At 44.3% G+C, this 280,721-nt stretch overlaps 14 protein-coding genes, 1 long non-coding RNA gene and 2 other non-coding genes across 29 annotated transcripts in view; 7 read left to right on the top strand and 10 right to left on the bottom strand.

The window, feature by feature from the left end:
- The window catches only part of RAPGEFL1 (Rap guanine nucleotide exchange factor like 1), a 13,147-nt gene extending 3,429 nt beyond the window's left edge, over positions 1 to 9,718 (bottom strand). The window contains exons 1-10 of the mRNA XM_074261430.1: positions 9,058 to 9,718; positions 5,666 to 5,744; positions 4,760 to 4,895; positions 4,304 to 4,401; positions 3,573 to 3,685; positions 3,036 to 3,203; positions 932 to 1,029; positions 685 to 807; positions 212 to 390; positions 10 to 100 (exon numbers count right to left, since the gene is read on the bottom strand). Coding sequence (XP_074117531.1) covers positions 10 to 100; positions 212 to 390; positions 685 to 807; positions 932 to 1,029; positions 3,036 to 3,203; positions 3,573 to 3,685; positions 4,304 to 4,401; positions 4,760 to 4,895; positions 5,666 to 5,744; positions 9,058 to 9,583 — 1,611 coding nt within the window. The 5' untranslated portion in view covers positions 9,584 to 9,718. The remainder of the gene's footprint in view (positions 1 to 9; positions 101 to 211; positions 391 to 684; positions 808 to 931; positions 1,030 to 3,035; positions 3,204 to 3,572; positions 3,686 to 4,303; positions 4,402 to 4,759; positions 4,896 to 5,665; positions 5,745 to 9,057) is intronic.
- A 3,198-nt stretch (positions 9,719 to 12,916) lies between these two features.
- CASC3 (CASC3 exon junction complex subunit) lies at positions 12,917 to 26,779 on the bottom strand. Of its 2 annotated transcripts, XM_074261421.1 has the most exons (14): positions 25,136 to 26,779; positions 24,271 to 24,298; positions 23,887 to 23,924; positions 21,201 to 21,356; positions 20,958 to 21,109; positions 20,361 to 20,537; positions 19,476 to 20,167; positions 18,119 to 18,183; positions 17,709 to 17,823; positions 17,186 to 17,284; positions 16,705 to 16,919; positions 15,446 to 15,568; positions 15,229 to 15,293; positions 12,917 to 14,658 (listed from the first exon to the last, which is right to left on the bottom strand). In XM_074261421.1, the coding sequence occupies exons 1-13, from the start codon at positions 25,349 to 25,351 to the stop codon at positions 15,270 to 15,272; spliced, it is 2,100 nt and encodes a 699-aa protein (XP_074117522.1). In that variant the 5' UTR covers positions 25,352 to 26,779; the 3' UTR covers positions 12,917 to 14,658; positions 15,229 to 15,269. The 2 variants fall into 2 exon arrangements, with proteins under 2 accessions (XP_074117522.1, XP_074117523.1); XM_074261422.1 differs by lacking the exon at positions 17,186 to 17,284.
- A 405-nt stretch (positions 26,780 to 27,184) lies between these two features.
- On the bottom strand, positions 27,185 to 40,583 carry MSL1 (MSL complex subunit 1). 3 transcript variants are annotated; one of them, XM_074261423.1, is made up of 9 exons: positions 39,621 to 40,583; positions 36,837 to 37,060; positions 35,322 to 35,704; positions 33,404 to 33,451; positions 32,741 to 32,805; positions 31,842 to 31,909; positions 30,917 to 31,041; positions 30,694 to 30,766; positions 27,185 to 29,853 (listed from the first exon to the last, which is right to left on the bottom strand). In XM_074261423.1, exons 1-9 carry the CDS (start codon positions 40,440 to 40,442, stop codon positions 29,763 to 29,765), a joined length of 1,899 nt encoding a protein of 632 aa, XP_074117524.1. In that variant the 5' UTR covers positions 40,443 to 40,583; the 3' UTR covers positions 27,185 to 29,762. The 3 variants fall into 3 exon arrangements, with proteins under 3 accessions (XP_074117524.1, XP_074117527.1, XP_074117525.1); XM_074261426.1 differs by lacking the exon at positions 39,621 to 40,583 and adding an exon at positions 37,246 to 37,338; XM_074261424.1 differs by lacking the exon at positions 33,404 to 33,451.
- Positions 40,584 to 50,310: 9,727 nt separating this feature from the next.
- Positions 50,311 to 56,455, bottom strand: LOC141539128 (uncharacterized). Of its 2 annotated transcripts, XR_012481206.1 has the most exons (3): positions 55,177 to 56,455; positions 52,870 to 52,985; positions 50,311 to 50,412 (listed from the first exon to the last, which is right to left on the bottom strand). It is a non-coding gene; the product is annotated as an uncharacterized LOC141539128 (long non-coding RNA). The 2 variants fall into 2 exon arrangements; XR_012481207.1 differs by lacking the exon at positions 52,870 to 52,985.
- On the top strand, positions 55,298 to 62,857 carry NR1D1 (nuclear receptor subfamily 1 group D member 1). The gene is made up of 8 exons (XM_074261427.1): positions 55,298 to 55,842; positions 58,668 to 59,012; positions 59,307 to 59,395; positions 59,551 to 59,695; positions 60,287 to 60,933; positions 61,357 to 61,542; positions 61,994 to 62,204; positions 62,406 to 62,857. The coding sequence occupies exons 1-8, from the start codon at positions 55,809 to 55,811 to the stop codon at positions 62,603 to 62,605; spliced, it is 1,857 nt and encodes a 618-aa protein (XP_074117528.1). The 5' UTR covers positions 55,298 to 55,808; the 3' UTR covers positions 62,606 to 62,857.
- Positions 62,858 to 66,057: 3,200 nt separating this feature from the next.
- THRA (thyroid hormone receptor alpha) lies at positions 66,058 to 88,419 on the bottom strand. Of its 2 annotated transcripts, XM_074261428.1 has the most exons (9): positions 88,188 to 88,419; positions 75,736 to 76,093; positions 73,473 to 73,534; positions 72,905 to 73,005; positions 72,380 to 72,527; positions 69,336 to 69,541; positions 68,569 to 68,715; positions 67,044 to 67,302; positions 66,058 to 66,526 (listed from the first exon to the last, which is right to left on the bottom strand). In XM_074261428.1, the coding sequence occupies exons 2-9, from the start codon at positions 75,786 to 75,788 to the stop codon at positions 66,276 to 66,278; spliced, it is 1,227 nt and encodes a 408-aa protein (XP_074117529.1). In that variant the 5' UTR covers positions 75,789 to 76,093; positions 88,188 to 88,419; the 3' UTR covers positions 66,058 to 66,275. The 2 variants fall into 2 exon arrangements, with proteins under 2 accessions (XP_074117529.1, XP_074117530.1); XM_074261429.1 differs by lacking the exon at positions 75,736 to 76,093 and having other exon boundaries at positions 88,188 to 88,409.
- Positions 88,420 to 96,219: 7,800 nt separating this feature from the next.
- MED24 (mediator complex subunit 24) lies at positions 96,220 to 129,255 on the top strand. Of its 3 annotated transcripts, XM_074261418.1 has the most exons (25): positions 96,220 to 96,668; positions 96,755 to 96,837; positions 99,116 to 99,154; positions 100,589 to 100,662; positions 101,169 to 101,386; positions 104,054 to 104,165; positions 104,456 to 104,606; positions 105,242 to 105,355; positions 105,850 to 105,897; positions 106,419 to 106,501; positions 106,938 to 107,024; positions 107,274 to 107,385; positions 107,746 to 107,888; positions 108,700 to 108,737; positions 109,179 to 109,261; positions 109,716 to 109,894; positions 110,003 to 110,105; positions 110,448 to 110,623; positions 111,873 to 112,137; positions 122,244 to 122,425; positions 122,647 to 122,737; positions 123,140 to 123,239; positions 126,956 to 127,036; positions 127,363 to 127,511; positions 127,764 to 129,255. In XM_074261418.1, exons 1-25 carry the CDS (start codon positions 96,539 to 96,541, stop codon positions 127,878 to 127,880), a joined length of 2,958 nt encoding a protein of 985 aa, XP_074117519.1. In that variant the 5' UTR covers positions 96,220 to 96,538; the 3' UTR covers positions 127,881 to 129,255. The 3 variants fall into 3 exon arrangements, with proteins under 3 accessions (XP_074117519.1, XP_074117520.1, XP_074117521.1); XM_074261419.1 differs by lacking the exons at positions 107,274 to 107,385; positions 107,746 to 107,888 and having other exon boundaries at positions 96,221 to 96,668; XM_074261420.1 differs by lacking the exons at positions 126,956 to 127,036; positions 127,363 to 127,511; positions 127,764 to 129,255 and adding an exon at positions 124,658 to 124,815 and having other exon boundaries at positions 96,221 to 96,668.
- LOC141542093 (small nucleolar RNA SNORD124) lies at positions 109,013 to 109,117 on the top strand. Its single transcript, XR_012482095.1, has one exon. It is a non-coding gene; the product is annotated as a small nucleolar RNA SNORD124 (small nucleolar RNA).
- A 5,861-nt stretch (positions 129,256 to 135,116) lies between the features above and the next one.
- Positions 135,117 to 148,686, top strand: LOC141539121 (mediator of RNA polymerase II transcription subunit 24-like). Its single transcript, XM_074261417.1, has 8 exons — positions 135,117 to 138,143; positions 138,488 to 138,570; positions 139,007 to 139,093; positions 143,066 to 143,103; positions 143,545 to 143,627; positions 144,085 to 144,263; positions 144,369 to 144,471; positions 144,814 to 148,686. The coding sequence occupies exons 1-8, from the start codon at positions 138,102 to 138,104 to the stop codon at positions 145,102 to 145,104; spliced, it is 906 nt and encodes a 301-aa protein (XP_074117518.1). The 5' UTR covers positions 135,117 to 138,101; the 3' UTR covers positions 145,105 to 148,686.
- LOC141542091 (small nucleolar RNA SNORD124) lies at positions 143,379 to 143,483 on the top strand. Its single transcript, XR_012482093.1, has one exon. It is a non-coding gene; the product is annotated as a small nucleolar RNA SNORD124 (small nucleolar RNA).
- A 7,850-nt stretch (positions 148,687 to 156,536) lies between the features above and the next one.
- Positions 156,537 to 160,862, bottom strand: CSF3 (colony stimulating factor 3). The gene is given in 6 exon segments (XM_074264761.1): positions 156,537 to 157,214; positions 157,542 to 157,688; positions 159,882 to 159,989; positions 160,409 to 160,513; positions 160,515 to 160,561; positions 160,850 to 160,862. Coding segments are annotated over 6 exon segments (585 nt in total). The 3' UTR covers positions 156,537 to 157,049.
- Positions 160,863 to 182,478: 21,616 nt separating this feature from the next.
- Positions 182,479 to 192,547, bottom strand: PSMD3 (proteasome 26S subunit, non-ATPase 3). The gene is made up of 12 exons (XM_074261416.1): positions 192,127 to 192,547; positions 190,568 to 190,758; positions 189,179 to 189,316; positions 188,402 to 188,538; positions 187,767 to 187,957; positions 187,450 to 187,553; positions 184,499 to 184,613; positions 184,291 to 184,410; positions 184,095 to 184,198; positions 183,664 to 183,819; positions 183,100 to 183,150; positions 182,479 to 182,913 (listed from the first exon to the last, which is right to left on the bottom strand). Exons 1-12 carry the CDS (start codon positions 192,356 to 192,358, stop codon positions 182,836 to 182,838), a joined length of 1,617 nt encoding a protein of 538 aa, XP_074117517.1. The 5' UTR covers positions 192,359 to 192,547; the 3' UTR covers positions 182,479 to 182,835.
- Positions 192,548 to 195,800: 3,253 nt separating this feature from the next.
- Positions 195,801 to 205,669, bottom strand: LOC141539119 (gasdermin-A-like). Its single transcript, XM_074261415.1, is given in 12 exon segments — positions 195,801 to 198,655; positions 199,169 to 199,242; positions 199,329 to 199,443; positions 199,859 to 200,013; positions 200,623 to 200,643; positions 201,555 to 201,581; positions 202,374 to 202,421; positions 202,821 to 202,917; positions 204,219 to 204,384; positions 205,061 to 205,241; positions 205,455 to 205,602; positions 205,604 to 205,669. Coding segments are annotated over 12 exon segments (1,341 nt in total). The 3' UTR covers positions 195,801 to 198,412.
- Positions 205,670 to 209,529: 3,860 nt separating this feature from the next.
- LOC141539114 (gasdermin-A-like) lies at positions 209,530 to 223,989 on the bottom strand. Its single transcript, XM_074261406.1, has 11 exons — positions 223,798 to 223,989; positions 223,039 to 223,267; positions 217,784 to 217,967; positions 216,935 to 217,103; positions 214,330 to 214,423; positions 213,958 to 214,008; positions 213,506 to 213,523; positions 212,611 to 212,789; positions 211,806 to 211,956; positions 211,371 to 211,444; positions 209,530 to 211,056 (listed from the first exon to the last, which is right to left on the bottom strand). Exons 2-11 carry the CDS (start codon positions 223,253 to 223,255, stop codon positions 210,178 to 210,180), a joined length of 2,016 nt encoding a protein of 671 aa, XP_074117507.1. The 5' UTR covers positions 223,256 to 223,267; positions 223,798 to 223,989; the 3' UTR covers positions 209,530 to 210,177.
- Positions 223,990 to 224,133: 144 nt separating this feature from the next.
- Positions 224,134 to 266,210, bottom strand: LRRC3C (leucine rich repeat containing 3C). 3 transcript variants are annotated; one of them, XM_074261409.1, is made up of 5 exons: positions 266,123 to 266,206; positions 227,193 to 227,331; positions 226,747 to 226,786; positions 225,084 to 226,434; positions 224,134 to 224,947 (listed from the first exon to the last, which is right to left on the bottom strand). In XM_074261409.1, the coding sequence occupies exon 4, from the start codon at positions 226,395 to 226,397 to the stop codon at positions 225,633 to 225,635; it is 765 nt and encodes a 254-aa protein (XP_074117510.1). In that variant the 5' UTR covers positions 226,398 to 226,434; positions 226,747 to 226,786; positions 227,193 to 227,331; positions 266,123 to 266,206; the 3' UTR covers positions 224,134 to 224,947; positions 225,084 to 225,632. The 3 variants fall into 3 exon arrangements, 2 of the variants coding, with proteins under 2 accessions (XP_074117510.1, XP_074117511.1); XM_074261410.1 differs by lacking the exon at positions 266,123 to 266,206 and adding an exon at positions 252,432 to 252,660; XR_012481205.1 differs by lacking the exons at positions 224,134 to 224,947; positions 225,084 to 226,434; positions 226,747 to 226,786; positions 227,193 to 227,331 and adding exons at positions 256,346 to 256,626; positions 260,433 to 260,491; positions 261,242 to 261,338 and having other exon boundaries at positions 266,123 to 266,210.
- On the top strand, positions 254,368 to 264,141 carry ORMDL3 (ORMDL sphingolipid biosynthesis regulator 3). 3 transcript variants are annotated; one of them, XM_074261411.1, is made up of 4 exons: positions 254,368 to 254,532; positions 260,903 to 261,100; positions 261,864 to 262,015; positions 262,456 to 264,141. In XM_074261411.1, exons 2-4 carry the CDS (start codon positions 260,927 to 260,929, stop codon positions 262,589 to 262,591), a joined length of 462 nt encoding a protein of 153 aa, XP_074117512.1. In that variant the 5' UTR covers positions 254,368 to 254,532; positions 260,903 to 260,926; the 3' UTR covers positions 262,592 to 264,141. The 3 variants fall into 3 exon arrangements, with proteins under 3 accessions (XP_074117512.1, XP_074117514.1, XP_074117515.1); XM_074261413.1 differs by having other exon boundaries at positions 254,378 to 254,537; XM_074261414.1 differs by lacking the exon at positions 254,368 to 254,532 and adding an exon at positions 255,633 to 255,812.
- GSDMB (gasdermin B) lies at positions 264,240 to 279,990 on the top strand. 2 transcript variants are annotated; one of them, XM_074261407.1, is made up of 12 exons: positions 264,240 to 265,665; positions 266,458 to 266,661; positions 267,835 to 268,077; positions 270,623 to 270,800; positions 271,515 to 271,674; positions 271,848 to 271,947; positions 272,523 to 272,561; positions 275,796 to 275,819; positions 277,061 to 277,233; positions 277,337 to 277,469; positions 279,102 to 279,175; positions 279,572 to 279,990. In XM_074261407.1, the coding sequence occupies exons 3-12, from the start codon at positions 267,849 to 267,851 to the stop codon at positions 279,773 to 279,775; spliced, it is 1,314 nt and encodes a 437-aa protein (XP_074117508.1). In that variant the 5' UTR covers positions 264,240 to 265,665; positions 266,458 to 266,661; positions 267,835 to 267,848; the 3' UTR covers positions 279,776 to 279,990. The 2 variants fall into 2 exon arrangements, with proteins under 2 accessions (XP_074117508.1, XP_074117509.1); XM_074261408.1 differs by lacking the exon at positions 275,796 to 275,819 and having other exon boundaries at positions 272,523 to 272,573.
- Positions 279,991 to 280,721: the final 731 nt, after the last annotated feature.

The raw sequence follows: 280,721 nt of genomic DNA, 5'->3' as shown, positions 1-280,721 counted from the left end.
TTCCCTCACCTCCCAGGTGAGCCGAAGGCGGCCGACAGCAGCATTATCCAGCCCCATAATCACAGCATAGAAAGACAACAGGTCCTGATTCTGTTTACAGCTGTTTAGAGGAAGGGTTGAGGGAATGGTAAGTAGGTTTCAGGGACCCAGACCTTCACCATCCATCAGGCTCCTCCCCTTTCCTGCTTTCCCAGTCAGATTTGGGGCTTACATGGCTGCTATCTTGATGAACTTCTTGAGCAGTTGTGCTCGCTTCCCAAGAGGCTCACAGAGTAGAACCTCGGTGGCCACCCAGTGGGTGACCTCACTGCACCGCTGAAGCAAAAGCTCAAGGTTGGCTGTCTCCCGTCGGCCCCGCTCCCCATGGAACACGTAGTCCACGAACTCCAGCTAAGCCACCAGTGAGTCCACAGGTGAAAGAGGGCAGGTGGCACGGGGAGGAGTGCAGAAAAGACCAAGGGAAGGCCACAGGGTTGGGGAAGACGGAGGACAGAGGATGGGGACATCCAAGGAGAAAAAGTGAAGGTTGACAGCAGGACAAAAGGATTCAATATAAAAGGGATGGAGAAGACAAAGGTAAGGTTGGTACAGGATCTACTGGTATTCTCCCAGTTTATTTGGTTCCCCTTTTCCCCTTAGCCATTTGGTCTTCTTCCCTCCCCAGCTTTCCACCACCCATCCCACCTCATGTACACATCGGAACAGCTCCCAGTGGAAGGCAGTGAGGTGATTGGCAATATCCTCTGGCTCCACTCGATGAATCTCTGTATCCCCAGGGGACACCTGGATCTCCTCAGGGAGGGGCACCTGAGTGTAAGGAGCACAAGGTGTCCTCAGGTGAGCTCCTTAGGTCATGATCTCATGTACATGGTTCTCCCCTTCCCCTCTCTTAGCAAATGGAAGTTGGAGGTGGGGGGTGGGGAACTGTTACCAGTGCTTCATAGCTGTCCCGGGTACAGGCGAACAAGTGGCTATTGATGCCTAGGGTAGTAAAGACACAATCCTCACTGGGCTGTAGCAGAACTTTCTCTGTCGGAAAAACCAAAAATACAGCCCTTTAATTCATGGTCTAGGATCTCAGAATTCCTGGTTTCTCTTCCTCACAATAGTCACTGAAGTGTCCCCTCCCCAATACATTAAGACCAAGTCTACACTGGTAACTCTACAGAGCCTTCCCTCTCTCAAATTCAAGGAAAATGATAAATAAAACTAGCAACAACTTGAGCCAAGAACTTCTAAGAGGTGAATCAAGATTGAATTTGTATATCTAGTACCTAGGGCTGTTCCTGGCACATTCTAGCCACCTGGTAAATGGTTGGTCATTTGTTTTTAAATACTTTTTTTGATATCTTTTATTTTTATAGAGGCAGCTAGGTGACACAACACATAGTGTATGAAACCTGGAGTTAGGAAGACCCGAGTTCAAAACCTGGCTCAAAGTCTTACTAGCTATATGATTCTGGACAAGTCATTTAAGCTCTCTCAGCCTCATCTATAAAATGGGAATAATACAAGGTTATTGTGAGGTTAAAATAAGATGACATATGTAAAGTGCTGTGCTAACCTTAAAGAAATATGTAAATACTAGCTTTATTTTTTTTACATTGCCCAATTTTCCCCTGTATTCCTTCTTTCAAAAGAAAATCATATATTAATAAATGCTTGGTCAAGTGAATTGAATTGAGTTCACATCATTTCAATTTCTTCCTTTGTAAGAAGATGGGGATTGAACTAAATTATATCTTAGATCCTTATCTACTTTCAGATCTTCAAATCTTAAAATGACTACTCAAATGCCCTATGGATGTGAGGATTTAGCATATTAGCAGCAAAAATTTCATCAGAACTGCCATTTTATTGGAGCATTTTCAAGGAGGTAGTCTAGGTCAGTGGCATGAGGCTCAAATAGAAATGGGGGCCACTAAACAATACTGAAGAATGCTTGTTACTGCATGAGACTTAGAAAACCATATAATAGCTAACCTATGTTAAAATGCTTGCTGTCTTGGGGTGGAATGATGGAATGGGAGGGAAGGAAGGGAGGAAAGGAGAAAAATTTGGAACTCACAATCTTATAAAAATGAATGTTGAAAACTGTCTTTACATGTTAATGAAAAAAAAACTATTTATTAAAAAAAAAAAAAAAAAAGGAAAAGAAGGGGCAGCTAGGTGGCACAGTAGATAGAGCGAACACTAGCCCTAAAATCAGAAGGACCTGAGTTCAAATTTGGTCTCAGACACTTAATAATACTTCCTAGCTATATGACCCTGGCAAATCACTTAACCCCAATTGTCTGCGGGGGGTTGAGAATAAAAAATAAAAAGGCAAAACCACATGTAACATTAGGTTCTATTGTATTTTTATTTATTTTATTTCGGAAATATATTTCAATCTGGTTTGGGGGCACTCAGGAATGTGTGGCCACCTAGAACACCTTTAATCTGGGATGTGCTAGAGTTATCTGGGTTTCTAAAACAACAATAATTCCTTTTGCATTTGTAGCACCCTTTTCTCTCCCCCCACCCCAAAAGCACTTCTCTCCTTTTTATACTTTGAACATCTCTTCAAGGAAGTGTGTGTGTGTATGTGGGGAAAGTGAAGATTATTCTCTTCCTGTTACAGATAGAAAAGTTAAGGCTGTGAAGATCCAGCAAGCTTAATGTGTTGTCAAATTAAATTCATTTAGTGAGGCAACTGAGCTCAAGTTACTTGCTTAGCTAGTAAGCATTAAGTGTTAGAAGGCTGGATTCGAACTCAGGTTCTCCTGAGGGGCTGGTGCTTTATCCACTGTGCCCGTAGTGTGTTGTTACTCACCTGGATATAGAAGCCCCTTCCCTTAGCACCATCCTCAAAGACAATTTTGAAGATGGATAAACCAGTCTGCCCATGCAGGCTCAGCATGAGATGGAATGGTCTGCAGATCTGCTGACTAATAAGCCCTATTTATTCCTTCCCTTTCCAAAGGGCAGTCTATCTCTGTAATGACACTTTTCCTACCTAGAATCCCCAGCAGCCTCATCCTCCCCCCACTTACCTCCTGAGGAGGCCACAGCCACAAGGATGAGGGAGTCCTCACGCCCGGCTGACTCCTCTGAGTACTGCAGCTTCTCTGACACTGAACCCAGGATGTCCTGCACTGAGGCAGACAGGCGGCTTCGGATGGTCACATAGGAGTGGTCAGGCATGTAGACCCTGCAGAAGACTGAAAGCAGACAGCAGACAAGGATGACTGGTTATAGAGAACACAGTGGCCACAGCCGGCTCTCACTGTCTCCTCACCCTTTGCCAGCTGGGCATTATGTCTTTGGCAGCTGAGGAAAGGCATTCCATTGGGAATGATCCATTGTGTGTGTGAGGTAGACTGAAGTGTGATGTGAGGGTGACCCAGGAAAAGTTTGGGTATAGGATTTGAGAGACTCCCCTGGGGAATTACTGGGCCAGGGAAACTAATTAACAGGCTCCAAGACCCAAAATGACTCCTCAGAAGGACCCCAGAGAAACCCAACAGTGGAGAGAGTGGGTATAATCATACAACCTTGCCATCCCCGCTACCCACACCTGCAGCACTTACTCTCGTCCGAGCCCCGGAAAGCCACCCGAGTTTGCAGACAGGAGTCTATTCGGCGGAAGTGACGGAACAATGGCTTTACTTGCTTGCTGGGTGGCTGACTCTCTTCCGGGATCCTGGCAGCAAGCACAGCAAGCATCAATGGGCATTGCCCCAGAAGAGGGTGGACCGAGCGTCAGCCAGCAGAGATGCTGGTCTGGGAGGTTGTGGCCAAGTAGGCACCGGGCTCTGACTATACCCCTCTGAGTAAGGCGAGTGGGTCAAGGAGGTGGGGATGGTATAATTGATAATACCAGCCATCTTGGGTCACTATTTCAAATAAATATTGATCTATCGTTTGAGGCCCAAGTTAAATGCTACCCCCTCCAGGAAGTCTTGTGCTAGCCTCTGAAATTCTAAAGCTTTTACTATTAGTGCCTGTATCCTTTCTTTGCTACTTTTCACATACTGTCTGGTAGTTTATATACACATTTTATCAGTCCTCGACTAGACTATAAGCTCCTAGAGGGCAGGAAAAGTATTGTAAATTGTGTTCATCATTTTCTCTGCCACGCTACCCCACTCACTCCACGGGCCTGAATGTAGCAAAAACTGTTCAATAAATTTCCATTGCATCCAAAGCTAGTGGATATGGGGAATAGGAAGGAAATAATCCTGGGTATAGGAAACTCAGTATCATCTTCAGGGAAACTCAGTTGATGCCATTTTCTCCCTCCCCCCTACCCAACCCTTACTTGAGCTCTACTGTCTCCACCAGCTGGTGTAGTCTTATGGTGTCCTCTCGGAGATCCTGATAGAGGGATTCATCTTTCATGATCAGCAGATACAGGTCCTGGGGGAAAGGAACATGCAACAAGTAAGGATGAGGCTGGGACCACCATGCCTGAGCCCAAACTTTTGTCCTAAATTGGATCAGCCCTATCTCCCACAGAAGTGGCTAGGAAGTGAAAAGAATCACTCAGAGTTAAGGGCTTTGGCAGGGTTCATGTACCTTATGTGTTTGGGACTGAAGGCCATTCTATTTCTTCTCAAATTACATAACTATTCCAAGCTCTCGAGTATGAGCATTTCTTTCCTCTGAGTATTTTTTTTTCTTAGAGTCCTCAGCTCATAGAACATTTCTTCAACAGGAATAGTCCTCTGCCTCAGGGGGCCTCTCTTTACTGGACTGCTAAGTGGGTAGCACCCACCTTAATGATTCGACCAGCACATTCTTCCTCCTGCAGTAATCCTTGGTATGTCTCCAAAAAGTGGAGGAGCACAGCCAAGCACGCCTGTTTCCGGCCTAACCCCTCAGCCCCCTCAACACCGTTGGACTGAACAAAGCTGACTCCAAAGTTAAGGAAAATGATACTGCAAGATTAGACTCCCCATTCCTACCTTAGATTCTTTGCTCCCTCTTCCATAAACTAGGGATTGGGGAGAAGGAGACAGAAAATTATCTTCATAATACTCCAACCCCTAACTTTGGGTTTTGGTGGGAGAGGAAGAGCATCAGATGGGGTACCTTTCACTTGGGGTCAGGATAATCTATCTCCCCTAGCCTTAGCAACTTGCTCAAGATAGGGAGGGGGCATTCCCAGTTTTTACACCATCCACAAACTGCCAATTTGAGTTCCAATGCAGGCTGCCCTGACCCACCCACCCCATTTAGGAATTCACTTAGATTTGGGGCTCCTCACCTGTTGGAAATCTGGTGAAATCTTTGGCCCTTTCTCAGAATAATAGTTTTCAATAACTGAAGAAAATGATAAATTTCAACTAGATGTTAATTTAAAATATAGAAGTCATTTTCTTCAAGGAACACTATCCCTGAAGCCCTTGGAATGCCTCAGGAGGAACCCCTGAGTTAGATTATGACAGTAACAAAATCTCCAACAGGCTAGCTGGTGCCTTAGTGCTTATAGCAGACCCTGAAATGACATACCAGGTGGTCTCATATTTATAGCAAACCCCACAATAACCCAGCAGGTGGCCTGATATTAACTGTAGTACATTGGTGTTGGGGAAGTGCCTCAATGATATATGGGGTGTCTACTTCTGGCTGGTTGGGAACTGCTTCCAGACCCTCCCCAAAACTCCCAAAGAAAGGATATTACTGGTACAACTCCTGCAGGAAGCGCTCAGTAGGGAGGAAGAGCGAGTGAGTGAGGACAAAATCATCCAGCAGAACGTCTGTATGGAGATTGGCAGGGCAGGTGTCAGAAGGGCACCGCCTGGCCCAGGAATGCCCCAGACTAAGAATGCCACCAGCTCGGTGCAGCCCCACCTGCCAGGGGGCCAAGCTCTGCCCCTCCACGCCCCTCCCCTCTCTAGGTCAGAGCCCAAGCCACCTGCCTGAACATGTTGGACTCACCAGGTCACATGTAGGAACACTACTGCCTCCTGCTTCAAAGGCAGGGTTAGTAATCACTGCAGGAGGAGAGGGAGGGGCTATGGCACCTTCATTTACTTCTCTTATAGAGCATTTCCCAACTAACTCTTCCACTCACTTTCCATCAGGCCTGAGAGGGGAATGAGAAGCTGGAGGGGGTCCTGGCAACAAGACATCGTCTAACCTTCTTTAAGTTATAGAAACCCTCCCCAGCATCAAGAGAGGGAATCTGAACCAGAAAGACTTCATGGGTGGAATTCGAGAGGAAAGGGAGGAAACAAAATAACTAGCTAGCAGACACATAATGCCTTCTTTACTCCTCCCTGCTCTTCACAATTACCCTGTGAAGTAGATGCTATTTGTATCCCCCTTTTACAGCCTGAGGCTGAGAAAGGTAAAGTAATTTGTGGGTTGTCATATGGCTACTTAGTATCTGAGGTAGAATTTGAACTCAGGACTTCCTGATTTGAAATACAGCATTCCATCCACTGCACCAGCTAGCTTCTTTAAAATGCCAGCTTATTGTCTTTCTTCTTCTATCTCCTTCCACTCTTCCTCCCCTGACACACCTCAGACACAACTTGCAGTCACGGGCAGGCAGGCCAAGACCAGCCCTGCTCAGGAGGTAGAGCAGGAGTCGGCGCAGCCTCTTTGATCCCAAAGCACTGAGCAGAAGCCCCATTGCCTCTGGGTGCCATCCCATGGAAGGGTTAATGAGGGAGGGGAGGAGGAGTGGCCCTTCCTCCTTTCCATCCCGGGCCTGGCTCAGCCAGTCAACCAGGTACAAGGTCGTCCTGACTTGCAGCCAGTTTAGGGGTAGGGCAGGGCCACTTGGCACACAGACAGGAGGCAGAGAGGGAGCCAAGTGTCCTAGCTGGGGAAGACTCAGGGTGAGTCTTCAGACACTGCTCCGGGGAGAAGTCAACCCATAAGATGGCTCCTGAAATATCCATAGAGCAGTCTCCAGTCTCAGCTGCTAAGCCAAGGTCCCCAGGATAAGTAGAGTCACAGAAGCAAAGCTATAAGGGTCAGTCAAGAGCTAGTCTAATGCTCTCATTTTAATTCAAGAAACATTTATTAAATTCCTGCTGTGTTGCTGATACTGTGCTGGTTTCTGAGAAGGGGGGGGGGGGGGGCTCAAGGAGACTAAAGCCCTCTTTTTTTTTTTCATTGCCTAAAGCCCCACAGCTAGTTAATAAGAGAGCCAGTACCCCCCAGTACAGTATTTTTTCTACTTATCTCCCAGAATTTCATTGAATCAGATAATGACGACCTCAAGGAGCCTGAGGACTTGGAATTTTTTGTCAATTCACAGGGGTGCCTATCTCATTGGTGCCCCCCCACAATAATTCAGGATGCACAGAGCATCCTGGAGAATCCATCAGCTTGGGATCTTTTACACCTTCCTTTTCCCTAACCATATTAAGTCTTCTAAAGCAGCCATCCCTCCATGACATGCTGGTTTATCTTTCCCCAACTCCCTTCCTCCTATAGATCTGCAGAGCTCATGCTCGGGTACCACAATCCCCTGCTATTTTGCTTTCTTCTTGCCTCCAACACATACATGCTCTGAGGAATTAGCCTGATTGGAGGTTAGGGTACAGACCAATAATACTGTGTCTGATGGCCAGACTCAGGTATAAGGGAAAAAAATAGATAGCATCTTCTCCCTTTCTTACCCTAGTGGCCTCAACTACCCTGATGAACTCTGGGAGAAAACTAAGGCAAAGGGAGCTCCTGGTGCTTTCCTAGGATAGATATCAGGACCAGCATAACATTCCATCTAGACTATTCAATTTGCAAGGGAACCAAGAAAAGAGAAATTGAGAACAGCTTTCACATGGGGTGGGGGGTATAGTTTGCTGTCTCTCTGCAAAAGGGGATGTGTCATATACGCCCATAGAGGGTGTGTGGCGTAGGCGAGAAGTTGCAGTTATGGGAGCTGTGTGTCTCTCTGATATTTTTCTAATTAAATCAAAAAGGTGTCAGCTCCCCAGGGCATCTACAACCTGAGCCAAAAGGAGGGGACCTTAGTGTCCAAGAACTCTAGGAAAGGAATTACAGCCCCCCTATTTGGGGGTCCTCTGGGAAAGGATGAAGGAGGGAGGAATCTCATGCTTCTTCATTCTTTTTCCTAAATTCTAGATTCCCTTCATTTTCTGGACTTCCTTTTGCCTGCCAGAAGGCTTCTTTACCTTAACCCAATGTCATTCTGGGTTTTACAACCCAGTGACCTAACACATTATTGTTTCTGGGGCCTCAGTTTCCTAAACTGTTATTAGACTTAGGGGTGGTAGAAAGAACACTATAATTAGTCAAATAAAAGACTTCCTTGGGTATATTTATGTTAATAAGGCTTTATATGGTGGCCTAGAACTTGGAGAGAATGGGATCAACTGGGGAGGGTCATTTAGTACCCCGATCTTCCCAATAATGTCCATAAGCAAGTCCAACCCCTCTCCTTACTTCTACCAATAAGAATATCTTTCCCCATTAGGGACCTTTCAAGAAGCTCAGTCACCACTTACAACCACCTGACAGTGACCAGCCCTAGACTTTAGCTTTGGGAATTTCTAGACTGTGCTATGAATTTGTCTATGAAGTTAACTTCTGTGTGTGTGTGTGGTGGGGAGAGGTCTTTTTCTCCGGGGGCCGTATTAGCCTGAGTCCCACTTCTGGAATCCCACCCTAATAGCATTTTAAGATGCTAAGCCCCAGCTCTAAGATGAGGGTGGGGGTGGAGGAGACTCAAAATCAAGGACTCCTAATGCTCTGCAGATGGAATGCCTCAGTGGAAGGGGCAGGCTGGGTTCTGAATGGCACTGGGGAGGTAGCCAGGTAGGAAGGGATCAGAGCCTTATCTTAAATAACCTGAGGAGACCATGTGTGAAGGAATACAGGTAGAGGCGTGCCAACTTCTCTTGTCCAGGAATGCACTACACGGTCTTCCCCCCCCCCACAACAGACACAATATGCCCATGGTAACCTATACCCTCATACCCATCCTGAATGTTCCCCTCCCCCTAGCCAAAGGATGAAGAAGAGAAGGACTCATCTTCCCCCTTCCTTTCTGCGGCCTCAGGATTGCTGCTGCAGCTTTAGCCAATTGCTTACCTGAGGTCCCACTGTCCCGGGGAGCCCCTCCAGCCAGCCGCTCTAGGATTCGGTTCAGCAGATGCTCGGGCTGGTCCAGGGCCCCCAGAGGGAGCCAGGGAGGTGGAGTGAGGGGCTCTCCTGGGGACAGCTCATCCGATGAGTAGGACGAAGGGGAGCGAAGAGGTCCCCCTACTCCAAGAGGGCCGGGGCCCGGGGCTTCATCCAGCTGCAACCAGCAGGGTCCCCCTCCCACTGGCTCCCCAGCGGTCCTGCCGGGTTCTCCCTCTTCCTCCTCTGTAGGCGGCTCCAGCCCGGGTTCGGCCGGGGGTTCCCGGAGAAAAGAAGGGAGTAGCAAGCGAGATACACTTTGGCGTCTCTGCAGCTGTCGGGGTCCCCCCGCTGGGCCACTGCCTCCCGCAGGCCCTCCGCCCCCTCCGCCCCCAGGCCCGCCACACCCCCCAGTACCCCCTCCGGCTCCTGTTCCTACAGCCCGCCCAGCCAGCTGCGACGTCTGTTTCTTCAAAAATTTTTCCAGCGGCTTCATACCCCAACCCCCCCGCCCCCGCCGGGACCGCCGGGAGGACCCAGGTGTCCGGGCCGCGGGCGGGGGGTAGCGCGGGGATGCTTAAAACCGAAGTGGGGCAGCTCGAAGGCTTGTGTCAGGCGCCGAGACCAGGGAGCAGAGGTACCCGCGGCTGGCTGGAGTCCAGTGTCCACTGCCCTCAGGAGATGCCAGCAGGAAGAGGGACAGCTCTCAGCAGCCCCCCATGCCTTTTCAAATGGTGCCGGGCCCGGGAGGGTGACCCGGGGATGGATCCGGTGCCCCCTAGCTCATGGGCCCCGGGGCCCGGCAGAGGCGGCAGGCGTAGAGCAGGAGCCGAGGACACCGAGGAGGAGGCGGCGACGGCTGTGCTCCTGGCCCCCGGGAAGGTGGCAGAGCTGAGGCCCCGCCCCTTCGGCCCGAGACCCACCCCCGTTCCCTCCCAGGTTCGGCCCCCAACCTTGGACCCGCCCACGGGCGGCGCTGGGCCAAGATGTGGCCCTTTGGAGAGATCTGGGTCCGAAGTGGGATCAATGCGGACAATAAAAGCCATTCAGAAATAAACAGGGAGGGGGAAGCGGGGGGCACTACGGAGGTCAGAATGTGTCCGTTTCCCATTCTAGGACGAGTCCAGTCAGGCTTCATTTTAAGGGTGATCTGTGGCACAGACATCCAATTCTCCTCTGGCTCCATTGGTGCAGGGTGGATAGTAACTGAGTGAATACTGTCGTCTCCATCCCTTCGGTCTCCAAGGGAATGTCCCTTAGGAATACTGGTAGGGGCAGGTTCTACCAGCATTCCACACCCTCCCATCTGCCATCTCTGTGCAATAACCTCCTGGCTGTGTCGGTGCTGTCCAGCAGCAGGGCAGGATACAGTGGGGTGGTGCCTGCTTGCTCCACCACCCAGAACCTGACAGGACACAATAAAGTGGTACCTGGTTGCCCTCTCTAGGGCACGTAGGAGCAGATGAACAAGTTTTGGCAAGTCAGGCTGCGTAAGGAAGGAGCAGCAGCAACAGCCAGGTGGAAGAGACCAACAGCTCAAAGGCAGCTGGATTCAATTAGCAACAGGAGCTGGAATCTGAATCCTAGCAAGGGGTGATTGTTACCTGTCTGCGGCAGGCAACAGCAGCTGAGGGCACAAGATTGGGAAAGGGCAATCTGGAGCTTGCGATCTTGCACTCTAATTGGTTGCAAAAGTCTTCTACACACTGGAGACCTAATGACCAAACTAAAATTCTGTCCCTAAGGTAAATTGTGAAGGGCAGACTTGGGTTGTGTACAGGTTAAACTGTGGGGCTGGGCATTCTTAGGTTGTGCTGTGTGGGAGAGGTGAGGTAGTACCAGCCTTGGGCGATGCCCCACCTGTGTTTACTGTGCCCTGGTCTAGGGTGGGGCTGGGGAAAGCAGGGAGTGGTGGTAAAATTGAACTAGATGCATATACATGCCTATGCATGTGAATGCCAGGATACATGTGTGCTAGAACGTGTTCACCCAAATACAGCCATATATAACAACGTGGATCAGCGGGTTTTTGAGGGAGGAGTAGACATGAACATGTGGCGCCATGGAGTTCCAACAGAGACCTGGAGGTTGATCTCCTGGATCCTTTCTGTAGGACACCAGAACACTCAAGGACAACGGCTACAATGGGGCAGCTAGAGTGGGTTGAAGCTCTGGAGGCAGCAGCTCTGCGGGAGCTCCTCCCTTCACATGAGGCTGTTACCAGATTAATCTAGTTGCCTTGGCAACCCCCTGGGCAGGATTTGGGGCTGTCAACTAGGGAGGGCAAAGGATACAATTGGAGATCATTTTAGGAGAGGTTGAATCTGGAGAATGGGACATTTTTGCAACCCAGGGAAATTGGATGCCTTATCTCTAAATCTAGGAAGAGCCTAGCCCAAATAGGCAGCTTGCTCACTTGATAGTGGTGACAGAAAATGGTTTCATGCAATGACACTCCTTGAATAGGCCAAATCCCCAAACTACCATAAGTAAAGGCTTGGCCCTTAGCTTTCCCAAAGGACTCTGGACATGATTACCTAAGGCTGACCATCCACAAATCCCCTCAATTCCTTCTGCTGACATCAAATCAGGAGGGTGCTCAAACTAGGGGCTTTGCTGAGCTTGGGTTTCTTCTTGCCAAGCTGGTTACCAGGGCAACGGAGAAAAGGGATCTAACTAAAGGGCTGAGAAAGCAAAAGAGGGTTGTGGAAGCACCTCACAACCATTCCTCCTTAAGGCTGGCTATTATCCTGAAATGCTCTCCCTACCCCCTAATAGAGCACATGGTCCAACCCACAGTCAGCCAAAAAAAAAAGAAAAAAGATGGACTTCAAAGAGTGTTGCTTGTGGTTACTCAACAGGGGGCAGAGCTGAGGGGGCTCAGATCACTTGACTTTACCGGGAGAAATAGAGGCATTTCAGTTTGGAGATGTAGCCCACACAGCTGGGTCCAGGTGATGCCAGTTCCACATCAAACTCTAAAATGCCTATTTGGAGGTATCCTACTGTATTCACATACAAGGTCAATTTTTCAACAAGGGACAGTGAGCTGTACCAGATAATAGGGCTGTTTCCCTTCTAATTTACATGAATAATTAAGTGGATGGGAAAAAAAAAAAAAAAACCACCAAGCCTTACTCCTTTACCTCTGAGGGTGAGGTTACCCCAAAAGAAGTCAAGGCAGTTATACTGCCACCTGGTGACCAACCCCTCAAAGCAGCACTCAGGACATTTCACAGGGTACTCTAGGAACTCCAAAGGAACTCCAAACTGACTCCTATTCTCTACCCTTTAGTTGTGGAGAGCATCTTAGAATCTTAGTCTCCTTATCACAGCTCTCCACAACCCTGGTACCCCAGGAGGTCACTGCCTGGTCAGAGATGCTGAGTCAGGAGCTCAAACATAATGTGATCATATTTCCTCAACTTTGATTATCTTGATTTCCCTGAAGCTTGTGAAGAAAACTGATCTCCCTCCCCACGTTCAAAAACTGGAATGTTTAAAGTATCTAGATGTTACTTTAAGAACCCAGTCTAATGAGGCAGGACAGTGCAGTGGAGTAATAGTTCTGAAATTAGAGGCCCTAGGTTTAAATCCCCAACTCTTGACACATTTGACTTTGGACAAGTCACTTATCTCTGAATTGCATTTGTACTTACTTTTTATGTGGTGTCAGATTTAAAGTATTTAGAAATACAAATTAACTGGAACCCGTGCTTACAATTCATCTGTATCTAAATGAGTGATCAAACAGAAGTCCCTGTCACATTAATGGTTCTATGAATCTCTTTGCATCCCCAGTTAAACCAAGGTAAAACAATCAAGGTAGTCAGATTTCCCATCTAAAATTTATCATCAGGAAGTCACAATGTAAATCACAAATAAACACTCCTCAGAACAACAAAAAAAGAAAAAAAGAAAACCCCAGAGAAAAACACATGGTTCAATAGACATAACCATCACAGTGTTATAAGGTCTGGGAGACTGGTCATGTGGCCTTTGGGCTCAAGGCAACAAGAAGACAGTCTATGAAAGATACAGCCACCATTTAGCTTCTAACAGAGGGGTTTTTCTTAACTCAGTCAAGGAAGGAAGGAAGGAAATGGCTGAATCTCACCCCCCTACCCCTTACACATGTACACTTGCATACTTTTTGATTGAATCCATGGTCAAGATGACCTGCAATGACCAATCCAGCTGAAGTGACTACAAAAACAGTGACTATGCTGAAGTGAAATGGCCACTATGCTTAGGTTTTGCAGTACATTGGGAGTAGCAGCCAAGTGGCCCCTGACAAGTACAGTGATGAACTCTTCTGGAGAGGCAGATGGATTAAGTTGCCCTGAGCCCAAGAAGCACCTGGTTACCTTTTGGCAGTAAGCCTGGCTGCTATGCCATTTTTTTTTTTTTTTTTTTTTTTTTTTTTATTAAAAGGGAGGCTATCAAAGTGTGGAAAGGAATTAAGTAAAACATGCTGGGAGCATTGCACATAGGTTTCAGGGCTAAGTGGATGAGCTACTTGAGAATGTAACCCTCAGAAGCAGTTGTCTGGAGGGAGGCATTGGACTGCAGCAAATGAGAGTGGAAGGAAAAAGGCTCAAGACCTTCCAGTTCTTCCCACAGCATTGCATTGACTTGCCCTAGGCACTATGAAGAAATAGCCCTAAGGATGGTTATGGGAGGAGAAGGGGAGGATGCCATTACTTTATCCTCCCCACTCCTAAGAGCACCTGATCTATTGCCTCTCTCTAAAAGTAGAGAAATTGCACCTATCTAATCTAAAATCCATCACAGCAGATAGTGGGATCCAAATTCCTAAAAGCTGAAAACGGAAGGTAGGGCACTTCTATTGACTCTGGGCCTTTCTCAATGCTATACTCTGCTGAGAGTTATGTGTTCATGGGGTTAGGGAAGAGTTAGAATTAAAAAATAACATACAACAAGAACAAGAAGAGAAAACAACAAAACCAAAGAAAGGCCAGCTCCTATGAAGACTGTGGCTGGGGAAAGAGCTGGCTGGTACATTCATGTTCATCTGGGAGGGATGTGGTGGGGAACCTAAAGGGAATCCAGAGGAATTGGTAAATTGAGTAAAATGAGTTCTTCTTCTTTTTTTTTTTTTTTTTTTTTTTTTTTTTTTTTTTTTTTTTTTTTTTTAAAGGAAAAAGGAAGAATATTAAACAGCAAGCAAAGGTTTTTTTCATTCAACATCTTAAACAAGGAAAGATCAAGAAGGTTCCCACCATGGAAGGGAAGGACATTCCTATCCCAGGGCAGGATGGAAGGAGGGGAAGATCAGCAGCAGAGACACGAGCTTCTAGGTCTAGAGACAAGGGTACACGAACTGACTGGCTGACTGGGGCCTTCCCTGCCCTGAGTACAGACAGCCACTCCTCTAGAGGAAAAAGATATCCTTATTTTCCCATCAAAGCCTATTCCCAAGAAGAGGTAAGGCAGCTTTTCATTCTAGGTGTTTAACAAGTCTGCTTGCTGATGGGGGCCACAATATCATCAGAGCACTCCCAGCAGCAGGTGGCCTGATGTAGCTTTCATCTTCTCACTTCTGCTGTTCTGGAAGTAGGGAAAAAGGAAGAACCACCACCACATTAATACACCTTCCTGGGTTAGCCACAGGATGTTTTTAGAGAGCCAGACAGATCATTAAAAGACCATATCCTAGACTGATGAAAATCCCAACACTAAAATTCTAGGACTCGCTCTGGGGCAAGATACCAGGCTCAGATTCTCTGCTTTCTGGATATGGACAGGCTAACTTTTCTCCTGTCTTCCTTTCTGTACATCAATCCCACTTCCCACATCATTTCCCCCAACTCCACTGGGTCTTTTCTTCAATTCTATCCCCCCGGGTGCCCTAATAAACAAAATTAAAGTTAATTTAATAGGAAAAGTATTGCTGGATGCAAGATCCCTTTTGATTTTTCCCTAGATATTTGCCAGTTATCCCATGAAACTCTGGCTGCAAAAGAATTATTAGGCATGCCTGAAAGCCTCATTTTCATTAAAAAACAAAAACAAAAACAAAAACAAAAAACAAAACCCCCAACAACTAGCAAGTATAAGGTTTTTGTATTTTAAAGCAACAGCATGACAATTATTTTATCAGGTCACATTTGTACTTACTTTTTATGTGGTGTTAGATTGAAAGTATTTAGAAATTCAAATTAACTGGAACCCCTGCTTACAACCTGAAATAAAAAGTTAAGAATTTGGCATCTCTCAAAACACACCTAGCACACTTTTCCTAGGTTCCCACCCAAGGATAAGGAAAGTACCGTCAAGGAGAGGAGGAACCCGGTGATAGGCTGTAACACTAAGCTAATCCTAGAAGTTGCTATACCTCAGGTGGTGGGGGCTTGATGGTGACTGGCTGGGATGTCCGCCTAGGTGGAGATGGTTTCGGCTGCACCTGTTGCTGGACTGGGTTATAATAGGTTACTCCTCCATACACCTGAGACTGAGCCTAAGTTCCAACATGGCAAGCAAATAAAAGGAAAATGGGTTAATTTAAGACAGAATGGGGTAAAAGCTGGCATACAATAGAATCCAAACAGTCTTTAGGAATTATGAAGGTTTCTAAGCAAAATGATTTTAATTTTTGTCTCCTTAGATTGCTCCCTCTATTTGGTTGTCCTCCTACTCCACTGAGATTATGTGATTACTGCCTACTTCAACTAAGGTTCCTAAAGTTCCTGGCCAGAAATTTCATAGTTGTAAAACTTTAAGCTATCTAGTACCCAAACATGAACTACACCAAGAGAGAACCCAAAGCAGCCCATTCTACCCATAGATAACTTCTATTTGCAAGTTTTTTCTTATACTAAATCTAAATCTATCTCTGAAACGTTTACCTATTACTCTTGCTCTTAATTCTCCCTTTGGAGGCCAAAGTGAGTCTCTTTCTTTCTTAATTATCTCTTTAAAACTTGAAGAAAGATATCATAGCCCTTTCCCCCTCCAGGTTATATGCCTCCAGATCCTCCAATTAGTCCTCAAATGGCATGTTCTTGAACTCTTAATAACTTGATCACACTCTTTTGGAGGCTCTTCAGCTTATTAGCCTTCCCAGTGGCAGCCAGTGGTCTGATGCTAGGGCATATGTCATATCAAGTGGTCATTCCTTCTCAAATTTCAAAAAATCTTGTGCCTTGTCCCTATAGCACTTTATCACCACCCTGCCCTATTCAATAGCTTAGGTGTATCTTATCTTCCCTACTAGACTATGCTGCAACTGAGTTTTACTTATCTTCATATCCATGACAACACTTGCTCCAAGACATCTTGGCACACAGGTATTTGATAAATATCTTGAATGAATAGAGATGAGGAAATGCCATGTAGTTCAATAAAAACATTTAATAAATGCCTATTTATTGTGTGAAGGGAATTCTGTCCCTGAGTGAATCCTGTCACTAACCAAAAAAATGAAAAAAATAATAAAGGAAACTAGATAAGGACTAACAGGGGGTACTATGAGGAGGCTGGACTATTAAAGAATGTCTTAGTCCTTTACAAATCCTGAGATTTATCAAAGAAGTTGCATCTCCACATCATCATAGGGAATTTGAGGACAATGCTACAGTTTGCTAGTTACCTTACCTGGGTGTTAGGGTATAGGTGAGGAGGTGGGGGAGGGGGCAGAGCCCCTGGGGCATAGGGATAGCTGGGACTGCCGAAGTTCATGACACCTGGAGCGGAGAAGTAGGTAGGGGCAAGCAGCTGCTGGGGTGGTGGCTGTCCTGGGGACATGGACACTGGTGGGGGGTACAGACCGGGGTTAGGCAGAGGTGCTGGCGTCTGATGGGGATGTAAACCTGGTCAAAGAAAATAAAACAGACTGAAATAGGAGAAGAGAATGCTGTTTCTATGACAGTTTCTAAATCTCCTGGCCTCAAACAGCAGTTAGAAATAGTTATTTTCCTAAGCTATTCAGGACTGTTTCAAGAAGCTCATTAGATTTTGGTATCTTTTAACAAGTGGGAAAGGTTCAGGTCATACAAAGGAGCCCCCCCAGGATATCTCATGTACTCTGCTCCTACACTCCTACCTGCTGAAAGGGAAATTAGAGGCATAAACTTACCGGGGTGGGGGAGGTGCATTTCTGGTTGTACAATCATGCCTTGAGGAGGCATCGGGGTAGGGCTGTCACTGTGGGTGTAGATTGGTCCCTGGAATTGCACTGCAAGATATCACAGGGGGATTCACTAATAGGGATTCTCATTCCTGATGCCACATGGGCATTCCTTTGCCCTCCAAGGAATAAAGACTCCTGTAAAGATTTTCTCAGGGGTCTATTTGGGAAAATGGAACAGGCAACTTCCTATTGTCCACATTCAGATGTTAGGGATGGGGAACCCTTTTTTCTGCCAAGGACCATTTGAATATTTGGATATAATTATTTAGGGGCCATACAAAATTGTCAATTTAACAAGCTCAAACAATGGAGAAACTGTTGTTGTCTTGGCTGGGCCAGACCAAATGATTAGGACGACTGGACGTTCCCCACCCCTGTGTTAAAGGGAAAAAGTTGTCTGAGAATCTCCTCAATGCAGAATCAGAACTCTGATAAAAAGCCTAACTCTAAGGGATATGCTTCAACTCACATGGGTCATAATAGTGCCCTTCCATGATACTAATGTGTACAGGTGGGGCCGGTGGTTCAGGGACAGGTCTCTGACGCTGGGATGAATATCGTTTGGCTCGACTACCCTGAACGCTCTGAAAGAGAAATATCAAAGACTAGGTGAAGGTTGGCTCTCATGGTCCTACCTTTTACTCACCCTCTCCCTTAGCCCAGTAAAAACTGTCTGACAGGCAACAAAGTCTACTAACTGAAACAATGATCTTTCCTAGACAACCCCTTAAGATAAGTAGAAAGTGAGAGCCTTGCAAAGGAAAAATTAATTCTAGGATTACTTCATTGGCCCTACTAATGCTTGGGTTAAAAAAAGAGTATGCCAAACTGCAAGCTAAACTTATCCCTCCTGACCAATTTCTCATCACTATTCTTTACCATTTCTTCCATACGGTTAAACTGAGGTGGAGGGCCTGCTCCCAGGTGCATGTGGTTGGGAATACCTGAAACACACACAAAAAACTCATTCATTGAAGAGTATAAGATAAGCACAAACACAGCAATTCAGGATGATTCCTGGAAGGAGGGAGGGGGTGTGTAGACTTAGCTCTGGTAATAGCTTTTTCCCTTTGAACTACTACTAGAGAAAATCCCTTCAAAAACCATTTCTGCTTTCTACTAGCAAATTTACTACCTTCTCTTATTTATCATGACATAGCAATGAGGATCTCTTGCAAAATGAATTCAGTGTCATAGCCAATCCTGAAATGTTTTGTTTGACTATATATATTTTAATGTTTGTTTTTTTTTTTTTCTTTTTTCAGTGTGAGGTGAAGAGGGCAGAGAAATAAAATGGAGAGAATGGAGATATAAAATATTTTAAATATAAAAAAATAGATAAAAAGAAAAAGTTCACTAAGAAACTTCTTGTGAATATTTCATTCTACAATATTCATTCATTTGTTGTAAATACTTAGCTCATTACAACAAACAGGCAAATTCTCAAGACTATCAATCTGGGGTAACAATTAGAAAGGGGAGGCATATTTTGTTTAACTACCTATTCTAATCACATCCTAGATCTGGAGGCCTTAGAGTTCTGTAGCCATTCCTATCAGGGAAAAATCATGTAAGTAAAAGGTCTATCTTGCTCTTGATTGGCAAGAGAAAAATATCTGAAGAAAGATACACTTCACTCTTTGGCCAATTTCCTAGTCCCGACCAAGACAAGGGTTCCATATCTTGTTTGAGTGGGAGCTTTTCATGTGAAAAGTAAATAGAGGATTCTTAGACTCTAAATGATCATGAAAAGCACTTTCAGGGACAGAGGAACTCACTCATATTTAGCCATCTGGTGGCTGAGGAAGGACTGAAATGACCACTTGGGGGCACACTTTAGCAATGGGGAAGGACTTGTTCTTAAACATTAAGGTTGTCAGGGAAAGAAAAGATGTTCTTCCACAGGAAATTAAGATACTAACTTAAAACTTGAGAGGTGTTTCTGCCTTAGTGAAACAGCCTCTTTAATTATTCGTTCAAAAGAGAATAGAGATCCTTCCTCTTTGTCCACAACATCCAATTATAGAGCTCTGAATACTAGAATACTAGAAGAATACTTTTTAAAAATATACAAGTACCATGATATTTAAGAATATCAGGCTAAAAAATAACTGTCTCAGAGACTTTAATCAGTCATACTAATCCAGACAATTCATTTCCAAGACTTCCACATCCCATCATCTAACTTTCTGAAGGCAAAGAAAAAAAGCTGGTCATCCATCCATGGGTTACTTACCTCGAAGCTCCCTTGGTTGTAGGAATTGAGGCTGCCCTGGACTCCAATTTTGTTCTGTCAGATTCAGTTGGGTCATATCTTGCTCAAGTTCTCCTGTGCTGGAATCCACTGGGGCTTCCCAATTTCCAGTCTTTGAAGGTGTTGGGGGGGTGGTTGCAGGAGGTGGAGGTGCAGGGGCTGGTCCCTCCACAGGAGGTGGCACTTCCTCTGCCAATTTGCTTGCATCTCCAGCTTTGTTTCTGGATCTTCTTGCTCGAGAGTAGGACTTCTTTTCAACTGGTCTGTCTGGGGGTGGTGGTACCGTTTCAGGGGCAGGGGGAGGAGGCTCTGAAGCTGCTTCCTCTTTTTCAGGGCTGCCAAGCACATGGGAAGACTCCATTTCAGGGGACAGATCCCCATCTTCGATGTACTCCAGGCGTCGAGAACGATAACCATTTTCATGCTTGACAGAATCATTAGAATGAATGCTATGTGGCCCTCCATTTTCTGTAGACCTAAACCCGGTCCTTCCTTCCTTGTAGCCCCCGGCTCGAGAGAAGTTCCTAGATGTAGGCATTCTGCCTGTACCAGCAGCATTACGATTAATGAATGTTCTTGGAGGCAAAGAAGATCCCCCAGAGCCCTGGTGACGGGGAGGCTTGTTTGGCCGGTCATTGGCCCAGTTAGGTTCTCTCTGTGGAGAGCTTCCAAACCTGAAGTATAGAAGCAAAAAAAAACTTCATTATAATCTAGTGATGAAAAGAACTACAAGTCCCGGTGGTTATAGGACCATTTCATCTTCTTCAGTGGTGCTATAATTTCTGACTGCATGAATGGTGTCAATAAAGAAAAGTAAGTCCTCTACCTGAAAATTTTCAATAATTCTTACTTCAAGCCATTTCTCACCTAGGTTTACGGATTCTCCGGGGTTTGATATCATCAGGGTTGTGAGCTGATCGAATATCATAACCATAGAGGGCAATGAGCTCCTGCCGAGACTTGGGTGCTTGTTCATCCTCTCTGAACTTGTCATGCTCCCAACGGCCCTCATCCTTCCATAGCTTCCGCTGACGTCCTTTAGGTCTAGACAAAAATGGAAAAAAGTCTTTCTGGCTTGTAGGATTTACCAAGCTGAAAAACACTTTGAAGAAGCATGATGTCTTCCCCAAGAAGAGATAGACCATTTATGATAGAAAATAAACATTGCCTGATTCAGCCTCCCAGAGATCTGGACAATGCTAATGTCAAACCCCTTTACTAGACTATAAATTTCACAAAAGGAAAGGCCACATCTTATCTAAATTTTGCAACTTCCTCAGGCATTTAAGACATCTTTGTTGAACAAATAGCTCTTTGGAATATAATCTGCTAGCTCAGTTGTGACAATATTTTAAAAAATGTAATCTGTATAGCATCTCAAGTCATCTTATGCATTTCTCCTAAAATAGAGGAACAACTATTTCTATGCAAATCCTTTTTAAGAAGCCCCTTCCTAAGTGTTACCTGACTTCTTCTTCTTGGGTTTGGCCTCGGAGATCATGTTCAAAGAAGAGCCCTTTCCTGGGGATGTAGGCAGGGTTCTTCCGATCTTCATCATCATCTAAATGCTTTGGGACCTTTTTACCCACCTTATTTTCTACAGGTTCTGTGCTTTCCTGAAAGGAAAGCAAAAAGGCTTTTTATTTCTCCAAGCTAAGGATTAATTCATCTTGCCCTAAGATGAAATGTCCTCTGATGGGTACCTACTTGCCCATCTCCACTTTGTCTCTCGCCAGTCACAGTTCCTTTTGGATCAGGCTTTTCTTCTCCTTTCTCTTCTTTTGCCAAAGAATTAGCAGCATCATTAGCTTCTGATTTCAGCTCCACCTTGGAACTTTCCTCTTCACTGTATTCTTCCTCTCCCTAAAAAGTTATTATCCTTCTTACTTCTTAAAAGAAAAATCAGAAAGAATCTTTCCCGTGAGAAACCTATCCTTTTGATAAGAACCATTAGTATAATCAGTTGAAATTAAAAGCCAAATACTTTCTCAATCTTCTTACAAAAGCAAAAGTTTTACGAAAATGAAATTCTAGGTTTTAAATTTTTTGGAATTAATTCTACTAGTTGAGCCATACTAGACAGTTAACAAGGAATCATCAGGTGATTAATTATCTCTCTAGATAAGGTATTCTTTTAAAAAATTTTTTTGGGGGAAAGAGACACAATTGGGTTTAAGTGATTTGTCGAGAGGGACACAGCTAGTGTATGAGGCCATATGTGAACTGTTCTCAGATCAGATAACCTTAACCTAGATTCTGTGAACTTGTTTTTAAAAATATTTTAATAGTTGCATTTCAGGGATAACTAGATGGCAAAATGGAAGAAGCACCAGCCCTGAAGTCAAGAGGACCTGAGTTCAAATTTGACCTCAGACACTTAATACTTACTAGCTTTATGACTCTAGGGCAAGTCACTTAATTCCTATTCTCTCACTTCCCAAAAAATTTCAGAAGAACTGGTTTTCTTTGTAATCTATATTTTATGCACTTAAAAACATTCTGAGGAGTTCAGATACTTCACAAAGACTGCCAAAGGGAGACACAAGACAAGAAATGTTAATCTCTGCTCTACATCAATTAACTAGTATTCACATACTGTTTTATCCAAACCTCAGACACATAGCATGAATTCTCCCTTTTGAAATAGTCAAGAACATTACAAAAAAATTTTTAAAAAATTTTTTTGCTGAGGCAATTGGGGTTAAGTGACTTGCCCAGCTAGGAAGTGTTAAGTGGCTGAGGACAGATCACTCAGGCCCTCCCTGACTTCAGGGTTGGTGCTCTAACCAGGTCAGGAACATTTTAGTTGAAAAGAACAAATGCTAAAAATATCCAGGAAATCAGTAAATATTTCCTATTCAATAGCATAATGAGTCTAACAAGTCCTTCTAAAAAAGTCATAATTTTATGGACTCTTTCTTCCTACATTTAACCAACAAGAAACCAGCTCTTCATTCCTTCAATGGATGGCTAGCATCCATTTCTCTGCCTGGTACTACATTCCCTACCGATTCTCAGCCTGAGCTCTAAAAATTCTGTTTGGTGTGCATGTGACCTTTCTTCACTGCCCCTCAAACAGGGGGCCTAGAACTTTCCTTTGACCAGAAGAAATATCCTAAAGTAATAACTGAATGATTAATGAGGTGACCTTGTTTATACTCTGTCTCCAGTCTGTAGCTGAATGTATAAAGGATTCAGAAACTAAAATTTTCTCAGCATACAAAGGAAGAATACAAATAGTACAGTGCTGGGGAGAATCCAAATTATACCCCAAAACTGAAACCTAACAAGCCAAAGTGCTGCCCTGGGGTTCCATGGTTTTATTTTTCCCATTGGATAGCACCTTCAACACTAAGAATCAGCTAAGGTTTTCTCATTTACAATAAATTTCCTTCATTGCAAAAACTTAGACTTAAGGTGCACACAAGGTGTAGCCAAAAAACTAGGAAAGTTGCATCTGTAAGGTCATGATTATCAAGAGGCATTGTGTAGTTGTGGGAAAAGCACTGGAATCAGAAAAGACCTGAATTCAAATTAGAACCTTGATATTTGTTAAATCACTTATCTTTCTGAATCTCAATTTCCTATCTCTGTGAAGTGGGGAAGATACCTATTTTAGAAGATGAAATGCAAATAGAAGTCAAGTTGTCCCATATTCTTAAAAACATAGCAGAAGAAAGGAGAATTTGAAACTCAAAAATTTGTTAAAAGTTGCTTTTACATGTAATTGAAGAGACAAAATATTAATTCTTTAAAAAGTATAACAGCAACATCTGTTGTCATTTTAAACAAAATTATACACAGAAGGGGCAGGTGTGCTTATGCCATTCCAATGCATACTTGAACCTGAAATGTCCATGACAGACTCTTGCAGCACTGAAGGAACACTCTGACAATCAATATCAGTCATATTATGCCACTGCTAAACCCTCAAAGTAACTGCTGCTCTCATGCTGCCTAAGGTATACTGTCTGGCTGGCCTACGTTGGAATTGACATCAGCCACAAAACAACTAGCTTTACAGCCATAACTACTTAACCACTATAAGGCAAAACTGAAACTTGAGAAAAATCTGATGGTACAAGGGCTCTAGGCATAATACCTAAGAAGTTCCTTTTGTTATTTTACTTTTACCACTTTTTTTTTCCAGTTACAAAAAAATCCTATTCATATAAAATAAAGGAGATATAAAATAAATCCCTTTGTAAGATCAAGTCAATTTCTGATGCTAAACAGTTTTTCTGAAGCACAAAAGGAAAAGTGAAAGGCAACTACATCATTGTATACAATGCTCTGTATATAACTGATAATTGATTGACTTGCAAGATTTGTAGTAATTTGCATACTACAAATTGTTTGTTCATGTACTACTACAGGAAAATGTTGTACTCACTTCTGAATCCTCTGCACTTTCATAATCTGAGAGAACAGCTGAAAAGAAGAAAGAAATCAGAGGTCAAACAAACCACTGGCGCACACATTCTGTCCACAGGCTGACCCGATGGAACTGCAGGCTGAGTGAGAACAAACCCCCTTTGCCATCACAGCTAAATTTAGAGTCACAAAAGAATAGAGAATGCACTGCCACCATAGTTATGTTCAGACCTATACAAAATAGAGGCTGTAAGGAGCTTAAAATGAGGAAATAACCACATCCAAGAGGGCAGTCTCAGGAAAGAGAGATTGTTAGCTAAGTAATTGAAGAGCAAGTTTGCAGGTGAGACTGAGATTTTGTATCAATCGCTTGCCCACTGAGGTTAAAGTAGCTCCTACTCACCATCGCCTTCTATGCAGTCTTCACTTTCCTGGGTAAAAGAAGACACAGTTTGACTCTTGACTGTAATTCTACATGAAATTCACAATTTTCTACATTCCCTCCCCCCATCTATGGAGTTTCCCAGATGACAAAATTAGATATTTGTAAAGCACAGAAGCTATAGGAAGGCCCTGCCTGACTCTTCATGACCTCATCTGAGGTTTTCTTGGCAGGGATACTGGAGTGGTCTTGCCATTTCCTTCTCCAGAAGTCCTAGCTGACTTTTTGGACCCTATCTGGAAGGAATCACAAGATCGTGAAGAAATTGTCATTTCTTTCTCCAACACATGAGGAAACGAAGCAAAAAGGGTGCCGTGATTTGTCTACAGTCCCACAGCTAGGAAGTGTCCTAAGCGGGATTAGAACTCGGGTACTCCTGACTCCAGGGCTGGCTCTCTGTCCATTTCACACTCAGCTGCCCTTCAGGAACGTTAGCTACTAGTATTAACTGTTTAAAACAGGGGGATGGGCCAGAGGTGCAAAGAGCTAAGGGAGAAAAATAACCTCAAGTCGTCTTCCAGACGAACCCGGGCTTGGGAGAACCGGTGGAGGGAAGGAATGGGGCAAGACAGATATGGGCCCACCTCCTGCCCCCTTTCTTCAAACTCAGGGAATCCTCCCGACCCTCGTGTGAAAGGAAAACTACTTCGCGGCACTGACTTCTCCGCCTCATTCCTTCAGGAGTCAGCCCTACAGACCATCCCCATCCCATCCAGCCCCGTCCCCTCCCCCTCCCCCTCCCCCAGGCCCCGCCCCCTTTCCTCTCCTCCTTCCCCCGCCCGCCGCTCCGCGCTCCGCCCGGAACGGCCTGGGCCCGCTCACTCACACACTCCGACTCTTCGGGACTCCGGAGACCGCCTCCCTCCGCCCGCCGCAAGTTGAGGCCTCCGGATCTGCCGCCGCGCAGCGAGGACGAGGAGCCTCCGCCGGGCCCGCCGCCGCCGCCGCCCCCGCCCCGGGAACCGGCGCTGTCTGAGCCCGAGGCTCCGGATTCCTCGTCCTCCGTGTCCTGCGAGGCGCGCTGCCGTCGTCGGTCCGCCATCTTGCGGAGAACCGACCCCCGTCCGGGCTTCCGCGCTCCCTCGCTCGATCGCGAGTTACCCGATTCCCCCCCGCCGCCCGCCAGCCCGTCAGCCTGTCTGCCGCGCCCGTTCGCAGGGGCCGCTGGGAGACCGAAGCTCGGTGGAGAAGGAAAGCAGGCGAGACTACAAAACCCAGTGTGCTCTGTGCCTAGAGCCCGTCGCTCGCTTTACTTCCGGTCTCGTGGTGGCGCTCGGCTACTCGAAACTCCAGAGTCTCTTAGAGGCTGGGCAAGGACAAATGGTGCAGTGGGCGGGGACAGTCAGGAGACCGTGTGGTTGGGGGGGGTTGGGGGGGGGGGGGGGTTGTTCCTCGCCAGCAGAGCGCTTGCGCGCATGGGCCTCCGCCTTCCCGAGCCCCTTTTCTGCCAACCAAAGAGGAAGTAGCCGGCCTTCTTCCCCTGCGGGGACCTCCCTGCTCGCTCCGGCCATCTTCTAAAGCTGCATGTCTGGTGCTCTAAGATTGGAGGGCGAGCTTTGCACAGGGTGGTCGTGTTTCCCTGACTCCCAGCCTTTTTGCTCGCTCTGTGAAAGAATGCTCTAGAGTCGCCCCCCGGAAGCCCTCTCCCCGGTCGGACACCACAGGGTTACAGGAGGCTTCGGCCTGCCGTGGGGCTCAGACCAGGCCCAAGGCACGCTGTTGTTTAAAAAGCTCGGCCCCCTCCGAGCCGGCGTGGGTCCGCGGATGCACGTGGATGGGATGGCGCCTCCCTCCCAAGCCCCTCCCCGCCTCGGGTTCGTCTTCCGTGCCCCTTTTTCCGTTCTGTGGGAGCTGCTGCCCGCTTAGTCAGTTTGCCCTTTTTCTTACCATTAATTGCTGGCAGTCTTTATGCCCCTTTAGGTCAGAGTTGGAAATAGGTGTGTGACGAATAAAAGGCCAGTCTTTGAATCTGGAAGACCTCAAGTGCTTCCTTCCGAGACAGACTCTTTAATTTTCTGAGTTGGACAATAAGTTGCTGATGAGGTAGCACTCCATACAAAGTATCCCTATGACTTCTGATCAGTGGGAGCAGTTAATCGCGTTCCCACACAAATAAAGTAATAGACCGAAATAATTGTGTTCTTTTGCCGCTTGGGTCACCTCCAGCTTATCTTTTGTGGAGAGAAGTGTTCCTAGATTTAGAAACCTACAGCACCACTGGGGAAAACTTCTATTCTCTTAAAAAGGTTTTTTCCCACTGGGTAGCAGTTGGAGATTATGCAAAGCATTATGCAAGCTCCCAAACACAATCTTATCCTTCCTGGGGACTGGCCAGTTATAATGGAGACAAAGGGCATTTTTTCACCCATCTTAGTTTTGTAATATGTCTATTATTAGGCTTACCTCTTTTTGAGTATTTGTAAATCTCATTAATGAGGTGCTGATATATTCTGACAATGCAATAAACTCATTTGCAATCAGGAGTCTAGAAGACTAGTATCTCCTCTATTTGGACCTTAACAGGACGGTGAATACCTGTAAGGGCATACCTACATGGTCTTATTTTTTTGCTGAGGCAATTGAGGTTAAGTGACTTGCCCAGGGTCACACGGCTAAGGAGTGTTAAGTGTCTGAGGCCAAATTTGAACTCAGGTCCTCCTGACTTCAGGGCTCCCCTGCTCTACCTAGCTGCCTCTATGTCTTGGTTTATCATCAGAATTGGTTGCATTTATCAAGGAATCTGATGTGATCTTAAACATAACTAAACTACAAGAGACTCATACACAAAGGGGACACAAAACAAGATGGAATGCACAGCTGCACCCCTGGCAGCCAGCAGGAGTGGTTCTTTTGTACAAAGAGGAAAAACAATGGCTGTTTTTTCTATTTTATTGTAAAAAATGATTTTTTCAATTTTTTAAAACATACAGGCAGAAATGTTTAATACTCCCCATTAACACTGTTAAATCTAACAAACTGAAGCAGAAATTCAAAAAAATTAACAGCCACAATAGTTTATTTACAATTGAATTTTTATAAGATATTTACAAGACAACCAATTTTACACATCAGAAATGGTATCAAAAGTATGAATTACAACACAGACAACAATGTGTGAAATGGGTGTAAAACAAAAAAAGCATAAGTGGACAGACAAGTTGCTTTTCTTTTTAATTTATTAACACTAGCTTAAACTTGGTTAAAGCAAGATATTAAGAACAAAGAACTATGTTATAGGAAAGAATTGCAGGGCCTTCAGTTGAAGATTGAATTTCACAGTGTTGTATCCCATATAGGGAGAAATAAGACTATTTTTTCCCCACATTCTAATAAACACCCACTGTCAATTTAACTTTTGGTACTTTGCTAGCCTAATCTGACCCTTTTTCTCAGGAAACCTGGATGTGTGAGCATGAAAACAACTGCAGAAGCCTACCTGCCAGTGGGGCAAGATACAACAAGACCTCCGCAGGGCAGGGAAAACCATGGGTGCAGGAGCAGCTTCTGCCTGGTCAGATAGCACTTCAAAGATTCCTCAGATACTAGCTAGAATTCAGAATCCTGACAAATGCCTTGGGTAGGACACAAGCTGAAGGTCAAACTCGCTTCAGCCAGCAGCTGAAGTAGGCCCCACTAGAGTCTCAGCAAAATAACAAACGACAGAAGCCAGGGAGAAACAGTGAAGAAGAAAGCAGAGGCATTGGCTAGTCTTCCTTTTCCAATGTCAGGAAATGATGATGCATTAGTACCCCAGGTGAGATAAGGAACACCAAACAGCCTGGGATACAGAGACTGAGGAAAGCAAAGAAAAAGTACATAAAAAACAATCTGGTCTGGTTTTTCTGGACATCTCCTCCTGAATTTTTTAAGGTGTTAGCTGAAGGCAGTTAGAAGGAGTCCTATTTTCCTTCTATCACCTTGCTGCATTAACCTGCCTATTAGGGTCAGTTGTAGATCATTTTCCTTGGCAGGAGAAGTTAATGAAAAAACCATAGCTCACTCCAACCCCACCAAAAAAAAAAAAAAAAAAAAAGTTCTAAGACCTTCCATGAATACTGTATGTGTTACTGGGAGAATCCTTTTGAAGATTCAAACCCAAGGAATGCACACCAACACCTCATAAGATAAAACAGTGTAAGAAGTAAACTTTTCTCTTCTTCCTTCTGACACTGGTGTCCTATTCTATTTCCACTAAGGGGTTAGCCATACCCTCTATTTTGACTTCTCCCCTAAAAGTGCTTATGGTTTTAGGTACAGCAAATTTCCTTTAAGGATCCAAGTCCTTTTCCCTTCACTGCACAGAGATTAGAAACTCAATTCTCACAAGAGTCCTGAAGGCTAAAACAAAATGCAATTCCTATAGCTGAAGCCTTGGCTCTATCTCCCCTCCAGCTAATACAGGTCTCTTACACAGTTGCCTGGGAGTGCTACCCTGAAACACTTAAAACAAAATGGAAAAAAAGGAACCAATATTGTGCGTGTAGAATTCTATTTTCACAAAGAATATTCTATCAAGTACATCAATATGCAGACATATTTGTCAGCCAAATGAAGTACATAGAAGCATTTCCTCTTCCCCCCCACCCCCCCAGATCTTTACCCGCCACCAAACTAAAAGGACAAGAGTCTCAATAAGAAATACTTCAGAAGTGATTTGACACACGGACATCTCAAATGCCATGTTATTCAGGCTACCGGGTTTTATTGGGTTACACCATGAGGGTAGGGTGGGCTAGTAAATTAAGAGCCCGTTCTCTTTACCACTCACAAGATACAAAGGCTTTTGAGGACTGAGAAGGGAAGGAAGAGGGACATGGAATGGGACTCAATTTACTAACCAAGAAAATAACCATAACTAAACTTCCCCTCGCCCATTCCTATGAAGATAAATCACAGAATGATTTAAAAGGATCCTTGTCTAATAAGCCCACTGGCTCCTTGGACCTCTTTCTACTCGATGAGAAGGGCCTATCATCTTATTATTCTCCAGTTTTCATTTGGCCATTAAGCTAAAGTTGAGCCATTTTAGGGTGGATTGACACCACCATGCCCAATGCCACAGAATACTAATATACATCTTTTTTAGGCAAAGTTTGGCTCACCAAGAATCTCTACCTAGTGACCACTAAAAATCAAATACAGGACCCTTTGAAGCTTCCAGCTGGAGAGGGCCTTGCAGATTTAACTCAAGAACTTATTCCCCAAAATAAAATGGGCAAGAACAAACAAAATCCCATCCCCCAAATTAGCTCAACAAAGGAGTTTTTGTGAAAACAGAATGACGAAAACAAAAACACCTTAACTCAAAGGAAGCATGTAAGGGCATTATCAGTGAGTGATAATAGATAGGAGAACACAGGTTTGGGTAACTGGGTCACATATACAGGTCTCAGCCATTCTCTGGGAATGGCAGGTTATAACCATCTGAAGATAAAGGTCTCTCGCCAGCACAGTTATTTCCTACACGTCCTGTGAGGTGTCTGCTTTTTCTGGATCTCCAGCCTACAGCGGCTGCGCTCATCCAACCAGGGCAGCTCAAAATTCCTAGCAAAAATAGCAAAAATTAACTGGCAGCAATGGGAGAGAAAGAGATTCAGGACAGGACTAGAGTCACATCAAACCCCAACTTCTCCTTGCCAGGCTTGAGGTACGTCTTCCTCAAGGTTTGTCCTGGTAGCAAAGTAGATGGAGTGTGTATTTCTAACTCAATCCCCCTAACTCTTATCTCAGGGGATTTTACATTCCAAAAGTCAATTTCTAAAAGAAGAACCATGGCTCTTTGTCCCACCTTATATCTCACTAGGGGAGGTGAGCTACCCAAGCTTTAAAAAAAAAAAAAAAAAAAAAAAGAAAGAAAAAGAAAAGAAAAGATTTTTTTTCTAAGGTAACAAGAGACTGGACATTAAGCAAGTACCCATCAGTTGGACAATGACAGGACATACTGTACTATGTTAGGATAATTATTACACCATGAGATGAATGTGATGAATTCAGAAAAACATGGGGAAATTATATGAACTGGGACAGAACAAAAAAGGCAGAACCATGAATCCACATAAATAATTACTATAATAATGTAAAAGAAAACAATGCAAAAAACAGCCAAACAGTGACCACAATTAACCATCATGTCCTGGAGAACAATAGAATATACTTCCTTCCTCTTTGTAAGGAGGTGGAGGACCAAAAGAGTGAAATTAATATGTATTATTATGCTGCTAAATTTTGCTTAATTATTTTGTTTTGTTATAAAGAAAAGGTGGGGGATGCAGGGAGTGATAGAGTCAATAGGATGGACTGTTTACAAGAAAATAACTGATATATAACACAAAAAGCACCAATGAAATTTTTAAAAATGGAAAGAAAGCAAAGTCTGGTACTTACTGTGGGGTCAATTTTGGTAATGGTCGCCCAAATGCTACAACAGGCAAGAAGGGGGTAATCAGCAAACTTTCAACTATGGGGTAGAAAATGGAAGCTTTTTAGTAAGCATTGTCAAAAAGACACTAAGCTACCTTTATATGTTCCACAGACCCAAGCATGCTGTACCCTAGATTTGGTAACACTGTTCTTAATACAATCCTGCTATTGGGTACATGGAACTTACCATCATCTGGCTCAGGGAAAAATGAGGTAACCTCAGGCTCAGATTCCTGAATTCCTTTCTTTTTATACATTCTGAGCTGTAGTCGCTGTAAAATTCTTTGTTCCCTGATCCTCTGAATATCCCATCTGGAAAAAAACAAACCAGCTACTGAAAAACAGAGCTGGGCCAAGGCATCTATATACTTATGCAGAGTCTGAAAATTCCATAGCTATGCATAAAAATTGTGGGGGCCTCTCTACACAGGAGAGTGAATCATGGCATGTCAGAGTTGGAGTAGTCAGCAAGACCTTAAACACTGCCTCCTGTAATATTAGGGGCAAGTCACCCAACCCCTCCCAACCTCAGTTTCCTCACTTGTAAAATGAGAATTCCTCTAGAACAGGGTTCTCGTGAGGCTCAAGGAAAGAATGTAAGCACAGTACTTTGCACATTTTAACATGCTATAACTGTCAAATATTATATTATGCTACTTTTCAATAAAGGTTATTGAGAGACTTCCCTGTAACACATAATCAAGAGACCTCACCAAAAAATACTAGGTACCATGAAGACCAGAATTTTCTGGCATTAATTTAACATATATTAGATTACCAGTCATCTAGGGGAAGGGATGGAGGGAAAGGAGGGAGAAAAAAATTTGGAACACAAGGTTTTGCAAGGGTGAATGTTGAAGACTATGTATATTTTGAAAATAAAAAGCTTTAATAAAAAAATTATATTCAAAAGTGTTCTTCACTACACCCACCTATCACAGCCATTTCTTTCCCCACTATTTCCTTTGCCTGAAGAGTCAACCATAGGATGACCTAACTCAGGCTTCCAGCATCTAGGCAAGCTGCTTAAGACAAAACCATTTCATTGTGTGGATGATGGCCTCCAGTCCCCAAGGGGGAGCCAGCCCCAGGATGGCCATTTCAGGCCCTACCTTTTCCTTCTCTTCTCATCCAGCTCCAATTTTGCATGCCGCTTGGAAAACACACTGTCATCCAGGTTCTGTGTAGACAACAGGAGGCACGAAGCCCTCTATTAGCAGATAATATCCATCTGCCCTCTCTCATCAGAGACTGAACTTCTTGATGACAAAAGAGTTCATCCCCTCCAGACCAATCTCTCCCACACACAGGGATTCCCACCAGGAAAGAGTTCCTATCAAACTGGAATCGCCCATGCTAAGCCATGGCATGATCTGGAAAATCATGTACAACACTACTTGGATTGGGTGTTCAGGTCTGGAGGCAGTAGTATGATGGGGAGGGACTGGATGGCCTAACAGAAGAGATCACTATAATCTCCTTTGTCCTGATTTCTTCTTGGTAGCTTAGCAGCAGCTGTTGCTTTGGGCAAGTTAACATGTGTGACCTCAGGGGTCAGTTACTTCCCTCCTTTGAGCTCAGTTTCCTCCTCTGATCAATAACGGGAATGAATACTGAAGAACTAATGATAAAATATGCCTCCCTCCTTTCAGTAGTAAGTTAGGAGAACCTACTGGGGCAGATTGTTACAGTGTAGTGGAGGGGTTCAAAAGCTAGCTCTGGAGCCAGAAAAAACCTGCTTTCCAGTTCTTACTCTATTACAACATGATCATGTAGACCCTGAACAAGTCAGGTAGCTAAGACACTTGCATTGTCAGAGAGTTTCTTCTGAGTCCAGACTCTATCCTTATTTCAAAGAAAATCAAGCAGTTGGACTAGATAATCTCTTAAATTTCTTCTAGGCCTAATATTCTAACCCACAGGAAATTGACAGGGACTATGGAAATAGTCAACTAAAACCCACATTTCCTCCCGAATGTCTCTCCTACACCAGTTTCTTCTTGACACCTACCTCCAAGAGCTCTGAAGGATTTGGATCTCTCAGAGGCTCTACAGTGTGGTCCCTCCAAGAAGGAACTGGAAAAAAAAAGGGGGGAGGGAGGAAGAAGAAAGGTCCTTAAATTCAAAGTCACAAAAGACATATTTAACATGTATTGGTCAACCTGTTATCTGGGGGGTAGGGAGGTGGGAAGCAGGGGAAAAATTGGAACAAAAGGTTTGGCAACTGTCAATGTTGTAAAATTACCCATGCAAATATCTGGTAAATAAAAACTATTAACAAAATCACAAAAGACATCTTTTATTTGCTAAGAAAAGTTGTCTCCCCAGACAAAAAAAAAAAAAAAAAAAAAAAAAAAAAATGTTATTAGGTAATAAGGATTCGTTCTATGGACTCTCCTGGAGGTAATTAGTGTGCTTGCTATGGTATATAAAATTCTCAAGTACCGGTGCAGTCTGACCAACGAAAAGTCCAACAAAAAACTAAGCCCATAACTGTCCACTCATAAAATGGAATTGTGGTTCCTGAAAAAGAACTGATATTTTGTTGTAATTTTGAGAACTTTATCTCCTAAACAACCTTATTTTCCCCAAATATGAAAGAATAAAGAATGTAGCTTTCAGCCTCCCAGCACCCACCCAAGGCCCCAGCCAGCAAGATTCCTATTCTACTCACCAGCCAAGACTGAAGTTTCTCCTGCAACACTTGATGGCATCAGACATCCTAAATAATGCAGGAAAGAAGAAAAATCTCAGTGTAAAAGGGGGGGAAAAAAAAACCCTACACTCAATATGGAAGAAAGAAATCAGCAGTAAAGAAATTTGGAGTTCTTTTTTGGGAAGGTAGGCGGGGAAAAATTCTCTTTCTTAAGAAGGGGGGAGGAAGTAAGAAAAAGAGGCAAAATAAGCCCACCAGCATTTACACTGAGATTTCTTCTCTCTCTTCATTATTTAGGGTGGCTTCTTTGCAAGAGTTGATGACCAAGGATATAAAACCCTAACCTCAGAACTTGGCAGGTGAGTAAGAGTTTTTTCAATCCCCCCCCAAATTTTCAAATACAAGATTGGTGTTTTTAAGACTTGCTGATGTGTTCTTTCTTCTTTAACAATGTCCTCTTCCCCTTCACATAGACTACCCCTTAGCTGATCTAGGCCAGAAACCCTGGTTCCCTTGGAAGAAAACATTTCACATGAAAAAGGGCCATCAAGAATGATTCATATTATGTATTCACAGTTTTCTCTGTTCAATGGATTCAGGTGTTCCCAAATCAGATCTTTCAGTCCCTGCTTTCCCCCATCATCTCAAGGAAACTGTTTACAATTGAAGTTTAATTTTCAAAATCAGGCAGGCCAAAGAACAGTCCTTCCAGCTCAGCCATTTTCCTCAATGGATGGGGAGCTGTTCCCCATTGTTCTTTATATTGCTATATGGTGTTGCTATGACAAGGTGAAGCAAAAAAGGACGAACCTGTTCATCTGACTGAACCAAAAAGAAATCCAGACCTAATTCAGGATTCTGGCCTAACCCTTCCTCCCACCTACTTAAATTCAGAGGTCCAGTGAAATCAAGAACAATCTCTCTCCACTATTCCAATTTCAGCACTAAAACAGATGGATAAAGTCTGGAGACTGCACTTTCCTTTCTAGAATGGATTCCCATCCCCATGCCTGCTAGGAACAAAACCTAACAAGGTTGCAACTCTATTCCAGAAGGTTTCCCAGCACTCTGGAGCACCCACAGTGACTAACAGGCTCAAATTCTATGACAAGGAGCATTCAAGTTACAGTTTGGCATGGATGGTATAAAAGCACCTGGGTAGGAAAGCCATAGAGGGAGGGAGGGAAGCAGAGAAAGGAGATGATAAAGGTACTGTTCCTCTCCCCCCTTCCAATAGCTCAGATACCCCTAAGAGAGTCCTTATTATTTCATTTTATTTAAATATATCAATAACCAATAGGCTACCTGAAATTAAAGTAAGTTCACATTTTAGACCCTTTGTAAAACATAATAAGAAAAAAATTGAACTACTGGTCTTTAGGGGATACCTCTTGCCCCCTCAGACCAAAACTAAGATACAATTGAGTGTTTGAACAGTTGAAGAGGGAAGACCCAAAAGTGAACCTCCCTGGTTCAAACTGTCTCCCCATTCCTAAAATACTCTTTAGTCCCTGAAAGCACCCAGAACCTAACCTCTGAGGCTTTACATAATTATCAGTTGCAGGAACAGTTATACATGACAAAGTGTAAATTCTATGCATTTCAGAGCACAGAAACACACCCCCCCCCCCCATTCCTCAGAGGGCAGGCAAGTTTCTGGAGACTACACTCCCAAGTCTGGTGCTCATGTGAGAAGCAACTTACTGTCAAATACATGTCTCAGGGCTATAAGCAGGCAAATACATTGAATACATTTTTCAATAATCCCATCTATTTGCAATGCCTGCACAGTGTCTGTCTCTGGCTGTTAACTTACACATTCTTGACAGAACGCTGCTTTATTGATTGTACCTTTTTAAAAATGCCAATGGCATTTTCACATGTTAGCTTGACTGCCACCACTAGGGTATAAGAGCAAGTGTTCGCTATGCCTTACTTGCTACAGTCTCCTCCTTCTTTGGAGAGGGTTCCCGTAATGGTAATGGTGATGGGGGAGGCTGGTGCCAACGACATAAGTACATTTCTGTGGTGGAAAGGTACGGCAATTCTTCTAACTCGCTTGTGAAGGCTTTCTCCTTGGGGTGAGTGCTGGGTGCCTTCTGGGGGACAGAGAGTTTAGGGGGGGTGTCCACTGAAGATCGGGATTTTTCTGGAGTCTCCTGGCTCCTCAGTTCACGTCTACACACAGTTTCAGATAAGGAGCCACACGGTTCCTCTTTAACAGGAGAGTGCTTAGGAGTTTTTGTTTTGACTTTTGAAAATTCAGCAGCCAGCTTTTTAACTGGAGTCTTTCTCTCAGCACTTCCAAATGAGGATTTCCTATTGAAAGGGGAAAGACATAAATCCAATGTAATAATTTCTGAATGAAATTTCATGAAACATGGTAAGAACTTTGGCCCCCTCTGTCCCCAAATGCCAATGTTCAGGAATCTTACCTTTGCAACATGCACTGGCATAAATTCTTAAAGCAAAAATTACAAGCAGACTCCCTACTATCCAGCTCATGGCATAAAGTCACCAATGCTCTCTTCCATTCCTTCTTCCATTTCCTTACTCTCTTGCTCCTAAATCTTGCCTATTGAACAGCTAAGTGGTGCGGTAGATAGAGCACCAGCCCTGAAGTCAGGAGGACCTGAGTTCAAATCCAACCTCAGATACTTAATACTTCCTAGCTGTGTGACCCTGGGGAAGTCACTTAACCCCAATTGCCTCCTCAGTAAAAAAAAAAACAAAAGAACAAAAAAAAATACCAACCACAAAAATACTTTCCCTTTGCTTTCAGGCTTCATCCTTTTCATCTATCTCTATCTAAACCCCAACACTTTCTCCAAAGCTTCTTCTAACCTCAACAAGTAGCAGAGCCACATCCCCAGAGCATTCAGGTTCAGGAAGCCTCTGGTCCTGTCCCCTAATTTATGAGAAAATGAGTCCTCCCATCTCAGCATCCCTAGAGCACTTAGGGTATTTCCTATGCTTTTCATCAGTAGAGATTAGAAAACTAGCCTCTCTACTGTATGAAACAATTAAATAGTACCTGCTCAGTGCTAAGCATTTTATAAGTATTATCTCATTTGATCTTCATAACAGTTCTGGTGCATTTCTTATCCCCATTTTACAGAAGAGGAAACTGAGGCAGACAGGTAAAGTGACTTGACCAGAGTCACACAGAGACCCTGGAGCTCTCTGTCCACCTTATCTGTAGTTCTGTCATGCCATCTTCATGGGACTGATTTGTCTTTGTGGCTCCTGTGAACCAGCCCATGTGCCCAGTGCACAAAAGGCAACTAAAACTCTGGCTGACTTGATTGCTGGGATTGTCTGGGGGAGAGGCCTCTTTGCCTCTGCCCCACCGTGTCCCAGCCTGGGAGTCTTCTCACCCCAGACATAGGCCTCCTGGGAGGCAGAAGTTCTTGCCCTAGGCCTCAAGTGCTAGGAGGGACAGCTATGTTACCTTTTGTGTCCCTTCCCACTCCGTCCACATGAGAAAGGTTTCGATGGCAGGGCCTGGGCCCCCTCTGAAAGTTCAGTCTGGCACTCCAGCTCAATCTTCTCAGATAGTTCAGGCTCCTCCCGGTCTTCAGTCTCATAGCCTTGAAGCAGCCTGTGCCTCTCTTTCTCGTTATCCTTCTTCACCAGCTGCATCCGTCTTTCCATACGTTCAATCCGAGCAAGGAGCTACAAAGGAAAAAGTTACAAAACATAGGTTTAACATAAAGAACAAACACAGTTCCTCAGTCCTATTTGGGAGGCAGGATCATGCTATTTCCCCCTTCCCTTTCAGATCCAACTAATTTTCCATTAACAGACAAACATCAGTTTAAAAAATGCTTAACATACAAGATATGGGAGACAAGATCTACCATTAGTTGTAGGGGTTAAACAGGATACAGTCAATACAGGATACATCTTGCTCTGGCAGGAGATGCTTCCCAAAGGCAGGAGAACCTTCCTCTTCTTTCACTGTTCTGATCTTGTGTTGCCAATAAAGCAGACCCAAATCAGCAATGGAGTTTTCAGAACTCACCTTTGGTAGGTCCCAAATTTCCCTAGACCCCACCTTCTTTATCTCCATTCTTCTTCTAAGATGTACCTTCCCAAAATCTCATATACAAGAATTTAGATTTAAATTTGTGCATGAATTCAAGAGCTTACAACAGAAGGTGCTCTGAGGATCTTACTGCTAATTGGAAAACAATAAGTCCTCCATGTGAAGCATTTGGAAAAGAAATCAATTCCTTAAAATCCCAGCGATCATGAGAGAGAAATCCTGAATGTAATCTTTGTATCTGAGGTCAATTGCCATAAATGACTTATATGCCATCCTAAGAATACTGATAATTCTCCCCCCCATCCTAAAATAAAAAAAATAAAGAAAAAAGGGGGCTAAAAATCATCAAATAAAAAGGATGGAGGCCTTTACTACCATTCAATATTTCAAATTAAAATATTTGGAGAAAAGGTGCCAACCATTCAATCCATAATCTGAAACAAGAATTTCCTTTTAGTTACCCAGTAATCAGTGCTACCTCCATTATACCCATTCAGCTGCAAAGATTCCAGTTCAGAGGCCAACAAAAATGGAATAAGAGAAAGAAGCTTAAGCAACGCTAAGACTGCAATACACAACAGAAGCAGTGAACGCCAAGTTAAGACTGACACTCTTTTATCCTCAACTCACCCCACTCTTTCTGCCTAGGAGAGCAGTTCGTAGGGACCATTACCTCAGGAACTGAGCAGAGACCTCGACAATCAGCAGAAAGGGCCCCCCAGTGTCAGCCATAACTCTCAATTCATCTCCTGGTATCTGTTTTGAGTCACAGCCTCAACGTTACTTAACCACGGATTGTGGGTGACATTTCCTTGATTTCTTCTCTTCCCCCTCCTCCCGACCAGCCCCCCTCCCCTCCAAGTCCCTCACGTAAGGATAGGATGTGTTGTAATTACAGTACCATCACACCCTTTGACTGCAGTACAGTAGCAGAGCAGGGCCACCTCCATGTTGGGTAACTTCCACAAATCAACACCATGAAATGTTTTGAGGAGACCTGTCCCAGCTCCCATCCCACCTTGCAGACTGCACCCTCGAATAAAAGGATAGACTGCCGTCTGATCCGAGTCATTTGGAAAGCAAACAAAACGGCAATGCCACTCTGCTCCCCTGCTCATCCCCTGGCGCACACAAAGCCAAAAAAAAAAAAAAAAAAAAAAAATCCACTGCAGCCTTAACATGACAAGTGTAGAAATAGGGAACAGGTTTATTTTTAGGCAGCTGCAAAGCCTCAGGTTATGGGGACCTGGACTGCGTTAGACCACGGTACCCCACTGCTAAGCGACATTTCAAGGAGATGGAGTGGTCTTTAAAATGGATGTATCTTCAATTACCAATTGTTAAAATATGGCTGGATATTCTTTTCCTCCAAGAAAAAGACAACATATTAAAGCACTTTTTATTATTCTGAAATTCCTAAAATGAGGATTTTGCTTTTTTCTAATACATTCAACGTGTTCTCCCTTGCAACGTTCTATGGAGACCTCATCCAGCCTCAAACAGCCAGTACTCAAGCTCAAAACGGGGGTTCTTCGGGCATGGGTGTGTTTTTACAGCTCAGTTCGCACTGCAGACCCTTCCCCCAGAACAGGCAGTGATGAGTTCGCTATAATTTTCTTTAGGATCTAAGGTGGGATTTCACTCTGTCACCCCAAGACCTCCTGCCACAAAAGGGCCAGTTACCCCTCCTGCCAAGGATGTTGCTGCAGTGGCTCGAGCAGCAGCTGCTGCCTCCCTCCCCCACAATGCATTAGAAACCCAGTAGCCCTTTAAGTTAACCCCTTCCACCACAGCCCCACATTAGGCACCCCACAGCGCCTTTCAGTGCGCCCCCCTCCACCGAATGTTTAACCTCCTAGTTGCCGGGGTCCCTTCTCTCTTCAGCTTTTCCCAAACCCAGAGCTACCATTTTAACCCCTTAATGCGCAAAGCCTTCCCTCCCGCCTCGCCATGCCTTTGCCCTTTAACCCCGGTCCCTGTCTCTCTAGAGAAACATGCGCACCGCCACCTACATCGCGGCCGTAGCCGCAGCCCCCGCCGCCACCCCAAGTTAACTCTAGGTGGCCCACGGCCCTTCACCGCCCCCAACCATGCGATGCCCTTTAACCCCGCCACCCACCCCCTCCTCCAGGGGGAGCATGCGCACCGCTCCCCCAGCAGCCGAACCGCGATTAACCCGTCCCGTACCGAATCCCTCTCGGTCTTGAGCTCCTCGATCTCCTTCTCCTTGGCCTGCAGCTGCTGCTGCTGCTGCTCGATGAGGTCCAGCTGCAGCAGGAGGATCTGCTTGAGGCAGGCGGCCTGGCTGCTGGCACCCGAGCCGCCGCCGCCCCCGAGGGGGCTTTTCCTCACGCTCTTCCATCGCCCCTCCGAGGCCGCCAGGGTTCCTGCGGCGGCGGCGGCGGTGACGGTGGCGGCGGCGGGCGGCAGGGGCGGCGGCCCGGCCGGAGGGAGCGGCGGGGGTCCCGCCGAGTCCGAGGCGGTGGCGGCGGGAGGGGTGGCCCCACCCTTGTCCGCGGCCACCGCCACCTGGGAGCCCGTCTGGCCGGGCAGCACCGCTTGGTACTTGGGGCGGGGGCTACAGCCCGACCCGGCCGCGGCCGGCTCCCCCCCGACCCCGGCTTGCTTCGTGGCGGGGGGCGGGCATGGCAGGGGCACGGAGCCGCCCCAACTCTCCTCCTGCTGCCCCGGGGCCGCCCCGGCCGGCAGCACCAAGCTCCGGCCCTTGCCGCCGCCGCCGCCGCTTCCTCCTCCTCCTCCTCCTCCGCCGCCGCCGCCGCCGCCTCCGACCGGGGAAGGAACCGGGCTTCCCCCTTGCGAGGAGGCCACGGGCGGCCCGGACTCTTTGAGCTTACGGTGGCGGGAGAGAAACTGGGCTTCGGGCGGTCCGGGCTCCTCTTCGGGCCCGCCCAGCGCCGCCGCCCGCTCGTAGTCCAGCCGCTGCTGCTGCTCGGGGTTGCCGCCGGCGGGCGCCGCGGCCGCCTTGAACACGGCCGATCTCATGGTCATGGTGGCCCGGGGCGGAGGGCGCGGGCTGGGCTGGGCTGCGCTGGGGGGCGAGGGCAGGTGGGAACGGGAGCTGGAGCGCTGGGCAGGCTGGGCTCGGCTAGCGCGACGCTGGGTTCAGCGGCGCGGCCCCGGGCCTCGGCTAGCGCTGCTCCCCCCGGGCCGGGGCGCCATCCCGCCCCCGTGAGGAGAAGTCGAGGCCGCGGCTGGGGCGCGCCGCCCGCCCATGGGGGCCCCGCAGCCGCTGTTGCTGCCTCTGCCGCTGCCGCCTCCGCCTGCGCCTGGGAGGCGGGAGCCCGCACCCGGCCGCCCCCGGGCTCATCCCCAGAGTCCGCCGCCGCTGCTGCCGCCGCCCGGCCCCGGCCCCCCGCCCTGGAGCTCGCCTCAGCCGCCCCGCGCCTCCATGGCCCCCCCCCTCCTCAGGAGGGGGGTGCGGGGTGGGCCCGCCGCCTGGTGGGGTTGGTCGTCGCCGCTGCCTCCCTCCCCCCCGAGGGTCTCCACTGCCTGGGGGTCCCCACCCCCTTCACCGCCCCCGGTGCCTTCGCGTTTCCCTTTAAAAAAAACGGAGTCTCCCGGAGCCGGAGCCACCGCTGCCGCCGAGCGCAGAGCGCATGCGCCCGGGAGGGCAGCGGGAGGGAGGGAAAAAGGAGGCGAGAGGAGGGGGCGCTATTGTGAAAGGGGCCGAAGCCGCCATTCAGGGCGCGGAGGGGAGGGAGCTAGGAGCTGCTGCGGGAGGGAGGGAGGGAGGGAGGGAGGGGCGGGAGAGAGCTGAAAGGAGGAGGCCCAGGGTGTTTGGAGGGAGAAGCCTCTCAGCCCGGGGAAAGGAGGGAAGCTGCAGGGAGTTGAGGAGGGGGGGGGTTGGGTCTGGGAGGATTAGGCTTTGAAGGGGCCCCTAGGGAAAGGGAAGGCAGGGAAGAAAGGAGTTAGGGAAAAAGGCAGGGGCGGGGGCTGCGGGTTCCTTCCCCAGTCTGAATGTTATTCCGTTCATTAACTGTGACCTGAGCACCCACCCACTTGGTGCAGAGCAATGACTCCGGGCATCGTGCACTCCTGTCCTTGGATGCAGGAGGAGAAAAGGGTGCAGAATGGCACGCGGCCCACCGCTTTTCTCTCTTCCTGGCCACGTTTCTCCTGCTCTTACACGCCTGGGCAGTGGGGAATAATAATTGGCCATTCCTTAGAGCATGCATCTCGGGTCCAAGTCTCCATCTGAGGCAGGCAGTTCCTTTTTTATATTATTCCTTCCACGCCATGATAGAAGGGGGATGGGGTGTCTGATGATGGCTTTTCCCACAGGAAAACCCAGGATCTCCTGGGGGGGGTGGGGTGGGAGTTGTCATCACAATCTCCTAGTGAGATGCTCCCAACTCCCAACTGCCCGTCCTCAACTGCCACTTCTAACAGCCATCCCCAACCACTCTTAGAAAGGCTCTTAAAGGGCTGAAGGTTTCTTAGAAACGACTAAAGAGGGCTTGGGGTTTTGATTTGTGCTGTCTTGGACATTTTATTGTTAAATACGAGAGTCCTATTTCCATAGTCTTCTGTTTTCAAGCCTGTCCTTTTCAACCACGTTCTTTATGCTTTCCTTTTTTCTTTTCTTTTTTTTTTTTTAACGTCCATGGGAACTTTGGCCCCCTTTTTATATTTTTCACAGAATTCCTATCTCCCTGGGGGGGGGGGAGAGGGACCGTCAAAAGATTTCAGTGGAATGTTTTTCTCCCTTGTGTCTTGAGCCCCACCTGAGGTGGGAGGGGGGGAGAGTGGAACCTTTGGCACATCTTGAAATCCTCTAATTAAGCCCCTCCCCCATCTTGCAGCCCAAGAACGTGAAACACTCCAAGGTTTAAGCTATGGATCTGAGCAAGGAAGCCCTTTTAGTGGTCAGCACTCCACAGAAGGCTCCTTGCAACTGAGAATGTAACAACTCTGTTAGACCAGGACTTTTTCCCAAAGTACCCTTGAGTCAGTCCTGTTTCCATTTAAAGTTCCTTCTTGTAAATCAACAAAAATCCCCCAGCTGGAAATTTTTGGCTCTGAGAAATTCTTAAGCTCTGGACCCTGAATAAGCAGGATGAACCAGCAGGGGCATTTTTGGAGTAGGTATTCTGTAGACAGAGAAGCCCTGGAGTCAAACCACTCAGCTTTGTGCACTGGCTAACTCTGGGGACAAGGAGGGCCCCAATGATCATTTCAGAGGAAGAAAAATGGGACTGACAGCTAAAAACTCAAAAAACAGTTTTAAAACCCTGTAAAGTTAGCTCTCTGAGATCCCTTTTTAAAGGAAGCAATGAGCTTTCTCATTTAACCTAGCTTGTTCATTTAAATGATCTCAAGACTATTTTTAAGCTCTAAACCCTATTCCCTTTGGCTTTTTGATGGACAAGTTTATTAACATTTTTTACTCTTTATATTAGTGAAGATAGGAATCCTAGGATGAGGAATCAAGAGTGTTCCGCCCCATGTGTGGCACTGATCTCTCAGGACTCAGTTTCCCCTTGTGTTCCTGGAGCAGGTCTGGGCTTAAAGAGAGAAGACATTTTGGCTGTTCACCAGGACAAGGGATTCATCAATGTGGGTTTCCTAAGGCTCTTGGGAAGATAAATAAAAACTGCAGTGGAGTGGTTGGCATCAAACCAGCACCACCTTGTGCCACATGGTACAACAATCAGATGGGAGTAGGGGTTATTTCCCTCTGCCCCCATCTCCAACCTAGACCTGGGGGATAAAGATAGGCTGATGAGGTTCTAATCTACAGGGCAATTTCATGTAGAAATCCTGCCCAGCACTCCAAGTTGCTACAAGCTATGGATGTATGTGTGTGTTAAGGAGCCTCCCCCCAACCCTTTTCCCCCTTTCCCTGTAGGGGCCTCTCTACTGTAACCAGGAGGCCCTCCTCCCTGTTGCTTTTTTTTTTTTTTTCCTTCCCCTAAACAGCTCAAGTTTGGATATTTTCTACTGCTGGCAACCCCGCCAAAGCCTTCCCTTGGCTCTGCCCACCCCACGTGGGCCTCCCTTCCCTGTCCCAGCAACCCCTTCGAGTACCCCCCCTCCAACACGTGACTAGGTTGTTTTGTTAACCGGCCTCCCTGGGATTGTTGGCATGGCCAAATGGCTGGGTACAACTGCCCTCTTCAGGGTGAATGTGGGAAAGCACCAGGAGTAGTGCTCAGGATGAAAAAGCCTCTTTTTTCAGTGGTTTCAGGCCAACATAGCTCTGTAGTTAATCGCTGGAAGAATTGCACGGCCCCCAAGGAGATTTGGGGACCAGGATGGCATCAGAAGCACCCATTCTGGGAAATACTGTGTTATATGGATGGCTGCAAAGAAGTTTTGACCCCTCCCTCCAGATTCCATATGCTGTTAGAGTACTGGGGCATCCTTAGGTACCAGCTAAGGGCCAGTTCCTAGTTACGGAGAAGATCCTTGAGTTAAAGGATAGCTCGCTCCTGCTACACACCAAGGGAAAAACTCTGGAAACGATTCGTCCCCTCTGGGGTTAGAACCAAGACTTCATTGTTTACATCATTGGTTTCCTCCCTCTCCCAGCTCTAGGAAAGTGGGTGGGAAAAGTCAGGATTTCTTGAGGGGCGGGCAAGGAAAGACAACAGGACAAATAACAGCATGTGGCCAAGTTTGTCAACAAGATCAAGAGACCCAGGGAGAAGAAAAGCCAGGACAAGAGTTTTTTCTGACTCCTAACCTGGGTTTTGCCACAATCCCACTTTCCTAATGGGAATATACAAGGAAGCCTTATATAGGCAGAGAAAGGATGAAATTGTAATGTCAAGCTTGAAACTGGAGGAGGCGAAGGCTGAGGGACTCCTTTAATGTAGGCAAAGTCTGTAACAGCTTTTAAAAGTACATATAATTTTACATATATATAATTTTTATATGTATATAATTTTACATATATATAATTTAAAAGTACATATAATTTTACATATTTTACATGGGGATAGTGATCCCCATGTTTCACAGAAGAAAATGAGGCTATAATTAGGCAATTTCAGAGATAATTTGAGTAGAAGTTTCTTCTGACTCCAAGTTGATATTTTTTCCTTGTGGAATTGATGGAAACAGTTGCAAGGTTGGGGGTGACGCAGGTTAATCAGGTATTGGGCCATTATTCAGGCATAACGGCCATACCTGAATCATGGCGATAGACAGGAATGATAGAGGGGCATTTGGTAAGTTAGATGTAATGCAGTTATTTGTGCAAGGGCATCCCTGTCATAACTACCCAAAGAACAACAAAGCTAGCCGAGACCCCGCCTGAGAGACTTTGAGACCCCGCCTCGGTGACTTCGAGGAGCAGAGTGACGGGTCGGGGTAGAGGGCTGTTTAGTGCAGTGGCGGACTGGCTGGCAGGGCACTTGGCCTCCTGTAACGGCGTCTGTCAGCACTCCCGCTACCAGGTGCTATTTCCAGAGACCCAAACAACTGAGGGGGAAAGGGAGGGAGAGGATTCAGGCCGCTCCTCTCAGCAGCTGCAGCAACACGGTTCTGCCACACGGAGGCTCCCGAGTTCAAGCACAGGCCTTGAGAAGGAGGGAGTAGGCTGGGCAAAGGCGCCTGGGGATGTCCAGAATGACCCCGAGCTGAGAGGCTGACGGTCTTCTGCCCTTGGCCTCGGGTCAGCCTGGAACCAGCCAGGCTTCCTCTGCGCTACCCATTTCCTTAGATGGCCAAGGAAGGGGAAATTTGTTTCCCCCGCTTCCCTCAGCTTGCTGCCCGTTTCCTTTGCAACTGTCCTCCCCCTGCCCCCTGGTGAAGTCCACATCTCGTCGTAGACCCCAGGATTCCTAGAGAATTCCCTCATTCCCCTGCCCGTCCAACTGCAGACTCTAGGCTAGGCCGTGGGGTGGGGCCAAGGGAAGGGGCAGTCCCCAGAACAGGGGAACCACCCAAGCCAGCGTTGGCCTTCCTGCTGAGGAGGCCAGCTCACCGCCTCCCCACCCCAGGAATTTTCTTTCTGGGTATCTTCCGAGCTTTAAGGATATGCACCACAGCCCAGAGGCCTCCCCAGTGTAAACTTGGAATAGGAAGTTGAAGAAAGAGCAAAATGCTTTACATGCCTGAAAGCTGGGCCTGCACCAGTCTGGGGAAGCTCTTTCCCAGATCTAAGATTGGTGATTTGACAGTAACTGATTGAAAAACAGTAGAGATCAGTGTAGGTTCCATCCCCGGGACATTTAAAGTTAGGGAAGCAATGGTACCCTGGGCTGGGTAGTGTCCTTGAGATTCCGGAGTTCTTCCCGGGTCCCTGAAATGCTCTGCGGGGCTCCGCATGGAGCACACTAGATCAAGGTTCCCTACTCTGCAACCAGCAGCAGAATAGGGGCTAGTAAGTGAGAAAAGTCTCAGAAAGGTTTCCTCTTCATTATCCCGAATGGAATATACTAGTTCACAGATTCTGGCTTGAACTGGGGGCCAAAACTCTTAGGGAGTTACCTGGCAGAGACCTCAGGATCCTGTCCAAGGAGCTGACTGCCCAGAAATGGTTCGCTGTGGGGGAGGGGCATCTATTCTTGGCTGCAGAAGGCCCTAATCAGGCCCCAGGCTGAGGGAACTACTTTGGAAACCGAATGGTGTAGGGATTAGCTTCGGATGCTCCCCTAAATCATTCTTGCAACTCTGATGGGGTTTGCGCAGTCTGTAGTCCTCTCTGCCTAGTTGATCTCCAAACCTCTGCCCTGAAGCTTCAATTCCCCATCTCCCAGCTCAGTAAGAGCAACAATGTAGGTCACAGCTCGACCTAGAGTAGACAAACTTCTTTAATTCAGTCCTTTTCAAATCTGGTGAACAAACATTGAGAAGAGATTATAAGAAACAGCTTAGAGGGCTAGGCTGAGGCAGAGGAATGATTCAACTCAACAAATATTCAGCAAGCATTTTTTAAGCACCTAAAAATGTGACTGGAATCAGAATCAAAGGAGAGGTTTCTCAGGGAAGGGAGAGACAAGTAACAATTGGGAGAGGTACCAAAAAAAGGAAGTAACTGGCCCATCCCAATTAGGGAAAGGATAGAGACTAGTGTAACTAGTCCTTAGTGAGCTTGCTATTGGTGGAAGAAGGAAGTCACTAAATAAAAAGAGGGCAGAGGCCATTGTGTTTTTCTCCCTTCCCCATTCTCTTCAGTTTCTCTTCAATCAATCTATTGGTCTAAATGAACCAAGATAATGCAAAGAGTACAGGATTCAAAGTCTAAAAATCAGGGTCTGAATCCTATTGATAGCTGACAATATGTTTTGAGAGTGTACAAAATACTTTAGGTCTACATTATATAATTTGATATTCACAATAATCTTGTGGTATTTCCATTTTACAATCTCAGAAAGGTTAAGTGGCTGGCTTTACCCCCCAACTACTAGGTATTGGAGATTGAGATTTGAATCCATCTCCCTAACTCCCAAGTTCAATTGTTTTTTTCTTTGTATCACATTAGGAAAATAATTTCCACTCCCTGGACTGCACATAACTTCTTATTTTTGGAAGCCTTGCACTGTGCCTCAGTTTCCTCATCTATTAAATTAGGGGATTGAACTAGATGAACTCTATAAAGATTTTAAAAATTAAATAAGGATTAAATCTATTAAAATAGAGTTAAGGGTGATCTCAAACATCCCAAGTCCCTTCTTTGAACTCTAAAATTAAGAACTTATGATGCTATAGAGCTCATTTCAGTGATCAAGTTCCATACTCCTCCCAATTTCAGTTCTCTGGAGCATTTGTAAACTAGCTCTTGAGTTATTCTCTTCTCCTCTGGCTGACATTCCTAGATCTAGAGAAGCTGGAGTAAGCCAGGGGTGTCCCCACCCTCCAGTAAGACACTTTGCCACTTGGTGTCTGTAAAACTCATTTGGCTTTGGAAACTCCCAATCCACTGGGATCTCATGGCTCTAGGCCCATTTCCTGAACCCCTGAGACTTATGAGGGAGCAGAAAACCCAGGAAAATATACTCTTTGTCACCGGGATTTGGGAGGGGGGGAACAGGGGTGGTGACAGAAGTGGCTGTGAATTTCTTTTCAGTTTGGGATAGGACAAGGACCAACCACCAACTTCAAATAGCCTTAAAACCACAAACAGCTGCCTCTCTAAATGAAGTTCCGGACAGGAAGAGAAATAGATAAGATGGAGGAAGGATAAACAGTTGTAAATCCAGGCTTTCTCTCCCTCTGACCCTTCTCCCACGAAGATCTCTTCTCCCTTTGTGAGAAACTCAGTCGGTCACCCTCAAGAAAGCAGGTACCCCGAAGTCAGGATCCTCGGTTTTGTCTAATAAAGAAATCTATCCACCGAGAAATGGCAGTTCTTGGGAGAGGGAATCGGAGGTCTGGCCACTTTGGGCCAGCACTGACGGCCCTGGCTGGTTGTGGGAGAGGGGGGGGGGGTCTGAGCTGTCCCTCCCCCAAAGCTACTCCCAGTATCTCTACTGGGGCTCATCAGGGGGCTCAGAGAATTGGCCGCCGGGCTTGTCCGAGCTCTCCTTTCAATATCTCTCTTTAAGAGGCCATTGACTCGAGCCTAATGGAAAGCCGCTTCCCCCAAAACATGTTTTGCGGCAGGAGCCCAGGGCTGGGAATTTCCTGTGGCCAGGCGGAGGGAGCCAGGCCCGGATTGGAAGAGGCAGGGAGTGCGGGAGCCGGCTGCCTTGGCTGAGCCGGGGCCACGTGCCCCACCCCCGCTCCGGCGCACATGTCTCTGCAGCAGCGGCGGCGGCAGCAGGGCTGTTTATGAGAGCTGTTGTGGTAAAAATGGAGCAGCCCGCACATGCCCGAGCCATGTGATCCGAGCCACCCTCGTGAGCAAGCACAAACACACTCACACATGCACACACCGAGGGCTCCGGCGATCTCCCTCCTCTGCCCACCAGGAGCAGGAGCCCGGGAGGGGGAGGGGGCTGGAGGAGGGAAAGCCAGGGCAGGCCCGTCCCGGGTAGGACGGTCTTGTAAGGGGGAGAGCTGGGCAGAGGACGGCTTCTTCCCCGGGGCCTCAGTTTCCCCATCCTGTCATCAAGCCGTTAGCCTAGATGACCTCCAGTCTCCTTCCCGGCTCGGAATCTGGGATCCTGGGCCTGAGAACGCTTGGCCAGGCTCTGGAGAAAGGCCTCCCTGACCCCTGACAGAATCTGTGACTGCGCTGGTTCAGAGGGTGGCAGCTCACTCTTCAGGGCCTTTGTCCCCCTCATCACCCTTAGTTTCCAAGCTTTTCTTTGGGGGAACAAGTTCGCTTAGTGCTCAGGATTCTGGGAAGAAGATGGGGCAGGTTCAGTTAGAGGGTCACAGATTTAGATGGGAAGGGAGCAAGACATCCAGACCCTTCAAATTGCAGTGAGGGAAAGAGGCTCAGAGGGCTGTTAGCTACCCAAAGTCACACAGCAGAGCCAGAGTCTGTCCTGGGGTTCCCCAATTCTGATTCAGTGCCCCTTTCACTTAACACTGGCTGATTGGGCACAGCCTTCCACTGCATTTGGGGGGGGCTAGAATCGAAATTTACACCAACAAAATAGGTCTGAGAGGGCTCCTGGTATCCTATCTCCTCAGGGCTACATGCCCTAATCAGGAGAATAGAAACAGTGTGCTGGGGGGGAAGGGAGCTAAAGACCAGGACAACATTTGAAAGGCCCCCCCAAGACCCCTTCCCAGCCTCCTACGCTCCTTGCCCAGACTTTTTACCCCTCTTTGATCCCCTGACCCCTTTTGGGGATTACAGTGCCTTTTAGTAGAATGTGGGGCTGTGCCTGAGTCAGGCGGACAGTAGGTTAGCAGGAACAGGCAAGCAAAAGGAGCCCGACCTACATTCCCTCATCACACCAAAACTTCCCAGATGCTGCAATGCAGAGATGGAGTTTTGTTTTTTTTTTTAATTTCTACTGGGTCCTTATACACAAGGTTGACATTTTTTTTCTTCAACAGATTTCTCCCATCCCCCCTAGGGTGCAAACTGTGCATTCTAATGAGTGAAAGTGTATCACACAGCATAGAAAGTCTCATTTACAAATTGTGTTTTGAAAAAATGTTCCCCACCCTCTTCTCTTGGAAAGGGAAGGACGATATCCGCATTTGCAGGCCTCATCCTCCCCCACCCCCTCCACTGCTGCTTTTCCAATGTTTCTTAACAGCTGCAGGCCCAGGCTGTCTGGTGACTGCAGGATGAGCTTTTTCTCCTTCCTAGCTAGCAGAAGCCATGGAGGCTTGGGAGAATGTGGGGCGGGAGGGGCGAGGAGGGGAAAGGGTGTTGTACACTGTCCTTGCATTTGTCCTCCTTTCCACATTCCTTCCCCTTTCCCTCACAGCCCCAGACTGAAGTTAATGAAAGCCCCCGCTGCCTGCCAAACAGACAAATCAATAAGGATGGCTTCCTTCCTCCCTCAAGAGAACTGTTATGAACAGTAGGCTACTCCAGGCAGCTTTGGAGACAGGGTAATGGGGATGGGTGAAGCAAAGGATGAAAGTGGCTCCTCTGGCTGGGGGTGGGGACGGGAGGGGGGGGAGTGGGGAGGGTAAAAGGAGAGAATGATTCAGGAGTTTCCCACATTCCCTTACAGAGGCTTCTTTCCTACTGGAAGGTCTGTCAAAAGAAAGCCCCCCTGGGAGAAGTCAAAGGTCATCTCCTCTAGGAAGTATTCCTGGATACTGCCATTCCATCCTCTACAGATTCTTTGTTAATACTCAGTCTCCTCAAGTTACCTTGTATTTATCTGCCAACAAGCTGTGTCTCTTCATTTGAATGTAAACTCCTTGTGGGGGAGGGATTCTCATTTATCTTTGTACTAACCAAGGCCTGGAATAGTGCCTCCTATAAAGTACATACTTAATAGTTAAGTAGAATAAACTATGATATAACAAAAGATTGCAAAGAAGCTTTGCATCTGTGGTCTTATCTGAGTTTGAATCCAGAGGGCTCTGTTGATTTACAACCTGTGTGGCTTCCAGTTAGTCATTTCACTTTTTGGGTCCTGGATGTCTTCATCTGTAAAAATCAAACATACAAATTAGGGAATTCAATTAGATGACCCTTTAAAGCTCATTCCAGTCCATAATTTACTACCTTTATGTAAATCCAAGATAGTTTTCCTCCTAACAGAGCATCCCTAAAAAACTGTCTTTCTGGCCAGACCATTGGTGTTGCTTATAAAAACAGCAGTCATCAGAAGACTCTTTTAATATTGCATTTTGTACAGAAAGGTGGTGATTGCTGTTCCTTCTTAAAGAGGACCAGTGACATCACAAAAGGGATGTCCTGACCTGGGTGAGCAGTCAGAGGAATCTGGACTAAAATCCCAGCACTGCCTTTTACTAGCTGTGTGACCTGAGAGAAACTAGTGACAAGACCAGTCTCTTTTCTCTTCTTTAAAATAAGAGTATTGCCATGAGTCCAGAGGACTAACCATAAAACATGCTACTCACCTCCTGTAAAAAGGTGATGGACTCAGAGTATAGGAGATGCATGGTTTTGGACATGGTCAATGTGAAAATTTGTTTTCCAAGGAACCTCTTAACCATTTGAACCATTTGAAATTTGTGGAGAGGAAGGAGGTAGGAGAGAGAGAGAGAGAAAATAAATGCTTATTAACTGAAAAAATTTTTGGAATAAATTATTTTAAGATCTTTTCTGTTACCAAAAATCTGTGACTGGCAAAATGTGACAATGGCAGAAAATCCAACTATGAATCCAACTCTCTGAAGTTGTTGAACACTAAAATTGGAATAGGATCTCTCCTCCATCTGGCAGTTTACTAAGAAATCCTATCTTTTGTCTCTTTGCTTAGGTAGTGAGGTTCTTAAAGTGTGGGCTTAGGGAGTCCCTAAGACACTTTGTCCTTAAGTGTCCTCAAGAACATCTGAATTAAAAATTATTTTATAATATTGTAAATTATGAACATAAAATAAGTCATTTTAATTTCTAATATAAATATTATAGAATTAATTGATAATATTAATTATAACATTAAATATTAACATAAATATAAATAATTATAACCCACATAATTGAAATTCTTTTGGGGATCCACAATCATTTTTCATAGTATAAAGGAGTCATGAGACAAAACACTGTGAGAATCATTGCCTTAAGAGAATGTGGAGAGGATGAGTTTATATGAAGAGAAAATATGGTTGAAGATACTGCCATTGAGGCAAGGGGGATTTTAAGAAGTGCTTAAAGGGACCCTTTGAAGACCTTTGTCTAACTCACTTAACCTTTTTCTCAGCCTCAGTTTCCTCAACTATAAAATAAAGATAATAGCTACCTTCGGGGCTGTTGTGAGGATCAAATTGTTCTTTCAAAAAGGACTAATGAGATATTTGTAAAGCCTGCAGCACAGTGCTTGGCACTTCATAAATTTAATAATGCTTGTTTTCTTCTTTGCCTAAATCCACTCAGTGGGGGGGAGGGGACAGTGCAGGCTCTCCAGCCAACCAGTCAAGCCACCACTCTATAGTCACTAAGGAGGAATGTCCACAGAGGGGACACCAAGATCGTCCTGTCAAACATCCTTTAGATAATAATATTTATTATTCAAAGGAACCCTTTCTTGGGGAGGAGCAAGGAGTATCCAGGAAAAGACCCAGAGGGGAAAAATAATTTTCTGACCCAGCCCTGGACAAATGTCATGTCATCTAACGGCCCCACCCCCCAGGCCATATGGGTCAGACTTTGTCCCTACTGGAGCGTGTGCTTGATACTCAGCCTGAGCAGATCAGGAGGTCACCCAGACTCTCTGACTGAGGAAGGGAGAGGATAGCTTGCCCTAAGTGTAAAGAGGCCAGGCTCCTCCTTAGGGAACGGGGACAAATGGGGGGGACACCAGGGGAAGTGGGCGGCAGCAGCTCAGACCCGGTCCCCACCACCACCCTGCCCCCTCCTCCCTGAGGTTCACCCCACAGCTTGGCAGGTTTTTACGCTGGGCAGTGGTTCACCTGGTGAGGGGAGGAGGGGTTGGAAGAGCCAGACTGTAACCTGACCTGGTTTTCAACTGGGACCCACCCACAGTCAGTAAGTCTGCTGGAGATCTAGGCCACCCACGGGGCGTTACCCCCTAATACTGACAGGAAGAGTGCTGGGCTTCTGGGGTCTCCCAGCCCCGGACCCCACGGCCTAAGCAAAGCGCCAAGGTTCTTTTCAGGTCAAAGTCTCACCTTTCTTCTCTAGCCCCTTAACAATGTGCCACAGGAATCAAGGGGAGATGGAAAAGGACACTTTGGAAACAATTCCTAGTGGTACAAATAGCTTAATCAATGACACTGATCTCCAACCCCAGAACCCTAGACAGAAGAGATGGCAACAGTGGGGAAATACACTCACAAAGCACTAGGAAAAAAGGCAGTATCCACCGGCTTTCCTAGTAACCCTGATTTAACATTTTATTAGAAACCCTGTCCTTTCCTAGGCTGGATTAGGCAATGGAAGAAATGAGGGGAGGCGCACCTGTGGTATGCCTGAAGGTCGATGAAAGAGTGAGGGGGAGGGGGGGACGAGAGAGGCTCTTGTGGATCCCCAAAAGACTGGGAAGCAGCCCTTCCTCTTCTCCTTGAGTTTCTGGCCTGTAAATTAGAGCAGAGATTTTCTATAATCTTCCCATTCTCCCCTAGTTGCCCAAGGAACAGAATGTACAGAGGGGAAGATCAGGGTGTCTGCTGCCCCCCCACCTCTCCTTCCTAGGTTGTTTGAGGAGACTTCCAAAGTTTTCTGTAACAAATAGAAAGGAGCGCTCTATAGAGCGCAGTCCCCACCCCCAACACTTAACACAAGTCAGTGGGAGCCATCACAATAATTTTCTGATTGGAAACAGGGTCTTGATTTCAATGCAACTCCTCAATTCACTGCAAAGCTCTGGGACAGGAAGCCTGGAGTGTGGCAAATTGGTAGGCCGTAGGTAAAAACATAGTGAGAAGAGTTTAGAAATTAAAAACAACCACCATATGGCTCCAGAGAAGATCCTGACGCGGTACTGGAGAGCCTGCTTGGGGAGGGAAGGGCTGGAATCTGCCATCACCCGAGTCAGGGGCAGGGGAAATGGCTCTCAGGGTCAGTTTCCACCTCGGCTCTAGTCCGCCCCAGAAAATAGCACTGCCATGGAGTTGGTATAAAGTAGACGGAACAGCCCAGCAACCTGCTTCCCCTCCTTCTCTCCGGTGGTAGGGAGGAGGAGGGGCAGTGGGGAGGAGCGGGAGGAGTCCGAATTATGAACCGAGTTTTCCTGAAAAGTCTCTTTGCCCGTGTGGTTTGGTCCCTCCCAGGCCCGGCCAACCTCACAGGCTCTGGGCAAAAGGATGGCATGTGCCTGAGTGGAAGGAAGAAAGGGGACGCTTTTTCTCCCTGTCCTGGCAGAAGAACAAAAAGTGGCGAGATGTGGGAGGGGAAGGGCCACCATTGGGGGCAGTTTGCTTCCTGGGTCAGGGATACCCAGCAGGCTTCCAGCTTTCCCCCTCCAGACTCTTCTCCTGTGCCGAGCCCTCACCATTGCGCTCCCGCTTTCCTCCCAGAGGCCTCCCCTGTAAGCGGCGGTGATTACCGCTTCTGAGGCTCGGGCAGGGCCCCCAGGGGCACAACCTGAGTAAGCGGAGGTCCTGAGAGCTAAATGAAGGAAGCCTTCCTAGAAACCGTGCGCCTGAGAACAGGCGGCTGGGCCCGGGGAGGATCGACCGCCGCAGCTGACACGGGCGTTGCTATTTTAAGCGCTTGGACATTATCGTTGTTATTGCTCCAAAGCCGCCTTGGGAACTCTTGTCCCTCTGGGCATTACCACGGGCGTCTGTGGGTGGGGGGACTGTCTCAGAAAAGCCAGGCAGGAGCTCGGCTGGGGTAGGAAATGTCAGAGAGGAGACTGAAGCCCGCGCTTTGAATCCTGGTTCAGCGTTCTCCCCTCGGTGGGGTTTACTTGGCGGAACAACCCACAAGTGTTCCTTTTACCTGCCCCTCCCCCCTGACCCCGCTCCCCTCGCCCGCCCCGAGCTTCGGGTTTCGTTCTCACAAGCCCCGCGCCGCCCCCTGGGTTTTCGGGAGGTGGGAGGGCTGAGACCCGCCTCTAAGAACCTAGGCTCGGCCGCAGTCGTTACTGGAAGGTCTCAAGGCACTTTCACTGTGCTCCCTTCCCTCTTCCCTGCGGAAGGGAAATGACTCATCCCGAGGTCACTCCGAGAGGTGGTGCTGCAGGCACACGGCAGGGCTTCCCTAGGGCGTCCGGGTTCTCCTAACGCCACTCCCGGCGCCCGAGGGACGGAGGGCATCTAACTGCTGTCCCCAGTGTCCCCAGGCGGGCAGGAGAGAAGCGGGGGAGTACGAGGGGATGGCGAGGGGAAAGTCCCGTCTCCTCCGAGCCTCGGGCCTGGGTCCGGGGAATTAAGAGACCGCCTCCCCGCTCTGAGGCAGCCCCCACTCCTGGCAGAGGTCGTCCTTCCCCGTGGGGCTGGCAACCTCAGCCCGAGGTCAGTTCTGCAATCACGTGAACTCCTCACGTTTGCAAGGTTGCAGAAAGGGCTGTTTGATCTCCAAGGGAGCAGCAGACTTGCCAGTCACTGCTCAGGAATTCACATGCTTCTGCCACATACACGTCCCAAGCCCGTCAGCCCCTACTTCCCCCCCCATCCCACTGCACTTGCAGCTCCGCCTAAGGCCACGCTAGAGGTTTTCTAAGGCAAAAGGAAATAAAACAGTGTGAGGGAGCTCGCTTCCTCTAAGGACTACAAATCCCAGCAATCCTCGGGCGACGCAGGCGCACTGAGTTCAACGTGCCTGCTGCTGGAAAAGTGTGTCACTGGGGCACGAGGCGCTCCCTGGGATCACATGGTACCTGCTCCAGTGCCGCGTGCGGGCTCGGGAGCCCTGAGCTTCTGGCGCCTGCGCAGAGTCCTCTGTCCCAGGGAAGAGGCTCGGGCAAAAGGCGGCTGAGATTGGCAGAGTGAAATATTGCAGCTGAGCGAGCGCATCAGGGCACTCGACTTCTCCCCATCACCTGTCCACCTCCCGACTCCAACCAGGATCACTGGCATCGGCCACCTCCTGGATCGCCACGCTGCACTGCCGCAGAGCTGCTGGGCAGCAACCCCTACAGTGCATTGCAGAGACCCTCCCCTCTCTTCCTTTTCCAGCCAGAGCTACTGCAGACTGATTGCACCCTCTCTCCCCTGCTGCTCCTCCCATGCAAAGCAGACCCTCGCTGCTCCAGGTTCGTCCCCCTCTGCAGGGCTGCTGCCATCTAGTCAGCCCAAAGATCTCGTCGCCAGGCGCCGGGAGCCCCAGCTCTGAGTGTGCGAGGCTGGGGGATTCCCCGCCGTCAGCCAGTGCGCAGTGGGTGAGGGCCACAGTCCGAAGCGACAACTCGAGTCACGGTCCGGTTTGAATGAGAGCTGTCAGCTGGTGAAGACATGACGACCACTCTGGACTCCAACAATAACACAGGTACAGTGGCTCCGGGGCTCTGCACTGTCGGCACCTCCCCAGGTCTCCCCTTTGTTGGCAGCCAGAGGAGGGGGCAGAGATGACGACCTGGGCTCAGGTTCACGGGCCCTGGGTGGTGACAAGGAGCATCTTTCTTGGAGCCCTCCACAGGGAACTCCCGAGACCGGAGGAGAATGGCCTTAGGGCAGACCCTGAGAGCAAGGAGATGAGCTGGGGAGCCCAAAAATAGCCCTGTGAGCCCTTCTCTGCCCCCCCCCCCCCCCCCGCAGCCTGCCTGCCGCCGGAGGCAGAGGTTCTGTCAGCGGGGGAGCGCCTTGCCTGCCTCCCTCCGTGCTCCGGGCTCCCCTGAACCTGAGAGGAGGGAAGAGTCACGCTCGCCGCAATTGAGGACAGGGAAGCGGCGCCCAAGAGCAGGACTCATGCTCCGCAGGGGAGATTGCTTGGGTTACGTGCTGCGGGCCAGGGGTCGGGGCTTTTAGTGAGCAGACCTGGGCCAGAGTGTAGGGGAGGGAGGCGGGCGGGAGTCGGGCCAGGACCAGGGTGGGGGCCGGCTTGGGCCGGGGTCCGCTCGGGAGCCCCGGCTGCCCCGGCTGCCCCTCCGGCTCACATGGCCGCCGGGCTGGGCCCACGTGCTGCGTTTGTTTTCATTCAGCCGTCGCCGCGGCTGCTTCCCCATTGGCCGACGCCTCCCGGCCCCGTTACATAATGAGCTCCGCCTCCCCGTCTCCGGGGTAACGTGGATCCCCCCCCTCCTCCCCGCCCCGTCTCCTCCCGCCCCATCCAGCTCTCCTGGCTCCCCCTCAGCTCCGCCCCAGACTCTCCAGCTCCGGGAGGTCGAGGTGGGGCCGCTCCTGCCCTGACGGGAAGCGCGCGGGGCGGGGCCTCCAGTTCCGGGGTTCCTCGTTGGGGAGCCACGTGCGAGCAGCACACGTGGAGCGGGGACGTGTGGCCGGCTGAGGGCCCAGCCCCTCCCCGCCCGGTGCGTCGGGATCTGGGTGAAGCCGGGCTGACTCACTGCCCCCGCCTGCCTCTTTTTCTCCACCCCCCCACGGGTGGCTGAGTTGGCGGAGGCTCCCCGTGACCTTGCACTGCCTCCAGTCTCCAGAGCCCAGGAGCCCCACGCTGTCCTCGCTGTGGCACTGCCGCATCCTCCCGCATCCCGGCTGGGGCCCTCGTTCTTTCCTCGGATCCCTTTGTCTTGGCTTTTGCATCCCTGCGTTCCAGGGACTACCTGGCACAGATAGTGCCCTCTACCAGCTTCCAGCACGTTAAACTCCTGTTGTCTCGGCTCTTTGCTAGGCTTCCCTCCTTTTGTGCTACGTCCCCCGGCCCCCGTACAAATCCTCAAGTTACAGCGAGGAAAAACTCGTCTCTCAGCTCCCATAAAGAAACGGGACGTAAACCGAACCCTGGAGCCGCTCAGTGGGCGGGCTTGGGGCTTCCCGTTCTGAAAGGCGCGGCTCGCCAGAGACCGCCGAGCTCGGGGGTCCCAGGGAGCTGTTACCGGACTAGGGCTCCCCGTCCCCGCCTCCAAACTTTGAAACTCCGGGAGTTAGGTTATTGCACAATGGGAGAGCTGGGTTTACCCAGACCAGACGGGAGCTATTTTGAGCTTGTCCCCGCCCATCTCAGTGTGTGTGAGCAGTCAGCATGTGCCTATTTGGGCACCCTGTGTGGTATGCTTGCTCACACGTGCCCTCCACCTTCACCTCCTTTGCCCAGCCCAGGCCGTCCTGCCCAGAAGGCAGGTCAAGGTTTCTCGTGGGAGTGGCGGACATCTTTCCCTCCGAGTGCCTGATCGGCACCTTAGCAGTGTGGCTCTTCAGGTGTCTTCCAGGTGATACAGTTTTCTTGAGCGCTGTCCAAAGGTACAAAGTCCCTGTGCCCTTTTGGACAGAATCTGGGAAGCTGTATTCTCTGGCTCTGGAGCCTGACTGTTCTTATTGCAAACCAGCTGTCACACTTAAACCATTTATGCACATCCAAGAACACAGAATAAAGCACATTCTAGTCATGTTGTGTTCTCCATGCCAGAAGATTGGGGAGGACTGTTCCTCCCCAACATAGTGATCCACCTTATAACGAACGGAATAACGACTGTAAAAAGAATAGAACTTGTAATGAAAAGAGTCCAAAAGCCTAGCTTGGAAATCTTTGAGATGCTAATTAATGACTAGTTATATCATCTTGGGCAAGTCATTTCCATAACTTCTTTTTCCCTAACCTTAAAGTCGAGAGGTTTTGCAAAAGTCTTTTTAACAGCTTTATTTCCTGCAAACCTGAGAAACCTTAGATGATGAGTTCGAAAAACAGGGCAGAGTTCCATTATCTAATTTAACATGACCTCTATGTCTCCACTGGGGGTACAGCTTTGGCTGAATCTTCACCTTTGGGGGTGATCTTGGAACTAAGACGAGATCTTTTCTGGAGGAAATGGGTCTTGTGACCTGGTTCTTCTTCCCTTTCATCCTCCCAGGTTCAGCCATGAACAACTAGGTCAGCCGTAGCAACTTATGTTCTGTAGGGGAGGGGACCTAAGGCTAGCGTGGGAGCCAGATTACAAAGCCTTCAACCATTCTTTCTACTGCAATCATATGCCTTGGTGAGAGGGACTTGCCTACTAGCATAGGATCAGGAACTCTGCACCAGTCGTTTTAGGCTTGCTTTTTGGAGTAAGAAAATGGGCAAAAATTGGCTTTGAGAGGAGGCCACTAGCCACCCAGCTTCAGGGAATTGAGAGAAGGCACTTTGAGAGACTAGATAGCCCGCTGAAGGATGTCAGTATAATGGCTAACCTCTTCCATTTGTCTTTTTTCTCCTCCCAGGTGGAGTCATCACCTACATTGGTTCCAATGGCTCATCTCCCAGCCGAACCAGCCCTGTTTCTCTCTGCAGTGAGAGCTCCAATGGCAGTTTCCAGTCCCTGACCCATGCCTTCCCCACTTACTTTCCACCCTCTCCCACTGGCTCCCTCACTCAGGATCCAGGTCGGCCTTTTGGAAGCGCCCCCCCTGGCTTGAGGGAAGACCTCTCTCCCTCATCATCATCTTCCTCCTCTTCCTCCTCGTCCTCTGCCTCCTTCTATAACGGAGGCTCCCCTGGAGGACTGCAGGTGGCTATGGAGGACAGCAGCAGAGTGTCCCCCAGCAAGAGTACCAGCAGCATCACTAGTGAGTCCTGGAGTGGGCTGGGGTGGTACTGGTTAAGGACTAGATACTGGTTTTTCCTCTTGTGTGCATAAATTTCATTTCATTTAAAAATGAATAGGATTTCCCTTCTCACTCTCCCCATTCCATCCCCTGGCCCATCTCAGCTTAGAAAAATTCGGTTGGGCTGTGCCTCCGGTAACCAAACCTAACCCTCCCATGGGATTGAACCCTTCCCCTCTGGGGGTTGATGGAGCACCCGCCAAGAAGGCTGGCTTAACACGCTGTTTCTGTCCCTCCAACCTTCTCTTCTTCCAGAGCTCAACGGCATGGTGCTCCTTTGTAAGGTGTGTGGGGATGTTGCCTCTGGCTTCCACTATGGAGTCCATGCTTGTGAAGGCTGCAAGGTGAACAGGGACTTGGGAGCTTCCTGGGGATTTGGGGAAGGACTGGGAACTTTTGGTCTCCAGGGCCTCCTGAGTGCAAGGGCACAGAGTTGGGGGGTTCCTGGCTCTGGCTGATCCTCCAACCTGCCGTGCTGACTCCTTTGCTTCCCCTCCAGGGCTTCTTTCGACGAAGTATTCAGCAGAATATCCAGTACAAAAAGTGCCTAAAGAATGAGAGTTGCTCCATCATCCGCATCAACCGTAACCGCTGTCAGCAGTGCCGATTCAAGAAATGCCTGTCCGTTGGCATGTCCCGAGATGGTGCGAGCCCGAGGGTCCCCTCCTCTCTCTCCAACCCCTCTGAAGTCCTTATGCCTTTCAGGGGTGATTTCTAAAAGACTCTCCTCTCACCCCAAAAATGGAAATGGATTTACAGAATAATTTGCACTCCATTTCCCTTCAAGAGCTCTAGACCCACAGACATGGGGCTTTATAGAATTGTCAGAGCTGGAAAGGGACCGAGGGCTCAGTCATTTTATCTACTTCCCTCATTTTATTAGAGGAAGGCCTTGAAGCCTGGGGAGGTCAAGGGACTGCCTTGGATTCACTTCTGGTTAACGTTGGAACTCAGATCTGGCTTTTCCTGCTGTTTCTGGTGCCCCTAAGAGTTCTGCTCAGGGCCCAAGGCATCCTTTAGCTCCTTCTGGGCCAGACTGGATGGTCCCGTGTGCTTAGCGTACTCAGCTTGAAGTTGACTCTTTTGACTCCCTTTCCTCTTCCAGTGTTCAGTGCCACGAGTTCCTTGCTCATTCTCTGCAACCCTGGAGGGGCTCCCATTGGTGGTGGGGAAGGGAGGTACAGGTGGGAGCAGAGTATGAGAGTATGTTGACATCTCCCTTCCCTTCCCATCAGCTGTACGTTTTGGGCGGATTCCAAAGAGAGAGAAGCAGAGGATGCTCGCCGAAATGCAAAGTGCCATGAACCTGGCCAATAACCAGCTGAGCACTCAGTGTCCCCCCGAGGCCTCTCCTGCCAGAATCCCTGCAGCCAGCCCCCTGGGCTCCTCACCACCCCCAGTCCCAGCTCCCTCCCCCCTTGTGGGCTTCTCCCAGTTTCCCCAACAGTTGACACCCCCTCGCTCTCCAAGCCCTGAGGCCAAAGTGGAGGATGTGATCTCCCAGGTGGCTCGAGCCCACAGAGAGATCTTCACCTATGCCCATGACAAACTGGGCACTGCTCCCAATGGCATGAATGCCAACCAGATACCCGGCGGCCCCCCAGCATCTACCCCACCTCGCTGGGAGAGCCATTGCTGTCCTCCAGTTCCTCCCGATGACAACAACTCTGCTGCCACCCAGCGCCACAACGAGGCCCGAAATGGACTTCGTCCAGCTCCAAACTCCTACCCCCCAACCTGGCCGGCCACCGCCCCCCACCACGGGTGCCACCAGCACAACAGCAACGGGCACCGCCTCTGCCCCACCCACATGTATCAGAGCCCGGAGGCCGAAGCCCCCTCTGGCTGCCCCTGGCAGGAGCGATCTAAGAACATTCTGCTGGTGAGTCAGAGTTAAGGGCCTGTCCTGGGTTCAGATCTGAGCCAGGGAGCAGAGCACTCAAGTGTAAATCATGAATTCCCCAGCTTTTGGGGAGCCTCTGCTATCAGGAGGAGCCCCTTTTCTAAGGAGATGAGAGTAGCGTGAGTCTCTCAGTGTCCCAACTAGTGCTGGGAACCTTGGGGAAGTGGCCCATGGGAGGAGGCCCCATTCTTTGACGAAGCCAAGGCTTTGCCCGGGCACTCCCTCTGGTCACCACTTAATCTCTAGCTGCTCCCATCCATACTTATATCAGAGATGAGTATGTCAGTCTGAAGGAGTCCGATTTACAGCAAGGTCCCCATTAGGTGTGCACCGCCTGGGAGGGTTGGTGCTGGAAAGCCCGCCAGGGTCATCTGGCTCCTATCTCCTCCGTTTCTCCCCTAGGCTTGCCCCATGAACATGTACCCCCACGGGCGCAGCGGGCGAAGCGTGCAGGAGATCTGGGAGGACTTCTCGATGAGCTTCACCCCTGCTGTGCGCGAGGTCGTGGAGTTCGCCAAGCACATCCCGGGCTTCTGCGACCTCTCCCAGCACGACCAGGTCACTCTGCTCAAGGCCGGCACCTTCGAGGTGAGCTCCTCGGCTCGCAGTGTCACTGGAGGCGGGCAGGAACGCCTCCTTCTGCACCAGTCCTACTCCTAGGCCCTTGGGATCCTCGTTCCAGGCCCTCCCCTGCTCTCTTCCCCACTCCCCTTACCCCAACCTCCCTCCCTCTGGGTCAAGGACAGGAGAGACCATTTGGTTGATTCCCATAGCAAGACTTTCTCTCACTCTCCTGCCTTGGGGAGTGGGACCCCATTTTTAGAGACACTGAAATTCTTAGGTGTAATCAGATACATCCTTGAAGTGTAAAATGCACCATCCAGGTCCAGCACCACTTCCCTCTGACTGGGGGAGGGGGACCGGTGGTCCACGCTCCCCACCCAGGTCCAGAATCGGGGGTGCTTCCCTCTGACCGGGGGGGGGGCCAGTGTCCCCAGCTCCCTGCTCAGCCGGACTGACGCACACACCTCTACCCCAGGTGCTGATGGTGCGTTTCGCCTCACTGTTCAATGTGAAAGAGCAGACTGTCATGTTCCTGAGCCGTACCACATACAGCCTGCAGGAACTGGGCGCCATGGGTATGGGCGACCTGCTCAGCGCGATGTTCGACTTCAGTGAGAAGCTGAACTCCCTGGCCCTCACGGAAGAGGAGCTGGGCCTGTTCACCGCGGTGGTGCTCGTCTCTGCAGGTAGGCCGCGGCCCGGGGCCCGGGCTGTGGAGGGAAAGCTCGTGGGCCTCCGGGAGGTCTTCTGAAGACTTGGGTGCCGGGTAGCCCCTCCACACTGCTGCTGCTCCCTCCCCGGCCCCCCGAGGCGGTCAGGGTCGGCGTGTCCCTCAGGGCGCCCGTGTCTGGGGAAGCCCCCTGAGTTTCCCTCGCTCCCTCCCGTAGACCGATCCGGCATGGAGAACTCGGCCTCTGTGGAGCAGCTACAGGAGACGCTGCTCCGGGCCCTGCGGGCGCTGGTCCTGAAGAACAGACCCTCCGAGACCTCCCGCTTCACCAAGCTGCTGCTCAAGCTGCCCGACCTCCGGACCCTCAATAACATGCATTCCGAGAAGCTGCTCTCCTTCCGGGTCGATGCCCAGTGACCGCCGCCTCCGCCAGGCCCTCCCCTTGTACAGAACTGAACTCTGCACTTCTCTCTCCTTTAAGAGACAAAGCACCGCCCCTACCCCCAGAATCTTATTTATATTGTTATAAAATATTCCTCTGAGCCTCTGCTCCCGCCCCCTGCCTTCTTGTAAATAGCTCCCCGCTCACGGAACTGCTCCGCCCCTCCCCAAACCCCTGATACCCCGTGTCCTGTTCCCATCTCGAATCAGTAGCTGGCATCTATCTGACCTGGCTTGTGTGGTGTCTGTCAGGGGCAGGGGGGAGGGCACTCCGCCCGGTCCTACGTGGCTAGCACATGTGGGCTGGGGGGGACACAACATGCAGACATAGAGGGGTCCACAGGGGAGTTATTTTCATCATATATTTATTACATAAATATATAGTAAAATAGACGAGCGACAATTACCATAAAAATATCTTTCTTTAAAATCCTGACCCAAAACACAACGGGGTGAAAAATCGCACATAACAGACATACTGATTGTCAATATGGGGGTGGGGGTCAGGATAGGCCTCCCCCCATTCCTGCTACCGGCCTTTATCCCTCCCTAGGGGAAGGAGCTACCCCCAACCAGCCATATTTCCCCCCCACCCCCACCCCACAGCACCAGCTTCTCATACATTCAGTAGCGCCCCCAGGCAGTACCCCCCCCCAAAGAGTTATGGGGCAGGGGTTCCCCTAGTCCCCTTGTGGACGGTGTCTTTGCCCCCCACCCCCTCTCTACCCTGTAGGCCGGCCACCAGGGGATGAGGGCAGGGACAGGGGACTCCTCTCTCCCCACTCCCCCCACCTGGGACAGAGCAAGGTGGGGAGCTGGATGAGGTATGTGTGTTAAAAATGATGGGTGGGGGAATACTGAGATGGGGAAGGAGGTGGGGTAGGGTAGGGAGCGGGAAGGGGGGCAGTGTAGTGGTCATGGCTCTAGGGCCCCCCTCTTCCTATCCTGGGCACCCCTCCCGCAGCCAATACTGCAACACTAGGCCCACCCCCACCGCTGAAGTGCCCAGCCCAATACTGGAGGGGGTTTGCTAAGCACCCTCAAGTCACGTCTGTCCACCCCTCCCTCCTTTATTAGCACCAAAGATCTCCAAGATTGGACCCCCGTCCTCTACTTCCCACAGTAGGGACGGCGGAATTTATGAACCTAGAGCAGGTGCTCTAAGACTCCCTGTTTCTGTGAGCCCCTCTAGACCCCCCCCCAACAAATTATACACACGAACGGGGGCATTCACCCAGACACACACGCAGACATACAGAACATGCATCCTCCACACGTCCTCGGACAGGCCGCGGCCGGCTTCTGCCCGCCCCCTTCCCGGTCCCGAGGCAGTGCCTGGTAACCTGGGCTGGGCCGGAGCCCATCTGGGGGGAGGGGGGTGGTGTGCTGGAAGTAATTCCCAAATGCTTAGAAAGGGGCCAGGGCCCCGAGCCCCGAGCCCTCCCTGCTGTGTCCGTGGCTGGAGAAGAGTAGGAGACAGAGCAGGGACACGGCCGGTCCTGCCGGGGTAGGGCGGGAAGGAGACTCATCCTATGACCAGGGTGGCGGGTGTGAAGGACAGACACACAGACCCACACGTAGACGCACACACAACTGTGGTTCTCCTGCCCCTCAGCTCGGCCGGTGTCTGGGGTATGGGCCGGGAAATCTTAAGGGCCAGGGTGAGGAGGGCATCTCAGGCCGGGACTTTCCTGGGGGGGGGGGCAGAAGGCCGGACTCTGCTCCGGAGAGCTCAGGGCTGTGGCGGCTGAGGGGGGGCGGTGTGGGGTGTCAGGGCGGGGGCTTAGGCTGAGGGGGAGGTGGCAGATCCTCAACTGCTTAAGACATTTTTGCCCAAGTAGTGCAAAGAGAAGGAAATCCACAACCCCCTCACCCCCCAACTCTGATCCCATCACCCATGGCTTCTCGGGGGCAAGGGTCTCCATCCTTGCCCATGTATGTGACCCCATATTCCTCAGACCTGCTCATTCCCTTTCCGGGGGCTGGCTCCTGCAGTCCCTGGTTGGAGGAGGGGAGAGGGGGCTGCACACTCAAATCAAACAAACAAAGTGGGGAACTCTGGCCTGAGACGCAGTCCCCTTCCCTGGTTTCCTGGGGGAAGGCTGGGGCGCAGCGCAAGCTGGAGTTCCTGAATTAGTTTAAGAGAGCAGGGAGTCCCTGGGTGGGGGGAGGAAGAAGGGACAGACGTGGCCAGAGCTTCAAAGACATAAATGAATACCCCCCCAAGGCCCCCCATGATCCCTTCTGAAACTAAGTGCCATTTCCCTAGCCCCTCCATACTACCACCTTCGTAGTGCCTTCTGAGACATCAGGGCCCTGCCAGGAATGGAGGAGACAAGGGGAAAAGAAGGGACGGGGGTTAGTGCATCATGTGTGTGGGGGGAATCCTGGAATCCTGGAGGAGAGAAGAGTGGGCCTCAGAGTAGAGTTGGGGAGATACCCAGACTCAAAAGTACCCCCTAATGCAGCCTCTGATTGTAGCTAACTCTGCAGGATGTAGGAGGATGGCGGAGAGCCGGGACCAAAGTCTTTCTTGGTGTGGACGCCAAGGTGGCCTGGAAAGGGGGGGGCACCCTTTAAGGGAGGGAAGTCTGGATGGTGGGCATCTTAACAGGGAGCCATAGAGGGGGTACTGGCTGGCATCCAGTGTGAGAGGTAGATGGAGCTCAGAATTAGCGGGCACAAGTGGCGAGCAGAGGTGCAAAGGTGTGTGCGCCAAGGGGGCAAGGCAAGGAGGGCGGGGAAGGAAAATGGAGGTGGCCAGGACTCTGTGGCTTTAACTCTGATTGGCAGCCCCACCCAGGAGGTGATGGTGACAGTGGGCTTCTGGATTTTGTTTTTTTTTTTTTTTGTTTTTTTGTTTTTTTGGGAGGGCAGCTGTCAAAGTGCATTGGGATGGGTAAGTCTTGTCCTATCTCCCCCACCCCATGTCCTCTCCCCAGCCGGCCTCAATTAATAATTTAATATCATCATCATCTCTCTCTCTCTCTCTCTCTCTCTCTCTCTCTCTCTCTTTTTTTTTTTTTTTTTGTCTTTTTCTCTCTTTCTCTATTTTTTTCTCCACTTTTCTTTCTTTTACCCTCTCGCTTCCAAAGTGCAGTTAGAATGACTATAACTTTTAACCTCCCAGGGAGGAGCCAATGCTGAGGCTTCTCTGTGCAACCCAGGTATCTGAGCGTGAAAAGAGGGGCCTAGCCCAGGACCTGGATTAAGGAATAAGAGGGAGAGGGGGAGACTTTTTTTGGTGGGGGGAGGGGTAGAGGGCAGTTCCCCCCACAACCCCCATCCTTCCCCTACAGTTCAGATGGCTCCTTGTCCCATCTCTTCTCCCCATCTTCCCCCTGCCCTGGGGGGGGGTGGGGCTCCTACAAATTGCCAGAGGACTCCCTTTCCTACTGGCATTGTCCTTTTTCATTTTCTTGAGTTGGTTTTTCTTTTGTTTGTTTGTTTGTTTTGCCTGATCCCAGGGCAGGAAGGAGGTCTCTGAGGAGGGATCTTGGCTAGGCTGTGTGTGGGAGGCCAAAATATATATAAGGAAAGACAGAAGAGGGATGTAGGGTGGTTTCCCTTAGCCCTGCCCCTTCTCCTGCTGCACCCCCTGCAGCTCCACATGCCCCACCTCTCTCCATACCCCAGTATTGGGGGCTTAGACTTCCTGATCCTCGAAGACCTCGAGGAAGAGTGGGGGAAAGAGTTCAGTGGGGCACTCGACTTTCATGTGTAGGAACCGGCTGGCATGGCAGGCCCCGATCATCCGGAGGTCAGTCACCTTCATCAGCAGCTTGGGCCAGAAGTGGGGAATGTTGTGTTTTCGATAGTTGATGTAGTGCTCAAAAGCCAGCAGGTAAGCCTCCTGGCACTTCTCAATCTTGTCCACACACAGCAGGCCCGAGCGGTCTACATTGGAGAGAAGGGAGGCAAGGAGTGACCACCGGCCCTGAGAACCAGGGAAAGGCCGGGGCATCCCAAGGGGAAGGAGATGCCTTTGCACCAAAGGACCCCTAAGGGAAGATCTAGGGAGAGAATACCAGGACTCTGACTGACACAGAACACAAATGGAACCAATGGGAGATTAAGGACTGGAAGAAAAATGTAGGGACGGAGAAATGGAGGAGAAAGTGAGGGGCTGATGGGAGACTGAGGAACTAAAGGACTGAGAGCTGGGAGGAGGAACAGTGGTGAAACAAAGGGATAGGTGATGGAAGGAAAACTAAAGGAGAGGGAGAGGCTGAAAGGTGAAGGAGACACTGAGGAGAAGGGGGTGGAAATGAGGGAGAGAGGAAGAGACTGAACACTAAGGGGAAGACAATACCAGACACTTGGGCTAGAAGAGAAAGAGAGAAAACAGAAGGAAACTGAAGGAGCAGCAGAAAGAAAGACCAAGCCCAAAGCATCTTCTTTCTCCCAATGGTACCTGAAGACATCAGCAGCACAGCCTGGAGCAGAGCCACTTCCGTGTCATCCAGGTTGAAGGCAGAGAGTGACTTGCCCAGGTCAAAGATGGCATCAGAGACCACTCCCAGGCCACCATTCTTCAGCTGCTCTCGTTTGACAGCCATTTCCCCACTCAGCGTCAAAGTCTCACTCTCTGGGTCATAGCGTACAGCCGCCCGCAAAGACATGATCTCCATGCAGCAGCCCTTCAGCAAGATGATCTGGTCTTCACAAGGCAGCTGAAGGAAATGGGGTGAAGAGGCAGGAAGGTCAGTCTTTCTTTGGTCCTGAGATCTCTCCCACCTCTACCCATACCTCCACATATACCCCTTGGCTGGAGCCCAAGAGTCCCCTTAAAGCTAAATTAGTTGCAAGAAGGTAATGGAGGCAATCTTGTAGGGGTCCAAAAACTGTTTTTTAAAAATATTCTTCTAATTATATGTATGTATATGTATATGTATATATATATATATATATATATATATATATATATATATATATAGTTACAAGAATATTTTATTTAATATTGATATTACCAGAAATTATATCTACATATATAGATATAATTTCTGGTAATATCAAGTGTCTGAGGCTAGAACTCAGGTCCTCCTAACTCCAGGGCTGGTGTTCTATCCATGGTACCATCTAGCTGCCCCAAAACTGTATAGATTTATTTATTTATTTTTTGCTGAGGCAGTTGGGGTTAAGTGACTTGCCCAGGGTCACACGACTAGGAAGTGTTAAGTGTCTGAGGCCAGATTTGAACTTAGGTCCTCCTGACTTCAGGGCTGGTACACTGTACCCCAAAATAATATTTCAATATATATTTCCTTTGTAATCCTATCCATTTTATGCATATAAAGAACAGTCTGAGAACAGGCTCATAGGCTTCATCAGGCTGCCAAAAGATGTCTGTGCCCCACAAAAAGACTGAAACCTCCGGGACAATAGAAATGATGCTGGCTTTGATATCAGGAGAATATATTCCAATACTTATTCGCTAAATCTTGCTAAGTCTGGTTGTTTTTTTTTGTTTGTTTGTTTGGTTTTTTTTAATCTGTATAATACTCACTATACCTATTCCATTGAGTTACCAGGATTAAATGAGATAATGTATGTAAAGCACTTTGTAAACCTGGAAGTTATACATAATTATCAGTTATTATTTGGTTAGACTACGAAAGAAATTTTCACTATACACATGGTAGGAAAGACTAGGACAGAATGCTGGTGAGTAGGGGGTGGGGGGGGGTAAAGGTCAGGATGTTAGAAGCTATCTCTTCTAGAGACCATTCAGCAGGATAATGTAGGAGTGAGGGAAAGAGGGAAAAAAACTAAAAGCAATTAATTCTTTTCTGAAAACCTAAGGTTCTCAGTGGTGGGAGATGACTGGGGCTTCTCAGATAAACATTCTCAGATGGGGTGATTTTGAGAACAGTCCCAGGTTTCGCCCTGTTCCCAACCACCTCCCCAGGCCCCACATCCACTTCCCTCCCAATACCCACCTCGGAGAACATGGGCAGTTTTTTGGCAAAGTCCACCACACGGGTGATGGCCGGGGTGATGATCTTGGTAAACTCACTGAAGGCCTCCAGGTCCACCTTGTCCCCATCTGGCATCGAGGCCATGGGTGACTGGCCAATGTCCTCTGGCTAGAGGGAGGGTCAGGGGTCAGGTAGGGCCAGGGACCCCATTTAACCCCTCATTAGAGGACATTGCCCACCAGGGGGAGCTCCAGGGCAGCTGAGGAAGGAGGCTGGCACTTAGGTACCCACCTTCCCCCTTTTTCCAGGGAGTCCCAAAGGCAGAGCACAGAAATCTGGCAGCCTGGTGCCAGCTTTCTGTCCTGATAACTGTGTCTCTTCCCCCAGATGCCCATTCACTTGGGACTTCATCCAGCCTATCCCCACCCTGTCCTGGGGCTGACAGTGCAGAGAGTGCTGTGGCCAGGTTGGAAGGACCCAGGAGAGAGGCTGTGGTCCTCATGGAACTCCTAATCAATGAGAAAAAAGTTGACCATCCTTATTCCCAGGGATACCTCCCAGGCTGGGGGCGGGGCTCGGCCCTCAGGGCCAGGAAACTCTGGGTCTGCGTCCTGGGGGAGACTGGAGGCCTGTCCTTGGGAAGGCTCTCAGCCTCGTTGCAGTCCGCACCCTCCCTTCTCCCTGAGTGTCACTCAGAAAGGGCTCTCTGGAGAAGGCAGCGCCTCCCCTCTGAGCACCCCCCTCCTCTGTTCTCCTGCCTCTCCTTGCTTCGCTCCCGCTCCCCGTACCAAGAATTTCCGTTTCTGCTTCCAATGGCTGCCTTGGGCGTTGGTGCTCCGGTGGGCTTCCGTTACCAGGTGGATGAGATCCCATTCCTCAGGGCTGGGCTCTGGCCGCTGCTGCAGCGAGCGGATCATTTCCTCCTTGCGTCGCCGCTCCCGGTTCTCCTCAATCAGCTTTCGTTTGGCCACCCGCTTTGAATCATCCAGGACCACTGTAGAAGGAGAAGGACAGTCCCTTCCATTTATACTGCACTCTCACCCCCAGTCACAGAACAGTCACGAGTCCTGGGTTTGAATCTTGTGCAGACTCTTGTTAGCTGGGGACAGAGAACCTGAATGCTTCCATCCTTGCCTCTGCCTCTTGAGATCCCAGCCAGGGGGAGAGTAGGGGGCGCAGTGGAGAGAGCCCCAGCCCTGATGTCAGGAGGACCTGAGTTCAAATCTGCCCTCAGATACTTGACACATCCTAGTTGTGGGAGCCTGGGCAAGTCACTTAACCCCAATTGCCTCAGCAAAAAAGAAAAAAAAAAAAAAAAAAAAAGGCCCAACCAGGCCACTTCCTTTTAAAATTACTTTGTATTTATTTATGTATACATTGTATCTCTGTCCCCTCCACAACTAGTAGATTACAAGTCCCTTTTGAGGACTGGGGCTGTTTTTATGTTCCAGTGCCTGGCTCAGCATCTACACAGTTTTTCAGAGCAGACCATTGGGAACTGATGGTGAGGACATTCAAGGCTGGATGGCACAGTGGATGATGGAGTGTTGGACTTGGAAGTCAGAAAGGCCTGTCTGCAAATCCTGCTTCACTTCCCCTTGCTCAACCTCAGTTTCCTCATCTGTAAATGGGGACAATAACACACCCATTTCACAAGATAGTTGTGGGGATGAATGTAAAGAACTTTTCCAGTCTTAAAGCACTATAGAAATGCCAGCTATTCAACTCTCTTCTTATGAAGATTGGCATCTGCTGTGTCTTAGAAAGTCTTTATAAAGGGAATTGTTTGGGGCAGTAAGAGGTTAAATGACTAGCCCAGGGTCACAAAACTAGCCAAAGTGTCAAAGGCAAAACTTGAACTCAGGTCTTCCTGAAAGAGGCTGGCTTTTCTTCTGTTTCACCATACCGCCTCTTTCTCTTATACCTGGAGGCTCTTAACATTTTTTGTGGAATCATGTTGTATGACCATGGGGCAAGTCATGTAACTTCTCTGGACCTCAGTTTCTTTATCTGCAAAATGGGGAAAATAAATACACATAAATACTACCTCACATGGATGTTATCAGTAAGCTCCTTTAAACACCAGTACAGACAAGCTATAAATTCTGTTTCCTGACCAGTCTTTCATGTTATCTTTCCAGCATACTATATTATACTATGTTGTAGATTTTTTCCCAATATAGATTCTAATAGATGCTACCGAGGTCCCTTTAGCTCTAGATTCCGTGATATTTCCCCATATTACAGAATGGAAAACTAAGGCCAATAAAGCTTTGATTAGTAAGGAAAGTCTTTAGAAAAGGTGCCTTAAGCCTTGCTCATTTTTTAAAAATTGGGTCATCTATTAACTCTTGAGTGACTTGAGCACAGGAACCCTGTATATTTCATTCTTTTGTGTGTGTAAGTGTGTGTGTGAGGCAGTTGGGGTTAAGTGACCTGCCCAGGGTCACACAGCCAGGAAGTGTTAAGTGTATGAGGCCAGATTTGGACTTGGGTCCTTCTGAGGTCCTATACCATCTAGCTGCCCTGTATTTCATCCTTTCAACCAAAGGGAAACAGCTAAAGAGCTCTATCGGTCAATCATTCCTCCATTCCACAGTCAGGAATAGGACACTGTTGTTGATAGCCAGTGAATACAGCTTTAAAGAGAGAGAACAGAGCTAGGAGTTTGCATCTTTTCCTCTTTATCCCATTTCTCCCTAAAGCTCCATCATCTATAAACTTTACACTTTGAAAGGCAGAAGAACAATTGAACCTGTGTTTAGAGAGACCATATATATATATAATATTTATATGTATTTTTACATCTGTATATTTACATATTTTTTTAAGTGAGAGGAGGTGGGAATAGGGCCCCATTTTTCTGAGGGGTTCACATCAGTGAATGCCCCCTTTGAATGAATTAAGAAAGAGATGCTGAGAGGGGAACAAAGTGTGATCATTTCATATTCTCCCAGCACTTGACTTGTATATCTCTGTGGCATTTATCCTGTATAAGTCATTCAGCCTGGATTTCCTCATCTGTAAAATGGGGATAACCAGAGTATCCATCTCACTGAGTTGTTATGAGGCTTAAAGGATGTAAATGATATCTTTTACAAAACTTAAAGGATCATGTAAATGCGAGTTATCACCTCTTGTAAGGCAGCATAGCCTGGTGATATCAAGCTAACTTTTTAGAATGAGAAGAGTCTGAGTTGAGGTCTCATCTCTGATACATACTGGTCATGTGGCAACACAAGGTAGCCTCATAGTACCCTAAGCAATCAAATCTCTTAAGGTTGTAGTTGCAGAGGAGGTGATGTCCTCTCTCTGCTAAGGGAGTTTTGCTCACAAACTATGCTAATCTCACTCAGTATCACTCAGTATCACAGTCCTGTGTTTATCCTTCTCTCCATCAGGTCATAAGACTCTCCAGAGCAGGATTTGGGTCCTCTCTAAATTGAAAGGCCTTTTGACAGAAAGTACTGGGTTAGAGTTATGAGACACCCCACTCCAGAAACTCATTAGTTGGGGGAGTGGTAATAACCCACTAGACCTCTTAGAGCCTCAGTCTCTTCATCTAGAAAATAAGGAAAATGGGTGGACTATGAACTTCTTAAGGTTCTTATAAGGAAAATGCTTTATGATCCCAGTGTTTATCTTCATAACCTCAGGCTATATTCAATGCCTACATACATAAAGACATTTAATAATAATAAAACACGCTTATCAAAACAATTGTATGAGTAGCATTGGCAAGGATGGACTGGGGTGGAGAAGGCAAGGACTTTGACCCCAGTCTCTTTTTTTTCTGCCCTGACCACACTTCCCCAACTTCATGCCCTCTTACAATCCATGGCCATGCCCACGGAGATGCATTTCTTAAAGCGACATAGCTGGCACTGGTTTCGGGTGATCTTGTCAATGATGCAACAGCCATCATATTTGCAGGAGTAAGTGGGATGAAGGTTTTTCTGGATCGTGCGCCGGAAGAAGCCCTAGGAGATGGGTGAAGATAAAGGACCAGCTTCTACATTCCTGCCCCTCCAACCCACCAGACATTTGAACCAAAAAGCCTGAAAGAAGAGAGATATCAGAAAATACCTCATCACAGCCTACAGGGCTGGAGGCATAGAGAATTCTATGGGTTTTTGGAGCTCAAGGACTATATTGGACACAATTGGAGAGGTTTGAAAGGTCAGAAGAGACAAGCCTGGAAATGGTGAAAAAAGTGGGGGATAATTGAGAGGAAGGTGAGGGTAAGGAGTCTTATAATGGGCATCTAGCAAAGATGGGAGAAGATAATAGCGACAGATGGAAAGGGCTGGGGGACAGTGTGAGAAGAGGCCAACTGCAGGAGGGAGCAACTTTGTACCTTGCAGCCTTCACAAGTGATGCATCGGTAATGATAACCTGTGGCCTTGTCTCCACACACGACACACTGCTCATCTTTGTCCAGGTAACTAGGGATGTACCCTGTAGGACAAGGAATCAAGGAGAAATATCTTTGGAGGTCAAAGCTACTGTGATCTGTGTCTCAGCACTTCCTTATCATCCTGATCCCCTTTCCTACCCTGGTTCAGGGCTACTCCTTTTATCTAGTTCACAGAGTAATGGGCAGTATCCGAGGTGAGGACATGCTATGGAATACATAAAGTTGAGATAACATGAGAAATGTGACCCTGAGTTGGTCTTTTAACCTATTTAACCTGGAACCAAGTAGAATGTGTGTTAAATAAAAGGCAAACGGTTGTTTTCCCTGACTCGGACCTCAAAGGTTAAGAGTACACCCCCCCATATACCCTAATTTCCTTCAGGATCTCAGTAAAGAGCTGTAACCTTTCTCCCAGGGCACAGGAGTTGACTGCCCAGACAACAGAATTAGTCTGCATAGCTGAGGGGAGACAAAGGGGGTGGGGAGGGATGCAGACAGTCCATCTCACCTGACATGCTGGTTTTCAGGGAACATTGGCTGGTCTTTCTTTTCCGCTTGCCATCCAGTGACCTGGTTGAGGGATTGGGGAGGGCTTATGAGCTTTCTATTGGTTGATCCTTGGCGAGCCCCTCCTCACTGTAGGGCGGCATCTGGCCATCTCCCTGGCCCCAGCTATCTGCCATCTTGTGTTGAGCCCCACCAACCTCCAAGATCAGTTGGCAGGGCTGGGGAGGATCCTGCCATCTGAGAAGCTCAGAGGTGGCAGTGAAGGCATTTGGCTGGGCACAGGCAAGTTCCAGGACCCTAGGACCTATGTGCACATAGGGGTGACCTGCCCATTCTACAGGACTACCAGAGAGAGCACATTCACATAGCCTTTAGTACATGCTCATGGGTTTTATGACTCCCGGAATGAACACACTCACAGAGGGCACAAACTTGGATACATGCACATGTCAGATGCATAATTTTCAGGGCCTGTGCATGCTACATGCAGAAGCCTATGAGCCACTTTTAAAATAAACACACTGGTCCACGGTCTGCAGAAGATGCATGTGTTATATAACCCCTAGTATATGCACACATATTGCATAACCCTCCATACACACACTTTATATAACCCTCGAGATGCATACGATGTTGTATAACTTGCCTGCTCCCCTCCCCTCACTGGGGGAATAGGGGGAGTTATACAACATTCATATGCATCTAGAGGGGTGGACCGCTTATTCCTCTTTATATAGTGTTACCCCCCAACACATATATGCCTGATGCCCCCCTCACTGGGACCACCCAACGTCTCGGCGTTGGGCTCCTAAATGGCTGGAAGGTGGAGGCTGAATGTTGTTAAGCGAGGGCAGGCCCCACTCATTTCCCTGAAAATACCTGACTTGGAATATCTGGGGACAGACAATTCCAGAAATGGCCACAAGGTGGCGAAAAGACATTGGGGGGGGGGGGGCGACAGCAGGGGAGACCCTAAAGCAGTGTGGGTAGAGAGGCTTGAAGAGGAAGGGGAGTGCTCTGGCGTGGACTGGATCCACTGCCCTGGCATTCCCAGACTGGTCATGTCCCCTTCACAGGGGGCAAAGGGATGCTTTACAAAATGTTGCACCCGCCCGTGATGCTGGTCTAGAAGGACCAGGTTAGCAATCCTCGGCACCCATGGCCCAGGTGTCGTGGGGACACGGCGTGTGTAAAAAGCATCGGGAGGCCGGGTGAGGGCCCTCATCCCCATCTCCCTGAGGAGAGGACGCTTCCATGGAGCCCCAGGAACCCCACTCCTCCCTGGGCCAGGGCTCTGGGACCTCACCCATCTCCTCCTCTTCCTTTGGGACCCTGTGGCGGCCCTATCCCCCCTCACCAGTTTGCTGAGCCAGACTGGGCTTCAAGCCTCTTGGCACAACTCCAATCTCCTTGGCAACAGCCACACCGCTCCCCAGAGCACCCTCTCCCCCCTCCCCAACCACGAGCACAGGCTGTACCCAGCACTCTAGGCCCCATGCCAATTGGGACAGGGCGCTGTGCCACATGGAGACAATCAGGGTGGGCAATGACACCCTCTCCCTCTCCCCTAATTCTCCTCACACAGAGCAAAGGCAGCATTCCCTCCTCCACACCTAGGTGCCCCAACGGCACACACAAAACCGTGGAGCCAGTATATTCTCCTCCTCCCTGGGAGAAATCCCAAGAGCTTCCCTTCTCCCTTCCCCGAATAGGAACAAAGAAGAGCTCGAGGAACCCAACATGCTCTAAACATGTATGTGCAGGATGACCATCTGTCCGTGGGCACAAGTACCATGGAAACATCAGATGCCCACCTGCTCACCAGTCTCCCCTCCCCCAAGCTCTCCGCTGCATACCGTCACCTCCTGCCAGAGCCTAACTATCTGCCCTACCAGGGAACCTGAAGGTAACTGTATCTGCTCCAAGAAAAAACACAGGCCGTCTGGGGAATAGTGGTCGGCCAGCTGCCTCGCTGCCATAGTTACCCTCGTAGAGACGGCATGCGGGCAAAGCTCTGCCTCCAAACCAGAGGGCCTGGGTTCAAGTCCTGGCTCTGCCACTCTGCGCCCGGGACTGGCTGGCCCGTGGCTTTTCTGGGCCTTCTTTATTCATCTGTAAGTTGAAAGGGACTGGGTTCGACAACCCCCTCCATCTCTAAATCAGGGACCAGAGATAAAGTGAACCAGCTTAAATCTCCCGGCAGTAATTCAGGCGGATGACGCCCCCCACTGAAGGCGGGGGCTTCGGCCTATGGTGCTTATTACCTGTTCTCCTCTGGGTCAGACCCACAATCCAGTTTGCTTGGCTTCTGTTCCATTCACTGCAATTCCATCCAGGATTGCCCCCCTCCCCCAGCACTCCAACAGACTGAAGTAGGCACAGCAACCTCCTGCAAGCAGAACCGTGAGCCTCCCCCCCACCACCCGGGCTCTAGGGTACAGCGCCCATGGGGCCGGGCTTTAGTGTCTGGCCTTCCATGCCATGCCCCACGCCCCGCAGGGGGCGGGTGGCAGGGGGGCCAGGGGGTAGGGCGGAAGAAGGGCTGGGGTATAAGCTGGGTCTTGGGGACAGTCCTGAGTTGGGGGGAGGGGGGAGCAGCTGCAGAGTCTTGTCCTGAGGGCCCTGAGGAAAGAAGAGAGAGCAAGGATTGAGACAGGTGCCCACAGGGTGTTTGGAGGTTATTCCAGACTCACGGTAAGGGTACCTGTGCCCATCATGACACTGAGGTGATAAGACAAGGGGAGATCCAGAAATGTCCGGTGTTCCTCCCTCTCTACTCCCCATCGTCCCCCCACTCCCCAATCAGGGCCAGAGTGAAGGAGGTCTGACATCATCAGGGAAGGGCGACGACTGCCTCCAGCCCAGTCTCCCTGAACATCCAGCAGGATGGACAGGAGATGACATAAGCAAAGAGGGACGAGGCAATGAGACTAACACCATCTTGGGCAGTGGAAACAAGGAGAACTCCTAGGGAATGAAGGAGGTGAGAGCGCTGGATTCGGCATCAGGAAGACCTGAGTTCAAATCTAGCCTTAAACAATTGCTATGACTCTGGGCAAGTCAGTCCCTTCATCTGTAAAATGGGGGAAATAATAGCACCTATCTCTTAGAGTTGTCATGAGATCAAATGGGATAACATTTAAAATACCTGGCAAGATATAGGTGCTAGATGGTGATGACAATGAGGAAGAAGAGGAGAATGAGGAGATGTGAACATGATCATTCAAAGTATGCTATGCACACTGTTAGGGAAATGAGACCCTCTGGCATTCTGTGGGGTAGGTTATTTTATTTATTCCCATTTTCTTTTATTATTATTATTATTATTTGCTGAGGCCATTGGGGTTAAGTGACTTGCCCAGGGTCACACAGCCAAGAAGTGTTAAGTGTCTGAGACCAGATTTGAACTCAGGTCCTCCTGACTTCAGGGCTGGTGCTCTATCCACTGCGCCACCTAGCTGCCCCTATTTACTCCCGTTTTAAAGATGTAATAAACTCAGGTCTTTCTGACCACAACTCTGTACTATCCTCTATATCAGTGGCATTAGACTCAAATAGAAAGAAACCACATGATTCCAATAGATTAGGATGGAAGGAGACACCTGCATCCAGACAGAGGACTATTGAGACTAAGTGAGGGTCACAGAATGGTGTTTCCACTTTTGTTGTTGTTGTTTGTTGGTTTGTTTGTTTGCTTGTTGTTTTTCTTTCTCATTTCCCCCCCTTTGACCTGATTTTTCTTGCACAGCATGATAAATGTGGAAATATGTTTAGGGAAAAAAAAGAAAGAAAGAAGTCACAGCTACCAGAAGCATCTAAATGTGTGGAGCAGAAGTAACAAGCATTCTGCATGGGCCCTGTACTGCTATCACTCCTCAGTGGGGTCAGAACCAGATTAAAATGCAATTGAGAAACATTTAACATAAATAGGTAAAAATACAACAGAACATAGATAATGTATATGGTTTTCTATGTCAATTTATTGCCTGACGGGATCCTTATAGCATTTTTTTTTTTTCCTGAAGCAATTGGGGTTAAGTGATTTGCCAAGGGTCACACAGCTAGAAAGTGTTTGTATCCCTAGTATTTGTATTCCTAGGTTGTATTCCTCTGTCTGAGGCCAGATTTGAACTTGGGTCCTCCTGACTTCAGGGCTGGGGCTCTATCCACTGAACCAACTAGCTGCCCCATCCTTACAGCTATTTGAGTGACACCACTGGCATACAGGATAGATCACCAGAGTCGAAATAAGAAAGACCCAAATTTGAATCTTGACTTAAATAGCACATACTTAAATATGATCCTGAGTAAGTCTCTTAGCTTTTCTGCCTTGGTTTCCACATCTGCAAAGTGGGGATCAATAATATAATCTAACAAAATATAATAATCTTGAGGCAAGGATTAAATGAATTAATGTATAAAGAGCTTTGTAAATCTTATGTTAGCTCCCATGACTATTATTGTTAGATGTGAATGCTGAAGAGAGTTCCTCCCCAGAAGGAGCTTACCTTCTACAGAGGAGATACTTCACAGATATGGAAAGGTAGCCAGCTCTCCATGTTTTGTTCCCCTCTCCCCACTTTCTCGAAAGTTACTCAGGAGCCCCCTGATCCCACAAAGACTGCTGCTGTGGCCTAACTAAGCTGTGGGGCTGAGTCATGCTCCTGCTCCCCAGAGAGACTAGGGGAAAGGGGACAGAGAATAAGGCTTTCCTGGACCATCCATCTTTTCAGCACTGTCACCCTGATGTCACTGCCAGGTATGGGACTAGAGATTGTGGGTTGGGGTGTACGTGTGGGTGCTGGTATGTCAATTCATGGCTACGTGTGTGTGTGTGTGTGTGTGTGTGTGTGTGTGTGTGTGTGTGTGGGGAGGAGAGAGGGCAGAAGGTCATGTGGCTTCGGACCAGAGACCTCGCCCTTGGGCCCCCAAGCCCCACCCCTGGGAAGCTGATAAGAGGTGGGGGGGGGGGAGAGATAAGGAAAAGAGCCTGGGCATGGGGCAAGAGGCCTGGAACACAGAAGCAGGGTCTCTGGATCTACATTTAGAGCTGGAAGGGGATGGAAAGAGAGGGGTTGCCCATTCTGCTACAGATATCTTTGGGGGGTAGGGTTGGCAGGAGACTGGGGGGCCCAACAGGGGGCTGGGGGGCCAGGCGGGGAGTCTCAGGCTGGAAGCCATCAGGAAAGTAGGTCAAGTTTTTCTTGGCTGCTGGAGAAATTCCTGTTATAAATTTATAATGGTGCAGCCAGCCCTAAGGGGTGGGAGTTTGGGGGAGGGGAAAAGAGGGGGTTGAAGGTTGAGCACTGTGGCCTCCTAGTATTGGGGGATGGGGGTGGTTGAGGGGTTACTTTCTGGGCTAGGGGTGGGGCTGGGGTGGGGATGGTGGGGTAGAAGGAGGGGGCTGGACAATGAGATTATTTGGTGTCTGTATCTCTCTGGCCCTCAGTCTCTAGTGGTGCTGTGCTCAGTCTCTTTAATGTCTCTCTCTGTCTCTGGTGTCTCCCTGTCTCCCTCCAGGCCATGCCTTGGTGCTTGGCACACCCTGGCTGCGGGCACTGCCCCCGCCCGTCTCCTGCCTGCCTGGCACACTGCCACCACTTGTTTACAGAAGCTGGAAAAATCCACTCACCAGCAGGAGGCCTGAGCACCCCTGGGGAAAGGAGGAGGGCCTGTACAGGAGTGGGCACGATGAGAGGGACAGTGCTGTGGACTGGGCCCAGAAACAGGCCACAGTCTGAGGGCCTAGCAGGGCAGTCTGTGGCGTTGTTCAAAGGTGCCAGCTTTAACAACCCTTCTCCAAGACCCTGTGCCCCTCACCCAGGCTTCAAGCTCTGGGAACCACTCACTAATCCCCGGGAGCACGGCCTGAGTGCCTCTTAATGCACCCGTCCCACCAGGCCCTGACTCAGATGGGCACTCACGCCCTGGAGGAGCAGCACCTACTGGGAGCTGACTGGGGCCCAGGGGTCATGAACACTCAGTCCTCCCGGGCAGCCCTAGGTCTCGTCTCTGCCTCCTTTGCCAGGGAAAAGAGGTGTCTGGCCCTCAGGCTGTGTGTCCACGCCTGGATCCCAGCATCAAGTTGGCGAAGACAATGGACAATGACAGCTAATATTCATATAGCGCTTCAAGCTTTGCCAAGCACTTTGTACAGAGGATGACTTTGTAGGGTGGATATTGTCCTTACTTCAAGGATGAGATGGACCAGAGAGGTTAAGGAACTTCTCCATGAGACTCGGCTTATAAATTGAGAGCCAGGTCTCCCTAACTCTGGTTGTGTGGTCTATGAGACACTGTCTCGACCTTCTGGGTTTTAGCTTTTGTTGTTGTTAGGGGAGTTCTTCCTATTCTTCAAGGCTTCACCCAAATTTCTTAGGCAAAAGAATGGCAAAGCAGAGGGGAGGACCCAGCCAGACAGGGACTGCTGCCCTTCTCATCCTGTTTCCTGGACTTACAATTCCACTGGATATCTGCATATGTTTACATATGTGGGGCTACTGTGTGGGGGGGGGGAGGGGTCTGGAGCTTCAACCAAGGGGAACTGGAGATTCAATGTCCAGTCTGAGAGATGGCCTTTCTTCTCTTCCCCCTCCCCCAACATGCTGAGTTTAATGCTCAAAGCTTCTTCCTGAAAGGGTAAGAAAAACACTTTGGGCTTTTCACTCTCAATCCAGAACAACTCGAATGACAGACTGAGAGACAGCAAGGGCCCACCTGTCATCTGACATCACTCTTCACCCCTCCCCTTATAGAGCTGTTGGGGGTGGCAATGTGGGCACTGTGCCCATGGAGAAGGAAGCATTTCATTAAGTCTGAGTGCTTTAGTAATGGGGGGAGGGGGAGATAGGAGGCCAATGCAGCATCCATGGGCACTGTGCCAATCTTCTACTGCCAACAGGCCCCCAATTCATGTTGTCCTACAGTCTGATCCTAATACTCAAGCAACTGAGGATGGGCATTTTCCATGCCATTGGGGGGCTCCTAGGACTAGGAGAGAATATTATATATATATATATATACTCACCCCTACCTCTTCCCTGGGAATCTAAACCTCAGATCTACTTCTATCCGTATTCTTCCATCATATCCACACCCACTCCTACCTCTCTCCTCCAGGCGCTGCCCCTCCCAACCCATGTCCCTGAACTTTGTCCATAATGCACAGGAGAGAAAGCCTAACTCCCCCCTTCCCCCACACACCTGCAAGATATAGAGACAGATGAAGAGAGGAAATACATACTGAGAAAGGAGGGACAGTGGGAAGAAGAAAGACAAGGAAAAGGTGAGGGGAAGGAGAGGGAGCTGGGGAGAGAAGAAAGGAGATAGGGAAAGAAGGAAAAAGATGATGGGAGAGGAGAGAGGGAGGGAGATAGGGAGATGGAATAAAAGAGTAAGGGAGTTGGAGAGAGAATGAAGATGAGTAGAGACAGAGGGAGAATGGGAGAGAAAAAAAAGAGGAAACACTGGAAAGGGGGTAGACACAAAGAAAAGGAGGTGACGGTAAGGAAGAGGCAACCAGAAATAAGAGAAGAAAAAGAAAGGGAGACAAAGAGAGTGGGGGTGAGGGGCATTCTGTCCTAAGTCCCACCCCGTCAAAGATAGGGGAGAGAAGGAAAGAGGAGTGGTTTCCACGGTGACAGCTGGTGCGTGGTGGCCTGGCATGTGGGTTATTAATAGTGTCGTGGGTGCATTCGCACCTCCCTCCCCCTCACCCCTCAGTCTGCTGCTAGAGTGGGGGTGGGGGAATTCCCTTTGTGGCCCCCCGGGCTGATCCCCTTATACCAGGGCACAGGAAAGTAGAGACACTGACAGAAAAGGTGGGCACATGCATGGAAACCAGGAGTCACACACAAAAAGAGATCTGTCCATGCTCATTCTGAGACTCCCTCCCCAACACCAGCATAGGAGAAAACACAGTCACAAGAAGAAGTACACATCCTAAGTACACTGAATCCCCCCCACACACACACACACTCAGCCACAGGATGGCACAGGCTGACACAGAGAGCCTTAAGTAGTCTGCAAACCCCCTCACTGCCCTTACTGCTCAGAAGGCAGGCCCCTCTGGGGCTGGAGCCCAGGCTCACCTCCTTCCCCAGCTTCCTAACTTACAGCTCATCAACCATTCATTCAGTCTTCTGACAAGGAGAGGAGAGTACTCCAAGCTATCCCCCCCTAGTTCTCATTCTGCCAGGGGAGAGAGAGACACACACACACACAAGAGAGAACCACCAGCTCCTAAATGATAGTTTAAAAAGTACAAATACTTCACGGCTTTGGTCAGCTGGGGCAAAGGCAAGAGGGCAGCAGGTAGGATTCCCTGGGTAACCCACTAGAAAACTCCTTCGCTTTCCCGGCCATACTCTGCTTCTCTCCCCAGGAGGATGGACCAGCAGACCACAAAGGGACGAGAGGTAGGGTGAGAGAAGGACCCAAGTGGAACCCAGAGGTCAGAAAAGAGAGAAGAGGCTTTATTTCTTAACAAAGAAGCCCCCTCCTCGGCTAAGGAATACAACAGGAAATTCCTCTCCTCCCCCCACCCCAGGACAGAGACACAGAGACATAAACAGCAGCCACTGACTTGGGCACTATGCCCAGTGCTAGCTAGCATCAAAGGACTGTGCCTCCTTTCCCCCTCCCAAGCCCAGCCTCACCCACCTGCTGGGCTCTCCTTCTCCCCACCCCGGGGACAAATCCACTCAGTCTCATATCTGGCACTGAGGCAGTCCCCAGGGGTCATTCCCCACTCGTCCTCCATTGCCAATACCCGTACCCAGCATCCAGTGGCTCCTCCCCCTCCCTTAACTAGCCCCAGACTCAGCCCATTCTGGCTTTGCCCTCTTACCAGCCTGGACAGGAGGCAATCTCTCCCTTACTCTCCCCCCACCTTCCCTGTGGGAAGGAAGAGGAAGATTAAAGGGGTTAAAAAGCCAGAGCTGGGAGAGTCCCCCTTCTCAACCTGGCACATTTTTTCTCTCCTTCCCTGCTTCCCTCAGGAGCTCAATCCACAGCCAGAGTAACTGGAGCCCCGACTTGGGGCAGCTGAGAACTGGAGGTATGAATGTCAAGAGGCAGGGGCTCTCACTACAGATGGCACTGCAGGGGAAGCGGGGAGTCCCTCGGGCATAGGGGTTTCCCGTCACATCCTTGTAATTCTCACCCTGGGGGAGGGCAAGCACATACACACACAGACACAGGAAAGTGCCCTGGGCTAAAGAAGAGGGGGATCAAAGAGGGAGGTGTCTTCCATCGGGGAAGGGGAGAACCAGGTAGTCCCCCCCTTCCTGTTCCACGGTGGGGAGGAGCCCTAAGCCCATATCCCAGAAGCAAGCACAATCAGAGACAAATAAGAAAAAGAGAAATGCCGAGCGAGAGCCGGAGACAGAGTGAGTGCAGCTGAGCACCCAGAGCCAGCACACACACGGACACGTGCAGACATGCACACCCACCCCGCATGCGTGAGGCCCACACAGCACTCTGCACACGGCTCCCCCATTCCAGGACTGCCTTTCCATGCCAGCCCCCTTTTTTCTCTGGGCTCACACATATGCACAATTATAAGAACACACACATGTACACACACGCTTATACATAAAAGCAGGCAGCTGCCAGAGGCTCAGGCTTTTGGGCTTCCTACCAAAGACTAGCAAGGGAAGACAGTCGCTGCCCACCCCCCCAACCCCCCCCCCAAGCTGCAGCACCCAACCTGAGATCAGAAAATCTCCTAGATGTTGCTCAGCTCTGTGCCTCTCCAACTCCCTTCCCCTTCTAAGCCTTCTCTCCTCTAAAGAGAAACTGAGGTACAGAGCAGCACTGAGAACACCTTCCACAGGGGAACATGGGGAAGAGGATGGGCAGAGGGATTGGCCCTAATCCCATGGCCCTCTAACCATTCTTGGAGGTGGGGCTGTTAATGGAGCATGTATTAACTCTTTATTTACTGGGCACATTTTCAGTCTTTCTCCCTTGCCCCCAAATTAACAGGCCTCAGGCAACAACTTCTAGATTCTATCCATCCCTCCTCCTCCATCTACCCCCTAAAATCTTCTCTTCTGTCTAACCTGCCTTCGGAAACAACACTGAAGTACATATGGGGAAGCGCCAGTGCTTTTGGCCAGGTTAATTATTGGCTGCAAATCTATCCCCTTTACCCTTGGTGCTACCTGGCACTTAAGCCCCTTCCAGTCAAGAAGGCATGGAAGACTTGATGTTGGGCACGTCCTGTTTTCCCACCAGAGAAAGATAAAAAACAATCCCTCACTGAAGGATGTGATAGCAGACTGAGCTCCCCACTATTTAAAAGTCAAGTCCAAATGGCTGGTGCTATCCAGGGCATGGTCTATATCAATGATTCCCCAATCTCCATCTTCAAACAGACTGACAATCTAAGAAATAAGATGTATTCTCTTGTACCTCTCTCCAGAGTTCCTTGTTTCCACTCCAGGGAGGCAGTCCTTTCCGGCTCCCCCAACTGTTCCATGCCTCACCTGGAGTGGGTGGAGCTGGCAGCTTGATAACAGAGGAAGGAGTAGGGGGAAGGGATGGTAAGTTCATCACCATGGCAATAGAAAGGGACTGGGGTATGGGGGGATGGACAGTTTGAGTCCCAAACCTCCCATGTTCCACCAGATTTGTTCCCTCTAACCTACTTGGTACCATTATTTTCCCCATATGTTCCGATAGCATTCTTGGTTTTGGGGGATCTCCTCAATAAAATATATATCCAACTATGCTTTCCATGTCAAGTTGGATAGCAGTGGGAACCTTTCCTTTGACCCAACTCCCTACCCCACATGTACAACAGAACTGGACAAACAAAGCTACAGAGATGCCAATAATTAGCCCACCTGCCCATTCACTGACAACACAGGAAAGGGGGTGGGAGTCCTCATTCTGAAGTCCTTTGAGTTTTCTCTCAGAGTGGGAGGATGGTAGAGGAAAGAGGGTACCCCAGGGGGCCCCATCCCCAAGCCAGAAACTTTTCTCCACAAGTCTCCAGGTTGCAAAACTTGTTTGCCTTCCCCACCCCCAACCCCCCACCTCTGTGGGGGAGGGGTCTCTGAGTCAGGGCTAGGAGAAAGAGACAGGAAATCTGCAAAACAGACCTGTCCACAATTCCTCCACTTAAAGATGTTCCAGAAGGAAACCTGCCTCAGCTTCACTCTCCCCTTTCCTTCATCCAACTTGTTCTACCTCTTCTAGCTCCCTTCCCATGACAGCCAGGTTCATGGTCCCTTTCCTCAGCTAGTTCTATTCCTGGGCAGGACTCAGTTTTGCTCTTTATTGAGAAACAGAGTCTGGGCAACATAGAATCAGAATAGTTTTGATCAATGACTCTATGCCACCTCCTCCAGGTAAGCCAGGGAATGAGAGAAGTCCAGGTCAAGTGGAGCTAGCTGCCCAGGTGTCTATCCCTGCCATCACACAGTGACACCAGAGGGACAAGAGAGGAAGAACAGGAAGAGGAGCCAGCCAAATCAGGCTCTAGGATTCTCCTTCTTCCTTTCCCCCTTCACTCCACAAAGTCCTCTGAGAGCTTGGGAGGGGAGGGTTAGCCATTTCTATCACATACCAACATGCTCCTTAAAAGTCTCGACATCCATAAAAGAGAAGGGATACATTGGTGGCAAAGTATTTAAGTAGACTGAAATTTGGGGGGAAACTGGAGATGAGGGAGAAATCAGAAGAGTGAAAAGGGGAGAAGGAAAGAAAAGGAGAGGAGGGAGGGGAAGGAAGGGAAAGAAAGTAGGGGACAGGGGAGGGAGGAAGGAAGGGAGGTGAGGGAGGACAGAAGAGAGGAAGGGAGGGGAAGGGAAGAAAAGGAGGGAAAGAAGAACAAATCAGGGCTAGTCCTTGAATCTGGCCCCCTAAACAAGTTCAAGGTCAGCATGAACAAAATAAGGCCTTTAAGAGCCTGGACTAGGCCCCAGTGGGAGTGATACTCCAGTGTTAATGGCTTAGTTCCTAACCCTTTCCCCAGAGTAATAATTTCTATAGATTTTAGGATAGGGTGGGGCATAGGAAACACCAATACTCTAACCTACTAGAGCCCTGAGAAGCCAAAAAGATAGGAATCCCCAGTGGAATTAGGAAAACCCCAGTAGTTCCCTAGAGCTAGCCTTATTAGGCCCTTTCTCTAGGCTTAGCTTAACCAGGTAGAGAGAAGCCTGCTTGAACAGAACCATATGAAGCACCCTTCCCCACCCCCATCACAGAAACCCTGGTGGCCACAGCTGTGCTTTTCTCTTGGTAAGGAAATCCAGGATGTCCTGAGAAGCCAGCAGAGCCCCTTCCACCCCCCCACCCCCACCCCAACCTCCTGCTGACCCCTGGGGAGGCAGCAGGGAAAAGCTCACTATTAGCAACCAGAGAAATATGAAGGATGTCCTAGCCAGTCCCTAGCTCTAGGAGAGAAGATTATAATGCTGACAGCGATACAAAGACTGGGAGACACACAAAAGAAAGTGACAGGAGAGAAGAAATAGATTGGGAGTCAAAGAGAGAGAGACCAGACAGAGAGATAAATAAAGAGACAGAAACACACAAATAGAGTAATTTGAACAGAGGGACAGAAGGTAGGAATGAAAAAGACAGTAGAAAGAGATCTCCTTGGAGTTCTGCGGAGGGCTTCAATATAAGGAGGAAAAATTCAAGCAAATGACTCCCCAAGTCACTTTTAAGGTAGGGAAATAGGAGGCAAAGATAAGCCTGGTTCCCTTAAAGCTAACCTTGCTGTCCCCAATTGTCAACGCAGCTTGGACCCGATTATTGTCTAGCATCATTGTCTCAGTCCTCAAAAATCCCCTTCCCCCTTCTCTCGAACAAATCTCTCTATATCTCCTATAAAACAGTCATGCTTTAGGAGAGGGAGACATACATAGAAGAAGCATGAGAGACAGAGAAAGAATATGTACATTTGTTTCAGTCAATGCCTACTTGTGTGACACAGTAAATTTGTTACTCTATCATTCAGTCAACAAATACTTATTGAGCTTCTGTATATAAACAGGTATAAGATACATTGTATCCATGTCCTCGAGGAATTTACAATCTAAATACAGAGGTTCCTAACCTTTTTTGGATCTCCTTGTCACTCACCAGAGTGAAGCTTATCAACCCTTCTCAGAATGTTGTTTTTAAATGCATAAGATTATAAAAAGAAACTATTTAATTGATATAATTACATTTAAAAAATTATAGCCCATAGGTGGACTCGTTGGAATAGAGAGTACTGTATATTACTATATATGTACATTTCTGAGATGGCTATAATTTTTAGTCATTCCCCTTTCCCCAGTTAGATGTAAACTCCTTGAGGGGAGGGCCTGTCATATCTTTTTGTACCTTTTCCGTTATCATGGTGCCGGGCACATAGTAGATGATTAATAATTGTTTATTGGTTGATTGATTGGACTCCTTGAAGGCAAGAAGCTATCTATTCTTGGTATCACAGCAGCACAGGGGTCCCTAGGAGTATTTGTCGGTTGTGACTGCATCTGGGACTGTGTATAGTAATGTCTGTGTATAGGAGTCTGTGTGTGGGTATGTGCCTGTGTCTGTCTCCCTGTCCTTGGGTCCCCCTGTGGGTGTGTCCATCTCAGCGTGTGCACTTGCTCACGAGTGTTCGGTCTTCCTGGCCCAATGTGGGTGTGTCTATCAACCTCCTGTCCTTGACTCCCTGCGTCCCTGTGTGTCTGTGCCTATCCCAGTGTGTGTGGCTCTCACAGCCTCTCCCCTCTACCCTCCACCTCCCGGACAACAACCCCCTTCCTCCTCACGTCAGAGAGCTTCTGCCAGGTCAGAGGGCTCCCAGAGTACTACCAACCGTGCCTCGCTCCTCCTACCTTAGCCTCCCTTCAAACTCTGACCCCGCCACCCCTTAGGCCTTTCCCCCATCCAGAAGAGAGGGAGACCCTGTCTGCCAGGGGCTCGAGATACACCTTACAAACCCCTTATCTCCCTCTCCATTTCTCGCTTACTTCCCCAAGTGGCCCAGAGCATGCAACTCTCCGGGCGCTTTCCAGGGACCCCGGAGTTCTCCCCACCAACTCCTTTTTTTCCCCCATTTACCTAGCCGCGTTTTTGCAACTGGGAGTGTTGCAGCTGGAGGGCCATACAGCCCTGAACTGGGGAGGCGTGTGAAGGGGTTGGGGAGCTTCTCGAGACCCGGGTAAGCTGCAACCCCCCCACCCCCACCCCTTCGCCGGAGAAAGCTTTGCAAAAGCAGCTCGGCCGCGGCAGTCGGGGGAGGAAGGGGAGAAACAGGCCGCCCGTACCGTAAACAAACCGCGGCGGCGGCGGCTGGCGGGGGAACAGGGGCCGCCTGGCAGCCGGGGCCGTGGCTCCGACAATGCGTAGCAGACGGGACCGAGAGAGGCCGGGGACCCGTGGGGCGGCGGCGGCAGGGAGTGGGGGGCGAGGCCCGGACGCCATCTGCCCCTGCAACACCACCGCCCCCCTCCTGGCCACCAACCCGCTGCAACCGTCCCGTCCCCCTCCCCCGCCCGCCCGAATCCTCCATTTACTCCGGGGAGTTGATAAGTTGCAAGCACCCCAGCACTGACAGTGTCACCGAGGGGCTGGTGGTGCAGGGAGCCGGTCCCCCGGGACGCCCCCGGCTCGGGCTAGGACCTTTGCAAGCAAGCGTCCGGTGGCTTTGCATAATCAATCGCAATGTATTTGCATATTAATACCCCCTCCCCCTCCCCCTTACCTCGGCGTGGCGGGCTGGGCTGTGCGTGGGGAGGGGTGGCGGGTGGCTCAGCGCCGGGGCCCGGGGGTGGCCATGGGGGACCGGTGGGGCCGGGGCCGCCCGCCTCCTGTCCCCGGGTGTGAGTGCGAGTGAGAGAGGGGGAGGGGGGCAAGTGTGGCGGCCCCGCGGCTCCTCCGGCAGAGGCGGCGGCCGTGCTAGCTCCTCCCTCCCCCGCCCCGCTCCGCTCGGGCTCGGGCTCGGGCTCGGGCTCCAGGCTCCGCGCCGCCCGGGCCTGGCTCACTGCTGCTCCCTGCAGGCCGAGCCTCGCAGCCCGGAGGCCTCCCCCATCTCCTCCCAGCCCGGGCCTGCCGGGCCAGGTCGGCTCTACTCCACCCGGCCCCGCCCCGCCCCCTACCTCCTCTCACCTTCTTCATCTTACTCTGTCTTTGATTACACTCTGCACTTTGTCCATTCATGTATGTGTCGTGTCCCCCCTCGTCCCATCCTATCCCATGCCGTCTCACTCACAAATGCCCATCCCTTCCAGGTCGGTCCAAGTGAATCTCTCGGTTCTTGTTAATTTACTCTCTGACACTTCATTCCAGCCGACGTTTCTATCTCACTCTTAGCCCTCCTCCTTTCAGTAGGCTTCCTCCTCCTATAGTCCACTTTTTGTCACCAACCCTTTTTTTTTTTTTTTTTTTTTTTAAAGACACTGCCTCCCAGGCGTTAGGATGTAGTCAGTCACTCAACAAGCATTTATTCAGTACTTAATGGGTGCTGTGCTCGGTAAAGAAAGGCAAAAACAATCCCTATCTTCAAGGAGCTCACATTCTAAGGGAAGAGACTTGAAAAGGACTAGGTATCTTCAAGATACATACATATATCTGGTCTTATGTCTCATGGATATGCTGAGAGATTTTTTTTTTCCAACGGAGTAGAGAACACGATGGAATTCAGAACCCAGAATTTTTTTGTGTAAAAGTAAAATGTAGGAGTTATTATCCAAAAAAGAGACCTCTCCGATGTGGCAGCTCCCTTACCCCCAACCCACACACCTTCCCATGCATCCACACAGCTGCATTCATGGACATAAAACCAATCCAGTGACGCCAAAGCCCTTTTCATCTTGGGATCTTCCAGGTCGGGCAGAACTCTAATTACCCCAGCCCCCCACTCTGGCCCTGCCGGTTCCCCTGCTGTCATTAGCCCAGTTTTACCAGCGGAGGCCATTGCCTTCCCACGGCTCTCCAGGGTGGGGCCCCTCTTCCCCTGCTCCCTTCTCATGAGGAAGTGGGGGTGCAGTTTGGTCAATCACCTAATCTACATTTGGAAAATCTATCTGACCGACAACATGCTAGATGAATCTCTCCTCTGAAGAAATATTTTCTCTCACAGTGGAATTTTCTTGGGGGCTTGTCTTTCATGAAGATTTACCCTCCAGATCTCTCTTAGGATCAGGAGGATGGAGAGAAAACAATCTTCAGACTGTGTGATGCAGTGATCATAACATCTCAGTTTTAGAGCTGGAGAGGGTCTCTGAAATCATGTACTCTTTGTAGAAATTACTCTATCCAAAGCAATCCTAGTAGACTTTGGACAGAAAATGCCATCTGCATCCAGAAAAAGAACTAAGGAAACTGAATGTAAATCAACACATGCTATGTTCACTTATTTTTTTCTGTTTTTTATCTGTCCCATTTTTTTTCCCTTTTGCTCTGATTGCTCTCTCCCAACATAATTCGCAAAGCAATGTGTATTAAAAATAAATAAATTTACTAGAAAAAATTTGTTCTGGCTTCATTTTACTGTTGAAGAAACTGATGCTCGGGGAGTGTCCAAGATCATACAGAGTCAGGATCGGAATTTGAGTCTTCTGAAGACAAATCTATCTATAGCCTTTTCTTTTTCAATGCACTGCCTCTCACAGTGATGATGTGAGGGATTTCACCATATAATGTTAAGTTATCTTGTAAAGGTTACACTGTTAAGTTGCAGTGTAGAAGGTTGTGAGAGAGATGGAACATATCACAGGATTCCAGTGCATAGAGAATGCATCACAGAAGTCATTACCTAGGTAGGGCTTCGCCAGTGACCACATTTCCTGGAGGCAGGAGAGCCAGTTAGTTGAAGGCAGGGGTACAGAGCTCAGAAGTAAAGTGTACCATCCTTATATTAAGAACATTTCATCATGTCCTTCCCTTGACACCCAGGTGCTTCAGTGGGAGATAGAGGTTTGGGATAGGGGCTAGGCATAGTCAGGGGCCTGAATCTAAATTAGAATGAGGGAAGAAGGGAGTTGAAGGGAGAAGAGAAACTGCCACATATCTCATTCCATGTGCCCCTCACTACCTCTTCAATCCCCCTTTGACCTAAATACCGAAGTCCTAGAGATATTGGACAATGGAACAGGAAGGGACTTCTAGCCCCAAAAGAGTGAGTCCTGACATGGGAAGTAATTTTAATCAATCTACTATGTTCATCTCATGGCAGATGAGGGACACTGAAACTCCCCCAACCCATAGCAAGTTAGCCTGTCTTTTCTAACCTTCCCTTCCCCCAACTTTAGTCCAGGCCCTTTCTCTTGGCACTCAGTCTAGGCTAGGGGACAGGGGCAAGGGCAGGAAATGACTGGCATGCTTCCCTGAGTGATGGTACCATGCCAGTTACTTAGAGTCAACCCAACACTGAGGCACCCAGCCCAGTCTAACCTCTTTTTTCCCTTACCCATTCTCCCCCTTGGAACCTTCAGTTTTTTCCCAGACTCAATTCACTCCCTGCTCCCTCAAGGGCAGTGGGACCAGACCGTATGAAGATAGAGGCTGAAGTTGGTATTAGTTCTACCCAGCAGAATTTTGTCTTCTACTCATTGATTCTCTCAGCTTTAGCTTACTAGTTAATGAACATGAATTTTCCTATCCCTCTATCTTCCCCCCTACTCTGAGATGATGAAAAAGAAGAATAAAGAAAAGAGAATAGAACACTATAGTATCTTTAAGTTAGGAGAACCAGAAAAAGGACCCTCCCTTTTCTTTAGTTCTTGTAAATTAGGAAAACAGCCAGCAGGAACAGCCTGTTCTCTGGCTTTTGTTGTCAGAAGCAATATCCAAAGGATATTGGACTATCCAAACCCCTTCTCTTTCCCAGCTGGGGAGTGTTACTATGGAGTACCCCCACAATTTCTCACCCTCTTTCACCTATCAATAGGGGTTCTAAACAGTTATCTCCCTAAGAAGACCTCTTCCTAAGAGCCAACACTCCATACAATTCTGTGCCCCCAAAACATTCCTCATCCTAGTGACAGGTGGGAGACACTGGGCACTCACAAGTTAATTCTGGAAATAAGATTTCTGTCCACCCCATTCTAAGGACTCCTCTGGCCTAAGGAGAGTTCATATTAGCAGATAAAATGGGAAACAAATTCTCCAACTTCTCTTGGCATTGCCTATTGGATTGGCAGACCACTGAAAGGTGGGAGGAAGAAAGGGTGAGCAGGAAAACTGAGACACAGACAGTTGATAAAACCAGGAATATAGCTATTTCTATCAGGAATTTTTATCTTTTCAGAAAGAAGATTGGTTATTGGGATCCTAGGGAAAGGATGAAAGGGAAGTATTAGATGAGAGTATATAGTGGGTTTGGAGATGGGGAGGAGTAAATTTGATAAACTTGAAGGAACAAGGGACTGGGAAAGGCAGACAGTTGGGAAATTATCTAGCAATTACCCTGATAAGTAGTAAAGAGGCCACTTAAGTCCTCCACAATAATTACCCCTGCTTTCTCTGATCCCCTGGTCTCTGATTTCCCTTTCCCCCCAATTAGGGACTCAAAACTCAGAAGGGTATTAGAGAAAGGACTATGGGAAAAGGCTAAATGAGGAAAAAAGCATAAAGCAGGCAAGATACTGACTTTATGTATAAAACAAGAGGGAAGTAAAGGATGTCTGCCCTCTGCGCTCTATCAAACTAGATTTTTCTGGACTATCTCCAAGTGAGATAATCATGTATTCCCTAGATTCTCTCTGATTCCTATTTTCTATAGGAACCATCTCTTCTTCCCATAAATGTCTTACCAAGTTCTACTTATGCCAAACTTATTACAATCTCCCTCATACACATCCACACTAATTAACTATTAATCATTCCCACTCCCTGAACCTCTAGATTAAAGGACATAGTTTAAGTTTAGAAGAAGGGTGATGATGACACACTTTGTCTAGGAGATGTTGGTCCTTTACTATTAGAATATGAGACAGAGATGGAAGAAGAGATAATGTGGCAGAGGGATCAATTATCAAGACATGGATGCAGAAATAAAGTAAATCAGTAATTCTGTGGTTTCTTATGTTTCTGGTTTTCAAAGTTAGGTGACTAATTTCCCTCTTCCTGCTGAAGGGAACATGTTCAGTGAGGGGGCAGGAGATTTTCTCAGGAGTTCTGGTGACTGAGATAAGGTGAAGCTGTTCTAAGGTCTGAATTCAAGTTTGCCTTTCAGCACCCTGGACAGTATCTTTTACTTCTTTTTTGCTCCTGGGGGAAATAAAGCTTTGCTTGTCAGTACTCATTTTTTCCTCTCTGGGAGTGATAGAGACAGGATAGGCACACAAGAAGAGAAACAAAGACAGTGAAAGCTCCCTATCAGAGGTGAAAGAAAGGAATTCTTGACTTTTTTCCTTACAAATTGATCTACTATGCTATAGGCATCTTCCTGTCTGGATCTACAGAAAGGAAGATATAGGCAAGGAATTAGGGGTAAGAGTGGAAAACAGTTTTGTTTTTGTTTTTCCTGAGGCAACTGGGGTCAAGTGACTTGCCCAGGGTCACACAGCTAGAAAATGTTAAGTGTCTGAGATTGGACTCAGGTCCTCCTGACTTTAGGGTTGGTGCTCCATCCACTGCACCACCTAGTTGCCCCAAAACAGTTACTTCTGGGGTAAGTTTGACCTAATGTTAGCTAGTTGTGTCTCTGTGTATCTCTGTGTTTCTGTGTGTGCATTAGTTATGTGTGTGTGTGTGTGTGTGTATGTGGAGGCACTTTGCTGGACTTTTCCTTTCTCTATCTGTTGCCAATTGACCCCCTGAGTTGGCACTTGGGCAGATTTTCAGGAAGCAGTGCTACATTTAGAAGGCCTAGAGTCTTGGTCTTCTTTTGAGGCAAAATAGGTGAATGTCTCTCAGGTCTCCTCCTGAGTTCCTTAACACTCCTATGCCATACTATAAACAGACTTTCTATCCCTGTCTTCCTAGTTTGGGTGGTGTAACTTCCCCAACCCATACTCTGACTCTTTATTGACCTTTCCCAGACTCCTTTCCAGCCTCTCTGCAGCTGCACCAGATGTTGTGACATCATTCTTTCTTCACAGGCTTTTTCCCCAATGGGCAAAAGCTGACCCTTTCTTCAACACTAGGGCCCTTTCCTCTTTTGGTTCTTTCTAGCTCTGGAAGGAGAAGAGAATGAGTCTAAGAAATAGTAACTTAAGTTCCTTGTTATAAGTGAATTTTAAAAAAGGATAGGAGGGTTAGTGGGGTAACAATGAAGTTGAATTGGTAATGGAAATGACTAGGTTGTTGGTAACCTGAATGTAGTTAGGATATGGCTTTCACTATGGCAGCCATCGATATCCAGTCTTCTAGTCATATTGTAAATATTCCAGTGGTCCTAGCCTTACAGTGGGTATGGGCAAGTGGGGAGTTGGAAGTTGTTCTAGCAGGAGAAGGTTGTCTCTGCATTCAAGACAAGAGGGAATCAGGGGTTTCTAAGAAGCTTGTTCAGGGAAGAAGATATTAAAACAAAGGCAGAAGTAGAGATAGATCAGAAAATCCTCTCTTTCCTGATCTTTGAAAAAGAGTTAGTGTGGGAGGAGGGGAAGTGGGAGGAGAAAGGAGGGAACTATAGAGGATGTCTTCTAGTCTGGAACTGGAAATGGGGGAAGGGGAGGCCCCAGAGACAGCTATCCAGAGTTCTTTGCCAGAGAGGGAGGGTCTAAACTCTGAATGCTGATAGTCTCATCCCCTAAATATTCTTCCCTCCCACCAAGGGCCCGACTCTCACTAGCTGAGGGGCTGGCTCTACAATCTTTAAATGTTCTCTAGCTCCCGGTGGAGTTGGATAGAGAAAGGACCATTGAGACTCAATGAGGGACACAATGAAGGAGTAATATAAAAGCTTTACAGACAGTGAGGGAGATTAAAGAAAGGGAGAGGGAAGAGGGAAGAAAGGCAGAGAAACAGAGAGAGTGGGGGAGAGGGAGGGAGGGGCACAGGAGGAAGAAAGGAAAGGAGGAATAAAGATAGAGGGAGATAGGGAGGGAGGGAGACAGGGAGAGATAGAGAGAATGAGAGAATAAGAGGCAGAGAGAAAAAGAGAGGGGGAGAGAAAGAAGCGAGAGACAGAGAGAGAAAGAGAGAAGAGAGAATGAGAGATTAAGAGACCGAAAGAAAGGGGAGAGAGAAAAAGAGGGGGAGAGAAAGAAGAGAGAGACATAGAGAGAAAGAGAGAGAAAGAAGAGAAATGGGAGAGAGAGAAAGAGGGGAGAGGGAGAAAGAGAGAGAAAGGGATAGAGAGAGGGAGAGAAGGAGGGAGGGGGGATGGGAAGGAGAAGGGGGAGGGGGAGAGGAAGAGAGAGACAGAGAGAAAGAAGAGAGATGGACAGACAGACACAGAGAAAGACAGAGAGACAGAGAGAGACACACGGAGAGACAGACAAAGACAGAGAGACAGAGACAGAGAGAGAGACAGAGAAAGAGAGGAGAGAGACAGAGAAAGAGAGGAGAGAGACAGAGAGAAAAGGAGGGGGGATGGGAAGAGGAAGGGGGAGAGACAGAGAGAGAATGAGAAACAGAGACAGCGAAATTCTGGAGATGGGGAGTTGGTCCCGGGGAGGTCTGGGCATGGGGCTCCCTGACAAAGCCCCCGGCGCACCTTTCCTCCCGTTCCTCCCGATGTTTTGTCAGTAAGGGGGACCCCGGCAGTGAAGGGCAGAAGCCAGAAGGGGGGGATGAGGGGGGTTTGGAGGGGGAGGGGCACAGCTGCAGCCGGCACAAGCACAGCGCCTCAGCGTGTGCACGGTGTTGAGAGATTATTTGATCCTCAAGCTGACCCGGTGAGGTCGGTGCTAAGGTCCCGCGTATGGGAAAACAGAGACAAAGGTTAAAGGACCGGCCTCGAGCGGAGCTCCCGCTTTCAGGCCGGGTGATCTCTCCACTGCGCCATCTACCGGCACGCGAGGCGCAGCCTCAGTTTCGGAGGCGGGGGCGGGGGCTCCGCTCCTGCAGCCGCCCCTTTTTTTGCTCCTCGGAGCCGCGCTCCCGGAGTGGAGATGCGCGCGCCTGAGACGCGGGCAGCCGGGTGCGCGTTCGCAGGTCGGGGGCAGCTCTGTCCCACGCCTCGGTCTCCCGCGCTCACTAGAAAGGTGGAGGTGTGCTGTGTGGCGCTCCGCCGCGTACGCTCCCTCTCCCTTCGCTCCGTACCCCTTTCCCTTCCTTCATTCAAAACATAAGTTGACGGTCGGGGGCGAATGTCCTCTGAAAACCCGCATAAAGGCTCCTCTCCTGACACATCCCCGCCACAGCAGGAGGGGCAGAGTTCCGTGCCCCCTTCTGCACCTTCGCCCGCCCCCAGCACGCCCCGAGACAAAACGAGGCAACTGGTAGGATCCAAGGATACAAACTTCAGTCTCAGGATGTGTTTATTTTAATTGAATTTTGGTAGAATTGACTTCCTTTGTAGTCTTACTATTTTATTTCATGCATTTAAAAAGTTATTAAAGTTTATGGACTCTATCAGCCTGCCAAAGGGGGGCGTACCATAATACAAGAAAAATTCTTAACTTCTACTCTTGATACAGACGCCGGGAGCCAAGATGCTGCAGGTCCGTGCAATGACGTCAGCGTCCTAGGAAAAGAGATTGGGGGAGGGACCAGGTCGAGCTTCCGCTAGCCACCTTAGTTCCCTCGCAGCGTCTAAAACTACAATTCCCAGAAGTCTAGTTGTCAAAAACTCACTTCTTCCATCATTTCCATAGGCTCTCGGTGGCCGCGCCTGACCAATCAGATGTGAGCTCTTTGGCGGGAGCCAAAATGGCCGTGCTTCCTGGCTAGAGCAGTCACTTCCGGTGTGTGTGGGTCTGTTTTGGTTGAAGTTGTTCAGCTGAGAACGCTGTAGTTGGCGGGAGGTCTTAGACTGTGGCGAGACCTATGAGAGGAGGTGAGGGCTGCTGACTGCCGGAGCCGGAGTAACCCCTTGCTGCCTGGTCGGCCCCAGCCTCAGACTGCCTCATTCCGGGGCAGGGGACTGGGCGAGAAACGAGGAAAGCTCCTGGGGGACCCCTCCCCCCGCAGGCACCCTAGTCCCCAGCGCCTCAGAGTGAAGCCATGAAGGTAGTAAACCTCAAGCAGGCCATCCTGCAGGCGTGGAAGGAGCGGTGGAGCGACTACCAGTGGGCCATCAACATGAAGAAATTCTTCCCCAAAGGAGCCACCTGGGACATCCTCAACCTCGCAGGTGGGCAGGGAGGGAGCGGACGGCTGTCGGGAGGGGAGAAGGAGGGCTTCCGGAGTCACCCCATTGCTTTTCTGCCCTCCTTGTAGAAGCCCTACTGGAGCAGGCCATGATCGGACCGTCCCCCAACCCTCTCATTCTGTCGTACCTGAAATACGCCATCAGTTCCCAGGTATGCTCCTCCTTACTCTGTGCAAGCAGACGCGACTTGTCCCTTAAACAGCAGGCCCCCTCGGAGCTGTTGGTGATGGTATTTTAAATAAAATAATATTTTATTTTTTAAAAAAGTGGTGGCTTCTTGGTCAGCAAGTATTGTGAATTGCACAGAGCCTTTGCCTGCTGGGAGATAAGATTTAGACAATGTCTATTACTGAAGTAAAGATACTAAGGACTGGAGTGGTTGTAGTGGGATACGTATAACCACACTGCCAAAAAAAGGGTTTTCTGACCTCCCTTTGTTTTGTATTTCATTGATCTGGTTACAGGTATCTTTTACTGAATGACAGAATTCTGAACTGAAGGACTTTGCTATTGTTGTTAAGTTTTATCCAATCCTTTGTGACTCCATTTGGGGGCTTCTTAGCAGAGTTACTGGAGTGGTTTGCCATTTCCTTTTCCAGCTCATTTTGCAGATGAGGAAACTGAGGCAAATGGGATTAAGTAACTTGCCCAAAGTCCACAGCTAGTAAATGTCAAGCCAGATTTGAACTCAGGTCTTTCTGAATGAAGGCCTGATACTCTTTCTACTGCACCCACTATTTGCTCCAGTAACTAAGGGATTAGTGAATTATTTATTCACTTAATGAAAATGGTAACCATATAATTTAATAAAACTTAAGGATCCAATTTTATCATTGAGTTCTTACCTCCATAACTGCCAAGACTCTTTTTATACTATGTATTTTTTAATTTCTTAGCTAAGCTCTTAAATCAATTTCAAAGATCAATACATTGCTTTTGACATAGTCATAGGCCATAATCACTGAATGGGCATTGGCTCGGACAAACTGAGACCTGTGAAAGACCTTAGTTAAATAAGGTCAAGGTCTCTCATTGCATCTGAGGCCATCTTCAGTTGTCCTAATTTGTATCTTGCTACTGGACCTAGATGGCCAGATGGCTCAGGAGGAGAGAGTGAGGAGGGTGACCTCAAATAGCTCTCTCTCATTTAAATCCAATTCATTTGTAAGTGATGGCATCACCTCCCTGATGACATGGTCCTCTTTGAGAATGAAAGACAAACAGCAACAAGGACATAGGTCTAATGTCATAAGTAACAGGACATTCATTTTATATAGACTGCCTAGGAATTTGAAAATCATTACATTTTTGACCATGAATAGTGCTTGATTATTATATTTTAAATTTTTATATGTTTGAATCTTCTACCAGTTAATTCTGATGTCTTATGTAGATCAGTGGTCCTCACACTTTTTAAATAGGGGTCAGTTCCCTGTCCCTCAGACTGTTGGAGGACTGGACTATAGTAAAAACAAAACCTCACACTCTGTCTCCGCCCCTCAGCCCCCAATAAATATCCTCTGCGGCCGATCTGGCCTTTGGGTCGTAGTTTGAGAACCCCTGATGTAGATGATCCTGGATTCTTGAGGGTTATGCCCTTGGAGGACTAACTCTGATAGGTCTTCCAAACTGAGAAGACTTCAGAGATGGGCTTGGTTAAATTGTAAAAGGGTTGTAATCTTTACTGGTGGAACAGATACCCACACCAATAGAATTACTATTCTTTAAATTATATTTTTTCAACTATATTTGAATAGCTATAAAATACAAATTTTTAAGAAGGTACACTATTGATACACATATTAAGAATAATAGCAGCAGTCATATTTTGCAAGTTACTTCCCTTTCAATATATAATTTTAAAAGATTTAGATTTTTAAGTATATTCATTTAATAGAAATTTTTTTTGTTAGCAGAGTTTCCTGGAATGCTAAATGCATTCTAAATTTACAAAGAATGTGTCCTTAAAGCAAATCAAGTTATACTACCAGTTCAACAAACTCATTACCTCAGTTCTCTCATTGATAAAGTGAGGGGATTGAACCAGCAACCTTTAAGGATCTTTTTGACTTTATAATTCCATATATTTTCTAGCACATCCTCAATCGATGGACTATTGTGTATAATTGATAAATGAGTTAGAATGTAAACATAGGACCTTAGAAGATTCACCAGCTATTTCTTTAATAGTTGTATCAATGACACCCATTTATATTTTTGTCATTGAATGAAGAATTGTATGTTTCTGCCATTCGTAGAATGAATTGGGAGTACTTCCTAGAAGACTAAGATTTCCAGGACATGTCTTGTTCCTAAGTCTACCCCTTCTGATTAGCGGCATTTACTTAATAAACCATTTGAATTGGCAATTATTTTTCCTTAATTCAGGTCAACTCTATTTCTCTTTCCTATCTGCTTCTCTTTCTCAGATGGTGTCCTACTCAACGGTACTCACAGCCATCAGCAAGGTATATTCTTATTCTCGTTGCCATTATATTTAGGTATGGTGTGAGAGGTGGTGTAAGATGTCAGTGATAAAGTCCCTTACAATTTTGCTTTTTCTGATCAGGTAAATCCTTGAGACATTGTTTTTACCTGCCAGAAATATAGGGATCTGTCTACCAAGTGAGAATTTCTGGTGTTCAAAGCTCTGGATATAACTACTCGTGAATCCAAAATAAGATAGAGGGCATTTGAGAAGTGGTACTTGAGAAGTGCTCTTTCTTTACCACCCAGTTCAATAAAGATATTAACTGCTTACATAATAAACTTGAGAAAATAATGAAAAAAGCTGTTGAGCCCAAGAAGCTTACATTCTTCTGTTAGCAGCAGGAAATGATGTATACAAGCATAAGACAAAGAGGCAGTAAAGTGGGCATAGAAAAGATCAGAGTTCTGTAGGAATATTTACACAAAGAAAGAATAACATGGAATCATCAGGGAAAATGTCTCAAGAAAAAGTGGCATCCAAGTTGAGGCTTGAAGAAAGTTATGAAATTGAAAGTGGAGATGAGGAGTGCAATCCAGGTGTGAGCAATGACTTGAAAAATTCATAAAAGCAGGACTTCACTTGACAAATAATAGTTGAGTTGATTAAAATAGGGGATGTATGTGAAGGCAAATAATGCAGAATAAGGTAGGAGTGAGATTGTAGAGGTTCTTAATTTCTAGGGTCAGAATATTGCAGTTCTTTAAGCTATAGGAAACTAAGGGAAGAATCAGGAAGGGGGAATAAGCATGTATATGGTGCCTACCATATGGGCAGGCACTGTGCTAAGTGCTTTACAAATTTTATCTCATTTGATGTTAAATTGTTGAAAGTTTTTGAGCAAGGAGGTGGCAGTCAATCTTGGATTATTTTCCCAGCTGTGTGAAGGATTTGAGAGAGGATAGAATGGAGTTAAGACAACCACTTAAAAATCAGGAGGCTATAATAATTAATCCTTGTGGGAAATGATAAGAACCAGAACCAGTGGCAGTGTGAAATAGAAACATTGATGGACAGGAGAGATGTTACAGAATTAGAATCAGTAAGATTTGGCAGTTGTTTGAAAATAGGGGATAAAGGGAAAGGAAGAGTTAGAAGTGTGGCTTCAAGGTTTCAGACTGGATGTTTGGGAAGGTGGTGGTATCTTCAATAGAAACAAAGATATTTGGAGGAGAAGTGCATTTAATTAGGAAGAGGATGAATTCTGTTTTGGACATGGTTGAGTTTGAAGTGTTAGGGGGAGCCATCTGGATCAAAATGTCCAGCAGGCAGTTGGCAATGCAGGAGTGTACTTCAAGGGGAAAGGTTAGGGCAAGTTATTGAACCCTCATAGAGGTCACCAGGAGAGGAAGGGTAGAGTCCCATGAGTTGAAAAAAGGGTTGCTTTGAACATTATCTTCTCTATTATTCCCAGTTTGATGATTTTTCCCGTGACCTTTGTATCCAGGCCCTACTGGATATCATGGACATGTTTTGTGATCGACTAAGGTAACTTGATGGATTCTCTTCCTCATAGGTAACATAGGGGTTAACTTTTAATTTTTGAAATATACTTAGCAAAGGCTGAGAGTAGTTGGATAGACTACTTATACCTTGCTTCACCTTACCGTACTCTTGTTCTTGATCCCTGTAATTTTAGTTCCCAGAGGAAGAATTCTGAAAGCCTTCATGGCAGATTAAAGAAAAAAGTCATATTGGGGCTAGTCATAATTAGCACAGAAGTTCTTAACTTAGAGTTATGAACTTTAAAAAATAAATATTTTGATATTTATATTTGACATAATTGGCTTCCTCTACAATCCTACATGTTTTGTTTTATGTATTTAGAAAATTTATTCTGAGGAGTCCATAGGTTTCATCAACCTACCTGTGTTGTCCAGGATTTTAAAAAAAAGGTTAAAACCATTGTTTTAGTGAGTGGGATAGAGACAGGCCATGTGACTAGACTGAGAAGAAGACTCAAAGTCAAGTGGGATATATTCATTTTTCTACAGTTGTCATGGTAAGGCAGAGGAGTGTATAGGTCTGTGTCGTGCACTCCTAAGTGCCCTTCATTGGCTGCTTCGATGTACAATAGCCTCAGCAGAACGACTTCGGGAGGGGACCACAGCAGGGGAGAAACAACTCACCATGTGTCTTCAACGACTTCATAAGATCCTCAGCAGCACCAAGAATCGAGCCCTGCTGCATATCGCCAAACTGGAGGAAGCCTGTATGTTGTCTTTGCCTCTTCATTCTCACCTATCACCATTTCCATATCTATTTGTGATGTCAGAGGAGATGAAGTGAAATGCCATTGTCCTTTTCAGTGGGTTGTGAAACTGTCCCATATCCTCTTTGTTTTTCTATCATGTGTTGGGAATTTTGACTATAGTACCACTTTTCCCAATACACAGTTAAAGATTTAAGCATTTGGAGGGATCTTACTGTCATCTAACCCAGTTTCATCTCATTCTATCTGTGTTTAGTGAGTTATTGCAACATGCCTATTAATGTGCTCGGTGCTGCTATGGATACAGAGTAGAGAAAAGATATACATAGCCCTGTAATTAAGGAGCTTCCTTATTCTAACTGGGGAGACAAGACAGTTTTGGGTATGAAAAAATTAGTAGAAAACTGCAAAGAATAAAAACTTAACTTAGTAGCCTGCTCTTTATTTTATTAGTTTGTCATTTGGGAATAAATTAATCCTTGTCATATATATTTGTCCTAAATATCCTTTTAAGTGTGCATAATGGCATGCTTTTACGTGTTATATGCTCATTTACTTATCTTAATGTAATACCCAGAAATTCCAGAAGGAAAAAAAGAAAAACCTGGACTGTGGGAGCAGACAGAGTCCCTGGAGGTGAAAACTAAAGTGCCCAGAATTTTAATTTATATAGGTGTTACTTAAAGAGAAGGGCAGGCTTCTGTTAGGTTTATGAAATTAGGAATTTCATGAATTATGAAAATTTTTCAATGTGAAAAGTTTAGAAAGATAGCTACCAGATAAAAACAGGTTAGAATCTTAATGGATCTTATAGATTATATTTTGTTTTTGTACATATGGTTATAAGGTCCTGTTTGATTCAGGAATTCCTTGATGAATACCAATAACTTCATTGATCATAATATTAATTCATATTTGTTTAGTGTATTTAGATTTGCAAAGTGCTTTTTCTTATAGAACTATGTAAATTATTTAGTGTACAGATGAGGTAGTTTGATTCAGAATTTTAGTGACTTGCCTAAATCACATATCTAGGAAGTGTTAGAGCTTGAGATTCAAAGATTCATCTCTTTTGATTCTTAAGTTCCTCGATTTTTCTGCTATATTCTTCTTTCTAAAATGTAATTAAATGTTAGGTGAAATGCAATAGAAGTTTAGAGGAAAAACAGAAAGATGATTCTGAGATGGAATAATTTGGGAAAAGATTTGAACAGAGAATTGAAGGATGGATAGGATTTAAGTAGTTGGAGATTGAACAAGAATGGCATTCTAGAGAGAACAAAAACAAGAACTTGGAGACTGAATTGAGCAGCTTGATTAGAACAGAAGATTCAAGATTACCTGTGGATTGGCTCTAGAGGCAGAACTGGCTTTAACAACTGCCATTAGTTCTCAATCTTCTATTTTTGCTATTTATGGTAATGTCATACCTAGTCTTTGGGTTCAGCATTTATATATACTTTTAGAAATTTTCTTGAAAGTTAGGTGTTGCAATAGGTAGAATGTCAAATCTGGAGTCAAGAAGATTTATCTTCCTGAGTTCAACTCTGGCCTCAGACAATTAATAGCTGTGTGACTCTGGGCAAGTCACTTTATCCTGTTTGCCTCTGTAAAATGAGCTGGAGTCAAAAATGGCAAACCACTCTAGTATCTGCCAAGAAAATGCCATGGATTCAAGAAGAGTTGGATATGACTGAAACAATTGAACAACTACAGCAAAGGCTTATTTCTGTTAATTTCATTTTATAAATTCAGCCTAAATGATTAAATCTATTGAAATCTTTCTGGATTTTGACTATGTTATGCCATGTGTTTCTTTTTAACAAATTAAAAAAAATTTTTTTAGAGGCAATTGGGTTTAAATGATTTCCCAGAGTGACAAAGCTAGTAAGTGTCTGAGGCCAGGTAAGAACTCAGATTCTCTTGACTCCAGGACCAGAGCTTTATTCACTACCCTACCTTGCTACCCCTAATACTAATTTAAAAAAAACAAATTTCAGATGCAATTTCTTTCATCCTTCTGTCTGTCTCCTACCCATTGAGAAGGTAAGCAATGTTGCCTAAAAAATAAAAAGCAAGAAGCAAAGTAAAAAAAAAATACTCTTCAATCTGCACTCAGAAATCATCAGTTTTCTGGAGGTGGATAGCATTTTTCATTGGATCATTGTCTTGATTAGAGTAGCTAAAGCTTTCACAGTTGATCATCATTACACTATTACTGTTACTGTGTACAATGCTCTAATTCTGCTTTCCAGGTTTTTCTGCAATTATCCTGTTTGTGTGTAATAGCACAATAGTATTCCATCACAATATGTAACACAACTTGTTTAGCCATTCTCTAATTGACAGATAATCTTTCAATTATTAGTCAACACTAAAAAAAGCTGCTATAAATATTTTTGTACATATAGGTCTTTTTCCCTTTGATCTCTTTGGGATATAGATCTACTAGTGGTATCAGCAGCATGATGCCAGAGTCCTTGGAAAACGTTCTAGAAATTGTAGCTACTATTTTTCCTGTCCTGTTTAGAAAAAGATAGAAAGTGCATGTTACCACTCAGGTCCCTGGGTACATACCCTATTGTTCTCTGGGAGTACCTAATATCATGAACTGTTGGCTTTTAAAGAGGCCAGTGTTTCCCATCTCATCTTGTCTTTCTCCAACAGCTTCCTGGACAGCCATTGAACAGTCACTATTGAAACTTGGGGACACCTTTGCCAGCCTGAACAATTCCCATCTCCAGAGTCAAGCAGAAGAGTGTGGAGCACTCATAAGAAGGTATTAATTAGTCTTTTAATTTCTTTATCATAAGAAATGGCTCTTTGGAGATGAGAGAGTAGGTAGAGGACTATGTTGGGAAATGTATGTGATGTACAACCAAAAGGTATCAGTAAAATGTTTTAAGGTTTTTTATTTGTTTGTTTTTTATTTAAAAAGGAGGGGAGTCCAGTGAGCCTGTTGGGAAAAGTCAGAGTTCCTACCATCTACATGTCTCAATAGAGGTTTGAACTCTTCTCTGATCTATACTTTTTATTCCCGTGCTTAATCTTTGTTTATCTTCCTTTCAGCATTCCTATCATGCTATCTATGCACTCAGAGCAGTTGCACAAGACTGGGTTTCCCACAGTACATGCTGTGGTCCTCCTGGAAGGCACCATGAACCTGACAGGAGAGATGCAGCCATTGGTTGAACAGCTGATGATGGTGAAGAGGATGCAGGTGTGAAGACAGTGTATGCCTTCGTCTCTGAGCAGCCCAGCCAGCTAAAGATCAGATCATTGAGCTGCATTTGCTGGGCACTGTGAGGAGAAGCCTTTGAACAATTTCTGATAGGTTCCATATCCTTTACTTTATGGAGGAGAGAGAGCGCAGTGGTTGAAGGCCCTCATTCTAATATATTTGGAGATTGTCTCTCAGTCTCTTAATTCTTAGAATGGACACTAGGGAAGTGCATTCTGGCACTAGTCAGAAGGACTGAGTTTGAGATCTTACTAGGTGTTTGACTCTGTTCCAGTGAGCTTCAGTTTCCTCACTTGTAAGATGAAGGTATTAAAATTGATTATTTCCTAAGGTTGTTGTAAATACTTTGAAAACTTTAAAACACTCCTATAATTAGGAGGATACATTGTGATTAGAGAACTGGCCTCCAAGTCAGGAAAATATGGGCCCAAGGACTCTTTGGGGTACATGCTAGCTCTATGATTCGGGACAAATCATGATATATCCCAGGGCCCTAGAGAACTGCTTCTGGCTGGAATCATGCTGGTGCTGGTGCTGATTTGGACTAGAAGAGCAAGGTTCTTGTCTGGTGTCCTCCCCTAAATGTACATTATTGTTTTTGTTTTCTGCTATAGCGTATTCCCTCCCCCCTCTTTATCCTGGAGATCTGGAAAGCTTGTTTTGTGGGTCTCATTGAATCTCCTGAAGGCACTGAAGAGCTCAAGTGGACGGCCTTCACTTTCCTCAAGGTACTGGGGGAAGGATTGAGAGCAAGAGGGAGACTTTACAACCCAAATGATCTCCCTAAATTAGCCTCAGCCAGATGGTTCTTCTTTTTTCTTGATCTTTAAATTAGATATAGCTGTCCCCTTTGATCTTCACCAAGAGAATCCTGTTTAGTTCAACACTTGTCACATTGTGGTACAAGGTTTCGTGGGAGCCAGAACATGGAAACACATATGGTTGCCCATACCTCACCTGGGGTTATCCTTGTTGCTGCTTTCACTTATGTTATTAAGTACCCTAAGCCACAATCCTCTGAAACTGGAAGCTCACTGGCCCAGGGTGCTTTGACACAAACTGACACAAATCTTTGGTTTAGCACCTCTGAATTTTGTCTGCTAATGAGACAGATATATATGATGGAACTTTTCTTTCTGGGTTAGGTGGAAGAAAGGAGAAGAAATTAATTTCCCTGTGGCCTTTTTTTTTTTTTTTTTTTCCTTCTTATTCTTCTCTTTAGATTCCTCAGGTTTTGGTGAAATTGAAAAAGTACCCTCAAGGGGACAAGGTAAGTTGCCCCAGGCTGCAGAGGGCACAAGTTCAGTATTGTGGTATAAGGTTCTGCCTTGGGAGAGCTGGAGAAGAGCTAGGACATTTATGCCCCAACAGGGAAACTGAATACCAATGAAAAAGCAGGAAATTTGTGGTGAATGCTAAAGCTGGGCAGCTGGGAATTATGAAGGAGGTGAATAGTTTGATTGCCCTTAGATCAGTTACTTGTGTATTACAAATGTTTTGATAACACAATATAATTGGTTTTCTTTGTAATCCTCTGTATTTTGCTTGTTATATTTAATAGCTTCACCCCCAGGTAAATACACTTGTACACACATCACCATCATCACCACCATCCCAGCAGAATAGGCAAGATGCCACTTCTCTTTCCATCACAACAGCGGCACACCCAGCCAGTTGGCCTGGGCCACAGGCCTAGCAAAATAACACCTGTGCCTAGCATTGCCATGTGTGACTAGAAATGGAAAAGGCGGCACACAGCCCAGATTGGGGTTTCTGGCTCTTTCTTTGTAGGACTTCACTGAGGATGTCAATTGTGCCTTTGAGTTCCTGCTGAAGCTCACACCCTTGCTAGACAGGGCTGATCAGCGGTGCAAGTGAGTGTTGCCCTGGCTTCTGTCCTGCTGATGTGCCCAAGAGAGGCCATTCTGTGTGTGGGGCCCTCTCCTTCCTAGCTCACCTGGACCATACTTGTAGCATGTTACAAGGCAAGCTGTCTCATCTCCCGATTCACCCCCTCCCCCCCTCCCCAGATGCCTCCTGCCCTGGGAAAGACTGGGAGGAGAGATGTTGGTGAGACAGGATTCCTCATTAGCTGAGTAGACATGCCCCAGATGGGGCAAGCAGACCTGCAGCCTGTCCAGTCTAGTGCTTCCTTGCTCCCCTTTCTCAGGCCCCCAGAAAAGCTTCTAGAAGTCTCTGCTTCCAGAGCTGGAGCAGGTCTGAAGAAGCCAGATTCCCTGTGCCCTAAAGGCTCTCCTGTGTGTCTGTTCGAACATTGTCCTCCCACCTGCCCCTGTTCTTCCTCCCCAGCTGTGACTGTATCAACCTGCTGCTTCAGGAGTGTAGTAAACAAGGCCTGCTCTCTGAAATGAACAAAGACAGCCTGACAGAGAAGCGGTAAGTGTGCCTGTAGTTGGCCCACCTTGGCGGTTTTATATCTTCCCCTCCTGTGCCTGTGGATCCAGATGGGGCCTCTCGGGCTCCTGTTTGAGTTTGTGTCTGTGGCCAAAGGCGGGCCAAGTACACGTGCTCTGTGCTTGGGGTCTGGGCACTCACTTATTCCTTAACCTCCTCGCCATCTCTCTGAGCAGGAGATCAGGAATTGACCTTAACTTTTATTTCCCTTAATTCTCATCCACTCCACAGTGTAGCTGATCGAGAACAGTCTCCTTGGTTGAAATCAGCTGAAAATGCCAACATCCAACCCAATCCAGGGCTGATTCTTCGAGCAGAGCCTACAGTCACCAACATTCTCAAGGTTTCTCCTCACTTCAGTCTTTCTTGAGACTTCCTCTCCCTGACTGTCTCCTTCCTGAAAAAAGAAATTCATTTTTTAACTGTCTTACCAAATTTATGCAATTCCCATGATTCCAGAGAGTTTTAGAGAGCAGCCCCTTCCTACATTCTGTGACTAATGAATTGCTCTCATTCTGATCTGTTAGAAAACAAAACTTAAAAAGGACCTTCCAGAAAAGGAAAAAAGGATGAGAATGTTGGTGCAATGTCCTGTTACAGTTGAGGGATTTGAACTGAAAACTATGTCTTTAGGATGTCGACAAGAACTCTAGGGGTATTGAGGATTTCTCAACAGAGCCTAGCTTCTTGTCCTTATTCCTAGACAATGGATGCAGATCATTCCAAGTCCCCAGAAGGACTCTTGGGGGTTCTTGGTCACATGCTTTCTGGGAAAAGCCTGGATTTGCTCTTAGCTGCTGCTGCTGCCACTGGAAAACTCAAGTCTTTTGCCCGAAAATTCATTAGGTGAGTATTAGGAGTCTATACTCTGAAAGACAACAAAAATGGAAAGTTGGATATGAAAGTCAAAAGTCTAAAAGAAACAAAAGTGTTAATATCTGGGAAATGGTGGTGAATTTCTCTGGGGAGTGGTAAAGACTTAAAGACAGAAGGTTGGAACCCTCAGAATAATTGGTCTGTTTGCACTGGCCACCAGGATGCATAGAAAGCCCAGAGTCATGATTTCTATATTGGCCCTTATCTCTTGTCTCAGTTTTCTCTTTCATGAGAGTACAGAAGATAGGAGGCAGGCATGCCAATGAAAGTAAAGACACTTTAAATATTGGGCAAAGGAGTGATCAGTCATTAACCAAATATGAGTTAGAGCAGGAAGTATTGGGAAGAGCTTTGGACTAGGGAGGTAAGAGACCTGGTAACCTAGAGAAAGTCTGATTCTGCTACTAAGGAGCTCTGTGATCTCAGGGAATTTGCTTCACCCCTTTGGGCATAGATTTCTTCCCTGAAATACCTTGATTGCATTAACTGGTATTGAAGGACTTTTCCAGGCCATGCTGCTGCATTATTCAGTAATTCCTTGTGAAATCCTGTTCTAGCTCTTCTCCAGGGGAAGTCCTTCCCATGTACTAGAATTTGTTTCTACCATTAGTTGGCCTTTGATGTTTGTAGAGGTTGTGGTGATGAAGCAGTATTTTGGTGTGATGTGATTTACAACCCAAGTGCTAAGACTGACACTGTCAGGAAGCACAGATTTCACCCCCTCCCCACTGTCTCTGTTGTCCCAGGTCCCTCTTTTGACCCAGCTCCCCTCTTTCCACAGCTTGAATGAATTCACAAAGCATATCAATGGTGAAAACTGTAAGTGATCTCCTTGGCCTCTACACCCCCCTCCCCCCCATTCCCTTAGGAACAGGTGGCATTAGGGTAGGGTTGGGGGTCAGGGTGGGTGGAGGGTGTGGTCTCTGCCCCATGAGGTATGACTAATCAGGGACCCTTCATGGAGCAAGAGAAGGCAGACAGAGAGGGTTCTGGTAGAATTGTGGCCGCCTGTGCTCTTTGTGACCCTGATTCTGCCTTTGGGGAAGGAGGGAGAAGCAGAGGGGAGGCTCTGTGAGAACCTTTGGGGGACCCCTGTAATACAAGGGAGGAATGATGTTCCAAGTGAAACCCCAAGAAAAGGAGCCTGAGTCCCAGGCCTGTGATGGAGCCCTTCTCTTCCTGACCTTCCTTGAGCTGAAGCCTTCTTGCCCTCAGCCCTGGGTGAGCTGGGCTTCTGACTTGGGCATCCACTCCCCACAGCCAAAGCAGCCTCGGTGCGTGCGCTTCTCTTTGACATCTCCTTCCTCATGCTGTGCCATGTGGCCCAGACCTATGGATCTGAGGTCAGTGAGAGGGCAAGGGCAGTGGGCAGTGGGGGGGGGAGGGGAGGGGAAGAGTGACAAGGGACTCAGGGAGGTGGGAGGGGAAGGCCAAAGGAACCTTCCTCCATCCCCAGCTCTCAAGAATTGAGACACTTAGGCCAGGGGTGGATGGTGCCTGGGCCCTCAGGAGAGGGACCCCTTCTCCTTCTCCCCTTCCTCCCCATAGGCTCATGCAGAATCTTTGGGGTCATATCCTCACTGACCACAAGATGGAAGCAGAGGCTTCGTTTTCTCCTCATTCCCCTGAAAGGGTGGCTGGTCCCACAGGGAGAGAGAATGTTGGGAATTGAGGCCTCCTCAGGCAGAAGTGGGGGGTCCTCTGAAAGCTTTTGTCACACTCCCCTGTCATCCCTGTTGTCAAGGTTACCTGGTAGGGAAATACTTGATCCCTCTCCTTCCTTGTTCTTCCATCCAGGTCATTCTGTCAGAGTCAAGCAATGTGGGTGAAGTGCCCTTCTTTGAGACCTGGATGCAGATGTGTATGCCCGAGGAGGGCAAGATCCTGAATCCTGACCACCCCTGCTTCCGACCTGACTCCACCAAGGTGGAATCCCTGGTTGCCTTGCTCAACAACACCTCTGAAACGAAGCTAGTGTAAGTGGCGTTGGAAGGGTGCAAGTAGGGCAGGAGCCAGGTCCTTCTCTTTCAAGAGCATGCTCTTGCCTCCATTTTGGTGACCTTCCTCTCTCTTCTTCCCAACAGGCAGATTTTGAAGTGGCACGAGGCCTGTCTCAGCATCTCAGCTGCCATCTTGGAGATTCTGAATGCCTGGGAGAATGGAGTCCTGGCTTTTGAGTCCATCCAGGTAGCCATCCCTCTCCATGACCAGTAATGCCTTTTGGTCTCAGCATATGACATTCTTATTTTCCACTTGTCCCACTCCTCTTTTCCCTGGAGGGCTGGCTGCCAGCTCTGGATATCACTGCCTCTCCTTAGGGTAGAAGTCCCCCATCTGTAGGACTCTAAAATCTGGGGCCTCTCCTTCTGTAGCCACTTCTAGGCCTCTGAGTCCCTCTAAGTCCCTCCCATCCCTCCTTTTCAGTGTGGGCTCTCTGGATGAGGGTGGGCTGAGCTCTTGAGGCTTCCCTAGGGCAAGCAGTGTCCAGGGTGCAGGGCAGGGCTGCAGCTAATGTGTTTTCTCTCCCAGAAAATCACAGACAACATCAAGGGCAAGGTGTGCAGCCTGGCAGTATGTGCTGTTGCTTGGCTTGTGGCCCATGTCCGGATGCTTGGCTTGGATGAGCGGGAGAAATCACTGCAGATGATTAGACAACTGGTAGGGCCTCTCTCCAGTGAGAATACCCTGCAGTTCTACAATGAGAGGTCTGTAATCTTCCCTTTCCCCTCCCAACCTTTCCTTGCACTTCTGCATACTGTGCCTCCAATCACAGTGATGCCTCCTGGGTTGGTTTTTCTAGCCCATTTGTGCTGTGGTGCTAATTCTGATTTTTTTTTTTTTTTTTTTTTTTTTTTTGAGGCTGGGTTAAGTGACTTGCCCAGGGTCACACAGCTAGGAAGTGTTAAGTTGTTAAGTGTCTGAGACCAGATTTGAACTCGGGTCTTCCTGAATTCAAGGCTGGTGCTCTATCCACTGCGCCACCTAGTTGCCCCCAATTCTGCATCTGTGCCTTCCTCTGCAGCCTTTGATCCTTGGCTCATCTTCCCTGTTCCTGGGATTTTTAGGGTGCTGGGGAATTCACCATCTTTCAGTCATTCATTTAGCAAATACTTGAGTTCCTCTTAAAAAAAAAAAAAAACAAAAAGAACAAAAAAATGCACTGTAGTTTTGAATGTCTTGTAAAAGGACAAGTTGGCAAAGTGCAGCTAAAATGTTTTTATAGACACTGTAGAGTGCATTCCTATTGTGGTACTTTCTGCACCCCTCAATGAAAAATTGACTATGATATAAGAATCTTTAACTTATGCCTTCTCTCAAGGATTTCTCCTGACAAAATTCTGGATGAAAAGCAAGAACTTGGTTCTTGAGATTGAAATCTCAATCTAGAGAAAATCTGTGGCATGTATCGTGATAGTATTCCAAAGGTCATTAATGTTCTGCAAACAATTTAAATATGATGAATCTTATTTAAAGCCTCCTTATTCCTAAATGAATTCTTCCCTATCCCTATTTCTGCCCAGGTGAGCCAGTCCCTGGAATATCTGTAAAGAATGTTCTCTGCATACATTCTTGTGTTTGGAAAAAAATTTTTCAGGGGTGGCCAGTCCTGGGGTAGAGACTGAAAAGTCAAGGGCCCCATTTCCTATCTTAGCCCTAGATTCTTAGATTTTGGAATATGAGTTTTTTTTATATATATGTGTGTGTGTGTGTGTGTGTGTGTGTGTGTGTGTGTGTGTGTGTGTGTATTTAGGCCCTATGGTAGAAAGAGTACTGTTTGAATGCTTTGGAAGAAGGAGAGATATTTCCCATTTGGACGTAAGGTAGAATGTGAATTTATTTGTCTTGTGTTTTTTGGTATCATTATCCTTTGGAGAGCAGAGGTTGCTGTACTTGGCCCAGTGCTGTTTCCCCTTCTTCGAAGATTCTTATATTTGTATTCTCTTATCTCCTTAGGGTGGTGATCATGAGTTCAATTCTGGAGCACATGTGCGCTGATGTTCTACAGCAAACAGCCACACAGATCAAGTTCCCATGTACTGGCATGGATACAATGCCCTATTGGAACCTTCTGCCCCCCAAAAGACCTATCAAGGAGGTTCTGACAAGCATTTTTGCAGAGGTTCTGGAGAAGGGTTGGGTGGATAGCCGATCCATCCATGTCTTTGACACCCTGCTGCATATGGGTGGTGTTTACTGGTTCTGCAACAACTTGGTCAAGGTATGTATTTTGGGCTGGGAATAAACCAGACAGCTCTGTGGTTAAGAGAGAGCCTTGATTTCAGTCACTCTTTAAGAAGTCTTTAATGAACATTTATTATATTCCTTCCAACCAACACTTTCAACTCTGATACTCCATTCCTATCATCAGGTGGCAACTGATCATTCTTGCTTCCTGTGACAATTTGTTTTTTTATCCTTTTATCTATTGATATTGTTATTCCAAATATTCTCTATGATGAAAGAAAGGATCTTTTTTATAGTATTAAAAAGTGTTACCATAAAGATTTTGATCTGTATGGATTATTTTAATTGTGATAATATTTAGCTGACAATTTTCCTTGCTACCCTAACCTCTGCCCTCACTCTTATTGATTTCAGTGTTCATGTTCATGACACTTCAGATTCCAGGGTCTCCCATTTCATCAACCTTAGTGTCTTTGCTCTTCATGTACACTTAGCCACTGCCATCTTGGATCTCCCCATCAACCCAAATTGTGCTATCTGTCCACATTCTGAAATATACTTTTTTGATCACATTCTTCTACTTCTCCAACCGCCTTACTCTTTCTAAATTTATTCTTGGTTCTTTCTTAATCTTTAAGTCCTCTCTCCCTCCCTGTTCTCCTAATTACAGAATCAACTCTTTATAACTTAAGCTCATTGCTGCTGATTCTTTCAGAACTAAGCAGAACACAACTGGTGACTTCATGATAGTCCTTCAAGTATTCTGAGGTGATTCTTATGTTCCTTCATCTCTAAGTTAGTGCTTTTCAAAGTGCAACATAAGCTTTTTAAAAGGAGGGATTGGTTCATTCTTTTTCTTTATCATTAGAAAATTGTTTGGCATATAGTAGATATTTAATAAGTGCTGTTGATTCATTCCCCAAACTGAGTTCCTTTAACTTAGCATATGAGTGAGTTGTTTATCATCTTGTTGCTTTTTACTGGATGTTCTCCTGATTGGCAATGTCATTCCTTGAACTGAAAACAATATCACAGGTATGATCAGAGCAGAAGAGAAATATAGTGGTGCTGCTGTCAGATCTGTTCCCTATTGCCTATCTTAATATAGTCTAAAATTGTTAGATTATTTTTTGGCTGTCGTATCACACTATTCACTGAAGTTATGCTTATTAGCTACAGATCACCCAGATCAATTATATAGAAATTGCTGTTTAGTTGTATTCCTGAAGTTCATTTTTTTTAAACCTTGTTAGGATTACTAAGTGAGAACTCAGGTTGTCTGGACAGTGACAAGGTGAGAATTCAGGTTGTCTGGACAATTACAAGGTGAGAACTCAGGTTGACTTGATAGAAGGAGCAAGCTCATTGGCTGAAGTGGTTCTTCCCAGAAGCCCTTGCATTATCCCATGCCCATTCTCTGGGAGGATAAAAGAGACAACATTGGGCCTGGAGAGCAGATTGGACTGGAGAAGGACAAAGAGGAGAAGACTCTGCACTACATCTGGCTTGACGCAGCTCTCTGCAGGAAGGGAAGTCACTTCTCTGGACAACATTTAACAGCAACTTCCTGGAGACAACGGTTCACTACAGGAAGAAGAATCTGTCTGAGAGATTTGAGTAGACACAGCAGATCTCTTCCCAGAGAGTGATCCGGCAGCTTCTGGAGACGACAGTGCGCTACATTTGGCGTCCACATGTGGGGCAAGGACTTTTGCTTATCCTGACAAGAGGAGCTAGACCAGACCTTCGCAATTTGGCGCCCGAACAGGGACAGACACGGTCCTGATTCCAGTGGAAAAGCCTCTCATCCAGATCTCAGTCTCTCTGACCCAGAACTGTGAGTAACGAGGAAACTTTAAAGATTAAGTGAGCGTGCTAATAGATAAATAAGGAACTTAACTTGTTAAGGGCTAAACCAGGAATCTCTTATAGCTGAAATGGGGCAGATGTTAGTTAAATTCAATCTCTGGACCTCAGCCGACTCAACCCCAGCCCCAGAAGCAACCTCAGCTCCACCCCCATTCAGGAGTGGTACTATAGAGACTATAATCAACATAATTGAGGAGCAGAGTTTACTTGTAACCTGGGTACAGATTGCTAAACTCTTGGCTGCATTAAGACGCACATCCCCTTGGTTCTTAGAGGAAGAAAAGATAGATGTAGATAAATGGAAGCTAGTGGGATTTGAAATGAAAGAATTTCAAGCAAAAAATGGGCCTCGTTCAATTTCTGCAGAAGTATTTTATATCTACAACATAGTTCAATTAGCCTTAAACTATCAAGCAAGTTGTAGGAGAAGGAAAAGTTCTAAAAATGAACAGAGGAGGAAGTGTGAGGAAAAAAGGAAAGATCAGGATCTTTCCCTAGAGCAAGAGGATTTAAATGAGGAATTATGGTATGATTCTCTTGAAGAAGCTTCAACCCTGCCTAGAGAACAGATTATTGACAGGCCCACATCAATCCCACCTTCAGAGATGGAGGAAGAAAGAGGGGAAGAGGCAGAAACACAAACAGAATTGCCTGTGAAGAAGCCTAAGCCTATGACAAGATTAGAAAAAGCATTGGTTAAAGCTAAGAGAGAAGGACAGGATATAAGTGATTTTATACATGCATATCCTGTGATTGAAGAGATTGACTCTATAGGTCAAAAAAGGAGAAGATATGCACCTTTAGATTTGAATAAAATTAAGGATTTGAAAAAAGGTTGTACCCTTTATGGGGCTACATCAGCTTATGTCAAAATGTTACTAGATGGTTTGTCTTATGAAGTCCTAACCCCAAATGATTGGAAATCCATAGCAAGGACATGTCTGGAACCTGGAGAAAATTTATTATGGCTTGCAGAATTTCATGAATTATGTAAAATTCAAGTCAGATGCAATTTGGAAATAGGAGTTAACACACAATTCACTTTTGAGCACTTAGCTGGTGAAGGTCAGTATGGAGAGAATTCGGAACAGATTAATTATACCATGACAATATATGAACAAATTGCTAAGGCTGCAATAAAAGCTTGGGGTGTCCTTCCTGGACAGAAAGATCGTGGAGAGGCTTTCACTAAAATACAGCAAGGTCCCAATGAACCTTTTGCAGATTTTGTGGGTTGTTTGCAAACTGCTGTCAAAAGAACTATTGGAGAAAATGCAGCTACAGAAATAATGACCAGACATCTGGCTAAGGAAAATGCCAATGAGATTTGCAAAAGAATTATATGGGGATTAGACAAAGATGCTCCTTTAGAGGAGATCATAAGACGCTGTGCTACAGTGGGAACAAATGCTTTTTACACCCGGACAATGATGAACGTGGAGAGACAGGGTCCCTCCTGGCAAGGGACTTCTAGAGAAACTCGGCGATGTTTTCAATGTGGAAAAATTGGACATCTAAGAGCTCAGTGTAGGTATGGAGATACAGTGAGAAGACAGGGTGAGAGAAGACCTAAAACCCCATGTCCAAAATGCAACAGAGGACTCCATTGGGCATCAGAGGGTAGAATAATTCAGGGAAATGGGATGAGGGGCCCAGGTCCAGGGCCCCAGGCAAAAAAGACTTGGGGCATGATGGCAGCTGATGTTACACCCAAAGAACCTTTAGAAGGCCAGGACTCTGATTTAATCAACCAGCAGAAAAGCAATCACATGGCAGAAAGGGATTACCCAATCAGTCAGCCAAAAGGCAATCAGATTGCAAAAATGGATTACACTTGGGGAGAATACAGGCCTTTTAAACCAACAGGGCTGTGTCCAGTGCAAACAATTCCAATGTAATTGCCAGATGATGAGAAGAGATTTAGAAAGTGGTAAATAGAAGGTAATTAGATAGATTAACTGCCTGGGAGAGAGGGTTTGCTTGTATTTCTTCAGCAGGAGAAGGAATCAGATGGGTGCCAACGAGTCATATTCACCTTGTCCATCAGAGAGAGACCGAAAAAGAGAAAGACCTTAAAATAAAGAAGAAGATCTAAGAAACATCTTACACCGAAAGAGCATGGCTAATAAAAAGACTGTTAAAGAACTTTAAAAACCAGCAGGAATCATTGGACTTCCTCACACAAGATGAGACTAATGGACAATGGACTTATGGACATTTATAAATTTTCAATTTATGATTATTTGATTATGTTATTTGTTATATACTTCTAGCATGTGTTATGTTACTATGTTACTATGTGCTTATGTAATTTATGTAATTATGTGTAATACTTCCCATATTGATGGATTTATGTTTCAAGGTCATGACTGTCCTATGTTCTAAATCAAAAGAAAGGGGGAGATGTTAGGATTACTAAGTGAGAACTCAGGTTGTCTGGACAGTGACAAGGTGAGAATTCAGGTTGTCTGGACAATTACAAGGTGAGAACTCAGGTTGACTTGATAGAAGGAGCAAGCTCATTGGCTGAAGTGGTTCTTCCCAGAAGCCCTTGCATTATCCCATGCCCATTCTCTGGGAGGATAAAAGAGACAACATTGGGCCTGGAGAGCAGATTGGACTGGAGAAGGACAAAGAGGAGAAGACTCTGCACTACATCTGGCTTGACGCAGCTCTCTGCAGGAAGGGAAGTCGGCTCTCTGCAGGAAGGGAAGTCACTTCTCTGGACAACAGTTAACAGCAACTTCCTGGAGACAACGGTTCACTACAGGAAGAAGAATTTGTCTGAGAGATTTGAGTAGACACAGCAGATCTCTTCCCAGAGAGCGATCCGGCAGCTTCTGGAGACGACAGTGCGCTACAAAACCTGGCATAAGAGTTTATGTTTTTCTCTATTAATGTTACCTTATTAGTTTACTCTAATCAGTATCCTATTAAGGATTAATAAGAATAAGGACTAATCCTTACTCTGTCATCTTGTATCTTAGTGATCCTTTTCTAATTTGTATCATTATGAAATTGTCTGTGCTTATTATTTATTCTGTTATCAAGATCAGTGGAAAAAAAATGTTAAAAAAGACCCAGGGCAAAGAATACATCCTTATTAATCTGGTACAGAGGTTACTACAGAATCTCATATCTGAATTCCTCATTTCCAGTAAAAGGGTCATTCAAGGTTTAAGGCTTTCGGAAAGAGACCTAATTCCTTCTAAATGTATGGTGAATGAACCATCCAGGACTATTCTGAGGATGGGTCCAGTCATTCATCCCATTGAAATATATTTAGTTATGATTATCTAGCTCACATCTCTCCATTTTATCCCCAAGAAGAGCTTGAGAATCTTTGTCACATTTAAACTATATCTACAACCTACCTACCTCTAAAGTAGAGCTAGTAATAGTACCTTTCTCCCAAGTTGTTATGAAGATAAAACTAGGTAGTATTTATGAAACACCATGACTGGGGCACAGTTGGCTCTATATAAATGTTGGCTATTTAATTCCTCATCATTGTTAACTAACAAGTTTACTAATCTTGCCAAAAAAAGAAATGTATTTAGTTTTGCATGACTTGTTCTTGATGAATCTAAGATATGACTATGATCACAGTTTTTTTTTCTAGCTGATCAGTGACCAATCAATAAACAGTAAGTCCCAGGTAGGGTGCTAAGCTCTAGAGCTTCAAAAACAGGTAATAATCAGTTCTTGCCCTCAAGGAGCTTATAGTCTAATAGGGGAGATATACAAATAGATAGATGCAAAGAAAATTATATACAAAATATATATAGAAAAAAAAAATAGGGAAGACCCTAGAACTAAGAGAAGCTTTTTGTAAAATAAAAAAATTTTAGTTAGAACTTAAGCCAGAGAAATCAGTAAGAGGAGTTTGAGGGATAACATTTCAGGCATGGAGTTTTGTTTTTATATATATTATTTTCCTCATTCAACTTAGTCTGCTTTTCATCAGGTCATGTAAATTCAGTTCTCTGAATCCTTCATATTACCATTTCTATGGTATATTAGTGTTCCATTGTATTTATATTATCATAATTTTTTTTAGCTATTCCATATTTAATTGGTATTTTTCTGGTTTAATTTCTTACTGCTTCTCTGTTACCACAAAAAGGTGCTGCTATGAATATTTTAATATGTATGGTACATTCCTTTCTTTTTTTGATATCTTTGGGATATGTGTAGAAATGAAAATCAACATTTTTGTCTTATTTCCAGTATAATTCCAAATTGCTTTTCAGACTGTGAAGGACATATTCATAGCTCCACCAACAATTGATTAGTATTCCTATTTTGTAGGTCATGCTTCCAGCAGTTTTTCATTTGGTATGAACAATTTACTTTTTTTTTTTTTTTTTTTTACAATTGCTTTGACCATTTATCCAATGGAATCTCATAAAATTGTGTCAATTCCCTGACAACAGATATTTGATGCAAAATGTTTTTTCCCCTAGTTTTTCTAATTCCTAATTTCCTGATTTTTTTCTAATCTTAGCTATACTGCAAAAGCTTTTCAGTTTCATCTGTATGTTTTTTTAAACTCTTAAGTTGGCCAGTGAATTTCTTTTTAAATCTCTAATACCCTCTTTCTCTGTAGGTGATCTGATCTATTACAGAGAAATTTTAGACCATTTCTTATAAGCTCCCTTATTTCTGTGTTACACAACTCAAAACATTCATACATTTTCTATTTCTTTTCTCCAATTTGAAAATGAGCTAATCTTTCTTTCTTTTCAAAACTAATATTTCTTTTCCTTCCACCCTCCCTTTGATATCTTGCCCTATGTCATTCCTTTTTTCATTTTCAGTTTCTCCTCTTCTGGCTCCTTCCTTTGACTCTACCAGTTCCTAGAGCCATCTTTCATTCGATTGCTCTCCATGTTGTCATTGCTAAATATCTATCTAGAACTGAATCTTTATACTGATAATTCTTATTTCTTTACCACTGATTTTTCTGTCCTTTGCTAGTTGGTTTCATACTCTATAATTCTACTATAGTCATTCTTTCTTGGCCAGTTATTCTTTTTTTTCCTTTTTTTTTTTCTTTCTTTTTTTATTAATTTTATAATTATAACATTTTTTTTTGACAGTACATATGCATAGGTAATTTTTTTTTTTTTTTTTGCAACATTATCCCTTGTACTCCCTTCTGTTCCGAATTTTTCCCCTCCTTCCCTCCACCCCCTCCGCTAGATGGCAGGCATTCCCATACATATTAAATATCTTATAGTATATCCTAGGTACAATATATATGTGCAGAACTGAATTTTGTTGTTGCAAAGGAAGAATTGTATTCGGAAGGTAAAAATAATTTGGGAAGAAAAACAACAACAACAACAACAAAAATGCTCAGAGTTTACACTCATTTCCCAGTGTTCCTTTTCTGGATGTAGCTGATTCTGTCCATCATTGATCGATTGGAATTGGATTAGCTTTTCTCTATGTTGAAGATATCCACTTCCATCAGAATACATCCTCATACAGTATCATTGTTGAAGTGTATAATGATCTTCTAGTTCTGCTTGTTTCACTCAGCATCAGTTGATGTAAGTCTCTCCAAGCTTCTCTGTATTCCTCCTGTTGGTCATTTCTTACATAACATAACATTCCAATAATATTCCATAACATTCATATACCATAATTTACCCAACCATTCTCCAGTTGATTGACATCCATTCATTTTCCAGTTTCTAGCCACTACAAAAAGGGCTGCCACAAATATTTTGGCACATACAGGTCCCTTTCCCTTCTTTAGAATTTCCTTGGGCTATAAGCCCAGTAGTAGCACTGCTGGGTCAAAAGGTATGCACATTTTGGCAACTTTTTGGGCATAATTCCAGATTGCTCTCCAGAATGGTTGGATTCTTTCACAACTCCACCAACAATGCATCAGTGTCCCAGTTTTCCCACAGCCCCTCCAACATTCATCATTATTTGTTCCTATCATCTTAGCCAATCTAACAGGTGTGTAGTATCTCAGGTTTGTCTTAATTTGCATTTCTCTGATCAATAGTGATTTGGAACACTCTTTCATATGAGTGGAAATAATTTTAATTTCATCATCTGAAAATTGTTCATATCCTTTGACCATTTATCAATTGGAGAATGGCTTGATTTCTTATAAATTAAAGTCAATTCTCTGTTGGCCAGTTATTCTTAATTGCAAAATCCAATGGCATTTTATTACCAGTCCTCATTTTATTTGAGTTATAAAAAAAAAAAACTTTAGAAGCTCTTTGCTCATCTTTAGCTCCTTAGCTTTTAAATCACTACTTTTTCCTGAATCTCTTATTTGACTGATCTCTTTGCATTTCCTTTACTGATTCATCATCTATCTCGTGGCCTCTAAATTTGGGTATCTCCCCAGAGTTCTATCCTCTGTTCTCTTTATAAACTTAATTCCTTGGTGATCTGATCAACTACCATATGTTCAATGATCATTTCATGAAGATGTCTTCCAAATCTTGATCTAGTCTTAATCTCTCCTTTGTACTCTAGCCCTGCTTCTCCACTGATAGCTGGCGGTGATATCCTTTTGGCACCTCAAATTCAGCATTTTCAGAATTAAATTCATGATGCTTAGAAATTTAAAAAAACTGACAATGATACAAAAATGAAAAGAAAACATTTCTTTTTAAAATAAAATATAGTATTCTTGAATACACAGTCTAGTTTGGTGGTTGTTTGTTTTTTTTTAATAATTTTTTTGAAGTACATGCAAAGATAATTTTCAACATTCACCCTTGCAAAAACATTGTGTCCCAAATTTTTCTCCCCCCCTTCCTGCCCAGACAGTAAGTAATCTGATATAGATTAAACATGTACAAATCTTCTAAACATATTCCCACATTTGCCAAACTGTGCAAGAAAAATTAGATCAAAAGGGGAAAAAAATGAGAAAGAAAAAAGTGAATAATCAACAACAAAAAAGGTGAAAATACTATGTTGTGATCCACATTCAATCCTTATAGTCTTTTCTACATACAAGTGGCTCTCTCAATTAAACGTCTATTGGAATTGACCTGAATCACCTCATTGTTGAAAAGAGCCAAGTTCATCACATTTACTTATCACATAATCTTGTTTTTGCTGTGTATAACATTTTCTTAGTTCTACTCACTTCATTCAGTATCAGTTCATGTAATTCTTTTCAGGCCTTTGTAAAATCAATCTACTCATCATTCTTACAAAATAATAATATTCCATTACATTCATATACCATAACTTATTCAGTCCAACTGATGAGTATCCACTCAGTTTCCAGTTCCTTGCCTCTGCAAAAAGAGCTGCTACAAACTCTTCCCTCTTTTATGTTTTCATTAGGATACAGACCCAGTAATAGCACTGGTGGATCAAAGGATGCACAGTTTGATAATCCTTTGGGGATAGTTCCAATTTGCTTTCCAGAATGGTTGGATCAGCTTACAACTCCACCAACAATGTATTAGTGTTCCAGTTTTCCTACATTTCCTTTAACATTTATGATTTTTTTCTGTCATTTTAGCCAATCTGAGAGGTGTGAATTGGTTTCTCAGAGTTGTCTTAATTTGCATTTCTGTAATCAATAATGATTTAGAGCATTTTTCCATATGACTAGAAATGGCTTTAATTTCTTCCTCTCAAAATTATCTGTTCATATTCTTTGAAGATTTACCATTTAGACATTGGCTTGTATTCTTACAAATTTGAGTCAGTTCTCCGTATATTGTAGAAAAGAGGCTTTTGTCAGAAACCTTGGATGTAAAAATCTTTTTAATTTAATATAATAATAATAATAGCTTGCATTTCATAATATTCTCTATTTCTTCTTTAGTCATAAATTCCTTCTTTTCCCAAAGATCTGAAGGTTAGAATATCTCTTGTTCTTCTGATTTGCTTATAGTATGTATAAATCATGAACCCATTTCAACTTTATCTTGATAAAGGATGTCAGGTATTAGTCAGTGTCTAGTTTCTGCCATATTATTTTCCAATTTTCCCAGCAATTTTTGTCAAATAGTGAGTTCTTATATCCCAGAAGCTGGAGTCTTTGGGTTTATCAACCAGTAAATTATCCTCCTCTCCAGCCCCTGTTAAATCTTATCTTGTTAAGTTGATAAAAAGAAAATTTTAACTAATCATAAACATCCCTTCCCATGAACCCCTCCTTTTAAATTTCCCTGTTTAGTTTGTGGTACCACTCATCCTCTTGGTCAGGTTAATGTTCTTAACCTTGGAATGAACTTAATGTTCCTATTTCTGCTTCCCTATTCATTCCAGGAGCTGCTGAAGGAAACTCGAAAGGAGTACACTCTTCGAGCTGTAGAGCTGCTCTACAGCATCTTCTGCCTAGATATGCAACAAGTCACCCTGGTCCTGCTGGGCCACATCCTTCCTGGCCTTCTCACAGACTCTGCCAAGTGGCAGAGTCTCATGGATCCCCCAGGCACAGCCCTGGCCAAGTAAGCTTCCCCCCTCTTCCTTCTCAAAGCCCTTCAGATCAGACCTGAAAGAAGAACCTATCCCCTTCCTGTCATAGCAAAGGCGCTAAAGGGCAAATTCATTCTCATACAACTCATTCTTTATTGTTAGTTTGGGTTTGCTTAGAAGATACAGATAACTTTGCTTAGTTTCTGCTGAACTTCCTCTTCTCTCCTCTTTCCCCTTGCAATTATTTGTTTAGGCTAGCAGTGTGGTGTGCCCTGAGCTCCTACTCCACTCACAAGGGGCAGGCATCTTCCCGACAGAAAAAGAGGCATCGGGAGGACATTGAAGTGAGTATTGTAATTATAATAAAAAGATAACAAGTATAGCCCAAAACTGGTACCCTGGACTCAGGTTATCTCTATAATTTAAAAAAATGAATATAAAATTGAATAGGGACTTCATCTTTTCTAATGTGAGAGGTAACAGCTGTTTTTCCATCACCTCATTCTCTTTTTTCAAATGAGAAGGAAGACAAAAATAGTAGCCAGAAGGATTTCTGATTTGGAGGGTCAAAAAGATCCTCAAAGTAGAAGCCTTTTCTTGTCTCATAGCTAGGTTCTTTATATTTTCCTGAAGTTGGAGGGCCACTCATTGGAAATAGGATATTGAGTAGTGGATTTATGGGTTGGTCTCCTTATCATATTATTTAGTTTCTGGGTGACATTAACCCTCGTAACCCCATTCCCTAGGACTACATCAGTCTCTTCCCCCTGGATGACACACAGCCGTCAAAGCTGATGCGACTTCTGAGTTCTAATGAGGATGATGCCAATGTTCTCTCTAGCCCTAGTGAGTATGAGTGTTTGACTGGCATGGGCATGGGCTAGCACCCTAGAAAGAGATACCCAATAGCAAACTTTTTGCCAGGTTCCTTTGAGGGAACTTATTGTTTCTTTCAACAGATATTTAGGATTAATAGGATAATAAGGTTTAAGCTGAGTGGACTTTAAAGACTATCTAGTTCAGATTCCTAATTTTACAGATAAGGAAATGGGGCCCAGATAATTTATAACCTTTCTCAGAGTTAAACACTAGGTAACAAGACAACAGATATCTGTTAAGCATCTATTACATACCAAGAATTGCTAGGTACTGAAACTAGAAAGACAACTGAGATAGACCCTGCCATCATGGAACTTCCTTATACTAGGAAAATGTTCACTGGGCATAGATAAGTAAATTTAAGATATATGCTAAAATATTTGCATGCCTTGAGAGTGCAGATATCAACATTTAGGGGGATCAAGAAAGGCTCTTTGAAGGAAATGGCCTTTGGGGTGAATCTCAGAAAAGGAAGAAGATACGACAAACCTGGGGGAGACATATGAGACAATAGGAAGATGGGGAACAGCCTGTGCAGAGGCCTAAAGGTGGGAGATGAAATGCTGTGTATAGGGAACAGTAGGGTGACCATGTGGGCTGAAAAGGAAAGAGGAGGGAGGGCAACATGTAAACAGCCTGGGAACATAGATTGGGAGCCATATTGGGAAGGATTTGAATCACAAGTGAATGCAATTTGTATTTTAGCTTAAAGGCAATAGATAATCACTGAAGCTTCTTGAGAAGGCAAGTGACATGGGCAAACTTGTGCTTTAGAAATATCAATTTGGCAACTGTGTGGCAGATGGATTGGGGACAGGATAACCTGGAGGTGGGGAGACCAGTAAGGAGGCTATTAAGTTAGTGCATGTAAAATGTGGTGAGCGCCTGGACTAGGTGGTGGTTGTGGTATGAGCAGAGGTTAAGGGGTGAAGACATTGAGAGATGTTGAGGTAAATTTAGTAAGATTTGGGAAATGGTTAGATATTGAGAGTGAAAGTCAAATGTTGAATACAACTCCTAGGTTCAAATCTGAGTAAAGTTGAGAGGATCTGGGATGCTGGATGGGGACTAAAAAGGCTTCCCAGGCCCAGGAAGTAGCATTGTGATTGGGGAGAAGACGAAATGCTTCCACTGCAGTATAGTGTTGATCAAGTTGATCAGTGGAGCTTTCTGACCAGGACCTGATGGTTCCAATGTGTACTATGCTGTGGTAATCCCCTTGCATGAATTCTTTGGGGCCAGCTTATGACTCCCCTTTACCGATGTAAATGTTAACATTACTACACTAGGCAATGTTGCATCACACCATCCTGATGAATGTTTCTGCAGTCCTTCCTTTTGGTACCTTCTCAAATGTCTGGGACAGAAAATGATTTTTCTTCCAGATGGTGTTCTTACCTTTGTAGCCCTCTCCCTAATGAAAACCAGCCCTTCGATGTCAGGTATCTTTGCATCTTTCCCTTCATGACCAAGTTCATATAGGAACAAGAGTGAAACATAAGGGCCTATAATCTGGTTTCTCTTGAACATGTAGTGGCATGTGGTGGTGGTGCTGCCTTGGGATAGGTTTTTGCTAAAAATTGGCTTCTTGTTGGCTGTGCCAGAGTCTGCCTGAGAAGCGGCAACCTATGTCTTGGGAATCTCCAATTTCCTGAAAATAAGCAGATTCCTTTGCTTCTCTTAAAGCAGATCACAACTCCCCTGTACTTCTCATTGATATCACTTTCCTGTCTCCTGAAGGTTTGCTAGCACTTCAGATTTTTTCCTCTTTTTTAAAAGACAAAATGATAATTATATTGTGAAAGGCCTTGAATGTGAAGCTAAAAAGTCTAAACTTCATCGTGGATATTTCTTTTCATTTCTGACTGTGGCCTGCCAGGCCCAGTGGTCTTCCTGCCTTCATCTTCCTTTTGGAATAAGATGGGGGTGGCTTTCAACTGTTTAGAAAGCGTTTAAAGTGAGGAGTGATACAACTCAATCTGTACATAAAAGAGATTAACCCAACATCACTATGAAGGAGAATGTGGAATAGGTAGAAAGTGGAGCCATGGAAGCTGAGGAATCTAGGAAACTTTAAAAAAAAAAATTTATGAATGAGTCAAATGATCAGATGTAGATTATATGTGTATTACACACACCAGAGGAGGAGAGCATTATACCTTAAACTTCAGATCTCTTATTACATAATGGCAAGGAGATTCTAAACTATTTTGGTCATTAGAAAAAGTGAGTGTGAGGTATAATTGGGAAGACATGGTGGCCACTGGGACCTAGAAGATGGAAAGAAACAAAGGAAATTCTGAGGGTTTGAACATAGCATGAGTTGAAGATGACATCACAGAAAGGAGCAGGTTGGGGGGAGATCGGAGACATATTTGGGTGGGACCCAGTGAGTTGGGTGGTGATGATGAGCATCCAAAGGGAACTATTTTAGATAAAGGCAGTTGGAAATGCCTCTCTGAAGCTCAGTAGAGAGGAAGGGTTGAAGATATTTGAGAGCCATGTACATAGAAATAATAGTGGATTGTTAAGGCAGAGAATGGGGAAAGAAGAGGTGGCCAAGAACAGTCTTGGGGTTCCCCTAGGACTTCAAGCATTGAGAGAGCCAGCAAAGGGTACTTGTAGAATATGGCCAATAGGAAGGGGAGAAAACTGAAGGACCTGTCATAAGAAGATCTCATTGAGAGACCTAGAGAATAGAAGACTTAGAGGAGTCCTATCAGTTAGCTGGTTTTATGTATCTGAGGGACTGTCTGGAATAGTAGATGGCTCAGGCTTGTTCTCCCTGGCCATGAAAGGCAGATTTGGGAGAAAACTCTGAAGGTACAAGAGGCAGATTTTGGTTTGTTCTGAGGCCCCATTTTCTAAATCAGGGCAATCAAAAACCACTGGATAGAACAGGCAGCCTCCAGCAGAGGCTAGATGATCTCTTGATGGAGATGCTCTTGTTCAGGTTCTCCTTGGACTGGATGGCCTCTGAGGTCTGTGATTGTGTCAGAGGAGATGGAAAAGGAGGCCGTGGTAGGAGGGGGGAGAGCCAGGAGAGTGTGGGATGTGAAAGCAGCAGTGTCAGATGGTCCTGAAGGAGGAAAAGGCCTGAGAACAGTCTGCTGGAGCTGACAACTAAGAGGGCTTTGTGGACCTGAGAGAGTGTTCAGTAGAGCAGTGGGACAGAAATTGGGTTTCAGTACAGATGTCCCCAAAGGAGGTTGTTCCTTCTGGTCCTGGGAATTGTAAGTTGTTGGGCACAGGGAAAGTGGTTGGTGGCCAGGGTTTGCCTGGTTCTGGTCCCTTTGCCACTGATGAGACTGGGAGGGAGGCCAGTATGGGCACTCGTTAAGGCCGGGTTAACTCCCACCTTGTGTCCATTCCTCTGTGCCCCATTGTCTCAGCTTCCTTCTAGCTGACCCCATGCCCTGAGAGAAGTGAGAACTGGGGGGCTTAGGAGTCTACTCACCAGGCTCTAGGGCTTCAGGTTATAAGCACAGAGTAAAGGTTGGTTATTGCAGGTAACTCCAGGCTCCTCCTCCCTTGTTGTCACCATCCCCCCTCTCCCCCAGTCTCTTCAGCACTGATGTCCATTCTCTCCCCCTTCCCCCCTCTTCAGCACTCTTGTTGGGTTGTTTTTGAGGAAACAGTGTCTTCAGCTCTGCCCTCTTCCCCCCTCTCCCCCTTATGTACAGCTGACCGGTCCATGAACAGTTCTCTCTCAGCCTCTCAGCTGCACACAGTCAATATGAGGGACCCTCTGAACCGAGTCCTCGGTAAGTGACTTCCTTTCCTAAGCCTGGCCAAGTGGGCCCCAGAGGAGTTCTCTTCTTCCACCTTCCCTTGCCTGGTGGTGGGGACCCTCTGCTAGTCTTCTCCTGAATCCCTCCTTTAGTCCCCTGAACCAGATCATCTCCTCCTGTTTCTTCCCTTTTGCCTTCTCTTCTGTCCCCTCCTTTCTTGTCATTCTCCCTGAGCCCCCTTTCCTCTTGCTTTCTGCTTCCCCCTTCCCTGCTCTCTCCCTGCCTCTCTGCCCTCTTTCTTCTCCAAGTGCAGATTGCCCTTCATCCCTCTTGTGCCTCTTGTCTCTGTCCCTGCCCAGCAAATCTGTTCCTGCTAATCTCCTCCATCCTGGGGGCCAGGACGGCGGGGCCTCACACCCAGTTTGTGCAGTGGTTCATGGAGGAGTGTGTGGATTGCCTGGAGCAGGGTAGCCGAGGCAGCATCCTGCAGTTCATGCCTTTTACCACGGTAAACTTGGGGGCTGAGGTGAGGAATGGGAGGTGGGGGGCCCTGGACTTCCTCTTAGGGCACTGTCCTCTCTCTCACGTATCCCACTGAGAGGAGGGAGAGCTGGTGGCTCTGTTCTGTGCTGTTGAGGGTGAATTTGGGGAGGGGTGGGCGTGTACCTCAACACTCACGGGGAGGGGGGGTGCTACTTTTTTCGTGTGGTGGTCCATTGCAGGAAAAGGGCAGTGATTCAACCTCTGTTTTTCTGTGCAGGTATCAGAATTGGTCAAAGTGTCAGCCATGTCCAGCCCTAAGGTGGTTCTGGCCATAACAGACCTTAGTCTCCCTCTGGGACGACGGGTAGCTGCCAAAGCCATCGCTGCACTCTGAGAACTCTGAGAAAGCATAGGTGGCGAAGTCCTTTGTTATTATTATATATATTTTTTGGATTAAATTTGAGGAACAGGAGAGACTGAGCAACTGAGAGATCAAGCAATTCTCCTATTGTGATGACTGATTATTTATCAGGAAAAGGCCAGTGTCTCTTCTCTCAGCATCTATCTGTTCTCTGTGCATCTTTTTCTATCCCTGGTTTGCTTTCCATTCCTCTCCTTAACAAAAATTTGTCTTTCTACTTCTAATGGCTGCCTTGGGCATTGGTGTTTCAGTAAGCCTCCATTACCAGATGAGTAAAGTCCCATTCCTCAGGGATGGACTGTGGCAGCTACTCCTGTGAATCAGTCATCCTTGTGCCACTGCTCCTGGTCCTCCTTGATCAGCTTTTGCTTTGAATCATCCAGGACCACTGTAGAAGGATAAGGACAATCCCTTCCATCTGTACTGCACTCTCACCTCCAGTCACAAAACAGTCACCAGTCCTGGGTTTGAATCTTGGTGCAAACGTTTGCTAGCTGGGGATAGAGGGCCTGAATGCCTTCCATTCTTGCTTTTGCCTTTTGGAATCCCTGACTTTTTTCAAAGCTCAACTCAGGTGCTAACTTCTTCACAAGGCCTTTCCTGATCCATCCTGTCCCCCAGTTTGTTATTCCTCCCTTTTGAAATTACTTTGTATTTATTTATGTATACATTGTATCTCTGTCCCCTCCACAACTAGTAGATTTACAAGTCCCTTGAGGACTGGGGCTGTTTTTATGTTCCAGTGCTTGGCACAGCATTTTACACAGTTTTTCAGAGCAGACCATTGGGAACTGATGGTGAGCACATTCAAGACTGGATGGCACAGTGGATGATGGAGTGTTGCATCAGGAATATCTGCCTACAAATCCTGCTTCAGACATTTTCTGTCACTTACCCTTGCTCAGCCTCAGTTTCCTCATCTGTAAATAGGGATAATAACACACCCATTTCACAAGATAGTTGTGGGGATGAATGTAAAGAACTTTTCCAGTCTTAAAGCACTATAGAAATGCCAGCTATTCAACTCTCTTCTTATGAAGATTGGCATCTGCTGTGTCTTAGAAAGTCTTTATAAAGGGAATTGTTTGGGGCAGTAAGAGGTTAAATGACTAGCCCAAGGTCATAAAACTAGCCAAAGTGTCAAAGGCAAAACTTGAACTCAGGTCTTCCTGAATGAGGCTGGCTTTTCATCTGCTTCACCATGTTTCCTGTTAGACATGGTAGGTTCAATCATTTTTTTTTGTGGAATCATGTTGTATGACCATGGGGGAAGTCATGTAATTTCTCTGGACCTCCGTTTCTTTAACTGTAATAATGGGTATAATAAAAACACATGATACCTACCTCACATGATTGTAATTGACAAGGTCCTTTATAAAAATGTTTACCAGTACAGACAAGTAATTCTGTTTCCTGACCAATCTCTTGTTATCCTCAGTATACTATATTATACTATGATGTGGATTTTCCCAGTGTGGGTTTAATTAGATGGCTGCCAACGTCCCTTTAGATTGATACATTCTATGGTATTTTCCCATATTGCAGAATGGAAAGCCGAGACCTAGAAAGAATAACTCATTTCTTTTGTTTTTGTTATTGTTATTTTGTTTTGTTATTGTTTTACTGAGTTCTATAAAGTATTTCTTTGACAGTTTGATTTATATTGGCACAGTCTGATCCCAAGTATAAAATATTCTTTCAGCTATTATTTAGAGAAACAAAAGAGCTAAAAAAAATAATGGTTAATGATGAAAAAATAATAGTGCTTGAAGCTTCAAACTATTATAAAACAGTTACCTTTAAGATTTGCGGTTTACCAAAAGAATAGAAAAAAAAATAGGTCGTAATCTGGGGAAAATCAGTAACAATGGAACTCAACTCAGTGTTTGATGAATGAGAAACATTTAACTTAAGAACCCCCTATTTGTTAAAAGCTGCTGAGAAAAAGTGAGAAGTGGTCTGGCAAAAATCATACTAAGATCAGTGTTTTATGCCATATCCCATACTAAATTCAAGATGGGTACATGGCATTTATGACAGGAAAATCTTATCCTAGAAAAAGAAGAGAAGCAAGAAATTTACCTTTCGCAAATACAGGTAGGAAATGTATTCCTAATAACAGAATAAAATCAATTTTCAAAAGGTAAAGTAGATAACATTACATAGCACTGAAGAATTTTTGTACAAGCAACATTATTCTATCTAGAATAAGAATGAAAGAAGTTGAATAGGAACAAAATTTTTTGCATCAATTTTCTCATACAAGGTTTTCATTTCTAAGATATGTTGTTGTTTGTCCTTCCTTCTCAAAGAGGACCATGACATCAGAGAGATAATGCCATGATATGCAGGTGAATTGGATTTAAGTGAGGGAAAGCTGGGCAAAGTTACCTGCCTCACTTTCCCCTCCAAAGTCATCTAGGTCCAGTGGCCAGATATAAATTGGGACGACTAGAAATGGCCTTCCAAGATAGATAAACAATATGTGTATGTTTAGTTATATACCAAATGCCTATTCCCAATAAATTGTTAGGGATAATGCGGCTCTCTCTGAGATATGTCTTGTAGCCTGTATATTAAGGACCATGCCTAAGTGTGAAGGAGCAGCATGATTCTCCAAAAGCCCCCACAGCTGTGAATCATAACATCCTTAAAGGAGTTGCAAGGCAGCCTTTACTAACGCAGATGTTGCTTGTGAATTGGGAAAGAAATAAATTAGAAGGAAGAGGAGAGAGGTCAGAGCAAACAACTGCCTTTCAGTCTCCTTGTTATCATCCTTTCTCACATGAAGGGATATGTTCTGCCAGACAGAATTAGATCCCCAGGCAGCCACTAGCTCCCACAACAGTAAGTGATTTTTAAAAAGATTTGAACAGTTCTCAAAATGAACTGTAAATGATTATAAAGGAATGCTCCAAGTCACTGAAAAGAAAAATCAAAATTATCCTAATGTTTCACCTCATTCATCCTTCAAATTGGAAAAAAAAAAAAAAAGAATAGAAAATGTAGAGGGTTTATGGGAAGCTAGGCACACTAGGTCATTGTTAGAGGAGTTGTCAATCAGGACAACCATTTTGAAAAGCAATTTAGAATTATGTAAACAAAGTGAAATGTCTATGATCAGAGTTAAGAGATTCCATAATAGGTTATTAATAAGAAAATAAGGCTCCCACCTATACCAAAATATAGCAGCACTAATTGTGGTAGCAAAAACTGGCAACATTGTGAATGCTTAACAATGGGGAATGGTAAAACAAGTTGCTGGTGATTTACTATGCTGTGAACTATGAATATAGAGAAGCATTGAAAGACTCAGAAGATTTGATGCAGAGAGAGCCAAGAAAAAGACTATAAATAACTTATAGTGAAAAAGGAAGAAACAAGCTTGTAACAACAGAATAAATTTTGCAAAGTTATAAAGAACAAGAGAAATGAGAGCTCCATTCTCCCTCTCACAATTTAGGAGATCTGTTTATGTAGTCCATTGCATGTTTTGGTTTTGTTTTTGTTTTTTTTCCCTAGACTTTTATTACTCATTCTCTTTATTCACTTAATCTGCCTCTCAAACCATTATCTTATTTATTGAAAACTAACGATGTATTTTCAGACTTTTTTTTCCACTTTTTTTTTTTAGAAAAATTTGTTATGGGGGTGGCTTTCTGAAAGGGGGTGGGTACTGAAAAATGTTGGTGTTATTGAAAAAAAGTTGATTTATTTTTTAAAGCCTTATTTAAGGGGACAAAGGATTAGTACAAAGATTAGAGCTTTGATCACTTTTCAACTAGGCCATCTCTCAACCACACCCAATAAGAAATGTTGAAAGAACACTGGCAGGCTCCCATTCCCTCCTTAGTGAGACCCAACTTTTGAGAGGAAGGAGAAATACTGAGCTGGGAACTTGTTTCTCTTGATGTTATCCCTTCAAAATCTGTCAACTTTACACTTTGGAAAACTGGGCCTTGTGCCTGGGGGGAACTTCCCAGTTTGCCTTTTTTTTTTTTTTTTTTTTTCCCCTGTGGCTGGGTTTAAGTGACTTGCCCAGGGTCACACAGCTAGAAAGTGTTAGGTGTCTGAGACCAGATTTTAACTCAGGTCCTCCTCAGTGCTCTTATCCACTGCACCACCAAGCTGCCCCTCAGTTTGTCTTTTTTTAAGGGAGAGGAAATGGCTTGAGTATCCTTAGACACACTGACCACTTTTTTTTTTTCTGAGAAAGTCACGTAAGTAACTTAAAGGTGAAGAGTACACATTTCAAATCCCCCCCAGCACTTAATATGCTTCTGTTGCATTTATGCTGCAGAAGTCACAGCTTCATTTCCCTCATTTGTAAAATTATTCAGAGCATCCACCTCACAGGGAGGTTGTCAGGTTCAAAGAACATGTCTTTTACAAATCTCATAGCACCTTGTAAATGTGAGGAAGCATGGCATAGTGGATTTTGAACTGACTTTTGAATGAGGAAAGTCTGGGTACTGGCCATGTGATTGCACAAGACAACCTCACTGTGCCTTAAGCAACTCTCAAGACTTAGTTGCAAAGGAGGTGACACCCTAGGCAGGGAAATAAATCATAGGCAGAGTGCTAGTGTTAGTGGAAGAAAGTTTTTTCATAGAAGGTGCATGAGCTGGTCGTAAGGGAATCGTGGGTATGAGGCTTGTACTCACAGGAAAGCTATAGTAAGGAGTAATGTTTTTAGTATAAAGGTGATGGAGTCAATGTGAGTTAGATTTGTGGTAAGGGAAGATCAAGCTAAGAAGCATTTGCTAAGGGAGTTTACTCACCCAGGAGTTGAGTGTACCATGAAATCACAGACCCGGGCCTTAAGGGACAGACCATGGGATTGTCCCTAGGCCTGGCTCCATGCTGTTCTCTGCAGGTTAAACCTCTGGCCCAGATACTTTCCTCCATCCCATTTACCAGGTCATTTCTTCTCTGCCTGTCTCATCCCATTCCATCTTGTCCCTTTGTAGTTCTCCTCTGTCCCCTAATGCCCATCCTCAACCAGATGTCCTAAGCAAATATGTTCATTTACTCTCTTAGGGCCATTCTCCCACTCTTAGCCCTTTTTAGGAGAGGGCTCCATCTTTCCCTCCCATCCTCCTGCAGGGCATTTCCAGTCACCATCCCAATTGAGAAGTGCAGCAACTTACTAACCTCAAAGAGGAGCTATATGTGCTACCTGTTATCGATCTTTTTCTCAAGAAATATTTGTGACAATCCCTTTTCATGACCTACACAATAAGTGCTTATCAAAAACTTATTATGGACCAGTACTGTGCCAGGTATTGGGTATGCAAAAAATCAGTCAACATTGACTAAATGCTTTCTGTGTGTTAGGCACTGTATTATGGTTTGGGGATATAAAAATAAAAAGGAGACAACATATAAAGGAAGTAGAGTTAAAAAGGATGGGAGAACGCCTCTTGGATCATTAGCTGAGACTTCAAGAAAGCTGAAGTAGAAGGGGAGAGATCAGAAGAAAGGGGATGAGGGACAACCAATGAAAATGCCCTGAATCGGGTTATAGGAGTGTGTATGAAGGAACCATAAGGAGTAAAGGGTCTCTAGATTGCAAAGTACATGGAAGGGAGATTTAGAAAGAATGGAAAAATAGGAAGGGGACAGGTTATAAACTGCTCTCTGCCTTTTTCTGTCTCTAAGTGACTTGCCCAGGATCACACAGCTGGATGTGGCTGAGGTTGGATTTCTACTCAGTTCCTCTTGACTCCAGGGCTAAGGCTCTTTTATCCACTTTGCCACCCCAGCTGTCCCTATGAAGGTCTTTTAAAGCCAAAAAGAGAATTTACATTTGATTCTGGCACCAAAGTGACCCTTTTCCCTATTCAATAAACTGCAGCAGTGCTCTATTTCCTCAGGTCATTTTCATTGGCTGTCCAGAATGCTCTCCCTTCTCACCACTATCTCAGTTTTCTTGGCTTCTTTCAAGTTTTGAATGAAGCCCTTGCAAAACCTCCTTAATCTGAGTGGCTTCTTTGTGATATGATTCCAAATTTGTTCTGTATACATCTTGTTTATACTTGGCGGTTTACATGTTATTCTTCCTCCACATTAGACTTTGAGCTGTTCCACCTTCCTTTATTGTCTCCATTGTTTAGCACTGGTGCCTGGTACTTAGTGGAAACTTAATAAATGCTTATTAAATGATTTTGGTATTGGTTAAGCTGGCTCCCTCAGACTCTCTACCTCACAGTTTCTCTGGGAATTGGGGAGAAGGAAATGGAGAGTAGGAGAAACAGGCTCAGTTGATGAAATTATGAATAAGCTATTTCTATCAGAAATCTTTGTTTTTCAGAAATGAGCGTGGTTATTGGGATCCTAGGAAAAGGAAAAAAACTAGGAAAAGTGTGAGGATGGAGATGAGGTGGGGAGAAGCAGAATTTGTGTAGCTGAGGGAACAAGAGATTGGGAAAGGCAGATAGTTGGGAAAATATTGAGCAACCCTCTTGGTAAGTACCATCTTCATCACATACCTGGTGAGCACGATGTCGTGGAAACGACCAGGAATGCCTTCACACATCTAAGCTGCTAGAATTCACAGGTTCTTAATCTGGAATAATTGAAGCATCAAAAAATATATATATATTTTACTGTAATTTGTTTCCATTTTTATCTTTGGTAATTTATTTTGCGCATTTAAAAAGATTGTAAAAACAAAGAGGAATGCTAAAAACTATCTGCATGTATTTGGAAAAATTAAAAAAACTTAAAATATAACTGGGTAAAATTTTTTAAATTAAATAAATAGAAAAAAAAAACTACATTGTTCTTAGAAGAGATTCAGAGACTCCCCGCATTACCAGTGGGGTACGAAAATCAAGAAAGATTCAGAAACTTCTTTCTGGAGTGTTATGAAGACCTAGAAGACCTGCAGGGTTCTGAGATGACCTCACGTTTTAGGAAAAGCCGTGTGGAGGCGGGGCCAACGCAAAATCCAATGGTTCTTTGGACGCACAGACTGGTTTGTTACCTGCGCTTAAACTGCAGTTCCCAGAAATCAAGCGAGGGTAGCCCAAACTCATCCTTCCGAGATTCCTATTGGTTCTCGATGGCCGCGTCCGACCAGTCAGATGCAAGCTTTTTGGCGGAAGCCCACATGGCCGTGCTTCTTTGGCCGAAGAAGTCTCTTCCGGCGTATGAGTCTGCCGTGGTTGGGCTTCTTCAGAGGAAGACACCTTGAGGAGGGCGGGGGTCTGGAGAACCCGGGGGAACATGTCGGGGGAAATGGCTGGCTGACTACCAGAACCGGCTTAAGTTCTTACGCTTAGTCTGCTCATTTTGGGGCTGGGCGGAAAGCGGGGAGAGCCCGTGGGAGACCCCACTCCCGAAATCAGGTTAGCCTTGTCCCGGGCCCGAGCGGCCTCCCTTTGTCCCCAAGCAGGCCATCCTCCAAGCGTGCATGAGGCGATGCCGTGATGGTCCACGTGCCGTCGTCGTGGAGCATTCTTCCCCAAGGGCCTCGGAGACGTCCTAGTCTGGCAGGTGGGGAGGCTGAAGGGGAGGGGCAGGCCGTGGTCGCACCATCCCCCAACCCTTACTTTCTGCCGTGCCTAAAGGATGCCCGCAGCTCCCAGGGACGCTTTCTGGAGGCAGAGGGGACCCAGCCTGAGGTGCCCTGGGAGCTGCTGCTGCTCAGTCTCGTCCAACTCCTCTGACCCCATTTGGGTTTTTCTTGGCAAAGAAGCTGGATTGGAACTCAGGTCCTCCTAACTCCGGGACCCGCGCTCTATCCACCGTGCCGTCTGTCTTCCCCGCTGGGGAGTGGGGAACAGCGGCAAGTAGCTAAAACTCCCTTGGAAAGGGCCAGTTTTAGGGGATTCAGAGGGAGATGCGGGCAAGGGACAGCTCTGGAACTAATGAGCCGAAGCAAACTAGCAGGGAACAGTTAAGAGCTTCCGATCTTCTAAATGTCTGCTGGGAATATAAGTGCATGTGAAAACCAGCCCCTTCCCCCAAGTGGCTTATGTTTTAATGAGAGAAGACCGCACAGAAGAGGGTGAAGGTGGGGCAAAGGAAGGCCCCCCCTGGGCTTGGAGACTATGAGTCTGGAGAGTTAGGAGCAGAGCTTGCAAGGCAACGAGGTTGGCCAGTCTGAGCCCCCGTCCCAAACGCCGCCAGGAAGAGCCCTGGTGGGAGAAGAGGCGGCGTGCTGGGTTTGGTATACGAAGACACTCGTGTTTATTGTTCCTTAAGTTTGGGATTAAATTACGAAATTTGAAGAAAAAAGTTTTTGTTCTTGAGGAGCCCAGATAGCCCAGCTTTCACCTGCTGGGATATTAAAATTTAGACAATTTCCATTGTATAAATAGTCACTGAAGATGGGATTCCATTTATATGATAGTAAATATATAGTTACATAGTGGATAATAAAATATGTAGTAAGATATAGTTTGCTAAACTCCACCACAAGCTAAAAATATCCAACAAAGATTGGATATCATTGCTGTTTGGGCATAGACTCCAACTATTTGGATGTCTTCTAGCTCTTAATTTAGGAGCCCAGAATTTTTTGTATTAAGAATAATTTTTGGGGCAGCTAGGTGGCGCAGTGGATAGAGCACCAGCCCTGAATTCAGGAGGACCGGAGTTCAAATCTGGCCTCACACACTTAACACTTCCTAGCTGTGTGACCCTGGGCAAGTCACTTAACCTCAATTGCCTTCTCTACAAAAGTTATTCTCCATCATTAAAGTTACATTTATTTCTCTACCCTATCTTAAGCCTATTAATCATAGCACAAAATTAGTAAATTAGAATGTTTTATTTTCTCCCATCCATCATCATCTGTATTTGATATATAAAGTGAAAGATGAGGCACAACAGCATTACCCTTTTCACTGGATTACAAAATTATCCCTTATCCTTTTTTCCCTCTTCCCATAAACAGTGATTTATGTTCTGGGGATTTTGACTCCTATCAACTCCTCCCACCATGTAATCATATACTTAGAATTGTAAGGGCTATCACAGCTCATCTAATCCACTCCCCAAACACTTTATATATCCTGGTTTCCAAGGATGTCAAGCCAAGAAACCGATGTGTCTGATGTGTTCATTGCTACTGAAGATACAAGAGATATTTGTGTCTGTGTGCTAGTCTCTGTCCTCACTGTCTGGGAAAATAAGACTTACAGGTCAAATAACTATTATGTGTCAGAGCTCGAGATTCAAGTTTCCCTCTTTTTGATTCATAAATCCAGGGATCTTTCCACTATACTCCTCTTTTTCTCCCCCCACCCCCAATATAATTAAGTGCTAAGTGAAATGCAGCAGAATTTTAGAGAAGAACCAGAAAGCTTAATCTCAGGTGAAAGAATTTAAGAATTGAAAGATGAATAGGATTTGGGTAGTTGAAGCCGAAAAGGAGCGGTATTCTGGAGAGAAGAGCGAATATAAAGGTACCAACACTGTGAGGGAGAGAGAGGAGAGCAGTTGGATTAGAAGACTCAAGGCCATCCATGGGTTGGCTCCAGAGACAGGAGTGCTTTGTGGGACATCTTGGCTATACCAGCTGCTTTCAATTCTCAACCTGCCTCTTGTGACGGAACACCTAGTCCTCAGGTCCAGCAGTATATGATGCCCTGACCACTAGGAAGGGTTTCTAGAAATTTCAGCCCGTGTTATTCCTATCCTATTGCTATTCCTATCCTATTTGGAAAAAGCATGCTCCCACTCAGGCCGCTGGGTGCATATCCACTGTTAGTTGTTGCTTGTAAAGTATACATTAAAGAAGCCATTATTTCCTACCTCCTCCAGTCTTTCTCCAGCAGTCTCCTGGACAAACTATTGAGCAGTCACTGTTGAAGCTTGGGAAGACCTAGCCAGTGAAAGCAACTGCCATTTCCAAGGTCAGGCAGAAGAGTTTGGAGCTCCTTTGAGAGCTCATTAGAAAAATGTTGTTCAGTTAAGAAGCAATCTCAAATTATATTAGAACGGGGTCCTCGACCACTGAAAGATGAACTTGATTGCTATATGACCTTTTTCTTCATCTTACCTCCCGATTCCTCAGGTTTGGAAGAAAGTAAAGACATACCCTTGGAGGGTGGGGGAGAAGGTAAACTTTCCCAGACTGGGGAGAACTCAAGCAGTTTTCAGGTGTAAACTGTTGCCTTAGGAGAACAGGAAGGATGGAAATACGGCCCAGCCTGGAACTGGATATCATTGAGAAAGCAGGAAATGGTGAATGCTAAAGCTGGGCAGCTGGGAATTATGAAGGAGGTGAATAGTTTGATTGCCCTTAGATCAGTTACTTGTGTATTACAAATGTTTTGATAACACAATATAATTGGTTTTCTTTGTAATCCTCTGTATTTTGCTTGTTATATTTAATAGCTTCACCCCCAGGTAAATACACTTGTACACACATCACCATCATCACCACCATCCCAGCAGAATAGGCAAGATGCCACTTCTCTTTCCATCACAACAGCGGCACACCCAGCCAGTTGGCCTGGGCCACAGGCCTAGCAAAATAACACCTGTGCCTAGCATTGCCATGTGTGACTAGAAATGGAAAAGGCGGCACACAGCCCAGATTGGGGTTTCTGGCTCTTTCTTTGTAGGACTTCACTGAGGATGTCAATTGTGCCTTTGAGTTCCTGCTGAAGCTCACACCCTTGCTAGACAGGGCTGATCAGCGGTGCAAGTGAGTGTTGCCCTGGCTTCTGTCCTGCTGATGTGCCCAAGAGAGGCCATTCTGTGTGTGGGGCCCTCTCCTTCCTAGCTCACCTGGACCATACTTGTAGCATGTTACAAGGCAAGCTGTCTCATCTCCCGATTCACCCCCTCCCCCCCTCCCCAGATGCCTCCTGCCCTGGGAAAGACTGGGAGGAGAGATGTTGGTGAGACAGGATTCCTCATTAGCTGAGTAGACATGCCCCAGATGGGGCAAGCAGACCTGCAGCCTGTCCAGTCTAGTGCTTCCTTGCTCCCCTTTCTCAGGCCCCCAGAAAAGCTTCTAGAAGTCTCTGCTTCCAGAGCTGGAGCAGGTCTGAAGAAGCCAGATTCCCTGTGCCCTAAAGGCTCTCCTGTGTGTCTGTTCGAACATTGTCCTCCCACCTGCCCCTGTTCTTCCTCCCCAGCTGTGACTGTATCAACCTGCTGCTTCAGGAGTGTAGTAAACAAGGCCTGCTCTCTGAAATGAACAAAGACAGCCTGACAGAGAAGCGGTAAGTGTGCCTGTAGTTGGCCCACCTTGGCGGTTTTATATCTTCCCCTCCTGTGCCTGTGGATCCAGATGGGGCCTCTCGGGCTCCTGTTTGAGTTTGTGTCTGTGGCCAAAGGCGGTCCAAGTACACGTGCTCTGTGCTTGGGGTCTGGGCACTCACTTATTCCTTAACCTCCTCGCCATCTCTCTGAGCAGGAGATCAGGAATTGACATTGATACTCATTTCTCTCCCTCCCTCTTTCCTCTTCTCCATAGCCCACCTGTTTTCCCTCTGATGAGAAGGGCATGGGGAGTAGAGACACTTTAAATATTGGGCATAATGAAAGAGCCCTTCCCTAGTTCTAAGAACTAAGAGATTAAGAAACAATCTCAAACTGTATTAGAAGGGGGTCCTCAATCACTGAACTCTCTTCTCATAGCATATAACATGTACAACCTATATCAAATTGCTTGCCTTCTTAATGAGAAGGGAAGGAGAATTTGGAACTCAGAATTAAAAAAAAAATTTTTAGCAGTATTTTATTTTCCCAAAACATGTGAAGATAGTTTTCAACATTCATATTTGTAAGACTTTGTGTTCCAAATTTTTTTCCTTATTCCCCCCCTTCCCAAGACAAGTAATCTGATATAGGTTAAATACGCGCAGTTCAAAAACAAAGAAAAAGTGAAATACTATGCTTCAAACCATATTCATTCTCATAGTTCACTTTTTGGATGTGGATGGCATTTTCCATCCCAAGTCTATTAGAATTGCCTTGCATCACCTCTTTGTTAAGAAGAGACATGTCCATCACAGTTGATCGTCACATATTTTTGTTGTTACTGTGTACAGTGTTCTCTTGGTTCTGCCCACTCCATTCAGTATCAGTTCATACAAGTCTTTTCAGGCCTTTCTAAAATCCATCTACTCATCATTTCTTACAGAACAATAATATTCCATTATATTCATATGTCATAACTTATTCATCCATTTCCCAATTGATGTGCTTCCACTCAGTTTTCAGTTCCTTGCTACTACAAAAAGGGCTGCCACAAACATTTTTGCATATTTAGGTCTCTTTCCCTTCTTTATGGTCTCTTTGGGATATAAGCCCAATAGAGAGACTGCTGGATTAAAGGGTATGCACAATTTGATAGCCCTTTGGGCATAATTCCAAATTGTTGGTTGAATCAGTTCACAATTCCACCAATAATGTCTTAAAGACTCAGCTTTCCCATATCTCCTCCAGCATTTGTCATTATCTTTTCCTATTATCTTAGCCAATCTGAGAGATGTGCAGTGGTACCTCAGAGTTGTCTTAGTTTGCATTTCTCTGATCAATAGTGATTTGGAACTTTTCATATGACTAGAAATAGTTTCAATTTCTTCATCTGAAAACTGTTTGTATCCTTTGGCCATTTATCAACTGGAGAATGGCTTAAATTCTTATAAACTTAAGTCAATGAGGCCTTTATCTGAATCCTTGAATGTAAATTTTTTTCCCCCAGTTTATTGCTTCCTCTCTAATCTTGTCTGCATGATTTTGTTTGTGCAAAACCTTTTTAACTTAGCATTTTGTATTCAGTAATGGATAATTTTGTAGTTCAATTTTGTTTCCAGTTTTTGTATTGTTAATTGTTTTCAATAATGTACTCCAGTTCTTTGGACTTAAATTCCTTCTTTTTCCACAGGTCTGAGAGGTAAAACTAGCCTTGACTCAGTTTTTGATTTATTTTATTTTATTAAAATAATCCTTTTTGTTATGATTTTGAAAATCATCAGGAAACACAAACATTTGTATGTATAAAGAAAAATAAGAAAGGACCGAGTAAAAATATTGTGAACTTCTGACTTAAGCATTTTTTAAATTTAGTTTTTACATTTAACATTCATTTTTAAAACATTGAGTTCCAAATTCTCTCCTTTCCTCTCTCCCTGCTCCTCCTTATTGAGAAGGGAAGCAATTTGGTAAAGGTTATATATGTGTAGCCATGCAAAAACATGTCCATGGTAGTCATTTTGTGAAAGAAAACAGAAGAGAAATAAAAATTTAAAACCCAGCAAACCCAAATTTCAAGAAAACCAAAAAAAAGCATCAACTTTTATTTAAATATCATCAGTTCTTTCTCTGGGAATGGATAGCTTTTTTCATCATAAGTCCTTCAGCATTGTCTTGGATCATTTTATTGCTGAGAATACATACTATTTATACCTGATATTATTACAGTTATTTTGTATACAGTACATTTCACTTCAAATTAGCTCATGGAAATTCTCCCAGGTTTTTCTGAAAGCAACCTGCTGATCATTTCTTTTTTTGTTTTGTTTTTTCGTTTTTTATATTTTTTCCTTTATTTAAAAAAAATTAGTGATATTTTATTTTTCCAAATACATGCAAAAGATAGTTTTCAATATTCCCCTTCAAAAAACCTTATGTTCCAAAATTTTTCTTCCTCTTCAAGATAACAAACAATATGATAAAGGTTAAACCTGTGCAATTCTTCTAAAGATATTTCCATATTTGTCATACTGAATAAAAAAAAAATCAGATCAAAAGGTGAAGGGGCGGGAAACACAAGCAATAACCACAACAAAAAATGAAAATAGTATGCATAGATCCATAGTCAGTCTACATAGTTCTCACTCTGTATGTAGATGGTACTTTCCATCACAAGACTATTGGAATTGCCTTGAATTACCTCATTATTGAGAAAAGCCAACACCCCACAGCTGATCATTACATAAACTTGTTACTTTGCTCAATGCTCTCTTGGTTCTGTTCACTTCATTTGGCATCAGTTCAGTCTTTCCAGGCTTTTCTGAAATCAACCTGCTCACCATTTCTTATAGAACAATATTCCTTTACATTCATATATCATAACTTATGTGGCCATTCCCCAACTATCAATTCAATTTCCAATTCCTTGCCACTACAAAAAGGACTGCTACAAAAATTTTTGCCCAATGTGGGTTCTTTTCTTTTTTTTTTTATGATCTCTTTGGGATAGAGACCCAGTAATGACACTACCAGATTGAATGATATGCACAGTTTTATGGCTCTTTAGGCATAGTTCCAAAATGTTCTCTATAATGGTTGGATAGCATCAGAGTTGTCCTAATTTGCATTTCTCTAATCAATAGTCATTTAAAGCATTTTTTCATATGACTAGAAATGACTTTAATATCTTTAATTTATCCATGTTGCATTTCATAATATTCTCAAGTTCTTCTTTGGCAATAACTTGCTCCCTTCTCCATAGATCTGAGACATAGACTATTCCTTGCTCTCCTAATTGACTTATATTATCACCCTTTATGCCTAAAAATCATGAACCTATTTTCCACCTTATCTTAATATGGAGTGTTAGATGTTGTTCAGCACCTAGTTTTTGCATACTATTTTCCATTTTTTCCAGCAGCTTTTGAACTCTGAATTTAAAAAAAAAAATGAATGTTAAAATTTTTTTATGTTATTAGAAAAAAAATTTTTTTTTAAATATTGGGCAAAGAGTGATCAGTCATTAACCAAATATGAGTTAGAACAGGAAGTATTGGGAAGAGCTTTGGACTAGGGAGGTAAGAGACCTGGTAACCTAGAGAAAGTCTGATTCTGCTACTAAGGAGCTCTGTGATCTCAGGCAATTTGCTTCACCCCTTTGGGCATAGATTTCTTCCCTGAAATACCTTGATTGCATTAACTGGTATTGAAGGACTTTTCCAGGCCATGCTGCTGCATTATTCAGTAATTCCTTGTGAAATCCTGTTCTAGCTCTTCTCCAGGGAAAGTCCTTCCCATGTACTAGAATTTGTTTCTACCATTAGTTGGCCTTTGATGTTTGTAGAGGTTGTGGTGATGAAGCAGTATTTTGGTGTGATGTGATTTACAACCCAAGTGCTAAGACTGACACTGTCAGGAAGCACAGATTTCACCCCCTCCCCACTGTCTCTGTTGTCCCAGGTCCCTCTTTTGACCCAGCTCCCCTCTTTCCACAGCTTGAATGAATTCACAAAGCATATCAATGGTGAAAACTGTAAGTGATCTCCTTGGCCTCTACACCCCCCTCCCCCCCATTCCCTTAGGAACAGGTGGCATTAGGGTAGGGTTGGGGGTCAGGGTGGGTGGAGGGTGTGGTCTCTGCCCCATGAGGTATGACTAATCAGGGACCCTTCATGGAGCAAGAGAAGGCAGACAGAGAGGGTTCTGGTAGAATTGTGGCCGCCTGTGCTCTTTGTGACCCTGATTCTGCCTTTGGGGAAGGAGGGAGAAGCAGAGGGGAGGCTCTGTGAGAACCTTTGGGGGACCCCTGTAATACAAGGGAGGAATGATGTTCCAAGTGAAACCCCAAGAAAAGGAGCCTGAGTCCCAGGCCTGTGATGGAGCCCTTCTCTTCCTGACCTTCCTTGAGCTGAAGCCTTCTTGCCCTCAGCCCTGGGTGAGCTGGGCTTCTGACTTGGGCATCCACTCCCCACAGCCAAAGCAGCCTCGGTGCGTGCGCTTCTCTTTGACATCTCCTTCCTCATGCTGTGCTATGTGGCCCAGACCTATGGATCTGAGGTCAGTGAGAGGGCAAGGGCAGTGGGCAGTGGGGGGGGGGGGAGGGGAGGGGAAGAGTGACAAGGGACTCAGGGAGGTGGGAGGGGAAGGCCAAAGGAACCTTCCTCCATCCCCAGCTCTCAAGAATTGAGACACTTAGGCCAGGGGTGGATGGTGCCTGGGCCCTCAGGAGAGGGACCCCTTCTCCTTCTCCCCTTCCTCCCCATAGGCTCATGCAGAATCTTTGGGGTCATATCCTCACTGACCACAAGATGGAAGCAGAGGCTTCGTTTTCTCCTCATTCCCCTGAAAGGGTGGCTGGTCCCACAGGGAGAGAGAATGTTGGGAATTGAGGCCTCCTCAGGCAGAAGTGGGGGGTCCTCTGAAAGCTTTTGTCACACTCCCCTGTCATCCCTGTTGTCAAGGTTACCTGGTAGGGAAATACTTGATCCCTCTCCTTCCTTGTTCTTCCATCCAGGTCATTCTGTCAGAGTCAAGCAATGTGGGTGAAGTGCCCTTCTTTGAGACCTGGATGCAGATGTGTATGCCCGAGGAGGGCAAGATCCTGAATCCTGACCACCCCTGCTTCCGACCTGACTCCACCAAGGTGGAATCCCTGGTTGCCTTGCTCAACAACACCTCTGAAACGAAGCTAGTGTAAGTGGCGTTGGAAGGGTGCAAGTAGGGCAGGAGCCAGGTCCTTCTCTTTCAAGAGCATGCTCTTGCCTCCATTTTGGTGACCTTCCTCTCTCTTCCCAACAGGCAGATTTTGAAGTGGCACGAGGCCTGTCTCAGCATCTCAGCTGCCATCTTGGAGATTCTGAATGCCTGGGAGAATGGAGTCCTGGCTTTTGAGTCCATCCAGGTAGCCATCCCTCTCCATGACCAGTAATGCCTTTTGGTCTCAGCATATGACATTCTTATTTTCCACTTGTCCCACTCCTCTTTTCCCTGGAGGGCTGGCTGCCAGCTCTGGATATCACTGCCTCTCCTTAGGGTAGAAGTCCCCCATCTGTAGGACTCTAAAATCTGGGGCCTCTCCTTCTGTAGCCACTTCTAGGCCTCTGAGTCCCTCTAAGTCCCTCCCATCCCTCCTTTTCAGTGTGGGCTCTCTGGATGAGGGTGGGCTGAGCTCTTGAGGCTTCCCTAGGGCAAGCAGTGTCCAGGGTGCAGGGCAGGGCTGCAGCTAATGTGTTTTCTCTCCCAGAAAATCACAGACAACATCAAGGGCAAGGTGTGCAGCCTGGTAGTATGTGCTGTTGCTTGGCTTGTGGCCCATATCCGGATGCTTGGCTTGGATGAGCGGGAGAAATCACTGCAGATGATTCGACAACTGGTAGGGCCTCTCTCCAGTGAGAATACCTTGCAGTTCTACAATGAGAGGTCTGTAATCTTCCCTTTCCCCTCCCAACCTTTCCTTGCACTTCTGCATACTGTGCCTCCAATCACAGTGATGCCTCCTGGGCTAGAAAAGCCAACCATTTGTGTAAAGGGCTAGAACTGAGCAATGCACTTGGATAATGAAGCACGTGAGACTAATTGCTAATTGGACAGTTCCCTATTAAATTGTTTGAACGTTGACCCTCCCCAGCTGTTCTGTGCTGACTTGATTGGTGGGACAAAGAGGGGGAAGTGACGTGTGTGGGAGGAGTAGGAGAAGGAAGAGGAATTGAGACACGGATGCTGAGTCAGTCTCTCCTGGTGTTTGAGGGAGGAAGGTGTGTTTGAGGTTGCTAGACCTAACTCCCTGACCTTGACCGTAAAAGATCAAGAATAAAGACGTGTTGTGATCCTGACTCCCGTTGATTTCTGGGAAGACATAGTTCCAGCATTTTGGCGCCCATCGTGGGGCACGAACCTACGACCCTGAGATTAAGAGTCTCATGCTCTACTGACATGGATGATATATTGGGATGTGCACCTGAGGAACAAATGTTAGAAGCATGTCTACAAAAAAACATAGAAATACTAAGGAATTATAAATTGCACATAGCTTCAGAAAAGATTCAAAGACATGCTCCTTTTCAATATTTAGGATATGAAGTATATGCTAAGGTGCTTATAGTACAAAAACTCTCCTTAAGAACAGAGAAGCTAAACACCTTAAATGACTTCCAGAAATTGATAGGAGATATCCAATGGATGCGTCCCGTGCTAGGCTTGACTACCTGTCAATTGCAACCATTATATGACATTTTAAGGGGAGCCAGTGCTTTAAATTCACCACGCCAGCTTACAAAAGAAGCTCAAGAGGCTTTGAGACAAGTTGAACAAGCTTTATCCAATGTGGTTGAAAGAGTCACTCAAAAACCCTTGCAAATATCAGTTTTTGCTACACAAGAGGCACCCACAGTAGTCCTTCACCAAGGAGACAGTGTGATAGAGTGGGTGAGCCTCCCAGCACAACCAGAACAAACCCTTATTCCTTACCCAGTGCTTGTGGCTAGAATTTTATTAAAGGCCATTAAATGAGCAGTACAATTATCTGGGATAAGACCTAACAAGATATACGCCTTTTATACTAATGCACAAGTTAATGTGTGCTGTGAAACCATCCCAGAGTGGCAAATTTTATTAGCCATGGCTCCAAATTTTATTAGCCATGGCTCTAAATTTTACATACGGGTCTCCATTAAAAATAATCAGATTGTTACATAATTGGCGATGGATTCTTGAAGAAAAGGTTTCTAAAGTTCCTCTTAAAGGACCAACTATCTTTACAGATGCATCCAAACATAATATTTGCGCTGTATATTCTTGTGACTTAACTATAAAAAGAGTAATCAGAACTCCTTTTCAGTCCACTCAGCAGAATGAATTGTATGCAATCATTCTAGCTCTTGCTTATTATCTGGGAGACATAAATATAATATCTGATTTGGCCTATTCAGTAGGTGTGGTACAAAGAATTGCCACAGCCCAAATAAAATTTGTAGCCTAAAATATATATCAGCTCTTTAAGGAATTTCAAGAGCAAATGCGAAAGCATCCAGGTAAGATTTATATTTTTCATGTCCACTCCCATAGTGGACTTCCAGGTCCTATTTTTGATGGTAATTCAAAGGCAGATAGCCTTCTAACCATGTTTACCAGTACTCCTTTATTTCAAGAAGCACAAGAATCTCATTCTAAATATCATCAGGCTGCCTGAGCTTTACGTTTACAATTTGGAATAACAAGAGAAGAAGCTAGGAGCATAGTAAACTGTACAGCTTGCCTTCCTTTCCATGCTCCTACACTCCCTCCAGGGAAGAACCCTTGTGGTTTCAGACCTAATGAAATTTGGCAAATGGATGTGACCCATTATAGAACTTTTGGTCATCTATCTTTTATCCACGTCGTGGTAGACACCTTTTCAGGATTCACATTTGCAATGCCAGCAGCAAAAGAGACAGCCCGAGTGGTCACTGAATTCCATATACAAGCATTTGCAATTATGGGTGTGCCACAAGCAATAAAAACAGACAATGGACCTGCATATATGTCTAAACATTTAGCACACTTTTGTGCACAGTATAAGATTTTACATACCACGGGCATACCCTTTAATCGTCAAGGGCAGGCAATAGTAGAGAGAAAAAACAGAGATATTAAGACACTCCTCCAAAAACAAAAGAAAGGGGGAGCCATGGGTAATTCCAGAGAACTTCTAAATCTACTTCTCTATACCATTAATTTTTAAATTTTTGACAAAGATGCACTGGCTCCGGTAGACAGGTTTTATAACCTACTGGAAGGGCAGTGTCCAGTGCGAGCAGCTCCACTGTCTTTAGATAATTGCCAGGTGATGTGGAGAGACCCAGAAAGTGGTGAATGGAAGAGACCAGAAAGGTTAACTGCTTGGGGGAGAGGGTTTGCTTGTATCTCCACAGATGGAGAAGGAATCAGATGGGTGCCAACGAGCCGTATTCGCCTTGTCCATCGGAGAGAGATGTAGCAGACCCTTGAAACGAAGGAGAAGACCCAAGAAACATCGGGTGGTTCCGTTGCTGACTGTGCCCACCACTGAAAGAGCCTGGCAGTTACGGCGTTTGACTCATGGATATCAAAAATTGTTAGACTTGAAAATCCTCAAAAATCTTTGGATTCTCTGAGATGTGATAAGACCATTATAGGACTTGAAAACCCTCAGGAATTATTGGATTCTCTGAGATGTGATAAGACCGTTATAGGACTTGAATCTTCAGGAATCATTGGATTCTCTGAGGCATCATAAGACTGTTGCGGGAATTAAAAACCTGTAGGGATCATTGGATTCCCTAACATATAAAAAGACTGATGTGGGACTTAAAAAACTTGTGGGGATCATTGGATTCCCTAACACGTGAAGCAATGGACAATAGATTGGTTTTGGACTATCTCTTGGTTGCTGAAGAAGGCATATGTGTGACTGATGTTTGTATACACTCCTTCTCTAGGACTTCTGGAAATCTTTTACAAAACCGTGTTGATTTATATTGTTTGTTATATCACTACTTGCATATACAATTCCTGTTTGTTACACCACATCGAGTCTGCACTGACTGTGGGGAGAGCCATCACTAATAGCCTCTGCGTTATTACTATGTGCTTGTGTAATACCTCTCATGCTAATGGGTTTTCTGCATACTTGTCCCTAATAAGGCCCTTCAACCCAGAAACCCGCAGTCAATCCCCACTTCTCTTTGGTGCTTTTCATCTCCCTTCCTGAGATGTCAGGGGGTGTGTGATCACTTCCTTTTTTGGGGTTCTCACCTCCCTGAAAAGTCAGGGATGGCGCTACCACCTGTGGTCTAAAACAAAAGAAAGCAGGAGATGTAAAGGGCTAGAACTGAGCAATGCACTTGGATAATGAAGCATGTGAGACTAATTGCCAATTGGACAGTTCCCTATTAACTTGTTCTGTGCTGACTTGATTGGTGGGACAAAGAGGGAGAAGTGATGTGTGTGGGAGGAGTAGAAGGAGGAAGAGGAAATTGAGACACGGACCCTGAGTCAGTCTCTCCTGGCATTTGAGGGAGGAAGGTGTGTTTGAGATTGCTAGACCTAACTCCCTGACCTTGACCGTAAAAGATCAAGAATAAAGACGCAGTGATCCTGACTCCGGCTGATTTCTGGGAAGACAGAGTTCCAGCACAAATGTGTTGTGCTGCTAATTCTGCATCTTTGGGAGGGAGCTCTTGTCTCTACCTTCCTCTGCAGCCTTTGATCCTTGGCTCGTCTTCCCTGTTCCTGGGATTTTTAGGGTCCTGGAGAACTCACCATCTTTTCAGTCATTCATTTAGCAAATATTTGAGTTCCTCTTAAAAAAACGCACTGTAGTTTTGAATGTCTTGTAAAAGGACAAATTGGTAAAGTGTAGCTAAAATGTTTTTACAGACACTGTAGAGTGCATTCCTATTGTGGTATTTTCTGCTCCCCTCAGTGGAAAATTGACCATGATATAAGAATCTTTAACTTATACCTTCTCTCAAGGATTTCTTCTGCTAAAATTCTGGATGCAAAGCAGGAACTCCAATGTAATAATAATAATAGTAGCTAATGTTTATATAGCACTTCAAAGTTTTCAAAAAAATATTTTATCTGAGTCATCCCATTTGATTCTCAGAACGATCTTATCTGGCAGAGTGAAATGAGAAGAACCAGGAAAACATAGTTCACAATAACAGAAAGATTATGTGATCAACTGTGATAGAGTTAGCTTTTCTGAGTAATAAATATTGGTCTAAGACAAGTCAGTAGACTTGGGATGGAAATGCCATTTGCATCCAAAGGGAGAACTATGGAGATTGAATATAGACCAAAGGTTAGTTAGTATTTTCACCTTTTTTGTAGTTGTTGTTATTTCCTTTTTATTTGTCGTGGGTTTTTTCCCTTTTGTTCTGATTTTTCTTTCACATCATGACTAATAAGGAAATGTTTAAAATGGTTACATGTTTAACCTATATTATATTGTTTGCTGTCTTTGGGGAAGGGGGAAATAAAGGAAGGAGGGAGAAAAAATGTTTGAAACACAAAAGTCTTACAAAAATGAGGGTTGGAAACTATCTTTACATATAACTAGAAAAGTACAATATTATTGGATTCAGAAAAAAAAAAAACAATCTTATCAGGTAAGTGCTCTCCCTTATTTTACAGATGAGGAAACCAAGATTGACAGAAATTAAATAACTTGCTTAGGGTTATACAAGTTCTAAGTTCCTTTGTCAGAATTTGAACTCAGGTCTTTCTGATTTCACGTTCAACACTCAGTCCACTGGATTATGGCCAAATTGTGGTCCAAAAAGAGATGATATTCTCTAAATATCAGTTAATATTCTAAGTACTGGTTTAGCCCCTTAACTTACTATAAAGATTCTAATTTCTTCAAAGAATTCTTCCTCCACCCATTTCTGCCCAACTAATCCAGAGCCGGGAAGAGCTATAAAGGGGTAGTCCCTGTTCCCTTCTGGAAATATGGGTTTGTTTTGGGTGGGGGCCAAACCTGGGCTGGAGCCTGAGAAATATGAGGCTCCCCCTTCCCTCTCCACCCTGGCACTTGATTCTTAGGAAATTATTTCTCTTTATTTACACTAAATGTGGTAGGGCCTCAGGCTAGGGAGAGGCAAGCTGGTATGCTTTGTAGGAAAGGGGCTATTTCTCCTTTTGACACAGAATGTATACCCTTTTCATCATTCAGTGGAGTCCTGCTGTGAAATGTTAGATTTTGGCATGATAGCCATTGGAGGTTCTTAGTCACCTGCAGAGTGTAGATTAATTGATATGGAGTTTTTTTTAATAGAACAAGTCTTTGGAGAGTAGGGGTAGAAAGTTTAATCAAAATAGTATTTTCCCTTTTTTGGGTACATATCACATGTTCCTTCCTGAATCTGCATTCTGTATTGTCCATGGAAAGAAAAAAAAAAAATACCAGTTCAGGGAAAATAACATATCAGTGAGTTGTGAACTATATAGGCAGTATTCCATGGCTTAGGTCCCTCTTCTTCCTCCCTCTTTACAATGAAGCAAGATGCTCTCCTTTTCTTTACTGCTACTAAAACTGCTGCTATAAATATTTTGATTCATATGGCTTCTCTTTCCTTGATAGTTTTAGGCTTTACTTGATGGTCTTCCTTACTACCCTGCCCACATTTTTTATTTCAGTGTCTGTTAATGACACTTCAAGTTCACCAACCTCAATGCCCTTGACCCTGCCACATCACTCAGCCATCTCCAGGGTGGTTACATGTTAGATCTCATCATCATCCTAAATTGTTCCACTTCCTAAACTTTGAAATATGACTGCTCATTTGCTTCCACATGTCCAATTACTTTACTCTTCCTCTTATTATTTGTCCTTTCTTGATCAGTGAGTTCTCTGTTCCTCCCTATTTCACTTCATCACAATCATATCTTTACAACTTCTACCCATTGCTTCTGGTTCTTCTGAGCTAAGTAAATAGGGCTGATTACTAACATGACTGGCCTTCAAGTACTCTGAAATGATTCCCATGTTCCCTCACCTCTAAGTCAGCTCTTCTCCAAGTAGATTATAAACTCTTTAAGGAGTAGAGATTGTCTGGCACATGGTAGGTGCTGAATAAATGCTTGTCCATTGACTGATTTTCTAAATTAAGTATCTCTAATTCCTTCAGCAGATTCTTAAATGACACTTGCTGATTACTATCGTGATTGCCCTTTTCTGGGTTCATTCCTGCTTATGAGTGTCCTCTTAAAAATGTGATGCTTAGAACTGAATGCAGTACTATAGTTATTATCCAATCAGAGTAGAATATTGTGCATTTGTCACTTTCATTGCCCTGCTCACTATTCCTGCCTCTTGTACCTTCAGAGTTTTTTCTTTTAAGAATAAGTTTTATTTATTTCATATATATATATATATATACATACATACATACACATATGCATTTCTTTTAGTATCCCATATGAGAACATTTTTACTTTTTTAAGACAAAAAAGAAAAAGAAACTGAAGAAAAAAATCAGCATAACTTATCAATACATCAAAAAAAAGTGTGAAAATGTGTACAATGTACAGTACTTGTGAACCATTCACCCATTTAAAGGGATTGGCTGGTGGTGTCTTTCTTTTTCTCTATTTTTGAATCTGGTACTTTATAATTTCAAAGGTTTTTTGTGTGATTCTTTTCATTTACTCAAGTGTAGTCACCATATTACCTTTTTCTTGTCTCTGATTATTTCATTCTGCATTGCTTCCTGTAGATCTTCTTATGCTTCTCAGTATTCATCACAACACAATAGTAATCCATTATGTTCATGTTCCTCCATTTGTTTAGCTATTCCCAGGTCTATAAACATCTACATTGTTTACGATTCTTTGCTATCACAAAAAGTGCTGCTATAAATATTTTTGTATATATAGGGTCCTGTCAGTTAGCTGGCTTTATGTATCTGAGGGACTGTCTGGAATAGTAGATGGCTCAGGCTTGTTCTCCCTGGCCATGAAAGGCAGAGTTGGGAGAAAACTCTGAAGGTACAAGAGGCAGATTTTGGTTTGTTCTGAGGCCCCATTTTCTAAATCAGGGCAATCAAAAACCACTGGATAGAACAGGCAGCCTCCAGCAGAGGCTAGATGATCTCTTGATGGAGATGCTCTTGTTCAGGTTCTCCTTGGACTGGATGGCCTCTGAGGTCTGTGATTGTGTCAGAGGAGATGGAAAAGGAGGCCGTGGTAGGAGGGGGGAGAGCCAGGAGAGTGTGGGATGTGAAAGCAGCAGTGTCAGATGGTCCTGAAGGAGGAAAAGGCCTGAGAACAGTCTGCTGGAGCTGACAACTAAGAGGGCTTTGTGGACCTGAGAGAGTGTTCAGTAGAGCAGTGGGACAGAAATTGGGTTTCAGTACAGATGTCCCCAAAGGAGGTTGTTCCTCCTGGTCCTGGGAATTGTAAGTTGTTGGGCACAGGGAAAGTGGTTGGTGGCCAGGGTTTGCCTGGTTCTGGTCCCTTTGCCACTGATGAGACTGGGAGGGAGGCCAGTATGGGCACTCGTTAAGGCCGGGTTAACTCCCACCTTGTGTCCATTCCTCTGTGCCCCATTGTCTCAGCTTCCTTCTAGCTGACCCCATGCCCTGAGAGAAGTGAGAACTGGGGGGCTTAGGAGTCTACTCACCAGGCTCTAGGGCTTCAGGTTATAAGCACAGAGTAAAGGTTGGTTATTGCAGGTAACTCCAGGCTCCTCCTCCCTTGTTGTCACCATCCCCCCTCTCCCCCAGTCTCTTCAGCACTGATGTCCATTCTCTCCCCCTTCCCCCCTCTTCAGCACTCTTGTTGGGTTGTTTTTGAGGAAACAGTGTCTTCAGCTCTGCCCTCTTCCCCCCTCTCCCCTTATGTACAGCTGACCGGTCCATGAACAGTTCTCTCTCAGCCTCTCAGCTGCACACAGTCAATATGAGGGACCCTCTGAACCGAGTCCTCGGTAAGTGACTTCCTTTCCTAAGCCTGGCCAAGTGGGCCCCAGAGGAGTTCTCTTCTTCCACCTTCCCTTGCCTGGTGGTGGGGACCCTCTGCTAGTCTTCTCCTGAATCCCTCCTTTAGTCCCCTGAACCAGATCATCTCCTCCTGTTTCTTCCCTTTTGCCTTCTCTTCTGTCCCCTCCTTTCTTGTCATTCTCCCTGAGCCCCCTTTCCTCTTGCTTTCTGCTTCCCCCTTCCCTGCTCTCTCCCTGCCTCTCTGCCCTCTTTCTTCTCCAAGTGCAGATTGCCCTTCATCCCTCTTGTGCCTCTTGTCTCTGTCCCTGCCCAGCAAATCTGTTCCTGCTAATCTCCTCCATCCTGGGGGCCAGGACGGCGGGGCCTCACACCCAGTTTGTGCAGTGGTTCATGGAGGAGTGTGTGGATTGCCTGGAGCAGGGTAGCCGAGGCAGCATCCTGCAGTTCATGCCTTTTACCACGGTAAACTTGGGGGCTGAGGTGAGGAATGGGAGGTGGGGGGCCCTGGACTTCCTCTTAGGGCACTGTCCTCTCTCTCACGTATCCCACTGAGAGGAGGGAGAGCTGGTGGCTCTGTTCTGTGCTGTTGAGGGTGAATTTGGAGAGGGGTGGGCATGTATCGCCAACACTCACACAAGAGGTGAGACATTTGTGTAATTTCCAAATTGTTCCTTTGATTTCCAGTTTAAGACTTCTCTGAACCTTTCTTATAATGTCCACGCTTTGACTTTGTTGTTGTTCAACCATGTTAAACTCTTTGTGATTCTATGGATTGTAGCTGCCCATGATGGTATTTTCTTGGCAGAGATACTGGAGTGGTTTGCCATTCTCTTCTCTAGAGGATGCTTTGTCAGGCAATCAGAGTTTAAATGACTTGTCTGGGATCACACAATTAGTAAGTGTCTAAAGCTAGATTTTGAACTCAGGTCTTCCTGATTCCAGGCCTAGAGCTCTAATTCAGTGAGCCACCGGCTCCTCCTTGACCACTGGTCATTTATCCCTGGAGAGCTTCTCATCATGCTTTAATTCATTAAACTGTAGAGTAAAACTTCCTCCTGACTTCTTCCTTTTCTATTTTCTAATTTTTTTTCCACATCCTAAGTATTTTTTTCATTTCCTCCCTTTCTCCCTTCCCCCATTGAACATAAGAAAAACAAAAGTCTTCTAACAAATGAATTTAGTTAAATAAAATCAAATCCTGTATTTTGCTTTCCCAGGTGGTAGTCACCTTGCCACAGGTGAGAAATACTTGTAACTTTTTATGCCTTTGGGGTCCATTTTCCACCCCATTTTCATTATAAATAATGTGCTATTCTGCTATTCCTTGTGAGTATTGGTGTGTGTCCTTCTATAAGTCTGGCCTACGCTACTCTAGGGAATCCAGGAGTAGCTCAATTCAATTTTAGAATCTCAGCTAAAGGGAAGGTATAAATACTACTTGCCTTTCTCACTGCCTTCCTTCCTCTCTCCTTCCCTCTCTTCTTTCCTCCCTGGTTGGACATTAGTTTCTACAGAAAAATTGGAAAGACAGGTTTCCTTTCTTTTCTTTTTTTAAATTTACAACTTAGATGATTATATTGAATTATTCTTTACACTGAGTTACATTTAAAAATAAATAAATTTTTATCCATAAATGAATTTAGAATTTAGCCACAAATTTAAAATAATTAAAATTTATCAGACCTAATTTTTTTCTATCTTTTTTTTTCTTACTTCTAATCTGGAGGGGATTCCACAAAGAAAGATCCTTAATGCTTAGATTCAATGATCAGAGAAACACATTGCCCAGCATATGTTTTCCACCATGACAAAAATCATTCTCAGGAATTTTCACTCCTGAGTTGAGAGTTTGCCTTTGGCAACACGGTAGTATCTATACACTTTTTCTTTTCTTTTCTTTTTTTTTTTTTAATCTTTTTTTTTTTTAAACTTAATTGTATTTTTGTAAGATTTTGAGTTCCACAGTTTTTCTCCCCTCCCTCCCCATCCTTAAGAAAGCAAGCAATCTGATATAGGTTATGCATGGACAATCATTTTAAACATATTTCCATATTAGTCATGATGTAAAAAATCAGAACAAAAGGGGAAAAACTATGAGAAAGAAAAAAAAACAAAGAAAAAGAAAAAAGATGAAAATAGTATGCTTTGATCCATATTCAGTCCCCATAGTTTTTTCTCTGGTTGTAGATGGCATCCTCCATCCCAAGTCTCTTGGGAATTAAGAAAGGTTGATTTTAACTCCTAGATCATTACAGCTAAGCACTCTAAAGTTCTTTATAATCCTGATCTGAGGAACTGTTCTAGCACAACTTATGTGGGATTTATTTTCTAGAAACTAGACAGGGAAAGGAAATTTGGTTTCTGAAGAGCTAGAAGAGGGGCAGTTGTTAGGCATGGAAGGGGAAAGGTAGCAATTGTGGCACTTTGTGCCAATGATACTGCTTTGGGATAAGGTGATTACCTGCCAGAGGCTGCTTGTCTGGGACAGAATTGAAATAAAATGTGGAGATGGGAAAGGAGGGTAATGAGGAAATTCTGAATCGAAGTGATAGCTTATACATGCATGGGGATGTATGTTTAGAGCCTACCTTGTCAAATGTTGCCACCATGGGCCTCTCCTCCATTCTGCTTTTGAGGCCCTCTCTCTATTAACCACCCCATTCTGTTTCTCCTATCATGATCACAGTTGTATTTAAATTAACAATTAAAAACCAACCCAGATAGGTTAATAGGAGCAGCCAGACTTTAAAGACTGAAACCCGGCTCCTTAATTCAGAAGGAATCAACAGTGGAGTAGGGTTAGATGGACTGTTGGAGAGTATCAAAGAAAGGGATCCACCTCTGGCTTAGATACTTTCCCTCCTTGGAAAACTATTGGGGATTTACTTCTCAGCTAAATACCAGGAATGAAAATAACAGGCCACTGTGAATGCCCTCAGCCTATACCTCTGATCTCCCATAGATACCTTATGCACACAATGAGATGAACCAAATCAGTTCCAACAGGGCAGTAATGAACTGAACCAGCTATACCCAGCAAAAGAACTCTGGGAGATGACTATGAACCACTACATAGAATTCCCAATCCCTCTAATTTTGTCCGCTTGCAGTTTGGATTTCCTTCACAGGCTAATTATACACTATTTCAAAGTCCGATTCTTTTTGTACAGCAAAACAACTGTATGGATATGTATACATATATTGTATTTAACTTATACTTTAACATATTTAACATGTATTGGTCAACCTGCCATCAGTGGGAGGGGGTGGGGGGAAAGAGGGGAAAAGTTGGAACAAAAGGTTTTGCAGTTATCAATGCTGAAAAATTGCCCATGCATATATCTTGTAAATGAAAAGCTATAATAAAAAAAAGAAAGAAAGAAAGAAAGAAAAAAATACCTTATGCATCCCTGAAATTCTTGAAAAGAAAATGACTCCACACTGAATCAGTAGGATTTCAGGCACAATTTAATAAACATTTATTTAAACATTTTAAACATGCCTACTGTGCTCTTTGCTGGGGAAGCAAACACAGAGATGAAAAACAGTGCCTGCCTTCAAGGAGTTGACATTCTCGGCATCTCCCAGCTAAAGCTTCCTTTGTTCTGTAGAGAACCTTTGCCATGGGGCAAAGGAAAAATCAAAGAACAGGATTGGACTGACCCTGGCAAGACCAATGAGTTAGGCCCTACCTCTAACCCAGACATGATTAGAGCTAGGAGAGTGAGCACTAGGACTCACCTAGGGAACATTGCTGTTTAAATATTAAACAACAGAGCATCTCCCACTTGGAGATGGGTCTTTTAATGGCAATACTTGGTATTTACCTATTTATCTTCCAGCCCCCAGGATGGCTGGTTAGGATTTTCTTTTGCTGTGAGCAAGGAGACTAACTGTGACCTACAGTGGGATTGAGGGGAAGAGGGGGCAATTGAGAACTTCAGTCCCTTTCCCCTTTTAAATATCTTCCTAAATTTAAATATATAAATATTAAATAGGGGATAAATATGGGGTTAGCTCAGGACTGGGAAAGAAGTCTCAGGGCACGGTATGCCACCTCCAGGAAGCTCTGTAACTGGCTGAAGATGAGGACTCCCCCTGCTCGACGATAGAAGGAGGAGCTGAAGGTGGGCAGGACACCCTGGGTGGGCACTATCTCAGGAGCCACTTGAAAATCTTCCATCTGTGAGAGGAGGAAAGAATCAGAGGTTGAATATGGAGAGGAAGCCAGCACATGCATCCCAGGGCCTTCCCAACACTGCCCTTCATGGCTAACCCTCGAGAGAGTCCTGCCTCTTCCACGAATCCCAGCCCTCCATGACCTACAGTAGAGATGGGTTCATTTTAGACCTTTAACCTATACCTCACCTAGCAACCCTTCTAAATATGACTCTGCTGAAAGAACAAAAACATCCTTTCATATCTATAGCAACAGGAAAGGAAAAGAAAGGATGTTCGTTGGACACATAACAGACTGTGTCGGGAAGAGTCACACAGTACTAAGTCTCACCTGTTGCCAGATGCTGGCAGCGAAATCGCCAAGGTCGAGCTGCAGGGTATCCAGAGTGGGAGCCAACTCGGGGGAAATGCCCTCCAGTGCTCTCACAAGCCCCTGGGAGAGCTGGAGTCCTTGGTGCAGCTGATTCAGGCAGGCCACCTAGGGTTTGTCAGAGTGTTAGGACAAAGGGCCCTGGGCTGGGCAGAACCCCCCCCAAACCCACATTCCCTCCAGGAATTTCTCAAATCCCCATCTCCCCTCCCTAACCCATTGTCACTGAGCATAAATTAGGTGAAATCCAGACAGTCAGGTGGTGGTTGTGTGGTTTTGGTTTTTGCCAACCACTCCCACGGAAGAAATGAAGAATTTCTATTCTCCCATACCTTCCAGCCCTGGTTACGGAGATTGGAGAAGAGTTTGAGGGCACTTACTAGTTCCAGAGTTTGAGGGCACTTACTAGTTCCAGAGTTTGAGGGCACTTACTAGTTCCAGAGTTTGAGGGCACTTAAGTTTCAGAGTTTGAGGGCACTTACTAGTTCCAGAGTTTGAGGGCACTTACTAGTTCCAGAGTTTGAGGGCACTTACTAGTTTCAGAGTTTGAGGGCACTTACTAGTTCCAGAGTTTGAGGGCACTTACTAGTTCCAGAGTTTGAGGGCACTTACTAGTTCCAGAGTTTGAGGGCACTTACTAGTTCCAGAGTTTGAGGGCACTTACTAGTTTCAGAGTTTGAGGGCACTTATTAGTTCCAGAGTTTGAGGGCACTTACTAGTTCCAGAGTTTGAGGGCACTTACTAGTTCCAGAGTTTGAGGGCACTTACTAGTTCCAGAGTTTGAGGGCACTTAAGTTTCAGAGTTTGAGGGCACTTATTAGTTTCAGAGTTTGAGGGCACTTATTAGTTTCAGAGTTTGAGGGCACTTACTAGTTTCAGAGTTTGAGGGCACTTAAGTTTCAGAGTTTGAGGGCACTTACTAGTTCCAGAGTTTGAGGGCACTTACTAGTTCCAGAGTTTGAGGGCACTTACTAGTTCCAGAGTTTGAGGGCACTTACTAGTTCCAGAGTTTGAGGGCACTTACTAGTTCCAGAGTTTGAGGGCACTACTAGTTCCAGAGTTTGAGGGCACTTACTAGTTCCAGAGTTTGAGGGCACTTACTAGTTCCAGAGTTTGAGGGCACTTACTAGTTCCAGAGTTTGAGGGCACTACTAGTTCCAGAGTTTGAGGGCACTTACTAGTTCCAGAGTTTGAGGGCACTTACTAGTTCCAGAGTTTGAGGGCACTTATTAGTTTCAGAGTTTGAGGGCACTACTAGTTCCAGAGTTTGAGGGCACTTACTAGTTCCAGAGTTTGAGGGCACTTACTAGTTCCAGAGTTTGAGGGCACTTATTAGTTTCAGAGTTTGAGGGCACTTACTAGTTCCAGAGTTTGAGGGCACTTACTAGTTCCAGAGTTTGAGGGCACTTACTAGTTCCAGAGTTTGAGGGCACTTACTAGTTCCAGAGTTTGAGGGCACTTATTAGTTTCAGAGTTTGAGGGCACTTACTAGTTCCAGAGTTTGAGGGCACTTACTAGTTCCAGAGTTTGAGGGCACTTATTAGTTTCAGAGTTTGAGGGCACTTACTAGTTCCAGAGTTTGAGGGCACTTACTAGTTCCAGAGTTTGAGGGCACTTACTAGTTCCAGAGTTTGAGGGCACTTACTAGTTCCAGAGTTTGAGGGCACTTACTAGTTCCAGAGTTTGAGGGCACTTATTAGTTCCAGAGTTTGAGGGCACTTATTAGTTCCAGAGTTTGAGGGCACTTATTAGTTCCAGAGTTTGAGGGCACTTACTAGTTCCAGAGTTTGAGGGCACTTATTAGTTCCAGAGTTTGAGGGCACTTACTAGTTCCAGAGTTTGAGGGCACTTACTAGTTCCAGAGTTTGAGGGCACTTACTAGTTCCAGAGTTTGAGGGCACTTACTCGTTCCAGAGTTTGAGGGCACTTACTAGTTCCAGAGTTTGAGGGCACTTACTAGTTCCAGAGTTTGAGGGCACTTACTAGTTCCAGAGTTTGAGGGCACTTACTAGTTCCAGAGTTTGAGGGCACTTATTAGTTCCAGAGTTTGAGGGCACTTTACTAGTTCCAGAGTTTGAGGGCACTTACTAGTTTCAGAGTTTGAGGGCACTTACTAGTTCCAGAGTTTGAGGGCACTTACTAGTTCCAGAGTTTGAGGGCACTTTACTAGTTCCAGAGTTTGAGGGCACTTACTAGTTCCAGAGTTTGAGGGCACTTACTAGTTTCAGAGTTTGAGGGCACTTACTAGTTTCAGAGTTTGAGGGCACTTACTAGTTCCAGAGTTTGAGGGCACTTACTTACTAGTTTCAAGTCCTGACTGTAACAGTTTTTCACGGACGGCCTGGGGATGCCCAGATACAGACCAACCAAAATCAGCTCCTCTGGATGGCACAGGCGGTAGTCAGCACACTGGGAAGGCAGGGATTGAGTCTTAGCACGTATATCATACTATCTTGATGGCAATGGATAGAAAATATTGAATTTGGAATCAAGAGTTCAAATTACTCATAGCACGTGGCAAGGTTAAACAAATTCAACTTCTCTTAATATCCTGTGCTGCAAAATGTGAGCTTGAACCAGATAATCTCTTAGGTTCCCCCAGCTGGAAACTATGAGATCCTTATCTTCTTCCTGCCTTCGGAAGCTCCTGGGTTTCTCTCCATCTCCACGGGACGGTTCCTAATGCTCCCATTCATTGGGTTTCCTGGTCTCTATTCTAGCTCCTCCTATTTTCTGGTGTTCTCTCCTGGGCTCTCTCAGACACTACCACTTTCACCCCGATCGGCCCCGGCTCATTCATTCTCCTATCCCCTGCCTCCCTCTCTCACCAATCTCTGCTGCAGCCCCTCGATGTCATTCTGGATCTTCCTCACTTGCTCCTGGATTTGGGGGAGGAAGCGCTGGGGCAGGTAGCTGGAGGAGTCCAGGGGGGATGGCCTGGAGCTGAGGCCAGAATGCACTCAGCCAGAATAGCAGCAGGGCTGGGGAATGAGAGGGAGGAGAATTGTCAGGAGGGACTTCCATTACAGAGGGGTTCCAGTCCCCCACCTCAAGACCCCAGGACAGCTTCCATTCCCAACATCCCAACAACCATTCCATTCCAGTGTCCCCGATTGTCTCCACCTCAGCCATCACAAAGCCAATGGGAATCCCCGCTCCCAGATCATTCAGGTGCCTTTCCTAACCTACGGAGTGTGGATAGAGAAATAGCCGAGGCAATTCCATCTTGCAAGATGAAGGAAGAAGGGCCCTTATGTCACCAGACTCACTGGGAAGCTTCATGGGGCTTTGATCTCGTAGATGATGGGGCCTGGGCAGCAGCAGGAGGTCTGGTCGATGGGGCCTGGGTGGGTCAGGAGCTGCAGGCGCTGGACTGAGTCTGGGACTGGCTGCTAGGAGCCTTTATAAGATGGGTCATTCAGAGAGGAAATTACCTGGTGCTGAAAATTCTTAGTAATGACTTCCCAGGTTTATGCAAATCAATGCCCTAGACAATGCTTTAGGGTGGAGTGGGGGGAGGGGGAAGGGCAAGGGTCTGGTACACGGAGGGTTCAGTTTGCGAAAACTTTGTGAAATTTTGGAATATCTCATCCTCTTTTGACGTCCTGTTCTCCCTTCCTAGCCCCACCCTGACAGCCCAGAGATGTCCTGGGGCTTTTTAAGAGAACAGTGGAATTGAGCGCCTGATAAGAAGAGATCCAGAGAATAAGAGATAGTGCACAAGGGTGACAGAAATTGAGCCAGAGACTGAATGGAGGCCAATAAGGACTGATGGAGGCTGAGAAGAAGGACCCTTTGGGATCCCCCTGATCTTTTATCTCATTCCAGTCTCTTCCTGCAGCCTTCCTCTCCTCCTTCCCCCAAGCCTGGCTGGATTCCCTGGCTAAGAAGGGAAGGAAGAGTTCCCTGGCTCCTATCAATCTCTTGTTCCTCGGGCTTTCCTGAGTCTGGCTGTCCACTCTCCCTGTGGAAATAACTGCATTTCTTGCCTCTGAAATTGGGGCACATAATGGGAACACATAAGGTGACCCACTGCCATGTCCTAATCACCCCTTCCCATCCCACCCTTCCTCTGCCAGGCACAATTCCAACCTCCAAGCTGCTTCGAAGCAGGTTGTGCCGGGAACTCCCATAGTAAGTGCACATCCCCCAACCCATGACTCATTCTCCTAAGCCCCCAAATTCCCCAGCTGGCTGGAACCGGATATCTATCCGGATGAAGCAAGAATCACAGTGGCTCCTGACCGGACTGATCATATTCTCCCTTCCCCCAGCACTCATCATCTTCCTGGAGAGTCACAGGGACTGGGTCCCAGGCTTGCCCCTTTCACAGCCTCGTTGGTTAAGAATTTTTCCCCCAGGAAGGAGTTTGCCAGCTCCTTGCTGTGTGTGTGTGTGTGTGTGTGTGTGTGTGTGTTGAAAGAGCAGGGGAATCTGGCTTTGGAAAATGATTTGGGACAGGGTTATAGGATGTGGTCTTCCCCATCTTGTGCTCCATGCCCAAGAGGAGCTCTAGCCCCTCGAAGAGGGCTGCCCACTTTGAGCAGGATGGTTCCTGGGGCTTTCACTCCACCTGGTGGCCACTCCTGGCAGGATTCATACAAACCCTTGACCTGGGAGCTCTGGTCACAACTTCCCAGTCTTAGTGGACAAATCATTTCACTTATTCAAGTCTCAGTTCTTTTGGAATGTTGATAACACACTTTCAACCTCATTAGGCTACTGAAAGGAAAATGCTTTGTAAATGAAAGCTCCTTGAATAATATCAGGTTGCCTTTGTATTCCCAGCATTTACCTGTGCTGACACATAGTAGGTACTTAAGAAATGGGAGACAAGTATTCATTAAGCACCCACTTTGTGCTCATCCCTAAACGCTGTACGGATTATCTCGTTCGAACTTCACAAATCCTCGAGGCCATTATCAACTTCCTCTCTCTGAGGCAGATAGAAAAGTTAAGTAATAAGGATAACTAATAGTGCCTGCTCTCTACCAAGCACTCTGCTAAGTGCTTTATAAATATTACCTCATTTGATCTTCACAATAACCATGGGGAGTAGGTAGTATTATTTTTATTTTATCTTGGCAAAGTTGGTTAATCGTATTATTTTAGTGGTTATTCATTAGAAGGAGTAAAGGCTTGTGAGATATTTCCAAAATGTTTCCAGACTAATGTATCCGAAAATGTAATCGAGTTTTATTTTTCATCTATTAAAAAAAAAAAAAGTCCAGTGTGGTCCCACAGTAGCTAACATTTTAATCACAGATTAAATAATTTGCAGCGGAAAGGAAAATTGGAGAAATTTGTAAATAAATGGAACCAATGTTTCACGTGTCCATATAAATGAATTCTACAATTTGAAAAGAATCTTTCCTCAAAAAAATTATTCTCATTTTACAGATGAGAAAACTGAGGCCGACAGAGGTTAAGTGATTTGCCTAGCATCATACTGTTAGTAAAAGCCTCTCTGCGTTGTGTGTGTACATATGTGCATATATACAAAGACAGACAATGAGACAGAGACAGAGGGAAGGGAGAGGGAATGAGACAGAGGAGAACAAGAGAGAAGTGAAGCTTTTAGAGTTCTTACCAGAGGCTGTGCTAAACTCTGAGGAGGCAAATACAAGCAAGAGTCCCTGCCCTTAAGGAGTTTACAGCCTGATGGGGGAAAGCAATATCCCGGGAAAGGGAGAGAGAATGAGTTACAGATGCTGGGCATGTCTTGGGGCAAAGTAGCCTGGATTCCTGAAAGTGAAGGCAGAAATGGACTAATCAAAGCTAAGGACCCAAGGGGGGGGTCCAGGCTATAGGTAGAAAGGGATGAAGGCAAATAATTTGCCAAGAATGACTTGGTATCGTAAGAAATGATGTGTATGGATCCTAGCTTTGGAGACAAGAACTCACTTTTTGACAAAAACTTCAAAGAAAATTGGGAAAATGGTATGGCAGAGTGGGTATAAACCAACAAGTTACATTATAGTATCTCATGTACACTAAGTTAAGGTCAAAATGGTACATGATTTAGACAGAAAGATGATACCAAAAGCAAATCAGAATATCAAGGAATAATTACCTGTTCCATCTATGGAGAAGAGAAGAATTTGTAATCAACCAAGATAGAGATCACTACTAGATATAAAAGGGATTATTTGAATTATATTGAAAAGCTTTTCCACAAAAAATGCAATACAATCTAGATTAAAAGGAAGGCAGAAAGTTGGGGGAAATTTTTTTTAGCATTTGGCTCTGATAAAGGCCTCATTTCTCAATATCAAGCTTCATCGAGTTTATAGGAATATTAAGTCATTCTCCAACTGATAAATGTTCAAAAGATAAGAATGGGCAGTTTTCAGATGAAGAAATAAAAAATATCTATAGTCTTATGAAAAAATGTTCTTAATCACTATTGACCAGGTACCACCTCACATCTATCAGATTGGTTAGTATGACGGAAAAGCAAAATGATAAATATTGGAGGGGATGTGGGAAAATTGGGACACCACTACGTTGTTGAGGGAGTTATGAAGTGGTCCAACGATTTTGGAGAACAGTTTGGAACTATACACAAAGGACAGTCAAACTTTATGCACCCTTTGATCCAGTGATACCTAGGTCTGTATCCCAAAGAAATTTTTTAAAAAGCCATGGTGGGAGGTGGGGAAGAATGCTCTATTTGTACAAAGCTATTTATAGCATCTCTTTTTATGATGGTAAAGAATTGTAAATTGAGGGAATGTCCATCAATTGGAGAATGGCTGAACAAGTTGGAATAAAGAGTGGAATAATATTGTGCTCTAAGAAATAAAAAGCAGGCTTATTTCAGAAAAACCTGGGAAGACTTACATGAACTGATAAAGAGTGAAATGAGTAGAATCAGGAGAACATTGTACATAGTAACAGCAACATTGTATGATAACCAACTGTAAATGACTTAGCTGTTTTGATCAATACAGTAATGGAAGACAATTCCAAAGGACTCCTGTTGAAAAATGATATCAACCCCCAGGAAAAGAACTGATAGAGTCTAAATGCAGAGTGAAACATATTATTTTTCATTTTATTTTATTTATGACTTGTTTATTTGGGTCTTTATCTTCTTTTACAACATGACAAATATGGAAACTATTGACTATTTGAAACATGTACAACTTAGATTGAATTGCTTACCACCTTAGGGAGGGGAAAAGAGAGAATTTGGAATTCAAAAATTTTAAAAGATGAATATTAAACTATATCTTTACATGTAATTGGGGGAAAATAAAGTATTTAAGGAGAAAAAATGCATATGAAAAATTCTGAGAATCTTGGCAAGACTTTAAACAATTGAGAAAGAGCAATATTATCAGAGGCAGAACAATGTCCAGGTTAACCACAATACAATGAAGAAGAGTGCCAAGAGACTTCAGGCTTATGATAAGTTTGATGAGCAATCCTAAATTGAGAAGACTAATGGCAAAGTGCACCTTCCATTTCTTGGCAGAAAGGTTGTAGATTAGAAAAGTCAAATGAATACACTTTCAGATATGTTTTGTTTGATTGCGCTTATTTATTAAAATGAGGGATAGATAGGGGAAACCAGTTGGAAAAGATAATGAAATTTAAAGGTGGGGGGAGCAAGAACATCAATAAAAGTGACTTGGTAGGGATATGCTTGAACCAGCTTATGCTTCAGAGTGCTGACTGTTAAATTTTCAGTGTTTTTAACCTTCTGAAATAGGCAGATTGGAATTTGAGTTATCTTTTTGTTGATTCTCTAGACTTAAATTACGGAGAAAATGTTAGTTATACAAATTAAATTTAAATTCAATAAGCTGTGCATATACCTACCAAAATCCAGTTAAAATTTTGCCAGCAAAATTTTGCACTCAAGATTCCTCAAAGAACTCTAGGCTCATATGGGTATGATCTCTAAGTCTAGACTCCCTGAAGAGTTATTTTTCTCTCTGGCTCTTGCCCCAGATCCATACATTTTATTCTGGAGAGATCTCCAGAATAAATCTCAGGTTTGATTCAAGTCTAAGTTTCCTGCAATGTGGATAGCAGGAGTTCTTACATAGACATAGATGGGTCAACCTTTTTTTTTTTTTTTTTTGGACAGAAAATGCAGAGTTCACAAGAGCCTATGAAACAAATCATCAAACCAGAAGGTAAACATATTTAGGGATTGTCCTGTGGCATTCCCATTCACCTTAAATCTGTACTGCCCAAGCAATACCAGGGAGAGTTAGCTAGAGCCAGATGTCGTATAATATAGTTCTTCAGCTAAAAGGTGAGCTTCTCTCAGCCTTTTATTCTCTTTGTAATCCAAGAAGCATGGAATTGTAGGAACCCAAGCCCTCTTCACATTTCACATCACCCATGAATTAACTCCCCAAACTCCTGCTGCCCAGTATCTTTTCAGAAGGTTAGGATCATGCTAACTAGGTAATTAAAAAATTCCTCCTTGCAGGAAGCTGGGATTCAGGAACAGAATTTTTGCACTTCCCTCCTCAGATAGTCAGATAGTGTAGAAAAAAGTCTATACCTGCCTTGTGTTTCTGCTGTCAATGGTCATTTCCTCTTGTGGAGAGTAGAAAATAAAAAACCCTCTCCTCCTATGGTATTCCCCTCTCCCACTACCTCCGCTTCATTCCAAAGAATGTGCAAAGGAAAAAATAATGAAGTAGACAGCTAGCAAGAGAGTGGGATGCAGCCATCCTAACTCACTTTTATAACCCACAGGTCCAAGGGATGAGTGTGCCTGAGTGTGTGCCATGTCATTGGGAGCCAGTCAAAGGCTTTCTGTGCATTCCTAAAACAGTCTACTTGTTCTCCTCCATGGGAGCTGCCTTTCAAATGGACATAAAAATTAGGAATCATCTGCATAGAGACAATCGTAGAACTTGATAAGATTACCATATCATAAGAAAATATCAGGCTTTTTGTTGAAAGTGAATTTTTGGGAGAATGTATTTGACATTTTGCTATATATGACCCCTGTAGGACCAATTGTAGGACTGGTTCTCTTCAGTGTCTTTGTTTCTATCATTAACTAAATTGCTAAAAAAAAAAAAAAAAAAAAAAAAAAAAAAAAAAAAAAAAAAAAAGAGGATTTCATTTTCTTGGACATCTACCTTCATTTTCTAGCCTTTCAAAAGTTCCTTTTGATTTAGTAAAACCAGCTGTACTAGCAAGGTCATATCCTTTACCTATCTCCTATAGCTAAGGATATACATCCATTCTCCATACCATGAATATTTTGCAAAACGAGCAATCATCTTTTTTTGTTTGTTTTTGTTTCATGTAAGTGTATAAGTGCAATTGATTGAAAGGTGGAACACATTCCCATTATCTTTAGGTGGGATGTGTCTCACACACAGAAAGACTCTGAATGTTATAAACTCTATTCTTTGATTTGTTCTGGCTTAATAGCTGGTCAAACCTATGTCTAAATTCATGTAACAGCCAGTATAGAGTATAGGATGGGATTAATAAAAGGTCAAGGTTTGAGCTACCCAAGAGAATGGGATCTAAGAAAGAGTTTTATGGAACATATATGGCAGGGCAAGGAATGAATAATGAATCAGGAAAGGAGACTGAGTCAGAAGAGCAGGAAGAGAATCAGGAGAGTGAAGAGTCACGAAAATCTAAAAAGGAAAATGTCCAGGAGGATGGGTTGTCACATTGAATACTGAAGAGAAGTCAAAATGGGTGATGACAAATAAAAAATTATTAGATTTTGAAATGAAGAAATCACAAGTTCATTTCCAAATCCATAAATAGTCCAAAGGAGAGGAACAGACAGTTTTCAAAAGGAGAATTGCAAAATATAAATGACCATAGAAAAAACATGATCCAAATCATCAGAGAAATGCAAATTAGGATAATTCTGAAATTTCCTCTTCCACTCCACAAGTTGATGCAAAGATTTAAAAAAAATAATAATAGTCAAAGTTAGAGGAGCGGTGGGAGAAAAGGCACATTAATACATTGTTGGGAGATGATGAATTGGTTTACTTATAAATATTAGTATGAAATTATGTAAGGAATGACTAAACTGTCCATATCCCTTGACTCAGTGATTCAACTATTGGTCATACACACTAAAGAAATCAAAGATAGAAGCAGTGGTCTAATATAAACCAAAATTTCTCTTCTAACATTCTTTCTGGTAGCAAAGAATTGAAAATTTAAAAAGACAAAAAATTGGGGAATGACTTTAAAAACTCTGGCTTATCAAGTAATAGATGTCTGAGGCTGGATTTGATCATCAGTTTTCCTGATTCCAAAACTAGTGCTCTACTCACTTATGTCACGACATAGAAATTTGCTATAATGATTTAGAAAGAATAACTAATAAGTAGCTGCAAAGCATCCTTCTCCAAAAATCTTGACTGCACTCTCTCATAAATAAGCACATCATCCATGGGAAAACTATGCACAAAATTATGAGGCAACTATGTAGGAAGGACTTGTAGCCAAAGCAACTCATGACTGTAGAACTAATGGACCCCCATCCTTTAGCCACATGTGGAACTACTAGGATGCTTGATGAAGTATCTTCTGCTGAATAGATCATGGGCTCCCATGGACTGTTCTTTTCAACTCTTGATTGACTGGTTCTGAAAGGTCGGAATTCATAACTCTTCTTTAATGCCTTGGAACTGGTTGAATGCCACCCTAAGCATCCAGTAGCTCCACTAAAAAACATCATGGCTGATGGGGTATGGAAGGAGGAAAACTCTGGTCTGTCTGTCTACCTCCACAGAGCTGCTTCTCTCTCTCTCTCTCTCTCTCTCTCTCTCTCTCTCTCTCTCTCTCTCTCTCTCTCTCTCTCTCTCTCTCTCTCTCTCTCTCTCTCTCTCTCTGTCTCTCTCTCTCTGTCTCTCTCTCTCTCTGTCTCTCTCTCTCTCTCTCTCTCTCTCTGTCTCTCTCTCTCTGTCTCTCTCTCTCTCTGTCTCTCTCTCTCTCTGTCTCTCTCTCTGTCTCTCTGTCTCTCTCTCTGTCTCTCTCTCTCTGTCTCTCTCTCTCTCTGTCTCTCTCTCTCTCTGTCTCTCTCTGTCTCTGTCTCTGTCTCTCTCTCTCTCTCTGTCTCTCTGTCTCTCTGTCTCTTTCTCTCTCTCTCTCTCTCTCTCTCTCTCTCTCTCTCTCTCTCTGTCTCTCTCTCTCTGTCTCTCTCTCTCTCTTTCTCTGTCTCTCTCTCTCCGTCTCTCTGTCTCCCCTCTATCTCCTTCCCCCTTCCTCCCTTTTTTCCTCTCCCTCCCTTTCTCTCCCTCTCCCCTTCTCTTCCTCCCTCCCCACCCCCTCTCTCTCATCTTTCTGTTTCTTTCTCTCTCTCTGTTTCTGTCTCTCTCCTCAAGAAATAGTTGACAATTTTGGAAAGAGAAAATTCATAGTCAAGTAGAAGAGGGGTTGGAAATCTGTGAGTAGGAGGGTGTGGGAATAAAGGCAGCCAGGGAAGATGGCTTTTTCACTTCTGACTGAGATCCAGAGAAGAGACATAGAATGGAACCTGAGGTGATAAAAGGATCAAGTGAATGATTTTTAAAGACCTGAATATGTTTGATTTAACATGTATTGGTCTACCTGCCATCTAGGGGAGGGGGTGGGGGAGAAGGAGGGGAAAAGTTGGAACAGAAGGTTTTGCAAGGGCCAATGCTAAAAAATTACCCATGCATATGTCTTATAAATAAAAAAACTTTAATTAAAAAAAAAGATCTGAACATGTTTTGTAGACAGCAGAGAAGGAACCAGCAGATAAAGAAAGATTGAAGATGACACAACAAGAGAGGATGCTAGAAGGGACAAGTTCCTGGAAGAAATGGGAAAGTTGAAATCAAGGGGCACAAGTAGAGAGACTGGTTTTTGACAAGTAGAAGGAAACTACTCTTCTTTATAGGTTGTAACAAAGAAAGAGAAAATATTGAAGGGATTTGAGGAATAGAATTGGAAAGGAGGGTCCTCCTGTGTTGTATCTATTTTGTTTGAAGAAGGTGTTTTACTAGATAATGGTGCAGTGGATAAAGCCCTGGGGCCAGGAGGACCTGAGTTCAAATTTGACTTCAGATACTTACTGTGTGACACTGGGCAAGTCACTTAACCTTAATTGCCTCACCAAAAAATAGATGTGTTATGATGTGTTTTTAACAACATTAAAAATATTTTATTTATATATTTTATTTTTATAATATCTTCACTTATAAACTTATCCCACCTCTCTCCACAGAGAATTTTTTTTAAATTTTTAGATAATCTTCCTTTTGGAAGGAGAGAAGGCAAGGATAGCTTAAGAGAAAAATCAAAAGATCATAAATTGAGAGTTAACCTTAGAGTCATCTAGTCCAACCCTCTCCTGCTACAAATGAAGAAACTGAGGACAAGAGGAGTAAATGACTGTTCTAAGGTTCCAGTGGACTTTGATGACTCTGGACAAGAGAGTGGGGCTGGTGACTTTGCTCAGTTCTTCCTCACTAAAATCTAACTCCTTCTTAAGTCCAGAAATCACCCTCCTGATGTCATTGGTGGTCTTTGAGAACAAAGGATGAACAAAAACAATATTCTAGAGGTATAAGTGTCAGATGTGAGATTTGAATTTAGCTCTTCTGATGTTAAAGTCAATACTTTTAAAGGAAATAAAATAAAAGCCTCACATGAGGACCCTTCTTTCTAATTCTGTTAGATGAAAGTAGCTGTGAATATTGTGATTGAGTCACTCAGGGACAATTAAAAGAATTAGTCTTTACCAGTTATAGTCGACTTAATCTGCATGATTTCTTTCAGTGTCATTTAGTAAAATGTGAGTAGAAGGTGGTGGGGGCATCCCAGAGTTTGTGTTTGGAAAGCTATGAGTAGCAGAAGAACCCAGAAACGAGGGATTTTGGAGTAGAGAAAAGCATAAAGTTGACCTAATTAATTATAAGATCATTTTTAAGAAAAGGAAAAATGAGACCAGGGTCCTGATGAACTGGAAAGCAAGAAAGGTTGGTATGACTGAAAGAAGTATGGATTTAGGAAGAATAAGATAGAAGGAAGAGATAAAATAAGAGAGGGATGGTCTGAGCAGAATTTCAGATGATGAATAGTTATGGGTAATGGTGAGATCATGGGTTTGAACATTCCTGTAAGTGACAAGTTTCAGGAAGGTATAGATCATAGAGCTGAGAAGCAGATAGATTGGGAAGCTATAGTGTTTCAGGAAATTTCAAAACAAATATTGATAATAGAAAGGGAGGGCAGATCAAAAATGATTGATGAGCATGAGAGGGCAGGGAATTCAGAAAAGGAAGAAGAGGAGAGAGTTTGCTTGCTAAAGGATGGTAGATGTTCACCTCCTTTTGAGGAATTGATAAAACTTCTGCCCCAAGGTCGCACTTAGATGTTGATCTGATAGCTCCTCTCACCTGTGGCTACCCAGACTCTGTAGCGTGAGTCACAGCCACACCCCAGTAAAACCAGGTTGAGGGTAACCAAAATGCCCCAAACCTGTCAGTGAGTTAGGGGGGTGTTTATCCCAAGCATGTGAAGACTTTCCGAGTGAAATGGGCAGATGAGAACAATTTGTTCCAGTGGCCATGAAGGCAGCTGAAGCAGATGCTATGGAGTTCTTAGGGCATCAGAGAGGCTGAGGTCACCCACTGCATCCCAGACCATTGACAGTCATCTTGACTTCTGTCTTGCCACTGAACCTTGATAACTCTGGAAGAATGATGTTGATGACTTGGTGTAAACTCTGCTCACTTAAATCCAATGCACAGACCGATCAAGACACTTGTAAAGTCATTGGTATTCTTCAAAAAATGAAGAAGGAACAGTAGCACCCAAGAAATGGAGAAGAGTATTGAGGATGGAAGCTGAGACCCTGAGTGTATGGTAATGAAAACCGGCGTTTGTCTTGGTCTGTTTTCTCATCCTCCCCAATGGCAGCTGTTCCTCAACCTTTTGCTCAGAAGTTGACTTGATTTTCTGTTCTTAGATAAATCTTTTAAGTCTCTCTGGGGTAATCAGACAGCTGTAAAATGGTAGAGCTGGATTAGATGACTTCTATGGACTCTTTCAACATTAACTCCTATGACTGATAGCTGCGCTCGTTCATTTACTCATTCATTCAACAAATATTTAGAGAATGCTTTATGGAGAATTGCAAGGAGAAATGGTCTGGGAATTTGAAAACCTGAAGGGAAAAATAAAACCAGCAACCAAGATGGACTAGAGGTAAAATTATTGTTATTGAGAAGGAGGTGATAATCTGTGGTCCTTTGGTTAGGAAATTCTTTTGTTTACCTCACCTGAACTCCTATGGTACAGAGTCAAAGACCAAGTAGGAAAAAAACAAAACAAAACAAACAAACCCAAAAACAGAAACAAAAAAATCCAAATTTGTTTGCTGGCTACAATTTGCCATCTTCTCATTCAATAGGGCTTATCCCTACTGAACTCTTCCCTCCCCTTCTATTATTCCATTGTTTTTCCTGGAATTCTCTTTTTCTGGTGACAACTCCTCTTTTGTAATTATTTCCATCTTTTCTGTGGGACTCAGATTTATCTTCTTTAAAAAGAAAGGGAGGCAGCTAGGTAGTGCAGTGTGTAGAGCACCAGCTCTGAAGTTGGGAGGACTTGAGTTCAAATTTGACCTCAGACACTTAACACTTCCTGGCTGTGTGACCCTGGGCAAGTCACTTAATCCCACTTGCCTCAGGGAAAAAAAAAAAGACTGGTCTAGAGTTCCTAACCTATTTTGGTGCCATGAATCATTGCAGCAGTCAGAGTGCCTGTGGTTCATGACTCCATATGGGGTTTTACTGAATGGGGGAGAGGTGAAATGATGATTTATTATCTGTAAATGATTGATTTGTATATTTATTTGATATACCTATATAACTGGGGTCATATAAAAATTTCCCTGGTGAAAAGGGGCTGTAAGTGGAAAAAATTTAAGAAGTACTGATCTAGTGAAGCCTTTGGACCCCTTTATAAAACATTTTTAAATGTACAAAATAAAATATATAGGATTACAAAGGAAACCAATCATTGAAAGAAAGATGAAGTTTTCCTCCCATCCAAAGTCACAGACTTTGAAATCTAGCCATCAATCCCAGATTGAAATGTTCTGGATTAGATGGTTTCTTTCACTCTAACAGTCTATAATTCTAATATTTTTAGGGGGATATAAACAGGATATCTCATATTTTTATGCAAATTGTGGTCTAGTAGAATATTTACTAAGACACTCATAATAGGCAAAGCCACAATTAGGAATTTTGGGACCTGGAGCAAATTCTGTTGTGTTTGGCAGAAATAGACATCTGGAGACATGTTATAAGAATTGAGGGGGAGGCCAGAATAGAGGATGGCAAGATGAGAACTGAATTTATTTCAGGGTAGGTCAGGGAGGGCATCAAGGTGGCACAGTGAGCCTGAAGGGCTGAATTCAAGTCTGGCCATATATTTCCTAGCTGCATGACCTTGCCTAAGTCACTTAACCCTACTTGCCTCAGTTTCCTCATCTGTAAAATGAGTTGGATAGGAAATAGCAAATCACTTCAGTGTCTTTGCCAAGAAAACCCCAAAATGTGTCACAAAGAGTTGGACATGACTGAAAAAGACTAAACAACAATGGGACTGGTGGGTATGCAGGAGAGTGACCTATAGTCAGAGAGGAGAATAATGAGAATTTGGAAAGGATGAAGTGAACTTTAAAGGAGGCAATGTCTGCTGGCAATGTCTGGTGGCAAAGGAAGGAACTGAAAGTGGCAGTAAAGAGTACATTGTAATAATATTAGTCACCTTAGAGAAGGTGACTAGAGATGTTATCTTCAGGAAGAAACTAGGTTTTAGTGACTAGCAGGAAATAAAGAAATGTGAGAAAACACATGGTCTTGAGCTGTCCTCTGGCTCTGGGATCAAAGGACCTGGGTTGGAATCTTGATTCCCTAATGTAAAACCTATATGATCTAGTCCAAGTCACTTTAATTCTCTGAGGCTCACTTTCCTTTTCTACAAAATGATAGGATAAGACTAGTCTAGGAGACTTCCAGCTCTAAGCTTATACCGAAATCTGAGTGTCTGACAGAAGGAAGCATTTAAGTGCTTATTGTATGGCAGACACTGTACTAAGAGACCTAGGATGAAGGGGATTTTGCTAATAGTGGAACCAAGGGTTTCCCAGGGAAGGAAGACAGAGAGCCATAAGGTTTGGGGAGGGCTAAAACTGAGTTTACTTTAGAGCAGGGTGTACTAGGGTTTTGTGGCGTTATCTCTAAGCCAGTTGACTGGCTAAAACGGATCTGCTGGGAGAGGAGTGTCATAATAGCTATTTTTTATACGGTGCTTTAGGTTTAAAAACTATTTTACCAATGTTTCCTTTGATCCTTAGAATTGTTCTAGGAGGGTAAATACTGTTATTAGAATCATTTTATAGATTAGGAAACTGAGGCTGGAGAGGGTTTGCATGATAACTAGTAAATGTCTGAGGTTGAACTCAGGTTTTTCTAACTCTAGGGGTAGGTAGCACTCTCTCCATTGCATAACCTACCTATATTAAAAAATATATATTTTTTATGACTTAGTTCTCTTGAAGGGAGTTGTGGCCATGGAGACGGGTAACCAGAGAGTAAAACAAGCAATCAGGCTAGATAGTTGGACTGTATTCTGAGAGGGGTAAGGAACAGGGAAGCAGAGGGGAAAATACTAGTATTTGGGGCAGAACCCTGACTTTGTGCTAATTTCTGTTCTGATGACAGGATAACTTTAAATATTGAGTTCCCTCTTTACATTTAAAATATTTTTCTAAAAAATCATGACCATAATTATTGCTTAAAATGCCACATGCCTTTAAAAGAAAATGATATAAACTGTCAAATGAAGAAAAATTGTGACTGACAGTTTTATTCATTCTGTGAATATAAGTCAGCAAAGTAGTCATAGAATGATTCAGAAGATTTAGACAATTGCAAACCAGACTATTCATCTCATCTTTTCACATTTGTTTTCCATATCTTATGTATTACAACTGGGAAAGGGATCTGAGAGTCATTTCCTTAAAAAAATTTTTTTGATTATCTTAGCGTATGGTTAGGGCTGTGAACTCCAAATTATTCATATGCCAAAAGAATGCATGTTACTAAAATAACAAAAACCATTCCTTTTAGCTGCCATGTCCTCTTCTGATGGCTTTCTGTATTTTAAAAATATATTTGTTGCTACCCATTTATTATACACTTCCATAGACAGCTATAGTCAGTGTCCCATTATAGTGATTCTGCCTCCACTGCATCTAATCATAATTTCCCAACATTTACAAAATTTTTCATGCTTGTAATGTTTTAAGATGCTACAATTTTTTTTTTTGTTCAACCATCTCTCAGTGGTTGGATAAGGCTGAGGTTTTTTTTTTTTTTTTTTCCCTTGGCTATCATAGACAAAGCTGTTCTGAATATTTTTGTACAGATTTTTTCCTATTTTATTTAACATCCTTGGGGAATAGTTCTAGTACAGAAGATATCTGAGTCAGAGGTCTATGAGAATTTTTTTTTCTAAAATCATTTTCCTGTTACATATAAAAATATAATTTTTTGGTTATATATGTACATTCGTTTTCTAAAAATATATTTCCTTATAAATCATGTTTGGAGAGAAAAATCAGAACAAAAGGGAAAAACCATAAGAAAAAAAATAGAAGAAAAAGAAAAAAAGGGAATATGACAAATATTGATTTACATTCAGTGTCCATAGTTCTTTCCTTGAATGTGGATGGCATTTTCCATCCAAAACTTATTGGAATTGCTTTGAATCATTGAACTGCTAAGAACTTTGTCACTGGTAATCATCACACAATCTTGTGGTTGCTGGGTACAATGTTTTTTGGTTCCGTTTGTTTCATTCAGGATCAGTTCATGTACACTTTTCCAGACCTTTCTAAAATCAGACTTGTTCATCAATTTTTTTTATAGAAAAATAATATTCCATTACTTTCATATGCATAACTTGTATTCAGCCATTCCTCAATTGATAGGGTCCACTCATGTTCCAATTTTTTGCCACCACAAAAAAGAATTGCTACAAACATTTTTGCCCATGCCCTTTCCCTCCTTTAAGATCTCTTTGGGATACAGACTCATTAGCGACACTGCTAGATCAAAGAGTATGTACAGTTTTATAGCTCTTTCAGCATAGTTTCTAATTGCTCTCTAGAATAGTCCAGAAACGGTCTTTTCCCAACTCTACCAATAATGTATTAGTGATCCAGTTTTCCCACATCCTCTCCAACATTCATCATTATCTTTTCTTGTTATCTTAGCCAATCTGTATCTTAGAGGGATCTTAATTTGCATATCTCTAATCAATAGTGATTTAGAGCCTTTTTCATAGGACTATAGATAGCTTTATTTTCTTCATCTGAAAATTGTCTGTTTGGGGCAGCTAGGTGGCACAGTGGATAGAGCACCAGCCTTGAATTCAGGAGGACCCGAGTTCAAATCTGGTCTCAGACACTTAACACTTCCTAGCTGTGTGACCTGGGCAAGTCACTTAACCCCAGCCTCAGGGGGGAAAAAAAAATAAAATTGTCTGTTCATATCCTTTGACCATTTATCAGTTGGAAAATGACTTGTTATAAATTTGACTCAGTTCTTTATATATTTTAGAAATAAGATCTTTATCAGAAATACTGGCTGTAAATTTTTTTCCTGTTTTCTATTTCCCTTCTAATTTTGGCTGCATTGGTTTTGTTTGTGCAAGAAGATTTTAATTTGATGTAATCAAAGTTGACCATTTTGCATTTCATAATATTCTCTACTTCTTCTTTGGCCATAAATTTCTCCCTTTTTCACAGATCTGATGGTTAAACTATATCTTGCACTCCTAATTTGCTTTTATTATCATCCTTTATACCTAAATCATCCATTTAAAATATCCATTTTGACTTTATATTGGTATAAGATATAAGATGACTGAGTTTCTGACATTTTTTCCCCCTAGTTTTCCCAGCAATAATGAGTTCTTATCCCAGAAGCTAGAGTTTTGGGGTTTACCAAAGAGTACATTACTAGAGTATTGATTATTGTATCACGTATATCTAACCTATTCAACTGATCCACCACTATTGCTTAGCCAGTACCATACAGTTTTGATGACTGCTGCTTTATAATAGCATTTTAGGTCTGGTACTGCTAGGCCACCAACCTTTGCATTTTTTTCCTCATTAATTCCCTTGATATTTCAAACTTTTTGTTCTTTCAAATGAATTTTACTATAATTACTATTATTTTTTCTTGCTCTACAAAATACTTCTTTGGCTGTTTGATTGATATTGGCATTGAACAAGTAGACTTAGGTAGAATTGTCATTTTTACTATATTAGCTCAGCCTACCCATGAGCAATTGATAATTTTCCAATTTTTTAGATCTGACTTTATTTGTGTTAAGTGTTTTGTAATTGTTCATAGAGTTCCTGAATTTGTCTTGGCAGGTAGACACACAAATATTTTATCTACAGTTATTGTACCTCTTGCTGATGGGTTTCTTTTGTAACATTGAAATGTTGATGATTTATGTAGGTTTTTTTTATATCCTGCAACTTTGTTTCAAGTAGATTTTTGGATGATTCTCTAGGATTTTCTAAGTATGCTATCATAGCATTTGCAAAGTTATCTCCTCACTGCCTACTCGAGTTAATTTCTTTAACTTTTTTTTTTCTTCTCTTATTGGCAAAGTCAACATTTCTAGTACAATATTGAATAATAATGATAATAATGGGCATTCTTGTTTCACCCCTGATCTTACTGGGAATGCAAATAGATTCTACTTTATCATTTTAAGGAAAACTATTTCTCTGCTCTCTAATATTTTTAATAGGAATAGGTGCTACGTTTTGTCAAAATCCTTTTTCTGCATCTATTGAGATTATCATGTATTTGTTAGTTTTGTTACTGATATGATCAATTATGACATAATTTTCCTTATATTGAACCAGCCCTGCATTCCTGGTATAAATCCTACTTGGTCATAGTGTATTATCTTACTGATAAGCTGTTGCAATCTCTTTAGTAATACTTTATTAAAAATTTTTTGTAACATTCATTAGGGAGATTAATCTGTAATTTTCTTTGTTTTGTCTTGCTGGTTTAGGTAATAACACCATATTTGTGTCATAGAAGGAATTTGGTAGAACCTATTCTTTGCCTATTTTTCCAAATAATTTACATAGCAATGGAATTTTCTTTAAATGTTTGGTAGAATTCACTTGTAAATCCATCTGGCCCTAGAGATTTTTTCTTAGGGAGTTCATTAATGGCTTGTCCAATTTTTAAAATCTAAAATGGAGTTATTTTAGTAATTTATTTTCTCTACTGCTAATCTGTACAATTTATATTTTTGTAAATATTCATCTATTTCAATTAGATAGTCAGATTTGTTGGCATACAGTTGGGGGCAAAATAGATCCTAATTATTGCTTTAATTTCTTCATTGGTATTAAGTTCATGTTTTTCATTTTTGATGCTAGTAATTTTTTTCCTTTCCTTTTCTAATTAAATAAACCAAAAGTTTATTTACTTTTTTTTGCATAAACTTAGCAGTTTTATAATACTGTATATTGTCATGTTGCTTTACAAAAAAGATCACAACTCACAATTGCACAAACATAAGCAAATATTTCTCCACAATCCCATCCCCAAGACTAAATTTTATCACTTTGTACTCTTTGTCAATTGCTTTTTTTGGCTGAAGCAATTGACATTAAGTGGCTTGCCCAGGGTCACAGAGCCAGGAAATATTAAATGTCTGAGGCTAGATTTGAACTCAGATCTTCCTGACTTCAGGGCTGATGCTCTATTTACTATGCCAACTAACTGCCCCCTATTTGTCAATTTGATGGTTATAAAGGCAGTATCTCAAAATTGTTTAAATTTGCATTTATCTGATTAGAGTTTGGGCATTTTTCAAGTGGTTACTGACAGTTTGCTAAAGTATACACTTTAATGAGAAAAAGCTTCTTTTTTTCCCCCTCCTTTGGCAAAAGTAGGTTTATTTAGGAGAAAAGGTTACAGACAAAAAGAAGAAATACAATAGACACCAGGAATATTAAATATAAAACAGTTGAGAGAGTATAGAAAGGGGATTTAAAAATTAATGATAGAAAAAATAAGTTCCTTAGTGGAATTCATAATTACTCAAGAGAAAGCTAAAACCCCATGAAGTTGTAGCACACCCTTAGCTGGCAGGCTAAATCCTTCTTTAAATTTTTTTTTTCATTTATTTATTTTTAATTTTTATAAATTATAGCTTTTTATTTTCAAAACATATGCATAGATAATTTTCAACACTTATCCTTGCAAAAACTTGGGTTCCAAAGTTTTTCCCTCTTTTCCTCTCATCCCCTCCCCTAGATGACAGGTAATGCAATATATGTTAAACATGTACAATTCTTCTATACATATTTCCACAATTATCATGGTGCACAAGAAAAATCAGATTAAAAAGGAAAAAAAATGAGAAAAAAAAACAAAGTGCAAGGAAAAACAAAAAAAAAAGGTGGAAAGACAGTCTTCCAGCCCTCTCTCTGGGTTCAGAAGGCTCTCTCCATCACAAGACCATTGGAACTGCAGGCCAACTCCTAAAAGGGATTGAGTGCCTTAAAAAAGAAGTTGGGTCTGAGAGAAGAGACATCACAAAGCATAATGGGGTTAGGAGAGACACCATATGGCACCAGGGGTGGGGTAAGGGTAAAGAATCCAGGAGATAAGAGTGTCAGGATGGACTGACCCAAGGAGGCTCAACAAAGCCACAGCCATAAGCAGATTTATAGGGGAAATTTTGCCTCTGGGACTTGACATAACTTGGGTTTCTGACTGGATTTCCTCCACAGAGGGTGGGACCACCTTATTCCTGCCTGCTCCAGGGAAGAATTTCATTAGTGGTCCAGTTTCTCTCTGCCAACCATATTTACCATTCAGGACCTCAATCATTTCCCCATTCTTTTAATTTGTTAAAGAAATCTTTTGAAAAGTAGGTTGGGCTGTCTAGCAAACAAAATTGCAATTTTAGGGGTTCAATCCTGGGACACTTGGTAAGTAGTGTCCAGAAACCGGGAGTGAAATAGAATTGGCTGTGGGGTTGAAGTTATGGCAGAAATGAGCTGAAGTCAGTCTGGTGACCTCTCAGGGGTACAGTTGGTTACCAGGGCACAATAGTGATCAGCACAGGATCAGTTTGCACCTTCCTGGGAACCCATTCAGACACTGGCTAGCATTTTGCTGGGGTCCAGTCACTCCAACAGTTCCCTCCAAACAAATGGGGCCCAAAGTCCTTTGGGTTATAGGTGATCTCATCTTCTGAAACTACTTTCTGCTGGGAATGAACTGTTATCCTACAGGGTCCCAACTTGGAGTAGTGTAGAGGTGGAAAAGTGGACTAGGAGATCAAAGTGTGTTATCCAGTGAGTTCTGAATCAGATCTGAAGCTAGTCAACACAGCTGAATGACAAAGTTTCAATTCTCATGGATTTATTTTGTTACCAAGCCTCATGAATTACCTTGGGAGAGCTGGAATGGATAGGTGGCTAGTATTACATCATGGTCATAATTTTCAAGCACAGGTCAGCAGTTTCAAGACTTTTCCCAGGATGTGCATATTCCTTTCACTTTTTGTCATCAAGCCCGATAAAATTTTGGGCATTCAATTTACCTTCACATTTGTTAAATGTTTACTGCAGGCAGAAGAGTTAGAAGCAAGAGAAAATGTCATCTTGTCCTAAGATAAAACTGCAGCTCTTTCTGAAACATTACTTGCAGCTCTGATCATACTGCATCAGAGAGAAATAGAATTTCATTAAAGATGACAAATGGATCTACAGACTATCATATGAAGACAGATTTTTAAAGTTTCAGAATTCTATATTAGAAAAAAAAAAGCTGAAGCACTGAAATAATTAATCACAAATGGTACAAGAAAAACTCAGGGTTTTGATTAAGCAATTTTAGAAGGAGGTATTCCATGAGCTGACCAGGGGTAAATTTGGGACTAATGAAATTTTTTAGAATTTTTAAAAAAGCACAAAATTCATATTCATAAGAAGTAATAACCAAATAGATCTATGATTTTGTGGATAATTACAATGATGCAAAATTCAGTGCCTTCTCACAGGGCTTCTTGTACATCTTCCTGTGTTTGCTTAGACGATCCACCCAATTTGCTAGTCCTCTTCATTTTCTCTTGACATTCCAAATATATCAGTAGAGCACATGGACTTTCTATAGATTTTTTTTCCTCCCATACATTCCTTCAACAATTCTTTGGAGTTGTTTATAACATTTTATAACTTGCTCATACTCATCTTTCCATCATTTCTTAAGGGAAATTAATTTTAAACAGAAGATTGGCTTTTTAAGGTTGGCAGCTGTATGATAGTGCCCAAAGAATATTGGTATATTAAAAAAAATAGATCTTTGTTTTAGAAGTTTGAAGTTATTGAAGAAACTTTACAATTTCCTAAGGGAATGGAATCAAGAAATTGAAAACAAAATACGGACTATTAGATCCTATCAAGCTGAAGGAAATGAGTTTGGGACTTTCTAACTTGCTGGGAGAGTCAAGGATGACAGTTATGATCTACTGAGTGCCCTTGGCTCTGCATTCAGATGGCTCTTTTGCTTGTCGATGTGACCTTGGCCCAGTCAGTTTATCTTGCTGTTCCCAAATTCCTCATGTGTCAAAACAAGGAGTTAGATTAGGTGGGCAGACATCCAAGCTCCCTCCAGCTTTAGGTCTGTGAATATTTACTCATTACAGGAGAATTGAAGGCATTTTGATTGTAAGCTCCTTGAGAACCAGGCCTCATGGTCCTGCAGGGTATCTATGTGTGGTACAGTGGAGGTGTGTCATAAAGGTAGAAATAGTTCAGTTTAGAAGTATTCAAGTGCTTACTAGGAGCTAGACAAAGGCTGGAAGAGAGAGATGATAAATGAAGCGAGCTCTACTTAAGAGAAATGACATTCTAAAGGGAGAGACTGGGGCGCACACTACACACATACAAAAACTAGTATCAAGAACTTCATGTCGAGTGAAGGAAGAGAGGGAGGGCACTACTATAGGCCTGGAGCAACTGGTACAGTTGGAAGTTGGTGTGGGTGAAAAGCAGAATGGTCACCACGGCTAAATCACCAGTTGAAAGAACTGACTCGTAGCCAGAGCCATCCTCGACTTCCAAGAATTTACCCAGGGGTTGAGAGAAGACTTTCATCCATCAAATGAACTGTACTATAAAATAGGATCTAAGTTTGTACCAAATGAGGGGAGACAGACATTAAGGGGCATTGGAGTTGAAGAAGGAATCTTGGGGGACTGAGATGGTCAAAGACTTCAAGCGACAGATGAAATAGTCTTTGGAAGTTGCCTGAGGATTCAACTGGGCAGAAGATGAAATTGGGGAATCCAGCAGAAGGAGCACAGTAAGCAGAGGCAAGCATGTGAAGTACTGTCAGTTGGACTGGCCAGAGGTTTCTTCTGCCACACATGTGGCACCCTCTCTGTGTAAATGCTGGGTATGTCTGACCTAGTGGAGCACTTAGACTCTCAGACATTCCTGAGAGGACCAGAATATAGCTACATTTTACCTTATTCTCCAAGTTATTTTGAGCCTTGGGATTCCAAAAAAAGCCACCTTGAAAACACTGATCTACAATTGCTGATAGACTTCAATGACTGCACACTACTCTCAGAAAATTTTCTCCCTCCACCGTCCATTACTCCCTTTCTTTACCTGCCTCCTAACTGAATCTCTCACTTCTCTCTTCTGCCTACCTTGTCAGCCTTATTTCACCCAGATTCATTTTCTTTCTTTTCCCTCAAGAGGCTTTGGACTCCCAGATCTCTTAAAGGGCCATGAATCCCTGGATAAATACATGGTAATTAATTGACATAGAGCTTTGAAGAACTTTTTATTGTTTAAAAGTCATAATTGAAGCTTCAAAAAACATACAACCCAACGTGTCCCACCCCCATACCCCTCTCCCCAGAGGAGAACATGGGGTTGCCCCCTCCAATCCTGCTGGCCAGGACCCTGCCCTGGGGAGCCTGCCTGCCTGCCTGCCCTCCATCTGCTGAGCCATCGGCTGGAGAGAGGCTCTGTGGTCTGGTGGGGGTCAGTCCCCGTCCCCCATCCCTGCACATGCACAGTCTGTGAGACACTGTGGGGGAGGAGGCTCTCTAGAAAAGGGGGGGCCACAGAGGGGGAAGACAGAGCCAGCCCCCACTCACCCCTACCCCTCCCCAGCTGCCCTTTTCAAGGGAAGCTGTCATCGTCATCTTCAGCCATCTCTTTAGCAAACTCCAGATCCTGCTGCTCTCGCTCACGCCGCTCCTGGAGAAAAGGGGTCAAGGGATCAAGGTCTTGGGCTGTGTGGAATCACTCCTTCCTCTCCCAACTAATATCTTATTAGCTAATAATGAAAATGCACCCTGAGGGCAGTAGTTCCAATTATCCCCCAATATTTGTGACTCTCTTCTCCTTGCAAGGCTTTTCACTATCCAAGATATAAAGGCTTACCTCTGCAGACTCAAGGTCCTTGTTGTAAGATTTGGGAGGGAACCTCATGGCCTAAAGGGAGAGATGGTCAAAGGTTAATAAAGATTCCTGAGGCTGAACCAAGTTTATAATAAATCTAGTATTTTTTAATTATGTCACTTAAGAGAGATAAAAAGACTGACATACTGATGGAATGTGAGGTACATCTGGACACTTGAATTCTAATTCTGGCTGTTATACCTACTAGTCAATAAAACGTAAGCTTTCCAGAAGCCAGTCTCATATTTGTGTTTTTACTTCCAGTGCCTTGTATGTAGCTTATTAAAATTCTTACTGTGTTGCAAATATTGTTTTACTTTATGTACGTCATTTAGGGTCTAAGGGCCTTATCTTGCTTATCTGTAAAATAAAAAAGTTGGATGACCATGAAGTGTTCTTTTAGCTCAAATATCCCAGTTTTTGTACCTGAGCTGGGACTAGGGAGTATTTATCCAACCTATCCTGAAAGCACATGGAAAATGAGTATTTCATAGAGACTGCTGGCTTCCTGGCATCAGTTCCCAGTGCAAACCTTAGGATGCTCACCTTGACAGACATATTGTGGATGTCTAGGCAGAAGGAGATTCGCTGGTGGAAGGCCAACTGAGGCTCTCGGGTAGAATAAATGTCGATCATCTCCTTGGACTGGACATATCCCTTTTCGTGATTGATGCTAGCCTCTATGACACCATCCCGGATGGCCTATACCCGACCGCAAGAACAAAAAGGAATCATCAGAAAGATCTTTTAAATCCCCACAGTCTTCTGCTTTCATGTTCCCATAGTATTCTCTCATCTTGTTCCTATCTCTGGAAAAAAGTCAAAGAATCCACTTGACTACATTGGAACAACTACTGCAGTTCCTCCCCAGCTGAAGATTATTCATCTTTCTTCCCTGTCCCCCAAGACCCCTCTGTTCCCTGACCCTTAGGAAGATAATGAGTAAGGCCACAATTTTGTCTCTGACTCATTCCCACCTTGGCAACAATGAACTCTGCATCCTCTGGGCTATCCAGTTGCAGCTTCTGGGCAATGTCAGCCAGGGAGATTCGGGAGTAGGAGAGGCTGATCATACGCACACCTTGGAGAGGAAGGGGCAGAATGAGCACAGGCCTCGCCCTCAGGTCCCTGTTTGTCTCAGCACAAGTTCTTTCACCAAACCTGGATCCATACCTGTTTTAATCACATTGTGTCGCAGTCGTATGATCAAGGTGTAGGTCCCATCTGCCTGAAACTTTTCTCCAAACTGATCCAGGACCAGATTGAACTTGGCTAGATTTCCTGTCCTGACAGCTGAGAAGAGACAAGAAAAATTGTAACGAGGAAGGAAGGGCTCAGGTCAAAGCAAGACTTCCAGGGGCTTGGGCTGGCCCAGCCCTACCTTGGGTCAGAAGGAAGTAGGGCATGAGGGAGCGCTTGAGTGAGGGCTGACGGAACTGTAGTCGGTCTGGGATCTCTCCTAACAGCAATTCCACCACAATAAGCAACTTGTGCACCTGGGGAAGGAAGGGAGAAATGAAAGCTACAATTTTCAAGCGAGAAACGCTGGGTGGCAGCTTAGTGCCAAGGGAGGAAAAGGTGCCAGGGAGCTAGCAGCATCCTGCTTCAGAGGTAAACGTTAAGAACCTTAGGCACATGGGACCTGCCTATCTCTCAACTTAATCCCAGTTGGCCACAGAAAGATTTCTAGCCCATGCTGATTTCAGACGAAAGTTCTATGTTCCACCTCCCACCTATATGCTTGCTCAGCATCTCACTCTTGTTCAGAGTGAAACAGTTGCCCTCAAGACCACTTGGCAGTGGAATGGGAGGGAATTCATGGCAATAGCAAGGACATCAAAACTCAGGAGGTTTAGAGACCTGCTATCTGTGAGGCATAGGTCACGTGGGCTGATAGCTTAGGGTGTCAGAAAATTGGGAAGGTTACAGGTAGGGGGTTGGATGTGGGGGCACAAGGAAAAGGTAGCCAAGCTAGAAGGTGTTAGCTAGGGAATGGGAACAAATAAAGGCAACTTTAGTAGATTAAAGTAAATGTGATCCCCTGGATGTTAATGTGGGATGAAATTGGAGGCTGAAGGACAGGAGCTGAAGTTCTGGGGCATCTGGGAAAGGGCTTATGGAATAGGTAGGGAGTAAGGGTGATGTCATAAAACAGCTGCCCAGGCTTTAGAAAAGTTCAATGCTGACTATCTGTATCTCCCTTAAATGAATTTAAATAACATTTTTTTCCTAATTAAAGTTTTATATTTACCATTTAAAAAATGAGTTATTAAACATTTTTGTTCTATTCAATGAGTCTGGTTTTAAGTTGCCTTTTTTTTTTTTTTTTCCCTGAGGCTGGGATTAAGTGACTTGCCCAGGGTCACACAGCTAGGAAGTTATAAGTGTCTGAGACCATATTTGAACTCAGGTCCTCCTGAATTCAGGGCTGGTGCTCTATCCAATGCGCCACCTAGCTGCCCCCTTAAGTTGCTTTTTACTTGTCTGTGAATCTTAACTGAAATTATCACTGTCAGGGGAGACTGAAAGAAAGTTTCCCCTTCTTGCTTCCAGTGCAGGGCCAGAGATATGGGCAAAGCAGAAAGTCGCTACAGGAGGAGCAGATACCAGCTACTCCCTTGTGTATGTGAGAAGTGGACAAGGGTCCACTGATTTGGACTTTTTCAATGTACCGATCAGTTCTGATTTTTTTTTTTTTTTGTCTAAGAAACAGAAAATATGCATAAAAATTTAGTTAAAACAACAACCCTCTGTTTCTTTTTTAATCTGAAGAATCTGGAGGGGTACCTGAGAGGATAGCTTCATGACTCATTAGATGAATGGCCTCATTTGGAGTCACAGATCTTGTCTCTCCCATCTCCTTAAATCATGTACAACTATTTTCCTTGTGTTTCACCCCATGGTCTATTATCCCTATGTGTAATGGATGTTAAAAGCTGAAATTCTGTAGTTCGCTATAGCTTGTAAAGAAACGTAAATATTTCTATTTTTGATGTTAAGCTGCCTGGTACTTTTTTGCACCTCTCCTTCCTTATGAAATGTTTTTTCTCTAGCTTCTCTCTCAGCCTGTCAAAATTTTACTCATCCTACCAGGCCTAACTTCCCCATAAAGCCTTCTCTAGAGGTAATCTACGCAACTCATGTTGCACTAGCTTTTATGACCTTATTTGATCCTCACAACAATCTAGAAGTAGACTCTATAAACAGTCTGTAAACTGCATAACCTATATACTTATAAACTGTATAACTTATATACTTATAAAGTGTATATCTTATAAACTTATAAGATGCATAAAACCTCATTTTCTAGAAGTAGACTGTATAAACCTCATTTTACTGATTAAGAAGTTAAGGTTCAGGAACTTGCACAAAGGTACAGGATGGTTAGTGGCAGAGTTGAAAACTGGACCCAAATCTAACTCCAAGTTTGGAATTACCTCAGGGCAAGAACCATGTCTTACACTTCTATATCCCCTAAAATGCAATGAACATAATAAGTACCAAATATCTGTTGACTGCTGAAGAGCTTAAAAGGCCAAATTTATTCCCAGTCTAGTTCACGTTAGTATCAAGAGAAAAATTACCCTGGCCATTAAGTACACTTCTGGATTAGGCCAATCATCTCACAAGAACATCAGCCTGGTCATTCCCAATTCAGGTAAGGACTATGACTGGATTACAGCAAGTAGAATAAATGGCTCCAAACCCATTTCTCAATGATTATGAATCAGGAAAGGCATCCTAAAATGCCTTGAAAACAGTAAGTCTCTTTAAATAAATAAGTGTGTCTTCAATGCTGTATGAAGAGGTATTCTGATGGAAGTGGATATCTTCATCATAAAGAAGATCCAACTCACTTCCAGTTGATCAATGATGGACAGAAAGAACTACACTCAGAGAAGGAACACTGGGAAGTGAATGTAAATTGTTAGCACTACTGTCTATCTACCCAGGTTACTTATACCTTCGGAAGCTAATACTTAATGTGCAACAAGAAAATGGTATTTACACACATATATTGTATCTAGGCTATACTATAACACATGTAAAATGTATGGGATTGCCTGTCATTGGGGGGAGGGAGTGGATAATTTGGAAAAATGAATACAAGGGATAATGCTATAAAAATAAATAAATAAATAAGTGTGTGTGTGTGTGTGTGTGTGTGTGTGTGTGTGTGTGTGTGTGTATTATGTATAATTCCCCCAGTATAGTGTTATATATAAAAAAATATTTACTAAAACTTTAAGTGAAGACAGGGGGGCAATGAAGAATAGAGGAAAGAGGGGAAAGAAAGAGATGGAGGAAGGGAGGAGAGGTGCTGCTTCTTACTGTCTGTTTGAAGCCAACAGCCGTGTGCTGGGGGGCCTTGCGCAAAGCATTGGTCATCGTTCTTCGGGCCTCTGAGTATTCCAACTGGATGGCTTTGATTCGCCCTGAATATATAGGGGGAAAAAGGAGGGAAAGCATGAACTACTTAAGAACCATCCCACTCCTCCTCCAATCCAAAGCTTTAAAGCCCTTAACTGAACCGTCCCCTCCTGTGCTCCCAATATGGAACTCCTCAGCAGGAATGCCCCTCTCCTGACAGAGGTCTGGCATGTCCCACAGCTCCTTCTGTAGAGTGGGTTAAGGGTCCCCTTGCTCACCTGTGTAGTAGAGGTACCTTGCCCACTCATTGTTGTTGGCTTGCTCAGGGAACACGGACTTGGACACCAATTTCTCAGCCTGGTCATACAGGCTGTAATGCAGGTAGTTTCGCAAAAGGAGGTTAAGCAGAGTGGCCTGGCCATCTGCATCATGCCTAAGGGTGGCCGTCCGTAACCGGGCATGCAGGAAGCTGCAGGGAGAGGATCTATGAGTTCCTCTAACTAGTCATTACTTTTCCCCTTTAGAACAGATACATATGGTTTACCTCTCCTCATGTCTCTTTTGTGTTGCCAGGCACTTTCCAAATAAAACTGAAAGGTGGCAGTCATGTTTCCTTTGGTCTCTTACAGCCTTGCCCCTTAGACTCCCTTCCTCTGGATAGAACACTGTTCTATCCAGAAGTAACAATCTGTGATCTCAACAGACTAAAAGGCAGGCAGCCCGGCAGCCCAGAGAGTGATGGCCAGATATGGACTCAAATCCCTATTCCTGCCTCTCCTAAGTCCCTAAGTCCCAGGCTGGAGATCCGCCTTAGGAAGTTCCCAAGTTGTAGAGATCACAGACCCTTTGCCTTGTCCCACACCAGTGATCTGACTGCTGATTAACTTCACAGCCCGGTCAGAGGTCCCCTTACCTGCGCACCACATCCAGCTTGTCCAAGAACTCATAGACACGGGCATGGTAATAATAACACTTTGCTGCCACCAGGTCCAGGGCTCGGCGGTTCTGGGTACTGATTTTTTGCATGAGGTCATCAGAAACTCTTTGGGCCTAGGAAGAGAATAAAAAGAACTATGTGTATATGTATGTATGTGTTACATAGTAACATAATCTAGGACAGTCTTCCCTAGTCCAAGAACCTGGTTACTACTCTCTCTTGTTCTTTGTGCTCCAGAAGAATAATGGCAGGACTGTATACTTGTGGTTAGAAGAATCTAATAAATACTATCAACAAGGTGATCCTCAGTAACCTCTCTCAAAAAGTAGGGGATGATTGGCGACTGCCTCTTCAATAATTACATTAACATTTACTCAGGATGGCAATAATGGATGCTCCCTTGGTGGAAAGTTAAGGGAATAACAACAATGGAGTATCTATAAAGTGAAAAGTAATTCTTAATGACCCAATGGTCAATAATTGGATCCATTTTTTCCAGTCATTCTACATATCCTATAATTTATTCCAAAATCTCTCATGCCAGTACGGTTCATATAGCAATGCTTGTTGGATCACGTTCACTATTTCCTGATTAAAGTTTTATATTTACCATTTTTAAAATGTCTTCACTTAAAAATGAGTTACTAAACATTTTTGTTTTATTCGATGAGTCTGGTTTTAAGTTGCTTTTTACTTGTCTGTGAATCTTAACTGAAATTATCATGTTCACTATCACTGTTCCCTGCTTACTACCTCTTTGTAGCGCTTGCTGTTCATCAGGTAGATGACCATGAGGAGCTGGAGATATGCCTCAACTTCAGGTAAGAGAGGGGCTGAGGCAGCTTTTCCTGTCCTGGGGCGGAACTGCAAATCTGCCTCTGTATCCATGGGCTAGGAAAAAGAGATTAATGCCAGTTAGGAAGTACCCCAATCAAAATTAATCAATCAACAGATAAGTGCTTACAATGTGCTCAGCTCTATTAGATTAGACATATAAGACACATTTCTAAATTTCAAAAGTTTACAATTTATCAGGAGAAACAAAAATACTATGTATAAAAAGCACATGGGAGCTAATAAAGCACATAGCAACTAAATTGCTAAATTATGAGACATGAAATATAAACTACCTGAACTTCCTAAAGTTATAAGGAAGCAGCCAATTGTTTTGAAAGGGAAAATGGAAATGGTAAATTGCCTTTTTTGGGGGAGAGGTAGGAAGAAGTTTCCCTATCTCATCCAGGTTGGAAATGCAACAGGCTCTACTGCACTACTGACTGGTACGGGAAATTTGATGGGCTTCATCTCTGACCTAGGCCTCATTGCCTTTGGACAAACCCACTTCAAGGGGACTCACCATATTGGTGTTGATCTCAGTGTGGACATTTAACTGTCTTAGTCTGCTGCAACTCAAAACTGGTAACTCAAGTGATCTATCAGCCTCAGCCTTCCCAACCTCAGGGACGCTGGTATGTACTGCCATGCCTAGTTTATACGCTCTGCACAGATCTAAGTTACTATGGTGATTCAAGATCATAAATATATACGATACACAACTTTGTTCAAAAATTCCCACGACATATTTAGAGATGTTAACACTCATTAAAATTTGAGAAAATTATTTCATAATCCTTCCTTTTCAGTTCTTTTGGGAAGAAAAGTTGTTTTTCCATTATTACATCATTGTATTTTCTTGGCTTTCACATATAGTGCTATGAATATCAAAGGCTTTTAGAAACCGGAAACCACTAAGTAATTGGAATAAAAATCTAGGACTTAGACTAGACTTTGAAGGATAGGTTAATATGGGGATAAGGGAGAGCTCTGGGTGGTTGGGGAGGCTAAAAGTAAACAGAGATAAGAAGGATGTTCCATGGGACAGTAAGAACCTTAGTCATACAAAAAGTCCTCTTTTGGTCAAAAAAGGGGACTGTGAGGCTGAAAAAGGGTATTTCCTTGATTAACTTTAGGTGTTACTGAGACATTAATTGTTCAGGCAGAACTTTTCCCATCACCTCTTCACACTGTGTATTTAGGACAATAAGGCTGAGAGGAGGATGCAGGAGTTGATCTGGTCATGGAGATCTGCAGGGAAGAAAGTCTGCCTCATAGACACTCCTTATGATGGTCTGACCCACTCACCTCTTCCAAGAAGGCGAGTAAGAAATCACGGGTGGCATTACAGGAGGTGAAAAAGCCAAGAACAGCCTTGTAGAGAACATAGGGATTGAGACGGCGAGAAGTGGAAGGCAGCATCCGAAGGGCCCGCAGTACAAAGCGGGGCTCCTTGCCTGACACGGCCTTCTCCAGCTGCTTCACATGCTCCTTGATGTCTGTGGAGGACCAGAGAATTAAAGGTATCTTTTGCTGCCCCGCTCTAACTCCTAGCTTGCCCTTCTGCCAAAGCACTGATCAGGCTCCTGGGAGAGTTTCTTAGACTCTCTTTTACAGAGGGGTTAGCAACCTTAGTCCTGAGTGGGGCTGCAGAATGTTTATCAATACCTTGTTTGCAGTTCTAAAGCACGGCCAAAAGACCCGGGGAAAAGAAGATGGAGCGACAGAAGGACAGAAGGGGGCAGAGGCGTGAAAACCGAAAAATTCACCTGATGCCAAGTGGATAACCCATGTCCACAATGGCCGAGCCGTAGAGACCATCTTAAAGGGAATTTCCGAGAGCACCCGCCCATACATGAGACAGCGCCCTGGTGCAGCCCTGCCCGAGGGACACCCGAGATCTCCAAACAACTCTGAGTTACAGAAAAGTTGGCTTGTTCTGTTAGAGTAAGTTTCCCACACCGATGAAACCACAGGCCTGGTTTTAAAATCATTAGGAAGAAGTTTCTGACTCGGTGACCGCCACCGTAAATGTACCCATTGTGCGCACAGATGCACCAGTGTTTCTGGGAGACCAACAGGGAAAAGGAGAGCAAAACTCAAACTTTTGGGTCCCTTATTTCCTTAAAAGTTATCAAGGATCCCTCTTAAAGCCTTTGTCTGACTTTAGGGATATTCCCCATATTGAAAACCTGAAAAGTTTTCATGGTGGGGATGGAGATTCCGGGCCTTTAAGGCTGAAGGGAGACAGTTCATGTTGGTTCATAAGGCGGAGAGCCTCACACCCATGGGACACGCGCGGAACTACCCCCAAAGGGGCCTCTGAGGCAAAGTAAGGGTGCCGAGGTCTCCCCCGCTGTTAAGCATGTACACAAAACAGCGCTCGGGCGAGGACGGGGCGGACGGGCAGCCAAGCCCCGAGCTTGGAGGGCTCGGGAGGAGAGAGCAGAGGCTAGAGGACCCCCACCAGCCACGTCCCCAATGGGAGGTGGGTCTGTGTGTGTAACAGGGGAAATCTGGAGCCGGGACGGACCGGAGCCAAAGAACAAGGAAGTGGGAGAGCGGAGCACCGCTTTCCCAGCCTGCCCGGGGCCGTCCGGCCGGGGAGGAGCAGGGAGGCGTCCGCCGCCCACTGTGCATGCACCGAGGGTCCCCGCCGGGTGTCACGTCCACGCTGGCCGGCCTCGGGGCGGCCCCCGATCTGCGGGGGGCTGCGGATACGGACCGGGGGGCGGAGGATCCCGAGGTGGTAGTGGGGGCGGTGCGCGGGGACCCGAGGCGGCTGGGGGAGGGACCCTGTCCCGGCTCTGCCCCCACCCCCACCCCCCACCCCCCGCAGCAGGCGCGGCCCGGACCCGGACCCTCACCCTCCAAGGTGACTGTGTCCAGCTCCCGCTGAGAGCGCTCTGCCAAGGCCGCTTTGCCCTCGCCTTCCCCGGCTGCTCCGCCGGTCGCCCCCTCCTCCTTCATTTCTACATCCACGGGGGCGGCCGGGGGGGGCGGCGGTGGCGGGGGTGGGGGCGGCTCTTGCTCTCCTCCGCCGGGAGGCTGCTTCGCCTTGTCGGCGCCGCGGCGCCGCGCTGAGCCCTCTTGCTTCATGACGCCCGGAGTCCCGGGGCGCGGCCTAGTCCGGGGGGCCGGAGCCGGGGCCTCTCGTGAGCGCTCGCGCCGGGGACCGGGGGCGCCGGACGGGGCCTGTGTGCGCGCGCGGGCTCGCGTCCTGGCGCACGATGACGGAGCAGCTGCAAACCCTTCCCCGGCGTTGGGGCTTCTGGGACGTGCCCAGGCCCTGGGGGCCGATAGCCGAGTTGGGACAGGGGGAAGAAATCAAGCACCGAGCTGCAGGCCTGAGGCTGACGTAAAGAGAGAGGGGTGGGGAGCGGGGAGGAGCCAATCTGCGGCTTCCCGCCCCGCCTCGTCCAGCAGCCAGCTCGGAGTTGGTTTGTTTATTTTGTTTATTTTCCTCTCAAGTGTACTTTCCCGTGCTTGTCCACCAGGGGTCACCTTAGGCTCAAACTGAAACCCCTCGGCTCCCCCACTCCCCTCTCATCTCTCTTGTCAAATTAGATGCGGCCAATAGTTGAGCTCATCTCAAATATGTCATGAGTTGCTAGGCGTGTTTCTCACTGGCTCTTCGGGCTCCTCGAGGTGCGCCTGCGTGTCTGTCCATCAACTGCCGTGGTTCGCGGCGCGGCGCGAGGATGGGGAGAGCCCTGTGGAGAGGGAGTTGAAGACGCAGGACAAGCGAGGGGAGAAGGCGAGGAGGAGGGAAAGAAGCGCAAACCGGGGCCACGGAGCGGGGTGGGAAGAATTCTGGGCATGGGGCCGTGAAATGGGGGGAGGGGAGGGCCCCGTGTTGATTTGAAGACGCCTCAGATGGTAGAGTTCGGGGACTCCCGAGTGGTTGCGGACCTCGGGCCAGGGCCCAGGGGCGGGGGCTCACAGGACCCCGGGGAGGTGCTCCGGCGGTCGTCCTCGCCTTTCACCGGGAGAAACTGAGTAAGGAAGAGATTTGCGACCGGGCGCACGTGTAGCGTCCGTGCGTGGGCTTGGATTGGAGCATGTTTCTGCTGGCCTCCAATTCCAGTGCTTTTCTCACTGGTCCGCCTGCTAGAGAGCAGATGAATGTTAAAACAGCCAGAATGGACTCTACAGAGACTGTTTAGTCTGGGGATTTTAACATGGAGTCCGGAGAAAGTTCAGAGGAGAGTTTGTGAACTTGGATGGGAAAAAAAATTATTTTTATAACGTTTTATTTTATAACAAATTTATTTCAAATTGTTACATTATAAAATATCTTGGTATAATGTGTTATGATATATATTAGAATATATTGACTATAACATGATTAAATAGATAGAATTAGAAATTTAGCATTTCTTTTCATTATGAATGTAGGTGACAAACCTGAGCAGTCTATAGCCTCACCAGATCCCTACATGACAGTTAGAAGATTAAGAATCCCTGCTCTACTCCAACTCTTATTTTGCAGAGGAAAGAAAGGAGATTGAGAAAGGGAAGTAATTTTTCTGGTTCACTTCAAATCCGGTGTAATTTCTATTGTACATCACGTCCCCCATCACCGGGAATCCCTTACAGAAAAGAAGGTCCCCTGGACGAGGTTTTTCAGAGGCCAAGCAGAGAAACCTTGTGATTTGTAGTATTTCTGTGTGGACCGGTCTGTATGACCCTCTGGCCCAGCTTCCGTATGAACCAAATCCAGTCTTGGAGTCTTAGTCTCATGTTTTGTATTCATACTCTTGAGGAAAGCCCCAAAACAAAGCTTAAGTATAGCTTGAGTATCCTCAAATCTATATATCTCTACCTGACTTCTTGGGGGCTCGCGAGCTATTAAAAGCACACAGTGTGGATGGTTCGATGTTTCCCTCCATAGAAATTGGGTAAGATGAAAAAGACTGAAGCCCAGAAATTGACCTAGAAACATAAAGCACTCAAATAACCTTTTAAACTCCCTCTGCTATTGACCATATTTCCTGGTCACAATCACCGAGCTCCAGGCATTCTCTTTGATGTTTAGTTGGTGGAAACTGGATGAGCTGCTCAGGCAAAGGCTGAATCAGCTCAGGGTTTCTTCAGGGCCTACACTTGTAGATAATTTGGCTATCATGACTAAGAACATCTTTTCCTAATTGGTTATGACTCAGTCTCACTTTGTTTTAGTATCCCACATAAACTATGCTGAATCTAGGCACTGGTCTGCCCCTAACACACTGAGAGTTAAGCATGCTTTGGGGGTGAGTGAGCAAGTGGGAACCTGTCCTATCTGAGCAATTCCGAATCTGGAAAGGTTGGGAAGGTCTAGATTTCCTGGTCCTCCCATTGGCTAGTCCTTCAGTTTATGGGGTTTCTTATGTTGTTTTTTAATAAGCGTTTATTAAATTTTCACGTTGTACTTATTGTGCTTTAAATATTTCATTTGATCCTCACCATAATTCTGTGAGATGGGGACTATTGGTGTGTTAAGTGACTTGCCCAGGGTCACACAGCTAGGGAGTGTTAAGTGTTTGAGGCCAGATTTGAACTCAGGTTCCCCTGACTTCCGGGCTGGTGCTCTATCCACAGATGGGTGCTATTGTTATCTCCATTTTATTGTAGAGGAAACTTGAAGGAAGAAGAGATTAAGCGATTTGCTCAGAATCATACCACTGATAAGTATCTCATACTGTACTTGAATTCAATCCTTTTCCTGACTCCAGGTTCAGTAATATATCTACTGTTCCACCTAGTTTTAGTTATCTTCTTCTCCAAAAGACTTGCTTTTGAAAAACAAAAAACAAAAAAACCTCCAGTTAGACCAGTGCATGAGTTCTTGAACTTAAGAACTCTTGAACTTGAGATCTCTTATAAGTCAGCACACAAAGTTACAGATAGGTGGGGAAGTAATAAATAGAAAGGAACAAAATATATAGAGTAACAGGAAATAATGGGGAAGGGGAAGAGAGATACCAGCGCCTGGTGGAGATCCGGAAAAGCTTTTTGAAGGAGGTAGCCCTTGAATTAAATGTGAAGGAAGCGACAGATTCTAATAAGGGAAAGAAAGGAGGGGAGTGCCTTCCAGGTATGAGGTATAGTTTGGATATGGGCACAAAATAGAAAATTGTGCAGGAGCAATAACAAGAAGACTCATTTGGCTGGATTATAGAGTGTGTTTAATATGCTTGGAAAGGTAGGCTGGAGCCAGATTGTAAAGGGCTTAACAAAGGAGTTGTTTTGTCCTAGAGCCAATAGCCATTGGGGCTTTATTTTTTATTTTATTTTATTTTCCTCTCAGAGCTTTATGAGCTGGGTAATAACATGATTAGACCTGTGCTCTAGGAATATTAATTTGGTAGCTGTGTGTGGGATGAGTAGAGGGCAGAGAAGCTAGTAGGGAGGCTATTGTTATAGTCAAGGCTAGAGATAGCACTATTTCTCCTAGGAGATGGTAAAATACTCAATGAATGAAGAGTGAATAAAACATTCAGAGAACGAGAATGCTCAGTTTAGTAGGAAGAGGACAAAATTTAAGATTTTTACAACATTAAAAGTTTTTAAACATTAAAACATCGACATTTTTATTGATCTAGGCCAGGACTTGTTAAACATTTTTCCACTTTCTAACTCTTAATCCAAGAAATTTTTACATATATATTTAGGTATACAGATATGACATAGATATACAAATTAAACAATTACTGATAAATCATAATTTCTCAGTTACAGGACCCCATATAAAGTTGTGACCCACAGTTTAAGAAGCTTTGATCTAGTCCAACTCTTATATTTTAATGATGAAGAAACTGGTGTTTAGAGTGGTTAAGTGATAGTTCAGATAATGTATGTCAAAAGATATTGTCAAAACACACTAGGCATTTTGGTGTAGGTGGGCAAGAGTAATGAAAAAAGAAAATAAACTAGCTTTATTATAATTTATGAGTCCTCCACCCTGTTAGATTGTTAGTCTCTTAGCTCATTTGTTTATAATGATTACATCAAAAGGAAAGAGCAATCAATTCAGCAGACAATTACATGTTACATCCTGAGCCATGTAGCAAAGTTTTGGAAGATATTCAAGAGTGGAGGAAGATTGATATAAAGCATTTGGAAATTGGTCATGAATTCTTAGGGAGTGAGGAAACCAATCTTAGAAGAGAGGAAAAAAGGGATGGAGACTTGATTCCTTTGGCTCATGACCCTTGAAGAATTAACCTTGTTATTTGACATAATTTTGTTTTTGAAATCAATGGGCTTTATTTCGACACATCATTTCCAAGAAACCAACTCCTCCCTCCCAACAATGATACCTTCCCTTACTGAAAGGTAAACAAACTGGACTTCATATAGTAAACTATTAAACCATTCCAATAAAACATTCTCATACCACCTTAATTTTAGTTTATCTTTATATATATATATATATATATATATATATATATATCTTCTTTGAACATAATTTGGATGTTGTCTCTCTTTGACTATCTTGAAAGCGTTTTCATCTTCCTTTGTATTCCCAGCACTTAGCATAGTGTCTGACACATAATGAGTGCTTAATAAAGCCATGTTGATTTGTGTATTAGTTGTAGCTTCTATGTTTTCATTTTTGAGTTTAGTTAAAGCCCTATTGAAGGCATTGATGTTAACCTAAAACCTTTTATTAGGTTTTAATTCCTGTTATATCAGCCTATTGTCTTTCTGATCAGCCTGAGCAGGGGTCACAAGACTGAATGATAATTCTTAATAATATAGTGACTGAAGTTTTCTGAGATAATTTTACATCTGGGTTTTCCCCTTCATCCAGTTTTGGTTTCTTAATGTCAGTCATTTTGGAAGGTTGTATTGCTGCTACTTCTGAAAATAATGCCTACCTCTATATCTTCGTCTTTCATTTTCAGTATCTTCTCCTTACTCTAGTCTCATATCCCCAAAATGGCTCCTGATTGTATTCTGTTTGGAGATGTTTCCTATTTTTGGACTTGACATTTCATACTCCCTCAACTTCTGCTTGTTTTTGAGGAGTAGTTCCTAAGATGTTCATGGAACATTGGTGTTTCCTCCAAGTAGTTTGTAAAATGTTCTTGTATTACTGTTTATAATAGTGGCTGGTCCTGGGACCTTTTTTCCTTCTGTATTCCTTTTCTTTTTGAATAGCTAGGGAGAAAAATGTTATATACAGTGATGGTTTGGGATAATAACTACTGGAGACTGGACCGGGGAAAAAAAAAAAAAAAGGGAAACTCTATAGAAAGCAGTCCTGACAAGGGAGACAAGTAGGATTCTGGAGTTGGAGTTGTTTGGTTTGTTTGGTGTGGGGATGTTAGAGCCCAAAGATCTCTTGAATCTTGTTCTCACTTCATCTGACAGACTGGCGAATTGGCTTGGGGAATGTGAAATGGCAAGAAGTTAAAGAGAGAGAAAAGAAATCTAATCCTCACTTTGTTCCCAATGGGAAGCAGCAAGCCAAGACTGAACTAGACAGGGGAGTGATTTGCTACTGAAATCCTTATGTTTAAGTGTGGCTCACAATTGACAAATCCTTGGGATTCCAATTCAAGAATATTTTCCTAATTTTTAATACAATTTTCTTTTGAAATCCTAAAAGCCACATGAGATATATTATATTGAAAGGCATCATACAGATAGTTTTTCAGGTATCTTGAGTAGGAACCATGAGTCAAGAAAGTGAGAAAATCCTGCAAAATAACTATAGACCCTTTGTGTAAATGAATTTTTTACAAAACGTCTATACAATATATAGCCATTCTGACATACTGTATTTCCCTTTCTGGCATGAATTAATTATTGGCATGATAAAGAAATCCTATTCTTGCTAGTCTAAGGAGATTTATTTGGGGGGGAAGGGCAAGTAAAAGTTAGTGTGGTAGGTAACATTTTTCCTTGTCTAAATGATCTTTAGGTTTTTAGGTTTTTTGTTTTTTTCTAAAGGAACTACTTCTTTAGAGGGTTTAAGTTTCAACTCATAAACAGTGGCAGGGAGGGCAGAGTCTAAATTCCCCATACAAGTGAGGTTTCTTTCACCTTCAGTAACACTGTCAATTGGTAGTTCTGAATCTTATACCAGTAAGAATAGTGAAAAAAGAGCTTGAGGGAAGATAGTCTAAGAGAAGAGAAGCTGGAAGCAGGGGAAAGAAGAATTTAAGCGTCTTTGCTTAGCAGATGGAGGAAGGAGAGGCTGGCATACAGAGCACATAGTTGGGGGAGTGTGTCAGGGTCCCAGTTATATTTGAGGCCTGATCTCTGCATTTCCAGGCCACTCAGCCCCACCAGAGCCTCAGTGAAGGTCAATTCCTCATCCCCAAGGGAGGATAGTAGTTCAGGCTTCAGGGGAAATAAACCTTCCTCTGTCTTTGGAAAGTTTTGCTCCATAACATTCTCCACCTAGAAGGAAAACAAAGTAAATGAAAGGAATTAAGTCTGTTCTGCTCCAGAGACACATGTTCATAAAAGAACTATATTGTCTTCTGCCCCCTCAGAACTGGGCATTGAAACCCAGAGGTTGACTCAACTTTACACTGCTTAACTCTGCCTGAAAGAAGTAACAGGTATGCTGTTGCCACCCTGTTATCCGATTGAGGGAGGGACCCAGAGAGGAGGAGGAGGAAGCACATAGTCCAGTGACAAGATTGCTAAATTTGGGAGTCAGAACACTTGGATTTGAGGCCTTGGCGCTGTCATTTATTAGCTACGTAATCTGGGGCCAGTCACCACTTTTGGAGTCTGTTTCATCATGTACCAAATGAAGTTCTAGTAGATCTCTGAGATCTCACTTTTGGAATAGGGCAGGTACTTACACACTCTCTTTTATTAAAAAATCATGTTTTCTATTGCAATCCATTGAAGTCTGTGATCACTTTTCCCCCAGCTCTTCTGATTGGGCCCATTTTCTCTTACCAGTTTCAGCTGCAGGGGCAAAATCTTCATGTCCATGGACTTTGTTAGTAGTTTATGTTGGGCTTCACTTAGCTCTAGAAACAGGAAGCATTGTTATGCCATCAGAAGGGCTTTCTCAGAGACTTGCACATGCCTCCCTTTCTGGTGCTTTCACATTTACCTGTCAGGGCTCCAAGGAAATACAGAATGCCTTCCACAACATCACGGGAGAGTTCAATGTCTTTTGGGCTGGCCTCCAGGGACACAGGATGCCCTTTGTTCAGAGCTTCTTCAAACTGTGTGAAAGAGAAAACTATCTCCTACCTCAAGTTCACCCTCTCATATTTAGAACACAGCCCTTTGGTTCTGAAGAAGAAAGATTCCAAACTAGTCTCCTTCCAATCCCATTCTAATGATGCGCCTCTCACACTCACTGTCAACATTCTTTTCTTTATAGTAAATTTTACCAAAAGGGCAAAGGGGCATATGCTTTGGAGGACCTTTATTATTTGTTCTTTTAGGAGTAAGGAAGAAGTAGCAGTGGCTTTTGAGGTCACCTGGACAGCTTTGAAAAGGATATTTTATTCTCCCATCTTTAAATTACAAGTACTCTTCTAACTTTACCCCGGGACCTCCTCCTTTGCCTGCCCATTTCATATTTCCTACCCATCCCTGAAAACTTATCCATTACACTGGGTCTCCGTGGCTTACCGCCAGCTCTAGGTCTTGGAGGTCTTGTTTCTTCCCTAGAAGGTTTCTGAGGGACTTGAGTAGTGACACCTGCCCTTCCCTGCTCAACTTGGCCACCTCTTGGGCTTCACTTTGCACTTCTTTCTTAAGTGACCCGAAATCTTCTGGAACTTCAGCTGTGTGTGCAAAAACAAAACAAAACAAAAAAACAAAAAAAAACAAAAAACAGAAGGCAATTTCTTACCTACTCCCAACCCTTCATCTGGTAACTTGTCATCCATGAGTTTCTTTCTCCTTAGGACTCCTCCATTCAGATTCCTACACTCTGTTCTTTAGCTTGGATTTGGGCCTTTTCTTATTCTGAGACTTATAAAATAATTCACTGGACCTGATTTGTTGTTAATATCACTTGTCTTAGTTTTGGGAATAGTGAGAGCCCAATCCTTATCTGAAGCTGGAGAGGGAGGACTTCTTTCTCTTTCTCTCTTCCTCCCTCCTCTCCTCCCCCCCAGTTACTCAAGAGAATAACTTCTCAGGGAGATGGCAGCTGCCACAGTGGGACTCCTCCAGAGGGTGAGGTTTTGTGACAATTAGGGGAAATTCTGAACCATGCATAGAGGCTCTGTCCTGCAGTCTGACAATCCATGGGTGTTTCTGGTTGGTGACATAGAGGACCTTTGACCTAGACCCTAGACCCTAGAGATGGCTTAAGCCCCTGGGACCTGAGATATATCAGCTCTCCCTTCTCCTGCATGTTTATAGGAAAAACTCACAAATCTCCTTACAAATATCAGATGTCTGGATAACTAGAATGGAAAAGGAAAACAAATGTATAAGAATGGCAGCCGGAAACATATTACCAATATAAAACTCATGTCTATATAGCATATTTAGTTTACAAAATACTTTAAATATACAGTCTCATTTGATCTAAGGATCAAATTTAATACTTGTTGTAAGCAACAACCATATAGGTTGTTACTATTATTATTTCCATTTCACAGATGAGGAAACTGAGGTTCATAAAAATTAAGTGATCCTTTACCCAGAGCCACTCAACTGGGGATATTATTGAGAGTAGGGAAATATGTCCTAACTTTTTCTAAGAGGGTTCTGCCCTTTTAAGAATCATGATTTCATCATTCCTAGCTTCTCTGGAAAATAAGAAAGTCATAATGGTTAGAAAATTTGGTGGGGTAGGGGAAAAGTCAGTGACAAAAATTCATTGACCTTTGCAGCAGCAGCAGTTCCAGGCCTGGACCTGGAATACTGAGTAATTAATGGGTGAATAAATAGTCATTGTCAGTGGAATCTTGAGGACATAGGCCTCAGAGAGCACACTTGTTGAGGATCTTCCCTAAAGAGTTTCCACTTTAAGGCACAGTAAGTAAAGCACTGGTCCTCAAGTCAGGAGAATCTGAGTTTAAATTTGGCTTCACTTTAACTCTTACTAGTTGTATGACCTTGGGTAAGTCACTTAACCCCAGTTGCCTCAAAAAAAATCTCCAGTTCTGTGAATAATTTGGAAATCATGGCTTTTGTTTGTTTGTTTGTTTGTTTCTTTGCTTTTTTTTTTTTTTTAAAGAAAAATAGTTTAAAGATTTGGATTTCTTGAGCTCCTAACATTGCCATAGAAAAATGAATAAGAAAAGCTTGGTCTTTTGAAAGTCATAATAAAGAAAGCATAATAATCTGAAAAAAAAAGAAGTACACTTACAGGAGAATATTTTTTCTTCAGGCTTTTCTAGGTAAATAAAATAAAAATACATCAGCATAACATTCATGCCTACTTTTTCCTCAGAAATATTTTGTAATTTACCATTTTACTAGTGCCATTATGAAAACATATTGTTGGCACCTATTCTCAGTTTGGGAGCAAATATCTTTATTTTTATGAATGTTTAGACTCAGCTTTTCTTTTTGTCTTTCTTTTAGTCTAAGAATAAAGAAAGCATTCTATCTTATCCTCTTCTCCCTCCAAAAGTTGGGACTTCTAGATTAGTAGGGAAAAACTATAAGGCAATGAGGATTAATAGAAGAAAGTCATAGAATCATAGATTTGGAGCAGGGGTTCTTGGTGTTGGGTCCACGGACTCCTAAGAGGTCCGTGGATAATTTTCAGGAGGGTTCTGTGACATGGATAGGTGAAAAAAAATCACATCTTTATTTCACTATAATTGGTTTTCTTTGAAATCCTAAATATTTTATTGTATGCCTTTAAAAACATTCTGAGATAAGGTCTGCAAGTTTTTTTTTTTTACCAGAATGCTGAAGGGGTTCATGACTCAGAAAAGAGTAGGATCCTCTGATTTAGATCTCAAAGGGATCTGAGATGTCATCTAGCCCAACTCTCTCATTTTATAGATGACAAGCCTGAGGCCCAGAGAGGTTACAGCATTTGTACCACATCCAAAGGTGTTGAGGAATGAAGGGAGGGGTTGTTGAGGGTACAGGAAGGGATTTTTTGGGATAGGGCCTTAGAAGCAAGAATGATGGGGAGATTAGAGACTTTCTACTTGGGAGCCGTTCTACTCACCTTCAGTAGGGAAGGTTTTCAGGTTCTCATTGTAGACATGGGGTATGTCTGGAGGGTGAGGAGAGACAAGAAAGAGGTAATATTAGTTACTGCTTAGCACTTTTCACCTTCTACCTAAAGACTTTAGAAATCTTTGGAATCAAGCAAGTTTCCCTCCAGATTGTCATTAACTTATCTTATGTAAAGTTTTAAAAACCAAACAACACCAATATGAAAAAGGTTTTTTCTTTCATTCCTTCAGGTTTGAACTCAGGCATTCTATTTCTCCTCTCTTTGTCACACAGACCATATCTCGGTATTGCATTACTTAAATCATGATAATTTCCCTTCTTTTCTCAACCCAATTAATAGCTACCAGAGAAAAAGATCAGGGACACTTAATGATTGGGAAAAGGGCCTAACCGGCTGAGAGGGGAAGAACCCTGATTTCCTTGGGCCTCAACTCACCCCAGTCATCCTTTCCTTTGACTATCAGTTGCCTCACTCGGAAGGCTAGGACACAACCCTTGGGGATAGTGATAGCTTCCTTGTGATCTAAGGATCCCTAGGATTAGAAAACAAAGATTAGGAAAATTAGACAGTTTGAATTTGCTTTCTTCACTTCTCTCTCCAATTGCTTTTCACAAATGGCTCTATTCTGTGGCATCCACTTCAAAGCCTTTCCATCAGTTTCCATGAACTATTCATTTAACCACCTTCATCTCCTTTGCTGAGTCAGACTTGCTATCCCAGTTGGCTCAACCTGTTTTTAGATTGATCTTGACTCACAGCCTTCACAGGCCCTTCCCCCCTTCCTCTCAGATTTAGTGTCCTAGTCATCCACTCCTCAATCTCCATCCATTCTCAGGTTTTTCAGGAAGCCTCCATCCTTTGCTCATGGCTCCAAGACTCGGCCGCAGTGGTCCAAGAGCCACACGCAGAAAATTGAAGCTTACTTTGTCCATATCTACCCCAAGAGACATCATGCCTCTAAGACACGAGTGCATCCCAGGAAGGAGTAGATTATGGAAGACAGGAACTTAATTGTTGTCCTGTAAATTGTCCCAACAATCCAGAACCTAAGACCGCCTCTACTACCGGGGAGTAGTACAAGCAGCCCATTGGAGTTGGGGCTCATTAATCACTATTCATTTGAGTATACTTATTACTCTGGGGTTTTGCTCTTCTGCTTAGGTTTCCATTTCCCAAGAACTGGCTGTCCTGAAGCTTCTAACTCCAGTCATTTATGTAGATGCCTTACAAATCAGTGTGATTTAGAACAATTCCCACACCTCTTGAGGGGGAAGCAGGAGGGAAGGGGGAGAGAGCCACAGAGACTCACCATAAACTTCTAGTGGCCATGATTTTTATAGAGTCCAAGAAAGAGGTCAGGATGCTGTAGGACGTCTCCTAGCCAGAGAATGTGTGTGTGTGTGTGTGTGTGTGTGTGTGTGTGTGTGTGTGTGTGTGTGTGTGAGAGAGAGAGAGAGAGAGAGAGAGAGAGAGAGAGAGAGAGAGAGAGAGAGAGAAGGAGAGGGAGAGAGAGAGAGAGAGAAGGAGAGAGAGAGATTATCCCCATTACAAGTGTTCTCTAGGCTATTTCTGGCTCAGGACTGACTGACTTTTGTTTCTTTTTAGGACCCAGCACAAGGCTATATCCAGATAATTAGGAAAGGAGCTTTTAGCATAACTGGCAGACCTGGGGACAGAGTGCAAGAAAAGCAGAAAAAGAGACTGGCCATAGAGCATTAGGGAAAGGATGGTAAACCAGTGTGGGGTGTGGACTGGAAATGGAACTGGCAGGGCTGGGCTCCACCTTTCCTAAGTGCCTGAGTGTACTCCTGGATGGGGGTGGGGAAACCAAACCTGCAGGCCTAAAGGGGCAAAGAAGGGGAGGGAGAAGCATCCTGAAGCTTTCCCAGCATTCTCCAGGGTGACTTCTTTCACAGTTTCCACAACTTCCATCACCACATACAGATTCTCTCCTCGTTGCTTTATCTCCTTTAGGAATGAGTGCTCAGGCACAAGCTTCCTGGGTGGAGAAGACACAAGGAGAAGGTCCAAGGGTTTACCACTTCCTCTTCCTGTTGCATTCTGAATTCCCAGTCTCAGAGAACCAAGTTTGTATCAAGGGTTTCTTTCTGGCTTCTTGTGGCCTAGATTTCTGAGCTGCCCAGTCCTCATATCTTCTCCTGACTTTCTCATCTCTTGTCTCCCAAATACTGTTTACTACCATTAAGAGCCAATATTGTTGCATCCTATGTTCAAATTTGTCCTAGAAACTCACAGAGGATGGCAGGATATTAGACCAGAACTGTGTTGGGAAATACCTTTCTGAGTGGCCCAGAAACAGTCTGGGTCACTAGCAAGTGACCTCCAAAGTCTTTTATTTTGTATGGCTACAAAAGCCATTCAAGAGCACTTTAACGTAGTTATACGATCAAATTCCAACTGTCCCCAAAATTAAGTACAAAAAGTTTCTATTAGGAGGAATACTTTATATGTAAAGTCACATTATATGCAAAGTGAGGGCCACAACCCAGAAGAATTTTCTCTCCAGAGCTATCCTTGTGAAGTTTATGTCAGGGGAGTAGTCTGAGGGTCCCTCTCTCCACCCCAAGACTAACAAAAGTTTGGTAATCTAGCCTTTCCTCTAGATTTCCCTTCTCCCATCCCTCAGCTTCACAAAAGGTCCCCCTTACCCTCACCTCTCCTTCTGTAAGTCATCCAGGGCTTTAGGGGAAACGCTGAGAGACTGAACTTCTAGTGTGCTGCTGTGGGAGAGCCCTGCAGTCCCTTTGACTTTCACTGTTTTGGGAACATCTACTTCACCCTCCAGGCGGGCATCCAACATCTTCTTGAAAGAGAAGCTCCCTGAGTCTGACGGATCTGAGGAGATGAAAAGGGATGAAATGGGGTGCTGGGCCAAAGGCATTCTCCAAATCAAAGTGCCATGGACTAACTAGTAAGCCCATCCTCCTCCTATATGGGATGACACTGAATCAGTCTCAGCCATGGGGAGAGAGGCCACAGTGCCTTGTGAGATGGATGACCAGGTCCATGTCTACCTCTACTTTGTGTCTATCTGTGACACAAACTGACCTGATGGTGAGGTCCCAGGCTGAAGAAGATCTAGGAGGGTATAGTCAGTGCGGACGTAACGGGCACCCCAAAACAATGTGCTCTTCCTCTTCCTTAGGACCAGACAGAAGGGGTGGAAGCGCTTGAAGTCAATGAGGCTGTCCAAGGGGGGTGAGGTCCCCTCTGGGATTAAGCTGTCTGGCCAGGGCCCGAGTGACATTCTCAAACATGGTCATTGCTTCTGGAGAAAGAGCAAAGAATCAGGTGGCTGCCAGAGGAGAGAGAGACAATCAGAAAGCTGATATATCTCTGATTTAGGCATCATGGTATAATATAAAATTTCCTATATTCAAAAGTTAGAAGACCTAGGCAGAAATCTTGGCTTTGCCACTTACCAGCTATTTCTTTAGGAGCTTAGATTTTTTTGACCCTCAGTTTCCTTATTAGCAAAATAGAGTTAATAATACTTGTAATAGGGCAACTAGATGAGACAGTGAATAGAGTAGTGAGCTTGGAGTCAAGAAGATTCATCTTCTTGAATCCAGATTTGGCCTCAAATACTTTCTAGCTGTGTGACCTTGAGCAACTCTACAAAATGAGTTGGAGAAGAAAATGGCAAACAAAGTCTTTGTCTAGAAAAACCCTGAAGAATCTGAAACTATTGAAAAAGGACTCAACAAAATACTTGTAATACTTCACAGAGTTATTGTGAGGATCAAATGAGATAAAATGTTTTGAAAACCCTGAAGCACTATATAAATATAAGTCACTATTACACGAAGCCTCATCTTCCATCTTGGATTGTGTTTTTCTGGCTCAACTATAGGAAATGTAGCTGGGATGGCAAGCACAATTAAATTGTGCGAGGGTGAGTGCTCCGCTCCCAGGCCTGGAACCGCCGTACCTGGATGGGATGGGGCACCTGCGAGGATCATTCTGATCTAATAGAGTGAACCCCACACTTATGCCAAGTGGTTATTCAATTCCTTCAAGTGTCTGAATCTTTGTGACTGCATGGACTTCTGTCCATGGGTTTTCTTGGCAAAGATGTTGGAGTAGTTTGCCGTTTCCTTCTCCAGTGACTTGTCCAAGGGCACACAGTTGGGCAGTTTCTGAGGCTGGATTCTAAGCCTGTCACACACTACTACGCCACCCAGTTGCCTCATTTATATTGTGGTTTCTGGCAGATTCTCTATAGGCTAGAGAACTATCTTCAGGGCTGGCTGAATACACCCTCTTTTTTTTATTTTTGAGGCTGGGGTTAAGTGACTTCCCCAGGGTCACACAGCTAGGAAGTATTAAGTGTCTGAGATCAGATTTGAACTCCGGTCCTCCTGAATTCAAGGCTGGTGCTCTATTCACTGCGCCACCTAGCTGCCCCTGAATACACCCTCTTAATGCCAGGACCCTGGACACTTGGTCCAGGGACTGCCTCTCCTCTAGGGTAGATTGTTCTGCCAGCCTTTTCAGTTGCACTTAAGTGTCTAACAGGTGAAAATTAAAACAAATAAGGACTTAAATTCTGCCTGTAGATTGCATGCCTCTTCCAGAAGAGTCCTTTTCTCTAAAGCCACTTGGTTATTGCAATTCACTGCCCCTTCCCAGTCCCCCAGATCTCCCTCACGCCCCACCCACCTCTCCCATTTCCAGAATCTTTACCTAAGAGTGGTGGTGGTGGTGGTTGGGTGCTGTCAGTTGGAGGTAGAAGTCATGTGCCGGATGGGTCAGGCGTTAATCCAGTCTGGTCTTCACAGGGATGCTTGGCTTGAGAGAATCTGTGCTCTATGGTGTCTGTGGTGACTGCCTGATTTATGTCACTGTGGAGGGAAGGAAGGAGGCCACAGAGATCTCTCCTGCCCTGGTGACCCCACCCCACCCCATGGCCACATTTCCGGGAGAACTGCATCAACCTGTTCTTCATGTGCCCTGCCTGGGGCCCCAGGCCCTGGTTTGCTATGGGCTGAGGGGCCCACAGGAGCTTCCTGGCAGGTGCCAGCGTGGGTGATAGGAGTCACACTAGGATGGGAAGTAGCACCTGGATCAATGGCTGATGGCCAATGGAGGTAAGGATGGGCCCCCTGCAGGGGAGACTTAAAGCTGCAGGGTAGCTCTGGATATATATGTATATAAATATGTGTGTGTGTGTGGGTGGCCTCCTTTATTTTTCTGTGATGTTGGAGAAAAACATCAGAGTTGTCAAAGAGAATCTTGTCTGGTATGATAAAGAAACAAAAATACCACATATAGAAATAGATATCCCACACTGTACCCTGAGACTGGTATGGGTTGTGGTCCCTTTAAGAAACTAATCCTTTCAGATTGATTTATTCCTTTCTCATTCCCAGCCCCTCCTAGCTGATGCATTAATAATTCAAGAAGCTAGGACCTTTGATTCACAAATTCTGGTCAAAAGCACCCTTTTGAATTCCAATAGGAGACCCAGGCTCTCACAACCCCCACCTAGATCTGAGCCAAATTGGGACACCACCCACAGGCCCCTTTAGCTAAATCTCATTATAGAAGAGCCAAGCTGGAGCCCTCTTTGGAGAGGTTCCCAACATGGCAGCCTTACGCCTGGCACGCCAAGGATCTCTGCCCACTGGAACACTGGTTCTGGTGCCCTCTTACCTCTACCTTCACCTTTTCCTAACTAAACTTTAACCTTACTTCCAAACCCCAAAATAAACCTCTCTTATCAATCTAGGTTTTCGGGTCTGTAAATTCCTTTACAGGGGACTTTGCACCGCCACTAGAACTCACATTTAACTCCGTATCCTTGTGCCGAATCCAAAGGGGCTGCAGGGGAGCTCCGTTTGACTCCTTGCACCCCGAACCTGCCACTGGACCTCAATTAAACCCTAATTTCATTTAGGTACCCCAATTCTAGACCTCATCAAGACCATCACTCCTCTGTCAGAAGGTGAACAGCACACTTCACTATCAGCCCCTCTTCAATCCTTTACTTCCTTGGTATAAGATAGATACTGAGATGTATGTATGTGGAAGCCTAAGGGATTTGTGTTTTTGTGGGAATACCGTTGGAATAAGTTGGGGAGCTAGGTGATGCAGTGGATAGAATACCTGACCTAGACTTAGAAAGACTCATCTTTCTGAGTTCATATCTGGCCTCAGAAACTCATTAGCTGAATGCCTTTGGACAAGTCATTTAAATTTGTCTCAAGTTTTCTCCTCTGTAAACCGAGCTGGAGTGGGAATTGGCATACTACTCCAGTATCTTTGCCAAGAAAAGCGCTAATGGGGTCATGAAGAGTCATATATAACTACAACATTGGACTTGGGTGGCAGGAGACCTAGATTCAAGTCCAGATTTTAGCATTTGTTAACTTTAGACAAATAACTTTTTTTTTTTTTTTTTAAATTAAGACCTTAGCCTCCTCGTTTTGTCCAGTGTGGAAATACAGAGTCTATTTACCACTTCTCATCCGCAGGGGAGCTTTCACCTGTTCTGATTCTAATCTGAGCTGGTTTGCTCCTTTCTTTGGGAAAGCAATAAACCCTTTGCTTTTTGTCTTACTCTCTTTCTCAGACTACAGAACTTTCTCTGTTGCCAGCTGTTTCTTCTTCCCAGAATCCTTTTTTTACACATCTCTGTCCCTTGTTGGGTCCCTACAGAGATCATTCATGTAATTTCTCTGAGGGCCCTGGAGCTCCTTCCAGCTTCCATTGTTTGCATTTCCAAGATTGGAATTTAAAGTTAGACTTCATAAGAGAATTCTTTTGCCCTGTTACAGTGATTGAACTCAAGAACCTAGGTCTCAGGTGCTTAGGACTCTTACTCTTCAGGGGTGGGGAGACAAATAGTTGGGAAGCTTCTGGAAGGACTGGTCAGTACTTTACCTCAATCTCTTGGGAAGCACATCCTCTTCAGTTCCCTCTGGTTCAGTCACTGTACTGAATAACCTATGTCCAGCCTTGGGTGAGGCTTTGGGGGTGGGTGGGGTGTGGTAGGAGAACCAGAAGTAAAAAGACAAAGTCTGGGGAATGCTTCTTACTCTCTTCTGTACCAGAGAAGCATAAGCAAGACTGACCAAAAAACAAAACAAAACACATAATTGCTCATTTTTCCTTCTATTTTTGGCAATTTCTCATTTATTTGTTTATTATGTTTCCGCTCCCTCTTAAGAAACAAAGATAAAAAAGAAAAAAATGAGAGGAAAAAACCAAGGGCTTAGGAAAGGTTCTCAGCATTGACCCAAATAAAAAAATAGGTTTCCAGCAGGTGGCACCAGTGGGACCCTGAGAAATCTTACTCATATGAGTTCATCTTTCTGGGGGGAAAGGAGATAGGAGGATTTCCATTTGCCAGGTGAGGTGAGAGAAACATTTGGGGAAAATGTCAATTAGAGATCACTTCTCACCAAAATCCAGGGAGATGATTATGATTGGGATTGGGCTTATTTGTGCCTAGTTCTTTGCATGTTGTCTACCCATTAAATTGTAAGCTCTTTTATTTCTTTATATTCCTAGACCCTAGCACAGTGCCTGGAACCCAGTAGATGCTTAATAAATGCTAATTGACTGATGCAATAACATGGAAAGGAATACGATCTCCATGGGATTTATTTGAATTTGGTGCTTTCTTTAGAAAATTGGATTTTTTAGGTAAAGAGGAGGCCTTCCCCACCCCTATCTCCCTCCAGGATTCTGATCCAGAACTATCCCTCAAACTTCCCTCTATAATTTGTTTCTTGGATAATAGCTCTTATAACTTTCACCTCAGTCCCTAGAAGAATTTTGAAGATCTTCCCCCCATCCCAAAACCCATTTTAGAAGCCAAGCTGCCCTGAAATCTCCGTCTTAGCAGATGGTGTTCAGCCTGTAGAGACTGAGCATGGAGATCAAACTCATCAGCCATTGCTGTCTCATCCTTCATGACTGTCATCTCTGGGCTCTTCATCAGCAGGCTTGAATGGGTGGAGAAGTCTTTGTCACCATCTAGGCCAAACACTGAGGACCTTATCTTTTCCTTTGCAGGCAAAAATTCTAGGCCATCTCTCCCCTGAAACATCCCAGCTTTGCCAAACCCCTTACTGAGCAAGTTGGTGTGGGAGTTCACATTATCTTCCACTTCTTGGCTAACTGAAGAAAAACTCTCTGATTCTTTGGAGGCCCTGAGTTTCATACTCTCTGGGAAAGACAGGTCCCCTGAGCCCTTACCTAGCAAAGTGGACCCCAAGTGGAACCTTTCAAGATCTAGGCTGAGCTCGGGGAATGGAGGGCGGATTCTCTCTTCCCTCCAGTTCCCCAAGCCCCACTCCATTTTTCTTATCCCCCCAAGGTTAGTCCCTGGGTTCCCCTCTCCTTTTCCTATTCCTGAGTGGATCAAGGTATTATGGACTTGGGTGAAGGGGCTGCCAAACCAAGAGTTTCTAGATAGTGCTTGAAAAACAGAGAGTGCAGCATAGAGGGCACAGAGGGGAGGCAGGGCATCAGGATCCCAGGCAAAGAGGGGACCATTCCCCTGTAGATTGAGGCCACAGAGACCTATCAGGGCCTGGGTGACAGTCAGTTCCTCGCCGTGGAAGCTCTGGAGGAGCTCACAATGAAGACGGAATGGCCCCGCTTCAGCTCGAATGAAATTCTGGTCCAGGATGGTCTTCATCTGGGGGATAGAGGGTAGGAGTAGAATGTGTCCCCCATGATTTTGTGGATTATTTGTAATAAATCTGAATCTCAAACCAGCCATATTCTTACTCTTCTCCACCCTTTCAGATCTCTGATCCTGGTTCTTGCTCTTACTAGGCTCTCTGGAGATAGAATGGCTGCCATGTGATCTCAGTCACTAAGGAGATCCTGGACCTTGGCCAAAGCAGGCCACCTCTTTGGACACTTGCACATGGCCTTTGATGTCATGGGCCTCTTTTTACTCTAAAACCCGATTCCTGTTGTCGGTATTCCTACACCCCCAATCCTTACCAGCTCCAGCTGTTGGGAGAGGATCCTCTTCTCCACTGACATGGCCAGCAGTTGTTGTTGCTCTTCACTCAGCTCTGGGGACAGGTCGAGGAGCAGGAAGAAAGTGGGGAAGGAAGGATCAGAGAAGGAGGTGGGAGGTCAGTGCCTGAAAGAACCACTAAATCATTTCTAAGTAACCAGAGATGGTCAGTGGCTTTGGTAAGAACTGGGGCTGTGCTATCCATTGAGACATGGGAAGGAGGACAGGCATCACACTCGGGGCAGGAGGGATAGGGGAACAATGAGGAAAAAGCCTCAGCTGTTTGCCCTTTTTCATAGTGGGGGAAGGAGCAGTGATGTGAGCTACAGACACTGTTCAAACACAGGCAGCATGGAAATGTGTTCCATGAAGGCTATTCCAGGGAGACTGCCTTTGGCTCCCAACTTTCCTTTTACCTTGGAGTGCTCCTAACAGGTAGAGAAAACTCCCAGCTAGGATAGGGTTGAGTTTTCCTGAGGTATCTTGCAGCTTGGCTAGAATGGTATGCCCAGGACCCCCCAGGAATCCTTGGATCACTGGCTTCTCAAGGTCCAGTGCTCGGTTCATCTGGGAAAGAGATAGCCAATAATTCATCAAACATTTTTTTTTTTTTTCCCCTGAGGCTGGGGTTAAGTTACCTGCCCAGGGTCACACAGCTAGGAAGTCTTAAGTGTCTGAGACCAGATTTGAACTCGGGTCCTCCTGAATTCAAGGCTGGTGCTCTATCCACTGCGCCATCTAGCTGCCCCTCAACAAACATTTTTTAAGGGATTGCTATGTGCCAGGCAGGTGATAAGTATCAGAGATACAGAGAAAGACAGATACACATTTTCCCATAAGGAACTCATATTCTATTGGGATGCAAATGGTGATGTCCATTCAAAATAACAGAGGGTAAATGAGAGGTAATTTCAAAGAAATGCTAGCAGTGGGGTGTCCTGGGAAAGGCCTAGTGAAGAAAATGGATGAGTCTTGATAATTCTCACCCTTTTCCACAACAGAGGAGAGAAAAAGCTATTTTAGAATAGGAATCTACTCTAGGAAAATATATTTTTCCTATATCTGGAAAAAAGAGGACTTTTTAAAGTGGGGGAGGGATCTCCATCATATGGGGAGCTGTTTGCTTTCTCTGGACCTGCCTCCTTTGGGGCCTATCTACAAGTTTTCAAGCATAGGGGGAAGCTGACTCCATCCCCCACACTCCTGTACTGCCCACTTTACCGTGTCCTCCAGCTCTTGCAGGGCTTTGGCCTGTCCCAGAAGACCAAGGAGGGCCTTCAATAGAAGTGCACTTTGTTCCAGGGTCAGGCTCTTCAAAATGGGCATCTCTGCTTCCACCTCGGCCTGAAGTGCCTCGAATCCCCTGAACTCGTTGGAGGGCGACTCGGACCGTAACCTTACTTTAGAAACAGTGATTGGGACTGGTTCCTAAGTCCAGAATTCCCCCCAGTATTTCATTCAGCCAGTAGCTTTCCACATACATCTGATCATCCAGTACTTTCCCTCTGCCTTGAAAGCTATCTACATTTTCAGTCCCTCTGCCCCTTTGTAGCTTTCCTCCTGCCCCTAGTGTGGCCCTCTTCCCTCCTCACTCAGTGATTCCTTATTCTCCCTTTCCCCTTTCTCTTCTTCCTCTTTGTTTCTCTCTCCAACTTCTTTTTTCCTATTTCCCTCTCCTTCTTCCTGTCTCTAATTCTCCATTACCCTCTTTTTCTTCCTCACTTTCTCTTTCCTCCTTTTCCAACTCTGCCCCTCAAGGCTTCTGTTTTAAAGGAAGTTTTGATAACAGTGGGGTAAGATAGAGCCCCACTTCCTTCTCTTGAATTGGGGCTTTTAGAGATAGCAACTCTTTTTTTTTTTTTTTTTTTTTTTCCCCCCCTGAGCCTGGGGTTAAGTGACTTGCCCAGGGTCACACAGCTAGGAAGTGTTAAGTGTCTGAGATCAGATTTGAACTCGGGTGCTCTTGAATTCAAGGCTTGGTGCTCTATCCACTGCGCCACCTAGCTGCCCCGAGATAGCAACTCTTGTTTGTTGGCTTTTTAACTCCCTCACTGTCTAACCCTGGTTCCCTAGACAGAGTCTGGTGGTAAAGGGAGGCGACAGTTCAGCTTCTTACTTGTTTGCCATCTGGGTTCTTCAGTGAGAGCAGAAGCAATGTCAGGGACACGCCAGAGGAGACAACACAAAGAGAGAGACAACAGTGATTAATAATGCAGATGCTAATTTAACCTCTATCCCTTTTTCTTCACTAGTTAGCTTGGGGACAAGAGGAAGCAGCAGAATGGCCTATGAAGCTTCTGCAGGACAATTCTAGTTGCTCCTCACTGTGCCCTGCTTTCCCCCACCTCCATCCCACTCACCATCTCTATGTATTTATGTGAAATTGAGTTCACCATCTTCTTCCCTTCCTTATAATTGGCTAATGAGCACCTTCATTGCAGCTTTTTCCTCACTTCCAGAACTTGAGAAGCTATGCAAACTCTCCCTGCTCAAGATTTTTTCTACTCCTTTTAGCTCAATCATATTATAGAAAAAGAGATGGAAGAGGAGTCCCTTGGCTATACCCACCTTCAGAGGAGGTGAAAGTTTTCAGCTTTTTATCTTTGAGATAGGAGACATCTGCAGTGGATAGAGAAGGAGAAAGCAAGGGTTATGTTTGCTTTGTTTAGGAATCCACCAGGAAGATAGGGAGACTAGGAGTGGTTAATGACAATTAAGGGGAGAAGAGGACCTATAGTTCTGAAATCATGTCTAGGAATGGGGAAAGAAATGTCTCAATGGAACGTTGGGCTTTAGACTCTGGGGAATTAGGGAGAAAAGAACAAGAATGAAATCTAGGAGGCAAATGGTCTGCTGGGGACTGATCCTTGAAGTTCAATGACCCGATTGGGAGACAGTTTTGCTTTCCTCTTTTCCCCTCCTCACTTTGCTGCAACATACCCCAATTTTTCTCTCCAATGACAAGCTGCCTTAGTCGGAAGGCTAGGATGGAGCCCAGAGAGACATGGATGATGGTATTGAAGCTAAAGGAACCCTGGAGGAAGGAAAGGAAAGGAGAGAAAGAAAAGGATATGAATCATAACATTTATATAGTGCTCTATGATTAAGAAATACATTAGGACACATATAGATTATTATTTTCTTTTTTTCCTGAGGCTGGGGTTAAGTGACTTGCCCAGGGTCACACAGCCAGGAAGTGTTAAGTGTCTGAGACCAGATTCAAACTTGGGCCCTCCTGAATTCAGGGCTGTTGCTCTATCCACTACGCCACCTAGCTGCCCCTATTGTTTTTTTTAAAGAAATTATTTTCTTCAGTGAGTTATACTTTTCCATTTGAACAATTCTACTTTTTAGGGAGTTTTTCTCTTCAGTGAATTTTTGTGCCTTTTTTTTTTTTTCCCAATTCTGCTTTTCAAGACTCTCCTCATTGGATTTTTGTATGTCTTTTACCATTTGGCCTAGTCTGTTGCTTTTTTTTTTTTTTTCCCAAGGTATTATTTTCTTCAGTATTTTTTGTGCCTCCTAGTTTGCTGGGGCTTCGTCTGTGCTGGAGCCTGGTTATTAGCAAGGGTTTGGCCTGCACTCTCACCTAGGGGCAACAGAGTTTTCCTGCCAACCTGTCTATGTTGTATTTGTCTAGAAAAGTATTTTGAATTGTCTTTTTGTGGGTTTACCACTCCCAAATTTGTTTTAGGATATTATTTAAAGGTGTTTAAAGGGGTTTGGAGGAGAGCTCATATGAGTCCTTATCTTTTCTTTGCCATGTTGCCCTATTTTTAAGTTTTTATAGTGAAAAGAATGCCACATTTGAAATCAGGACCTGAGTTCAAATCATCCCTAACTCATCTTAAGTCACACAGCTAAGAAGTATTGGAAATGGGAGCGGAAAAGAGAAGAGATGGACGCAAGTGCAGGGAAATACAGAAGTGAGGGCATGGAGGGGAATGGAGAGAGCATCTCGTTCATTTGTCGTTTCCCAATGAGGCTGTGGTACTCGACTGGTTTGACATTTCCTCCAATTTATCTTACAGAGGAGGAAATTGAGGCCAACAGGGTTAAGTGCCTTGTCCAGCTAGGTGGCGCCCTAGTGCACAAAGAACTGGACAGTCAGGAAAATCCAATCAGGGAAGACGAGGAGGCTAGGTGGCGCCCTGGTGCACAGAGAACTGGGCAGTCAGGAAAATCTAATCAGGGGAGACGGGGCGGCTAGGGGGCGCCCTGGTGCACAGAGAACTGGACAGTCAGGAAAATCTAATCAGGGGAGACGGGGCGGCTAGAGGGCGCCCTGGTGCACAGAGAACTGGACAGTCAGGAAAATCTAATCAAGGAAGACGAGGAGGCTAGGGGGCGCCCTGGTGCACAGAGAACTGGACAGTCAGGAAAATCTAATCAGGGGAGACGGGGCGGCTAAGGGGCGCCCTGGTGCACAGAGAACTGGACAGTCAGGAAAATCTAATCAGGGGAGACGGGGCGGCTAGAGGGCGCCCTGGTGCACAGAGAACTGGACAGTCAGGAAAATCTAATCAAGGAAGACGAGGAGGCTAAGGGACGCCCTGGTGCACAGAGAACTGGACAGTCAGGAAAATCTAATCAGGGGAGATGGGGCAGCTAGGTGGCGCCCTAGTGCAGAGAACTGGGCAGTCAGGAAAATCTAATCAGGGGAGACGGGGCGGCTAGGTGGCGCCCTAGTGCAGAGAACTGGACAGTCAGGAAAATCTAATCAGGAGAGACGGGGCGGCTAGGGGGCGCCCTAGTGCAGAGAACTGCATTTGGACCAAAGAAAACCTAAATTCAAATCCATCCTGAGACACGCTGTTGATTGCAGGAAGGTCACTTAGCCTCTGCTTCCTTCAGTACTTCACAGGATTGCTGTGAGCACCAATTGAGATATTTGTGTGTAAGTCCAATGTCTCATTCATAGGAGGTAATTATGACATGTTTACTTCTTCCCCTCAGTATAGCATTACGATTTAGCGCTGGAAGGGACCAACTCTCCATGACTCCATTTGGGATTTTCTTGCGAAAGATACTGGCCTCGTTGGCTGTGTCCTCCAGATCATTGTGCAGATGAGGAACTGAGGCAGACAGAGATCAGAGACTTGCCCAGGATCATCTAACTATGTGACCTCAGACCTAAAGTCTAAAAATGAGTCTTTCCTGAAAGTTCTATGAATTAGGAAATAACAAAGAAGGAAAGCACTGGAATCAAGAGGGTTAGGGAGGCTTCCTATGGAAGGGGTTATCTAGCTAGTAAGTATTTAAGGCATAGTTGGAACACTTGGAGTCTTCCTGAACCGCAGGTTTAGTGTTCTGTCCTGTACACCATGCTGGAGGAATGTTAGAAAGTAATTATTAGTAATTAAATTGGGAATAACATTAAGAAGACCATGAAGAAAAGCATTATGGGACTGGCAGGTTTAAGAGGAGGACCTGGATATTTTGAGGGAAAGGGCCTGATTATGTAATGGATCTTTCTGTTATGGTTTTTAATGCTTTGGGATATGTGGGTGAGCTCCAAAAGGAGCCAGAAAGGTCAGATTCCCACCTTGAGCCCCATGGCTGTGAGGAGAGGAACAGAAATGTCTGCTCCAGCCTTCCTCCCCTGCTGCAGCTCGGCATCCTTCAGCGTCTCCACTGCCTCTGTCACCATATACAGATTCTCTCCCCGCTCCCGAAGCTGCTTCAGGAAGGACGGTTCTGGCTTTTTCAGTTTCCTGGAAGAAGGAGAATCGTGGAGTTCATTAGTCTCTGGGACTGCTGAGGGACAGCAGCTTTTCTTCCCAAGTATCTCCTCTGAACTAGCCCTTCCCTATTCCTCCCAGACTCCAGAGACAGTGAGTGATTGCCATAAGTGATGGCTGAGAGTGTCTGCACACAGATGATTTGCCTGAAAGACGTATGTGTCTGATTCATCATTCGGCCTTGGGACAGTACAGTGAGGAGTGAAGCACTTGAGGTCAGGGAGAGCTGAGTTTGAATCTTGCCTCAGACTCTTCCTGGCCAAGTCACGGAATCTTTCTCATACTTGGTTTTTTCAATTGTAATCAGGGATAATCCTAGAATTTACCTTCCTGGATCTGTGAGGATCAAGCAAGATAACACAGGCAAAATTCTATTCAGTCTTTATTGTACTATATAAATGCTAATTCTTAATTATTCATAGATGCCTGTGGGGGGGTGGTGTCTCTCTGAGTGTTTTTGTGTGTCCATGAAAGTTTGTGACTATTTTTGAATTTATGAAAACCTATGTATTGGTGGCTTTATTTGTATCAAGGTATCTCTTTGTCTTTTCGAGCTTGTGTTTGTAGAAAGAAGGCAGTCCTGAAGCCCATTGGAGTTGCACTAGCCTCTTATCATTTACCCTTCATCCATCCCTTCCCAACCTGGGTCTTACCATTTCTTTAAGGATTCCAGATCATTCATAATGCTGAGTTTCTGAACCTCCAAGGAATTTTTATGGGAGCCACCAGCAGAGACAGTGATGTTAACGGGTATTCCGATGGCCTCTGTCTTCACTCCAGCCTGCATGTTTCCTTCACCGTTCCCCTGAATTGTGATCTTTGTGTCTTTTCTTGGTGCTGCCAGATAGAAACCCCAGAGCTCATTTGTTACCTTGCTCCAAATTCATCTCCTCCAAAAACTAACTGGATTTCCTCCCAGTAACAAATACCCCTCTCCTCCTCCAAGGGCAAAGAGGTCAGGAGAGAAAAAAAGTCTAGGGTGGGTCAAACTTGAGGGTAGGGAATTTGAACAGAGGGATGACAAGAAAGCAGAATTCCTAAGGCCAGTGCAAGGATATTAATTAGCTACTAGATTGAGAGGAATTAGACATGAGATCTAAGTGAGAACGGCTCCTGATCCTCCAGAAACTATAATGGATTTACTTCAGCCTTTCACTGAAGGGTGGAAGCAGGCTAGTCAGTCAGAAGCATAAAAATTCCAAAGGATCATGACCTAGAGGGGGAGTTTTTGACCTTTTTTGTATTGTGGACTTTGGACATTGTGATGAAGCTTTATGGATCTGTCCTCAATAGAATGTTTTTAAAAGTATAAAATAAAATACATTGTACTCCAAAGGAAAACAAATTATATTGAATAGAATATATTTAATAAAAAAAATTTTTAAATAAGGTCAGAGATCCTTGGCTAAGAATACCAGGAAGAATTTCTGAACTAAAAGGCGAATAATGACAAGAACCACAGGAGAGCTAGCATTTTGTGATTTAGTCCTATATCCAACTATTGAGTAGCATGAGTTTGTAGCTATAATTTGCCTATACTGTACAGTGAAATGAATATACCCTGGCTAAGATATATATATATACACTGCTGAGAAATTAATATACATTGGCTAACTGGAAACCTTAGGGAGATCATGATTTTCTTTATTAAGCCTACCCTTTCTCCCATTTTCCCTCTTTAGGCTGACGACATCACCATTCTTGCCCATATTTAGACTTAAAATTCTTCTCTGTCATCATTCATGTCAATTTGTTTCTTAAAGGCTACATAAAGTTTCTGTTCCCCTTCACTTTTCCTCTTCTTTATTTTTCCTTTCCCTCCATCTTTCCCCTCCTCTTTCTTTTTTCTTTTCTTCCTCCTTTCTTCTTTTTTTCTTCTTCCCTTTCTTGTACTTTGTTCTCCTTCCTATTTCCTCATTCCTCTCTCTCTTTTCCCGTTCTCCTCCCTTCTCTTTCCCTCTCTCAACTTCCTCCCTTTTCTTCCTAGTTCCCTTTCCTTCCTTCTCTCACTCCTCTCTGGGAGGTCTCCTTTTGTTTGGTTCAGTCATTTATCAGTTGCATCCAATTCTTTGACTCTATTTAGTTTTGTTTGTTTGTTTGTTTTTGACAAAGATTAAGTTGAGTGATTTGCCATTTCCTTCTCCAATTCATTTTACAAATGAAGAAACTGAGGCATACAAAATTAAGTGATTTACCTGGGGTCATACCGCTAGTAAGAGTCTGAAGCTGGTTTTGAACTCAGGAAATGAATCTTCCTGGCTCCAGACCCTGAGCTCTATCCACTGTACAACCTGCCTCATCTCAAGCCACTTAGACTATTATAACAACTTCCTATCCCTGCATCTAATTTCTTCCCTCTCCAGTTTATCTTGAACAGTTCTGATCATGTTATTTATCTAGAAAAACTTTAACTGGTTCCTTCTTCTTTATAGAGAGGCATATAGACATATGTGTGTGTGTATATATATTCCTATAAGCAAGAGGAAGCCAATAGTATACATATACATACATATAAATTTATGTTGTTATGTATATATATTGTTATAACATGGTACAGTGGATTGAACAGTGGTTTGAAGTCAGAGGATCTTAATTCAGAGACATATGACCTTAGACAAGTTACTTCACTGAACCTCATTTTCCCCATCTGTAAAATTGGATAATTGGATCACATGACCACTGAGATCCTTTCCCATCCTAGGTCCATGATCCTGTGGTTGACTTTTAATGCCCTTCACAATGTGGATCCAACCCATCATTCTAACCTCATTCCATGGATTCCCCTTCAAATACTCCATTTTTAAAACTCTACTGATAGCTAATTCTTGATAATACCCTACCATCTCCTACTGGCATGCATTAACTTAGGTTAGACTCTATTCCTGGAACACATTCATCCTTATTTATCTCTCCCTGTTTAAATGGCTTTTTTCTTCTTGCCTTAGCTCAGGTGCTATTTTCTCTATGAAGCTTTTAAGCATCTCTCTCAAATGAAAGCAAAAAGTGTTCTCTTGTCTTCAAGGTTTACTATTGAACTTTAAACTTCTCATTTGTTCCAATCTCACTCTACTATGTATTTATTATGTGTTTACATGTATGCTGTCCCTGCCTTCCCCTCATCTGGGCTCTGGACATTTCTCTGGCTGTTTCCCATCCCCAGAAAACTCAACCTCCACTCCTATTACTGACTTCTCTGGTTTCCTTTAAGCCCCAAATAGACTTTTATAGGAAGTCTGCTTTTAACCCCACTTAATTCCAGAGCCATGATAGATTCCTTCTGTTAATTATTTCAAATTAATCCTATATATAGCTTGCTTTGTATATATTTGTTTACATGTTGACTCCCTTGTTAAACTGTAAACTCCTTTAGGGCAGGGACTGTCTTTTGCCTCTTTTTGTATTCCCAGCCCTTAGCACACTGCCAAGTATATAGTAGGTACTTAATAAATGTTTATTTATTTATTATTAATTGTAAGATCCTTGAGGGGAAGGGCTTTTTTTTTTTTTTTCTATAAGTCTTTGCCTTCCTATCTTTATAGATAGAAAATGCTTAATAAGCATTTGTTGAACTGAGAAGAGGTAAGAGGTGTGTTTTCTGATTAGATGATGTTTTATTCCTTTAAGAACAGAAATTTATATTTTACTTAAACACTTTAGAATTGTTGTTCAGTTGTTTTCAGTTATGTTCGACGGTGATTCCATTTCAAGTTTTTCTTGGCAAGATATTGGTGTGATTTGCCATTTCCTTCTCTAGCTCACTTAATAGATGATGAAATGGAGACAAACAGGCTTCAGTGACTTGCCCAGGGTCACACAGCTAGTTAGTGTCTGAGGCTGAATTTGAACTCATGAAGAGGAGTCTTCCTGACTCTGGGTCCTGCACTCAACCCACTGTGCCACTTTTAAAATTATCTGCCCCACACTTCCCATGCTATTAAATATAGTATGCCGAATACAATTTAACCAACATAGTACTGTATTTTGAGTGATGTTGTATATATAAACATATACTAAATGATCCCAGATAGCTTTCTGATATATGTATGAATTTCCTTTTTTCTTTTCTAATTCAGGCTGTCAGCCATCTCTTTTCCTTATTGCTATCTGGGTTCAAGCCCTATCTCTCACATATCATGACTGTGATTCTGGGAAGTCATTTAGCCTCTTAGAGTTCTAAGCAATTCTCTAAGATGATAAGTGGAAGAGAAAAGATTTTCCTCATTGGGAAATTCCTTATGCCAGTGAAGTCACAGTTCCAATCTAATGTCTAACCTTATCTAAGTGAACCTGCCTATAACAGGCTCTCTCCTAATTTGTTGTGGGTTATTATTTAAAGAAGAAAAATAGACTTTGAATAAAGGCCAGAACAGAATGCATAGGTACATGGACCTGATGTCCTCCATCTTGGTTGCTCCTCCTTTCCTTCTCTCCCTTTTCCTTTCTTCTCTTTTTTCTCTTTTCCTTCTTTCCTCCTTTTTTCCTTCCTTTTCTTTCCTAAGGATATAGCTATACCAGTGGTCCCCAAGAAAGAGACAGTTAGACATCAGGGATCCTGGCATCAAGAGAAAGTTTCTATGTGACAAAAAGTACCTTTCCCTTTAACTATGGGTGGTGGCAGTCAGAGGGAACTAGGCTGCCCCCTGTGATTGCATCCCATCCCACTCCGGTTGTTCCTTTTCTCTGCAGCTGCTTGCTACTAACAGACATAAGTGTACTTAATTCATGTTCACTTCTAGCTATGATAACATTCCAAGTCAGTGCCTTGGAGCCTCGCCTTATTGCTTGTGCCTTGGAGCCTCTCCTTATTGCGTCTTTCTCTGTACTCTCTTCTCAGCGACTGTGATTGTCTGAGAGCTTCCCCCTTTGAATTCTACAAGACCTGAATGCCTATGGAGCCTCTCTCTGCTTTCCCTGCCCGGCTTGTCCCCTTCTCATCCTTAGGCCCCTTTGCATATCTGGAGTGTAGCCATGCCAGAAACATCCCAACCCGTGTGGTAACTGACAAGGCAGCTACGACCAATCCCTGGGTCCTCCCTGTAATTGCAGAAATAAGCAGCCAATCAGATGTGCTGAATGAGACCCTCCTCTCTAAAACACCAAACCCCAAACAAAAAGAACAACCTTTGGCCCTTGCCTGGGCTGCCGAGTTGCCCTGATGGGTGAAGGATGGAGTCCACATGTCCCTACTTTGAAAGCAGCAGGGAGGAGAACTTGGCCTGACTTGGCTGTGTGCTTCCTCCTGCCAGGATCTTGTAAGCACAGAACTGGGGGACAGAGGAGGTCCCTCTAGTGACTGCCCCATGACCTCCGGTTGGGATTATGATTTTCCTTGTCTGAGTTAAAATGTCTGGAAGCAGACTTGTGATTTCACCAGCATAAGGAAAGTTGCTTGTGAGAAAACATCTTGAGCCAGGATAGATTAGCACCTTCTCTGTAGCTCAGAGCTATAGCCTGGAGCATGCAGAGATTATGCCTTGTGCTGAGTCACACAATCAGTATGTGTCAGAGGTGGGATTTGAACCCAGGCCTGCCTTGACTCTATCCACCAAGCAACACTGCATATCTGTGATTTAAAATATGCCTACAATGAAAGCCTATAGCTTTTAGCATTACTGGCCAGTCTATCTCTTTTAGGGATATTTGTCAGCCCCAAAGGAGCTGAAGTGAGCTTGGTACCAGAACTTTGCTCCAGGAGTTGGCATTTAAGGCCAAGAGGAGATGGGCAATTGAATAAACTAATTATTGGGTTTTTCTCCTTCTCCTGTCTCTTTACATGAATGTAGTGACTTAAGGGCAGTATATGTAGTTCATGCTGTCTTCCTGATCATGGAAGAGGGGTGTGTGTGTGTGTGTGTGTGTGTGTGTGTGTGTGTGTGTGTAGGGGAGTTGCTATTAAGGATGACTATACCTGGCAGCTTAATTCCTGGCTCCAGCATATCTCTCAGAGAGAGATCTGTCTTGACATATTGGGCTCCCCAAAAGAGTGCGCCCTTCCTCTTCCTCCGCACCAAGCAGAAGGGCCGGAAACGTGAGACATCAATGATGCTGCTCGTGGCAATCAGATCCCCCGTTGGATCCAACTGCCGTACCAAAGCCTGGGTGGTGTTTCGAAATACAGGAGCCATGATTCCTAAGACCTGGCAGGGAATGTTGGAGGATGGAACAGAGCAAGAATGGGTTATCTCTGCTTTGACCTGGCCACCCCCACTCTCCTTAGCCTTGTATTCTTTCCCTTAGTCTTTGTGGGAGACCTTCCCTAAAACTGGGCGGGCACAAAGAGTACTTTGTGCTTCTCTCTTCTGCCTGGACACCATCCACGACCTCAGCCCACTGTTGGCCCCTTCTTCCCAATCTAATCCTCACTGCCGCATTTTGGGAGAGTTCCCCCTTACTCCTGCCCTTGAGTGGCATAGAACTTTGTCTGGCTTCTCTGACTTAACTCAATTGGATGTTTCTGACTCCCACCTCTCAGTTCCTGTACCCCACAGGTCTTAATCTGGGCACCTAAGGAGAAAAAAGCAAAGAGATATCTTTTCCCAAATATTTCCCCAAAGCCTATCTCTTTTACTGAGCCCCCCCCCCCCCCGAGATCTAAGTCAGAGACTGGCACCCTCAAACCCAAAGAACTCTGTCTCATTTATTGGATCCCTTGTCTTTCCCAGCTCACCTTTAGGAGATTAGAAATGCCCAGATGGCTTCAGAATAAGACTTCAAGCTGGAGGGGATTCTTCTTTCTGTAGGTTCTAGGCTCACCTCTAAGAGACTGGTTTTGGATGCCTCTCAGATATAATGGGCACATCAAATGGGACTCCTGATGTCCCTGTTAATGGAGAGATAGCCGCACCCCACCTGTCCCCACCCTTATGTCCCACACAGTCTACTTCCCAGAAAGTAGCACAACTTGTCCCAGCCTGCCCCTAGGGAGGGGGAAAGGAAGGGCACTGGAAGGAGGAGGTGAATGTGACAGTGTTTACATGGGGGGGGGGTGCAGGGCAGAGGAAGACAGCATCTCAAAGAGTGCCCACGAAAAGATTGTGTCCTTTCCCCCAAGAGAGAACAACAAAATGGCTGGTCATCAGTGCAACCTATTTGTGAGCCAAGAGAATGCAAGGTCCCTGGTATTTTTGAGTGGTTGAATTTGTCTATGTGGGGAATGGGCCATTAGATTTCTACTATTTCATAGGGAAGGAGACAGATTTCAATCCCTTCTAGGTCAATCTAGAAGAGATCAGAAGTAATACAGAGCCCATTCACCCAAAAGATTGGATATAATTTTTTTTTTGGAAGAGGAGAGGGTGGGATGGTCTAAGGCAAAAAGAGTGTGGGTGTAGATATCAGAAAAGAGGTCAAGAAGAAAGGGGCCAGAGGTGGGTGAGAGTGGATAGAAATTAAGTGATAAGGGAGGAACCAGATCTTCATCTTTTATGAACTCCTACTCCTTGACTCTACCCATAAATCTATATCCCACATAGGGTGGGGACACTGAGAAGATGGTCCTTATCTCCTGTTTCCAATACTGGCACCCACAAGCCGTCCAGAGACAGCCCTTCTCCCAGAGACAGTTTATGGATGCCGGGGGAAGGAAAAGGCATTTTGAGATGCTGCCAAGGAGCTGTAAGGGTCATTTCATCTCACTGGCAGCCAATTCTACCCAGAGTCTTCTGGAACTTCTGTTAAACTCTAAGCAGATTCAAGTTCAGAGTTCAATCCTCGCCCCTTCTTCAGTTCCCTTGGGGAGAAGATAAGGAATGTTGGTCCTTCCCCTGTTGCTTTCTCTCTCTTCTCCAGAACTGGAGAGACTGGATGGATCCAGGTTGCTGAGATGATGATGTGAGGGGGTAGATAAAAGAAACTTAGTTAAATTGCCAATTTCATTCTACTGCTCAGTATCTGGGCATATCTTCTCATTTCCCATCCCCCAAGACTCCCCAGTATATCATCATTAATTCACACCTTAGTTCAAGTTTCTTGTTTCCCTGCTCAAATAGACTCTGGTATCAGGAGGTAGAAGGTGGGAGGAAAGGAGGAGATGAGACCAAGCACAGCATGGAGGTGGAGGTGAGGTTACCAGGGGAACTGTAAGCCAATCCTCCTTGCTCTGTTCACCACAGCAGGGAACTATGGGAAAGGCATTTGAGAAGCCAGTCTGATGCATGGTGAGCTCTCTTGTTTCTTGTGACAAGGGCAACCTTGTGTATAAGAACTAAGACAGGAAGGTGGGGTTCTGCATGGGGGATAGGGCTGGACCTAGAGTTGGCTGGGGGAAGGACATTGGATGAACTAAGGAAGAGAGAACCTGAGGATGGGAGATTGGGGTAGGAGAAAGGAGGTAGGGAGGGAAGAGGGTAATACTTAAGGGAGGTAGAGTCAGCTAGGAGGGGACAGAGAAGAGACAGAAGTAGATGGAACAGCAACATTAGGGACACAAGGGGTCTAAGGGGGGAAGGATGGAGAAGCAGAGGGTGGGAGGGAGGAGTGAAAGGGAAGGGAATGATCGAAGCATCAAATAACAGTGCTGAGCATGGATGAATCCTCCGAGCGGGCTGGCACGGTAGGAGGCAGTTTTGGTGGACGACGGGCCTCTTCCTGATTCCTCCGTACATAGTGAACAAGATAAGCCACAACTAGTGCCAGCCAGCCTCCCATGGTGACAAGCAGGGCAGCATCTGTGCCTCGCCGGGCTCCACCTCTCCCAGTCCCACACATTTCTGCTTCTATCAGTGACAGAAACTCCCGTCCCACCAGCTCTGGCCGGGCACTTGGTCCACAGACAATGCCCGCCCCAGTTTCTGGTGCCAACCTCACCCATCTCAGCACCTCCTGAAGGGCACAGTCACAGCGCCATGGATTGGCAGACAGATTCACTTGGATCTGTAGTTCTCTAAAGGCCTCAGCAGGCACAGATGTCAGTTGATTGGCAGAGAGATCCAGGTATCTCAGGGTGTTTCCCAGACCCTGGAAGGCAGCATCTGAGAGGCGGACAAGGACATTGTGCGACAGGTCTAGCTCAGCCAGGGCAGGAAGATGCTGGAAGGCACCAGCAGGCACAGATGCCAGCCGATTGGCATCTAGGTAGAGTTTGCGGGTATCATTTGGGATGCCTAGAGGCACAGCAACCAGACCAGCTTGGCTGCACCGGAATGTACGTTCACCAGCTTCCTCTGCTACATAGCAACCCCGGGGAGGTGCCCAGGCACTGGGCATGGGACTCCCCATGTCCAGCAGCAGCAGCAGGAGAAGGGAAAGATGAATGGTTGGCAGGATCATGACCACAGATTGACATAGTTCTCGGGCTACGTAGGACCTGAAAAAGGTAATTCCCCCACCCCAATAAAAAATAAAATTAAAAAATAACCCCTGTGATTCTGCTTGGGGGGGGTATCTAGGAAGGAATCCTAGCCCTTGTTTTGTAGGATCTGTCTTGGTCTGGGCAGGGTGGGATCTCTATACATTCTATCCAAAGGGTCCTTAGGACATACAGGGGTCCCTCTGGGATCTTTGTCTGAGATCCATTTATTAGGTGACTGGGAGTCTGGGGAGTCCTAAATATCTGCCTTTCCTTATGTTTCTGTCCCCTTATTTGGAACATTGTTTTCTGCCCTACCCCCATACCTACCTGTACGACTGGCAGGGTAGTCAGGCAGATCTCCGTGATGCTAGATTTCAGTTGACATTAAAGGGATAAGGAAAAATGAGACAAGATCCAGACCAGTTGGAGAGACTTAAGCCTTCTCCCTTCTGGCTCCTGCCCCCATCTTCTCTCAACTAATCTTTTCACTAACTTTACCCACCCTACATCCCTTCCCTACTATAGGACCTTCCTTTCTTTTCCCCTTTTTTGCTTGAAATTTCTCACCCCAGCCAGGACGAGAACTTGCTTCTCTGCAGCTTTTGCGTCTCTTGGAAAGAGCTGTCTCCCTTCAGCTCAAAATGGGAAACCCCAGTATCTTCCAGGAACCAAGTCAAGCAATTAGAATAGGGAGTGTGCTGGGACAGTGTTGGGTTTCTCCCCCTTTCTCCCCCCCATGTGACTCTAAAGCCAGAACCAGATGCTTTGGTTACCTGAGCAGAGACAGCAGTTCACGATGGTGTTAGGCTGTCTATACCCCTGACAACATCTTTGATCTCTGAAAGTGTTAGGCCACTCTGTCTACATTTCTGCTGAGGCTGGTTCTCTGTGGCTCTGATTTTGGATTTACAGCTAAAGAAAAAGCCACAAGAAATAATGGCTTTAATAAGATGACAGCTCTAGTGCTGGAAGCTCATCTCCAATCTCATGAGTCCTAAGGAAGTTAAAGACTGCCCCAACATCAGTAATTGGCAGTGTGATTTGAACGGAGGTCTTCCAACTTGATCATCAATGTCCTTTCCACTTTGTCAAGCTGCCTGCCTCCTTTAGTTTTGGTAGGACCTTCTGCTATGGCAACCTAAACTTCTCTCAAGATTCTGACTTGGCCCCCTCACCCATGGCAGCATGGCTGTTCTTCATAGTGACATTCTCCTATAGCAAATCAAAACCTAACAGTACCCCCTGATTTCCTGACACTTTCCCCAGGTAACACCAGCCCCAACCCAACTCCTAACTTCAGTGCCCTATTCACCTGTATGAGGGAGTGAGGAGGTGAGTTTCCCATGTTGCTTCCATGGGGGAAAAAATCCCCCTCTCAACCCACACTCAGGCCCTGGCTGACTGCCTCATTTGCTTCCTCCTCCAACCTTTTGGCACCCTTGGCTTCCACCTAGGCTGTCTCATGTCTCACTCCTACCCACATGCCATAGACTTCCTGCCATCAGTACCACACAGCACCCCCCACTCACATTCCAACCAGCTGTGGGCAGGGAGGAAAACTTCTGCTCCTAGAGCATGGGTCTCTCACCTCTAAGAAACTGAAAGACAGGGAAGACAAAGGGGTGTCTGTGTGTGTGTGTGTGTGTGTAAGTGTGTAGTGTAAGGAAGCATGAATACTAGAAATACAAGTGTGAGTAAGGCTTAATAGAATACTCATTAGTCAAAGGCCCTTCTCATTGAGGGGACCTGGGAAGCACTGGATTATAGATTTTGAACTAGAGGAGACCTTAGAAGCTGCTGAGTCCAATCTCTACATCTTACTGATGAGGAAACTGAGGTGAAGATAAAGTGATTTGGCCAAGATCACATATTTAGTGTTTGAGATGGCATTTGAACCCAGGCCTTTCTGACTCGAGTCCAGTGCCCTTTATAGTATATTAAAATGCTCTATTAGCTATGGAGAACATATTGTTTTGGCTATTTGTGAAGTTGTGTTATAATTCCAACATCTGTGAAATAACATGTTGACAAAAGTTTGTGCTCTATTGATTAGGATCCTGAAGTCCCTTCCTGAAAACCTCTTTCCTCATGAATCCTGCCCATAAATAGCTATTTTCTGCCCTGTGTCTTTTGCTTCTCTGCCCTCCATTACTCTGGCAACATAACATGTCCCTACCCACTGATCCTCCTTCCCTTATGCTGTATCCTTAGTTTGATTCACACCTCCATGGAGCCCCTTCCCATCCTCAAAAAATTTCAAGATTTGCTGTGGGAGTTTGAGTAAATTATTCCCTCTTTGGACCTTAGTTTCCTTTGTAAAATGAAAAGATTGGTTTAGATGATCCCTAAGGTCCCTCCTAGCTTTAATGTTCTATGACTCCCAAGTTTTTTTTGATTGGACCAGTTCAGTAAAACTTATGAGAAAGATGAGAGGAGAGGCTATCTCTCAGGAAGAAGCAACAGCCCATATTGGAAGGAAGTGAATGTGAGTAACATGAGCTCAAAGGAGCTGGAACTAAATGGATTGGTTGGAAAGGCTGCTGGACTCACTCCTGGAGCGTTAGAGCATGGACACTTTGAAAGGTTGTTGCCACTTTTGGGTCCTGGGACATTCTGCAGGTTTGGGTCGGCTTCTGGTCATTGGATCTGGGCAGTGGCATGCCAGTTCTGCACCCACATCTGCCCTCCCTAATGCCTCTGGAGGTACCCGTTTGGCTCCCACCCTCACCTACACATCCCCCAGAGAGCAGTGGGAGGCAGGGCTAATATCCTCAGGTTGTTGCCACTTCCCAGGAGGAACTACCCATCCTCTGCTCTAATCTAGGCTTTTGCAACTTGAAAAGCTTTGCAGGGGCAGAGGATCCCTTTCTTAGCCAGGCTGGCCCTCAACCAGTGAAGTGGGTCCTCCGTCTGTGGACCTTTGCTCCTGCCTTGTATTTTCCCCCTCCCAATTGCTCACTTTTACTTATGTCCCTTTTTCTTTTACATCCCAGTTTCCCGATATGCCCCTCCCTCTGTATGGAATCCTCCCTTTATAGGTACAGGGAGGAGTTGGTTTCTGATCATTAATTCAGCCCCATCATGGAGATATCACTTTCACTGTAAAGCTGTGGCCATGGAGCAAGTTTCTCCTTTACTGAATTGGTAGGGACAATACCATTGGTTAGATGATAATTGGCCACGCCCTCAGGGCCCTTAAAGGCCTGGTGCTCATCTGTACGTCAGTCAGTTACTGCTAGGAGCAGCTTGGTGAGTGCTCCCTCTCTCCAGGAAGGGATTAGGCGGAGGAGAGAACCATAGCACTGAATTGTGGGATGAAACTACTTGCACTTTGGGGCAACTAGGTGGTGCAATGGAAAGAAGACAGCCCTGAAGTCAGGAGGACCTGAGTTCAAATTTGGCTTCAAATACTTGCTACTTACTAGCTGTGTGACCCTGGGCAAGTCACTTAACCCCTATTGCCTCTCAAAAAAAGAAACTTCAGCCAGTGGATCAACTATCAGTTTGGGAGAGAGCTCAAGGCACAAGGAGGACTGGCACCTACCATGTGACAGGCACTGTACTAAGCACTTTTTATAAATATCTCATTTAATCCTCCCCAAACCCTCTATGGCAGGTGCTATTATTATCCCCATTCTACAGTTCAAAAAACTAAGCCAGAGGCTATAACTTGCCCGGGGTCACACATGTAGTATGTATCTAAGACCACTGAACTCAAGGCTTCCTGACTATTTTTATCATCTAACTTCAAGGGAAAAGTGCTGTGGGGAGAGAAGATGAGATACACACAGACACAAATAGATACAAAGACAGAATAGAGCAAGAGGAAAGACAAGTGACAAAGAGGAGGGGAAGAGAGAGAGGGAGAGACACACAGAGACACAGAAAGCACGCCTGATCTCCAAGCCATAGTTTACAAAGCTGCCAAATAATGCTCCTAAAGCATGAGTCTTACCCAATCATTTCCTTGCTCCAGAAGACCCTATTGCTTCTAGGATGAATGAAATGCAAACTTCTTGTTCATTTAAAGCCATTTATAGGGGCAGCTAGGGGGCGCAGTATTTAGAGCACCAGTCCGGTAGTCAGGAGGATCTGAGTTCAATTCTGGTCTCAGACACTTAACACTTCCTAACTGTGTGACCCTGGGCAAGTCACTTAACCCCAGCCTCAGGGGAAAAAAGCCATTTACAATTTGTCTCTATTCAAGCTTTCCAGATATCAAATGTCTCTGCCTCCCACATTGTCCGACTTGATGCACTCCGTACAGGTTTTCTAATTAACGCATGCAATGCTCATCCTCACTTGCAACTTGGAACCTATAGTGTCCTTCAAGGCTCAGCTCACCTATAAGAGACCTTTATTTTTAGAAACATTTTATCTGTGTATGTTGTTTCCGCTAGTGTAAGGGCCCTTTAAATGGGCGGACACAGTGCATCGGGAGATTGAGGCCCAGAAGTAATTTCTGTGGATATTAGGACTGCCCTTGGGCGGGATCCTGGCCATATTGAGATAGTTTTGTAATGGGTGACTCTCTCGCTGATTGGCTGTGTGTGTGACCTCACAGGCCCTATATAAGCCCACTGCAGGCAGCAACTGCCCTCTTTAACCTCCTGCTGTTCACCCTGGCTCCTAGCCTGGGTGGCCAAGCCAAGATGGGTAGCCGAAAGAGGTAAGGATTTTGGTAGTGAACACGTGGGTCTTCTGACCAGGTGTTCACTCAGGAACCAACAAGTCAGGGCATCAGCTAGGGCATTATGTGAGTAGGTATAATAAAGGCTTTTAAGATTACACGTGGTTGTTCTTGAGTGCGCTACCGGTTATTAAGCTATAGATTCAAGAGATTGTGGCCAGAGACCTTAGAAGGCCTCAGAGGAGGCGAGCCGGGTAGAGCTCACACTGCAAAGGACAGTGGTCAAAGGTACTCTGGTGGGTCTAGGACAGACTAGTAATTGTAACTGCCAGGAGAGCACGTTACACGCTAGTAAGCTCCTTGAGAGCAAAAAATTCTTTGTTTCCATTTCTGTATCCCCAGAATCTAGCACATTGTCTGGACCCTTTAATCCCTTATCTTCTGTCTCTTGGTATATAGCACTTTCCAAATTCCAGCACTGGAGAGCTCCTACCATCTGCCATCTCTGATTAAAGAAGTTATACAACTGTGTTTAATGAGTTCACCACAAATAAGTATTATCTAATCTCAACCAAATCTTCATTGTTTTTTGGTCTTTTTTTAATTTTAATTTTAATTTTTCCCCAAGTTCTCATTATTGCATGCCAGTCCCTGACTATCACACTCCTTCCACCACCTACACTATACCTTCTTCAAAGGAAGGCTCAGCAGAAGACTTAGACTCATACTACAAAAATAATTGAGGCCATCTGTTTCAGGCTTCCTCAAATCCCCACTTCTACACCTCAAATTCCCTGAAGAACAAACACTATCCTTTATTCTCTCCTCCTTTGTTCCACTTATAAAGAAGTAGACTTTTTTTTTTTCTTTTTGGCCAACTGTAACCCTCTCTGTTGTATTCTTGATTCATTTTCTCCTGCCCCAGTTTCTTCCTTTGTGGCCCTCCCTTTGTGATCACCACAGCCCTTTATTCCAAACCATTTGCTCCATCTCTCCTGCCTACAAACATGTTCAGATCTACCTCATCCTTCACTTGATCCTACCATCTTCATAAACTTTATCTCTTCTCCTTTTCAGTACCAAAATTGTGGAAAAAATTGTCCATAGTTATTCTCCCTTTCCACTTATTTCTTAATTCCTTTCAATCTTGCTTGAATCCCATCACTTGACTGAAACTACTCTCTCTAAGATCACCAACCCTGTATTTTCCGTGACTCTCTGCAACATTCGGCAATTTGACCTTCACCTCCTCCTGGATACACTGTCATCTCTTGAGTTTTTGATACAGAACATTTACTAGTTTTCCTCCACATCTGAGTGCTTTTCAGTCTTCTTTGCTGGAGCCATATCCCACATCCTAAGGTTGAGTATTCTCAAGATTCTGCCCTATGCCTTATCTTTTCTTTTGCTACTCCTTTCTCTACTTCCTACTGCTCTTACTGGTTCCCATAGATTTCATTTTTATGAAAATCATTTTATGAAGTACTTAGCCAGTCTTCATGTCTCTCTTCAACTTCAAGCTCCTGTGGAAAAGCTCTTTTTTGATGTCCCATAGGCATCTTTGAACACAGTATGTCCTAAACAGAACTTAGGATCTTTCCTCCTATGTCTATCCTTTTTAAATTCTCTATTCCAAGGGCACTCCTATTCTTCTAAGCACCCTATGGTTGCAACCTTAAAGTTACTTTTGACTCTCATCATATTCAGTCAATTTCTAAATTATATCAACTTTACTTCCACAAACTATGCCTAAAGGATTATAAAACTGTGCATACCCTTTGAGCCAGCAGAGCCATTACTGGATCTGTATCCCAAAGAAATCATAAAGGAGTGAAAAAGGGCACACATGTGCAGAAATGTTTGTGGTAACCTTTTCAGTGGTTAAAAAAAAGAATTGGAAAATGAGCAGATGCCCATCAATTGGGAACTGGTAAATAAGTTGTGGTGTATGAAGGTAATAGAATATTATCGTTCTATAGAAAATGATCAACAAGCTGGTTTTAGAAAGGCCTGGAAAAATTTACATGAACTGGTGCTGAGCGAAACAAGCAGAACCAGGAATACATTATACACAATAACAGCAAAAATGTGCTATGATCAGCTATGAAAGACTTGGTTCTTCTCAGTGGTTCAGTGATCTAAATCAATCCCAATAGACTTTGGACAGAAAATGCCATCTGCATCCAGAAATAGAACTAAGAGGACTGAATGTAAATCAACGTGTGCTATGTTCACTTCTTCTGTTTTTTTTTTTTTTTTTTTTTTTTAATCTCTCCCATAGTTTTTCCCTTTTGCTCTGATTTTTCTTTCCCAACATGATTCATAAAGCAGTGTGTGTAAATAAATGAATAAATAAATTTTACACCTATATCATGTTTCAAAATCCATACCCTTTTCTCTATTTACTAAATCACCAGGTCCTCATCACTGTTTACCTGCACCATTTTAATAGTCTCCTAATTGGTTTTCCTTTATATCTTTTCCAATCCATAGTATCATTTTTTAAGTTAACATTTATAAAATATAACTCTGACCATTGTCATTCCTCTACTCCAGAAATTTCAAATGATAAGTGATCTAAGAATATAAACAGTTTTCAAAAATTAATAGAAATCTGGGTGACTATTTAAAAATGTATTTCTGTCTAAAGTTTATTGTGCAACAAGAAAATGATATTCACCCACATGTATTGTATCTAGACTATATTGTAACACATGTAAAATGTATGGGATTGCCTGTCATCGGGGGGAGGGAATAGAGGGAGGGGGGGATAATTTGGAAAAATGAATACAAGGGATAATATTATAAAAAATATATATATAATAAAAAATTATTAATTAAAAAAAATAAAAATAAAAATGTATTTCTGTATGGGACAGCGATGATCACAATCCAAATAAAAATCAGAGATTCTCAAGGTAAAAAATCAAAAAGAATTTATTATGATCTCACTGGAAAGGGCAACTCTTAACAGACACCTTGTCTTCAGTAAAGGAATGCCAAGTTCAGACTGAAAAACATAAGTTTATATAGACCCTAACTAGAAACCCCCATCCTTCTGATCAGTAAATAACAAGCTCTTTATACATTAAGTACTCAAATGTTAATTAAGAGGCTTGGGGGGGAGCAGCTCAGTAGTGCAGTGGATAGAGCACCAGCTCTGAAGTCTGGAGGACCTGAGTTCAAATGTGACCTCAGACACTTATCACTTCCTAGATGTGTGATACTGGGGCAATTAACCCCAAATGCCTCAGGCAAAAAAAAAAAAGAGGTGAGGGGAGATAGACTAGAGGGAAATTTTTTTGTTTATCTAAGATAATCTAACACCAGCAGCTTTTAGTTATAGCTCAATTTGTTATTGCAAAGCCACAAGGTACATTCTTATGAGAGATTTTCAGTCAGTTTATCCCATTCTTTCCAGATTATCAGTAGTAAGACAAATGTAAATTAAAACAATTCTGAGATTTCACCTCACATCTTGGAAATTACCAATAACCAAGAAATGAGACTAGTCAATGTTAGAGAGTAAGAAGACGAACCTTACTGGTGCAGCTATAAACTGCTCCAATAGTTCTTGCCATCAACCTGGAATTATATAAGAAAAATGACTAAATTGTTCAAATTTACCAAGCAGTCCATTGCTGAGTAGATAATGGAAGTCAAAGGCAGAAGAGTTCCAAAATGCACCAATTAAATCTAAGCAGCACTCTATTGCTATAGTAGAGGCCCAGAAACAAAATAGGTGCCTGATAATTGGAGGAAGCTTGGAAAAAACAAACTATGGTATATGTATATAATATATTACTGCATGCAGTAAGAGATGATGAAAATGAGAAGTTCAGTGAAATATGGAACAATTTGAAAGATTTCATGCAGAGTGAAATTAGAATATATATTATATATTATAACAAAACAATTTTCTCTGCCTTCACTAGATAGAAGGCTAAATGCTGTTTACAGATGCAGTTATTTTGTTCACTTTTTTTCCTCCATAATTTTTTTCATTGTTACAAGGAAAGGATTTGATTTGGATGGGGTACAAAAGGGACATTTCTACATCTCCTCCCCAAAATTTTATTTATTTTTTGAATAAAAATTATTTTTATTGAAGCTTTTCATTTTTCAAAATATATGCATAGATAATTCTGCAATATTAGCCCTTGCAAAACCTTGTGTTCCAGTTTTCCCCCCTTTTCTCCAGTCTCCCTCCCCTAGATGGCAAAGTAGTCCAATATATATTAAAAACATGGTAGAAATATGTTAAATTGGGGCAGCCAGGTGGCGCAGTGGATAGAGCACCAGCCTTGAATTCAGAAGGACCTGCGTTCAAATCTGGTCTCAGACACTTAACACTTCCTAGGACCCTGGGCAAGTCACTTAACCCCAGCCTCAGGGGAAAAAAAAAAAAAAGATCTCTTTGGGATATAAGCCCAATAGAAACACTATTGGGTCAAAGGGTATGCACAGTTTGATAACTTTTTGAGCATAGTTTCAAATATTTCTCCAGAATGGTTGGATCTGTTCTCAATTCCACCCATAAAGTATCAGTGTTCCAGTTTTCCCACATCCCCTCTAACATTCATCATTATCTTTTCCTGTCATCCAAGGTTTTATTTAAAAACAAAAGATATCAATTAAATGAATTCTGTTTAAAAGAAGCTTCAGTGGCTTTTCTCCAGAAAAGCAAAGAACAAAAACAACAGATCAACTCCTGTGATTGGCATTTAAAAGCTTTCTCAATCTGACTCCAGTCTATCGCTCCAGGCTTATCTCTCCTTACTCTCCCTTACACACTCCACATTCCAGACAAACAACTCTACCTGAGGGTTATTGCACAGAATAATGCTTTTGCTTCTGGCTGTACCTTGCTCAAGCTGTTGTTCCCTCAGGTCTCTGTAGAGCTTTCTCCTACTTTCTCCCTAGGTTCTTTCAAGGATTTAGTTAAGTACCATTTTCTAGAGGACTTTCTTGATTCACTCAAAGTGTGAATATCATAAGAAGAGAAATGAAATGTCTTACCCAAGGCACAGCAAGAAGGCTAGTGTCACTGTATCAGAATACATGTCACTCCTAAGAACTCCTAAGATGACTGGAAAAGTGGTGGTGGGGAAAGTTATGAAAAGCCTGTCAGGCAATCCAATCTATCCTCCATACAGCTGCCAAATTGATATTCCTAAAGCACCAGTCTGTCTAGCAGACAGACTCCTACTTATCTTGCAAGACTTATTTCACCTTATTTCCCCTCACATATTATATGCCCTACTCAATGTTCCTAGTATGTGGCACTCTATTTCCCATCTCTGATTTTGCATGGGATATTCTTGATGCTAGAAGCACATACCCTCCTCACCTTTCCCTCTTAGAATTCTTAGCATCTTTTGAAATCTTTTTTGATTTCCTTGTCCCCTTCCAGTTCCTCTTTATTGTGTATTAGATTTGTACTTTAGATCTATTTCTAAGTGTACCTTTGTTTTTAGTACGAAGGACAGAGGCAGGGCAAGATTCTTTTCCCTTGTCCTACCTCACTTATCCAGTAGGCTGAGTCAGCACTCTTTCCCCCATCAAAGTGCAATCTTTCTTTTCAGAAGATATAGCCTTGGGGAAAGGATCTGAACCTGGCTTCTGAACTTCGACCTCAGCATTAGGTAAAGCCTCAGGAGCCAGTCCAAGGTAAGAGAACAAGATTCTAAGTGTAGAAGAAAGCAAAATAAATAAATAAATAAATAAAAATAAAAAATTAAATTAAATTAAATTAAATTAAAGAAGGCAGAAGGAGTTTGGATGTTAGCCCAGTGTTAGTGATCTGTCCTTCCCCAAGTCAGCTTGATGTGCCATACAAATCAGAATGTTGTGATGTTCCTCTTGGAAAAGGGGAAACACTATAATCCTTCTTTCCCATCCCTGTGCCCTCCTTCCCCCATCTCGTTTTTGAGATACCTGCTTCTCTGAAGAAATTATTCTCTGCTAAGAACATCAATAAAACAGTTTTTAAAATACTTAAAATAAAACAAAAAATTCAGAAGGGGCAGAAACCTAAAGGACAATTTTATTGCCTTGCTAAATTTAATATATATATATATATATATATATTTTTTTTTTTAAAACCTCACAAAACCCTGCATGTTAAAAGATTTCACAGTCTCTCTTTTCTATTCCCCATTTTATATTGTAATGTCTGCATTTGCTGGTGATTATTAAGTTCATAACTTTTTTTAAAAATTAATTTTATAATTATAACTTTTTTTTGGACAGTACATATGCATAGGTAATTTTTTTTTTTTTTTTTACAACATTATTCCGTGTACTACCTTCTGTTCCGAATTTTTCCCCTCCTTCCCCCTAGATGGCAGGCATTCCCATACATATTAAATATCTTATAATATATCCTAGGTACAATATATATGTGCAGAGCCGAATTTTGTTGTTGTTGTTGCAAAGGAAGAATTGTATTTGGAAGGTAAAAATAATCTGAGAAGAAAAACAACAAAAAAAAATGCTCAGTTTACACTCATTTCCCAGTGTTCCTTTTCTGGGTGTAGCTGATTCTGTCCATCATTGGTCAATTGGAATTGGATTAGCTCTTCTCTATGTTGAAGATATCCACTTCCATCAGAATACAACCTCATACAGTATCATTGTTGAAGTGTATAATGATCTCCTAGTTCTGCTCGTTTCACTCAGCATCAGTTGATGTAAGTCTCTCCAAGCCTCTCTGTATTCATCCTGTTGGTCATTTCTTACAGAACAATAATATTCCATAACATTCATATACCATAATTTACCCAACCATTCTCCAATTGATGGACATCCATTCATCTTCCAGCTTCTAGCCCTATGAAAAGGGCTGCCACAAACATTTTGGCACATACAGGTCCCTTTCCCTTCTTTAGTATTTCCTTGGGATATAAGCCCAGTAGTAGCACTATTGGGTCAAAGGGTATGCACATTTTGATAACTTTTTGGGCATAATTCCAGATTGCTCTCCAGAATGGTTGGATTCTTTCACAACTCCACCAATAATGCATCAGTGTCCCAGTTTTTCCACAACCCCTCCAACATTCATCGTTATTTGTTCCTGTCATCTTAGCCAATCTGACAGGTGTGTAGTGGTATCTCAGAGTTGTCTTAATTTGCATTTCTCTGATCAATAGTGATTTGGAAGGTCATAACTTTTTAAAAATAGTTATCTCTTCTTTATATGACTTCTTTTGTCTATTAGTGGAATAGTGGCTGAAGGATGGGAGGGGCACTATGTATAATCCCTCAAAGAAATTCACTGGCTGATAAAACATTTTCTTGAAGGACTAGAACACCTCCAAAGCTACATGTTTCCCAAACATCAACCCTTGGTCCTTTGGTGTTTTTGTTGTTGTTGTTGTTGTTGTTGTTGTTGTTGTTGTTGTTTTTCTTCTTTATTCTCAATGTTGACTTGATGGGCTCCTAAAACATCCATGATCATCCTCAGATCAATAGAGATATCACAAAGTTAGGATGTAGATTTAGAACTGGAAGAAACTGCCTCATTTTGTTAATATAGAAGGAGGACAAACCAGTCAACTATTCATTTTACATTTATTAAACATCTATTATTGGTGCATGATTTTTTGTTTGCAGATGATTGTATACTCTATGCAGCCTCTGTGGCTGAGATGCAACTGAATATGGATCCATTCTCTGCCACTTGTGCTAACTTTAGCCTGACAACACCAAGAAAACACGGTTTTCTCCTAGACAGTGCCAATTCATCTATACCTCTAACCACTGGTGATAGCAAATGGAGAAAATTTGAAAATTGTGGATAAGTTTAGTTATACTGGCTGTTACTTTCCAGATGATGAGGTTGTGCACACATTGCCAAAGCTTGTGCAGTGTTTGGAAGGCAGGAGAGAAGTATTAGATTCTCTACCAGTCTGAAGACTTACAGAGCTGTTGTGCTGACCTCAATGTTGAATGGCTATGAAACTTGTACAAGTGCCATGCCAGGAAATTGGCCCTCTTCCATTTATATTGTCTTAGGAATCACCTAGCAAGATAAGATACTGAAAGCTGAGCTGCCAAACATTCAAATTCTGCCGAAAACCCTCCTGAAATTTATTCCTGTTTATTGCATTTTATTATTTCCTAGATGCTAGCCATGTTCAAATGCCAAATGGATGTTTGCCTAAACAACTATTTTGCAGAAAATTCATAAAAAAGGCAAGAGCTCAGAAGGTTGGAAGAAATGGTACAAGGATACTCTCAAAATCTCTTTGAACAACTCTGAAATTAATTGGGAGACATGGGAGACACTGACATAGGACCATCCAGTATGATGTGTCCACAACAAATAAAGTACTATAAGGCAAACAGAATTGCAATAATTCAAAAGAAATGTGAGATGTACAAATTTAGAGCCATCTTCATTCCAAATGTTCATGTAGACTATCTGTGCCTGACCTATAGTAGAGCCTTCTGAACTTATATTGGTCTAAGCAACCATAGTTGGATACACTGGAGACTGACTCTGACATAATGATATCATTTTGCTCCTTTTCAAGTGCAAAGGATTACTATTATTATGTGCCAAGCATTGTGCAAAGCTCAGACTCAGCTATGCCCAGACTAGTCTAAAGGCATATAGGGCTAAGCAAAAAACAAAACAAAACAAAACAAAAAAAACCTGGATTTGAAATGACTACCTCTGACTTGAGATCCAGCATTCACTTTCCTATGCTACATTTATAATTGGTCATCATGTCAATTTGGCATGTCCCACAGGGAGATCATTACATGTTCTCTTATGATTTCATTTGTTTTATTCTTTATTTCAATATTCTTCCAATTTCAGCTTTTTAGTCCTGAAACCTTGGATTCATTCAGTTAGTCCCTGAGTTCTACATTTAGACCCAATTCCCTCAATCCTTAGACTATTTTAATAACTTTTTAATTCTTCTCTCTTTTTCTAGGTTCTTTATTCTATATACTCTGCCAGAATAATTTTGCTAAAATAGAGCCAGAGGAAAAAACTTGCAGATTTAGGAGCTGTGCTTGAATTCTGATTCTACTATTTTCTGCCTATGCGATTTTATATAAGTCACTTAAAGCCTGCTGAGCTTCAGTTTCTTTACTTTCAAGTGACACTGTAGGGGACATTATGATCACTGCTTGGCCCTATTCAGTTCTCAGAAACTTAGACATATAGATATCAATCAAGTGCTCAGGCAAATTTTAAAAATTATTTAAAATTTATTTTTAACTTCTCTTTTTAAAAAATAATAGCTTTTTATTTTCAAAATATATGCAAAGATGGTTTTTAAGATTCACTCTTGCAAAATCTTGTGATCTAAAATTTTTTCCTTCTCTTCCCTCTAGCCCTCCCCTACAGAGTAAGTAATCCAATATATGTTAAAAAAAAAAAAGTATCATGCTGCATGAGAAAAATCATATCAAAAATGAAAAAAATAAGAAAGAAAAAAAGCAAGTAAACAATAACAAAAAGATGAAAATACTATGTTATGATCCACATTCAGTCCCCACAGTCCTCTTTCTGGATGCATAACACTCTTTCCATCACAAGTCCATGTATAAACACATTAAGCCTCTTACAAAATTATTTACACCATGTGTTAACTATTTACATTTTTTTAAGAGCAACTTTTCTAACTATAATTTATCAAGTGTATGTAAAATTGTCTTCTAAAAAAAAAGTTACTATACTTCCACAAGATAAATAGAGACAAACATATTTTAAAACAAAATTAAATTTTCTTTTTTCACTTGAGACCCTTTTTTGGCATTTTGCTTATTTATTCTGCCCTTTGGTTAACAGCATTACATTACTATTCTATATTGCATAAATGTAGCAGTTGCATCCTTAAATTTTCAACATGTCATTTAATATTTAAAGGCAGACACTGCATCAATATTAACAATGGATTAACTAGACTGCATTGTAATTTAAATAAAATTACTGTGTCTTTTTAATCTTACTGTACATTACTATAAAGTACATGCAACATCCACATAAAATAAAATTGGCATTGAACCAATAGTACTGCACAAGCTAACATTTCAGTATACAAAAACTGCATCATAAATCCTTCTTTAGTGATACTGTGTTTAGCTTATTGTAAAAAGTTTAACATTTTATATATTGTAACTATCCTCATCAAAGTCTCTGCCATTTACAATTTATGTAAAATGCTTTGCCCTTTTTTAAGTATTTCCATCAGTGCATAACTTTTGCTTTTAAGTACATCTGAATGATTATCAGTGTTTTTCCCCTTAAGATTTTGTTTTGTTTTGTTTTACAACAAAGTAACATTGGTAGTGTTTGAAGAAGTTAACTTAAAAGAAGAGTCAAGCCCATCAGAATTGGTCATCACATAATCTTGTTGCTGTGTACAGTGATCTCCTGGTCCTGCTCATTTCACTCAGCATCAGTTCATGTAAGTCTCTCCAGGCCTTTCTGAAATCATCCTGCTGGTCATTTCTTACAGAACAATAATATTCCATAACATTCATATACCATAACTTATTCAGCCATTCTCCAATTGATGGGCATCCATTCAGTTTCCAGTTTCTAGCTATTACAAAAAGGGCTGCCACAAACATTTTTGCACATGTGAATTCCTTTCCCTCCTTTAAGATCTCTTTGGGATATAAGCCCAGTAGCAACACTGCTGGGTCAAAGGGTATGCACAGTTTCATAACTTTATCAGCATAGTTCTAAACTGCTCTCCAGAATGGCTAGATCCATTCACAATTCTACCAACAGTGTATTTGTGTCCCTTCCCCTTCATCCCTCATCCCCTTCAACATTAATCATCTTTTTCTGTCATCTTAGCCAATCTGAGGGCTGTGTAGTTAGCCAAACTCATGAAACAGCTAAGTGGCTCAGTGGATAGAGTGCTGGGCCTAGAGCAAGAAAGATTTGAGTTCAAATGTAGCCTCAATTTACTAGCTATGTGGGCAAGTCATTTGACTTCTGTTTGCTTCAGTTTCCTCAACTATAAAATGGGGATTATACCACCTATCTCCCAAAGTTGTTGTGAGGACCAAATGATATATTTGTAAAGTGCTTAGTACAATGCCTGACACATAGTAGGTCCTTCTTAAATGCTTATTCCCTTCCCCTTTTGGCTCTGGAGTAGCTTTCACATTCCCTCTGCCAGTCTCTGGCATTTAGAGAGGCTGACTCCCCCTCATGCTTTTATTGTTCCCCTCTGTGGGAGGGTCACTATTGCCATGAGTGTGTCCAGATCTAGGGTAAGAGTTCCACTTGTCACAAGGATGTTCAGGGGAATTCCTGATGTGTTAGGCTGGGACCTTTTCCATGGAACTAAATGTGTGCTCTCACCCTTTGTGGAGGAGTATACACCTTGCTGGGATGATACAGCAACTCCTGATCAGCCCTCCAGTGACTAATTGGTTGCATCAAAGATGGATGATTGGCTTCAACATAAAGAAGATCCAACTCACTTCCAGTTGATCAATGATGGACAGAGGTAGCTACACCCAGAGAAGAAACACTGGGAAGTGAATGTAAATTGTTAGCACTACTGTCTATCTACCCAGGTTACTTGTACCTTCGGATTCTAATGTTTATTGTGCAACAAGAAAATGATATTCACACACATGTATTGTACCTAGACTATATTGTAACACATGTAAAATGTATGGGATTGTCTGTCATCGGGGGGAGGGAATAGAGGGAGGGGGGGTAATTTGGAAAAATGAATACAAGGGATAATATTATAAAAAATATATATATATAATAAAAAATTAAAAAAAAAAAGATGGATGATTGGCAACTGGGCTTTGGAAGGTATGGATTCTGGTGGAGACACCTCTTGACACTCTTTTTTTTTTTTAGTTTTTTTTTTTTTTTTTAATTATATCTTTTTATTTACAAGATATACGCATGGGTAATTTTACAGCGCTGACAATTGCTAAGCCTTTTGTTCCAATTTTTCCCCTCCTTCCCCCCACTCCCCTCCCCGAGATGGCAGGTTGACCAATACATGTTACATATGTTAAAGTATTTGTTAAATACAATATATGTATACATGTCCAAACAGTTATTTTGCTGTACAAAAAGAATCGGACTTTGAAATAGTGTACAATTATCCTGTGAAGAAAATCAAAAATGCAGGCAGACAAAAATAGAGGGATTGGGAATTCTATGTAGTGGTTCATAGTCATCTCCTAGAGTTCTTTTGCTGGGTGTAGCTGGTTCAGTTCATCACTGCTCTATTGGAACCGATTTGGTTCATCTCATTGTTAGAGAGAGCCACATCCATCAGAATTGATCATCATATTGTTGTTGAAGTATATAATGATCTTCTGGTTCTGCTCATTTCACTCAGTGTCAGTTCATGTAAGTCTCTCCAGGCCTTTCTGAAACCATCCTGCTGGTCGTTTCTTTTTTTTTTTTTTTTTTTTTTTGGAGGCTGGGGTTAAGTGACTTGCCCAGGGTCACACAGCTAGGAAGTGTTAAGTGTCTGAGACCAGATTTGAACTCAGGTCCTCCTGAATTCAGGGCTGGTGCTCTATCCACTGTGCCACCTAGCTGCCCCTGATCATTTCTTACAGAACAATAATATTCCATAATATTCATATACCATAATTTATTCAGCCATTCTCCAATTGATGGACATCAGCTCAGTTTCCAGTTTCTGGCCACTCTAAAAAGGGCTGCCACAAACATTCTTGCACATATAGGTCCCTTTCCCTTCTTTAGTATCTTTTTGGGATATAAGCCCACTAGACATACTGCTGGATCAAAGGGTATGCACAGTTTGACCACTTTTTGGACATAGTTCCAAATCATTCTTCAGAATGGCTGGATGTATTCACAATTCCACCAACAATGTATCAGTGTCCCAGTTTTCTCACATCCCCTCCAACATTCTGCATTATCTTTCCCTGTCATTCTAGCTAATCTGACAGATGTGTAGTGGTATCTCAGAGTTGTCTTAATTTGCATTTCTCTAATTAATAATGACTTGGAGCATCTTTTCTTTTCTTTTCTTTTTCTGTTTTATTTTATTTATTATTTTTTCATTATTTATTTATTTATTTTATTTATTTTTTAAATTTTTAATTATAAAATTTTTTTGACTGTATATATGCATGAGTAGTTTTTTTAAATAACATTATCCCTTGTATTCATTTTTCCAAATATTCCCCTCCCTCCCTCTATTCCCTCCCCTAGATGACAGGCAGTCCCATACATTTTACATGTGTTAAAGTATAACCTAGATACAATATATGTGTATAAATCCAATTTTCTTGTTGCAAGTTAAGTATTAGATTCCAAAGGTATAAGTAACTTGGGTAGATAGACAGTAGTGCTAACAATTTACATTCACTTCCCAGTGTTTCTTCTCTGGGTGTAGTTGTTTCTGTCCATCATTGATCAACTGGAAGTGAGTTGGATCTTCTTTATGTTGAAGATTTCCACTTCCATCAGAATACATCCTCATACAGTATTGTTGTTGAAGTGTACAGCGATCTTCAGGTTCTGTTCATTTCACTCAGCATCAGTTCATGTAAGTCTCTCCAAACCTTTCCGAATTCATCCTGCTGCTCATTTCTTACAGAGCAATAATATTCCATAACCTTCATATACCATAATTTACCCAACCATTCTCCAATTGATGGACATCCATTCATCTTCCAGTTTCTAGCCACTATGAAAAGGACTGCCACAAACATTTTGGCACATACAGGTCCCTTACCCCTCTTGAGTATTTCTTTGGAATATAAGCCCAATAGCAGCACTGCTGGATCAAAGGGCATGCACAGTTTGATAACTTTTTGAGCATAGTTCCAAATTGCTATCCAGAATGGCTGGATTCTTTCACAACTCCACCAACAATGTATCAGTGTCCCAGTTTTCCCACATCCCATCCAACATTCATCATTATTTGTTCCTGTCATCTTAGCCAATCTGACAGGTGTGTAGTGGTATCTCAGAGTTGTCTTAATTTGCATTTCTCTGATCAGTAGTGATTTGGAACACTCTTTCATATGAGTGGATATAATTTCAATTTCATCATCTGAGCATTGTCTGTTCATATCCTTTGACCATTTATCAATTGGAGAATGGTTTGATTTCTTATAAATTAGGGTCAGTTCTCTATATATTTTGGAAATAAGACCTTTATCAGAACCTTTAACTGTAAAAATATTTTCCCAATTTGTTACTTCCCTTCTAATCTTGTTTGCATTAGTTTTGTTTGTACAAAAGCTTTTTAGTTTGATGTAATCAAAATCTCTAGTTCTCCTCTGGTCATAAATTCCTTTCTCCTCCACAGGTCTGAGAGGTAGACTATTCTCTGTTCCTCTAATCTATTTATGATCTCATTCTTTATGCCTAAATCATGGACCCATTTTGATCTAATCTTGGTATACGGTGTTGGAGCATCTTTTCATATGGCTAGAAACAGTTTCAATTTCTTCACCTCTTGACGCTCTTTCAGAAGGGATAGGGATTATAGCTATCATTTCATTAAAATAGAGAAGTCCCAGGTAAGGAAATTTCCTCTACCAATGCAGGTTGGTACTTTTTTTTTTTTTTTTTTTTTTTTTTTGTAATTTAGAGTCTCAGGAGTTAAGCTTTTCTGATATCATGAACTCCTTTGGCAGTATGATGACACTTATGGATTTCACAGAATAATTTTCTTTTCATAATCTCTATCCAAAGCCAACTGATATGGGAGTCCTTCAGAATTAATCCAGGCCCAGAATGATTTTCATTTGAGGCTCCCATGCAACTGTGGGGTATCCACCATCTATGTCAATAGCCTACTACACATCTTATTAGTTCTTCTAGCTCTTCCATTTAGATTGCTAGGTAGTGAAGGTAGTGAAGTAGATAGAGCACCACTTCTGGAGTCAGGAAGATTTGATTTCAAATTTGACTTCAAATATCTACTCACTGTATGACTCTGGGCAAATCACTTAACCCTATTTGCCTCAGTTTCCTCATCTGTAAAATGAGCTGAAAGAAGAAAATGTAAAATCACTCCTAGATCTCTGCTAAGAAAACTTTAAATGGGGTCACAAAAAGTTGGACATGACTAAATAACAACAAAATTATTCTCATTGCTTCATTGTCTCCTTTAAAGACCTTAAAAAAGACATATTTGTGTAAAAGTTTTACTTAAAATAGTAGAAATGAATCACACAACTACTTGTGCTCCTCAGCAGTACTTGTCCTCAAAACTTTAGATAAGTGGGGTACAGGTACTTATCCTCAAAATTTTATGATATGTATGGAGGTAGATGATTACTTATTTGTCCATTCACTCATCAAACAATATGTATTAAATGTCTTCTATGGACAATGTGCCATGATTCTCTTCCCTATCTTTAATAATTCCTTATAGCCTAAAGACTAACATCCATATTCCCCAGTTTTGCATTCAGTGTTTTCAATATTCTGCCCATAATCTACCTTTCCAATTTCATCTCCCATTTCTACTTTATATAAATTCTGTTCTAGCTAAACTGGTTTCCTCTGGTCTGATCACATCTGAAGCATTGTTTAAGGAGGACAATGGTAAACTGGACCACATCCAGAAGAGGTAGAAAGGCCTGGAGACCATCACTCAATGAGGACTAATGAAAGGAACTAAATTAGTTAGTCCCCAAAACCAAATATTTGGAAACGTAATAACTTTATGCAAGTATTTCATAATACTTACATATAATACATAATGCTTACATTTGAGGAAGGATTAGGCTTTAATCTCTTTGTCTCCAGAGGGAAAGAACTCAGGGCAGCAACAGTTACAAAGAGGAAAATTTAGGCTTGAGGTCAGGGAAAAATAATCTAATAATTAGAGCAGTCCCAAAGTAAAATATGCTGCCTCAGGGAGTGAGGCCTTTTCTCTCTTGATGGAGTTCTTTTTGCAAACATCAGATGACCAATTAATGTATATTTATCATATTTTCTTAAGGGGAATTCCTTTCAGGTTAAAATGTTACTGAGGTCTTTAACAATTCTAGATTCCTGATTTCTTGTTTTCTCTTGAACATACTTTGTCTTCTCCCTTGTGTATCTCTTTTTTCATCCTGTTTTCCTTCCCCTTTTCTGTTTTGCCATCTCCCTTAATCCAGAATGAGTAACAGTGATGGGGAGCCTTCCAATATTTTATATTACATACGATAGCTGACCTGTAAGACCCAGGTGGCTCCCCTTCAGTTGCTGCAGCAAAATATTATTTGGCAGTTCCTCAGTTTCTGAGACTGATTATGCTTATATGATTCCAGGTTCCTCCAGGCTCCTTTCTCCCAGGAGTCTCTGGGAACACTGCCCTGGCCCTATTTCCTTTGCTACCCTAAGATAGCCCACAATAGGGACAAGTCCCAGAGATTAGAGAGGTTGAAGGGAGGGAAAAAAAGAGGGAGTAATAGCCTGCCCAACATGCTTGTCAAGTTAGGACTTCTTCCATTCCCTGGGCCTCTTTCTACATCCCCATAATCCCCACCCCTTCTCTACTCTTCTGGCAGAATTATTCAATACCCCTTTGTCTATTCACCTGTCTCTCCTTCTTTTTGTTTGTCTAGTCTATATGCCTGGAGCTTCCCCAACAGAAATATTATCTCCTTGCTATTATTACGATTGTTTCTGAGATGACCCTTATAAATTGGGGGGATGAAAGTATTCCCAGAAAGACCAGAGAACAGGGCGAGGCTTTCCCTCCTTTATTTCCCTGAGGAAAGGGACTTTCTATTCCTCAGGTTTTCTAGTTCTTATTTGAGGAAATATTTGACTGCTTATGTATTTATTATTATTCTGTTAATAAATAGTGTTTATTATACTGTTCTCTGTGTCTTTGTTGTCTTTGGCCACCAGGCCCCAGAATGTAGAGAATTTGTCTTCCTTCCTCAGTCTTGGAATTCCTCAGGGCAGAGTAGGTCCAGGGAATGCACTTTGTATGGGGCCTGGCCCAGTTCATGGACAAACAAAGAACTTAATAAGAGGTGTGGTATTGAGGAGGAGGAGGAAGAAGTGAAAGGTGATATCTAAATAGTTACTGAACAGGGATTGGATCTGTGGGTTTTGGTTTTTACTAGAAATTCCAAAAAGTGGAGACTCCCTCTACAGATGAAAGTCAACAATTCTCTACAATTTCAAATATTAGAGCATTAGGTTTGTGTCATGATCCCTTCTGGCAGCCTGGTAAAATCTATGAACTCCTCAGAATGATGTTTTAATACAGAATGATAAAATACACAGGGCCACAAAGAAAAGCACTTATACCAAAATATAATTATGAAAATATATATTTTTTAAGTTCCTAGACTCCAGATTAAGAATCCCTATTATATGTTTGTGGCAGCCCTTTTAGTAGTGGCTAGAAACTGGAAATTGAATGGATGCTCCTCAATTGGAGAATGGCTGAATAAGTTATGGCATATGAATATTGTGGAATATTATTGCTCTGTAATAAATGACCAGCAGGATGATTTCAGAAAGGCCTGGAGAGACTTACATGAACTGATGCCGAGTGAAATGAGTAGGACCAGGAGATCATTATATACTTCAATAACTATATGATGATCAATTCTGATGGAAGCTCTCTTCAACAATGAGATGAACCAAATCAGTTCCATTTGTTCAATAATGAAGAGAACCAGCTATAACCAGTGAAAGAACTCTGGGAAATGAGTGTGAACCACAACATAGCATTTCCACTCCCTCTGTTTTTGTCTGTTTGCATTTTTGATTTCTTTATCAGGTTAATTTAACCTTATTTCTAAGTCCGATTTTTCTTGTGCAACAAAATAACTGTATGGATATGTATACATATATTGTATTTAACATATATTTTAACATATTTAACATGTATTAATCTGAAGAGGGGATCCCGCTATTCTGAAGATCCTTGGGGAAAATCTTCAACCCTGCCTCAATAAGGGACACTGCCCCAAGTCTTCTTTTCCTTTAAATGAATTTAAGTTTTAACTGCTTAAGGGGGGAATGATGAGGAAACCCCAAATTCTTTGGACTCTGCCTTAGGGAGGGGACTCCACCCTAAACACAAACAGTTTTCATCTTTGTTATTTGACTCAGTCCAGAAACCCAAAGAAGTCTATTCAAATTCTAACCCTGGCTTAAACCCAGACTGACGCCAACCTGGGACTCCACCCACAAGCCCCTTCAACTTGTTCACAGCCCCCTATTATAAAAGAGCCAAATTGGAGTCCTCTCTTTGCAGAGGTCCTGAACATGGCATCTTTATGCCTGCCATGTCAAAGGATTCCTGCCCACTGGAACCACCTCTTTACCTAACACTTTTTAACCTTACTTCCAAACCCCATAATAAACCTCTTTTATCAATCTAGGTTTTCGGGTCTGTAAATTCCTTTACAGGGGATTCTTGTGCCACTACTGGACCTCATTTGACTCTGTATCCTTGTGTCGAATCCAGGGGGGTTGCAGAGGAGCTCCATTTGATTTCCTGTACCCCAAACCTGCCACTAGATCTCAATTAAACCTAATTTCATTTAGGTACCTCCTTATCTAGTTCTCATCAGGTCTACCTGCCATCTAGGGGAGGGGGTTGGAGGGAGGAGGGGAAAAGTTGGAACAAAAGATTTTGCAAGGGTCAATGCTGAAAAATTACCCATGCATATATCTTGTAAATAAAAAGCTATAATAAAAAAATTGGAAAAAAGAGAATCCCTATTTTAGAGAGTTGCCCATAGAACTGACTTGTCAGGGTCACACTTCTCAGAATGTATAAAAGGAAAGAAATAAACCAGGTCTGCCTGGTTCTGAGATTGCTTTCTACATCTAGCGAAGGCAGCTATAAAGTACAGAAAAAGACCTAGCTAATGATTTTGAGGCAGAATGTGCTGCTGTAGTGGGAAATATCAAGATGATCCTAGGATGAATTATAAGCCACTGGCCAAGTAAGAGGCAATGAGTAAAACAATTTCTGTAGCTCTAATATGACCACATTCATGAAACCTTCCTCTGTGTTATGGGGTCAATGTATCCAATTTGGGTCCTTGTCACTCCAAAAAACCTTTTTCTGCTTGTGATCTCTTTTTGCCAGAAATTTTTATGGACCCCAGGCTTATAAAATAGGTAATAGAAATCAAACACTTAAAAGTCATAAATAAAAAAGTAATAATTTCATGACCTCTTATTTAGTTATGAGACCCTATATTGCGTCATGAACTACAATATAAGAATCTGGAATCTGGAGGAGAAGATGGAAGATTAGATGTAAGAATAAACAATGAAAAGGAACTGGGATTGGCTAGCCTAGAAAAAGTGACTTAAGAAGTTTTTATAAGTAATGGAGGACTTGAAGGAAAGGAACCACTAGGCAATCACTTTCTATAGTCTTTAAAAGCCTGAGCAGTAGAAAGTTTTAAAAATCAAAACAAGACAGGTTAAAAGACTTGAAGAATTCTGACTCTGGTCATTATGATATCTTGGAAGGAGGAACCTAATTGCATTTTTTAGACTCAATAGTGTTCCTAGAGACCACAGACAGCTCTCTGCCATGAAATAGGTATGATGTTCCCTGAGCCCAACCCTAGACCTGAAGGCTAGATCAGGGCATTCTTCTGTTGTTGTTTAAGAAGATAGGCTTCAACACTAAATAACCAAATAAACATGTCTAGCCAAGATTGAAGGCCCATGGGCCTAAAGGAACCTTCCTGGGAAATTCCCCCTCAAAACTTCTGGGAAGCCCAAGCACATGAGACTTAGAACTAAAGGGCTTGTGTTTCGAAATGACAGAGCAGTCTCTTTTTTGGGTTACTGAATAGGAAGAATCAGTGATTCTGGATCTTTAAGAGAGAAAGGCCATCATTTCTTAGCTGTTTTCTTCCAGAAGCAAATCATGGCAAGACTATTCTAGTCTCTCCTGTGAGGAGGTAGGGAGAGAACACTCTCCCCAATCTCTAGCAAAGTGGCAGATGACTTCATGGGAGCTAGAGCTCAACTAGGTTAGAGTTGACTGTCTCTTTCATTTTCTATATTATTTTGTTTTTTGTTTTCTAGAATAGTGATTCTGATATGGATGTATACAGCCTTGGAGTCAGCCTAAGTCAGGAGATCTTGGATCTCTGACTAGTGACAGAGGGAGTTTCTGAATTGGAGAAAAGTAACAAGAAGAAGATGAGATCTTAAAGCCCTGGTCTGGTTTGCTAAAAATGTACTATGAGGAAATTTTTTGAGCTATGTAAAGCAGAGGTGAAATATAATAATGCCTATTTAGCAATTCCTAAAATTGATGGGGGTTGAAGTCCCTTTAAGATTCCTTTCGAATTGCCCAATCCAGGCTGACCTTGATTCACAAATCCTAGTCAAAGGCACCCAAAAGCCCCCACCCTCAGCTCAGCTTCCCCCAGCCCTCACCTGATCTGAGGTAACTGAAAAGCCCACCAAGAACTTAGGGGTACCGCCCATCATCTTTAGGGTATAAAAGAGATGAGCCAGAACACCTTCATTGCAGGAGCCCTCCCAGCCATGTAAGGATTCCTGCCCTCTAGCGGCCACCTTTAGCCCTGGTGTCTTTCTAACTGAGCTTTATTTCCAAATTCCTACAATAAACCTTTAATTTATCAATCTAGGTTTTCGGGCCTGTAAATTCTTTTTACAGGGGACACTGCGCCTTCATGGGATTATCTTATTATCTATGTGCCGAGAAATGAGGTTCTCCCTTTTCTTTCCCTCATTAAAATCACTAAATGTTCAGATGTTTTAAGTTTCAATCTTCTAGCACAAGTCAGTCAGTAAACATTTATTAAGTGCCTGCTATGTGTCAGGTACTACAATAAGTTCTGGCACATAGTAGGCCCTTAATAAAGTGCTGGGGATACATCAAGAGGCAAAAGGAAAGATAGTTACTGTTCGAGATGCACACAGTCATGGAGAACCAGACATGACTGAACAACTAAAGCCAATGGTTTTTTCTCAGTTCTGAATCCTGCTTGACTTCTCTGCAGTTTTTCCATATTGCTGACTATTTCCTCCTCCCAGGCACGCTTTTCTTTAGGCTATTATGACATTATACTCTCTTCATTCTTTTCTTATCTGTGGGACTTTTCCATTACAATCTCCCTTTTTTGCTGGATTTGCATCTACATCTTATCCACTTTGTATAGGTTTAGTTGTGTGCTGAATAAATATCTGACAACTAGCTCTCTGAGGGAAAACAACTACAACAACAACAACAACAACAACAACAACAAATGGGATAACAACACTTTAAAGTTTGAACTGAATTATTAACATTTTATATATAACCTTTTAAAGTATAGAAATCAGCAAAACAACAAACAAAGCCCTGATTTGTAACTGTTTGCTGACTTTCAAACAATTGAGCTCTTCCTTATATCTGGCTCCAGCATACACAATCAGGCTTACCCTGGAGTTTTTTTTTTTGTCCCAGGTCCCTCCTCTCTCTCAAGGAGCTCACCAGTTCTTCTTGGATTCAGTTATCTGAATTATAAAAACCAGTTTAGACTGTCAGATCTGCTTAATTCCACCCTTCACTTCTATTCCTCTGGAACCTTAAAAAAGAAAGGAAAATATTTGAGGTTTGCTACAACCTGGAGTTACACCTGAAATGCTTTCAATGCTTTCACTCCTCAACTCTGCCTCGTAGAATTCCTAGTTTCCTTGTGAAACAGCTCCCGGACCACCTCCTATTGTTCAGTTTATTCAGTCATATCTGACTCTTTGTGAATCTATTTGGGGTTGTCTTGCCAAAGATACTGGAGTGATTTGCCATTTCTTTCTCCTGCTCATTTTGCAGATGAGGCAACAGGATTTAGAGACTTACCCAGCATGGTTAGTAAATATCTAAGGCTAGACTTGACCTGACTGCTGGCACACTATCCATTGAGGTGTCCCAATCACTTCCTATGGAAAGCATTTATTGATTCCTGAAATTATTAATGTTCTCTCTTCATCTTCCTAAAACTGTATTTTTCATGTAAAATATTTTGTATGTATTTATCTATATTTAGTGGGGGCAGGACACTACCCCCCTTTTTCAGTTTTTCCAGTGAACTCCTTGAGGACAGGGATTTAAAATTTTTTATCTTCATAATTTTAATCCATAGCACCATCCCTGACATATCAAGTTGTGATGTCATACGTACATAAAATGTGATTTCATTGTGAGGTCATGGGTCACTTAATTATAGTGGGTGCAACTAAGTGTTGGAGGGGATCAAGACCAGCCATGGAGCCAAGAGTTCAATATGGCCTCAGGCACTTGTTCCTTGTGATCTTGGCCAAGTCACTTAACCTGATTGTTCTTTAGAGATTTTTGAATGAGGGGGAGACTCTGTTCTATGTGTGTGTTAGGAAGGTCACTGATCCGCTGAGGGGAGAATGACTTCAGAGGAGAGAGAAATGAATTCCATCTTTATATTGTATGACTTTAGTTGTCCATGCATGTCTGTATGTATGTGTGTATATGCATGTTAAACTCACGCCCAGCCACACGCATGTCGTGTCTAACTGTGCTCAGGTTTGTAGGGGCTTAGCCTACAAAGGAACAAAGATGGTCAATTCTGGACACAATGTATTTCATCTTTAGGTATGTTTCATGAAATAGGAAGCTATTGTTGCAAAAATGCGCTTATTTTATTTGTAACTGTGGCACGAGGGGAGCCGATGCTTTGGGAGGGAGACTTTTGGCCCCCAGGACGGGGTTTGCCCAGCCTGCTTCCTCTGTGAGGAGGAGAATGCTTTGGATGCCTGGTTATCTGGGCTGTGTGGATTGCGACCCCAGATTGTCTGCATGGAGGAGATTCAGGCTCTTCGTCAGGTTTGGGACTGTGGCAGATCTTGTTTATATGATCCGAACCTTTCATCTCACACGTGAGGAAATGGGGAGAGTGACTTGTGCAGGGTCACATGGGCACCCAGGACCCCAGACTCCTCTGTTCCACTTTAGTTATTTAGTCTCCTTTACTAGTCTATTATTTTTGTGATCTTGGACAATCATCCCACCTGCCTAGGTCTTGATTTTCATGGAGAGAATACTATCAGAGGATGAGTTGAAGCAATACCATGTAAAATGCACTGGGGGGAGAAAGGCATTTTTCTTGGGTTTATTTAGGTTCTACGTCTCGAGAGAGGGAGGTTTCAACGTTGGCGTAAAAGAACCTGCGGTTCCGGAGGCAGATCTCCAGGTGAGGGTGGCTGGGGGCGGGGGGGAGAGGGAGGGGCAGAGGGCGAGAAAGAGAGAATTTCTACTGGGTTAAGTGTGATTTCGTGGAGAGGCTGCCTGGTAGGATGGAGAACTACAACTCCCAGGAGGCCACGGGCCAGGCGCCTTCCGGTGACGTCACAGGAGTCGCGGGCAGCTGACGCGCCAAACTCTGCCAGCGGGGTTGCCTGCTGTCGCTCTTACTGCTGTCGCCGCAGGTAGTTACTACTGTTCCAAGAAGACTCGGTTCCCGGCCACCTCCAGCCCGCCGCCCTGGGCTCCTCGACCGTCTGGCCCTGAGTGGTAAGGTGAAGCTGGGTAGGGGCTGGAGGGGGCTGGAAGGCTGGGGTGCCTGGGGTCCGGGTTGGGGGGAACAGAACCTCAGCTCAAAGATGGGGCACTATATGTGTGCGCATGTTCAAGTTGGGGGGGTCTGGCTAAAAGGGGTTCGGAGGAGGGGAGCCCAAGTGGGAATTCGGGGGGGGGTGTGCGCATGTGCAACAGGGGGGTCAAAAGGGGAGAGTCAGAGGAGGGGTGTGCGCATGTGCAAAGAGGGTCAAGAGGGGGGCTGCCAGGGAGGGTTGGGGGAGTGAAAGCTCTGCTATGTAAAGGGAATAATAAAAAATGGGGAGGGGTGTGTGCGCATGTGTAAGAGGTCAGGAATGGGGCATGTATGTGTAAAGCGAGGTCAGAAAAGAAGGATGGGGGTGAGGGATGAGGAAGGGGCATATGTTATATGTGAGATCAGAGCGGGGCGTGCCCTCTTGTAAAAGGGGTCAGAGGGCGTGGGGGGCGTGGACATGGGGGGTCGGGAGAGTCGGCCAGGAAATGTGCGCATGTGTAAGAGGCAGGAGGGGGGCGTGTGTATGTGTAAATCGAGGGGGGAGAAGAGGAGTGGGGGATGCTGTGTGTCTGACGGGCTTAGCCGAGGGCATCGGGGAAGGCGCGGTGCGGGGTTGTGTGTCTCGCGGGCTTGAGATGGAGAGGATGGGGAAGGAGGTTGTGGATTACGTGCAGGGGCCTGAGGAGGGGGCGTTGTCCAGGTGTAGGCCTCGTTGATATGTTTGTGAGGGCTCGGCCCGGGGGAGAGGGGCTAGCGGAGGCATGCTTTTGAGGGGTCACTAGAATGGACGTATGCTTGGCCCCAGGTGATTAGGAAGCCGTGTATTGGGGAAGAGCGAAGAGAAAGCTCTTGGGGACGGAGCGGTTTGCTCCTGTACACTTGTGACTGGAGAGAGGGAAGGGGGGGGATCACTGAATGGCGCGCGGTGCTGAGTGTATGGGGGGGTGCCCCGGCCGCAGGGTAGGGAGATGTGCCCGAAACTCGCTCGAGGCCGAGGGGAGGTAGGATGGTGGGGGGAGGGGCTCCCCGGGGTCAGGGGGAGGGCCCCAGGTAGCGTGGGCTGAGAGGGGGCGGAGTTTGGAAGGAAGCTGCGGAGTTGTCTTCGTGGTGGGGAGGTCCTAGCTCCGAAGTCCCTGTTTTTAGTTGAAAACTCCTCCTCATCCTCTCGCCCAACTCCTCCCCTACCTCTGGCTGTGTACTAAAGCAGCTGTTTCCCAGTCGGGGAGGACCGGCCTCTAAGGTGAGTGAAGGGGGAACTTGAGAGCCGGGGGCAGAGGGTAACACCGAGGGAAGGAGCAGGGCTAGTTACTTGCAGGGGGGGGGGGGCACATTGCCTCACTTCGGTGGCCAGGAAAGGATCCGGATTTTCCCCCCAAAGAGTAGTTTTAAAGGTTGCTTCTGTCTCATCTGGGATGTGGAAGCAGTGTGTGTGTGTGGGGAGAGGGCCGCAGGGCTGGGGCGATCTTGTAGGATTCCAGGCTGCAGGCATCTCTCCGGTGTCAGGTTGGTGGCCAGTGAGGAGGAGATTTGTGTTCTGGGAAGAGGGGCTTGGCAAGGGAACTGGCTAACAAAACCCTGCAGGCTGTAGTCTGGCACGGAGCGGGTTATCAAATCAAATGAAGGCGCCACGGGCGCTAGAACTTTTCCGCCCAGCCACGGGAAGGGGCAGGGGATTGTCTGCAGACTCACCGCAGGGTTCTTTTCCCCCTCACCCTTACAGACCCTCCCAGCTGCTGGTCTCTAGTAGTTGGACGACAGGAATGGGAGACGTTGTTAGACTTATTACATTTATACAGATGGTTGGGCCTTTTAACAGCAGGCCTGCACAAGGCCCTCTGGCTGTCTTGTCTGTCCGTTCCTCTGTTCGTTTTCTCCCCCGGGACTCCCGGTGGTTTCTGTTACCTACATACCACATTTGAGAATTTCATTGAATTATTCAGCCTGGATTAAACTGGGAACTGTGTAACAGCTGTGATGAGCATTATTACTGTTTTTTCTTCTTCTCCCTGCTATTAACCAGTCAGCGTGTGACTAGCTAGGAACTATGCTGAGCGCTGGAGATACAAGGAAAAAGAAAAAACTGTCATTATCCTGCAGGAGTTTATATTTTAATGAGAAAAACATGTTCTGTATAGGTGTTTATGAGATCCATACAGAGTAGAGGAAAGATCCCATAGCGGGGAAGTTGCTAGCCTCTGGGGGAACTGGGAAAGCTTTCTGTGGAAGGGGTGTTTAGAGCAAGTCTTGAAGGAAGCTCCACATATTGAGAGGTGAGAGGAGGAGGAAGAGCAGACCAGACATGGGAGAAGTAGCAGGGACAAAGGCACAGAGGTGGGAGGTGATGGCTCTTGTTTAAGGAGCAGCAATGTATGGCTGAATTGTAGAGTATATAGAAGTAATGTACAAGAAGACTGGAAAAAAGGAAAGAACCCACAGTCTGAAGAGCTCTGTGCAAAATAGAGGTATTTGCATTTGATCTTAGGGGCAATAAGAGCCCACTAGCGTGGTGGGAGTGTGGAAGGAAGAAAGAATCCGTTTTGTTCTTGAAGAAAATCATTTTGGCAGCTATGTGTGGAGGACTGGTGTATTGGAGTCTCTTCTTGAGATAGAGTATTAGGATGCTAACTAATGTAATAGTCAAAGTGGGAGGTGATGAGGGAACTGAGATGCAGCTCTGTGAATTGGTAGAAGGGAATATATGTGTGAGAGATATGGAGAGAGAAAGGAGAACCTTAGCAACTGGTTCTGCTTGTGGGGTGAGTGAGAATGAGTTGAAGATGACACTGAGATTGTGAATTTAGGTTCCTGGATAGGTGGTAATGCCATAGACAAAATAGGAGAGTTCAAAGAGGTGTAGGCTTGAGGGCGCAAAGATAATGAATTGGATTTTAGACATGGTAAGTTAAGCTTCAGGACCAGTTCTCAGATCTGCATAGAAGTGGTAATTGAACTCATGGGAGATGATGAGGTCCCCAAGTCATAGAGTGCAGAGGGAGAAGAGAAGAGAGCTCAGGATTGAGCCTCACAGTGTACCAGGTAGTGAGTATGACATTGATGAACAACCAACAAAGGAGACTGAGAAGTGGTCTGGTAACCTAGAGATGAAAAAACCATCCAGAGAAGGTGGTTTCTCTTGATCTTGATCTTAAAGCCTTAAGCTTTAATCAGAGAAGGATTAGGTGCCATTAGACTTGGCTAGTGAGATCTTTGGTAATTTCAAAGAGAGCCTTTTCAGTGGAATGATGAGATTGAAATCCTGAAGGTTTGTTTAGAAGAGAGTAAGAGAGGAGAGCCAGTGCACATACTGAATGTAGATGGCTTTTTCAAGGAGTTTAACTGAAAAAGAAAAGATTCTTAAAATCATAGCTGGCAGAAATGGTTGGATTGAGAGTCGAATTTTTTTTAAGGACTCAAGGAACTTATGTGTTTTGTAAGCAGCAGGGATGAAGTTAGTGGGGAGAGAAGGAAGATTGGAGAGAATAAGGAATGGCGAAAAGGGGGAATAATTTCAGGTGTTTATGTAAAAATCTTGGCTGGGGGCATCTTTAAAGAAACTGAAGAAAAGGATGATGGTGGTTCTGAGGGCTTGGGCTCAAGAATGATTCTTAGCCCCATCTTAAAGAATCCTGGGAGCTCTGATATTCCTGTCATTTCCTCCAGGGGTGTGATGATTTTTCTGGACTTGTGGTATTATTGGAGTCCCAGAGTAGACTGTCTTCTTTTTGTCATTAGAACTTGATGGCCCCTTCCTTCCCAATAACTGAAGGAGGTTTCATTTTATTCTCCATAATACTTAGGGTCCTAGAATCCTAGGGACCAGATAGTGAGTAAGATGGATCACAGTCAGAACTCTAAGGGTAACAGGAATTAGGGAGTCCCCAAGTACTGGTTCTTATGAATCACACTGCCCCAGAAGTACCTTGTCTGGGGAGTAACATACACCTTCACCTCTGTTACATCCTCTTATTCCCATGCCTGAGCCAGTAAACAACTGAGCTACCTAGAGTTTCCTAGCTTCTTGTGTTCTTGTTTGGCTTAATTACTAGGTTTAATAGGCTCTAGTGATTAATCCCAGTGGAAACTTAACCTATCTAGGTTTCACTCTGGGGCAAAATTTCCTTGGACTTTGTAACCCTATGTGGGTTTGTGTTTGTTACAGAGAATGAAAGTTTCTCTTGATCTTAAAGCCTTAAACCTGGGAAAGTGAGTTGTGTGTTGGGAGAAGGTTAGCCCTAAATGTCTTAGGAAATTTAGAGACTGGGACTAAGCTATCTGGCTGTTGACATTGTGGGAACTCTGGGCAAAGGTGGACTGTTTCCTAGAACTGATCAGCTCATTTGGATGAAGAAATAGGAAAAGTTCGCTCTTAGACTTGTGTGGTTGGGGTGATGTTCTTTGGCGGCACCTTCTTCATCCCCTTAGGTCTTCAAGAGATATGAGACCATCGCTCTAGGAAAAGCCTTTAAGCACCCCTAAGATCTTAAATGGGTCATGTCAGCGCCTCCCTTCTTGAGCAATCAGTAAAGGCTCCTTTAGTCAGAGGGGAGATATTATCTGCTTCCCTCCTTGACCAGGATGCTAGGGTCATCAGGGAAACAAGAACAGCTAAACTGGGGACAAGAGAACTTCCCTTGGAGACTTTGTCAAACAGAAAACAGATGACAGGTTCTATGAGGTGAATCAGGGTCTGTGGGAAAAGGGTCAGGGTAATGGAAGAAGTTCCCCAGTTGAGAACTGGCAAAGGGTAGAACCTGAGGGGAAGGGTCCTGGCACAGGGTGGAACACTCTGAGTAAGACCAAAGGGAAGGCTAAGGCCCATAGATCAGAGTTAGGAGGTGCTCAAAGAGGGCCACAGGCTAGGAAAGTCATCTCAGTAACATATGTGTGTCTCAGCATGCTTTATTGATCCCATGTTTAATACTTTAAACATGTTTTTAAAATTTTTTAAAGAGGATCTTCCTTTTGTCCTTGGCTCTTAACCCCTTAACCTTGGCTTAAGAAAGTAGGCTGCCTGCCCACTTCTGAATGCATTGACTCTTGATTTTTTTTCCAATTCCTGTGCCTGGGAATGAATGGCCTGGATAGTAGGAGAACTTGGGCTTTCACAGGTGGGCTCTCACTAATGGTGTGAAAAGATGCTACCTTGTTCTAATAGGGGTGGTAGTAGAAAAGGGAGGAAGTATCAGAGGTACAGCTTTGTGCTCTTGACCTGTGCTAGCTCCAGGTACAGAAAAAAGTTGGGTGGATACTGGCCAGGAAGCTCCCTTTTGTGTGTATTTGGGATCAGGAAGGTTGGCAGCAGTAATGATGGTGCCGTGTCTGTCTGAGGCTTGGCCCTGGGGTTGGTGGCATCCGGAGAACTTCTTTAAAGGGAGATTGGCATATCTAGGTGGGCTGCCCAGTACCTCTCCCCATCCAGGAGCCCATGGGGTGGAGAGGCAGTTGCAGAAATTGTCTTTGCTTGCTAATCTCTTAAACCAACACTGACCTTTTGTGGTAGGAGCAGCCTGCATTTATCAGTTTGGGGAATGGCTTGTGGAGAAGTTACTAACAAGGGACACTTCTGCTGCTGGCCCTTACATGGTCCCATCCTCCCCCTCTTCCTTCTGATCCTGTATCCCCTGAGGTGGGACTTGGGATGGGGAGGAAAAGAAAGGAGGCCCAGGCTGTTGCTGAGATATCGGGGCAACCTTGAAGTTGGGGTTCCTGTTGTGCTGCCATCAGAGGTGGGAATTAGAGGAAAAGGGGAGATTCTTTAAGAGTGTTCTTGGCCCTCTGCTAAGGGTAATTTCTTTCTGTGTTTTTTGGAGGAAAGGATTATTTCCATTCTGATTTGGGGGGGAGGGGCTACAACAACTACCGGGAATAGGTTTTCCTCTGTAGGTTCCTGTTGAATTCTATTCCAGATTCCTCTTCTGCCTGTGGGGAGAGATCAGAAGACCTAGGAATGACACTTCCAGCTGCTTCCGGCTCCCTGACTTCCCAGAGGACTTGTTCCAGTGGGGGTGGGGGGAGGGCTGAGTGGAGATAGTGTTTATCTCTACCTTGCAGTATGAAATATTGAGCTGAGTCCATATTGATTGTCTCTCCTATTCCCTCCTCAAACTTAGAAATTAACTGGATAAGAGAAAGGGACCGTTAGGCAGGGGCAGGGTAGAACCTTTTCTGCTACCTTTTTTGGGGGAGAATCTGTATCAATGGGGAATAGACTAAGGCAGAGTATTCTAGCCTCCTCTATCTCCTCAGGAGAAATTGAATCTTGTGCTGGGTGAGCCCAGAGCAAATGTCTGAGCCTGTGTCAACCTCCAAACCCCTGTGTACTGGTTTCAGAGCGGCGGCCCCAGGGGCGGCAAGATGAATGTGGGCACGGCGCACAGTGAGGTCAACCCCAATACAAGGGTGATGAACAGTCGAGGCATCTGGCTCTCGTACGTGCTGGCCATCGGGCTCCTCCACGTTGTGCTGCTCAGTATCCCTTTTGTCAGTGTCCCAGTCGTCTGGACCCTCACCAACCTCATCCACAACATGGTGAGGATCCTTCCTATGTCGTAGTTCTTAGTTCCTGACTGTACTGGTTGTACTTCCAGCCTGGCTCAGGTGTGGTGATTGTTCTAGACATGCAGATGTTCTGGCTGACTGTCATAGGGACAACCCCAAGTATTTTCTTACCTACTGCTAGACAAATGACTGGATTCTGATTTGACTCTTAGGGTAGTTGAAGTCATCTCCTTATCTCCTTATCTTTACATATCTTCTCCCTGCACAGCTGTATAAATTCCCAGGAGAGATTTTTGATTAAAAACAAGTAAATAGAGATGCTGACATAGAATAAGAAAGATACTGAATGTTTGTAACCCAGGAATCCCTAACTCTTGGCCCTACGTTGATCCCTTTCCTCCCACTGCTTTTTATCAATTGTTTTCTTGGACTGGAATCTGTGTTTGTTCTCCCTTGTTGATTCCTTCTTTTCTGACCATCCCAAACAGCCTAAATCAATAAACCAGATTTAATTTGGTATTATCTTTAGGGAACTCAAATCTCTGCTCATTTTAAAAGAGATTAGGGACAAGAACTCAACTTTCCTTAATATCACCTGTGAGAAGATGCTCCTTAGCCAGCATGAGGGAGTCCAGGGCCAGGCCATCTTCATTGGGCCTCCGGAGCTTCTGCTACTCCCCTCTCCCCTGCACTGGCAGGACTGAGCTCCTAATCCCATGGCCTTCTTCCAGATTGTGTGTGTTTCTCCCTCCTCTCTGCGGGATCTCTCTGATACAAGTTCCCTTCCTTCCAGGGCATGTACATCTTTCTACATACAGTCAAAGGAACACCCTTTGAGACACCTGACCAGGGGAAGGCACGGCTGCTTACTCACTGGGAACAGATGGACTATGGTGTACAGTTCACCGCCTCCCGCAAGTTCCTGACCATCACACCGATTGTGCTGTGAGTTCCAGGGATGGGTGCTTCATGTTACCTTAGACATGGCCAGGGTTGCTCTTCTGAATAGAAGAATGGGATATAGGTGCTCTAGGACCTGACATGGCGTAGTACCTTTTCCTTCCTGTTGCTTTAGCTCTGTGATAGGCCTTGGGAGAAAGATGGAGGGACTGGCAGAAGTTTTACTGTCCCTGGAGGAGGGCTCTTTGTTTTCTGTGCCTCAACCATTGACCTCTCATGAGATCAATTCATGAGCCAAGAGAAGGTAAGAGGGACAGTGTACTTTGAGGGGCCCCCAGTAGCCACCAGGTAGTTGAAGGTGTTGTCTTTTGTCCTCAGTAACAATTCAGAAATCCAATCACCTTTCGTTCCCCTTCCTTCTTTTCAGAGAGTGAAGGATGCAGTCATGTCAAGGGCTTATACCTCTCATTCTTTTTCCCAATTAGGTATTTCCTAACCAGCTTCTATACAAAGTACGATCAGCTCCACTTCATCCTCAACACAGTGTCTCTGATGAGTGTGCTGATTCCCAAGCTGCCTCAGCTACATGGAGTCCGGATTTTTGGGATTAATAAGTACTGAGGGCCCAGCTCTCTCCTTGCCCTGCCCTAAGGGAATCTGAGGAAATGAAGATGAAGGGGGCCTCCATGCAGGTGCCCAGAGAGTGGTGTTGAGCCTGTGGGCCTAGTTAAAGCTGTCCCTTCCCCTTATTCCCCCAGCCTGCCCCCTGTAGTCAAAACGGAGTAGCCTTTAGTGGGGTTAGAGAGGGGGGTTCTCCCCTGTTCCCCCCTCCTCTTCCAGTGGCTTTGCCCCCTTTTTGATTTTTCCTATTTGGATAGAGAATAGATGTGAGAGGGGTTGTGTGGTACTTCAGTGGGCCCACCTACTTGGGCTGAGGAGGGACAGAAGATGTTGGGAAAGTCCATCATTCACTGTAACTCTGGCAATGCACTTTAACTCTGGCAATGCACTTTAACCCCTCAGAGAGAGTGAAAATGTATGTGTGTGTGTGTGTGTGTGTGTGTGTGTGTGTGTGAGTGTGAGAGAGAGAGAGAGAGAGAGAGAGAGAGAGAGAGAAACTTATGAGTCAGTGCATGCAATTCTACCTTTCAGGACAGAATGTCTGTCTATCCACCAAGTCAAATCCATTAGGTACACAAAAGATCAAGGAAAAATTATTTAGGCATTTGGGCATGGAGAAGGTACTGTGTGAGTGGGGAAGGAATCAGGGGTAGCTTAGTCCCCCAAAGGCTCTGGCTTAGTCGAAAGTGGGGTTGGGGGCTGCGTGTGTGTGGAGGGAAGTCAGGATGGTGATGCTGGAGAGGAGCTAAAAGGCGAAGGTTACAGATGGAGGCTCTTTTTCTTGGTTCTTGAGCCAGTTTCTAGGGGAGAAGGCAAAGAGAACTTAGACTGGTGTCTGGGGCTGTAATGTTGAAGCAGAGGGACGGGTGAGCCCTCAGCAGGAGCAATGTGGTCACCAACTGATGAGGGCCTCAGGGGGTGGGGAGCCCACAGAAGCCACTCTACACTGACTTGAAACAGCACCTGGAATTGTGTGGGGGAAGAGGAGGCCCAAGCATGGCCTCTGATTCTAGTAGAAGTCCTCCCCTCCATCAGCCTCCCTTTCCTCCCCTCCCTTCTTGAATCGTTTGGACCCCAGGTCCTCATGGGCTCACAGAGTGCAGGCAGAGGTACGATGCTTTGTGGGTATGGGCTGATCAACCCCTTCTTTTTCCTTCTCTTGAGGGCATCATTTGGAGCTGGCACTCTTTGGGTGGGCATGGCCCGCCGCCCTAGAGCTTCTCTTCCTGGTAGCTAGGCCACTGAGAGGAGCAAAGAGGTGGGGCTCAGGAGGGGATGAGGGGAGGATGAGCAAGCCCAGGTGTACTTGTGCTCGAGATCCTGTGTGCTTGAGACACCTTCTGGTCCCTCCACAAAGTGTGAGGGAAGAGGGCAGATTGCTCGCTGCACCTTGTCCTCTGCGTCTTGTGCCCTTTCCCTCACAACCCTCATCCTATGTATTATAGGGAACTTTCAGCTCAAATCCTTTCTAAGACAGTGTGAATAGGATTTTTACTCCCTCTTTGTACAGTATTCTGAAAGAAGCAAATAAAAGGCAGTGTGTTCCTGTCCTCCCCTTGTTTGGTCTCTGTTCTGTGATGGGTGATTGGGCTTTGGGGTGGGGGATGGGGGGGAGCATGGGCCCTAAATTGTGTTTCCTTCTTCAGCTGTCTCTGCCCTGGGCAATGCCATCACCAGCAGAGGTGGCCCTCCCCTCAAGGGCAAACCCAGGAGCTCTCTGAGGGCAGAGCTCTCACACCAGGTGATATCTGTCTGTGTGCTGGTCCTACCCCACTGGAGAGTGTACTCAGGAGACCACCTCTTGGTGGGGGGGGAGGAGAGGTCAATGAGCTGGCATGGAGATGCCGCCTTCTCCACAGTCCAGATAACATTTCCCACTGTGACAACTCTCACCAAGCTGCACGGATTTTGTTTTTGAGAATGAAAGGAGAAGTGTGACTCCCTCCTTCTAGAGGCTGGTGTGGGTGGTCAATGGGAACGAGTGACCGGTGGTTCAGGTAGATCTGCCCAATGCCTGGTTGGATTTTCTGGTCTCCTTTCAGGGTCATTGTCCTCTTAGCTCCCTTTGCCTGTGTCTGTACCACAGTGACCCGGAGGAGGGCCATTGTGACCATAAAGAGGGTCTTCCCATAAACAGAGCTATGTGATCAGGTCTCTGCAAGGGCCGTATGACTCGAACTGTCCATGCTCTGTTTGGCCCTGTCTGTGTGGCTGAGCTGTCCTTCAGGCCTGTCCATGTCGTCCTACCCCCAAAGCCCTCTTCTAGCCGGTCCCCTCCCCCTCTTCCTGCTTTCTCTCTCCCCCCCCTCGGGAATGGCCTTCCCTTTCTTCTGATTTCCCCTTCTGAACTGATCCACCACCATAGTGATTGCCACATTGTCTTCTCCCTGTTTACCTTGGTCTTCTGCTGACCTGTGTGATTCGTTTAACATTCCAGCCATTTCACTGCTTCAGCTACCTCCTCTGACCCCCGTTTCTCTTCCACTTCAGTCCAAATGGACCAGAACTTCTTTCCCTGCTTCCTTAGACCAAGAAAAAGGGGCCAGTGATGACCTTCAGAGTCAGATCCCCTTGGGTTGTGTGTGTGTGGGGAGGAGGGTTTGAATAATTTGTTGAACTTGACAAGCATCAATAAACCACCATTTCCTTATACAAAGACTAGAAAAAAGGATCACACTTGGGACTGATAAATTATGGCTTGCCTCTTTAAAAAAGTTTGTATTTGTGGATATGCAAATATATGTATAAAGTTCAACGGTTTAGTTTCATTATGGCAACTTGATCTTTTTTCCTGAACCTTCTGTTTTCTTTTATGTACTTAAAAAAAGGTTTCAATGAGCTCCCTTTCTTCCTTATTCTTGGCATCACTATTAATAGTTCCACTCTTCCCCTCTCTTCCATTAAAAACAACAAACAGTCCTTGTATGACAGATAATCATAGTCAAGCAAAACAGGTTCACATATTGGTCGTGTCCAAAAATGTATCAGTCTCCTCCAGTCTCCTACCTCTCTGGTAGTTTGCTCCAGTTATTGGATAGTGTACTCCATCCATAAGTCCTCTGGAGTCCCAGGTGGTAAGTGCTTTTACAAGAATTCTTGTTTTACAGTTCTGCTTTTCTTTACAACAACTAGTTACTGATAGAAATTATTCTGGCTCTGCTCACTTCACTCCACATTAGATAATAGATACCTGCCCAAGTTTCTCTGAATCCCTTTGCATGCAATAATCCCTAACATCATTTATTTATTCATTTCCCAACTAATGGACATCCATTTTGTACCAGATTCCACAAATGAATCACTTGTATTTGATGGCAACATTTGTTGCTGGCATAAATATTGTGTTCTTTTATCTCCTTTTTTGGGTCTCTTTAGTGTATTAACCTCATGGTGTCCCTTTGAATTTAGAGACCTAGATAAGCCAGGATCCCTGCCCAAGTTACTTCTGCCCATACCCAACTGCTATTTTAACTTTTAAAAAAGATCATAAACTGAATAAAAATCTATATACAAAATAGGGAATTAACTTACTCATTTTAACTTTAAATACTATGATCCAATCTTCAGTCAGTCTCCATAGTCTTCTCTCTGGATGGCATTTTCCATCACAAGATTATTGGAATTGGCCTGAATCACTTAGATATTGAAAAGAGCAAAGTTGATTATTACATAATCACAGTTGATTATTACATAATCTTGCTACTGTGTACAATGTTCAATGTTCTCTTGAATCTTCTTTCTATCCCCACTCCCACTCCCCACCATCACAAATATAAAACAGAAAAATTTCCAAATGTATTACAAATAAAGTAACAAAATGAATTGGTTTTACAAAAGTCCTTTTTTCATTTTCATGATATATTTAGACCTTGGCACTTGGTCCCAAGCCAAAAAGTCTTCCTGCTCCACCCAGCTAGTGGAGGTGGAGCTTTATTTAGCCAATTGATAACCCAGGAGACTTCGTTTGTCTTTCTGGGCCTTCTGGAGACAATACTGGCCAGGATCCATTCTGGACTTTTCAGAGTGAACATATTTCTGGAGTACCACAATTGCTGGGTAGCAGCCCACTGGTAAGCTCTTGAGGGATGGTGGGATGCAGGGAGGGAACATTAGTGGGTTCAGGAATCTACCATTAGGGCCCCTCACTTGGAACTGTTAACATGCTTTCTGGTGTCCTTGGGGTCATGGAATTAGGGAAGCATCCCAGTGATTCTCAGAAATTTGACTGGAGCAGATACAAGTGGGAAGGGAGATATTGGAAGCAACTTTGGGATAGCTCACGAGGATGAGATGAGGATGCAAGGAGAAAAGTCCAATTTTGGATGGTTCAGATGTCCAGGAGAAGGAGGTGGCTAATTAGGCAAACATTTTTTAACAATGTCTTACATATTTTGTATAAGTGATTTACCCACAGTTACAACTACTAAGCATCCGAGGGAAGTTTCAAACCCAGGGCTCACCTAATTCTCAAATCCAGCCTTCTCCCCTCCACATCTCACTGAGCAATAAGCATTGGAAGCCTGTTGCAAGTTTTGGAAAGTGGCCCAGAGGAAGCAGGATTCAGGGAATTAGGAACCCTGTAGGGCAGCAGAAGAATCAAGGGTAGACTAACTGAATAGAGGGAAGGAATCCAAGAAAGGGAGAGAATGCCAAATTCCCTAAGAGGAAGGTATCCTGGAGAGCAGGAAGGACAGAGACAGCTGAGAAGAACTTCGTTTTGAATGTCTTATTATTTTATAATTGCACAAGGGGACATTTTCTAAAACTTGGAGACTTTGTAAACTTTGACCTTTAGAGATAGGAGAAAAGATCTCCATTCCTAGCTCCTTGCTTTTTTTTTTTTTTTTCCCCTTGCCATCCTTTCACTTTCTTTTCAAGAACTACTTTTATTATCATCTTTGTGGTAATGGATAGCCAAACATTTGCCAAATATTCCACGGGGACCTGTAATCCAAATTGGGAAGGAGAGGGGAAATAAGCATTTGTATAGAGCCTATTGCCCACCAAGTACAGTATTATCTCATTTGATCCTTGAAACAACCCTATACTGTTATGATTCTCATTCTACAATTGAGGAAATAGGCACACAGGATTAAGTAACTTGCCCAGAGTCACACAGCTAGTAAATGTCTGAGGCTGGATTGGAACTCGGACCTTTCTTTCCTAGCTCTTAGGGACATTTTTCTCTGGCAGTGCTGTTGCCCTGAAGCTGGTCTCTTTCAACACCCTCTATTCCCCAACAGTTCCCTCACCAACAATGCCTTCCATATTTAAGATGGTCACTGGAAAAGTGGTCCGTGAATTGAATGAGAATGGAGACCTAATTCCCATTAGGAACCTCATTGACGCGGACAAATTCCACTGTTGTTCTCTGGTGTGCAAAAAAAAGAACTTTTTCCCTTTCTTTAAACCTCACTACTGGAAGACAGGGCTTACAGTGGATGACCTTCTGGAGGCCTCTGATGAGCTAGACTGTGTCTTCACAGGTCAGTATGATGGGATGGGATGCTGAGACCAATCATCTGAGCTGAGAGCTTTGTGCTTGGCAAGGGCCTAAGACAAAAGTGAGATGGTCCCTTCTGGGGGATACAATATATAAATATAAATACAGACAAAATACCCACAAAGAAATTAGGTGGAGAGAAGGAATACAAGTAAGAGGATTAGAAAAGACCTATAGAAAGTAGGATTTGAGATGAATCTTAAAAGAAACCAGGGATTCTGAGAGGCAAAGGGAAAGAGAAGATAAATTAGAAGGGTGGGAAACAGCCAGTGGAAAGGCATGGAGATGAGACAAAAGAAGAGAAATAAAGAAGAGTGTTCCTGGGCCAAGAATTACAGCATGTGTATATTCTGATTTGAGAAAAATATGAAAATTCAAGCTCTTCCCAAAATCTGACTTGGAAATAATAATCATAGCCAACATTTCTATGGCACTTATGACATATTCTAATAAGCACTTCAATTATTCAATTCAATATTCAATTATAATTTGATTCTCACAACAACTCTGGGAAGTAGGTGATGATTTTAGAAAAGAATTCGAATTTCACCTGAACCTAAAAATCAATATTTGCACCACCCCGACATATGATTAGATAGTCTCTACTTGGAGATCTCCAGGGGCAACAAGCACATGCCCTATGCTGATGACATGTTCCACATAAAAACATCTCTAATTGTTTGGAAACTTTCCCTCGTATAGAACCAAAATCTGTCTCTACAACATGTACCTAATTTGTGGTTCTGTCTTTTGGGACCAAGCAGAGCAAGGTTACTTCTTTCATAAGATTAGACTTCAAATGCCCTTTCAGTCAAGTCTTCTCTGGGCCAAACTTTCCCCAAATTTCTTCAAATGATCCTCATATGGCATAACATTTCTAGTCCTTTCCCCCTAACTGGTCACATTTCCTGGGGCACAACCCAATTTATCAATATCTTTTCCAAAATGGAATGACCTGGACTGAATATAATATAGTCTGACCAGGATAGGATACAGCTAAGCTATTATCTCATGCTTTGGACACTGTGCCTTTTTTTAATGCAGGCTAAGATTGCATCTATTTTTGAGGGGCTGCTGTGTTATGCTGTTGACTCCTACTCGAGTGAGTCAACAATCCACTAAAATCCCCAGATTGTTTTCATGGAAACTTTGTCTAGCTGAGCTGGTAATAATGGAACTGATTTTTCATATCTAAATGTGGAACATTACTTAACTGTAAATATTATTTAATTTAATTATTTAGATTCAGAGCAGTGTTCTGGCCTGCTGAGATCAAAACAAAAAGACTCTTTTGAGGAAAGGAGTAGGTGAAGATATCAGTGTGAAAATTATTGTATTCTTCATTTGACAAAAAGAATTCATGTTAAAATAGCTCTATAACATATTTTAAAATGCTTATATATATATTTATCTCCCAACTCATCTGGTCACAGTCGTTTTAAAGCCATCCTTCACATGTTTGCTAAGAAAGCCTACAAGGCACATATCTAATCATGTTACTCCTTTACCTGAAACCCTTTGGTGATTGCCTATAGCCAACAAGAAAATTCAAATGCCCAGCATTGAAGGCTATCCACAATTTGGCTCAAACCAACCATCTTTCTCCCTTTTTTTCCTCCTCCCTCTCTTCCTCCTTTCCTTTCCTTCCTTCCTCTCTTCTTTTCCCTTTATCCCTCTTTCCCTCCCTTCTAAAGATGGATAGCGATTTTTCATCATGAGTCCTTTGGAACTGTCTTGGATTGTATTAAGAATAGCCAAGTCTTTCATAGTTGATCATCATTACAACATTACTATTATTGAGCACAATGATCACCGGGTTCTTCTCACTTCACTTTGCATCACTTCCTATAGATCTTGCCATATTTTTCTGAAACCAGCTACTAAGTCATTTCTTAAAGCACAGTACGACTCTAACACAATCATATGCCTCAGCCTGTTTAGCCATTGATTGCAACCTCTCAATTTTCGATTCTTTGCCACCGCAAAAAGAACTGCTATAAATATTTTTGTGCATATAGATCTTTTTTTCTCCTTTCATCTCTTTGGGATACAGCTCTAGGAGTGGTATTGCTAGATCAGAGAGTATGCACAGTTAAACCAACCATTTCAGCCTCATTTAACACCATCCCCCTTAACACGGACTATCTTTTATCCAAGTTGGACTTCTAGTTCAATCAAACTCAAAAAAAGTATTCTTTCTCTCCATGTCTGGAATTCTCTCCTTCATCTGTCATTCAAGTCCTTACCTTCAGTGCTTGACTCAAAGACCATTTGGTTCCTTCTAGCCTATGAACTGACTGTGTGACTATTTAGGAGTCACTAGTTTCTCTCCCTCATCCCCACCCCCAACCTCCAGGATACCTGGAGGAAGTAAGAAGGGAACCTAGTGGTAAATTTCCTTGGGAAAGTAGGATTGTGGACAAAACAGGACATTTCAATTGGTCTTCCAAGAAAAGGATAAGGGTTATCTCTTGTTTTCTCTATTATCTTTGCCTTCTCTTCCCCCCCCCCCTTTTTTTTTTCACCAGAGGTGGCAGAAAAAAAGAATTCTAGAATTAAGGACAATGTGAAAATGAAGATGAAAACTGAAATGAATATACCCCATGTTACATCTGTAAATGGGGAAGTTGACTTCTCTACAATGTTAGAGTTAAAGTTAAAGTTCTGGGAGATTTCCCAGGAAGGAAAGGAATCTTTGTCCCAAAGGTAAGGCTGTACCTTTGGGAAGGGGAAAGGGAGAAGCTGTTTTGGCTGGCAGGGTGTTCAGAAGGCTCTGCAGATTGTGTCCTGGCTGCCCATCCCCATTCTCTCCATAAGATCTTTTTTTTTTTTTTTTTTTTTTTTCCTCCATAAGATCTTTATTCAGCTTCCTCTGTAGGAGAAGTGCTATAAAGAGCACGACTTGAAGAGACAATAAATTTCACTGGGAATAACTACTAGCCATATCTCAGGGGAGCCCAAATGATTTAGGGGTACAAAACTTCCAGCTGGGAAAACAGTTGCAGAGCCTGCAACATCATTCCAAGTGTTCAAACTGAAATTGTAAAAGGCTCTTGCTTCTTGGGAAGGGATTGGGAAGCCCATTCCACTTTTCTTCTGTCTGGCTCTTTCGGAGTGGGTCAGGCTGGTTCTAGATTATAACCCAAATCTGGAGCTGCTCCAGAAATGACTTAGTTGCCACCAATGTCCTAGAAACCCTCAGATTGCCTTGCTCTCCTAATTAGACCTCTACCATCCTGGGCTCCTCTGCCTTCTGGATTAGCCTGGACCTAAAGGAGACTCTCAATGGGGACCTTGGTAATCCTTCTCAAAAGCTAAATTAGTTCCTAGGATAAGTGGCTTCCCAGGAGAGCATGACACAAGGAGCAATCTGAGGAGGAGCTTCCTCAGCCTCCACTGCCTAATTGTCTCATTCTCCAGGAAGCTGAAAAAAGAGATGCCTTCCCTAGTGGAAGCATTGAAGAAAAGAGGAGAAAATCTGTATATGGTGATAGAAACGGTGGAGTTGGCGGAGGAACAAAATGTAGAGAGAAAATACTTCGTGGACACTTCATTCAAATCTCTAATAATGAAAATAGAGGTTAGAACCCTGGAGGAGGTGGGATGGAGTGAGGGAGGAGGAGAACTGGCTCAGATCATGGGCCTCCAGGAAGCTGCAGCCCTTGCCATGCTGTCCTGCCTTCCATCTGCTCTGGGCAAACATTGCCCAGGCGGCCTTGGCTGCCTCCCTTTTATTTCCACATCTTGTCTCAGGGCAGTGTGGATGTGAGTATCAGCAGTGCAGTCACCATCCCTTCTAAGAGTGTCCTTGCCTGCAGAATTAACCTGCTGGTCTTCGAGGAGAAGCATTGCCGTAAGTAGAGGGCCTCCAGACTGCCCAGAGGCCAGAGCTTTTTGAGGCAGGACGGTTGTACATGGTGGGGATCAGAGAGGAGGAAAGAAAGAGAAAGGCTTTTAGGGTTTGGGTGGGATTCTGAGATGGCACCCACACATTCCCAGTGGCCACTTTGGGACTTAGCCCAACCTTTCAATAGAAAGCTAGAAATGGACCTTCTAGGGGAAGGAAGTTCTGAGGAAACCATCCCCTTCCAATCTCCCATTGAGAAGCAGCCATAGGAAAATCTAAGTTCAAATCCTACCCTAGATCCTTAGCTGTGACCCCAGGCAAATCATTTAACTGTGATGAGACTTAGTTTTTTCATCAGCACTATGAATCACAGGGTCATAATTTATATTTGATTGCCCGTTCTCTCCTCCATTAGATTGTGAGTTCCTTAAGGAGAGGGTTTATTTTTTGCTTCTTTGTATCCCCAGCACTTAGCACGATATCTGGCACATAGAAGGTACTTAATAAGTGTTTATTGATTAATTGATCACAAAAATCAATGTGTCACCAATAGGAACTATTCTTGTTTTCTTCTTCTCTAGGAATTTCTCATTTTGATGATAAAAATTCCTTCTCTCCAGGTAAGTGCACATGTGGATAGCTTCTTTCTACCTCTCTGCCCCCTTTCCTAGAAAGCCTAGTCCTGTCTGAGCCTCTGATTCTGTTGAGCATTTCCAGGTTGGAATAGCCTTTGAATGGAGGGGGAATGAGTTACCTTTTGGGAGTAAAGTTTAGTTCTCCCCACCATGGCTGTCTCTGTCCTTTCTGAGAACAGGAAGAAAGGCCCTGGGATAGGGTGTCAGAGTGGATGGGTGGGAAAAGCCAGTCACAGGTTGGATTGTAGTGGAAAGGACAGTCTAGGAGTCAAAAGCCCTGAGTTTTAGCTCCATTACACTCAATTTTTTTTCTCTATAGTAGGAATTAAGTATATGGCAATAAATAAGGGATATGGCAAAGCTGAATTTTCCCAGGTCATTAGATTTAAAGGGTTTTTCTGATGTTAAAGAAAAGCTCTGGGTTTTAGTTTCATACATGACTTTTAATCAACTCTGTGACATGGGAGAAGTCAGTTCTTCCATCTGAGTCTGTCTAGGTTTCTTTATTTTTAAAATGAGGGAAGTCCTTTGATCTCTCTGGAAATCCATGAGTCTATGGTTCCAAGCTGGGGCAGAAGGAGTGAACCGCTCCGGTATACCCAGAAAGGCCCAACAGGAAGTCACAGAAGTGGTTAGGGTTCAGGTTCTGCTCAGCCCAAATTGAAAGCTTCTCACAACACAAGAATCAGGACTGCAGTGGTCCTCAAACTTCTTAAATAGGGGGCCAGTTCACTGTCCCTCAGACTGTTGGAGGGCCAGACTATAGTAAAAACAAAAACTCACTCTGTTTCCGACCCTCAGCCCATTTGCCTTAACCCAGCAGCCGCATAAAAGTCCTCAGCAGCTGCATCTGGCCCGAGGGCTGTTACTTGAGAACCCCTGTGAGGCTCCAGTTGCCATTCTGACCTTCAGTACCGATATGGCCTTGGGCCAGATTTTCCTTATCTGGGTTGGACGTTACCTCTGGGCAATGGATCCACCAATTGTGGGGCAGAGATAAGATGGCTGTTGTGGCTGGAAGAGCACAAGGCTTTTGTTTGTTTGTATTTTTTTGGTTTGTTTTGTTTGTTTGTTTTTGCTGAGGGTCTAGTAACTTGTTCTGTGTCACATAGCTAGGAAGTGGAGCACTAGGTTTTGGATTCAAAGCCCAGCTTCTCTACTTGTTGCCTGTGTGGGCTGTGGTTCCCCCTTAAAATTGGAGGATCTCTAAGTTCTCTTTCCAACTCTATGTCTCATGATTCCATAAAGTACTATGCAAATTTGTGGTTTTTCAGACATTTTACAATTGTCTGACTCTTTGTGACCCCATTTTTATGTTTGTTTTGCAAAATGCTGAAGAGATTTGCCGTTTCCTTTTCTAACTTATTTTACAGATGAGGAAGCTGAGGCAAGCAGGGTTGAGTGATTTGCCCGTATCACACAGCTGATCTATGTCTGAGGCCAGATTTGAACGAAGGAAGGGAATCTTCCCGATTCCAAGCCCAGTGCTTGGGCCAACTGGACACCTTGCTATGCAAACACAACATATTATTTATAGGCAATATTTAGCTAAACTTGTGAACTTTCCCTCAATAACCATCTGTGAAGATCAGATACTCTCTGGAAATGGGGACTGCTGAGAATGTGTGCAAAGGGCTCAGAGACGAAGCCAAAGGCAGAGCCTCATGGAGCCAGAAAGAGAGCTTCATTTTGTAATTGGTTAGAGGGAAAGGTCACTGGGTGGTACAGTGGATAGAACTGTAACTCTAGAGTCAGGAGGACCTGAGTTCAGATCTAGTCTCATATACTAGCTGTATGACCCTGGCCAAGTCACTTAATCCTGATTGCCTTCGTTTTGTCATCTGTATAAAAGGTTCCTGAGATCCTATAATTACCTTGAGAGCCCCTGGGGAAGGAGGAACATGGGGCCCCTTCCTTAGAACCCAGACCTAGATCACAGACCACAGACAGGGTTTGTCACTCACAGTCTTGCACAGTGGTCTAATGAAGACATTGCCAAAAGGACAGTGACCCACAAAGAGCAAGTACACATTGGTTAAGTGCCTCCTGCATACTGCATATGTCAGGTATACAAGAGTTTCAGCTGAAGGAACTATGTATGGGTGTTCACTTAATCCCTAGGGATTTTGATTTCCTTATCTGTAAAGAATAAGAGGGTTGGAGTCTGCCTCTTGGGTTTCTTCCAGTTCTAAATTTATGTCCAGTGATAAGTCAAGCAATCAAAGAGCTGGTGAGGGCCCCAAGAAGAAAGCTGCATGAGAGTCTCAGGAAAGGGGCAGGAAGGAGACAAGAAGCAGGGAATGGTGTTAGCTGTTTTGTGCAAGAGGGATTAGTTTAGTTTCTGTATCTTCAGAGAGCTGAACACACAAGCAGGAGTGGGAGTTTGAAATGCACCAAAATAAATGGAAAAATAGGGAAAACTAAAATAAAACAAAACAACTTTCTAATAATTAGGGCCATCCTAGAGTGGACGGGGCTTCCTCCAAGGTGGTGGGTTCCTTCTCATCAGAGATCTTCAAGCAGAGACTGAACAAAGAGATCTGTCTTATTGGATAGAGTGGGGTTGGATTCCTTTCAGGGAGGGAAGATCCCTGGACAACTCAAAATCTCTGGGATTGCATCACTGAGGGAATGATGAAGCTTGGCTAATATAATACAAAAAAAAAAAAAAAATAGAATAAAGTTACTGTGTACAAAAATTAAGGTAGATAGATTTTAGGTAAGAGTTAGTCCCAACTGCTGATGTTTTTGTTTGTTCTTCATTCTTGAAGAAGACATGACATCAGTATCAGGAAGCGTGCTATGGCATGCAGATGAATTGGATTTGAGGGAGGGAGGGCTGTGCAAGGTCACTTGCCTCACCTTCACCTCCAAAGCCATGTGAGGCCAGTGGTCAGATAGCGATTAGGACGACTAGAGAAGACTTTGGATGAAGGGGGAGACCTTTAAGCTAAGGTCTTCAATAGGATTTGGTCTGACTGAGGCAACACCTCAGTCATTTATTTCATAATTTAGCTAGGTAAGAAATGAGGCAAAGAATCTCCTCTTTCACCTAACCCCCCCCCTCAAAAAAATTTAAATATATATAAAAAACTGGAAGGGGAAGACCCTCAGAGTTGCTGCCCAAAGCATAAAGTCCTGCTATCAGTCCTAAATGTTACACATCTTATTCACTGTGGTCATTGTTCTTTTTTTTTTTTTTTTTTTTTTTAATTACAGAAAGTGATAGTGGCCAGAGATCAGGTAAGAACTAAGTCCTCCAGCCACTGAAGGAAGATGGACTTCCAATCTTGATGGACTATCAGTGATCCTGCAATCTGGGGCTGGGGCAGAAAGTCTGAGATCAATAGCCCACCCATCCCCACTGGTGTGGTTCTTCTTGGAGACTCCAACATCCCCTTCGTGTGCGCTCAAAACCAAGAGGGGCAGAGCTTTCTCATTCCTCTCCAGCAATGCTTAGCCCAAGTGGCTGGAATGGGGAGCCCAGTGGAACACGGACCAGTTGCAATGGAGTGTTGGATAGAAGGAGGGGAAATTGTCAGAGTTCTAAGGCCATCCCAAAAGTGGGGAGGGAGCCCTTTACACCTGGATTCCTAGTGAAGGAAAATGAATTGGGGGAGGCAGCATGCTGGGGTTCTTACCCTTCATATCATGACCAAGCTGGTGAAGCTTATGGACTCCTCAAAATATTTTAAAATTCGCTCATTAATATGAAGGAGTAACTAGCTGGAGTGTGGATAGAGCACTGGTCCTGGAAATCAGGAGGCCCTGAGTTCAAATATGATCTCAAACACTAGACACTAAGCCATATGACCTTGGGCAAGTCACTTAACCCCAATTGCCTCAGCCCCCCCCTCTCCCCCCCCCCCCCCCCCCGCAAAAAAAAATCACTGAATTGTGACATATAATTAGCTCCATTGGCAATCCAATGTATCTTATTATTTTGACGAAGCAGTTGGGGATAAGTGACTTGCCCAGAGTCATATGGCTTAGTAAATGTCTAGTGTTTGAGATCATATTTGAACTCAGGGCCTCCTGATTTCCAGGACCAATGTTAAGATCACATTTTAACTCAGATCATCCTGACTTCAGGGCTGGTGCTCTATCCACTGCACCACCTAGCTGCCCTCATTTTTTTTTTTTTTTAATCAAAAAAGTTCACGGACTCCAAGTGAAGAACACTGGTAGTTGTGTCTCAGTGAGGGCATTCAATTTGGAGGCAGGAAAATCTAGATTGGAATCTTGCCTCAGACACTTGGTGTGTGTTCTGTATAAATTGTTCTCAGCTATAAAAAGAGGGGGTTGGGCAAAGCTTCTCATGCCCTTCTGGACTCTGAATCTATGATCTGATGATAAATCAAGCAATCGAAGGGCCGGAGAGAAAATCCTCTGGCAGGGCCCCAAAACAAAGCTGCATGAGGGGCTTAAGAAAGGACGGGGTAGGCTGGGCAACGCAAGCTGTTCCTTGGCCCTTTTCTTTCCAGCAAGGCAGACTGAGGAATGGCCTGAACCCCTAGAGAGCTTCAGTGATCTGCAGGAGAAGGTGAAGAACTTGATCTGGGCCCTCCAAGACCTGACAGAAATGCAGCGGAAGGCTGTGCTGGACTTCCTTGCCAGGCTTCTGCAGGAGGAGGCACTGGGGGAGGTGGAGGGAAAGGTGAGAGGTCCCTCCTTACCCACCGCAGGCTAACAGGATGAGGGGTGAGCAGGGATCACAGGGGGATGCCCTCGGTTTCTCTCAACCTTCCCTTGGTCCCTAGGTGTCTATGGCCCTTTTCACAGAAGAGCTAAGACACCCTGAGAACCCTCTCCTGAGAGTCTTGTTTGATGCCTCTGGGAGCTCCATGCAAAACCAGGCTGAGGGCATCCTGGATTTCCTTGAGGTACTAGCAGGTGAGAAAAGGGCTGGGGCAATATCCTGGAGGCAGGAGTGGGGTGAGGGGTAGGGGGAAGGAGAGGGAGGTAAAGGAGAGTGTTTATGTGGGGGCAATTAAGTGGAACTTATTGTTCCTTCCACCGAATCTTTGAGTAAACTGTCATTTCACAGACAAAGGTGAAGGGTGCCCCTTCTGTCTTTCCCCTTGGCTGATCTCCTGGAGGCAGACACCTCCCACTACCCAGCAGAGGCATCTTATGGTACATTTGGTAGAACTTTGTATGGGGAATCAGGAGAACTTGATTTTGAATTCTGTCTCAAATGTTTACTATTTGGGTGATCTTGGACAAGTCAGTGAATCTCTCTCAGCCTCAGTTTCCTCATTTGTAAAATGGGAATAATAATAGCCTTTACCTTGTAACAGTCTACACCTTACCTTATGGTTGTCGTGAAGATCAAGTTGCAAACCCCAAAATATTATATGTTATTTTTTCAGCCATATCCAAAGACCTGGGGTTTTCTTTTTTCTTTCTTTTCTTTTGTTTTTATTAAAGCTTTTTCTTTTCAAAACATGCATGAACAATTTTTCAACATTGACTCTTGCAAAATCTTGTGTTCCATATTTCCCTTCTTTACCCCCACCCTCTCCCCTAGATGTTAAGTAATCCAATATAGGTTAAATATGTTAAATCCAATATATATAAACATATTTATACAATTATCATGTTACACAAGAAAAATCAGATCAGAAAGGGGAAAAAATGAGAAAGAAAACAAAATGCAAGGGACCAACAACAGAGTGAGAATGCTATGTCGTGGTCCACACTCAGTTTCTACAGTCCTTTCTTTGGGTGTAGATCCTCATCACAAGACCATTGGAATTGGTTTAAATCCTCTCATTATTGAAGAAAGCCATGACCATCAGAATTGATCATCATATAATCTTCTTGTTGGATCTCTTGATCCTGATCATTTCACTCAGCATCAGTTCATGTAAGTCCCTCCAGGCTTCTCTGAAATCCTCCTGCTGGTCATTTCTTACAGAACAATAATATTCCATAACATTCATATACCATAACTTACTTAGCCATTCTCCAATTGATGGGCAACCGTTCATTTTCCAGTTTCTAGCCACTACAAAAAGGGGCTGCCACAAACATTTTGGCACATACAGGTCCCTTTCCCTTCTTTAGTATATAAGCCCAGTAGTAGCACTGCTGGATCAAAGGGAATGCACAGTTTGATAAATCTTTGGGCATAATTCCAGATTGCTCTCCAGAATGGTTGGTGTCCCAATCTGGGGTTTTCTTGGCAAAGATACTGAAGGGGTTTGCCATTTCCTTTTCTAGCTCATTTTATAGATGAGGAAACTGAGGCAAACAGGGTCAAGTGACTGTCCAGGATCACATAGCTGGTGTCTGAGGCCAGGTTTGAACTCATGAACATGAGTTGTCTTGTATTCCAAGCCCTGTGCTCTATCTGCTGAGCCACATAGCTGCTCCTAACATGTTCTGTAAATGCTACCTATTAATATTATTATCCCATTTAGCATTTCTGGGTGCCCCTCAAAAGTTCCTTTGTGTCTCTCAGTCTGGGAAGCAAAACCCACTCCCTTTTCTTTTTCATTCATACCTGCTCTCTGTTCCCAGAACTAAAAGAGGAGCAACAGAAGATACTGGCTAAGGTTGTGGAGGAAGGACTCTTGTCTGAGACAATGAAGTTGGTGAGAAAGTCCTGGCCTCCTTGGGAAAGAGCTCTGGGGCTGGGGTTGGGGAGGAAGGGTGTGGGAAAAGAGCTGCTTTTTCAAATGAGAAAGGGGCACCTCAGCTAAATCAGAGGGAGGGAGAAATCAGGACACAGCCGCTCTTGGCTGCGTCTGCCACTGGAGTGGGTAGATGTGATGTATGAGGGATTCTTGTACGGGTACAGATTAGATTAGGGGCCTCCAAGATTTTAGGGAGCTGAGAAAATGCAGAAAAAGGGCTGAGGAAAAGATAGAGTTTGGTCCTGGTGTCTTTAAATCTGGTGGACATTGTAGGATTTTCAAGTTGAAAATGACTTAGAGTTGGTCATCTTCATCTATTACCTATAGATAATATAATAAATCTCTTTCTTCCAGGTGGAAGACCTCTTAAAGCAGTCAGAAACATTCCCTCTGAAGGCTGACTCAATTACCCACACCCTTGTGAGAATATGTGACCCAGAGTGCAAGCTAGAACAACCTGTTACCTGGGACTCAGAGACATGTCACTCACTCTGTGCCCTGTACACAGTTCTTTCTGTCCTGATGCTCTTAGCTCAAGGTCCAAATTCTGTCCTCTAATTTTGTTTCCCAGAACTCAGTAATTTAAATATTGATCAAAACAGCTTCATAGATTTTATTCCAAAGAAAAAAAAGAATGACCAGAGACATGTTGTATAATATTCTTTGTGCAATAGACTGTAAGCTCCCTTGCCTCAGAGAATCTCAGAATGGAAAAGGACTCTGGACTCTACTTAATCCAACCCATACCTACTATTAAATTGATATTAAATTGATCCTGTATCTTTTTTATTGATTCTATTTACATTTCATTGATTTTGTCCTGTAGTTGCCTAAGTCATGGTTCTTTGTCTGTCTCTGAACTTAGTTCAGAAATTCAGCTGACCTGCAATGAATCAGGTTCAGAAATCCAGTTCTCCTACTAATCACTATTCGTTTTTTGCCTCAAGGAAATCCTTGAGGGACAGGTAGATACGGAGGAGTCTGGTACACTATCTCTGATCCTGCAAATGGACTCAATCAACATTTCTTAGTCAACATAGTTAGAAAAAACCTGTAAACTTCAGCTCCTGAAAAATTCCATGATATATATTTTTTATCATGTTTAACATATATAGTATTACTTGCCATCAAGGGAAGAGGGTGAAAATTGGAACACAAGGTTTTTCAAGGGTCATTGTTGAAAAATTATCCTTGCATATGTTTTGAAAAAAATTCAATTAAAAATTCTCTGATATCTGTCTGTTATCTTTCAAGACCCACAAACTAATCTGGTACATTTTCATGAGATATAATGTCCCTCTTATTATTAACTCCTTCTTAGGAACCAGGGGATCTGCTATCCCTCTTCCACTGCTATCCCACTTTCCATTCCATCAATGGCTCAAGATGTAGATGGGTCCTATAAATCAATCAAGCATTCCTTTAAGACAGAAATGGGTAGTTGTTTACCCCATATGAGAATTAGTTCTCTTCTTTAAAAAGAGCTATGTCTCTTCCTCTGGAT

Source organism: Sminthopsis crassicaudata, chromosome 4 (assembly GCF_048593235.1).
Source record: "Sminthopsis crassicaudata isolate SCR6 chromosome 4, ASM4859323v1, whole genome shotgun sequence".
NCBI classification, from domain to species: domain Eukaryota; kingdom Metazoa; phylum Chordata; class Mammalia; order Dasyuromorphia; family Dasyuridae; genus Sminthopsis; species Sminthopsis crassicaudata.
The sequence above is the reverse complement of the archived record's forward strand: the minus strand, read 5'-3'. Positions and strand labels throughout refer to the sequence as shown.

Coding starts and splice junctions, on each gene's coding strand:
- CASC3 (XM_074261421.1), bottom strand. CDS start 25,351: ATGGCGGACCGACGACGGCAGCGCGCCTCGCAGGACACGGAGGACGAG. Junction 21,110..21,200: donor GACAAAGTGGAGATGGGCAA/GTAGGTACCCAT, acceptor CTTTCCTTTCAG/GAAAGCACAGAACCTGTAGA. Junction 17,285..17,708: donor AGGGCACTATTATGACCCAT/GTGAGTTGAAGC, acceptor GATATCTTGCAG/TGCAATTCCAGGGACCAATC.
- MSL1 (XM_074261423.1), bottom strand. CDS start 40,442: ATGACCATGAGATCGGCCGTGTTCAAGGCGGCCGCGGCGCCCGCCGGC. Junction 35,705..36,836: donor AGTGGGAAGGGACACAAAAG/GTAACATAGCTG, acceptor CCCTTTCAATAG/GAAATCCTCATTTGGAAGTG. Junction 30,767..30,916: donor TTTCCCTGAGCCAGATGATG/GTAAGTTCCATG, acceptor TCTACCCCATAG/TTGAAAGTTTGCTGATTACC.
- NR1D1 (XM_074261427.1), top strand. CDS start 55,809: ATGACGACCACTCTGGACTCCAACAATAACACAG. Junction 55,843..58,667: donor GGACTCCAACAATAACACAG/GTACAGTGGCTC, acceptor TTCTCCTCCCAG/GTGGAGTCATCACCTACATT. Junction 62,205..62,405: donor GGTGGTGCTCGTCTCTGCAG/GTAGGCCGCGGC, acceptor TCCCTCCCGTAG/ACCGATCCGGCATGGAGAAC.
- THRA (XM_074261428.1), bottom strand. CDS start 75,788: ATGGAACAGAAGCCAAGCAAACTGGATTGTGGGTCTGACCCAGAGGAG. Junction 68,716..69,335: donor AGCAGAAACGGAAATTCTTG/GTACGGGGAGCG, acceptor CCCTCCCTCTAG/CCAGAGGACATTGGCCAGTC. Junction 67,303..68,568: donor AACTGCCCATGTTCTCCGAG/GTGGGTATTGGG, acceptor CATTTCCTTCAG/CTGCCTTGTGAAGACCAGAT.
- MED24 (XM_074261418.1), top strand. CDS start 96,539: ATGAAGGTAGTAAACCTCAAGCAGGCCATCCTGCAGGCGTGGAAGGAG. Junction 107,025..107,273: donor GACAGCCTGACAGAGAAGCG/GTAAGTGTGCCT, acceptor TCCACTCCACAG/TGTAGCTGATCGAGAACAGT. Junction 110,624..111,872: donor CTGCAGTTCTACAATGAGAG/GTCTGTAATCTT, acceptor TTATCTCCTTAG/GGTGGTGATCATGAGTTCAA.
- LOC141539121 (XM_074261417.1), top strand. CDS start 138,102: ATGGTGAATGCTAAAGCTGGGCAGCTGGGAATTATGAAGGAG. Junction 139,094..143,065: donor GACAGCCTGACAGAGAAGCG/GTAAGTGTGCCT, acceptor CTCTTTCCACAG/CTTGAATGAATTCACAAAGC. Junction 144,472..144,813: donor TGGCTTTTGAGTCCATCCAG/GTAGCCATCCCT, acceptor TTTCTCTCCCAG/AAAATCACAGACAACATCAA.
- PSMD3 (XM_074261416.1), bottom strand. CDS start 192,358: ATGAAGCAAGAGGGCTCAGCGCGGCGCCGCGGCGCCGACAAGGCGAAG. Junction 184,614..187,449: donor CTGTTGGCTTCAAACAGACA/GTAAGAAGCAGC, acceptor TTCCTTCCCCAG/GTGCACAAGTTGCTTATTGT. Junction 183,151..183,663: donor TCCACAATATGTCTGTCAAG/GTGAGCATCCTA, acceptor CTCTCCCTTTAG/GCCATGAGGTTCCCTCCCAA.
- LOC141539114 (XM_074261406.1), bottom strand. CDS start 223,255: ATGGCTCCTGTATTTCGAAACACCACCCAGGCTTTGGTACGGCAGTTG. Junction 217,104..217,783: donor CTGGAATCCTTAAAGAAATG/GTAAGACCCAGG, acceptor TCCTTCTTCCAG/GAAACTGAAAAAGCCAGAAC. Junction 211,057..211,370: donor TCTCCCAACAGCTGGAGCTG/GTAAGGATTGGG, acceptor TCTATCCCCCAG/ATGAAGACCATCCTGGACCA.
- LRRC3C (XM_074261409.1), bottom strand. CDS start 226,397: ATGATCCTGCCAACCATTCATCTTTCCCTTCTCCTGCTGCTGCTGCTG.
- ORMDL3 (XM_074261411.1), top strand. CDS start 260,927: ATGAATGTGGGCACGGCGCACAGTGAGGTCAACCCCAATACAAGGGTG. Junction 261,101..261,863: donor CCAACCTCATCCACAACATG/GTGAGGATCCTT, acceptor CCTTCCTTCCAG/GGCATGTACATCTTTCTACA. Junction 262,016..262,455: donor ACCATCACACCGATTGTGCT/GTGAGTTCCAGG, acceptor TTTCCCAATTAG/GTATTTCCTAACCAGCTTCT.
- GSDMB (XM_074261407.1), top strand. CDS start 267,849: ATGCCTTCCATATTTAAGATGGTCACTGGAAAAGTGGTCCGTGAATTG. Junction 271,948..272,522: donor CTTCGAGGAGAAGCATTGCC/GTAAGTAGAGGG, acceptor CTTCTTCTCTAG/GAATTTCTCATTTTGATGAT. Junction 277,234..277,336: donor TGGGGGAGGTGGAGGGAAAG/GTGAGAGGTCCC, acceptor CTTGGTCCCTAG/GTGTCTATGGCCCTTTTCAC.